The sequence below is a fragment of the Gymnoscopelus microlampas genome (assembly GCF_963454915.1).
Source record: "Gymnoscopelus microlampas genome assembly, chromosome: 6".
NCBI classification, from domain to species: Eukaryota; Metazoa; Chordata; class Actinopteri; order Myctophiformes; family Myctophidae; genus Gymnoscopelus; species Gymnoscopelus microlampas.
In genome coordinates this window covers 57394561-57682918 of record NC_139943.1, presented here as the reverse complement: position 1 = coordinate 57682918, position 288358 = coordinate 57394561, and the positions used below count along the sequence as shown (strand labels likewise).

Genomic DNA, 288358 nt, shown 5'->3' with positions numbered 1-288358 from the left:
CTTTTCAGTATACGACAAGTATACTAGTCTCAGGATGTTTAAGTATAAGCCTTAGACTTGTCTCTATACTTTTCAGTATACGACAAGTACACTTAAGTATACTAGTCTCAGGATATTTAAGTATAAGCCTTAGACTTTTCTTTATACTTTTCAGTATACGACAAGTATAAGCCTTAGACTTTTCTCTATACTTTTCAGTATACGACAAGTATACTTAAGTATACTAGTCTCAGGATGTTTAAGTATAAGCCTTAGACTTTTCTTTATACTTTTCAGTATACGACAAGTATAAGCCTTAGACTTTTCTGTATACTTTTCAGTACACGACAAGTATACTTAAGTATACTAGTCTCAGGATGTTTAAGTATAAGCCATAGACTTTTCTCTATACTTTTCAGTATATGACAAGTATCCTTAAGTATACTAGTCTCAGGATGTTTAAGTATAAGCCTTAGACTTTTCTTTATACTTTTCAGTATACGACAAGTATAAGCCTTAGACTTTTCTCTATACTTTTCAGTATACGACAAGTATACTTAAGTATACTAGTCTCAGGATGTTTAAGTATAAGCCTTAGACTTTTCTTTATACTTTTCAGTATACGACAAGTATAAGCCTTAGACTTTTCTGTATACTTTTCAGTACACGACAAGTATACTTAAGTATACTAGTCTCAGGATGTTTAAGTATAAGCCATAGACTTTTCTCTATACTTTTCAGTATATGACAAGTATCCTTAAGTATACTAGTCTCAGGATGTTTAAGTATAAGCCTTAGACTTTTCTCTATACTTTTCAGTATACAACAAGTATACTAGTCTCAGGATGTTTAAGTATAAGCCTTAGACTTTTCTCTATACTTTTCAGTATACAACAAGTATACTAGCCTCAGGATGTTTAAGTATAAGCCTTAGACTTTTCTTTATACTTTTCAGTATACGACAAGTATCCTTAAGTATACTAGTCTCAGGATGTTTAAGTATAAGCCTTAGACTTTTCTCTATACTTTTCAGTATACAACAAGTATACTAGTCTCAGGATGTTTAAGTATAAGCCTTAGACTTTTCTCTATACTTTTCAGTATACAACAAGTATACTAGCCTCAGGATGTTTAAGTATAAGCCTTAGACTTTTCTTTATACTTTTCAGTATACGACAAGTATCCTTAAGTATACTAGTCTCAGGATGTTTAAGTATAAGCCTTAGACTTTTCTCTATACTTTTCAGTATACGACAAGTATCCTTAAGTATACTAGTCTCAGGATGTTTAAGTATAAGCCTTAGACTTGTCTCTATACTTTTCAGTATACGACAAGTATCCTTAAGTATACTAGTCTCAGGATGTTTAAGTATAAGCCTTAGACTTTTCTTTATACTTTTCAGTATACGACAAGTATAAGCCTTAGACTTTTCTCTATACTTTTCAGTATACGACAAGTATCCTTAAGTATACTAGTCTCAGGATGTTTAAGTATAAGCCTTAGACTTTTCTTTATACTTTTCAGTACACAACAAGTATACTAGCCTCAAGATGTTTAAGTATAAGCCTTAGACTTTTCTTTATACTTTTCAGTATACGACAAGTATAAGCCTTAGACTTTTCTCTATACTTTTCAGTATACAACAAGTATACTAGCCTCAGGATGTTTAAGTATAAGCCTTAGACTTTTCTTTATACTTTTCAGTATACGACAAGTATAAGCCTTAGACTTTTCTCTATACTTTTCAGTATACAACAAGTATACTAGCCTCAGGATGTTTAAGTATAAGCCTTAGACTTTTCTTTATACTTTTCAGTATACGACAAGTATAAGCCTTAGACTTTTCTCTATACTTTTCAGTATACAACAAGTATACTAGCCTCAGGATGTTTAAGTATAAGCCTTAGACTTTTCTTTATACTTTTCAGTATACGACAAGTACACTTAAGTATACTAGTCTCAGGATATTTAAGTATAAGCCTTAGACTTTTCTTTATACTTTTCAGTATACGACAAGTATAAGCCTTAGACTTTTCTCTATACTTTTCAGTATACGACAAGTATACTTAAGTATACTAGTCTCAGGATGTTTAAGTATAAGCCTTAGACTTTTCTTTATACTTTTCAGTATACGACAAGTATAAGCTTTAGACTTTTCTCTATACTTTTCAGTATACAACAAGTATACTAGTCTCAGGATGTTTAAGTATAAGCCTTAGACTTTTCTTTATACTTTTCAGTATACGACAAGTATAAACCTTAGACTTTTCTCTATACTTTTCAGTATACAACAAGTATACTAGTCACAGGATGTTTAAGTATAAGCCTTAGACTTTTCTTTATACTTTTCAGTATAAGACAAGTATACTTAAGTATACTAGTGTCAGAAAGTATAAATATAAGCCTTAGACTTTTCTTTATACTTATCAGTATACGACATGTATACTACTCTCAGGAACTATAAGTATAAGCCTTAGACTTCTCTTTATACTTTTCAGTATAAGACAAGTATACTTAAGTATACTAGTCTCAGGAAGTATAAGTATAAGTCTCTAATTAGTATACTTAGACTTGTCTTTACACTTTTCAGTATAAGCCAAGTATACTTAAGTATACTAGTTTTAAGTATATATATCTGTCGAGTATATAAAAGTAAACGTAAAGTATACTGTCTCATTTTTAGTATAAAAGAAGTATACTTATAGTACACTTTAATAAACTGCTTTTTGCTAAGGGTACAGCAAGCTCTCTGCGATGCCATTGTCTGGAAACTGCTCTTAGCCTGACACGACCAATGAGAGTGAGCGCTTTCGTTGTTGCTAAGATACGGTATATGGCACATGGCGTCTCTGCCCCATAGCTTGTAGATCTCACACACATGATTGGCGTAGGCTGCGTTGCCAGGTCAGACTTTTTGTGCAAGCGATTTTGGGCTTATTTGGGCGCGCTTTTCGGCTCGCTTCCATAGACCACGGCAGCGCTTATTTCTTTCCCGTGACGGATGTGGCAAAAAAGGTTGTGAAACGAACCATCCGGAAGTAAATTGCGAGATGAAATATATAGCACTTTTTGATTATTACAGAAGGAGACACATGTGAAGGTGGAAAATGAAATGTAGGAGATTATATAGTTTTGCATGAGCGATTTTTGTAGCAAGTTGTGAGAGAATTGGGCCACTCCTGTGGGCGGGGGGCTCAATAGAACCATTGGGGTTTGAGAAGGAGACGCTCTCTGATTGAGTAGTAAAAGATGTGATGGTGTCTGAGTGAATAACACAATTGTTCGTGTTTTCACAGAGAGCTTCACTGGGTCAAGGCATCAGTCAATTCTGCAGCCTACAGATGAACAACTCGCTAGAAGACTGCCAACTCATGACTTCCCTGAGCCGTCGATGGATGTCACACCCTCTGCCTTCCGTGTACTGAAGAAAGAACCTTCGGAAATGGTGTCCCGTACCTTGATTTCCTCATAAGATTCCAGTATGGCAGTGATCCACCCAAAGGCCTACGTTGGAACCCATGGGACAACATGGGCATCGAATTACATGCGTCTCAGACGGGAATGTCCTGTTGACTTTGAAGTGCCTAGCAGTAGCACCGTTATCCATCAGGAGATACGAAAGCTCTTCTGCAGGAGCAGAGATGCGACGAAGTATTTCCTTGACGCAGCAATGGAAGCCGATGTAATGTGTGTTACAAAGAAGGCAGACTGCCCTTTTAGGTCATATACCGGCTTACAGTTGGAATCTTTTAAATCACAACTGAAGCAAGGCACACATGACTGGTTAGAAGTAAATGACAGCCTGTCTGCTGCAGACATTGCATTTGGGACTGACATTGTCAATCAGGTGTCTGTTGTTGTTAATGCAGTCGAGGCGGCTGTTACTGCCTTGTCTTCCTGTTCGGGAAAGAAGATGTGGAACTGCTACAAGACAATCATACAGTCCTGCCACGCCTTGCTGCACCTTCAGGATAGTACTCCGATGCCCACCGACTGTCCTCAGATCATTTAGCTAACAGATGCCGGACCTGGAGTAGGGGTGTCAAATTTTGAGGTATGTTTCACTCTGTCAATATTGTTCAAAAGATGCATGTACCAAGATGACAGTATATAACATGTTGTAGAAAATAGTAACTGAAAAAGAATATTGATAAAATACTGTATACATTGTGACTAAACCCTAAACTGCAATCTTTTGTTTTAGGTACGTTTCAGAGCAGCGGAAAGAGTTCGCATTCATTCAACGGACCTGCTGTGTCGCATTCACAGAGCCCGAGAGGATTCCGGGCAAAACGAAGCAGAGCGGTTGAATGCATAGTGCTCCGACATTTAACAGTAAACCCGAACCAAACCCGCACCCTAACCCTAACCGCACGCGGATGCCACATAGTCGGAGAAAAGGTCTGTCGGATTAACGCATGCCATACCTGCACCATGTGGATTCACCAGAGCATTTACTGTGGAAAAAACAGGTACTGTGTGTGTGTGTGTCTGTCTGTCTGTCTGTCTGTCTGTCTGTCTGTCTGTCTGTCTGTCTGTGCTAATGACAGTTGTGTATGTCTTTTTTTGCAGAACACCAGTTCTTCTACAACCGCAAGTATTTGCTGCAGTATATGGCAACCAACAAGCTAAGGAGAGCAGCTGTTCCAGGCCATAGTTACTTTCAAAAGGTTGAAAGTTTCTTTGACACTCATTTTGAGATTGGTGAACTATACATGAAGTACCTGAAGGGAAGTTGCAATGGTGAGTTTGCACAGTGTTGGTGATTGTGATGAGCTCCGTACTTTCTGCCCAAAATGGTCGATCTACAAGGTTGCAACATGTTGTGAGATTGTAGATGGCAGGTATTAACAATGGATTGAATGTACAGTAACAATAATGACCAAGCTATTGTAGCTGATACTAAAATAGACTGGAATTACTGTCCTATGGTTTGCATATGGCGGCCATTAAAACCAGCACTCACCGCTATTTTCCTCTGAGTCTGACTGACTGATCGTTAACACGTACATTATCATGTGCATTATGCGCACATTATCAAGTTGATTCTAATCACTGTCTGACTATCAGGTTTAGTGTAAGCTACTCAAACAAGCATTAACATAGGCTTGAATAGGAAAACTTGTTCCCCCAGAATAGGAATGCTAGGCTTCAATTTTATCTCTTTATGTAGATAATATGTATTGCATTTAAAGAGAACATATGCTGATGTATCCTTTTTTTCTCAATCCACAAAAGTAATCTAATTGTAAAACCACAGCTGGCAAGTATTAGTACAATATCAATCACCAGAACCAAAAAAATAATATTTTCAATGAATCGAAGAGACCCAAGTAAACAGTAAAATAAACCAAACATGTTTGAAAGTGAAATATCCCTTTAAATACCATAAGTCTGATAGTGATAGGCTTACCATGCATGTTAATATTATGTAGCGTATACATGCTTTACATTACAAACATTTTGTTCTGATATGTAACCTATTGGGCTAAATAGCCTATTGTAGTGTACAAATGTATAGAACTATTATATTAAAATGTCAACATGGCAAAATTGACTAACAGTGAATATCAAATCCAATGAAAGAATGTTTGCAACTATATTGTTCACATTCATAAATAGTCCTATTAGGCTACTATTACTAGACAGCCTAATTGAAAGACAGCCATGTGTATATAACCCTGTTTCAAACGGGAGCGTACTCAAGTTCCCTCAACCCTATGTTCCCTCAGCCCTATGTTCCCTCATCCCTATGTTCCCTCAGCCCTATGTTCCCTCATCCCAAATTAGACCCTATGTTCCCTCAGCCCTATGTTCCCTCATCCCAAAATAGACCCTATGTTCCCTCAGCCCTATGTTCCCTCAACCCTATGTTCCCTCAGCCCTATGTTCCTTCAGCCTTATGTTCCATCAGCCCATGTAATATTCTAATGTTTTGTCTTGTCTGTCTGTCTGTCAGTATCATGTCAGTATCATGGTCAGTATCATGTCAGTATCATGTCAGTATCATGGTCAGTATCATGTCAGTATCATGTCAGTATCATGGTCAGTATCATGTCAGTATCATGTCAGTATCATGGTCAGTATCATGGTCAGTATCATGTCAGTATCATGGTCAGTATTATGTCAGTATTATGTCAGTATCATGGTCAGTATCATGGTGGTCAGTATCATGTCAGAATTATGTCAATATCAGGAGTGGTTATTTGCTTCAGTCATCAAAACGATTTCTATAAGTTTAGGGTTGTAATGGATAAAATAAAATAATTTACCCATAATTTTCCTATGACTGATAAAAGTATTAAACTCCCTTTTTAATACAGTATCTACTGTGTTAAAAAGTTTCTGGGGGAGGACCCCCAGCCATATATGTCCAACCCGTATTCATTTGACTGTGTAATGTTCATGTCTGTATATCAGAACTTTGTTTGTACTCATTTAAATCCCCCTCTATTTTTTTTATTTTTTATAATAAGCTAAGTTTTCCATAGCTTATTATACCTTTAAACTCATTTTTTTGTAATATAGTTGTTTTGGATATCTACAAAAGCTCGATATTAGTATAGACATGTATCATTATTATTATTATTAATATTTTACTTTATTAGCTGTGATAAAAGTTCAATAGTTCACTGCAATGATCAGTAATTCTTTGCAGCTGTTGTTATAGGTACCTATAGGTTTCAAAGCTGTTTGAATTTGAATTGATGAGAAATTATCAATATAATTTAACATCAGTCAGTTTCACAGCTGTCTGAATTTGAATTGATGAGAGAAACTATACATATAGTTTAATGTGTCTTAGCTGACCAGGTCAAAGCAATTAAGTTTGACCAATCATGTTGCCCAAGCATCATGGTCAGCATCATGGTCAGTATCATGGTCAGTAGCATGGTCAGCATCATGGTCAGTCATGGTCATGGTCATCATGGTCAAGTTTTCCTTGTGACATAATGTACACGTATACGTACCCCCAGACACAACACGTACAATTTAAGGTTACGTGGCGCGGCTCCGACGCCCCGCGGGTCCGAAAGCCGAAATCCGGGCTCAAAAAGGGTGGAAAAAGAGCAGATCCACAAGCCTGGATAGGCCTGTGGTGGCCGCGGGGCGCAATACCGGCCGTGTCCACAAGGCGGCGCCCTCCCCAGTCCATGGTCCCCGGTGGTGATGAGCGGGTCGACCCGTAACCCGCGGGACCCGCGGGTCAACCCGCGGCGCGGGTGGGTCGAGTCAGAATTTCAGAGGCAATTATGCGGGCTGTGGGTGAGCGGGTCAGCCGCTCTCACACGCAAAAAAAAAAAAAATGATCACATGCTCTTGTTTTGTCTTTATTCCTAATAAGAATAAGAATAATAACAATAAAATAGTTTGAATACACTTGGGGATTATTTTCTAACCATGATTTTACAGAATTAAAAAAACATCGCGGGTCGCGGGGCGGGTTGAGCCATAGATTTATATATGGGTTCGCGGGGCGGGTTGAGGCGGGTTGGGTTCCGTCGCGGGGCGGGGCGGGGCGGGGCGGGTCATGAAAAAACCCGACCCGCTCATCACTAGTCCCCGGCCCACCTCCGCGCCCAGGGACGGTGGCTCCCGGAGCGGGTAGAGCAACCGAGTGTGAACCCGGCAGTCTGCCGGGAGGCCCAGGGCTCCTGGCCTCTCCCCTGCTGGAAGGGGGAAGCCAGGGAGAAGGGCCGACTCGTGCCATAAGATAGCTAGGGATCATGCCCAGGAAGAGGCACCTTCCAGTTCCTGGGGTAGCGACGGGGCGGCGAAGACCCCCAAAATCATGGTTCTTTGAAAAATTTTGATTTTTTTTCTAAGTGTCCGCATGGGCTCCAGAGGTCCCCGGGGACCCCCTGGAGGACCCCCGGCCTAAAATTCCAACTTTTTTCGGCTTGTCGATCTGCGCTTTTTCGGGCTAAAACGGCCCGTACCTCCCGGTCCGTGGGTCGCTCGGGGCCGGCGGAGGGCTCGTTGGATCCGGGCCGGGGGTGCGCACGTGTCGGTACCCCCCCCCCCGGGCCCCTGGGTGGCTGCCCGGGCAAACGGTGGCCGAAAAACCCGAAGAAAGCTCCGGAAGGCTCAGGAGCTTTAGGGCTCGCTGCCTCTCCCATGCGTGAAATTTCGCATTGGGGGGAAAGTGGCCACTTGTGCCATGAGACCATGCTAGAGACCATGGCCGGACATGGTGCACCATATTTGGGGGCGTCCCCGTGCCTCGCAGGGCCATGGATCCTGGAGGTTGCAGCCTGAAGTGTTGCAGCCTCAGGTCGCCCTGGCTCTCCCCTGGTGGAGAGGGGGAAGCTACGGACAAGGGCCGACTGGTGCCATAGAATAGCTAGGGCGACGGAGCCTTGCCCGACGTGAGGCTCCGTCTGTGGATCTCCGCGTCGTACCTCCCTGTCCCCTCCCCGTGGCCCAGGAGGCGTCCCGCTCGTCCCTGCCTCCCTCCTGTGAAAAAGTCTCCCGGTCGGGACGCCCACTCGCTCTAGAACGTACCTGTGGAGCTTGGCCGTGGGGAGCTTGGCCGCCGGGAGCTCCCGCCGCCCCTCTCACGGGGGGCCTTGGCAGTCTCCACGGACCGGCAACCCCACGGTGCGCGCCTCACCTGGGCGCGCTGTCTCTGTGGCGGAACAGGAGGCCTACCTGGTTGATCCTGCCAGTAGCATATGCTTGTCTTAAAGGGCGCTGCAGACTCGTCTGAGTTGGGCGTGCAGTCACTGCCAAGTGACCACGCCGGGACAGTAACTGATATGGGTGTAGACAACATAGGTGGCGCACGCAGGAGTTGAGTAAACCAAAGTTCCCGATTGTGGACCCACAAGGCAAGTTACCTTGATGGGGTTGGGGGCGGGGGAACTTGACATGAACCTGCGAGCAGCTACATATCTATGTGGGTTGTGCCCGGCGCCGCGGTTGTCCCGCAACTCAGCAGTGGCTGCACCCGAGTTAATCGAACGAGATTCCCACTGTCCCTACCAGCTACCTAGCGAAACCATAGCCAAGAGAAATGAAATCAGCTCAGACCATAGAGGAAAGAAGACAATCTTCAGCGAGGAAACAAGACCCTGCTAATGGGCGTGATAACTATTGCGGCACCCCTTGTACCACCAGGTACCTGCGGTCTGTAGGCCGCGGGACCCCCCCCGACTTATCGCCCGCCGAGGGGTGCTTAATCGTGGGTACGCGGGACCGGCCGGTGAGCCGGGCCCGACGCGCTAAGTTCAGAATAGTCCCAGGGGCGACTATTCTGGTTTGTACCACCAGGTCCCCGCGGTGCTTGGGCCACGGTCTGTAACTTCACTTAACGCCCGCTGAGGGGTGCTTAACACATCGGGTGCCAAACACGGTCTGAACCGTGTGTTTACATAGTGGCGGTTCGGTGCCGAACACGGTCTGAACCGTGAGTTTGGTCTTTTTGTTTTTTCCGTTTTTCCCCGCGCGGGCGGGGCTAGAGCAGCTCTGGGAGCACCCATTGTAATCCTGCGAAGGAAGTGCCAGATCGCTCACCGGAAACAAAAAAAAAATTCACATCCGCTTCCTGTCTATTTCCTACTTTGAAACGCCTATATCTCCGAATCTGTTTCCTGTGGGGAAAACCGGTCATGCGCGAAGCGCGATCCCCCCCCGTTGTAACTCGCAAGGGTACAGATTTAAACAGTAAAGCGCAGTCAATGGGGAGAATGCTGGCACCCAACGTAAGTTGTTATGAAAAAACGCTGGCACCCGATGTGTTAAGAGTGGGTCCACGGGACCGCCTGGAGAGCCGGGTGTCCGTCGAGGCCTCCCCGGGGGTCCCCAGGGGTCCCTGGCTGTAGAGGCCTGACCCGACCGACAGACTGGTCGGGTTAAGCCTCCGGAGCCAGGGACCCCCGGGGGTCCCCGGTCCACCTCCGCGCCCAGGGATGGCTGTCGGACTGGTGGGCTTTCGGAGCAGCGGGCCGTCGGAGCTGCACCACGTAGCCACAATTTAATGTTGTGGTCACCATCATCATCGGTGTAAAGAAAACTTTATGAAGTCTTATAACTTATAACTTACTAATAATATATCTATATATAGTCTTATACCTTTGGGGGATGCCTTGGGGAGCCCGGGGGAACCCAACAGGTGACCCCAACAGCACATTATGGAAGGGCCATATGTGACGCTGAAGGAACATAGGGATGAGGGAAGATAGGGTCTAATTTGGGATGAGGGAACATAGGGCTGAGGGAACATAGGGTATGATTTGGGATGAGGGAACATAGGGCTGAGGGAACATAGGGTCTAATTTGGGATGAGGGAACATAGCGTTGAGGGAACATAGGGCTGAGGGAACATAGGGACTAATTTGGATAAAATAAATTTGTTAGGGATTGAGGGAACATAGGGCTGAGGGAACATAGGGCTGAGGGAACATAGGCATGACCCCTTTCAAACCTCTACCTCTGCCATACAGCTCCAAGACGAGGTCCCACTGGGCTGGCTACCAGTAGCGGTACAACACTGGCAAAGGGTCCATGGATTACCTTTTTACCTTGCTGTATTCAAAAACTGAAGGTAGTCTTCTAAACCTACAAATGTTTGAACATTTTGCTGACCCCTATCTTTTTAGAACAGAGCAAAACAACTGCTTACATCACTTATTCAGTCAAACTGTGGCCATGTTTCCCACTCAACTCAAAAAAACGCCCTACATCAGTTGCCAGTACTGCTTCCAGTTTGGCTACAATGGGGAAAACATGGCCACAGGCTGACTAAATAAGCGAATTAAGCGGTTGTTTCGCCCAGTTTTCAAAGGTTAGGGTTCCACAAAATCCTCACATCTGGAGGTTTAAAGGACTACCTTTAGTTTTTGGGTACAATGTGGCCAAAAGGGTAATGTACGGACCCTTTGCATGTGTTCTACCGCTGGCAATAGCCAACCCAGTGTAACCTCATCTCAAAGCTATATAGCAGATGGAGACATGTGTAATTGGGCTACAGCTGACAGATACATTCCAATTGGAGCTATAAAATCTGCAAGATATGTTCAATACTGTTGGATACCCTAAAAGAACATCTCAAAGATAGCATATTCAACTATATGCATCCAATTTGACTGGCAAAATAACACAACCTATTGCCAATTACATTAAATATCTTCCAGCATTTAATTAGTAAATAGAAACATGCATATATTGTTTTTTTACTTTTTGAAAATTTGCATTTTTATGAAAAACATTATAGCTGTCTTTTTTCCTTTTCTCAGATTGGAAAAATCAGTGTTAAAGTAATCCGTCAAGGAGAAGAATGTCACCTACCAGACTACTTTGGCAGACCTGCAGACAAGAAAGACTTCTATGTGGCAGATGAAACAGGAAAAATCAAGCTGACCGTATGGGATCGCTATATTGCCCAACTTGAAGAAGAAGGCTCCTACAACATTAGCAATGTGTCAATCCGCAGATATGACCAAATCACATCATTGTCCAGCGCTTCAACTTCACTTCAACAACAATTGTACGTTGTGACAATACTGACATTCCTGAACACATTGCTCAAGCAGATAACCTAACTCTGCCAAATGTGATCTGTTTAAATGGACAGATGGAAGGAGTGAATCTTGCAAAAATCAACCAATGCCAAATATGTAAAAAAAAAAAGCAAAACTCATTTAACACACGTGCAAAAACCCACAAATGTGATAACAAAACTTGCAATAACCTACAAAGAACAACATCATCACCATGGTATCTGGCACTGTAGTTTTCAAAAGTACAGGGGACCAAAGTAAAGTATGCTCAAGAGGCTGATATTACCAATGTCCCCACTATCAAATTATGTAAAAGCCAACCATCTCACATACATGCCTAACGACCTGATGGCCCTAGAAGAGCATTTCCTCGAAGGCGAATTCTCAATTGAACATACTACCTCTAATCACATCACGAAAATAACCAAAAAACCCGAAGACCCCACACCAGATTCAGATGTTGATGACGTGGCATTCTTAAATTCCGTGGCCGAAATTGAACACGATGAAATGGAATTGGACGAACAAAAAGACAAATTCCTGGACAAACAAAAAGACGAAACCCAGGATGAACCAAAAGACAAAACCCAGGACCAACAAAAAGATGCAACCCAGGAACACCAACCAAAAACGACAAACCTGAGTAAGGAATTGGAGGGTAGTTAGGGCACAAAGGTTGACCCACTCGCCGGTTCATCAAAAACAATCAATTATGAACTACCTAACGAGACCGTGAAGGTGAACAAAGCAACTACAAAAAGAAAAACACAGAGAGCAGCTACTAAATAAGGCCTATATATTTTTTATTTTTTTATTTTTATTAAGTTCTTATAACTAATTACACTGGAGTCCTTTATTTTGTTAACTTGCTGGCATTTTTTTTCATGAAAAATACTCCTTAAAAAAAAAATTGCATCAGCCTAATGGCGTAATTTGTGTTTGTGAAAAAAAAAAAAAAAAATCCTTGAATATACATGTTGTATTTCTTTCTTAATCTCAAAGTACTAATTGCACTTTAGATTAAAATATTGTTATATTTATAAAATACAATTTTATTTAGTTTCTATTTTTCTGAGAACACTTACTTTAGTTAAGGTTTCGAGGCCTATCAGGCTCTCGAAGCCTTATTGCATCTCTTGGCTTTCTTATTCTTCCGCCGGTTTTGGCAGTTCTGGCCTAACCGTGTGGTCACTTTTTACGAAACTCGGCAATATGGTAGAGGGCTATGCCAAACGGCGAAGACCCGAAACTCACAACCATCGGCCAAAGGGTGGCGCTGTAGCACTCAATTGAACATGCCAACTTTGAACAGGTACAACTCATGCCCTGTTTGACCTACAGCCATGAAACTTCGATGCACACATGCGTCTCCTCATGCCTAACAACTTTCACTGTTTGACTTTTGACCTCTGACCTTTAGATCTCCCACCATTTCGAATTATATGAAATGCAGTAAAAATCTAACTCTTCCTCGGATCTTTGAGCAATCTGCACGAAACTGTCTACACATGAACTTTGGACCAATGCCGACAGACGTGAGCAAGCGGATTTTCCATAAGTGAAAACATTAAGCTTTTATAAGCTAATGAATATTGCAGTTTATGAAAATTATTCATCTGCCCCTAACACATACATGCAGACTCACATTTGTTTGAAACTTTGCAATAATGTAGAGGGTCATTCCAGGTATCACTGATACCAATCTTACTCCAATTGGTCAAAGGGGGGCGCTATAGCAATTTTTTTGAAAATGCAAACTTTAAACAGGCAAAAGTCATGCCTCGTTTGGCCGACAGCCATTAAACCTGCTTACACATGTGCCTTGACTCATGAGGAACATATCTATCACTTTGACCAGTAAGCTCCGCCCTTAGATTGTCTGCAATTTTGAGCAGTTTGAAAAACATTTAAACCAACGATTTCTGAGCAATTTGCGTGAAACTGTGTCAAATAAATGTGTGAGGACCTTTTTCACGGGTTCAGTTGTGTTGGTCCAATAGCTTGATCGCTTAATCATCTGCCTTGAAACCACAGGGTTGCCGGTTCGAATCCCACCTCATGTAGACTTCATTATAATTGCATTGCACACAACAAGACTATCAATGAATGCATGTGCAATTGTTAAAGATAACGTGAAATGCTTACTTGAAAGTAGTTGTTTTCAATGTATGACGTACTTCATTCGCCCTTTTGTTTTGTTTTGTTGGACTCTCCTTTCTCACTGTCTGAGGCTGTGGATTCAATAGCTCGACCAGTAGAGTGTGAGCCTCATGTGCTGAAGGTCCCTGGTTCAAATCCCACTCATTACAGTTTACATTTAAATTGCATTGTACAAAACATGACCCTGTTAATTCAGACATGTGCAATTTTTAAACAATAACATGAAATGCTTTTTTTAGAGTAGTGTTTTTTTATGTATGACATACTTTCTTGTGAAAATAGCCGATCTACAATATCACAACTTTTCAGATAGCAACACGTTGTGAGCTTGTAGATCGACTATTAGAGATGCACGATATTGAAATTATGACCGATATCCGATACCCGATTATTTGCTTGGTCATATCGGCCGATACCGATCCGATACCGATATATTATATATTATATTTATATTGAGCTCATTGCTGAATTTTTTTAATTTATTTTGTTTTACTGGTGAAAGTTGATGGTAAACCCCCCTCTCCACCAGCCCTACTGTGATGAAAAATATTTATGGAATAAATACATTAATTATATATTCTTCTAAGTAACAAACTTAACTATGACATCATTTTTGTATGCTACAGTGGGTGACCATTGACTTTGTCGCTTTTCATAAGAGAATCACTTCACTCATTTGCCTCACCCGCTTTGCAGTAAATTTAAGTTCCAAATACTACCACAAGGTGCCGCTTTGGAGTCACTTTTTTTGTGACAGAGAGACAGACAGAGACAGAGACAGACAGACAGACAGACAGACAGACAGACAGACAGACAGACAGACAGATGTCTTATATTATTATTAATAATAATAATAATAACTAGCAATAATTACGTGTGCTTAGAGCGTTTAAATTGGGTTTTCTGTTCAGCGTCGGGCAGTCAGGAACGCATCTCTGTCATTTTAGAAATGTTCAGACACACATTGGTTTCTGTCTGTCTGTCTGTCTGTCTGTCTGTCTGTCTGTCTGTCTGTCTGTCTGTCTGTCTGTCTGTCTGTCTGTCTGTCTGTCTGTCTGTCTGTCTCAAAAGTCCATGGAGAGAGACAGACAGACAGACGTCTTATATGTTTTTTTTTTCTCGCATCAATTTCTGTATAGTAGGATTCTACCTCTTTCCTCTGTAAATGAAATAGTCCAGTTAGTGTAGCGGTTAAAACTATTATCCGGTGATTTTACGACCCGGGTTCGAATCCCACGCTATGTGCATGCTGACCTGTTATTTTTACTTTACTTCTACTCCACTACATCTCAGAGGAAAATATTGTACTTTTACTCCACTACCATTATTTGAACGCTTTAGTTACTAGTTACTTTGCAGATATAAATCATTACATTATAAAACATACATTATTTGCCCTATTTCACATAGTCTATTTGAAAATGGCCGATCTACAAGCTCACAACGCATTGCGACGCATTGTGAGCTTGTAGATCAGCTATTTTCAAACATTTCAGTACTTTAAGTATATTTGCCAATACGTTTGTACTTTTACTTTGATTGAACTCAAGTAACATTTTGAGTTCATCCATGACCGTAACAGACGACCGTCATGTGATCCATGGCCAACAGCGAGGCGTTTGTTTTCATTCTTATAAGACCGCGTGGCTCATTTATATGCACGTGAAAGTAACTAAGCGGAAAGTAACTAAGTACATTTACTCCATGTCCACTTGTTGCTGACGGTGGTAGTGTAGGAGCAGCGCTGTAAAAGCCCCAAGCGTCATCGGTGCAGGAAAGATGCGTATTTGGTTGTACACACGGAGACGCAAGGGTGGCGTTTTCAGTCGGAATTCAAATCATGATGCAACACTTTGTGAGCTTGTAGATCGGCTATGGGACACTGTTACAACAAAGTAGAATTCATTTGTGAATAAAGAAAAACCCATTAACAGTTGAAAATAGCCTACACCAGAGGTTTTCAACCAGTGGTCCGGGGACCACCAGTGGTCCTTGAGGGGGTTCCAGGGGGTCCCCAGCCAAATTAATAGTTTGCAACCAAATTGACCCTTATGTGTCTGTAACTCTTAATGTACAAATGGAACCAAATGGACCCGTCAGGGTCCATTTGGTTCCATTTGTACACTCTCAGAGTTAAATGAACACTGATGATGATACAGTGTAGATTGGGACGCCCAAGAAATCTAAATGGTTGAGTCCCTGGCATATCTTTTCAAATGGGGGTCCCTGGGCTAATATGTGTCAATTTGGGGGTCCTGATGGGAATAAGGTTGAAAACCACTGGCCACCATTTCTGCCCATCCCTCTAACGTCATGTAGGCGCATTAAAAATATCAACATTGGCCGCTCTGAATTTGTATCTGAACAAATACTTTGATAGAAGAGATAGGCCTACAGAGCCGGGTACTGTAGGGGGGAGGGGGAACCTGATAGCAGAGTTCCTCACTTGGCTTATTTGGAATAGGCTGAATATCATTAACATAACCGGTTTGGCAAGAGACTGGGCCAGTGTTGTAGGCTAGTGCTAATTTTGGAAGTGGGGGAGCGCGGTTCTTGAGCGGATTGGAGTTTTTTTTTTTGTTACTTTATTTCGGTTTTAGGGTTAAGCTCTGATCCACCCGTCCCCCCCTCCCACGAAAGCCCCCCGACCCCCCGCACGCAACCACTCCGCTGCGCTGCGCCAGGCCGCGCTGCGCTATAAACGCACTGTCTGTGCCTGTGGTGGCCAACTGAAAGCTATAATAACATAGTAGTATGACAAGGGTGCAATTATATTCAATGATATTCAATTGTTTTGTGGAAAACACATGGCTCATCATGCTTAATTAAAGAGAGACTCACTTGCCTTTTCTTAGTGCTTTTCATTGTTTGGACAGAAGAAATTGTAAACATTTAGCCATCATTAAATAACAGACAGTGAACTGGTTGGTGACAGCATGTCATGGATAGCACATTAATTCTTAAACAATATTGAGGAGGTAATAAGTGTAAACGAGGAAATAAAATAAAACAAACCAAAAAGACGCCAATAACCCCTGTCTTATAAAACTGACAAAATGGGTCGGGGTTATCTGACATGACAGGCTGTGCCACTTTGGTTTTTGTGCTTTCTGCCGTGCGATGTGCTCGCAGCCAAGTCTTGACATAATGCTCTGGATTCCAGGACCTGAGCGGAGGTCCATGAGCGGAGGTCCATGCTGTCTAATAAACATCAGAGCCGACACACGTTCTGTATGCAGTCGCGAACGGAGTGATGTTATTATGAGGTTCAATGTTCATAAAATGCTTCACAGATGATCCGATCATCTTTATTTTTAAATTGATGATGAAAGCCGCACACGCAAAATGGGGGTCCCCAATATGGTTATTTTGGGGGGTCATGGCCTGAAAAAGATTGAGAACCCCTACTTTGATGCATCTCTCTCTCTCTCTCTGAGAGACCTTGTCTTTGTACAGAGAGAGAGAGAGCGCATCTGGATAAAAAAAGAGACTTTGTCTTTGTATAGAGAGAGAGAGGGATAATTAACATAACCGGTTTAGCGATGAATAGACTGGACAAGGAGCACATGTCGTTGAAGAGTTTTTTGGTTTGCAGTTTACTTAAGTAAAAATATCAATACTGCAATGTAGAAGTAGCCTACTCTGTTACGACGAGTACCTAAAGTATATAAGGCCTATATTATCTCTCTCTCTCTCTCTCTCTCTCTCTCTCTCTCTCTCTCTCTCTCTCTCTCTCTCTCTCTCCGCCAAAAATAGACTAAAATGTTAGAAAATAGGGTTGCATCGCGACTCTTTGTGAGCTTGTAGATCAGCTTTTTTTTTGCCTATTTAATAGCCACGCTGAAATTGCATCTGAACAAATAGCCTGCCTTGATAGACCCCCCCCCGCTCAAAGAAAGAGACACACGGCATAAGTGCACACACAGAAAGCACAGAACGTATACCCCAGTATATATTATATATATATATATATATATATATATATATATATATATATATATATATATATATATAGTGCCACTGAACCACCACCACAGAAATACAATTTGTCAATTCAAATGAGCTATTGGCAAGAGAAAAAAATACGTTTATTTTCCCGTCTCGTTTTATCAATTAAGACGTTAAAATTAAACTAATGTTAAGCGCAGCATCATGCTATATAACTTTATTTGCTTAATATTTTGCTTAATATAAATGTCACATCTTGTACTGTAAGCAACAGACAGGATCTTTCTCTGTCTTTCTAGGAAAAACAGTGCCTAAAAACCCCAAAACAAACAATTTTGCTATTCAAATGAGCTATTGGCATGATAAAACATACGTTTACATTTTCCAAAGCAAGTGTCAAAACATAATACAAAAGTGTAAAGTAATGTATGTACAGTTTGGAGAGGATATACAGTAACTAGTAACAAATATATTCTTGCTGTCTGCTGTAGGCAGTAGACCGCTGCTGCCCCTAGTGGCACAGAGTGGAAATCATACATGCCCTGCATGAAACGCATGAGAAGAATGAAAAAAAACGACAAAGTCAATGGTCACCCACTGTATAAGCCATCACATAATGATTTGAATCTTTGTATAACACAAAACCATGTTATGTGGCCTATGGAACTAAGATCATTGAATCTAGTTTGTTATTAGTGTTATTCATATTGTCTGTTGCCTAAATTCATTAGCCTCTGCTCTAACATTGTGGGGACTGCTCCGCCTCCAAGTGCTGTAGGTCGGTAGTCAGTAGCTCCTGATTACGCCCAATGAATGGTCTGACAAATCGCGGGTAGGTCCGTGTATCGCCTACTCGCCCATTCAATGGTCTGATATAACGTGATAATCTCCCATTCAGTGCATTGATAGCATTCGAAGCCGGTGTTTAAACAATAAAGCCCCCCTTAGCTCTCCCAATCACAACTCCCTGGAGCCACCACTGTGTGTGTGTGTGTGTGTGTGTGTGTGTGTGTGTGTGTGTGTGTGCGTGCGTGCGTGCGTGCGTGCGTGCGTGCGTGCGTGCGTGCGTGCGTGCGTGCGTGCGCGCGCGTGTAACGAGTGTTTGTTACGTCGATGTTAAATAACGACGCAATGTACACATTCGTGTTGAAAATATATCCTCCGCAGTTTCACTACTCTAATCTAATTTAAGATGTACAAGAAACCCTCTGACTGTTCTGGGTATGAACTATGGACGTGAAGAGTTTGCTGTTAGTTTCGACTACTTTCTGTTCACGTACAGTAGCAGTTTAGCCTAGCAGCCTGTTGCAGTGCACTCACTGTCTCTGTCTGAGAGAGACAGAATGTGAGAGTGCGTGGAGGGGGGGAGGAGCTACAGCTGACTCTCTTAAAGAGACATAGACAGGCAGAGAGACTGCTCTCGTTCATTTTATTATACAATATATACAATATCGGAGAATTTAATCGGGTTTATTTTGACATCGGTTCGATACCGATACGGCCGATATCGGCCGATATCGATACGTTACCGATTATATCGTGCATCTCTATCGACTATTTTCACTAGTTTCCATTCCGAGGAGACAAAAAAAAAACCTTTATTGGTAAATGTTTTGTGAACCAGTGATCCACAGTATTTAGCGAAACAGAGGCTTGGTTCATAACGGACGGAAAAACCTATAGATATCAACAGACACCATCAGGGTGGCCATATCTCTAGCTCAATGAGAAGAGAGGCAGCCTGTGAATCCATAGGTCGCTGATTCGATCCCTGTCCCCAACAATCCGTTGAGGTGATCATCATTTGGAATTCCCCCTATTCCCATGGATTGGATCCACCCCTCTCACTCATCACCAATAACACCTGTCACATGCACAGTACAATTCTTAGGCACTTTTACTTTACTACTCTACTCTAATACAATTACAGCAGATGACAGCTTTAGTTACTTGTTACTTTGCGGATGTAATTATTAATACAACACCTACAATAACCACATACAGCCGATCTACAATGTGACGCATTATGAGCTTGTATGTATATAATAAGCAACCCATGCTGTATGATAACTTACAGTACCACATATGAAATCCAATTCTGTCTATCCAATGGCTCAGTCAGTACTGCAAGACATGCCTCTCTCTCACTCTGTCACTGTCTGTCTGTCTGTCTGTCTGTCTGTCTGCCTCTCTCTCACTCTCTCACTGTGTGCCTGTCTGTCTGTCTGTCTGCCTCTCTTTCACTCTCTCACTGTCTGCCTGTCTGTCTTTCTGCCTCTTTCTCACCCTCTCACTGTCGTGTCTGCCCTATCCTCGAAACCGCTTATTGCTGCTTGCAGCTATATTTATAGATTTGAAATTTTACATTTGAGTAGTTTGTTATTTTTGCAAGATTCAACCAGGTAAAAATACAAAATAGCCAATCTGCAAACTCACAATGTGATGCAATAAATATGACATGTTGTGAGCTTGTAGATCTGCTATTTCTGAAGATGTTTTACAAAGTAAAACTTAAGGGCATTCGCTCTGTTTTCTGCACAGCCTCATCAATCCGAAATGGGCGCTACATATACAGACTTGGATCAGCCGCAGCTCCAGTGGACCCAACCCACTCCAAACGAGAGCTTAGTCCAAATGATGGTCCCTAGCACTTCATGTCCACAGGCATCTTCTGCAGATGCACTGGAAGGTGGGGTTCCTCAGCTAAGTGTCATCACTCATATTATGTCCTTCAAATTCAGGATGCAATAGATGCGTTTCAGCTCTATACCTGGCATAATAAACCTGGCATAGAGTGGAAACGCGGCTGTTGCCATCATGAATTGAAATACATTTAACTTGTCTTGAGTGCTGGCATAATTCTCATTTTTTATATTGTACTGTTCTTTTTTGACTGAAGTTGTGCTTTCATTCCTTCTAGTTGACCATGTGAATCTTGCCGGCCTGAGGTGCTGAAGCTGTAGCTGCAGCTCAAGAACATGACGGATGTAATTTCAAGTTTCAGTAAGTTAATTCTGTCTTTTTTGTAATGTGTTGCAATTTTCAATTATGTCAGCACATTTCTTTGTCTCACTTGAAACTTGTGTGAGTTCTGTCATGAGTGGAAAAAAAAATGTTTCCCAACTTGAAAAAGCATTGTCTGTTTACTGGAGAGATCGACCCCTGCCACTGAACACATATTCTATAGCACTGGCTGCTATCTGAATATAGCGCTATTTAACACTTGTCTCGAAAGTACTCAACCTTTAAATGGGTTCTGATTGACATTGTTGTACGAATACTCTCAGTAGAATCATGTTTTTCCTCTTCATTCCAGGCACAGAGCAGCTGCAAGCTCTGCAGGGGCTTATGGACATGGTTGGGGAGAGAAACGTGGCGACCTCCACTGCCATGACCACACATGTCCGAAGGGAAGGTTCTGGGCAGCAGGAGCTCTATCCAGGTATGGATGCAATGATTATGGATTTTGATGGTACGATTATAGTCTGAGTAAAAATCATGGTTTCACAAATGTTTTGGTAAGCATTCATTTATTTCACGACACTACAGATGCTTAGCAGCGATCTCACCCATGTTAGTACATGTTTATCATACAGTACATTTCACAATAGGGAAATAAGATTAACTATGTTGCCCATACTACGTTTTGTGATCTGTTACAGCTAGGAAGTGAAGTTTTGTTTAGAAGCCTCACAGTTGTCTATTTTAATGGTGCACTCAGAGAGCAGAAACAGTGTGAATGTAGCTGAGCCTTACAAGTACAAAACTGATGTCTTAAAATTCAGTTTGTGAAATGTGTTAATTGCTGCAACTCTATTCACAGGCTGTGGGCTCCGTGTGTCCTCTGTGGAACTGGCAGCCATCCACCAAAAAGAAAAAAGGGACTGCTCTCGCCTGTTCCACCTTCTCTTCGAGAAGTTTTTCACGCCAGAAGAGTGTTCAAGTTCAGTTGTCTCAGGAAGGCATGGTGTCGTTCCTGAGGGGAAAAGAAAACATTTTGCAAGTAGACTCACTATGGGAATCCCAGATCGGCGCCATTGAAAACCACTCCTCCTACACCTTCACAAATCTAAAACAATGGGGCCGTCTCCCCATTCGTGTCGCCATTGGCTTAAAGGAGTGAAGGACAGCCAGGACAGCCAATGACACTTGGTGTCAGACCAAGTGTGACCAGGTGTCACTTAGGTGTCAGACTAGACCCGGCGCTCTTCGAGCACCTGGTAAAAAATTCAACACCTCACTCACAGCCACCACAAACACAGGACATACACATTCCACAACACATACTAGAACACACAGAAGAAACGCACCAACACGACACCACCACGACCATCACCGGACCAATAACAGCCTGCAATATCACCACCCAGATGCACTGCACCATCTGGCGTAAACAACACGAGCACTTCGACCCCAACACCACCACAAATAAGTGCCCACAGGCACAATTATCGTCACGACAGCCCTACACAAAGCCACCCTAAAACTGCCCACGTCCGCACTCACGCACTATTTGAACACCAGCAACCTCCAACACACCCTAACCACCCCAGAATCGATAGAAAAGCACCTACTGAACCAACCCACCTTCACCTTTCACCATACCACAAATCTTTTGATCAAAACATGGCTGCAGCCACATGTCCCGAGGCAGCTGCTATTCGTATCAGATACATCCTTGACGTGTACGCATGCAGTGACCAGCATGCAAACAAAGAACCCCTCGCTACAGAGTTGTACAGCTTGGGCGATGCTGCGGTGCTGGCCGCCAACAGACACAACCGTTTCACCAGAATGCTACAAACCCAGCAAACTCTCCACAGAAACACATGGAACTAGCTGCGGTGAAAGCAAAACTCCAGAAACTTCAACAGGGACTACAAACTTCAACAGACTTCGTCAATACAACATTGACAACAGTATTCAAAGATGACTGGCCTGACACAGGGACATCATCTACAAACCAAGACCCAACATCACCAGCAAATGAACACTGCCCGCCAACTGAACAGGCAAACGTGACACAAAATAAAGACTTTCCATTGGTGGTTTCCGTCTCGAACTTCCAGGAGAAAATGGCAACCTTGATGTGTTTTTCTTTTTTTTTGGGGGGGGGGGGGGGTCTATTAAGTATGTCTATTTGTTTGCCGTGTCATTTCATGTGTTAGTGTTTTATAGACGTTTCAAAACATTTAAGATTGATGTGCATTTTATTCAAAAACAACTAACTCTCCCCCAGAAGAGTTAGTGTCGAAGTGCTGAACCCCAATTGCTCCCAATGAGCAGGTTGGTGCCTTGCATGGTTTCCTCTGCCATCGGTGTATGAATGTGTGTGTGTGTGAATGGGTGAATGTAATGCACAATCTATGTAAAGCGCTTTGGATAAAAGCGCTACGCTACATAAATGCACCATTTACATTTACTACTGTACTAAAGATCTCCAGCTGAAAATTATATTGAACAAAGGTCTGAACTAATACTATTAGGCAAGGGTGATACTATATAGACGTCAAAAGTTGGAGGGATCGTTAAGGCACATTCATTAGATGGAGAGGCTGGCTTAAATGTTAAATATGGTTCCTCTAGTTTTTTTTCTTCTAGTCGGAGAGCCCTATGCATTCAACGCCAGAAGTGCCCCCGGCCATGTCAGTTGAAAACCCAGAAAGTGCGGCATGCATTAATTCACTGGGTCAAAGTTCTAGAGAACCTGTTTGCCGTTTTCATGGACAGCAGCATTATCAATTGCAATCTGAACATGTCATTCGTAAACGAGAAGGCTGTAGATGATGCTGGAGTGTCAAGGGATGTTTACACTGTTTTCAGGGAGCAGTTCCTCAAACAGTGTGATGGTGAAGAGGAGCGAGTTCCGAGACTGAGCCCAGATTACGCGGAGGCTGAATGGCAAGCAGCGGGAAGAATCTAGGTGAAAGGACTGTTAGACCATGGTGTAATGCCAGTGAAACTCTACAAGTCTTTCATTTTAGTTTGCGTCAACGGAATCTACTCAGTAGATGTAGATGTTCTGATGTCATCTTTCCTCAACTACCTCTCTTCTGGTGAGCGATATGCTGTAGAAAAGGCTCTCCAGGGCATACTGGATGAAAGTGATGAAGAAGAGTTGCTTGACCTTTTCACCAGGATGGGTTCCCACCGTCTACCTTCCTAAGAAAACCTGGAAGCTGCCATTCAAACAATGGCTCACAAAGCCCTTATTCAAGAGCCAAAATATATAGGCGATTGCTTCTCCAAATCAATGGCCGGTTCACAACTGAATCTGACAGACAAAGAAAGTGTGCTGTGTCTGTATGAGTCAAACAGGGTAACACTGGTAAAAAAATGTCTCCACCCAAACAAAGCTGGAGCTAGGATGCTGTCTGACAATCTAACATTAGAAATACCCTGCATAGCCACTGCTCGCGGTAACGGGGTCATGCCTATGTTCCCTCAGCCCTATGTTCCCTCAGCCCTATGTTCCCTCAATCCCTAACAAATTTATTTTATCCAAATTAGTCCCTATGTTCCCTCAGCCCTATGTTCCCTCAACCCTATGTTCCCTCATCCCAAATTAGACCCTATGTTCCCTCAGCCCTATGTTCCCTCATCCCAAATCATACCCTATGTTCCCTCAGCCCTATGTTCCCTCATCCCAAATTAGACCCTATCTTCCCTCATCCCTATGTTCCTTCAGCGTCACATATGGCCCTTCCATAATGTGCTGTTGGGGTCACCTGTTGGGTTCCCCCGGGCTCCCCAAGGCATCCCCCAAAGGTATAAGACTATATATAGATATATTATTAGTAAGTTATAAGTTATAAGACTTCATAAAGTTTTCTTTACACCGATGATGATGGTGACCACAACATTAAATTGTGGCTACGTGGTGCAGCTCCGACGGCCCGCTGCTCCGAAAGCCCACCAGTCCGACAGCCGACCCTGGGCGCGGAGGTGGACCGGGGACCCCCGGGGGTCCCTGGCTCCGGAGGCTTAACCCGACCAGTCTGTCGGTCGGGTCAGGCCTCTACAGCCAGGGACCCCTGGGGACCCCCGGGGAGGCCTCGACGGACACCCGGCTCTCCAGGCGGTCCCGTGGACCCACTCTTAACACATCGGGTGCCAGCGTTTTTTCATAACAACTTACGTTGGGTGCCAGCATTCTCCCCATTGACTGCGCTTTACTGTTTAAATCTGTAGACTCCGCGATGAGCAAATCCACACGAAAAAAAGCATAGATTCATGTTGAGCCATGAGCCTGGCTACAGCCTGGAACCATAACATTACCCTTGCGAGTTACAACGGGGGGGGATCGCGCTTCGCGCATGACCGGTTTTCCCCACAGGAAACAGATTCGGAGATATAGGCGTTTCAAAGTAGGAAATAGACAGGAAGCGGATGTGAATTTTTTTTTTGTTTCCGGTGAGCGATCTGGCACTTCCTTCGCAGGATTACAATGGGTGCTCCCAGAGCTGCTCTAGCCCCGCCCGCGCGGGGAAAAACGGAAAAAACAAAAAGACCAAACTCACGGTTCAGACCGTGTTCGGCACTGAACCGCCACTATGTAAACACACGGTTCAGACCGTGTTTGGCACCCGATGTGTTAAGCACCCCTCAGCGGGCGTTAAGTGAAGTTACAGACCGTGGCCCAAGCACCGCGGGGACCTGGTGGTACAAACCAGAATAGTCGCCCCTGGGACGCCCATTAGCAGGGTCTTGTTTCCTCGCTGAAGATTGTCTTCTTTCCTCTATGGTCTGAGCTGATTTCATTTCTCTTGGCTATGGTTTCGCTAGGTAGCTGGTAGGGACAGTGGGAATCTCGTTCGATTAACTCGGGTGCAGCCACTGCTGAGTTGCGGGACAACCGCGGCGCCGGGCACAACCCACATAGATACGTAGCTGCTCGCAGGTTCATGTCAAGTTCCCCCGCCCCCAACCCCATCAAGGTAACTTGCCTTGTGGGTCCACAATCGGGAACTTTGGTTTACTCAACTCCTGCGTGCGCCACCTATGTTGTCTACACCCATATCAGTTACTGTCCCGGCGTGGTCTATTGGCAGTGACTGCACGCCCAACTCAGACGAGTCTGCAGCGCCCTTTAAGACAAGCATATGCTACTGGCAGGATCAACCAGGTAGGCCTCCTGTTCCGCCACAGAGACAGCGCGCCCAGGTGAGGCGCGCACCGTGGGGTTGCCGGTCCGTGGAGACTGCCAAGGCCCCCCGTGAGAGGGGCGGCGGGAGCTCCCGGCGGCCAAGCTCCACAGGTACGTTCTAGAGCGAGTGGGCGTCCCGACCGGGAGACTTTTTCACAGGAGGGAGGCAGGGACGAGCGGGACGCCTCCTGGGCCACGGGGAGGGGACAGGGAGGTACGACGCGGAGATCCACAGACGGAGCCTCACGTCCGGCGAGGCTCCGTCGCCCTAGCTATCCTATGGCACCAGTCGGCCCTTGTCCGTAGCTTCCCCCTCTCCACCAGGGGAGAGCCAGGGCGACCTGAGGCTGCAACACTTCAGGCTGCAACCTCCAGGATCCATGGCCCTGCGAGGCACGGGGACGCCCCCGAATATGGTGCACCATGTCCGGCCATGGTCTCTAGCTACCCTATGGCACAAGTGGCCACTTTCCCCCCAATGCGAAATTTCACGCATGGGAGAGGCAGCGAGCCCTAAAGCTCCTGAGCCTTCCGGAGCTTTCTTCGGGTTTTTCGGCCACCGTTTGCCCGGGCAGCCACCCAGGGGCCCGGGGGGGGGGGGTACCGACACGTGCGCACCCCCGGCCCGGATCCAACGAGCCCTCCGCCGGCCCCGAGCGACCCACGGACCGGGAGGTACGGGCCGTTTTAGCCCGAAAAAGCGCAGATCGACAAGCCGAAAAAAGTTGGAATTTTAGGCCGGGGGTCCTCCAGGGGGTCCCCGGGGACCTCTGGAGCCCATGCGGACACTTAGAAAAAAAATCGAAATTTTTCAAAGAACCATGATTTTGGGGGTCTTCGCCGCCCCGTCGCTACCCCAGGAACTGGAAGGTGCCTCTTCCTGGGCATGATCCCTAGCTATCTTATGGCACGAGTCGGCCCTTCTCCCTGGCTTCCCCCTTCCAGCAGGGGAGAGGCCAGGAGCCCTGGGCCTCCCGGCAGACTGCCGGGTTCACACTCGGTTGCTCTACCCGCTCCGGGAGCCACCGTCCCTGGGCGCGGAGGTGGGCCGGGGACTAGTGATGAGCGGGTTGGGTTTTTTCATGACCCGCCCCGCCCCGCGACGGAACCCAACCCGCCCCGCGAACCCATATATAAATCTATGGCTCAACCCGCCCCGCGACCCGCGATGTTTTTTTAATTCTGTAAAATCATGGTTAGAAAATAATCCCCAAGTGTATTCAAACTGTTTTATTGTTATTATTCTTATTCTTATTAGGAATAAAGACAAAACAAGAGCATGTGATCATTTTATTTTTTTTTGCGTGTGAGAGCGGCTGACCCGCTCACCCACAGCCCGCATAATTCTGACTCGACCCACCCGCGCCGCGGGTTGACCCGCGGGTTACGGGTCGACCCGCTCATCACTACCGGGGACCATGGACTGGGGAGGGCGCCGCCTTGTGGACACGGCCGGTATTGCGCCCCGCGGCCACCACAGGCCTATCCAGGCTTGTGGATCTGCTCTTTTTCCACCCTTTTTGAGCCCGGATTTCGGCTTTCGGACCCGCGGGGCGTCGGAGCCGCGCCACGTAACCTTAAATTGTACGTGTTGAAAGCATGTTCTGGGGGTACGTATACGTGTACATTATGTCACAAGGAAAACTTGACCATGATGACCATGACCATGACTGACCATGATGCTGACCATGCTACTGACCATGATACTGACCATGATGCTGACCATGATGCTTGGGCAACATGATTGGTCAAACTTAATTGCTTTGACCTGGTCAGCTAAGACACATTAAACTATATGTATAGTTTCTCTCATCAATTCAAATTCAGACAGCTGTGAAACTGACTGATGTTAAATTATATTGATAATTTCTCATCAATTCAAATTCAAACAGCTTTGAAACCTATAGGTACCTATAACAACAGCTGCAAAGAATTACTGATCATTGCAGTGAACTATTGAACTTTTATCACAGCTAATAAAGTAAAATATTAATAATAATAATGATACATGTCTATACTAATATCGAGCTTTTGTAGATATCCAAAACAACTATATTACAAAAAAATGAGTTTAAAGGTATAATAAGCTATGGAAAACTTAGCTTATTATAAAAAATAAAAGAAATAGAGGGGGATTTAAATGAGTACAAACAAAGTTCTGATATACAGACATGAACATTACACAGTCAAATGAATACGGGTTGGACATATATGGCTGGGGGTCCTCCCCCAGAAACTTTTTAACACAGTAGATACTGTATTAAAAAGGGAGTTTAATACTTTTATCAGTCATAGGAAAATTATGGGAAAATTATTTTATTTTATCCATTACAACCCTAAACTTATAGAAATCGTTTTGATGACTGAAGCAAATAACCACTCCTGATATTGACATAATTATGACATGATACTGACCACCATGATACTGACCATGATACTGACATAATACTGACATAATACTGACCATGATACTGACATGATACTGACCATGATACTGACCATGATACTGACATGATAGGCCTACTGACCATGATACTGACATGATACTGACATGATACTGACATGATACTGACCATGATACTGACATGATACTGACCATGATACTGACATGATACTGACAGACAGACAGACAAGACAAAACATTAGAATATTACATGGGCTGATGGAACATAAGGCTGAAGGAACATAGGGCTGAGGGAACATAGGGTTGAGGGAACATAGGGCTGAGGGAACATAGGGTCTATTTTGGGATGAGGGAACATAGGGCTGAGGGAACATAGGGTCTAATTTGGGATGAGGGAACATAGGGCTGAGGGAACATAGGGATGAGGGAACATAGGGCTGAGGGAACATAGGGCTGAGGGAACATAGGGTTGAGGGAACTTGAGTACGCTCCCGCGGTAACCAGCCCAGAAATTCCACAGCCAGCGGATTTCTCAGTTAAAAACTTTTTTTTTACCTGTCTGACAAATTATTAGAATTTAATCAATCAGTCCCTGGTTACTGGCACCTTTCCTGGATGACTCAAAACCGTCATAGTTAAACCCATTCAGTTACACTGGACTGTCAGATTCAGATTTGTTAGATTTTTGTACTTGATTGTTGATTGTACTCCTAGTTCACCCCTAGGACAAAAAAGGCTGGTTTGTAGTATTTAGGTGCTGACCACGGTGACTATATTAAAATCAAAAGATGAGGTCACAAACTGGTAGCCATGATGCAGAATAAAAGTTCATAAAAAAAAGATCTCCAGTGGAAAAGCTTAACTTTATTAATATTAAAAAGGTTTTGCAGTTCTCTGCATCGTGGCAACCATGTGACCTCATCCTTTGACATTGATTGTAATTCCTTGCCCTGTAATGGTTCAGTGGTAGAGGAAACCAATTGTGCTACAGCTGTGTGTGTGTGTGACTGTATTTGAAAAATGTATTTGACTATTTCCAAAGATCTCCAGTGGAAAAGCACAACTTTATTAAAATGTAGGTCCTGTTTCAAAAAAGCTTTTTTGTGTGTACTTGATAACATCGCACCCACAAAGGTGGTGAGGGTCAAAGCAAGCACAGAACCTTGGATGAAGGGTGATATTTTGAATACCATCAAACTCAGGAACAAAAGCTTCTCCGAGTTCAGAAAAAAACAAAAGTGAGGAGCTACTTGAAAAGTGCAGAAAACTACGAAACGTAGTTACTAATTTGATCAGAAATGCCAAAAAGAATTTCTTAAATGAGAACATAGAGGCTAACAAAAGCCACCCACAAAAACTGTGGGAGGCACTAAAACAATTAGGCTGCAACGGAAAAATTCAGACAAAATCTACAAACATTTGCATTATTTCAAGTGGCTCGCTCACTACCGACAAGCAATTGGTAGCGGACTGTTTTAACAGTTTCTTCACCACAGTTGCAACCCAGTTGGTAAGCAAACTCCCTCAGCATTCAGGTCTGTATGGCCCCGACCACATTCAAGCTCACTATGAGAAACTAGGGGCTAAAAAGGATTCTTTCTCTTTCAAACCTGTTTTGACTGTTGATGTGCAAAAAAAACTCCTCGCCCTACAGCCAAACAAGGCCACCGGCCTTGACAACATCCCCACCAGATTCCTCAGAGACGCAGCGGTCTCCATTGCTCCCTTAGTAGCCCATATTACAAACTTATCCATAAGTCAGTGTCATGTCCCACAAGAATTCAAGTTGGCAAGAGTAATCCCTCTATTTAAAAAAGGAAGCAAACTAGATCCTGGCAACTATAGGCCTGTTTCCATCCTTTGTTCCATCTCAAAGGTTATAGAGCGATCAATCCAAGAACAAATCAACAGCTACCTCAGCGAGCGTAAGCTGTTGTTTGAATTCCAATCGGGCTTCAGAACATCCCACTCCACTGACACATGCCTACTGTACTTGACCGATCACATCAAATGTGAGGTAGACTCGGGCAAATACTGCGGCATGGTCATGCTGGACCTCCAAAAGGCATTTGACACTGAAAACCACGAAATTCTACTTGATAAGCTGAGGGCGATTGGTTTTGATTGCACATCACTAAATTGGATGAGATCTTACTTGGAGGGTAGAGAACAAGTGGTTGACATCAACGGAACCATGTCCTTATCCCTCCCGGTGAGCTGCGGGGTTCCTCAAGGCAGCATTCTAGGGCCGTTACTGTTTATTCTATACATTAACGACATGAATGCTGCCTGTAACTGCAAACTGTTCCTGTTCGCTGATGACTCGGCACTCCTGATTTCGGGTGAGGACAAGTTGCAAGTCGAGGAAGCTCTCAGCTCTGAACTCTCAAAAATCCGTACCTGGCTTACCGATAACAAACTGTCACTACACCTTGGGAAAACCGAATCCATCCTATTTGGGACCAAACATTCCCTCAGTAAAATGAAGGTAAATGACTTCAAGGTCAAAGTCGATGACACAATCATCACTAGCAAAGAAGAGATTACCTATTTGGGATGTACAGTATTCTTGACAAACACCTGACAGGTGAAAGCATGGCAACAAAGGTGTTCAAAGGCGTAAACCAGAGAACCAGATTTATGGGCAGAGTTTCCTCTTTTGTCAACCCTCAGGCACTCAGGACCCTCTCTGGGGCCCTGATTCAGCCCCTTTTTGACTATGCTAGCTCCTCTTGGTACTCCAACACCTCAGTGTCACTGAAGACTAAGCTTCACACCTCCCAAAACAAACTGATTCGACTACTTCTCGGACTGGGGCCCATGACCCACCTCTCTCCCACTCACTTTGCCAGCCTCGGCTGGCTCAGGGTGGAAGACAGGGTTATACAATAAAAAATGGGACTGGTCTTCAAAATTGTAAATGCAGATTTGCCCGAAATGCCCCCTATACCTGCATATCTGTATAAGTACCTCGAAAAAGTTAGTGACACCCACAGTCACAAAACTAGAGGGAGCGTAAACAACAATCTGGTAACACCCACCCATAAAACAAACATGGGCAAATTCTCCTTCTATAGCACTGCCACCAAGGAATGGAATAGTCTAACCCCATCCCTCAAAAAATGCAGTTCGCTGGGCTCATTCAAAACAGCCCTAAAAACTCATCTTTCTGGAGGCCTAAGCTAGTACCAGTTTCCCTGTAGACAGACGTCCCCCCCCCTCCCCCTTTTTTTGTACATACTTATTATTTTATTTTGCTAATGTTTTTTTTGTATATATTTCATTATTTTCTCATGCCTTTTTTGTACATAATCGTATTTTTTTCCCCCCTCTGTATTCTTATGTTGATTTTTGAACTGTTTGGTTGCTACTATATATGTCTATGAAATTAATTCAAGGACCCCAATGGAAACAAGCCTGCAAGGACTTTTTTGGCCGGACCTTTTAGACAAAAGCATTATAAATGTAACTGTGTTGTTTTACATTCTTTTGCCTAATAAAAATTTCAATCAATCAATTCTATAGTTATTTGCATCGTGTCAACCATGTGACCTCATCTCGTACAGTTGATTGTGATTCCAAGGACTGAGCACTCCTTCAGTGGACTTATTAAGTTCATCTGTATGATTCACCAACACCTCTTCAAAAGCCTATATTTTAAGATATATTTAGGCTACTTCAAATATATGTTTGGCTCATTTTGGTATTTTGATATAGTATCAAATTGGTGGTTACGGGACATGGGTCACTCCTCAGTGTTAATTTAACCAACTAAACTATGTATACTTAAGTTGAGTGGACTCCCCCAAGTCGTACTAAATATATATACCTTAATTTAATGCACCTTACCTTAATTTAATGTCACTTGAAGCAATGCAAACAGGCACTTTTGTTTAATTGTTTTACTTAGTTTACTCCTAGGACAAAAGGAAGGTTTGGAGTATTTCGGTGCTGACCACGGTGGCCATATTAAAATCAAAAGATGAGGTCACACACTAGCCATGATGCAGAATATAAGTTCATAAAAAAAAGTAGAAAAGCATAACTTTATTAATATTTTAAAAAAAGTTTTGCAGTTCTCTGCATTGTGGCAACCATGTGACCTCATCCTTTGACATTGATTGTAATTCCTTGCCCTGTAATGGTTCAGTGGTAGAGAAAACCAATTGTGCTACAGCTGTGTGTGTGTGTGTGTGTGTGTGTGTGTGTGTGTGTGTGTGTGTGTGTGTGTGTGTGTGTGTGTGTGTGTGTGTGTGTGTGTCTCTCTCAGTCATTCCCAGAGTGATGTATGCATGTGTTTGAAGCATTTAACTGTACTGCTTTAACGCATTCAAACAGGGTAAGCATCGGTGTCATTTTATATTTTATACGTTGGCTATATAAGATGCTCAAGCTCACAGCGAGCTTGTACATCTGCTATTTTTGAACTCACTGATTTCAAAGGCATTTTGTATCATCAGCCTCAGATCTTGAGGATCAAATCAGATGTAGAAACGTAATGTGGTGCCAGAATAGATTATGTGTGAACAAAACAAAACTATTGGGACAACACTGCTGCTAATGCTGTAAAACCAGTCTACAAAGGTATGAATGCTAATGTTACGATTCCGTCTAGGGGAAATAAAAGGACTGTGACATTAAGTTGACAAGTGAAATGTAGTTTTACTATTGGTCTTTGTTTTCTTGGTTTCCTACAGAATTGACAAAAAATAATAGTGAAATATTTTACATTTTTACATGGCCTGAAACTTAACTTGTACCAACAAAAGTAACCCCAGCGCAAAACAATATATATATAACAAGCTTAACCTTTACTTTTAAACCCCTACCTAGCCTAACCTATACCAAATCAAAATTACAATAGCTCACTAATCTAGTCTAACTTCCCTTATCTAATCTAAATCAAAAAGTTTGTTCATACAAAAAGCTGGCGCTGGTGGTCAGAAATGAAATCCACAACAGTATTGTGGTTGGGTTTAGAGTCAAATACAATTCCTTCAGCAAGCTGCTCAGCAACTCATTTATAGTCGACACTCCTTTAGCGGTTTTAAACTCAAACAGAGGGTATTAAGCATGGAGGGTTCACTGAACTTTCAGCACCCAATGTGTAGGCGTCTTGGAGGCAACATGTCATACAGCAATATGCCACACAATGGCATTTCACACAGCTGCTGACAGCTCTTAAATAGCAGGAGGCCTTCTTCCTGATTGGTCCAGCTCTTGATAGAAGGTCTCCTCCCAGCCAGGTCTCCTCCCACGCAGGACCTGAGCTGAATGAGTAACTCAGTGGGACTGCTAAGCAAAGCAATGTGCAATAAATAATATAATAACAGCTATGAAAATGTTGAATATGAAACTACATTTTATACAATGTGCAATGGTGTCGCTGCTTCATTTCTTTCTCAGCTAAGGGGTTCTTAAACGTACAGTAGTGACATTGGCAAAGGATGCAATGTAGCTAAGGCATATTGGGTCAGTTGTATTAAAACACAGAACCCAACGAATACAGTGGTTGGCCAGTGAGTTTGACCCTTTTAATTTTCAAAACCTTTACATCACACACATGTCACACATCCAGTGCGTGGTTTAGTTCCTTACGTAAAATTAAGGGCATTCTGTTTACTAGACTGGTGGACATGGGGGCCTATAGAATGAGTTTGGTTATCCTGCTTAAATTATATCTTAGATTTTCCATCTTATTTGATTACTCAATTTATTATTATGAATGATTGAATTCTGGTATTATTATTTATGAATGATGTTTGATTGATTCCATTCTGAAAATGATTTATATCTTATTACAGTATTGAATATGCATTGATTTAATTTGTTTATTGGATATATTTATTGATTTCAAATATTGTATTTGTGTTCCTTTCTGTACAGCACACACCTACATCAACCACACAGTGGTTAAACTTGAGCTCTCTGTCTCTTCTCTTCTTGAACTAGAAAAAGTGCTCCTCGGAGCACAGGTCTCCGGCCAGGTCAGGTAGGTTAGTGTGGACCAGCAATGTTCTGAATTCGCCAATCAGGATGGAATGTGAAATATCAGACGGATCCGTCTTGATCACTTGACTATAGGCCAATTATGTGTTTACCAACATTGAGACTGGATGCACAGGTGATTGTTTCATGCAATCAATTCTGAACCTGTTGTTTTGGGGTGCGCTGGTTTCACACACCCCAACCCCCTCTTGTGTGTTGGCTAGTGAGGCGCGTCCTAGCGAGGGGTGCAGTACGTTAGTCCGACAGCGCATTCCTCCGACAGCGCAGCGCTCCGACGTTTCAATACTAAACCCGAACCAAACCCGCACCCTAACCCTAACCGCACGCGGATGCCACATAGTCGGAGAAAAGGTCTGTCGGATTAACGCATGCCTCCCCCTAGCGAGACCTATGGGTTTCATTGTGCGCATATTGGTTGCACGCAGACTGGTTCTTATCAGTGTGACGTCGTCTGTTAAGTGGTCTATAGAGATAATCGATAAGAGATAATCGGACACTGCATTCATGATTTGCGGCATTTAGTTCAATACGGGCCACTCCTGCAAACTTTAGATGTCAATCGTAGCCAATCAGGATGGAATATGAAAAATCAAACAGATCCGTCTTGATCTCATGACTATAGAGATCATGTGTAACGATTTATGTTAAATTTTGGATACAATCTGAAGGAGTAATATCCAAAAATGTGTTTTACATAAGTCGGCCTCCTGGTGGCGCTATAAAAGGCAGATGTGAAAAATGCAGGGCAAAGGTTTTTCCTTGGCCTCTAGGGAGTGCAAAGTTTTTATCAGATCATTGCAGTTACGGGTAAATACACAAATCAGCCTGTTATAGTGCCACCATGAGGCTGATTTGAAACATTTGAAGTGGCATTTCTTCCTCTGCCTAGTGGGAATGTATGTGCAAGATTTCACGGAAATTGCATGCTATGTTCATGACTTGAGGCATTTTGTTCAAAACGGAGCACTCAAACTTTGGAAGCTATTCTTAGCCAATCAGGATGAAAAAAAAAAATCGGAATCTGAAAAATCTGTTTCGTTTAATGACTATAGAGATACTGTGTACAGATTTGCGTGACGTTTGGACAAAATCTGTTTTGCAACAAGCAGCCTCCTGGTGGCGCTATAACAGGTTCATGTGAAAAATGTGGGGTTAGAGGGGTAGAGGTTCTGAATTGGGAGATTAGCTGGTCACAGACGGACGGACGGACGGACCGTCCGTCCGGACGGACGGACACACACACACACACACACACACACACACACACACACACACACACACGCGGACAGGGTGCAAAACATACTCTCTCACCATGCCTTTCAGCCTGGCGGAGACAGTAAATACATTTCTGTTGAACGTGAATGCCTTTTATAAAAGTAAAATTAAACAAAATGCTTTGTACTTGGTACAACTTAATACATGTTTGTTTTTAAGATAAACCAATATAATTATGTAGCCTACTGTACTGTAAGTACAAGAGTCCTATAAGGTAAATAAACCATGCGATAGGTATTCGATTGGATTGTTTGTTTGCCCTGACTTCCTGTCAACGAACTTCACCCTGTGTTATTTTTGGTTCTCTCGGGAATGTTGAGGCTTGATTCTGAACAGAACTGCCCCTTAACTTTAACGGTTACAGATAGAACGGTAAAACAATGTAATTACATTGTTTCCTTTATACCCTCCTGCCCTCCTAAGTGCAGTGTTTGTTGGAACTGGGTAAAGCTGAGGAACACTTGCTCCAGCGAGATTTGGCTCACACAGTAGTCTCCAACACTGTACTTCTCTTTGGCCGCCTCCATTGTCCCAAACACCTGTGCCCAGGTGACGGTCTTGTCAGTCAGGTGGTAGTGCACCATGCCCTGGTGCTCATCCTTCAGTACACTACCCGGGAAAGTGCTTTCAATGAAACGTTTGAAGCGCTGCAGGTTGCTCTCGTCCTCTTCCACGTTCACCTCCTCTACGTCGTGCACCACCTTTGCCAGCAGGGTGTAGCCGCTGCCAAACCTGCTCTTGAGATGCTGGGGACTGCCCAGACACTTCAACTGACCTTTGACCATAACAGCCAGCCTGGTGCACAGGGCTTCACACTCCTCCATACTGTGTGTTGTGATGACCACGGCCTTGCCGGACTGTCGTGTGTGCGTGACGGCATCCCACAGCCATCTTCTAGCCACAGGGTCCATGCCGGTGGACGGCTCGTCCAGGAAGATGACCGGAGGTCCACCAATCAAAGCCATGCCTACGCTCAGTTTCCTCTGGTTGCCGCCGCTGTAAGTACTGACCAGTTTGTCTGCATGGGGCTCCAGCAGCAGTGACCTGAGGACCTTCTCCCCACACCCAAACAAATATTTCTCTGGGATTCCCCGGAGCCTGGCGTACATACACAAAGTCTCTCTTCCCGTCATGTGGTCCAAAAGAGCATTAAACTGGGGGCAGTAGCCGATGCGTCGCTGCACTTTTTTAATGTCACTCAGGATGCTGTATCCGTCGATGTAGGCGTTCCCAGATGTGACGCTCTCGTCCCCGGTAAGCATCTTAAAGGTGGTGGTCTTCCCTGCGCCGTTGAAGCCCAGCAGACCGAAGCACTCTCCTTTGCCCACAGCTAGAGATAACCGGTTCACAGCCAGCAGAGTCCCAACGCTGCCATACACCTTGCTGAGTTCCCGCAGTAAGAGGGGGCTACCGGCCGCGGATTCCACCGCAGGCTGGTACTCTAGAACCCTCCTCCTCTCCTCAGCCACATCACTGTCCTCTGGAAGCAGCGCTGCATCTGCTGTCACCGGTCGCTGTGTGAGCCTTCTGGCCAGGAAGCGAAGAAGGGAGCCAAGGAAACTTTGGAGTGTCCAGACCATTTGCAGTTCGATGACAAAGAGCAATGTGATGAAGACTATGCCCAGCACTGAGAAAGACACCAGGAAACGGCCAACCCCAGGCTCGGACATTGAAAAGTAGTTCTCCTGGTATGTGAGTCGGTAAGTCTCGCACATTCTCTGGTCAACAAGGTTGGAGGTACAAAAGGAGGTTAACTGGTAATTCCGGTAGAACTGACTGAAGGACATGCCCAAGCAGTAGTTAGGGAAGATCATAAACATCTTGTCCAGTAGATCAGCCACCTCAGGGGTGATCTCCTTTAAGACGGAAACAGTCACAGTGGTGACATTGCCCGATATGATGTTGAAGATGGTGAGGCGTACGTACGCGGTGCCCGCCGTGTTGAACAAGAAGCTGAGCAGGTACATGAGAGGTATGACGGCCCAGCCGTACAGCAGCAGCATCAGTAACACGTCCGCCAGGCGGTTGTCCTCCACGAAGGCCTTGACTGCAAACACCCGGAACATCCCCAGCAGGAGGACGCAGGGCAGCAGGAAGTTCACAAGATCCCACAGCAGGGCGGAGAACCAGAAGTTGGAGAGATGGAGCCCGCTGACCTGCTGGACATGTCTGGACTTGATGGAGCGCTCTGTGACCAGCAGCAGGGCGAATGTGCTGGACAGGGACGCCATGCCGTACATCAGATTGATGGCGATCTGGAAGCCTGTCTGTCCGTCCTCAGAGAGCTGGCTCTGGGCGATCTTGGAGTGTGTGCGTGGCATGGGGTGATTCCCCGTCTGGATAGAAGCATCAGGCCCTGCCAGAAATTTGAACAGTGCGTTGTCCACCATCATGAGGGCTGTAGCCGGTGTGTGGTAGCCCTCGTTGTTGAAGTATGCCATCACCGAGGCCTCTGCAAAGCCACCACTGCCGCCGTTGCCATGGAAGGCAGCGCCCACCACATACTGCTGGTCGAACGCCCTGCCCTCCTTCTTCGCCTGGGCCAGGATGTAATCATTGAAGTTGTTAGTGATGTTGATGATCTGTGCCTGCGATGCTTTGACGTGGCAGGTGTATTCCGCTGCCAGGATAGCTGCCAGGGAACCATCTCTGGGTCCCAGGACCACCGGGACTCTGGTGGAGCCGTAGTGCCTGAGATCCAGCCAGTGTGAAGCACTCTGTTGGCTGCTGGGGGGGGGGCGGATAACAATGGCCATTATCATTAAGACAAGGGGTACCAGGAACTGGGCCACCATCACCTTCCAGTTCCTCAAGCTGTACAGTGCTCTTTTCAGGAACATGGCGTAGAACTGCTGCATGTATAATCTGAGCCCTGTGTTGAGCTTCATGTTGGAGAGGTCCTCTGAGATGAGCATCTGGCTGTCAGTGAAGTCGCTGTGGTCCGCCATTCCACCGTTGCTGCCGGCGTCATCTGTAATCTGGTGAGAGAGCTTCTCGTGTTGGGGCCGCAGGGCAGGCATCTGAATGGCCTGGATGTCCAAACTGGAATCCACCAGTTTCCCCACTCTGAGGAAGACTTCCTCCATGGTGGTTACAGAAGCTCCATAGCTGGCGATGCCCAACTTCTCCCTGTTCACCTCAAGCTCAGAGAACAGCAACTCAAACCTGTCTGCACTCTCCTTAGGCAATATGTAGGAAAGTTCTGCACCCACGTTGCTCTCCAGCGTGGCGTTCGGAACATACTTGTGGACCAGACGGGTGATCTCGGACACATTACAAAGAGCATCCTTCACAATGACCATGTGGTAACCAGCACCATATTTGTTCTTGAGGAAGAGGGGCGAGCCGCAGCACTGCAGTTGTCCTCCGGTCATGATGGCAATGCGGTCGCCCAGATGGTCTGCCTCATCCATGAAGTGCGTGGTGAGCACGATGGTTCGCCCACGCTTCTTCCCCTGCAGCAGGTCCCAGGTGGCACGGCGCGCCGAAGGGTCCATTCCCGACGTAGGCTCGTCCAGCATCACCACTTTCGAGTTACCGCTTAGAGAAATACCAATCGACAGCTTTCTCTTCATGCCACCAGAGAGGGTCTTGGAGAGAACATGACGTTTGTCCTCCAGGTCTAGGATACAAATGGTGTGGTCCACTTCAGCAAAGATCTGGTCTCTGGGGAAGCCTTTCAGCTGTGCGTAGAAGAGCAGGTGCTCCCTGACCGTCAGGTTATCAAACAGGACATCATGTTGAGGACAGAGACCAAGGCTGCTGCGGATCAGAGCCATATCGTTACAGATGTCATAACCGTTGATGTAAGCCCGTCCACTGGTAGGCGGGAACAAACCAGTCAGCATGGACAGCGTGGTTGTCTTTCCAGCCCCGTTGTGACCCAGCAATACTGTGATCTGTCCCTCAAACATATTAACCGTGAGGTCCCGTACAGCCTGCTGTGTCTTGTTGCCCACTTTGAATTCCTTGGTTAGATGTTTGATCTTGACCCCGGAAACCAGTCCTGTAGGTTCTTCCTCCATGAACTCGCCGTTCACAGCATTCCCGGCATCCTCCTCTTCCCCGTTCCCATTGACCGGAGCCATGAAGGGGCTGCTGCGCCAGTAGGAGGGCAGGATGAAGAAGTAGTATGGTAGCGGTACTCCGTACTCGCCAGGGAAAACAGCCTCCATGTACCACGCCACCAGGCCGTATAGCAAGGCGTCTAGCAGCAGCAGCCCGAGGACCTGGGCCAGGGACAAGTCATCATCCGCCGTCACCGAGTCAAACAGGTTGGACCACTGCATCCCTGTGCCTTTGCCTTCAAACATTCCTAAGAGCTGGGCTCCCATAGCCATGGCCACATTGGAAATAAGGCAGGCAGATGTCTTCTGGGCATGGCTGAGTAGCTCATAGCGTGGCCTCAGGAACGTGTAAGGCAGGTAGCTCAGGAAGTAGATGAAGACGCCTGCAGCTGCTGCCACATCAGCTCGAGAAAAGAAAGTACTGATCATGAAGCTGAAGTTGATGGTGGCTACAGCAAAGACCAGCAGGAAGACAAATACCAGTGTGGGGTCACTGTAGCTCAGCACAGCTCCTTCAGGGCTCACAGGAGTGCACAAGAGCAGAGTGACGAAGAAGACGGTGATGGAGAGCAAGAGGAAGAACGTGAGGAACCAGGCGCTCCAGTGGAGCCAGTTGTTGAGGCCCATCATCCGCATGTACTCCTTGAGCTTCTTCTCCTTCTCCTGCACCACGGCCCGCACGATGTCGAGCAAAGTGTAGGTGAAGCTGAGCATCAGCAGCAGTGGCAGCAGGACCTGAATGATCTTGATGAAATGGTCTTCCCTGTACGCCGGGTCCGGGAAGCGGGACAGGAGCACCCTGGTCTGGTTCAGCAGGGAGTCTGCCAATGTTCTGTTGTAGGACCGCATGATGGCCCGGTCCACTGCATGTTGTACCGTTAGAAAGCCCTCGTCATAATAACCAGGAATACCCCCCACCTTTCTTGAGTCCCGGGGTCCCGGCTCCTGGAAGAGGGTGAACAGGCCATGGGTATGCCAATTCAAATCATCTGGGACTGGGAAAATGGCGCTCGGGGGCCGCCACCTTCTGAATGGGGAACGAGGGGTGTAGGGGAAACGCAGGCGGTAGCTCACCTGCCGGGGTAGCGGTTCATCGCCGTGGCTGAAGGGATGTTCAAATACCACCGCAGCGAGAACCTTCCCTGACTGAGGATCGTCCCTCGCGTAGTCCTCAAACTGCTGCTCCGTGTCAAATCCCCGCACAGAGGTGATGTGTGGCCTTCCTGTGCCATTTCTGATATCGACAGGCAGGCTCTGCTGCACATCCTCTGCTACCTGTTGCACCGCTCTGGAGCTGCCCGGCACATAGGCCAGCTGGAAGGCTTCGGTGAGTGCAGCGTCCTGCGTCCGGAGCAGCAAGGGAGGCAGAGCGTCGACGGAGAAGTTCTCATAGACCTTGTGTTCCTTGTTCTCCCCTGGGGGTACGTTGTGACGTACATAAATGAGGACGCATGAGAACAGCAGAGGCAGGGTTATTTCCACCAAGGTTATCAGAATCCGACGTTTCTGTCGCAGATAGTTCTTCCACAGCAGTAATCCAAACTGTCGCGTGAGACTCATGGTCTGCCGTCCTCACTGGAATTACTGTAGCATGAGACTCATGGTCAAGTTCCTTACTGGAATTGCTGTTCTCTTTTAAAGGCGGTACGATCAAAATATGTTGGCTCTTAATCATAGCCGACTGACATCACAGACCACGTAAGTATTGTGACATCAGTCTATATTTGGGCTGACACACCCACAACTTCAATGTTGTAGAATAGAAGCAATGTTAAGGCTATACCACAGTGGTTGGTATGTGGTATAGCCTTAACATTGCTTCTATTCTACAACATTGAAGTTGTGGTTGTGGGTGTGTCATTACAATGTTTGTCGATAGGGAAGGAATGGCGAAAACATGTATGCTTAGTGCCCATATACTTTAGCCTGACACTCAGCCTGAATTTTAATTTCGTTTCACTCCATTATTCAGTCTGAAAGCCCTCTCAATGCAGCCGATTGCTGAGATGGGGGCGTGGACAAAGTTTTTTTTTTCCAAAGACTTTTTGGCGATTGGTTCATACTGGATTATCCCGATCCCGATTCGTCGATCAGATTTTCAACCGAGGCTGAGACCTCCTATGAGAGCGTCACCAGACCAGAATCGCCTGAACATATTTTTTTAATGGACGTGGCTAGCGATTCACGGGCTGGAGCCAGGCTACATATATACTTTGTAATAGAGCAACACGTTTTCTCAGAAACAGTCAATACATAAATAAATACATTTCTGGTATATTTCTGGTTCCTTTGTGTGCCACTCTGGTATGATGAAATAGGGCATTCGTTTATGGGTAAAAAAAAGAAAAAAATACATAAGAAATACATAAGAAACACATACAACGTTGAAATATAGAGATACAAGGTTTATGCCATAAATGACTGCCCTATGAAAGCACTAGTGTCATGCAAAACTAGCAAAAATAGATATATGAGCTTGAAGATTGGTTATTTAGCTATATTTGATACATCTTTAAAGGTAGGGTAAGTGATATTTTTGGGTTAAAACAAAAATGATTTTGTTAAAAGGTTAAAGCACTATTCTGATAGTAATCATTGCTATAGAGTGTTTCTCTCGCTATAGCAATGAGTGTGTCTCTCCAGCTCTTTAATAAACAGAAAATACATTTTCCGGTAGGTGTCAAAATCTCAGCCAATCAGGAGAAAGTACCAATTTTTAAGCTTCATTTTTATAGTGTTCCAGTTCCAATTTTGCCTGCTCATTTCTCAGTGTCATCACTTCCAATTTCACTTGTTTAATCTATATCCTGATTGAGTTCTCTGTCCTGATTGGATAAAATTGGAAATGAAACTGAAACTGAAACGAAAATGCATTTTCTGTCTAATAAAGAGGTGGAGAGACCTGTTACTGAACAAACACTCTATAGCCATGAGTACTATCAGAATATAGAGCTATTTAACACTTATCCTATAATACATTTCTAAACCCAAAACCCCCCAAAAAAACCTGCCACTGTGTGGGACTAAACACAAAAACAACATATCAATGTCACTAACAAGACACGCCACAACGTGCAGAATTACTACGCGCAGTCTGTAGGCCACTTCATACTGCTCAGCACACATCTGCCCCCTCGCAGCATAATTAATTGCGGCCAACACAAACTCACAACATTACAGTCGGCCATGTTGTTCCTTAGCGTCATCGCCGACCACCGCCCAACGAGACCCAAGTGAGGTCAGACAACACACTCCATATTTGGGCATAGCTCCATTGGGAACATCTCCTATTATGGCTTTATATATTATAGAGACCAACAAACACAAAGCACCGCGCAGCGGATAGGGGGGAGGGGCGCGCAGCGCCCCGACCCTCTAGTTTTAAACAAAGGAAATCACTTACCCTACCTTTAAATATTTGTGTTGAACTGATAATCGGCCGACTTGTTAACCAGATCCAAAGCCACTGTGAGAATATGCTTTAGGCTGTGTAAACCGACTATTGAAGAATCTGATGCGTGGCTCTCTGGAGGTAGTTAGTGTCTCTCTGGGTCGCTGATGGAACTCTACTCTACCAAGACATGTTGAGCCTTTTTATACCGTTGGCTGCGGCCCTAATGTCACTACGGTGATGTCAGGTAGTGTCAGGCATCTCCATTTATGGAGCGGCCTATGTCAGTTATGCCCAAATCTGGGACTATGATGTCAGTCCTAGACGTTTCGGTTATCTCCATATAGGGAGTTCCGAGAGGGGTTCTCTGATGTCAGAGCTAGGTATGCCACAGGTACTGTATCTCCATGCATAGCCGTCTAGGAGATTCTATGACGTCAGACTTGGGGAGGTTGATTGTCTCCATCTATGGGGATCTCCGTGTATGGGAAAGTTGGGATCGACTGGGTCTCTAAAGGTCGAGACTGACTGGGTCATTCATCCCTTTATATAGGTTCCTCGGCATCCTGCCATGATCCCCCTTGCGGTGTTATCCATCTATGGCTAATACTGGCAAACATGCCCTGAATGTTCTTTACAATTTGAAAACATTTCCCTAACAATGCGTGTGCGTGTGTGTGCGTGTGTGTTTTATGAATATTGAACCAATGAAAGGTATTAAGAGCTTATGACCAAATAATTATATTGGATCCAACAGAGGTTCCTCGATATATTTCCTGAAAAGTAACAGTTTTGGAAATAAAAGGTTTCCACCCGACAGCAAAGATTTGTGATGGGATTTTTATTTAAATCTTTTTGCAAATCATCTCGTTTGCTTCACCACCAATGTATGTGTATTTGTAAATCAAAAGTCTCTAAAAGGACAATCTTAATTCCTTCCTGTGAATGCAAACATACTGTGTGATGACATAGATAGACTCTTATGAATATACATTCATCTTGATTTCATTTACCTGTTTCCCATAGTTCACGTTCCTCCTACACACCTGATTTTAGTTACAGATCTACTCTGTTTTGAATCTCAATCAAGATGACGTCCAGACGGTGTATTGTTCATTTTAAACTACTACTCCGTTTTGAATCTCATTCAAGATGACGTCCAGACGGTGTATTGTTCATTTTAAACTTAATCAGCACACTAAAATATGTATCTGAAAACATTATAGGTTAGAAATAAGCAATCCCAGCCAACATGTCCACGTGGGCCCCATATGGGGCACATGTGAGCTACATGGGTACCAAGTGGGCATGGGCTTTAACTGGGCAATTGTAGTGGGTTCCATGTAGGTTCTATATGGCCTAAGTGGGCTTGGGCTTCAACTGGGCAAGTTTGGTGGGGTCTATATGGGTTATATATGGGCTAAGTGGGCATGGGTTAGAACTGGCCACCCATGTCTGGGTCCCATAAGGGTTATGTGTGGGCTAAGTGGGCATGGGTTAGAACTGGTCACCCATGTCTGGGTCCCATATGGGCTATATGTGGGCTAAGTGGGCATGGGTTAGAACTGCCCAGGTAAAAAAAGTAGTATACTTTAGTATATGAAAAATATAATATAAGTGTACTAATATTATTAAACGTATACTTTGGATTTTTGTGCTTAATTAAAAGCATATTAAAAATAAACGTATACAAAGTATACTTATTTTTTTTTAAATTAAGTTCAACTTCAATGTACTAAAAATAAATATACTAATTATGGAATACCTGAAATGTATTTTTAATGTACTTATCCAAAGTGTACTTTATGCAAAGTATATTTTTAATTAAATGTAAGCACACTTTTTAAAATTACACTAAATTGAAACTGCTTAATAGTGTACTTTTAGTGTACTTAAGAAAAGTGTATTTATAGTAAAGTCATTTGTAATACACTGTTAGTCTAATATATGTAAGTGTACTATAATTAAACTCCATTGCAAATGTATTTTAATATACTAAAAAGAAGTGTACTTTAATGTAAGTATATTAAAAGTTGTATGCCAGTGTACTTTGAGATAGTATACTAAATTACTAATACCTATAAGTGAGCTTTTAGTGTACTTAAGAAGAGTACATTTCTTTTCAGTCATTTGTAATACACTGTTAGTATACTTTATTTAAGTGTACTTTAATTGCACTCCATTAGAAATGTATTTAATATACTTAAAATAAGTGTACTTTAATGTAAGAGCATTGAAAGTTGTATGCCAGTGTACTTTGAAAAAGTATAATAAACTACTAATGCTTATAAGTGTACTTTTAGTATACTTAACATAAGTACATTTATTTTTCAGACATTTGTAATAGACTGTTAGACTGTTATTAAAATGATATGCCAGTGTACTTTGAAAAAGTATACTAACTTACTAATACTATAGTAGGAATTGAGTGTAGTTTAAGAATGTTATAATACACTATTTCTATGCTTCATTAAAGTATACTTTAATTTAACTTCATTATATGTTTATTTAATTATTATAATACAAAATGCACTTTTAAAAATTATACCAAATTGCAAATACCTATAGTGTTAATTTAGTGCACTTATGAAAAGTACACTTATTTTCATGCCTTGTGTAACATACTATAAGTTAGAGGTGCTGCGATCATGATTTTTGAGATCCGATCCGATTCCGATCAGGCAGCATAAAACCGATCCGATTCCGATTAATTCCGATCCGATATGGCACGGCAATTAATATTAATATTTATTTTACTAAATGTAAAAAAATGATTGATCAAGTGATATTACTCAAACAGAGAACATAACCTCCACAGAATAATAGTCAACAAGTTCCACAACAGTAGTTTAGAAAAACTGCCCCATTTATTATTAACCAGTGCCAATGGGTTCACTTTAACCTAAACAGCAGCATTAAATAAAATAAAAAATAAAATAAAAGATCCTGTGTAACACAAACTTGGCTTCCGTTTCATTTCAGGTAAAAAAAAATAAGTCACATAAATAAAATCCCTTTATACAATAACAATACACACACACCATATTGTCCAACTGTATTGTCCAGGGCTCCAATTCTGCCCAAAAGCAATGCTACCATTGGTCTACTAAAACAATAGGGTGAACAAATAACAAAACGTATTATTAATAGTCCACAAGTTCCACAACAGTAGGTTATGAGAAAAAACATGTTTTATTTATTTTTTATATATGTGACTTATTTTTTTTACCTGAAATGACTATGTCAAACGGAAGCCAAGTTTCTGTTACACTTACACAGGATATTTTCATTTATTTTGTATTTTATTTAATGCTGCTGTTTAGGCTAAAGCGAACCCATAGGCACTGGTGATGGGGTCCACCCAGTGCACAGTCAGACTCAGTAAGGACAGTAGCTGGTCATCCAGCACTATAAACGGGACAATGTGCTCTGTTATTTCTTTTGCCTTCTTGCTCTCTCTTGGGAGTTTTTCACGCTTTTCAAATGTATCTTCCAACGTTGGTTGTTGGGGGCCAGCGTGTGGTCGCCTTTTCTTTTCTGTAGCTTTATGGTGTTTTATAAGATGATTAATAACGTTGGTCGTGTTGTACCGTGTATATTGACGTTGCCACCGCGTGGGACGTCTTTTAGATACGACTTGCACTGGGCTCCTGCCGTCCTTTTTAACACACGAAATACTCCCATACGGCTGACATCGCTGCTTTCTGGTACTGTAGCTCTGCTCCAGCCGTGCTAATAACAAACACTGGTGCGATCACATGGCCGCTACATGCTGGAGCCAGTGTTGCCATATTTTGTGAGAGAAATAAGCGACCAGGTCCAGGAAAACAAGCTCAAAAGAAGCAACGAGGCCATGGGCCCACGGCACATGAGCACTGTAAACCTATTTGCAATTATGCATGGCTATTTTCAAAAACTCTTGCAATAAAATTTGGAATATTTTTTTGAAACATTCTAACAACACAAATGCTCCCCTGGGCACAAAACATTTATAAACATATTTGAAAACCACTGGTTTAAATAATAATTTTAAAACATTGGAAGCAAGCCAAAATAAGCAAGTACACAATAGAAATAAACCCCAAAAAACGCATCGCGCAACTACCGATTTTTACAAGCAACTTTACAGAAAAAGAAGCCCAAAGTCGCTTATAATAAGCCGACATGGCAACACTGGAGCCAACGTGCTGGGAGTGGGAAGGATCAAAGTGCTGGAGTGGATTACTGGAATGGAGTGCTTTAATCGGAGCGTTTTATCGGTCATTTTGCTGAAATCCGATCCGATCCGATCCACATTTTTAGCGGTGCCAACCGCTCTACACTTGACTTTGTCCGTATGTATGTCCGTCCGTCCGTCCGTCCGTCCGTATGAGCCTGACGGCAAAAAAGAAACACATACAAACACACGCACACGCACACACACACACACACACACACACACACACGGCCTTGGACATTGCCTATGCCATCTCTCCTCTCTTTGGCCACACGTGCCACTGCTTATCAAAGAGGGGTCCAGGGACCCCCACTGATGTTATGTCCGTCCGCCCGTTTATAGCACGGGATTTCAAACAGCTATAACTCCAGTTCGCAGCATGCCACCAAGTCCTAATTTGATATGTGGACTTAGACCACCAATAGGGACGAGCATGAATTGCTGAAGTTATCAAAGCAGGCTCCAGGGACCCCCCCCGTAAGTTATGTCCGTCCGCCCGTTTGAGCACGGGATGTCCGTTTCAGCACGGGATGTCCGTTTCAGCACGGGATTTTAAACAGCTATAACTCCAGTTTGCAGCATGGCACCAAGTCCACATTTGGTATGTGGACTTACACCACCAATAGGCACGCGCATGCATTGATGAAGTTATCAAAGAGGGGTCCAGGGACCCCCAGCGCCCGTATGAGCACGGGATGAGCATGGGCTTTTAAACAGCTATAACTCCAGTTTGCAGCATGCCACCAAGTCCACATTTGGTTAGACCACCAATAGGGACCAGCATGAATCTGTCTTCATGCTGGTCCCCTCCCGCCCCCTCTGTCTTCCCATTGGCTGGCCTTCACACAGCCATAACTCAAGTTCGCAGCATGCTATGGAGTACAAATTTTGTACATGGACTACCGCCCCAAAGGCACCGCTTCCTTCACGCAGGGTGTGATTTTTTCATTGATATCGAGCCGATATCGAGCCGATATCCGATCAGTAAATCGGATCGTGGCATCTCTACTATAAGTATGCTTTATGAAAGTGCCCTTTAATTTTACTCAGTTAGAAATGTACTTAAGTATGCTTATTTTAATGTAAGGTCATTTTAAAATTAGCTTTAGTGTACTTTAAAAAGTATGATTATTTGCAAATCCTTTTTAATAGTGCTATAGGGTATTCTAGTATGATACAAGCGCTAACGACCATTAAAGACTGTTTCTACTTTGCTTAAAGATCACTACGTCTTGCTATAGGGTATTCTAGTATGATACAAGTGTTAATGACCATTAAATAATGTTTCCACTTTACTTAAAGATCACTACGTCGTGCTATAGGGTATTCTAGTATGATACAAGTGTCAATGACCATTAAAGAATGTTTCCACTTTACTTAAAGGTCTCAAAGTCATGTTATAGCATATTATTGACATTTATAAGACATTATTCCATTTAATAAACATGTTGGTCATAATGCGTTATGGCACATTACAGCACATCTCTATGTGCCTTTATAACTGACTAAGTTATGATAGTTATAATGTGCTGTTCCACTTAGCATAACAATGCATTCTGACCAGCAGTTATAATTAGTTATAAACGTGGTTATAAGTCTTTATACATGACCATAAACATTTATACAGAGTATTATAATACCTTATAAGTGCATTATAATGCATTACAAATGAGCTTATAAAGCATTATAAAGGCAACCTTCATAGAAAGTGTGCAGAGAGAGGGAGAGGGAGACAGACAGACAGACAGACAGACAGACAGACAGACAGACAGACAGAGAACAGACAGACAGACAAGTGAGCGAGAGACGGATGGACGCACGGACAGACAGACAGGATAGTAGATGACAGTCTAACAAACTGTAACAATGGATTAAATTGATTAGCATTTACTTCAGTTTTATCAAAAGCAAGAATACATAAATAACATCATGTGGGGTCTGATGTTTCCATATTGCAGAATAAAGTTCTGATCACTAAGGAAGTAGCATATAGTGACATAACTGCTGTAGCTGCACTTCAATGCAAACATGACTACTGGTATTATGAGTTTTCAAAATATGGAGCAATAGCATTATCTTCTGGACAAAAGCACACATTAAACACAAGTAAGACGCGCGAACGCTGGAAGCGAACGCAGCTCGAAAATATTGTATATTTACAGACTTTGTGTGTGTGTGTGTGTGTTTGTGTTTTGACTGTAGCTGAACTCTGGCGCACTCTGTTGGCCGCACCCAGGCAGTGCACTGCACACAGACACACACACACAAGCCGAGCAGACTTTCATAGTAAGCTCCACTTGGGCGGATGCACGCCTCCTTCCGCGTTCGCAATGACCTCCTAGCAGGCCTGGAATTTCATCGTTTTATAGACAAGGCCTCTTGGACTTGGATGTTGTCAATGCTGCCAATTGCCAGGGCAGGAAGGCCATTAAATAAAACAAGTTCAAGTCCAGAGAAATAATTGATTTAGTTTAATTCATAATTTCTTAATACATTTCTTAATATCAGTGCAATAAATACATGAATAAATAAGTTGCAATTTCACACAAAAAAATCATTGGTATTTACAAATTAACAATATTTGTAGAGCCCTGGGCTAATCAGAGTCACTGGACTCATGTGAAGATGGGGAGGGGGAGACAAGGGGAGTTAATCATTCAGAATATCAGATGTTTAAAATCGCAGTGTAATTACATTTTCGGTAATTTTATTTTGTTTTAGTCTGAAATGGCCTGGCAACCAATCAGAAGGTCCCACCCCTTCAGGCTATGGAATGGTGGAATCTCACTCAACTGCAGCTGTGGCCGCAGAGGGCTATGTTTGCACCCTGCCGGCCCACACTTCCCAAGGGAGAGAGAGAGACGGCCAATGTGAAGCATGTTTGTTACTACATCACAGCCAACCTGTCCATCTGGGCCCTATATGGGTTTTAACATGGGCTGATTGGCATGGGTTTCAAGTGGTTTTCCAATCAGGTTCCACAAAGCACCCACCTGTGTTTAGCCCATAGGGGCTTAAGTGGGTTTCTGACTGGGTCTTAGGTGGGGTCCAAATGGGCAATTTGATGTTGGAACCATGTGTGCGCCACCTGCGTTTGCCTATATGGGCTTGAACTGGGATCTGAATGGGCCTTAAGTGGGTTCCAGCAGGGTAAATTACATGTAGGCCACACACACAGGACCCACCTGTGTTAGCCCATATGGGCTTAAGTGAGTCCTGACCTGGTCTTAGGTGGGGTCCAAATGGGCAGTTGTATGCCACACCCTATGTAGGCACCTGTGTTTGCCCATATGGGCTGGAAGTAGGATCTGAATGGGCCTTAAGTTGAGTCCAACAGGGCACTTTGAGACCCATGTAGATCCCACTTCTGGTCTGATGCATTATTGAGGATTCTTTGCTGAACGGAAAATAAATCATTTTAAACGAGGAAAGGAAAGTGAACAGCTAAGATATCAATACCCGTTGTGTGTATGCACTCAAATTGCAGGTTCCTAACAGACTACCAATGCGATTAGAAAATACAAGCACATTTTGAAATGAATAAGAGATTTAGAAAATACAAGTATATTTTGAAGTAAATAAGAGATTTGAACTTACAACTGCAGACTTAAACTCTTGGTCACTCAGCTTGATTTTCATGGACTCGAGATCTTCCACTGTGTTAAGCGGGAACACTGCTCCTCCAGGCAGCTCAAGCGGTGGCACAGAATCGTTCTGCTTCAGCATGGTGTTCAGCATTCTACCATGGACCTTCTGGTTTCTTTTCATTTCTTCCAGGAGTCTCAACAACTGGGTGAACATGTGTTCTCCAACGCCTGGTGCTGGTGGTGCTGGACTGGGGCTGCTCATCGGGGTTCCAGTGGGCCGACTCTGTCTGTGTCACATTCAGGGTTTCAGTCGGGCCGATCATCGGGGTTCCAGTGGGGCTCATCGTGGCTCAGTCTCTGTGTCACAGTTAATAATAACATCTACATTCAAATCTACATTCTACAAGCTCACAACAATAATAATAATAATAATAATAAAACTTTATTTGTATAGCACCTTTCATGACATGAAATGCAGCGCAAAGTGCTTTACAGAGCAAGAATACAAATACAGTTACAACCAATTTAACAATAAGGCAAAAAAAAATAAAAAAATAAACTAAGATAAAAGCAAAAGCATAAAACAACATTAAAATAGGCAATACTGTGAGGACTTAAAAATCAACCAATGAATCAGCTAAAAGCAAGAGTGAAGAAATAGGTCTTGAGCTGTGCTTTAAAGCTATCGACAGAGGCTGCCTGTCTTAGGTGTAATGGGAGTTTATTCCACATTGTCGGTCCGTAAAAGCAGAATGCTGCTTCACCGTATTTTTTATATGTCATTGTAGGCACCTCGAGCAGGTCAGCACTTGAAGACCTGAGGGGCCGGTTTGGAACATATCTCTCTAGGCAGTCATAGAGGTAGGAAGGTGCCAGACCATTTAGAGCTTTATAAACTATTAAAAGAATTTTAAAATCAATCCTAAAAACAACCGGGAGCCAGTGTAGTGAAGCTAGAACTGGAGTGATATGTTCTCTCATCCTAGTTTTAGTTAAAATTCTGGCTGCCGCATTTTGAACAAGTTGTAATCTGTCAGTTGTTTTCTTTGGCAGGCCAGAGTAGAGTGCGTTGCTGTAGTCAAGCCGAGAGAAAACATAAGCGTGGATCAACGTTTTTGCATTGTCTAACGACAGATAGTCTCTAATTCGCGCAATATTTCTAAGATGAAAGAAAGCAATCTTGGTGACATGATTAATGTGTGTATTAAAATTCAATTCAGAATCGATAATAACCCCCAGGTTCTTTACTGTGGTGTTAATTTCTACAGCCAGGTTACCAAGTCTACTTATTATGGATTCTCTCTGCTCACTGGAGCCAATTATGAGAACTTCTGTTTTATCCTCATTTAGCTTAAGAAAGTTCTCACTCATCCAGCATTTTATACTGGACAGACAGGTCAACAATGGGTCTAGAGCGCAGGGGTCGTCTGGAGCTACCGAAAGATACAGCTGGGTATCATCAGCATAGAAATGGAAGTTCACTCCGTGAACTTCCATTTCATACAGGCGTTGTGAGCTTGCAGATCTGCTAGTTTAACCATATTTATCTATGGAACTGAGTGAAACTAAATGTTATGCAACTCATACCAGTCCTAACCCATGCCCATTTAGCCCACCCAGGTAAAAAAAAATAGCATACTAAAAGTATATTTTTGATGAATGTGTTAAAGTATATTTTTAGTATGGATGTACTATTTTGGCCGAAATAAATTGAGCTTAAGTGTACTCAAGTACTATTAAATTACTACTTAAGGTATGCTTGAGTATACTAAAAGTGCAATTTGTGTGCTAAATTCGTACAACTTTTTACAAACTTTAAGTATACTTAGTACAGTAGTAAAAAGTATACCCACGAGCAGTCAAAATGCACTTTTAGTGCAATTATATTATATTATTAGTGTGTTGTAAATCTACTTTAAATGGGATTGCAGTACATTATCAGTAGTATAAAAGTGTATTATTAAAACACTTTTATCATATTAATAATACTTTTCAAATGTACTTTTTAACTGTCCGATTTAGTTTATTTAAAATGTATTAAAGTATATTTTTAGTATGGATGTACTATTTTGGCCGTCTTAAATTGAACTTAAGTGTACTCAAGTACTAATACATTTCTACTTAAGGTATGCTTGAGTATACTAAAAGTGCAAATTGTGTGCTAAATTCGTACAACTTTTTACAAACTTTAAGTATACTGAGTAAATTAGTGAAAAGTATACCCACGAGCGGTCTAAATGCACTTTTAGTGCAATTATATTATATAATTAGTGTGCTGTAAATCTACTTTAAATGGGATTACAGTACATTATCAGTAGTGTAAAAGTGTATTATTAAAACACTTTTATCATAATAATACTTTTCAAATGTACTTTTTAAGTGTCCCATTTTGAAAGAATGTCTATGGGGTTATTGTTCAGGTGGAGTGACTGACAGGGGTGAGCAGGTAATGGCCACCGGCCAGGCTGACCATATATGGAAATGAGAGGAGGCAGAGACAGAGAGCTCGAGTTAACCCCGGTGGGGTATTTTTACTGAAGGTAGTTGTGTGCTGTACAAAGGAGTAAACAGAAATACAATATTCGGTATTAATAATTATATCCAATAAATAAATCATAATTAGCAATTCAATTCATCTTCAATAATACAATAAGGAATCATAATCAATATTCATAATGAACTTGGTCCATAATCATCAAGTCAATTAGTAATATAATATATAAGGAATTAAAGGATCAAATAATATATATATATATAATAAGCAGTTCAAGCAGGTAAACAATTCATTATATATTCAATGCATAGTAAACTAAAAGGCAATAAACATAACTCAAATGCACTGCTTATAAACTCAGGTGAAAACAAATAAACAGGTGTGAATTACAGGTGGTGCAGTCAAATCCAACATAATGTGTAGTCCAGTCCATAATAATGCTCTTGTTAGCCCATATGATGGCCCATTGATGGCCCCACTCATCTTCAATGGCATTAGGACTTACGTTTGTTTGGTAGACGCACACATGGACCGGTTTGGAGAATGGTGGATTGGTGAAGAACAGGAGGTTTACTGTTTGTGGTGAGGATCTGAACCAGAATGAGTGGAGTAGGTGTGGTTAAATAGTCCCCAGCAGCTGGGTGCGGCCGGAGAGCAAGCTGCCATTCAATCCTGATTGATTGAGGTGATTTGAGATGACATCATGCATGATTTCTCCTTGAGTCTTTTAAAGCCACCCCGGAATTTGGTAAATTCCATTTCATCCAAAGGCTCAATCCTTTTCCTCCTCAGACACCTCAGGTAGAGGGACTATTCGGGCAACAGGCCGGAGATAAGTCCGGTTTTTCACCTGAACCTCAACCGTTCGGACACGACCATCACGACCAGGAATGGTCTTGGTGACACGGCCGGTTGGCCAGGAGGCCCGAGGCAGTTGGGGGTCCACGATCATGACCACTTGACCTTCGGTCAGGTTTGCAGTTTCCTGTCTCCATTTCCCTCTATGTTGAAGACCCGGTAGGTAGTCTCGGATAAATCGGGCCCAAAAGTGGTCGGCCAAGATCTGGCTGTGCCGCCAGCGCCGTTTCCCGATGAGATGGTGGTCGGCGTACATGGCTTGAGGAAGTGAGGCATCCCGACGGCCCATCAGCAGGAGATTCGGAGTGATTGGATCAGGATCAGCGATATCCGAGGAGAGGTAACCAAGGGGCTTTGAATTTAGTATTCCCTCGACCTCTATGAGAACAGTTCGCAGGACAGTCTCACTGAAGGTTTGGTCCCCTAAGACGACCTTCAGGGCAGTCTTGACGGATTTGATCTCCCGTTCCCATGTACCACCGAAATGCGGCGCACCCGGTGGGTTGAATTTGAAGGAGATCTGGTGATCGGATAACTGGTCCTGAAGCTGGGGCTCCATGGCTCGGAAAGCTTCCTCTAGCTTTGTTTCTCCTGCCCTGAAGTTCGTGCCTCTATCCGCGAGGACCTCAAAGGGTGTCCCTCGTCTGGAAATGAACCGCCTCAGGGCCATCAAGAATGCTTCGGCATCCAGACTCTCTAGCAGATCCAGATGGACACATCTGGTTGTCATACACTTAAATATGATGCCCCAGCGCTTTTCCACCCGTCGGCCGATCTTTATGGTGAAGGGTCCGAAGCAATCAACTCCTGTTGACCAGAAAGGAGGCTTGTATAGTCGTAGACGAGCTGGAGGTAAATCTGCCATCTTGGGCACCACTGTCCTGGCTCTCCATTTCTGGCACTCCATACAAGCAAACTGATGCTTGCGAATGGCTCCTCGCCCTCCAATTATCCAATACTTCCGTCGGATTTCACCATAGACTCTCTCCGGCCCTGGGTGAAGGAGATTGGCATCATAACTCCTAATGAGGAGCCTGGTTAGGGGGTGTCTGGAGTCAAGGATGATTGGGTGAATAGCATCGGGGTCCAAGTCATCAGCCTGCCTCAATCTTCCTCCAACTCTGATCAGCTCGAGGGCCTGGTCGTACTCCGGGGCAAGTGAGATGAGACGGCTATCCTTAGACACCTCCTTCCCAGCTTTTAGAGCTTTCAATTCTTCAGGAAAGCTGATCGCCTGAGACTGCCGTAGCTGAACTGTCTCCGCGGTGATAGATGGTGAGGGAGCCACCCCGTCAACATCCTCACGGGTAGCAGCGATCAGCTCCTCCCAAGTTTGGAACTCCGCAGGGCTGGGGAGAGTATTGGTTGGTGTGGAAGAGAGGTTGTAGCATTGGAAGGATTTCCTCAACTCCCGATCCTCACCAGATGGTGGAATGGAGGCAGACAGATGAGCTGGCCATCTATCCTCCGGTTCCAATAGGAAAGGGGCTCCGCCAGTCCACCGACTGGGTTCAGCAAGGTGTTGGAGAGTTTTCCCACGGGTAATATCATCAGCGGGATTCTGGGCGCTGTTGACGTATTTCCAGTCATCGACCTTCGTCAGCTCTTGAATCTCTGCGATACGTGTCCCAACGAAGACTTTATACCTGCAGGATTCGGACTTGAGCCAGGTGAGTACTGTGGTGGAATCACTCCAGTAAGTGACTTTGTCTATTGTCAGGGTGAACTCGGCCATTAAGGTAGTGGCCAGCTGGGCACCAGACAGGGCGGCACTGAGTTCCAGTCGAGGCATGGAGGTTTGGCGCTTTGGTGCGACCCGGGACCGTGCCATGATGAAGGAGACATGGATGTTTCGGTCTTCATCTGTCACACGGAGGTACGAGACTGCACCATATGCCCGTTCAGACGCGTCACAGAACACATGGAGTTCATATCTGGATCCCGGTCGGTCAGCACCTGATGGCACATAACACCTTGGCATTTGTACCTTCTCGATCTCTGATAACTCCGACTCCCAGGACGTCCATCTCTCCACCAACTCAGCCGGATGGATAGGTTCATCCCAGTCCCTCTTGGTGTGCCACAGGTCCTGGACTAGTACCTTGGCTCGAGTCGTATATGGGAGAATGTAGCCCAGCGGGTCGTATTGGCTGGCTAGGGTCCGGTATATGCTGCGTAGCGTGGGGGTCTCTGTGCTCAGAGCAGAGCGGTGCCGGTAACCCAGGGTATCTGGAACGCAGCTCCATCTCAGTCCTAGAGTGGACTCTTGAGGGTCGGTTCCGGATTGGGAGAGCCACAGGTCAGTGCTGTTTGACCTAGCTTCTGGTGGAAGATGCTGGACAACTTCAGCTGCATTGCTAGCCCACTGGCGCACCTCAAAGCCTCCTTTGGCCAAGATACAGCGGACTTTGTCCAGGAGGGCTTTGGCTTCTGCAGTGGAGGGCAGGCTCTGTAGGCAATTGTCCACATAGAATGCCTTCTCTACAGAGTCCTGGATTTCGGGACAACTGTCCGGATGGTCTCTGGCATGTCTTTGGAGAGCATATATGGCGCAGCAAGGGCTGCATGTCGTGCCAAAGGGGAGTACACGCCACTCATAGACGGTGGGAGTAGCATCTTTCACTTCTCTCCATATGAAACGCAGCAGTGCAGTGTCTGAAGGCAGCAGGCATATCTGGTGGAACATGGACTTTATGTCTCCGCTGATGGCCGTAGAATGCTGCCGGAACCGGATAAGGACCCCAAGCAAGGAGGGACCCAGGGTTGGCCCAGGAAGCAAACAGTCATTCAGGCTTTGTCCAGCAACCCGGAAGGAGCAATTGAAGACAAGACGGTTCTTTCCACCGTGCTGTCGGACGATATGATGAGGAAGATGCCAGCTCTCACTCTGAGAATTCTCCCCATCACCTGCCGGCACCACCTCGGATACATATCCTGCCTTCACCAGCTTCTGGATCTCATTGTTGTGGACTTCAGCCAGCTCGGGGTTCCTTTCCAGTCTACGCTCGGTTCCACGGAGTAGTGGGAGGACGACCCCTGGTGTAGTGTAGAGAGGAGGGTGGTTGGGAACTCTCAACAGTGGGGTTGCGTACCGTTGGACTTCCTCACTCTCAGGGATGATGGTGGTGCACTTGTCCAGAAGGTCCATGGCATAGGTGTCATGCTTGGATCGTGTTACCTCCTTGGGGTTCCGATGTGGGAACGTGTCCATTTTCCAGAGTAACTCCACATTCCGAAGGAGCTCAGCGGAGAGGTTAGGGGATGGAGCTGGGCTGCTCCTTGTGAAGAGTGTCCATGCTTGCTGTACCCCATGGGCATGAGTGAAGGGATGGGCTGGACCTTGTACTGCCCAGCCCAAGGATGTGTGGATGGCGACAGGCCCTCCTGTAGGCCCCGTCACCACAGGCTCGATCGGGGTAATGAGACGTGGGTAGTCAGACCCGATAAGGAGGAGAGGCTTCACGTTGACCAGGTTAGGCAGTGGGAGTCCCTCAAGGTGGGCATAGTGCTTCTGCAGGGCACTCCCTTGACAGGTGTGTTCAGCAAGATCGAGTTCTTTAGCAGTGAAGGCATTTTCAATCGGATACACCAGGTCAGGTCGACCGGTAGGGGAAATGGAGAAGGCTACTGTTGTGCCCTTCACCTGAAGCACATCTTGTCTCACCGTCCTTAGGTTAAGGGTCTCTGGCGTCCCCTTCAGGTTAAGCTGCTGGACTGCAGCCGGGAGAATGATGGTCCTTTCAGATCCATCATCTAGGACGGCAAACGCATCTGTGCTTCGTTGTCCATTCCTTAAGGTGACCTTCACCACCTTTAACATGACCTTGGCTGAACAGCTGGGTTGGTCAACGTACAACTTCTTGGTTGCTGCTCCCACCATATACATGCTCTGCTCCTTTTGGAAGTGAGGTATGATATCGTGCAGAACGGTTAGGTGGATCTCCTTGCATCGGTTGCAAGGTCTCTTTAAGGTGCAGGTCTCCACCTTATGGGTCCGGGCACACTTGTAGCATCGGTCACCGGCGGTGATCCAAGCGGTTAGCTGGGGCTGAGTGAGCTTTTGGGCTTTGGGACAGGAGCCCAGGAAGTGGCCTGTGGCATTGCAGTAAGGGCAATAGGGCTGGAATTTGGGGCTCTGGAATTTGGGGCTCTTGCTCCTCTGAGGAGAAGCGTTCTTCCCATCCTCAGAGCTGAAGTACATAGTTGTGGGGTTAGGCTTTCGGGGAGGAGCTTTCCTGTCTTCAGACTCCTTCCTCACCGCTGCAGTAGTGGCTGAGGCGGTGGCCTGTTGGGCAATGATCTTGGCTTTGGCTTTAACTTCCAGCCAACTGGCCAGATCTTTAAGGACATATGTACGGCTTGAGCCCTCCTTCAGAATGCTTCGTTTCAAACAATGTTCAATAAAGTTGTCTCGGAGGTAAGGGGGAAGCTTGCAGAGCAGTTTGTCAACATGGGAACCACATTTAAGTTCATTGCAGTTTCCTCCCTCGACGGACTCCAGCATGGAAGTCAGGGACCGGACTGCTAAGGCAAAGTTCTGGAAAGCAGTAGCGTCCCCTGCTCTGACAGCCGGTCCTTCAAATATCCTATTGAGCTCATTTTGGACCAGCTGACGGGGCTCCCCGTATCTCGCCTTCAGGGCTTGGAGGGCTGATGTATATGGAGTTGGGGAGTGCATGTAGGATTTGGCCAGGGTGTGGGCACTAGGAAGATGGAGATGATCCAGCAGTACCTGGTATTTATATTGTTCAGAGAGATGACTGTGGATCCCGAGCAAGCTTTCCAGGGCCATCTCCAGCAGAATGAAGTCACTTTCCTTCCCGCTCTCGAAGTAAGGGAGTTTGGGCCGGGGAACCCCATACGCTGAGGCCACCAGCAGTTCCATGAGTCCGGGTGCCTGTCCATCTTGGGCAAACGGTAAAGCAGCAACAGGTGAGGGTTTGTTCTGCACCACATTGGTGCGTCCATGTTCACGGGATAGCTGATCTGCTGGTACATTGGAGAGACCAGATTCTGGTCGAGGGAGCCTCTGAACGGTAGGTGGTGGTAGTTGCCGATAAGGAGACAGACTGGATTCCTCTTCATGCATAGATGGCGTAGGAGTTCTGAGCATCCCATCCGAGATGATGAGTCGGTGCGGCTCCTCTCTCCCATCCTCTATTGACGACTCCGCATTGAAGGGTCCAACGCCAGGCGCCGCTCTCCCGCTCTCCTGTCTGTCTCTGACGTTCTGTTGGTCGACGGACACTTGTTGGTCTGCGTAGGCCTGCGGGTCGACGGATGCCTGCTGTTGATTGACATCCTCCTGATGGTTGATGTCCTCCGGCAGTTGGTTGACGCCCTCAGGTTGGTTGCCCTCCTCCGGTCCCAGATCCTCTTGTTCGTTCCTCTCCAGGAAGGATGAGACAAGCCGGGCCTCTTCCAGTTTCTGTTTGGCATATCTTAGGCGCCGCTGTTGAGTCAGGTGCTTGGCGATGTACTCCCGCTCCTGCAGGTCCCTCCGAGTCCGCTCCTCCAGGATGCGACATCTCTCGTCCGCAGCTCGGTCCTCTTCGATTTGACATTCGATCTCTTGTAACGCCATTAGTCGCTTCCTTTCCTTAAGTGCAGCAACTTGGGTTTCGAATAGGGCCAATGACCGACCGCTGTGGTGACTTCTCTGGCTAGAGGCTCCGGAGCGGTGGCCGGAACTTGCCCGGCTGGCGGCTACTTCCACCACCTGTCCGTTGGGTGCAGGTGGCCCTTGTTCTGGCATGAACGCTGCAGGTGCCGGTTCTGGCCGCTCCATCCTCCGGTGGTGGTGAGGCAACCCTTCAACCAATAAGGAGGGTGCTTGTTGACTCATCTGGTGTCTGGTTGACTTGGCTATAGTGGAAACTGAAGCCTTTCCCTGGAGCTGCTTCTTCTCCTTCGGCTTAGTTCCTGGCTCTTTCACCTCCACTTGAACCTCTTTCTCCTCCTTCTCTTTCTCCTCCTTCCCTCCATTCTCCTCTTCAGCTTCAAGCAAGGGTATGTCTCTGGTCTCCTCTTGACCTGCCATTGGTTCAGTCAGATCCGGTTCGAAGGACCATTGAAAGAATGTCTATGGGGTTATTGTTCAGGTGGAGTGACTGACAGGGGTGAGCAGGTAATGGCCACCGGCCAGGCTGACCATATATGGAAATGAGAGGAGGCAGAGACAGAGAGCTCGAGTTAACCCCGGTGGGGTATTTTTACTGAAGGTAGTTGTGTGCTGTACAAAGGAGTAAACAGAAATACAATATTCGGTATTAATAATTATATCCAATAAATAAATCATAATTAGCAATTCAATTCATCTTCAATAATACAATAAGGAATCATAATCAATATTCATAATGAACTTGGTCCATAATCATCAAGTCAATTAGTAATATAATATATAAGGAATTAAAGGATCAAATAATATATATATATATAATAAGCAGTTCAAGCAGGTAAACAATTCATTATATATTCAATGCATAGTAAACTAAAAGGCAATAAACATAACTCAAATGCACTGCTTATAAACTCAGGTGAAAACAAATAAACAGGTGTGAATTACAGGTGGTGCAGTCAAATCCAACATAATGTGTAGTCCAGTCCATAATAATGCTCTTGTTAGCCCATATGATGGCCCATTGATGGCCCCACTCATCTTCAATGGCATTAGGACTTACGTTTGTTTGGTAGACGCACACATGGACCGGTTTGGAGAATGGTGGATTGGTGAAGAACAGGAGGTTTACTGTTTGTGGTGAGGATCTGAACCAGAATGAGTGGAGTAGGTGTGGTTAAATAGTCCCCAGCAGCTGGGTGCGGCCGGAGAGCAAGCTGCCATTCAATCCTGATTGATTGAGGTGATTTGAGATGACATCATGCATGATTTCTCCTTGAGTCTTTTAACACATTTAGTTTATTTAAAATGTATTAAAGTATATTTTAGTATGGATGTACGATTTTGTGACAAGTGACAAGATGGTGAAAAAAACGGAACAGTTGATTATGTCATAATCACATGACTGCAAATTTGAAAGGCAGAGCCAATGGCTCTGCTGAAAGGGAACCCTGTGACTCTGACCAATCACGGGGAAGCCAGTGCAGCATGCAGTCTCAGGATTGCAGGACTTCTAATGTATTTAAATGATTCTACAAATTAATAAAGCATATTAATAGTATATTTAAAATTATTTGCAAATAATCATACTTTTTAAAGTACACTAAAGCTCATTTTAAAATGACCTTACATTAACATAAGCATACTGAAGTACATTTCTAACTGAGTAAAATTAAAGGGCACTTTCATAAAGCATACTTACATTATGTTACACAAGGCATGAAAATAAGTGTACTTTTCATAAGTGCACTAAATTAACACTATAGGTATTTGCAATTTGGTATAATTTTTTAAAGTGCACTAAAATACAACTTAACATTATTATAGTGCATTTTGTACTATTATAATTAAATAAACATAATGAAGTTAAATTAAAGTATACTTTAATGAAGCATAGAAATAGTGTATTATAACATTCTTAAACTACACTTAATTCCTACTATAAGTATTAGTAAGTTAGTATACTTTTTCAAAGTACACTGGCATATAATTTTAATATACTTACATTAAAGTACAGGTATTTTAAGTATAATTAAATAGATTTCTAATTGAGTGCAATTAAAGTACACTGAAATAAAGTATGCTAACATTGTATTACAAATGTCTGAAAAATAAATGTACTTATGTTAAGTATACTAAAAGTACACTTATAAGCATTAGTAGTTTATTATACTTTTTCAAAGTACACTGGCATACAACTTTCAATGTTCTTACATTAAAGTACACTTATTTTAAGTATATTAAATACATTTCTAATGGAGTGCAATTAAAGTACACTTAAATAAAGTATACTAACAGTGTATTACAAATGACTGAAAATAAATGTACTCTTCTTAAGTGCACTAAAAGCTCACTTATAGGTATTAGTAATTTAGTATACTATCTCAAAGTACACTGGCATACAACTTTTAATATACTTACATTAAAGTACACTTCTTTTTAGTATATTAAAATACATTTGCAATGGAGTGCAATTATAGTACATTACATTACATTACATTACAGTCATTTAGCAGACGCTTTTATCCAAAGCGACTTACAATAAGTGCAATCAACAAAGGTAGGGAACGAAAGCTACTAATCACCAGAGGTTATAAGTGCATTTTCTGCAATAACAAGCAACCAAGAGCATACCTAGCGCTAAGGTAAAAGTGCAATATATCAGCTACCTATTTCCTTAAACAGATGAGACAAAGTAGTCAAATGAGCAGGAGCTAAAAACAAATAATTGTATTGACTAAACAAGATCCAATAAACAATTCAACAATAAAACAAGCATTCGTACAACTAGTTAACAACAAGTAGGCCAGGCAAAGAGGAAGGGTAGTGTTTCCTGAAGAGGTGGGTTTTCAGCCTGCGGCGAAAGATGGGCAGTGACTCTGCTGTCCTGACATCAGTGGGAAGTTCATTCCACCACTGTGGGGCCAGAACAGGAAAAAGTCGTGACCGTGTCGATCGACCAGAAGGACCGTTGAGTGGCGGGGGAGTCAGTCGCCCCTTGGTGGCCGACCGGAGTGGTCGGGAAGGGTTGTGGGCATTGACCAATACCCGGAGGTAAGAGGGAGCTGTTCCTTTCGCTGCCCTATAGGCTAGCACCAGGGTTTTAAACTGAATGCGAGCCGCTACGGGGAGCCAGTGCAGGGACATATATTAGACTAACAGTGTATTACAAATGACTTTACTATAAATACACTTTCTTAAGTACACTAAAAGTACACTATTAAGCAGTTTCAATTTAGTGTACTTTTAAAAAGTGTGCTTACATTTAATTACAAATATACTTTGCATAAAGTACACTTTGGATAAGTACATTAAAAATACATGTCAAATATTCCATAATTAGTATATTCATTTTTAGTACATTGAAGTTGAACTTAATTACATATTTTTTTAAGTATGCTTTGTATAAGTTTATTTTTAATATGCTTTTAATTAAGTACAAAAATCAAATCCAAAGTATACTTTTAATAATATTAGTACACTTATTTTATATTTTTCATATACTAAAGTATACTACTTTTTTACCTGGGAGTGACCTTTAAGTAAAGTGGAAACAGTCTGTAATGGTCATTAGCACTTGTATCATACAGTACTAGAATGCCCTATAGCATGACGTAGAGAACTTTAAATAAGGTGGTGACATTCTTTACTGTCATAAGCATCATACTATAACAACATGTACATACAATAATACCCTTTAGCATAACCTTTTTAATTGTAAAGTGATAGCAATTGTATCATACCCCGTAGCATTTCCTTTTTAAGTTACATGAGATACTTTAAGACAAAGAAATCACATTTTCCAAGCCACATTTATTTCACAGATTGGCATGGTACAGTCACATTAACAGTAATTTTCAGGGTAAACATACCCTAAATAAACACTGAGACAGGTGGGCATTAACATTACAGATTTTTTAGGTCTATGCATTAGCGGTCCAATGCCGATTGATATGAAACTTACTTTTTTCTAAAAGCATAACGATGGCCAAAACGCAAAACCTCCTAAGTGCAAATTTCATGATTTTCAGATTTCACTGTGGATGAGGACTATAGGCTATGCTGCACATGCTCAGTCTGTCTGCAAGATAGTCCCGCCCCCCATAATGTCAGAAAAGTCATTTGACTAAAACCTCCTATCTTGTTCAGTGCCAATTAGTGTTAAAATGTTGACGCGCAAAACCTCTTATCTGCACCAGAACTAGTTGAGCAGCAGAGCTGAAAACTTTAGAATGTTATGTAGACCATCTAAATGTCTTTCAGTTTGTACAAATCAATTATTTTCAAAATAAAAAAGTGTCTTCCACCCTTACTATTTAAGTATTTGTTAGTAACTGTCAAGTTAATTGCATTGCCTTGTTGATTGCTAATGATTAGTGTCAGGTGGTGAAACTTTTATCACACCAAGAGTGTGAGTTGATCAAAAATGTGATTGGTAATACTTGTTACAGTACTGTAGAATGTATTGATCTCAAAATGAGCATTAAAAAAACATTATTTATTAATTTATAAGCCTAACTGTTTCTAGGTAAAAACCTCCTATGTGCATCTACGTAGATAGGAGGTCATTTTTAGGTAGGAGGTTTTGGCGTTGAACATTTTGAACTTGTGGTTAGAGGTTGTCATTGCTGCTTAGATGTGAACATCCATGTTGTGATTTTGTATTAAATGCAGATCAAAATCACACGTGAACACCGTGGCAGCCAACAACCCTGTGAGAATATTGTGTTGTGTCGGTTGGGGGGTATGAGGGTATGGGGGTGGGATGGGGTTTGGAGTTATGGGGTGTGGGGTGGGTGGAGTTTGGGGGTTGTGGTGTGTTGGTTGGGGGCATGGGGACCGGGGGTTCTGGGAGTGGGGGTAATGGATTGGATGGGATTTGGGGGTACGAGGGTATGGGGTGGGATGGGGTTTTGAGTTATGGGGATTGAGAGGTGTGGGATGGCAGTTGGGGGGTATGGGGTTTGTGGGAGTGGGGGAGTATTGCAGGTGGTGGAATTGGGGGGTAGAAGGTAATGGGGGGGATTTTGTTGAGGGGGGCATAGGCAAGTTAGGCCAGATCATATAGGATAGGGTCTTTGCGATGCGAGAGTGTGGTCTAGCCAACACCAACTCGGGACTCCTGAAGTGGAATGGGGTTTTGAGTTATGGAGGTGGAGAGGTGTGGGCTGGCAGTTGGGGGGGGGTGGGGTTTGTGGGAGTGGGGGAGTATTGCAGGTGGTGGAGTTGGGGGGTAGAAGGTAATGGGGGGGATTTTGTTGAGGGGGGCATAGGCAAGTTAGGTCAGATCATATAGGATAGGGTCTTTGCGATGCGAGAGTGTGGTCTAGCCAACACCAACTCGGGACTCCTGAAGTGGAATGGGGTTTTGAGTTATGGAGGTGGAGAGGTGTGGGCTGGAAGTTGGGGGGGGTGGGGTTTGTGGGAGTGGGGGAGTATTGCAAGTGGCGGAGTTGGGGGTAGAGGGTACGGAGGGGGATTATGTTGAGGGGGGCATGAGTCAGTTAGGCCGGATCATATAGAATAGGGTCTTTGCGATGCGAGTGTGGTCCAGCCAACACCAACTTGGGACTCCTGAAAAGCTGCCCTCCACACTCTCCTATCTAGCATCAGGGTTTTGAGCTCTACAGTGTTGTTGGCTAAGCTGTTACGCCGAAGTGCATCTACGTAGGTGGTGCACTTCCTGTCTTCCCTGGCTTTGCCCTGGGTTGGCTCCCATAGTGTCAGTTTGCTTGCCATTAGTTACAGTATGGGTGCCTGACGCAGTGCCCTGCCTCATCCTTCTCTCTCTGACTTTGTCTGTGACACATGGTAGGTTCCCGTAGAGGACCACATTTCTGATTTGGTCCGTCCATGTGACTCCTAGTGCCATTCATAGCATTCTTGTGTAGACTCCATCCAAGGCCCTTTCCTGTTGTGCTGTGATGGTCCATGTCTCAGCCCAATACAGCAGTACTGACTCAACTGTAACTATATGAACAGCCGCCTCTTGAGGTCTTCTCCCATGTCTGATTTCCATACTCTCCTCATCCCATGCAAGGCATTCCAGTCAAGTGCCCCCCGGACCTTCAGGTCCTGCTCCATTGAAGCAGTCCAGGCCCAGGTTATTTGAAGGACTGCCTCAAGTCCTGGATTGAGGCACTGCCTGGACTGCCTCAAGTAGCGTGTCTCCATCATCTGAACCATCTTCTCAGGAACTCCGTAGGCCCGGAGAATGTTCATCAGTTTCCCCCGGTGGATGGTGCCAAAAGCCTTTTGGAAGTCATGAAGGTGATAACCACTGAAAGATTCATCTCCTACTCCTTCCAGCATCCTCCTCAGCACCAGTATCTGCCCGTCTGCTGTTTGCTCTGGGCGGAAGCCGTTTTGCGAGTTTCTCAGTACAGGGTCTAAGATGGGTCTAAGACGGTTGAGGATCATCCTGTTAGCCGCCTTGGCGACTTGTGAGCTCAGGTTAATGCCTTGGAGGTGTCCGTCTTGGTGAGGTCGCCTGACTTTGGTACTGGATCGATGATCATTTTGCTCCACAGCTTCGGCAACTCACTAGACGTGTGTGCTTGATGAAATCCAACACCACCTCGTCTATGGGCACATACATCAGAACCTCTGCTGTCACTCCATCCTCCTCTTGCCTCACTTGATAGTAGCCTTGGCCCTCTGGTACTCATCCATGGTAAATGATCCATGATCTGGTATGGGAAGGTCATGAAAGACAAGAGCATCGGATCATCCTCTTCTTCTGCTGGTACCATGTTTCAACTCGTTCCTCTGCGCTTTCTCCCCAGATCTTGGAAGTCTGAGAAGAGCTTCTGCCAGAAATGTCATTGATGAGCTTCCAGCTCTTGCCATGCTTCTGTTTTGCATGCACCTTTTTAATGTCCCTGATATTTTGGGTCAGCTCCTGTTTTTCGAGTTGCATACACTTGGTATAGCTCCTCCTTCCTCCGCTTATATTCCTCCCTCAGACCCTCTCCTTTTTGGTCAGCGACAAAGCCCCTGTGTGCTGCTCTCATCTCCTCCCTGGCTTTGGTGATTCTAGGGTCAAGGCATCCGTCTTTCCTCCTTGGTTATAGGCTCTCTAAGACATTCAATGATCTTACATACTATTCCACTATCCACACTGGACACAAGGTTGGTGATCCAGTTGTATGAGTTAGGGGAGTTGGACGGCATGAGGGTTTGGGGGGTGTAGTGTGCTGGTTGGGGGGAATGGGGGTTGTGGGAGTGGGAGGGTATTTCAGGTGGTGGAGTCGGGGGTAGAGGGTATAGGGGGGATTATGTCGAGGGGTGCCTGGGCCAGTTGTTTTCTAGTCCACCTAATTGTATTCCTGTTGTCCTTTTTGTAAATGTTATTTGTAAGCACTTTCATTTTAGATTCTTGTTGTGAGCATTGCCCTGCAAACTTTGTTTTGTTTTTGAATAAAATAAAAAAGCATTCAATGCAACTCAGTGGTGTGTTCTACCGTGTTACGCTGTATACAGTGCAGATTTTTTTGGAAGAAGGCGTATACAGTCTACTACCCATTCCATCCATTGAAAACGCACTAGCGTATACCCACAACCACACGCATTTCGTGCAGGGAATGATTATCGTATACCTCAACAAAAAAAAAACTAGACCACACCACTGATGCAACTGTTTTCAGCTGTAAATGTATGTATTTGCAGCTAGTACTATTTGTCATTATGTAGTTAAGCAATCACTTTACATTGAATGCAAAAGCTCCTATCTGCAGAATTATCCAGGAAAAGTGGGGAAAAACCTCCTATCTGCATTTGCAATATGAAATCAGTGCAATTAACATATAATAATGTAATATAGTCCAGACATCCAGAAACGGTGTATTATGTGATGGGTTTCATAAAAAAATAGCACTGTGCAAAAAAAATACAACATTTTGTAGTTTTCTTTTTCATTTTCCCAACAATTAACATTTTTCAGATAGGAAAAATGTTAATTGGTTCGGGCCGCTGCGCGGCCCTCACATCTAGCGTTTGTGCAACGTTGCACTGCGTAGGTGTGTACATGTAGTGTGCGAGGAAGTAGTGGTGTTGAGTAATGTGATTGAGGCAAGTGAAGTATTGGGTATGAATGTAGGCGGGTTGTTGTTGATATAAATGAGATTGCATTTTTTGTTGGATTGCATGGTTTATTGGCATGGTGTGATGTAGGACAGTGTTTGTAGCAACATGTAAACTTGAGAAAGGCAAAATAGCACTGAAATGAAAAGACATCCAGAATAACATTAACAGTGAAGCATTAATTAGGAGCAGGTTTATGTTGCATTGGGGGGGACAATACAAACAAAGGCAATGGCAATTATGTTGAAGAATGAAGGTCATTTGTCACTATGCAATCAGGGAGTAGCAGCACATGCAAAGTGTTTGAATGATCATGTTTGGATTAATAAAAGAGTTCGGGATAAACAACGTTATCAGTAATTCCCTCATCATTATTCACAATGAAAACTTTGACGGCGCTGGCTCTCTTTCCCCTGGAGAAGGCCGTGTAGAGTTGGCCATGAGCGAACACAGGTTGAGGCAAGTAGATGCCAACTCGTTCGTTCTCTTGGCCCTGACCCTTATTGATGGTAACAGAGAAAGCTAAGCGGATAGGGAACTGTCATCTGATGAAGGTGAAGGGAAGCTCCTCATCTCTGTCATAGTGAGGTAGCAATCTCACACTCAATGATTTTGTCCATCATCTGCAGTACCACCATTCTGGTGCCATTCTTGAGAGTGCGGTCGGGACCTGCTTGCAGGTTTCTCAGCAGCATGACTGGGGCTCCTACTTTCAACTTGAGGTTATGATCAGGGATTCCAGAGGGTGTCAGTGAATTGAGGAATTCCATAGGCATGGAATCCTTGTGGTCGTCCTCCTGAATTGAGTCGGCTGAAAAGTAAACTCTCTGTTCTGTAGAGAAGTCTGCCAAGCATATGTTGTTGATTTCTCGAATGTCATTGTTCAGAGGAGTGTATATAGTGCCATTGAGAAGGTTGTCTTTGTTGACACATCCATTTTGCAGGTCAGGAAAGGTGAATGAAATGAGAGTTTTGAGATCGTGAACCAAGTTTTGTGGTGGAATGCGGACCTGCCATTGTGTGTCCTCCTCGTGTGGGAGTGTTCCTTCCCCTAATGCAAGGAGATAGTGGGAGAAGTCCTTCTCTGCTGCGTGTCTTCTCATGTTGAGGTTTAGCTTGTGGTGTTTCATGTGAGGATAGAGTGTTGACATCTGGATGCATGCTGAAACTATCTGGGGCCTGCCTCCTCTTTTGATAACAGGGAGTGTTTGCCTCGGGTCTCCACCCAGGAGGACAGTTTTGCCACCCCAAGGCTGCTGTGAGTGCATGAGATCCTTCAGTGTTCTTTCCACACACTCGACGTTAAAGCGGTCAACACTGAAAATCTCGTCCCAGATTATTAAGTTGCTGTCTCTGATGAGCTTGGCCAGGTTGGACTCTGCGTTGATGGCACAGACAGAGTCTTGGAAAATGGGGATTGGGATCTTAAATCGTGAATGAGCGGTCCTTCCACCCTCCAGGTTCTGTGCTGCCAAGCCTGTGCTGCCCACAGACAGCACAATGCCATGCTCTGCGCGTATCTTAGCTGCAATGACCTTAAAGGTAAAGGTTTTGCCATATCCTGCAGGGGAGTTGAGAATGAACTGTGCTGGCGTGTGCTGGTTTCTTCTTGTGGGGCATGCACTGCCTGATAGACGGATTCACAGAGTGCCATTTGTTCCACAGTGAGCTTAGGAGTAAGCGACTGTACAATTTGTTGTTGCTGTGTTATGTTGTTTTTTTCAGATCGGAAGATTTGTGTCAGCCTTTCCTGCTCAGTTAGTGGTCTTGGCTGTGGCATGTCATTGTAGTTGGATAGACCGCTGCCCATTTGTGTGAATGTTGTGTCTACTGCGTCTGTAGGGCACCTCTGTGCAGTGGCCTCCGCATGGAGAAAGTCTTCACTGAGCTGTTCAAAGAATCTTTCATACAGAGTTTTGGGCTCTGATGGGTGACAGTAGTGGAGGATGATTGCAAAGGTTTCGCGGACTTTCCGTGGGGATGCGTAGTGTGATACCTCATGCATGGCGGTAATCCATTCTCCATCGTCCTGAAGCAAGCCCATGGCTAGAGCTGTGTCTTTGAAAGTGTCATAGTGGTTGCCATCATGTACCTTAAGGTCCTCATAGGTCTGTGGTCCACTGATATGTGCTAGGAGCAGTTTCAGCAAGTAGAATCTCTCTCCTTGGAGCACGGATACATTGGACATCCTGCCTATTGTACGTGGAATTTCCCTGTCCTTGGGTGGGTGGACTCTTTTATTCCACATGTGGGCCTTCCATGTGTAGTGTTCGGGAATCTGCATGTATAGATATTGCCTTGCGTCAGGGTCCCTGCTGTTTAGTTGGAAGAAGGCAAGCAATGTAGTGGGTTTGGCTGCTGCTATGGCCTCCTGTGCCTGGCCTTCTCTGAAGACTATGCTCTGCTGGCCGTCTGTGTGGATGGCGAGATTGGTGACAGCAGGGACTCTGTCCTGTATCTTATATTCCATAGTTCTCCAGTGTGCATCATGAGCATCAATGGTTCTGGCGTTAATGAATTTGGAGATCTCATCCCTGTCTTCAATGTCGAGGGTGCCAACATCAACTCCCTTATGTACGTATTTGTACAGGTACTTGATGGTCTGGAAGGAGCCGACAAATTCAACGTTGATGTGGCATTTGTATTTTAGCAGGACCCAGGGGTTGTAAGGAACGACCCACCTGCTGTCAAACAGAAAGCCATTCTTGTTGAAGGTGTGACCGTCAATGGGCCGCTTTTACTCCGGGTAGCCATGACCATGATGAGGCAGTCGAGTGGTGGCACAGAAGTCTTTAGGGAATTTCTTAGTACAGATGCCATTGGCCATGCAGGGGCTGTTGGGGTTGGCTGGACCACAGGGTCCATGTAGCATGGATTGACACACCAGCTGATGCAACTGTGGCTCCTTGTGCAGGTCAGGTATGTCTGCTCTAATGATTTTATCAATGTCATCTACAGTCAGAATCTCATGTAGGAGCAGCAGTATGTGGGCATGTTTCAGTCCTCTCATCTGTCCCTCAACAGTGTGTATTCTAGCCTTCATTTTGCCAAAAAATCCCAACTTCATGTCGCAAAGGAGCTCATCCAGACTCCGTTTGAAGACTTTATTGACAATGTCTGGTCTGTCAGTGGGCTGCTGGTCTGCAGATATGTTATTGAGCACACCTTCACTCCTTGGGTTTGCTGTAATGGTGGTGAAGAGGTCAAACTTTCTGTATCTGGCTGCTATGGCAAGGGTATCTAGATAGTGCTTGTACAGGTATCTGGGGCTACCAGTGTGTGAGCCTGGAAGAATTATCTGTTGACCAATGTTGGTGGCCTCAGTCTGTCCTGGCTGTGATGCTGAGTAGCCAGGGAATCAATCAGACCGGAATACTGGTGGGCCCTGTACTTGTCCTGTAGTTCCCTACTCCTGTAGTAGTTCATCCGGCAATTTTCTATTTTGGAGTATTGATCACAGAAGTATTCTTGAGCAAGTCGCCCTGACTTCAGAAGGGTTTTGAAGGAGTGGGTTCTCTGTTGTAGATGGAATCTGAAGAACTCCTGAAGAGTCACTTTGGCTGTGGGTGACTGTGCATGAACCTTTGTGATGGGGTTGTTGATGCTGAAGCCAGCATCCCCATGTGGCAAGATCAAGGGATAAGCGGCTGGGTCATACAGATGTGCCACTTCAAAACTTCACAAGCTTCTGTTCTTTCCCTGAAAGTGCCCTGAAAAGGCATGTTTTCCTCCCTGTTCTGCCCTTAAAAACGCACTGTTTTGCCCCTGAAAAGACGTTGTCACTCCTCGACACTACCAGCAGAGGTGCTCACGTTCAGAGAATGGGTGAACACTAACTAAAAGAGAGAGAGGGAGAGATACAGAGAGAGAGATGTGGGGACAGACCAGATAGACAGACAGAGACAGACAGACAGACAGACAGACAGACAGACAGACAGACAGACAGACAGACAGACAGACAGACAGACAGACAGAGAGAGGGGGGGCAGACAGACAGACAGACAGACAGACAGACAGACAGACAGACAGACAGACAGACAGACAGACAGACAGACAGACAGGGATTGAGAGAGAAAGGGAGACAGACAGAGAGAGGGGGGCAGACAGACAGACAGACAGACAGACAGACAGGGATTGAGAGAGAAAGGGAGACAGACAGAGAGAGGGGGGGGGGCAGACAGACAGACAGACAGACAGACAGACAGACAGACAGACAGACAGACAGACAGGGATTGAGAGAGAAAGGGAGACACAGGGAGAGAGAGGGGGGGGGGGTCAGACAGACAGACAGACAGACAGACAGACAGACAGAGAGGGGAGATTTACCTTTTAGATTTATAATGTAAAATCTATGTCAATTTAACTCTGAGAGTGTACAAATGGAACCAAATGGACCCCAACGGGTCCATTTGGTTCCATTTGTACACTCTCAGAGTTACAGACCCATAAGGGTCCATTTGGTGCCTAATCTATCATTTAGCTGGGGACCCCCTGGAACTCCCTCAAGGACCCCTGGGGGTCCCCGGACCCCACTTTGAGAACCAATGATATAGAGGAGAGAAGAGGAGAAGAGAAGAGAGGAGAGGAACACTGTTCTTCTCCTGACATGCAAATTAATTGGTTTAACACCTTGGCCAGGGTGTTTTGTTTGTCTCTAGCCAAACTTCACGTCATCACAATGGACTCAGGAGCGGAGTTGTGCCTTCCCCCCACATACACCCAAGAACACTTTTATTTTGCAGTTTGTTTTCATTAGATTTTTAAGTGGATTTGCTAGTTTCGTTTTTAGTTTGTGAAAAGGCCTAGTTTTAGTTGAGTTTTTAAAATTAGTTTCAGTGTTACTTTTACTTGTATTATTGTGAGGGTATTCAGGGGCAATATTCAACAAACTCAGAATAGTGAAAATGGCAGATCTACAAGCTCACAACACGTTGCATTGCTACAACTGCTGTTGTCATTGGCTGCGTAGAGAGAGAGAGAGAGAGAGAGAGAGAGAGAGAGAGAGAGAGAGAGAGAGAGAGAGAGAGAGAGAGAGTGAATGACTTAAATCAGGGGTCTTCGGCAGGAGGTCCGAGACCCCTAGAGGGTCCTCAGAGTTACTGCCAGGGGTCCGGCAGTAACGTGTGGTTCCACAGAGGTACTGCAGGGGGGAGGGGAACCTGATAGCAGAGTTCCTCAGCTTATTTGGAATACTGTAGTGTAGGCTACACAGTATATCATTAACATAACCGGTTTTGCTAGCAGGTTCCCCTCCCCCCTACAGTCTGTCTGTCACACACACACACACACACACACACACACACACACACACACACACACACACACACACACACACACACACACACACACACACACACACACACACACACACACGCGATGTGCAGTGTTTGAAAACTTTAGTTACTTTGTAGATTTTGATTATTATTACAAAACATACATTAACCATTAACCTTATATAAACGTTGTCTATTTATCTGTTATTGTCGTTTTTGTTTATAAATATTTATTTATAAACAATAAATACAATAAATTGAGTTGTGTGTGTGTGTGTGTGTGTGTGTGTGTGTGTGTGTGTGTGTGTGTGTGTGTGTGTGTGTGTGTGTGTGTGTGTGTGTGTGTGTGTGTGTGTTGTGTGTACATGTATCTTGTGTTTTATTTTTCTTATTTTTATTTGCATCTGTTCAATATTGCATGTCTATTATGTATTCTGTGAGTAAAAAAAATATATCAATTCTACCTTTTCATTGTTTATCATTACTATTACTCTTGTTGCTGCCCTTATAATACCTGTGACTGCTTAGCAGTCACATGTATATTCTGCCCTGTTTGTTGTAAAATAAAAGGTCAAACTGATTCTGACTTCCCTAATATTATAGGTGGCCAGTAGCTGCAAATTGCAACACTAGATTTTTTTTTAATTTGACGAATCTAGGGTTGCAATACCTCCCATGAAATCTCTACAGTGGATTTTTAGGAAACAAACACTTGCAGATAGAAAGAGGATAATTCAAGTTTTACATAGAGCCGCAATGTTGGTGAGTTTAACGTCGATTAATACAATCAGATAGCAAACCCCTTTTTTTGCATTGGCTGCCTATGGGAGGTATTGCAACCCTAGATTCAACAAATTTAAAAATCTTGTGTTGCAATTTGCAGTTAGGTGGCCAGTGTCATGAAGAGGTAATTTTGATTTCCTCATTCACACTCTGTTCAAGAGCTGAATGGCTGAAGCAACTTTACATATCAAAAGCCCCCCAAAGAGTTGACTACTGAAAGTGACTATCAGTCTGCCTGACCCCCCCCCCCCCCCCTCTCTTTGTCTGTCTGCCTGCCCTGTCTGTCTGCCCTGTCTTGTCTGTCTGTCTGCCCCCTCTGTCTGCCTGCCCCCTCTTGTCTGCCCCGTCTGTCTGTCTGTCTGTCTGTCTGTCTGTCTGTCTGTCTGTCTGTCTGTCTGTCGGTCTGTCTGTCTGTCTGTCTGTCTGTCTGCCTGCCCCCTGTCTGTCTGTCTGTCTGTCTGTCTGTCTGTCTGTCTGTCTGTCTGTCTGTCTGTCTGTCTGTCTGCTTGCCCCTGTCTGTCTGTCTGTCTGTCTGTCTGTCTGTCTGTCTGTCTGTCTGTCTGTCTGTCTGTCTGTCTGCTTGGCCTGTCTGTCTGTCTGTCTGTCTGTCTGTCTGTCTGTCTGTCGGTCTGTCTGCTTGCCCCCTCTGATTGTGTCCCTGTCCCCCTCTCTCCCCCTCTCTCACTCCCTCTCCCTCTCTTTCTCTCTCATTAAAATCAAATAGCTTTATAGGCATGACAAGCATTCTTATATAGCCAAAGCGTTACATACAGTATGACACTAAATAATAATACATATTCAGAATAAGAAAAATAATACAAGGGAACAAGGAAAAAATGATCAAAATGAATATTATAGAGAGAGAGAGAGAACTTGTAAACTTGCTACCCCTTGTGGCAGCAAAGGGAATCATAGATTTCAAAATAATTCAGCATTTTAAATGCCCTTCTTTGTCCCTCTTATTGCCCTGGGAATCCCCTGAAAATGTACTGTCTTGCCGATGGCAGGACATGTGAAGTTTTGAAGTGGCACATCTGTACATAGGGTGTAGTGAATTGATGTGTGTAGTCTGGTTGTGATTAGGTGCGTCAGCTGTAGTTCTGTACAGAACAATGTCTCTGGGCTCTGTCTGGCATCCTGGTGCAAAAACAACAACATCAGGGACAGCAGGGTTGAGGTGACTTTTCTTTGCCCCCTTTGAGCTTTTGGACTTGAACACCATTTTGAGTTCCTGAGTTGGGTTTGCATTGAGAAGTTCAGCTCCGGTCTTAAAGAATCGTACTAAAGGGTTAACTGTCTTTAACTCATTTTGAATGAGGGTTAAAATGGGCTCCTTAATAAGGTCCTGTCCCTTAGCCTGATGAAGGCGGTTCTTAATTTCATTGTCTTGATCAAATACATAGATTTGTGAGAATTTGGGTCGGTTATTAGGTGGTACATTTGGCCACTCATCTTGAACGGTCGTGGCCCTTGTCCTTTGAATTCAATGATTTTACCAGTGACATTCTTTGAAGCCATAGACACTAAGCCATTGTACTGTCGGATGTTGTCCATGAATTGCCTGGATTGTGGAGAGGTCCTGTCAAACAGACCTTGAAGTGCAGGAGGGGGTCCTTGAATGGCTTTAGTTGGATTGTTCCATAATGGCAACAGGCACTGAAGGTTTTGAGTGGGACAGGATCTTTGGAAAGTTGTGATGTTTCCCAGGGGAACATGACAGCCTTGCATGAAGTGCAGATGCAATCCATTGCAGGTGTGGGAGAGTCAACTGTTTCTGTGAGTTGGTGTGGCTGTGTCCACGCTCTTCTGAAGTGTTTATCCTTTGGTTTTGTCCTTTGTGATGGATTACAGTGTGTTCCGTATTGATGGTCCTCATAGCGGCGCTCTGCGAAGTGAGATTGGACAGCATGCATGAGATGGCAGTTGAGAAATGTGTGCGTAACATAGTAATTGTAATATTCTGTGTAGATGTAATGAAAAAAAATGTGAGAGAGTGAGTGATAGAATGCATTTGAGGGATAATGGGGTAAACCAAAGCACTTACTTTTGGTGGGGGGCGTCTGTAAGGAGCGAGTCTTCCTTTTGCTGTAGCGGTTGCTGTCAGTGCGGTTAGCTGAGAAGTGGAGACAGTTGTGTGTGGGCAAAAAGGGAATTAGCCGGGATGGTATGCTATGCAGTTAGTGTATGACAGTACTTGTGACATTGAAGAGCGTTTGATGTACATTAAGATTGCCCTTGCCCTAGCCTTGATGACCGTGCAGGCGTATGCAAAGGCTAAAATGTAAGGTAGATAGCATGTTATGTAGACAGATGGCAGGTCATTGTTGACCTGGCATCCTATAGTGTGTGTAGTTGTAATGTGCAGGCTGATGAAAGGTTATTGGGTTGCATATGTATTTGTCATTATTAGATTGTTTTTCGTCAGTGTGAATGTATTATTGTGTCATTATTAGAGGATTGTTTTTTGTGAGTATGACTTTAGTATTAGATGAGTGTGTCTCTGCATTTGATGTGTGCTTGATGTATTATCTATCTTGTGTCCTTGCTTCCTATAAATCGCTGTGGATGCAGAGCGTCTGGTGAATGGCTAAATGGTGAATTGCGAAGTGTAAGTTCTGTCAGTGTACCTGTTGCTTGGGTCGCTTCCAATGACAGGGTGTGACCGTTTCCCGGACAACTGTCTGGATCAGGGTTAGCTGAGAAGTGTAGAGAAGAAAAGAAAAGCAGATGTTATGTAGCATATTGATCAGACTGTTTGTGATAAGCTAATGTGGGGCAACATAATAATGCAGTGGGAATTAGAGGATAATCTGCATGTTTACCTGTGGCCATAGGCTGCTCCAGTGAGTTGCTGTGTGTGATTCTCTGGCTATTGTCCTGATGGGACCCAGCTGAGATGAGAGATGAGATGTGTATGTTAGACACAATATGACTCTGAGCAGGCATCACAGGGTTTAAATTGCATCTGGTGAAGAAGAGACTTTATTTTCATATGTAGGTAGTATTGTGTAAATACTGTCTGCTTTATTGCGACGATGAGACACACACACACACACACACACACACACACACACACACACACACACACACACACACACACGTGCGATCCGATGGATGTGGGAGGGCTGTTGTTTTAGTTTTCATAGAGCTGGTGGCGTAGTTGTCGCGCGCAATGTGGAAACCTGGTCTGACTTATAGGCGTTTGTACTTGTTTTCATTAGAGCTGGGTTCTTATGTGTGTAGCACAATCAGTGAAAATGTGCAGTAATGTGCAAGTACTGCCACTGCTTTTGTATTTGAAAGGTTACATTTCTCTAAATGTTATAAAGTGTCAGGACAGCCTAATACAAATGTAATGTATGTAAAGGCTACTATAGGCTACAGTGAAGTGGGACCGAATGACTGAAAGTTTTTTTTTTCCAGTAGTTGTGAATTAACAATGTGGACATTTAGACTGAATGTTTCCTTTCCGTTGTCCGTCAACAGCAGTCGTCTGTGCCTTGACTTCACTCTCCCCCCCCCCCCCCCCACCCCCCCCCCCCCTTGTGCTTCAACTACACGGCAAAAGGCTGTGCGAGGTTTCTGCGGAGGGTGTTATGCAGAAATGTGTGACCCTGTACAATCTGGTCAAAATGGCCGCTGTTTGTGTGTTTTTTCGACGCGTTGTGGACATACTGACCTACCAACGGATATGTGTTAGAATGAAGTGATGTTTCGGTTTCAGCGGAGGGTGTTATACAGAAAATTGTGACCCTGTTCAAGCTGGTCAAAATGGCCGCTGTGTTTTTGCGACGCGCGACACACACACACACACACACACACACACACACACACACACACACACACACGAATGTGCGTGGAGAAATGGCAGCTGTTTGTGTGTGTTTGCGACAACAGTGCATGCGGAGAGGACAGACGGAGGGTGGGTTGGATGCGTCTTTAAATAATCAGAACACGCACGTGCGCGCACACACACACATGAAAGTAATGTCTTAGCAAGTGAAAGAAAGATAAAAAACTAGAAAAAGTGCTCCTCGGAGCACAGGTCTCCGCCAGGTCAGGTAATAATAATAATAATAATAAACTTTATTTATATAGCACCTTTCATGACATAAATGCAGCGCAAAGTGCTTTACAGACCAAGAAAAAAACAAAAAGCAAAAAAACAGAGCAAAAAACAAAATTAATAAAATATAGAACAATAGCAAGGAACAGTGGTAACCAGAGCAAAAACAAGAAAATAAAGAATATAAAACAATAGCACAGAACAGTGGCAGAAAAATCGTGGCTAAAACTAAGAGGCAGTGAGTCGAGCAAGCAGTACAGACATAAGTACCAACACAGACATTTAGAAGAAACAAAATCAACTAAAAGCAAGTGTGAACATTTTTTGTCTTGAGCTGTGCTTTAAAAATGTCTACAGAGGGTGCCTGTCTTAGAAGTAATGGGAGCTTATTCCATGCTGTTGGCCCGTAGAAGCAGAATGCAGCTTCACCGTATTTTTTATAAGACATTTCAGGCACTTCGAGTAGGCCAGCACTAGAGGACCTGAGGGGGCGGTATGGAACATATTTAGGGAGGAGGTCATAAAGGTAGGAGGGTGCCAGACCATTAAGAGCCTTATAAACAAGTAAAATAATTTTAAAATCGATCCTAAAAACGACCGGGAGCCAACAGGGGTAATATGTTCTCTCATCTTAGTTTTAGTTAAAACTCTGGCTGCCGCATTTTGAACAAGCTGTAGTCTGTCGGTTGTTTTCTTTGGCAGGCCAGAAAAAAGTGCATTGCAGTAATCTAGGCGAGAGAAAACAAACGCGTGGATCAATGTTTTTTGCATCGTCCAACGACAGATAGGCTCTGATTCGCGCAATATTTCTCAGATGGATAAAGGCAATCTTGGTAACATGACTAATATGTGTGTTAAAATTCAGTTCGGAGTCAATAATAACCCCCAGGTTTTTGACTGTGGAGTCACTTCCTACCGTTAAGTTACCAAGCCTGCTTGTTATAGATTATTTCTGCTCACTAGAGCCGATTATAAGAACTTCTGTCTTATCCTCATTTAACTTGAGAAAGTTTTCACTCATCCAGCATTTGATGCTGGACAGAAAAGTCACCAACGGGTCAAGAGCACAGGGGTCATCTGGAGGTACAGAAAGGTAGAGCTGGGTATCGTCAGCATAGAAGTGAAAGTTCACTCCGTGTCTGGTGATGAGTTCGCCCAGCGGCAGTATGTAAAGTGAAAATAATAGCGGACCAAGAATAGAACCCTGTGGGATGCCAGAACAGATGTCATGTTTGTCTGAATCAAATTCATCTAGGTTGACAAAATAGCTTCTGCCTGATAGGTAGGAAATGAACCATGACAAGGCCGTGCCTGACAAACCTATCCAGTACTCCAAACGTTGAACCAGGATGGCATGATCGATCGTATCAAACGCAGCCGTCAGGTTGAGGAGCAGGAGGACGGATACATTTTTATTGTCGGCGGACACCCTGAGATCGTTGACTACTTTCACAAGTGCAGTTTCCGTGCTATGCCCTTTCCTGAAACCAGATTGAAATGTGTTATGGATACTGTTATTCTGTAGATATACTTCTAACTGATGGAATATTGTTTTTTCTAGGACCTTGCCCAAGAAGGGCAGATTTGATATGGGTCTGTAGTTACCCAGCACCGAGGGGTCCAGGTTGTGCTTCTTCAGCAAGGGCCTAACTATAGCTGTTTTGAGTGAGTCTGGAAAGATACCCGAACGTAAATAGCTGTTAACAATTTTTAAGATGTCCCCAATTACACTGTCTCTAAAACTTCTTTGAGAAAGGGGGTGGGGATTACATCCAGAGAACATGAGGATGAGGTCATCTGGGATATGGTTTTGCGGAGTTCCACAGCCCCGATTTCACAGAATGAGTTCAGGCTACCCCTGCTATGATTTTCACTAGTGCATCTGGGAGCATTAGCCGCATTCGTGGTTGGAGAATTTGTGCTGGCAGCACTGTTCATGATACCGGCTCGAATGTTGAGGATTGTATTATCAAAGAATGAAGCAAGCTTGTTGCATTTGGCTTTGGAAGCGGGGAGCGATTGCTTATATGACTGGGGGGGGGGGTTCAGGAGACGGTGGAAAATAGTACTCTGGCATTGTTTTTATTTTCATTAATAATGCCAGAAAAATAAGCCTGCCTTGCTAGGCGCAGGGCTTTGTTGTAGGTAACTGTTGATTTCTTAAAAATCTCGAGGTGGATGGTAAGTTTGTTTTTTCATGGGGGCCACTTTATTGAGAGCTGACTCTAGTATATGGTTAAAGTGTTCAATCATAATATTCACCGATGGGGTATCAGGCAAGGGGTGCACATGCCAGATGAAGGGAAAATTCACTGGCTGCAGAGGAGCTAAAATAAAGCTTTTTTTATACTAATCTCATTATTTTTTTTCTCTAAATCAGAGACGGCTATATTAAAGCACACCACATGGTGGTCAGATATCTCAGGCCTATCAATGAACCTGTCAACAGAGACGCTTAGGCCTCTGGAGATCACCAAATCCAGGGTGTGGCCATGCTTGTGTGTTGGCCCAACAACGTGCTGAATGCAATCATAGGAGTGTAAAATCTGGAGGAACCTCATTACCACAGCATCTGTATCATTGTCCATATGGAGGTTGACGTCGCCTGAGATCAGAGTACTTGCATAGTCTATAGTGCAGATAGATAAAAGGTCCGAAATTTCTGTTAGGAATAGCGCTTTGCTGCTCTTTGGCGGACGGTAGATATTAATCATGAGGACAGAGGATTTACTCTCCAAAATGGTGACCTGATATTCAAAGGATACAAAGGAGCCTAGAGTCAGAGGTTTAAACTTAAAAGTGTCTGAAAAGAGGTTCGCCAGTCCACCTCCTAACTTGCCCTCACGAGCTGAGTGTATATAACTGTAGCCTGGGGGGCAGGCAGCGGCTAGGGGGACAGCTCCAGCTGAGTCGAGCCAAGTCTCTGTTAAAAAGATAATGTCCAGCTTCTCGTCACAAATGAGATCGTAAATAGAGGAGGATTTGTGAAGAAGTGACCTGATGTTGAATAGGGCCAGGTTAATTTTATAGGTGATTTTTTTTGGGGTTGATGAGGGGAAGGCAGTGTGGATAAATTAGGTTGCTAAAATTAATCCTGGAGCCCTTGTAGTTGCTGAGTTCTATGGCCCAGTTGGACAGCGATTGAGTGCTGTGTGTGAGTATTGGGAGAAAAGGAGGTGGCAGGTGATATCACAGTTCCCGGCCAGCAGGGGGCGATGTAGGCCATTGTGGCCTCCTTGTGGCGCTATAATAGGCCAACGTGAAAAGGGTGCCATTTCTTCTTAGGCCTTGCACGACAATCGGACACTGACTGCATTCATGATTTGAGGCATTTTGTTAAAAACATGTGTTTCGCTAAATTAGACCGGTTGGTGGCGCTATAACAGGCCAATGTTAAAAGGGTGGCATTTGTTCCTCAACATAGTGTGAATGTGCGTGCAAGGTTTGAGCGCAATTGGACGGTGCGTTCATGATTTGCGGAATTTTGTTCAAAACAAGCCAATAATGCAAACTTTAGATGTCAATCTTAGCCAATCAGTATGGAATATGAAAAATCAAACACATCCGTCGTGAACGCATGACTATAGAGATCATGTGTACCGATTTGTGTGAAATTTGGATAAATTTGGAAGGAGTAGTATAAAATAATGTGTTTTACATAAGTCGGCCTCCTGGTGGCGCTATAAAAGGCAGATGTGAAAAATGCAGGGTAAAGGTTTTTCCTTGACCTCTAGGGAGTGTGCATACAAAGTTTTACACAGATCGGTGCAATTATAGGTAAAAGCGCGAATCGGCCTGTTATAGCGCCACCATGAGGTTGATTTGAAAATGTTCAAATGGTAGTTCTTCCTCGGCCTAATTGGAATGTGTGTGCAAAATTTCACGGAAATTGCATGCTGTGTTCATGATTTGAGGCATTTTGTTCAAAACGGTGCACTCCTGCAAATTTTGGAAGACATTTTTAGCCAATCAGGATGGAATATGAGAAATCTGAATGACCGGTTTCGTTCAATGACTATAGAGATACTGTGTACCGATTTGCGTGATTTTTGGACAAAATCTGTAGGAGTACTGTCAAAAAATATGTTTTGCACAAATCGGCCTCCTGGTGGCGCTATAAAAGGCCCATGAGAAAAATTTGGGGCAAAGGTTCTGAATTGGCATCCAGGGAGTGTGTGTGCACAGTGGCGCTGTGATCAAGCCAACGGTGGCAGAGATTAGCTGGTGACAGACGGACGGACACACGGACGGACGGACGGACGGACGGACGGACGGGGTGGAAAACATACTCTCTCGCCATGCCTTTCGGCCTGGCGGAGACAATAATTACCTGTTGCTGCTGCTGCGCGAGCCACACGATGTCGCGTGGCATTGCGTTTGGCCAGCATTGTTTTTTGCGTGGTGGTCCCATGGGTGCGAGCGAAGTTGTGTGTAGTAAAGTTTTGTGCGCGAGTCTGACCGAAAAGTTTCCTGTTGTCTCTCTGCCTTTCTGTCCCTCCTCCCTCTGTCCATATCCCTGTGTCGTTCTGTGTGCTCTGCGGGGTAGGGGGACGCGTTGGTAGCTTGTAGATCTGTTGTCCAAGGCTGGTGATCATGGTCTGTGTGCTCTGCGGGGGGAGGGGCTATGTGCAGTAGAGTTGCAAAGCAACAACGCGTCGGGAGCGCTTGTTTCTTGGCGTTTCACGGATGTGCAACGAAGGTGCTCAGTGTTGGTCGCAGATGATGATGATTGGCTGTTAAAAGAACCATGCGGAAGGAAATTGCGAGCTGGTGAAGTGATTTGCATAAGTATTGGGGTAGAATGCGTTTTCATATTAATTGTACATGGTGCAAGTAGAGTAACGGTATGGGAAGCAGCTGGTGTTACAGGCAGAATATTGAGGAATTTGGGGGGAAAATGTGGAGTTATTTGGGCCATGTGTGTGCTTGCAGACTGCATCCATACAGTTGTGTAGCCTCCATGAGTTTGTCCGCCAATTATGGTAGGAGGATGTTGAGGAACAAATGCCACCCTTTTAACGTTGGCCTGTTATAGCGCCACCAGCAGGTCTAATTTAGCACAAAAAAATGCCTCAAAATGCCTCAAACCATGAATGCAGTGTCCGATTACCGTGCAAGGCCTAAGAACAAATGGCACCCTTTAAACATTGGCCTATTATAGTGCCACCAGGAGGCCACAATAACCTACCTGACCTGGCGGAGACCTGTGCTCCGAGGAGCACTTTTTCTAGTTTTACCTGGGATGCATCTTCTGATAGTTCTACTTCAATATGTTTTTTTTTCCAAAAAAAAATTATCCCACAATTTCGTAACCCCTATTGTTCACCCAGTGCCAATGCCTAAGCTTGTAATGCTGTGCGCTACTCTCACTCTGACTGCCTGGGGAGAGCCCCGAACTGAGCTCATGATTCCTTCAACCCATGAGGCGTTAACAGACCGCTTCTTATCACCTGACAGGGGGGAGTTTCCCCGATAGGACGTAGCGCGTGGAAGGAAAACGTTCCAACCAGTTCCTTTCCCCTCCATCAGGTGCCCCGGCTGACCAGGGGGAGGCAGTTCTACTTGAATATTAACATGAACTATCATCAATGTTGTGTAAATTCATGTTTTTTTTGTATTGTTTTGTTTTGTTTTGTTTTGTTTTGTTTTGTTTTGTTTTAGTTTTCACATTATTTCTTTCTATTAATATCTTGGATTCATGTTCATGTGTATGTTCTGACATACACTTAAAGGGATATTTCACTTTAAAAAAAAACTTTGGGTCATTTCATCGTCTACTCAGGCTTTTACTCAGCACCCCGGACAGTTTTTAAGTTGCTTGATTCAGTATTTAGATCTTTGATATTCATTTTATCAGACACGCCCCCCCCCTCCTATACAAACTTATTGTAACTTCAAACTCCATTTTAACCATGTTAGATTCATCTAAAACACCTGTCCTTGGTTCTGGTGACTGAATAAGTGAGGAGACCGTGTTTTTTCAATGACTTTTTTCATTTATTTTTAATATTTTTTATTGAAAATGTAAAAAAAAGGTATACAATAAAAAAAAGGGCCAAGGACGGGTGTTTTGTTGAATCTATGTTAAAAATGGAGTTTGAAGTTATAATGGGTTTGTGGGAAGGGGGCGTGTCTGATAAAATGAATAGCAAATATCTAAATACTGAATCAAGCAACTTAAAAACTCTGGGGTGTCCGGGGTGCTCCCAAAAGACGATGAAATGACCCAAAGTTTTGTTGAAAGTGAAATATCCCTTCAAACCCCCAATACTTTTCCTCCCTTTTTTTCCCTTTTCACCAAATCTCTTTACCAGAAATAGCTGATCTACAGGCTCACAACTTGTCGCAGCGCAAGGCATTGTGAGCTTGTAGATCGGTTATTTTCAGCGAGTTAAAGTGTTTAATGTTGAAGACCCATGGTTAGGGGTTATTGGGGACAGTAGAACATCTCAGGTGGACTTTGTGTTGGGTGAGTGGGTCACTGGGGTCAGTAGAACATCTCCGATGGGGGCTGTGTAGCGTCACGGCCTGTTAGTGCCCTTACGAAAGGAAAATATATTTACCAATATATTACTTGAAATATATTGTAATATATTGTAATATATTATATAAATTAATTATATTATATCTGGAAATACATGGGATAATATATTGACCATACATATATTATACAATACATTATATATGCATGTAATATATTGCAATATATTGCAAAATATACAAATGATTGCCGCTTTCAATATATTGCAATATATTGAACATGAATATATAATATATGAGTTTATATACCCCAAAATATATTACATTTTATATTCATAAATATCCACCATAATGTATTGCGATTTATATGGGAAAATGTATTGGTAATATATGTAAAGATATAGTGTCATATGCATGTTCAATATATGGTATAATATATGTAAAATTACATTTAAACATATACATGAAATATATGTACAGATATATGGTAGAATATATTTTAAATATATGTACAGATATATGTGCAATATATGGTAGAATATATTTTAAATATATGTACAGATATATATGCAATACATGGTAGAATATATTTTAAATATATGTAAAATTATATGTGCAATATATGTACATATATATTCTAAAATGTATGTACAATATATGTATGCATATACAATGTAAGTACATATCAAGTCTTAACTTAATAAATATGCAACCTGTAAGAGCATTATATGTGCAAACCTTTATACCACATATTAACACAGACTAATGGGTAATCAAAAGACACCTTTATTTTAACAGTGCAATCTAGTGCAATCTTTTGTCCACTAGCAATGTAACAGTGCAATGTAGTGCAATCTTTGATTTCTTTTAACAGTCCATTTTAACAACAACAACATTTTTAAAGTGCAATTGAACAGAAAATATAAAAAAAGATATAAGATAAATTAAAGCAATGTTCAACCTTTCAGCAGCAAAATATAAATAACATCTAAACAAAATGCACAAATAATAAATAAATGCAAGATGCAAAAAAATCCTGAGATGAACTTATCCATTAACCCATAAAGACTGGGAACGCATCCGTGTCATTTTTAGATTTCTTTGGCTATTCAAAAAATAGCAGATATACAAGGTCACTATGCCCTTGTAGATCTGTGAATATAGCAAACATTTGTAACTCAAATCTTTGCTTCTGGGGGTCCCTGGAACAAAATATTTCACTAATGTTCGCTTCAAAAGATATATATTCAAAGATTTGCACAAATCTTCATGATTTTTCCAAAAATAACAGATCTACAAGCTCATAGCACGGCACGTGGTCCCGCGCTATGAGCTTGTAGATCTGCTATTTTTTAACAGCCAAAGAAATCTAAAAGTGACACAGATGCGTTCCCGGTCTCCATAAGTTACGAAAATTAATATAGAAAAATAGGTAGCTTCAATTGGCACTTTCAATGAACAATGAACAGTCTGTTTTCAAAACAGTTTTCCAAATATAAAATACAAACTTTCGTTAACCTGGTTAACAGTCACTGAAATAAAAGTGACACATCTCAATCTGCTCTGAAATGGAATGCATAAACACATCCTGCGTGTGTATCCATCACGCTCCATTAAGCTCCTACCACTCCCCAGCAGCACTCCATTCCGTACAGTAGATAGGAGCCACGCGGCAAATGGCGATAGAACATTCACTTCAGACGCTTTTGCGCTTCACCTGGTGCCTTAGCTCGCAGATTCTACTGTTGATGGACTTCCTGACATCACCTTCCTTGGCCGTCGGAAACTGGTTCATGACAGCATCTGTGGAACAGAACAACAATGATTACTCTCCCCCTCCTCACTCTTCCCTCCCCCCACTCAGTCCTCCTACCCCCCGCTCTGGTTCACTATGTAACCAGAGCAAAGGCAGGCAGAGATGCAATCAAAACTGGAAAGCACCAGCTCTGAGGACTATTTACCTTGTAAAGCTTTAAGTTTACCTGGGTCGAGAGCCTGCCGACGCTCAGCAGAGGGATCCAATTTGCTGCTTCCTCCTTTAAGGTTGGACTTCAGGAGGACATCCACATCGAAGAGCCCCATCAGTAGGACGCGTGCCATCCCATTGGCGGTGGTACACGCCTTTGCTGTCTCCCAACAATGTGCTGTGATGGTGATGTTTCCATCGGTCCCGATTTTCACCTTTATGTAAACAAAAATAATAAGAGCATATTAGCATAGACAGAAACAAGGAAAATCAATACAAGCAATAGAATGCAAAAACTAAGAAAATCGCCACAAGCAATAGAATGCTGTAAGTTTGTTCGAAATTTACCAATTAAAAAATACTTACTTGTGAAGGTGTGCATGGTGTACAAGGTGTGGACGTTTCACCTGGGCCGTCACTCTCAGCATCGATTCTCACCTTATAAGAAAATGAGCAAAGAAACAAAGAAAATCACCACAAGCAATAGAATGCCAATAATGCTGTAAGTTTTAATGTTTGTTCAAAATGTACCAATTAATAAATACTTACTTGTGAAGGTCTGCAAGGTGTGCATGCACCTGGGACGTCACTCTCAGCATCGGTGGCATTTTTGATGGAGACTAATTTTCGCACGTCCATCAACAAAGCTGGAATTTCTGAGAAAAAAAGTGCTACAAGATTATACAGACAGCAACCATGGAGGCCAATACGTGCCTGAAAACCACATTTCCAGTGTAATATATTAACCCATTTAGAGCTGAACTTGTCCAAGAAGCTACAAATCAATTGACTTAAAATAAACACATCGGAACAGGAACAAGTGATAGGACTGAGACTGACCTTCATGGATGTAGAGTATATCATGCTTGTTTGTACACACGGCTCATTAGACAGTAACAAATAGACTGTGAGCTACTATCAGTATAATGATGATACAGACTGTGATCTACCATCAGTATAATGATGATACAGACTGTGATCTACAATCAGTATAATGATGATACAGACTGATCTACCATCAGTATAATGATGATACAGACTGTGATCTACAATCAGTATAATGATGATACAGACTGTGATATACAATCAGTATAATGATGATACAGACTTATCTACAATCAGTATAATGATGATACAGACTGTGAGCTACTATCAGTATAATGATGATACAGACTGATCTACAATCAGTATAATGATGATACAGACTGTGAGCTACTATCAGTATGATGATGATAGAGACTGATCTACAATCAGTATAATGATGATACAGACTGTGAGCTACAATCAGTATAATGATGATACAGACTGTGAGCTACTATCAGTATAATGATGATACAGACTGTGATCTACAATCAGTATAATGATGATACAGACTGTGAGCTACTATCAGTATAATGATGATACAGACTGATCTACAATCAGTATAATGATGATACAGACTGTGAGCTACTATCAGTATAATGATGATACAGACTGTGAGCTACTATCAGTATAATGATGATACAGACTGTGAGTTTATACCTGTGAAAGTGAGTGACACATATGTTACTCGATACTTAAGCAATATTACACGAGAGGGTGTGCTTTACCGTCATTATTGGCACGACAGTGATGCGGTCAGGAACGAGGCGCCAGCCGAGTTCCGCCAGCATCACTGAAGTGCCAATAATGTAAGGTAAAGCACACCCTCGAGTGTAATATTGCGATTATGCAACAGTTACCAACAAAACACATCCAACTGTATTCATATTGTGGGCCAATTAATAATAAAAATGTTTCGCTATTGTCCGTTTCCCTGTAAAGAGAAGAGTTTTTGACTGAGAGACATTAAATAGTCCCTGTAGCAGCGCTTTGAGTTAGAGGCACCGTCTCATCAACACAGCTGAGCTATCAATGCTTGCGCAGTGGAATGAATTCCAGTAGGCTATATGCTCCGTCGTACGACCGTGTCACGCGGCCAAAATAACTGATCTACAAGCTGACAACGCGTCGCGATGGCGACGCGTTGTGAACTTGTAGATCGGCTATTTTGGCCGCGTGACACGGTCGTACGACGGAGCATATAGCCTACTGGACTGTTAACGAAATGGGAGTCATTTTACTTTACACAGGAGGATATTTATAACCTTCTAACCATTGATCAACCGTAAATCCACCAAATTAACAACATAGTCCATTTTGCATAGCTGTTTGTTCTCCGGTGGCGGCGGTGGGTCAGGCTACTGTCTGTTTGTTTTCCTACCGTGGGACAGAGTGACTTCACAGCACAGCTGTGCCATATAATGGTCTAATCAGGTGCGGACTGGACTGCACTGCGGAGTGATTTATTAATGTGATTAGGCCCGTGCTATGATGCTGGTTTGAAGCACGGCTAGAAAGCTATTTCAACCAATCAGATTGCTTGGTCGGAACTACCTGTTGTATAATTGCCTTTAACTACCATGTTCCTCAGTTTTGCGTTTTCCTTCTGTAAGCCCTTTATCTGGTTCTTCAGGTCGCTGTTTGATGATTCTGCTGGACGGTCTGGACTGGGGCTGAACTGACTGTAGTCCTCAGTGCTGTCTGACACTAGTTCCTCCTCCGCCAGTCTCTGGGCAGCAACTTTGGCCTTTTTCTATAGGGCAAAGATGTTCATTTGTATAATTTAATCATAGATAATCTAATACACAAATGATGCCTAATGTGACATCAATCTCTGCTGTTTAATTAGCGGTTTTGGATTTCCAGAGCCAGAGGGTTTTTCGCCACTGGCATCTTCATTATCACCGAAGTTCAGGCTTCTTCCTTTCCTCGCCCTCTTGCCCGCCGGCAGTGTCTCTGGATGCAGTTTCTTCTCAGCAGCTCTGAGCGTAGCCTCTTTTTCTACATTCATATAGAGGGATAGATTTTCTTAATGCCAAAAATCAACACCAGTACAATGAATAAATACTACATAATAAAAAATAAAAATAATTAGCTGTCACATTTTTAGACTTCTTTGTCTATGGAATTGATTTTAGTCCTGTAAACCTGTTATACTGGGGAAAGAGGTCTTCCCTGAGTATTTGTTTTCTTTCTGTAAGCTTAAATCTTGTATGTAAAAAAGGCCAATGGAAAAAGACCTTGTAGTGATACTCATCAACAAACTTAACACTTCCTGTACATTTTAAACAAAATAATCCTTTGTACCCAAAGATCATGTTATAGGGCAGTGGTTGTCAACCGGTGGTCCGGGGACCACCAGCGGTCCATGGGGGTGTTTTAGGTGGTCCCCAGCTAAAGGTGGATAGTTAGGGAACCAAATGGACCCATATAGATCTGTAACTGATGAGATTGTGACCTTACGGGTCCATTTGGTTTCATTTTACACTCTCAATAGTTAATTATTGTTAAACATCTGCGTTACTTAATTAAGTAATGCATCAAATGGTGGCTCCATGGCTATAATGCCAACTAAATAATGGTCCTTGTTATGAAAGAGGTTGAAAACTACTGCTATAGGGGGAAATAAAATCATGGCACTGCCTCTTTAAAAAACTATCCATGCAAATATGGGTAATGTAGAGCAGTGGTTCTCAAACTTTTTCATGTCAAGGACCCCCAAATTGACACTTATTAGCCCACGTACCCCCATTTCAAAAGATATGCCAGGGACCCCCATAAGAGAAGATTTTTTACAGCTCTAGCAGTGATTCTCAACCATTTTAATTTCAAGGACCCCCAGTTTGACATGCATTAGGGCTACAGACCCCCATTTAATGGCATTTCTATCACTTGGACCGCAATTTGTGTTGTAAAATCTATGTCAATTTAACTCTGAGGAACCATATGGACCCTAACGGGTCAATTTGGTTCCATTTGTACACTCTCAGAGTTACAGACCCATAAGGGTCCATTTGGTGCCTAATCTATCATTTAGCTGGGGACCCCCTGGAACTCCCTCAAGGACCCCTGGGGGTCCCCGGACCCCACTTTGAGAACCAATGATGTAGAGCTAGTTGGCCATTGTAAAACAGTCAAATATGGGATACACATTTTGGTAGATAAACAGAACCAACATTCTGTTGTTTTATTCTAATACAATAACTGGTAGGAAATAAGTAAAATAAGTGTGAGTGTGTGTAAAGACTTGCCTGCTAACTGAAGAACAACAGCATCTTCGACAGGCCATCCATTAGTCGGCTTCTTGCTGTTAGTTGTGGGTGCATTTCTCCTTTCCGACATGTCGCCTTTCCGACGCTGACTAACCCTATACCTAACCCTAACCCTAACCGCACGCGGAAGCCACTAGTCGGAGTGGTGAGATGTCGGAATGGAAGGAGCACCCCGTTAGTTGTACGACACTCGACAAGAAATGTTTGGTCGGTATCTACTGCCACTGGGTCAAAATCAATTATCCAGCTGGTGGGAATGATGCTGGTTTTATCTTTGTCAGGTCCCTTCGCCCAACTGACAAGGGTAAACCTATATTTTGACATTTTTGCGAAAGAAAATGACTTGTTCGGTTCTTGTTATTAGTCCTGCTTCCCAACTTCCCGTTCCCAGCTGCAGCTGTTGTGTTAGATTAACGTCTCGCCCGCTTGAAACGCTCTCCCGCTTAAGTATTGCGGATGCGCGACCGCCGTCCTTTGCGCGACCGCCGTCTTTTATGATTGGCTGGCTCGGAGGGGCGATGGTTCTGCGCATGCGCCAGTCGCGCTAAGCACTCTGGTCGAAGTAGTCCTACTATTGTTGTAGCTACTTGCTAATAGCTAGCAGTTTCATCCGTCGACGCCAAACAACAAAGTAAACTATAACATACAGAGTAGAGTACAGAAAAACGTAGAAAATGGACCGACTCCGATTGAAAAGGAAATATATTCTCCCGGGTTCTGATCAAACGAATATTCCAAGAAGAACAAGACGATTATGGAAAAAAAGGTTAGTATTTTGTTCTGATTTATATAGAACATGATAATGCTAGCACTGAAACATTACTGTCGTGGATTAACTTCTACCTGGTGTTTGCACGTTTTGCCTTTTTGGTCCGTACATCTACATAAACGTTCAGATTTCAAATAAAAAGTGTTAACCTGTTGTTATTCTACTCGGGCCCGCGTAAGTACCTGTATCTTCCATATTGTTCAATAAAAAACATTTTAATCCGATCGGTGGCCATTTTCTTCATATGCTTTCAACTACGCGACCCTATCGGTTGAGAGGTGTTTTGCACTCTGATACATCTTAACTGTATGAGAAAATGGCCACCGATCGGATTATTATTATTTGTATTGAACAATACGTAATATACGGGTATGTCTGAGGGCCCGAACATAATTATAACACCCGTTGCCATGAAGTCAGCACTTTATAGTTGAAATATGAACATTTATTTAGATGTACGGGCTGTAAATGGAGAAAGTGCAAACACCAGGTTGAAGTTCATCCATGACGGACGAGCGTCGTGTGATCCATGGCTAATGTTAACGCTAACTATCTGTTGCATTGCAAACTGATTTTGAGGCAGGGATGATAGGGGATAGTTATTTATTTTTAACTTAAATGCTTTGAAAGTGACCCTAGCCATGATGTTGCCTAGCCAAAGAAAGGCAACTTGGGATGACATAACATTATTTGCAGCTACTATCTTCTACTAGCACTTAGCATTTACACCAGGGGTCTTCAACAATGGGTCCGGGACCCTTAGGCGGTCGCCAGAGTTACTACAGGGGGCCGCCAAATCTTTGTGTGATTATAGGATCATGTTTTTTTTACATGAACCACTTGAACCCCAGCATCCCTATTCTGAGTGGAACATTAGCCAAAAATAGCAGATCTACAAGCTCACTTGTGAGCTTGTAGATCTGCTATTTTTGGCAAAGATGTTTGGTGTAGAGGGGGAAAAAAGACTAAATATTGACGGTTCAAGTGGTTAAATGTCTGAAAACACACATTAATCGAACATACAATGATGATAATGCTGTCAAAGTCTATGAAGCTGTCTAAGAAATCTATGAAAATGTTTAATTTACAACAACATTTTATACAATATGTAGTGGGGGTCCCTGCTTTTCTCTCTCCCAGCCAAGGGGTCATTGGTCTGAAAACGTTGAAGACCCTGATTTACACCATTTATCATTTTGCATCTATTGATATGATCAGGTCACAGTAGCATTTTTATTTCATAGATGCATGCATTTCATCAGAGGGGCACCCACAAGCTCTTGAGGGAAACATTTAAATCCTTTGGTGTTTCCAAAGATAAATATGAATCAGTGTGTTCTATCACTTGCACCTAGGAAAGCAATGAGAGAGACCAAGATTGATCAGACAAACCAGGATCTGGTAAGTCATGAACTTTAAACATGTAAATGTAAAACTAAACCTTACTTGTGCTGTGCTGTATGTAGCCAGAACATCATACTTGTATCAAAATAAAACCACTTCTGTTGTTCTTTATTATAAATACTATTGTATTGCCAGATGCATCTCCAGAAACCGAGGTCTTCATCAATATCTTCAAATATGTGTAGCCTAAGAGTACATTTTGGCAATGACAATATTGTGAGTGATCTTGCAATATGCTTTTTTAGACTGTCGTCGAGATGCAGACTGTCGTCGAGATACAGATTTTGGTCATTCTTTTTGCAGTCATTACGTTGAAACCGCCCTCTCTTTTGTTTAGCCAAGAGCCCATGCCAGTTCTGATGCCTGGATCCCCCTAAGTGAGCCATCATCAGGAACTACAGAAGAGGTCAATGTAAGTTTCAGCTGCTGGAAAACTTTAAATAGCAGATCAACAAGCTCCCAAATGTGAGCTTGTCGATTTAATGTAGAGCGGATACAGAAAAGTCACCATTATGGAGCACTGAGGCACTCCACTCAACAATGAATGTGGTTAAGTGGTAGTTAGCAAGATAGTTGTGATACATAATGTAACTCAGACAATGATTCTGGAGATGCTGTCCTTCACGTTACCGCAAGTATAGTGTACAAAAGGCCTGCACAATGTGCGTGAATTCTGCGATGTGTGATAATGGTGTTTAATATTGCAATGTCAATATTACTTTTTATAAATGAAGAAGTAATGTCTAGCTATACATCTGGTTACTGTCTTTTTTAACAATGCTAACATAGGCCCCAAGTTTTAATGGCCACAAAAAAAAAGCACAATGTGTTTGTGCTTTGGCAGAGGGGTGGACTGCACCACTGCCAGAGAAAGGTGTGCGCTGGATTTACAACACAAGACAAAACCATCTCATGCTCTGTGTGCATGGTCCATGTTATAATACACTTACAGTATCTACAGTACAGGCATTAATTGTGCAGATTTAGTGTTCAGTATAGTTTAGGTTTTGTCTTCAAAAATATATTGTGGAATTGGCGTGTTACATCTTGGTAACGTGAAGATTGGTTTGTAGACTGTATGGGTATTCATTTTTGTTTATTTTGTTCAGTTCTTTCTTTTTTCTTTTTTTCTAGGTAACTGATGATGATTCTCAACCTTGGGTTCCTCTCAGTGGACAAAGTTTATCAAGAGCAGAAGACTCTGTAAGTTTCAACTGTGAGATGTTTAGTTGAATAATGTATTCTTTAGCAATGCTTTCAACTTTTGCAAGAATCTGGCCTGTACCACTAACATTAAAGAGCAATATTAACATATTTGATTTATGCTGGTATCGACCCAGCCAGCTCAAGTTTTGTTGAGCATTTCTGTTTGAGCACATAGTGTAAATTGTAAATTTAGTTGTAGAGTACATCAGATAACCTAGGTTGTGTGTGTGTGTGGGGGGGGGGGGGGGGAGTGCTATATGCTACATCCTATTGATGGCGACTGTTGGTGGCTGGCGACTGCATGTAACAAAGGTAAATCAATACTTTGTATTCTTTTCTTAAACACAGAACCTGAATGAAAATTCCTCACACTACGACTCTGACTACGGCTCTGAAGATGCACATGATGCCAGCCACATTATGGTGAGTGTAGTGTACAGTACATTTTAGTTTTTTTCTTAGACATATCTTAAGAACTGGACATGTTACATTTTTGTATAATGCAGGTTGCTTGTAAACTATCTATGGATTTTTATTGTGTAATCTGTTTCTTTAGGTAACTGATGATTCTGAACCATGGAATCCTCTTAGTGGACAGGAAAGTGTATCAGGAGGAGCCGAAGTCTGTGTAAGTTTCAACTGACTTCAGCAAGAATCCGACCTATAGCCTCTTAAACAGACACTTGTCTCTCACAATTTTCAAACGCTTCAGCCTAAAGTCTGTATTTAACGATTGGAAAACCTGGTCAAAACGGAAAGGGGAACTCTAAAGCCAGGTGATTGGCTACATATGGTAAAATATGTGTGTGAGGGGATAATAATTAGAATTATTGTAAGTTAATCAAGACCTTGTATTCTTATTTACAGAACCTAAATGAGAATTCCTCTCACTACGACTCTGACAGTGGCCCTGAAGATGCACATGATGTCACTCCCGTTGTCGTAAGTAGTGTACAGTACATTTCATGTTGTATTTTAAAAACATCTTAAGAACTAGCCATGTTACATCTTGGTAACATGCAGGTTGGCTTGTAAACTATCTATGGGTTTTTATTTTATAATTTGTTTCTTTAGGTAACTGATGAGTCCGAACCATGGACTCCTCTCAGTGGACAACAAAGTGAATCGGGAGGAGCCGGAGGAGCCGAAGTATGTGTAAGTTTCAACTGTGTGGTGTTTACTTGAACATATGGCTGTCTGTGGGTGGGAAGCTAGAATGAATGCTTGTGTCCTGACTCCTGGTCGCTGCACCGCTAGTCAGGGCGGTGCGTGCTGGTGAAGCTACCTGATGTCAGTTGAAAAGAAGTGGTTGGCAAGTGTCGGAGGAAGCATTAGCATGGTGTCTGTTTACTGCTCACTGATAAAAAAAAATGGTTCACCTGTTTGCTCCCTCACTGATTGTCCTCATAGACATAAAAAAAAGACTAGACATCACATTGACCATGCACTGGGGCTGTATCTCAATGTTGCCGCCATAGAGGCCCAAACCTATAAAGTCCATGGGTTGGCTTTGATTACCGCCTTCTACCGCTCGTGCATACATGGCACGGCATACATCGTGCTATACATATGTATGCATTCAGAGGCATGGCAGGCCTTGATATGGCGGTGACATTGAGGTATCGCTCCAATGGAAAGCAACGCCAACACGGCATCTTTTCTGTTTATGTCTATGATTGTAATGTTCCCATTACATAGACCTGGGTTCCCCTGTTTACACCTTGAAGTCTGCACTCCCTGTCACATTCACCATCGCATGGGGCTAGGAGCACTGACTTAATGTGTGTGAGTGTGAGTGTGTGAGTCAAATAACAAAGTCAAAATATAGCTGCAAGCAGCGATAATACGGGGCCAGTGAATAGAGAGAGAGAGAGACATGGAAACGGAATAGATTGAAGAGAGAGAGAGTGACATGGAAACAATAGATTGATGAGAGAGAGAGATGGAAACATAATGGTTTGATTGGACATCTCAACCTACTGCCATTAACAGGATTCAAACTCTCAACCTTCAGACTAATAGGCTGCAACACTACCTATAGTGCTATAGCTTTGTCCAGAGGCCTGTTCCTCAAAAGAGAATTAAAGCTTAAGCCTGGCTTTAACACCTATCCTGGCTTAATTTAGCCAGGATTAGGGCTGAATCGGTTCCTCAAAAGCTGAATTAGCTTGAAGATTAGTTTAGCCAGTTCACCCGGGCTAAGTTTAGCCATGAGCCGATTCCTCAAAAGAGAATTGAAGCAATCCTACCTTAGTTACCATGGCAATTTAGCTGTGAAGTTAGCCTGGTCAGGAGCAGGCTAACAGCCAAGCTTACTTAATCCAGTGCCTTGTTCTTCAAGTTTTTCCACAGTTAATTCAACACATGTGTTTGAATATGGACTCATTTTAATGACCTTGCATTCAAATAAAATGAAATAAATACAATCAGATATAATCAAATTAATTATATTACTGAAATAGTGTGTGACCATGAATCATAATTGTTTCACAATGACTCGTGGGATGTCATATTGTCACTCTGTTAACACTAGTTCATATTGTTGTTAGATGTTTGATAATATATAACAGATTTTTTTTTCACTGAATGTAAGTCAATGAGGAGCATATTTTAAATTATCAATTTCTAGTCAATGGAGAAATTATTTTTTATTTCTTGTCCACCTTTGGAGTTACATCATGATGGCAAGGTAACTACACAACCCAAACCTCTACCAAAGTGGTCTTGCAAATGTGGGGTTATTGCGTGTGTCCCCCCCCCCCCCCCCCGTCCCCCTGTCCCCCGCTCATCCCGTCGCGGCACCCAGTCGCGGTCAACCCCCCCGGCGTCCCGTCCCGTTGCCGTCCCGTCCCGTCGCGCGCGCACACACACACACACACACACACACACACACACACACACACACACACACACACACTCTGTGTGTGCTTGCAATACTTTGCCACGCTTTCTCCCTGGATCTATTTATTGCGGTCGCGTTTCTCGCTTATAATACATTTTAGATTTTACTTCCTTGTATGATTTCATGAGCTGCTGCAATGCTGCTGTTCAGCCACAGAGAGGAACGCCGCTCTGGTTTTGGACTCCATGATTGGTCAAGTTCAAGGATTCTGCTATCGACTTTCATGGTCTTTTATAGAAATACGTGAAGCTTGGCTTCATTATCCTGGCTCGACACAGCCTGGCTTGACAAGGCCTAGCTCGACAAAGTCGCTCCTTTTCAGCCTGGCTTTGCTTTGAGGAACGGAATAAACGAGGCTTATATGGACCCGACTTTGTCAAGTCTGGATTTGGCTTAAGTCCAGGCTTAGTTTATTCACCTTTTGAGGAACAGGCCCCAGGCTGATATTGTCTGTTGAAGATCATAAACTCTTGCCTTCTTTCATGAACCAAGCCCCTATTTCACTAACACTAAGATCACTCGTTCACAAGCCATTTACCAATGAAGAAATTGTACATCTCCTCAGAACCAAAACTAGTGAAAGTAGCCGATCTACAAGCTCACAAACCATGAAAAGTTGTGAGATTGTAGATCAGCTATTTTCAGAATGAAGTATGTCATACGTAAAAAACGTACTCTCAAATAAGCATTTCAGGTTATCTTTACCATTTGCACATGTATTCATTGATACAGTCATGTTGTTTGCAATTCAACTTAAATTAAGTCTACATCAAGTGAGGCTTGAACTGGCGACCTTGAGATTGTGAGGCATTCATTTAAGGGAGACGCCATTGGCCCAACAGACAAGTAACTGTGAAAAAGGAGGTCACACAGATGATACAGTTTCACGCAAATAGCTGAAAAATCCTGGGTTTAAGTGTTTTTCAAACTGCTCAAAATTGCGGACAATCTAAGGGCGGAGCTTAATGGTCAAATCGATACGTGTGTTCCTCATGAGTCAAGGCACATGTGTAAGCAAGTTTCACGACTTTCGGCCAAACGAGGCATGACTTATGCCTGTTTAAAGTCTGCATTTTCAAAAAATTGCTATAGCGCCCCCTTTTGGCCAATTGGAGTAAGATTGGTTTCAGTGATATTTGGAATGACCCTGTACATTTCTGCAAAGTTTCAAAGAAATGTGAGTCTGCATGTATGTTTTAGGCACAGATGAATAATTTTCATAAAACTGTAATAGTTAAAATCTATCTCCTCCTGGGATTTTTGAGCAATCTGCACGAAACGTTTACCACTTGAACTTTGGACCTCTGCCTACAAAAATTTCCAACGGATTTTCCATAAGTGAAAAAATGCAGAAGTTAGGAGCCAATGACTGTTTTTCATATAATTCAAAATGGTGGGAGATCTAAAGGTCAGAGGTCAAAAGTCAGACCACAAAAGTTGTCGGGCATGAAGAGACGCATGTGTGTATCGAAGTTTCATGGTTGTAGGTCAAACAGGGCATGAGTTGTACCTGTTCAAAGTTGGCACTTTAAATTGAGTGCTATAGCGCCACCCTTTGACGAATGAGTGTGAGAATTATTTCTTGGTAGTTTTTCATGAGCATCTACCATATGGCCGAGTTTCGTAAAAAGCGTATGCACGGTTAAGCCAGAACTGGCAAAAACAAGTATTTTTCAAACTGCTCAAAATTGCGGAAAATCTAAGGGCGGAGCTTAATGGTCAAATCGATACGTGTGTTCCTCATGAGTCAAGGCACATGTGTAAGCAAGTTTCACGACTTTCGGCCAAACGAGGCATGACTTATGCCTGTTTAAAGTCTGCCTTTTCAAAAAATTGCTATAGCGCCCCCTTTTGGCCAATTGGAGTAAGATTGGTTTCAGTGATATTTGGAATGACCCTGTACATTTCTGCAAAGTTTCAAAGAAATGTGAGTCTGCATGTATGTTTTAGGCACAGATGAATAATTTTCTTTAAACTGTAATAGTTAAAATCTATCTCCTCCTGGGATTTTTGAGCAATCTGCACGAAACGTTTAGCACTTGAACCTTGGACCACTGCCTACAAAAATTTCCAACGGATTTTCCATAAGTGAAAAAATGCAGAAGTTAGGAGCCAATGACTGTTTTTCATATAATTCAAAATGGTGGGAGATCTAAAGGTCAGAGGTCAAAAGTCAGAGGGTGAAAGTTGTTCAGCATGAGGAGACGCATATGTGTATCCAAGTTTCATGGCTGTAGGTCAAACAGGGCATGAGTTGTACCTGGTCAAAGTTGGCATTTTCAATTGAGTGCTATAGCGCCACCTTTGGACGAAAGATTGTGAGAATTATTTTTTGATTGTTTTTCATGACCATCTACCATATGGCCGAGTTTCGTAAAAAGCGACAGCACGGTTCAGCCAGAACTGCGAAAAGTGGCAGAAGAAGAAGAAGTGACAGAATAATGCGAATAACAATACGTGTCCAGAGCAGAGCTCTGGCCCCGTAATAACATTTCTAATCAGAATTTGTTTTTTCTTTTCTCCATATACAGAGCCTGCATGCTGACTGCGGAGAGTCTATTCCCAGATGTCCTACTTCCCCACTCTTGTTTGAGGATGAATGTTCCACAGAGAGTGAACTTCACTTCAATGATGAACCTAATAGCAGCCAAGCGTCACCAAATACCAGTAACTTTATTCCTGATGACTTGGATAACAGTCTTGGATCCATTATTGGAAGTGAAGAAGAATATTCCCTTTTATTTGAAGATAGCCCTGATGAGTCAGTAAATGAGGAATCACATTTTAGAGAAGAGAGTCATGAACAGTTTCCTCTGGAAAACGAAGAGCCACTTTACACTGGTTCACGACTAACTCAAGCTCAGAGTTTTTTACTTATACTTTCATTTGTTTTGAGACACAGACTCACAGGCATGGCTCTCTCTGATCTCCTAGATTTGATCAATATTCACTGTCCAGGAAACACACAGTTAACCTCAAAGTATCTGTTCTTAAAAGAGCTTAAGCCGGTAGAAGGTCACCTACAATGTCACATATATTGTCCAAACTGTGAGTACTACATCGGTGACCAGGATAGTGAAGGACAATGGGCCTCATTCAGCAATAAATTCGTAAGTTATCTTCTTAAATTTCTTCCTAAGTGAATTCCTAAGGGCAGGTACACACTGTAAGACCTTAAAGTGGTCGGGGGGTCATCTGATCGTTAAGCATAACACACTGCAGGAGTTTATTTCTTGAAATCGGCTGTCATAATATCGTTGTGGTCTTCACAACACGATTGATCCCCGACAAGGGCTGACACACTGTAGGATAGTTCACTAGGATGCTATCTCCAGAGTCAGACCCAATACATACATTTGTGTTTATTCCAATTCATTTTAATCGACGTATCCCGTGATATGCCTCTCTCCCTCTCCCTCTCCCCCCGGGCCCTCTCTCTCTCCCCCCTCTCTCGCTCTCTCTCTCTCGCTCGCTCGTCAAGAGCGCAGAAGCGGTCAGTGCCATGTCTGCTTATTATAAGCGACTTTGGGATTGTTTTTCTGTAAAGTTGCTTGAAAGTGTAGTTGTTTTTTTGGCCTTGTTTCCTAATGTTGTTTGAACCAGTTGTTCTCAAACATTTTCATGGCAAGGACCCCCAAATTAATAATAATAATTAATTGTCCACAGAGGCGCAGACCTCCCCCTTCTGAAAACATGTTGTGCCATAGACCCCCATTCAAGATCTGTGTGGATTTTGTAAATATCCCCCCCCCCCCCCCAAAAAAAAAAAGTCTTCTTTAAAAATAGCCTATCTACAACGTGAGCTTGTAGATCGTCTATTTTCAAGTATCCAATGTATTTGTATATAGGCTTAAAGTGCTCATAGTCGCTTTTGTTGGGCTTGTTTTCACAAACCTGGTTGCTTATTTCTCTCGCAAAATCTGGCAACACAGACAACCACACACACACACACACACACACACACACACACACACACACACACACACACACACACACACAGAGAGAGAGAGCGCTCGCTCTCGCTCTCTGTCTCTCTCTCTCTCTCTCTCTCTCTCTGTACAATTCCTCTAAAATAAACAGCCCACCAGGCTCGCTCACTTTCTCATTTTGTTTTATAATGTTAAATTATTAGAGGACTGGATGGTAATATTGCGGTAGGGACTGTTTGTTGTGGTCAGGTCCAGCGACGCTCCCCTATAGCCACGGTGGCTGTAATATGCTCTCATTGGCTGTAGCGTGCATCTCCTCGCAAGGTGCTCGCAGCCCCGTTCATAGTGTATGATATTGTCTGTTGTCCTGTCCCAGACAGAGATGAATATCTAACAATTTAGATATCTGAAAACGGTCGGAAAGCCGTCGCAGAGCGGAGAATCGCGGCCACCTCGGGTCGCAGAGCCTTTCACACACACACAGAGCATTATCTCGCGGATCAAAGGCCGATCTGCGTCAGGTAGGGAGGTTTTGTCGGCGAGCGCCAAAAAATGTCGGCGACAGCAATATCGGACCTAATGTCCTGCAGTGTGTACCGGCCCTAAGAGAAGTCGAATCAGATTCATGAAATGTTCTTAGGCTCTGTCTGCAGTCACACCTGTGTGTGATTGCTGCACACAGAAATCACAGGAAATCACACAGAGAAATAAAGTTGAGAGAATGAAGTTAAGAATACCTAAACTAAAGCCTAAAGATAGTGGAACACCAGAATCCAAACATAAAAATAAATAAATATTTCTGTGGAGGTACTTCTGAAGTGAACAGCAAAGTATTTAATTTAATTAATGAATGTATTTTATTATTTCTCTCACATTAATCAACATATCACCACTCGATATCAATGTAAATTTGCTGAAATTAGCTGTTAAAAATGTTATCCATATTTCATGTTCAGGAGTAGCGTTAGTAGTGGATATAAAACATTTTAGTACTGAAAGCTGGTGGGTGGATATAGAGGGTCTTTAAGGTAGCAGCTGCTTGGTATGTAATGGGGTGGAAATAGGGGTGTGGTGGGTGATATGGTGGTGCAAGGAGGGGTGTAGGGGGCTGTGTGGGGTATGGGGATGGGTGTGACGGGTGGGTATAGGGGGGCTTTCAGGTAGGAAGGGGACTTGAAAATGGAGGTGTGGCGAATGTCGGGTTATGGGGGTGGGGGTATGGGGGGGCGATGAGGGTGGGTTGGGTGGGGGGTTATGGGGTGGGTATGGGGCTTGGGCTTCAACTCAACCGGGTCTGTTTGGGTTAGATGCATTTGGCTGCAGACCCCCACCTGAAAATATTTTCTGCTAGGGAAATGTTTTCAAGATTTATCAAAATGTTTCGAAAATAGCCGATCTACAAGTTCAAAATTGCCAGTAATGGGACGCGTTGTGAGCTTGTAGATCAGCTATTTTCAAACAAAGTATAAAATAGGGTTAAAGTGATTAAACTGTTCCTCGTTTGCTGTGGACCCCCTGGAACAGCTTCAAGGACCCCTGGGGGTCCCCAGACCACACCTTTGAGAACCTTTTTTGCTCTAAAGATATGATAAAAATATTATTGTAATTTAAATCCTATATTATACAACTGTAGAATTGAAGAAACTTCGAGAATTAATTATTTTTGCACAAACATATCACACTTAAGAACTCAAAGGCCACCCTAAGAGTGCTCTCTAGTATGCGTAGATTTCTTCTTAACTTAAGAACAAATCACAGCTAAGAAAACATTTGTGAATGCCAAAATCTCTTAAAAAACTTCTTAAGTGGGTCTAAGAACAAATTTGTTCGTAAGTACGGTTCATGAATCGGGCCCATTGTGTTGTATGCAACACAATGCTCGCTGAAGAATGGAAACTTCTTTATTTACTTACCAATCCAAACACAGTTGGAACATCTTCTTAAAAGGGAAGATATTGCACATTGTATCTAGTCAAGAGATGGCACAAGTAATTATGAAATTTATGAAGATATTGGAAGTGGTAAAATGTACAATAATCTGAACAAAATTGGAGGCCCGCTTGACTGTGGTCATGGATTCTCCTTAACACTCAACTGTGATGGAGTGCCTGTATTCAAATCATCACAATATAGTATTTGGCCATTATATGGGATTGTAAATGAGCTTCCTTACCCTGTGCGCAAAGAAAATGTGCTACTTTTTGGCTTGTGGTTTGGTGATAAAAAGCCGAATGTTAATACATTTTTAAAGCCATTCACTTTAGAGTGTCAGATGTTGTCAACTGTGGGCTTTAAGATAACAAGAAACGGCCTTTTGGAACAATGTAGAGTTGTGGCAGCTCTTATGATGTGTGATTCGGTATACTACTTCAAAACATGACCCAGTTTAATGGTCATTATGGATGCAGCCTCTGTTTACATTCCGGTGAACAAGTTGAGAAGGGTCATGGCACTGTCAGGGTATACCCATACAAAGATGTTCCTAAGAGGGACCACGCTTCAACCATAAGTGACGCAAGAGAGGCTTTACGTACCAAAAAATCTGTGAGGGGTGTTAAAGGGCCCACATGTCTGATAAAGATTCCACACTTTGACATCATATCTGGCATGCCTCCTGACCATATGCATAATATACATCTTGGTGTAGTTCGCCAAATGGCAAGCATGTGGCTGGACAGTGAGAACCATGAGAAGCCATATTACATTGGCACTAAAGTGAATGAACTTGATAAACAGCTCTTGCTAATTAAGCCTCCTTGCAATATCACAAGAGTGCCCCGATCTCTTCAGCAAAGGAAGTTTTGGAAGGCTTCAGAATGGCAGAACTGGTTACTGTTTTATAGTATATTTGTGCTTAAAGGAATTCTGCCGCAGGCATTTTACCAGCACTGGTTAGTCCTTGTCACATTTATGTTCTTACTTTGCAAAGACAGCATTACAAGAGAGGACATACAAAAATGTGATAAACTTGTTGTAGATTTTGTCAAACAATTTGAAACACTGTATGGAAAGACCCATGTGTCATTTAATGTACATTTACTGTCAGGAATTGGGGACCTTTGTGGGCTCATTCTGGGTATATTTTCGAGTCATTTAATGGTGAAATACTGAAAATGTTTCATGGCACTCAGTTTGTTCCTTTGCAGATAATGAAACAATTCACATATAGACAAATATTGCCTCTTTTGAGGAATGATGCACTGAGAAATGCTGTTCCTCAATGCATCCAGCTATTTAATAACTTCACTGGCCGAAAAAGACTGAAGCAGTTTGAAAGAGTAGGCGATCAAATTGTTACCCTTGGTTTGCATTATTCTCGAAAACTTTCTAGTGAAGAGACACTGGTCATAAGAGAGCAACTTTTAGTCACCACGGATACAGTCGTGAAAATATTCCGTCAACTTCTAGTCAACGGAGAGCTGTATTACTCACAGGAGTTCACAAGGGTAGTGAAAAGGAACAGCTTCACTGTTCTGTTGCAGAATGGACACATAATCACTGTATACTATTACATTGCAGTAGAGCAACATGGTGACAGAAAATGCTTTGCTTTTGGAAGAAAGTATGATAGATCATATAGTACACTGATTAATGTTGACAGTGTAGTTGGTCTGAAAAGGGAATTCCGGGGCAGGAAACAGATATTTGATGTGACGCTGTTCAAAAGAAAATGTATGCTAATTGATCTGCCACAATATACAAGCCTCTATGCATGTATACCTCCAAGATCCAGTGTGGAGGATTGAAAATGTAAGGGCAAAGTACATTTCAATTGCCAAGAAATAAATCTATTAATAGCATAATATTTTAATCTTTATATACACACACACACACACACACACACACACACACACACACACACACACACACACACACACACACACACACACACACACACAGTAAAAGGGTGAATGTGGTCTCTGCAACTGTCTGTTTCAATAAAGCTGTTTGTGTAATGCAGATTTTTGTCTTCACTGTATTTTCTTTAGGCTATATAGCTATGCATTGGAAAGTATAAAATATATATATATAACTGTTTACATATGGTACAATATATATATCCATATACAGTATGGCACATGCATATATTGCAGTATATTCGAGCATATAAAGACAAACTATTACATGTAAAAATATAGTTCCCTTTTTGGTATTGATTGCAATATATATTTTATATATATATCAATATATACACATATATGGTCTATGCATATATTGCAATATATTGGAAAATATAAATACTAAATCTCATATATGGAAATATATTGCCAAATATATCGCATGATATTTTCCAATATACTGCAATATTATATTTTTCTTTCGTAAGGGTGGTGAAGGAGGACTGCCTGGTCATGCTGTATGTCGTTGCTGTCCGGCAGGAACCAGCTAACTTTCATTGGTTCGCTAACCAATGAAAAGTATTAAAATGTGCTTCTGACAAAACCAGCTAACTCCACTGGATCCTCAAACTTTCTGCTAAACCAGCTAACTCCAGCAAAGAGGGGTGGAATTAGCTGGTTTTGCTGACTCCAGGCTCCACCCCCTTTTGACCTCCAACCTCATTGTGAGCTTGGAGGTCCATTTAGCTGTTCTTATCAATGATGAACTAAACCTCCTAACTCCATTTGTGTAGTTTGTTTTTTCATCTCCTGAATTTTTTTTGGAGTTAGCTGGTTCCTGCCAGACAGCAGAGATATGTTATATATAATGTGCTATTTTATTTGTGTTAGTATGTTCAATGCAATGTGTTTATAGGGTTTAATGTCTATGTTGTTGAGTGCTGTTGTTGCAATGATTTTAATTTAGTTATGGTAAAATGGCAAGTGTGTTGATAGTTAGAAACCATGATGTAATCATTTATGTGGGACCTCAACGGAAATAAGTCCTTGGACTTTTTGTGATATCCTGATATATACTGTACTGTGCACCTCGGTGGATTTGTACCATAAATGATCAAATCAAATCAAATCAAATCAAATTGTGTCATGAGGTTCACGTGTTATGTGTTGTAATCAATGTGTATGTGTCACATCAGCATGGTAGAGAGGGGTAGTTGTGGTGGCCTCTCCATTTCCTCATGTAAGTGAGTAGGTTTGCTGTTTGGTTTGCAGTGTCACAAATAAAAGTGAGTTCTTATAAATAGTGATCAATACTGATCCTTCCCATCTGAAACCCACCGATCATAAGACTACTGTAATTCATTTGCGTCTACATCTGGGATATTTTGTATCAAGAACCATATTGATGTATGTTGTTCATCCCTCTCTATATTATGACGCTGTACAGTAGACCTAGCTACAGGCCTAGTACAACATTGCACCTGTTGAGTCACTATTTCATCACCCCTGGGCCAGATGTCATCAGTAGTAGTAAACACACACCTGCCTTTGCTTCACCAGCTAATGTTTAATTTGTATCCACCTGGGTATAGTCTGTTGTTGCCAGACGATCAGTGTGATCAGAAGTGTTTAGAGACTCACTGGTAATTTTCCATGTGCTGGAGCTCACACACAACCTGTTGCTCTAGCGCACACAAGGGATGACGTTGTCTTCTTTTTTCTTTTGCTAAAACAAATAAAATGAAAATTAGATACACATTCAGAAATATTTCAAAATCATGTATAAGCATAGGTATCCTATATTTAAATTATCTAGAGGGTCAGCCAACGGCTGGCGGGTGGACGGTGGGTGAGTCGGTGGGCGGACGTCACAAATGTAACATGCAGACCTGCGAGGCGCCCCTATGTAAATGGTAAATGGTGCATTTATATAGCGCTTTTATCCAAATCGCTATACATAGATTGTGCATTTACAATCACACGCACATTCACACACCGATGGCGGAGGAAACCATGGAGGGCACCAACCTGCTCATCGGGAGCAATTAGGGGTTCAGCGTCTTGCTCAAGGACACTTCGACAGCAACTCTGGGGGAGCCCGGGATCGAACTGGGAACCTTGCGGTTCCCATCCGGCCGCTCTACCGGCCACAACCCCTGAGCCACATCCGCCCGTTAAGTTTAAACTTAACTCCAGTTCCCAGCATGCTAAAAGCCTCAAACTTGGTAGGTGCTGTTAGACGGCCAATAGGGACAGGCTATAATTATTTAAGCACCACCCCTTCTGTGTTCCTATTGGCTGGGGTTTAAACAGCCATAACTCCAGTTCCCAGCATGCTACAGGCTCAAAACTAAGTTGGTGGTCCCACAGACTTCCAATCTTGTCAAAAATGGTTCCGGGTTTTCCTTCCTACTTCCAGTTAGTCCGATTGCCTTGAAACTTCACCCACACACTCTCTTAGGGGTGTGGAGTTCAATGGTGCAACCCGGAAGTGAATCTGTTCACTTCCGGTTTTACCAGGAAGTGATCGTAGACTCCTACCTCCCAAACACAAGGTCGCACAGGTATGACAGTGGACCTGGGTGCTGCAAGTGCATCGCTGCTTGGCAGCAGTGTTATAGCAGTGTTTAAATGGCTATACTTCGGTGACCATTGCTCTTATCAGCATAAACTTAGTCTAAGTTTGATTAGAGTGAACACTGCGTACTGTACCGGAGTGCGGATCATGTGAGTTACACATTATTTTACCTGGGATGCACCTTCTGATAGTTCTACTTCCTAGCTGACCATCCCGTCCCCTTGAAGTGCTCTACCAGGGCATCATCCCTGGGTCTTGCACTGAGCTGTGTCCAGTGGTCAGCTGCATCCAGGCATGGGACAGTATAGTCCAGCTCCACCACCACTGAAGTTGCTGCTACCGTGCCCACGGAGACCTCGATCAAGTCCGGCAAAGGCAGCGAGGTGACGGCATCAGGGATTGATGGAGAAGAGGAAATCCAGGATTAGCTCGTTACCCTCATCTGGTACAACAGATATATTCTGCCTTCTAGTTCTGGATGGATGCTGTGGTGAGTAAGTAAGTTGGTCGGAGAGGCTTATTTTCAGTATCAGCCAAAAACGTGGGAGTCTATTTCCGTTACAATGCGCCAGACTCCTGTGGGATGGATTGCTGAGGTGGAGCGTGACACCTACCATCAGCTCCCAGTACTTACTGCATGACTTGCCGCACCCAAGCCGTGCTACTCCTACACTGAGTAGGCAGTGCCCGGAATCGTACCAATGACCTTGTGGTCCGGAGGCAGGAGGTCTACTTACTGAGCTCCCCGGACACTGAGGTGAGTGGACCCATGGTGACGGTTTCTGTGGGTAGAAAGCAACTATGGCCAGTAAAATACTTTTACAGGGTAGATCATACAAGTTTTGATGTAGTAGTAACAGGTAGTCTGCAGCACAGAACGAAGACTTAAGGACACAGAGCTCTATAACTGTAACTGTTCCACTGCACCTGAACTTCTTCCCTTCTTAACCCACCTTATTAACACCTCTCTGACATCTGGTCACTTTCCCTCTGCTTTCAAGACTGCCAGAGTCACCCCCCTCCTGAAGAAACCGACACTTGACCCCTCTGAAGTCAAGAACTACAGACCGGTTTCTGGTCTCGAACGTGCTGTCTTCAAACAACTGTCCTCGTACCTCCATCAGAACAGCCTCCTGGACTCCAACCAGTCTGGGTTCAAAGTGGGTCACTCGACAGAGACTGCCCTCCTGGCAGTGACGGAGTCGCTCCACACCGCTAGAGCAAACTCTCTCTCCTCCGTTCTGATACTCCTGGACCTGTCTCCAGCGTTCGACACAGTGAACCATCAGATCCTCCTCTCCACCCTCGAGGGGATGGGTGTCTCAGACTCTGCACTCTCCCTGTTTGCATCCTACCTGACGGATCGCTCCTACCAGGTGATGCTGAGAGGGTCTGTGTCAGAAGCACACAGGCTCACTACTGGGGTTCCCCAAGGCTCGGTTCTGGGTCCTCTTCTTTTCTATCTCTACACTACATCTCTTGGTGCTGTCATCCACTCCCATGGCTTTTTCTACCACTGCTATGCCGATGACACCAAGCCGATCCTCTCATTCCCCCCCTCTGACACACAAGTGGAGGCACGCATTGCTGCTTGTCTGGCTGACATCTCGGAGTGGATGTCGACGAACCACCTGAAGCTCAACCTGGACAAGACCGACCTGATGTTCCTCCCGGGGAAGGGCTGTCCGCACCGAGACATGGCCATCACCATTGATAATACTGTGGTGACGTCAACTCGGACTGCGAAGAATCTGGGTGTGACCTTGGACGATCAACTGTCGTTCTCGGCTAACATCGCATCAGTGACATGGTCCTGCAGATTCCTCCTCTACAACATCAGGAGGATTCGCCCCTTCCTCACGGAGAAGGCAGCCCAGGTGCTCATCCAGGCTCTTGTCATCTCCCGCCTGGACTACTGCAACTCCCTCCTTGCTGGTGCTCCGGCGTCTGCCATCAGACCTCTGGAGCTTGTTCAGAAAGCTACGGCTCGTCTGGTGTTCAACCGCCCAAAGTTCTCCCACACAACTATCCTTGTCCGTTCTCTGCACTGGCTCCCTGTAGCAGCTCGCATTCAGTATAAAACCCTGGTGCTAGCCTATAGGGCAGTGAAAGGAACAGCTCCCTCTTACCTCCGGGCTATGGTCAATGCCTACACCCCTGCCCGACCACTTCGGTCTGCCACCTCGGGGCGACTGATTGCCTCGTCACTCAAGGGTCCGTCTGGTCGATCGACACGGTCACAACTTTTTTTCTGTTCTGGCCCCACAGTGGTGGAATGAACTTCCAACTGATGTCAGGACAGCAGAGTCACTGCCCATCTTTCGCCGCAGGCTGAAAACCCACCTCTTCAAGAAACACTACCCTTCCTCTTTGCATGGCCTACTTGTTGTTAACTAGTTGTACGAACTATTGTTGTATTGTTGTACTGTTTTATCGGATCTTGTTTAGTCGATACACTTTTTGTATTGTTGTATTAGCTCGTGTCTCATCTGTTTAAGAAAGTAGGTAGCAGATATATTGCACTTTCACCTTAGCGCTAGGTATACTCTTGGTTGCTTGTTTTTATGGGAAATGCACTTAAGACCTCTGGTGATTAGTAGTTTCGTTCCCTACCTATGTTGAATGCACTTATTGTAAGTCGCTTTGGATAAAAGCGTCTGCTAAATGACTGTAATGTAATGTAACTATACATATATATTTGTTCTAAGTCAAGTGGATGGGAGAGTTCACACCTCAACTGTAACACATACAATGGTGAACTTTATAGTTATAGTTATAGTTATAGTTATCGTTATAGTTATCGCTCTCAGTGTGAATGGCTCTTTAGGTTTGGACAAAATCTGTAGGAGTAATAATATGAAGAGGGAAAAAGGGTTTTGCAAAAATAGGCCTCCGGATGGCGCTATAAGTGACAGAGGTGAAACATTTGGGGCAGAGGATCTTCCTTGGCCTCCAGAGAGTGTGCATGCAAAGTTCCATGCCGATCGGTCCAACGGTGCCAGAGATTAGCTGGTCACAGACGGATGGACACACACACACACACACACACACACACACACACACACACACACACACACACACACACACACACACACACACACACACACAAAATGTGTGACAAAATGTATATAATAATAATGATAATAACTTTTATAGTAACTTGTATAGTGTCATTGACACATTACAGTACACGCACAACATTATTTTATGGAATTATTGTTCATGTATGTTAAGCCCTGCCTATTTTTGCCTCTGCTCTGCTGGGCGTTGTGAAAGATTACGTAGTGCCATAAGCTGGCACAGGGGATGGCACCACACTGTGTATAAAACCTAACAACTGGACAATGGGTTTAGAGAAGGGGGGAGGAGGTTGTAGACAGAGCAGGACAGTCATGAGGGCTTCTCTAGACATACACCTGCTTTCCAGCGGCGGACTGGCCATTTGGCGTACCAAATGCCCGGTGGGCCGCTGGGCCAGTGGGCCTAACCCTAACCCTAACCCTAACCCTTTTTTTTTCTTTTGAAAAATATTTTCGCTCCCGTTTTAGGGTTATTACGGTCATATCCGAGTCGCGCGGCCCAATTATTAGTTACGTTAATGTTTGGGCTGGGATGCTTTCCAGCAGGCGCCTCAGTGCGGCCGCCGAGTTCATGTGCAGGGCTGGGCTGAAACAGTTAACCCCCCCCCCCCCCCCCGCCCCCCCGTTGAAACAAAAAGGGGGGGGGGGGGGGGGGGCGGGGGGGGGGCGGTCCGGACCAAAATGCCAGGGCTGAATTTTGGTCCCAGTCCGGCCCTGCTGCTTTCATACTTGATATTGTTCTCTTCCTTCTCTTCTCGGTCTTCCTCATCTTCCTCTTCTTGTGAGTTACAGGCACAGTTTAATGTCAACAGAATTTACAAGGCTGGAGACGTGGTTCTGGGTGGCTTGTTTCCGATGCACGTCTCCTCTGTGTTCCCTGAGCTGTCTTTCACCTCCAAGCAACAGGAGCCCACTTGCTATGGGTGAGTATCACACATACAAGAGCAAGCAAGAGGGACCTTGTTTTGATGAACAGTACCAGGATTAGTTGAAGTTTGTATGTATGTATGTATGTATGTATGTATGTATGTACAGTATGTATTTCTGTCTGTCTGTCTGTCTGTCTGTCTGTCTGTCTGTCTGTCTGTCTGTCTGTCTGTCTGTCTGTATGTAAGTATGTATGTATGCATGCATGTATGTATGTATGTATGTATGTAAATATATGTAAATAAATATATGTATGCACACACACACAGTATATATTATGATGGAAGCCTATCAGTGAATGTGCTCCTCTGTGAGGAAAATGCTGTGTGCAGTGGGTCTGGCATCATCCAGTATGGATGCTGTCTTAGCCATTTAAAGTTGAAATATGGAGATACAACGATATTCGAGGTGACAGTGTAATTGTGTGTGTTATAGTTTTTACATTGAAGGGTTCAAAGAGGCCCAGACCATGGCTTTTGCAATTAATGAGATCAACAGAAACTCCAGCCTGCTCCCCAATGTCACTCTGGGATACAGTATCTATGATAACTGTTACACGCTTGGAGTTACATTCCGTGCAGCGTTGTCATTGGTCAGTGGGAGAGAGGAACAGTTCCAATTGGATGAGAGCTGTGTTGGGTCTCCTCCAGTGCTCGGAATTGTGGGTCCTTCTACCTCAATAAGTTCTATTGCCATCTCTAGAATATTGGGTTTGTACAGAGTGCCCATGGTAAGTTTCCTACTTGAATCCCCTTTTACCACAACCTTTTTTTATATATGCTTAATTTTGGTTATTTGGTTATTTACATATATTTTGGTATTTTTTACAATTTGAAAAATAGAATGGAGTGTGGGGCAGGTTTTCAGAACGTCAGAGCACAATGCATCTGTGTTAGAAGTTTGATTCTTTGCCCATACCTGAGAGTAGGAATCCTGCAGCCCTGAGTCGCATCCCACGGTCACATGGAACGTCTTTTTTTTTATAAAAAGGAGGGTAGAGTACACAATTTGGAGTGATATTACGGATGTCAAATTTGTAACATTGTAGTATTAAACCTAATGTACCGATCACTGTGCTCATAGGTCACAACAATGTTATAATACAAACTACAAGTGTGCATCACACATGTGCCTTGTCTAGTAAGAACCTAATTCATTGGGGGTTAAAACTTTGATGTTTTGTGACAGTGTCGCTGTCCAATGCTTAAGGATGCATATGTGTATTTAGTCTACATTATGATCATGAGGTAGGATGAGTGTTTTTGCTAAAAGAGCACATTGGGTTCCGATTGCTTTCTGATTGCTGTTTTTCAGATAAGTCACTATGCCGGCTGCTCCTGTCTGAGTGATCTCTATCAGTTTCCATCCTTCTTTAGAACTATGCCCACTACTGTTTTCCAGGTACTTCATGTTCCACACAATTGACTAAAAACATTTTTTATAGTGCAGCCATTCCCAACTTGTGGGCCGGGGCCCAGGATATTGCAAGCAAAATGATATAAATTTAAAAAAAAAAGATAATTGAATTGATAATAATTATATTAATACTAATATTAATATAAAGAGAAAAACATATAATATACAAAATAAAATAAAAAAAACTGGCATGGTAGTTTTTCTTCTTAACCTAACGAAAAGGGGAAAAAAATGTGTTTTAATTTTGATAGATACATAGGAACTTATCCATACCAGAACATAATCAATTGATTAATCATTAACATAAACTGAAAATGCATGTGGCCCACCCATCTGACCACTTAACACAGGCTGCCTATTAAGTGGTCAGATGGACCGCAAACACTTTGAGATTTTCAAGTGGGTCCTCGTCCAGAAAAGGTTGGAGCCTAAGGTCTCTGTTGACAGCATCAAAAGAGAATGCATTCGACATTTTCACTGTATATTCTCTGTAGGAGATGTGGATTCACTGATTTACAACTATAGTGAATAATCTTAAAATAGCACTTTTCAAAGCCTATTGTACAACTTTGATGATGGAGAGGGCCACTATGTTTCCACACTCACTCCAGAGGGCCACATTGCATATACTGTCAGAAGGCAGACACCTTTTATCTCCGTACTTTTTTCGTAAATGAATGCTATTAAAAATGGCAAAAATAGCCGATCTACAAGCTCAAAACGCATCGCAGTGCAGTGCATTCTGAGCTTGTAGATCTGCTTTTTTTGGGGCTATTTTTGAGTGGTGCTAGCCACTCCAAGGACTGACTTTGTCTGTGTGTGTGTGTGTCCGTCCGTCCGTCCGTCCGTCCGTCCGTCCGTCCGTATGTTTGCGGACGGCCTCAACATGTTTGTGTCTGTGGTCTCAACAGCTGCGGCTGATTGCAACACAAAGATGCAACCAGTTACACTAATTTACACAAACAGGAGTGCAACACACACACACACACACACACACACACACACACACACACACACACACACACACACACACAAAAACTGAGTAAAAATACTTAAAATTAGTAAAAAAAATCACACCCAGTGTGAAGTGAGCGGTGTTATTTAAGGTCATCACAGTGACGGAAGCTCACTTTAAAAAAAAACGTTTTTTTTTAAGTGCGGGCGCTATTTATTGTCATCAAGTCTGTAAAAAGTAACTAATTAAGTCAAAGCACTTGAAAGTTACTAAATTGAGTAAAAATACTTGGCACACACATTCACTCGAGCCCACACACACACAGACACACATACTAAAACGACCGATCTAGAATTTGAGTAAACGTACTTTAAATATTTATAAGTAACTTAAGAGAGTTCAAATATTTTAAAGATGTTTCTGCCAATATAAAGTTATTTTAAAACTGTCTTAGGCTGAAAATAGCTTAATGAAATGAACCCATGAAAGGCATCACTCTCTTCACACTGGGTGTGATTTTTTAATTGGAATCCTGAAAAGTAACATTTTTATTTAAATTCAAATGCATTTAGTTATACTTATGTTAACTTTATGAACTTAAATACAAATACATTGGACATAAAAAAGACAATAGAATTTTAATACTAGTCATTTAGCTACTAATATAGACAGAATCAGAATCAGGTTTATTGTCACATCACAGGTTTACAAGGTAAAAAAGTGGGTGAAATTCGTTTTTGTACAACACTCCCATCGCAACGTTAAATTCCGTAGAAAGAAGAGTGGGGAGAGAGAAAAAGAAGAGGGGTAGGGGGTTAAGTGGGAGGGAGATCAACAGAGAACAATAGAAATATACTGTCAGAAATTAAAGACTGAAGTAATTAAAGCGGGTCATGTTTGCATGTTTGGAATTGTAACAGCTGAAATCAATAATATATCCGTATTTCAATATTAACCTGTGGGCCGCATGGTCGCCAGTTGCCCATGTATGTGTTATAGTAATGCAAAAATTAAAAAAGGTGGCATATAATGATGCATTTCGAATATTGCTGAAACTCCCAAGATGGACTAGTACAAGTGAAATGTTTCTGACCAGTAACATACCCACCTTTCATGCTGTATTGGTCCTCAATACAGTTTCATAAGATTTATGTGTAGACTGATGTAGTCAAAGAATGTGTTCCTCACGCTTCTGGAAACAATGGAGGCAATGTTCATATGTTTTTAATTGATCTGGGTTTATGAGTGAAATCAATCTGGTACTCAGGCTATATGTGTTGCTGTCAGTGGTGGAAAATGTACTCAAATGTTTTACTTAATAGTATCAATACTGCAATGTAGAAATACTCTGTTACAAGTAAAAGTCTGAAATTTAAAATGTACTTGAGTAAAAGTACAAAAGTATTGGTATCAAAATGTCCTTAAAGTACCAAAAGTAGAAAGTATGCATTGTGCAGGATGTCCCATTTCACGTTTTCAAATGTATAAGATAAATTGTGGTTAATGTATGTTTTGTATTAATAATCAGAATCTACAAAGTAACTAGTAACTAAAGTTGTCAAATAATTGTAGTGGAGTAAAAGTATAATATTTGCCTCTGAAATGTAGTGGAGTAGAAGTAAAAGTACTGAAAATTGGACGTACTCAAGTAAAGTGAAAATACAAAAAAAATTGTAGTTAAGTACAGTACTCAAAATTGTACTTAAGTAAAGTACTTGAATAAATGTACTTAGTCACTTTATGTTTTTATTTTGACCTATTGTGTATGAAATAACATTTATCTGTATCTAACTTAAACATTTATCCCTTCATTCTCTATCCAATCAGGTGGAAGCTATGCTCCAGATCATGAGGTGGTTTGAGTGGACTTGGGTAGGACTGTTGTTTAGTGATGATGACTATGGCCACGATGCTGCCCTAACATTCCAGTCTGACCTGGTCCAGTCTGGTCTGGGTTGTGTGTCTTATTCAGAGGCTCTGCCCTGGGACAATGACCTGGATAAACTTCAGAGGATTGCCACTGTGATGAAGACGTCCACAGCTCGTGTGGTCATTCTATTTGGATATGGGACTTACATAGTTAATCTCATGGAGGAGGTTTGTGTAATGATCAGTGGTGGAAAAAGTACTCAAATGTTTTCCTTTAATAAAAGTATCAATACTGCAATGTAGAAGTACTCTTTTACAAGTAAAAGTCCGGAATTCAAAATTGACTTGAGAAAAAGTACAAAAGTATTGGTATAAAAATAAGTAACATTTTTGACGCGTGTGTGTCTGTCTGTTATTATTATTATTGTATTTCAACACAATCAACAGGTGGTAAAGCAGAATGTCGCAGGTATGCAATGGATGTTACCTGCCGCTGCAGGTTGGAGGACAGATACTACCATCCAGATTCCTCACTATTTGCCATACCTGAGAGGCACCCTGGGTTTTGCCATTCGTCGTGGAGAGATACCAGGTCTCAAGGACTTCTTGTTGAATATACATCCTGACAATGACCCTGGCAAGAGCCATGAAAATAACATAGTGAGTATTTTGTTTCATCTGTTTTTTTTATTTTTTATCCTATATTAACGTGGACGGTGGACAAACCTAACATACGGACCTGCGAGTCGCACCATTGGTCCAACACTGGTCAGGGGTCTGCCCATAGAGTTAAAAATAATAGAGAGGGCACCGGATATCGCCTCCCATCCACATGCATTGAGTTGCTCATCCAGCCCATGAGGCGAATTCACCCCTTCTTCCGGGTTGTGAAGTGTGATGGGCGAGGCCTATTTGGGGCCACTGTGACGTGTTTTGTGTCACCTCGTGCGCAGCCCCATGCACAAGCTTGTGCGCAAGCTCATGAGTCGAGCCCATTGGTCAAAAACGTTTTCGCTCGTTCATGTACAGTGGCCCCAGCCGTTTTAAGCTGCAGTACCTATGAATGGCCAGCATGTCCAATGCGCTTCATTGCAACCACTGGGTTCTGGGGGCTTGGGTCTGCCATAAGAATAGTCACACCAGGGGCCACAGGCGCACCATTGCTCCGCCCCCTCTGTGTTCCTATTGGCTGGGGTTTAAACAGCCATAACTCCAGTTCCCAGCATGCTACAGGCTCCAAACATGGTGGGTGGTCCCACAGACTTCCAATTCCTTAGAATAATGACCACTTCAGGGGTTCTGCAAGTACATCGTTGCTCCAATCATCACCTATATGGCACAAATGCTGTTCAGGGATATGCCATGACAATAGTCACACAAAAATATATATATAATTTAAAACAAATTGCACACATATGGGGCACAATTGGGGCCATAACTCACTGACATTGCTCTGATCAGCGCAATATAGGACTTGATTTTCAGGTTATATTAATTAGGTCCTCATTGTTGTTCCTTCAGGTGAGGCAGTTTTGGGAGCACACATTTCGGTGTAAATTTGCACCCTTTCCATCAGAGTGGGTGGATGCTCGTGGAAGGGTTTGTACTGGACAAGAGGACCTAGGAACGGCACAAACTACACTTTTGGATGTGTCTGAACTGAGGGCAGACTATAATGTGTACAAGGCTGTGTATGCTCTGGCCCATGCCCTCCATGACATGCTGCAGTGTGTGCCAGGAAGAGGGCCTTTCAGTTTGCAGACAATACAGCCATGGCAGGTGTGGAATTCACAGTTTACGTGGATTCAAATTTAGAATAATAACGTGTAAATATGACATTGGTGGGAAAACAAGAGAACTAGACATAGTCGGATCTTTAGTAGTTTAGAGAGAGAGAGAGAGAGAGAGAGAGAGAGAGAGAGAGAGAGAGAGAGAGAGAGAGAGAGAGAGAGAGAGAGAGAAAGAGAGAGAGAATACAGTTTGTACTATAAATAATGCAAGGGGGTAGTTAAAGGTAGGGTAAGTGATTTTCTTTGGTTAAAATAAGTGTTAAATAGCTCTATATTCTGATAGTACTCATTGCTATAGAGTGTTTGTTCAGTAAAAGGAGTCTCCATGTCTCTCCAGCTCTTTATAAAACAGAAAACGCATTTTCGTTTCAGTTTCATTTCCAATTTTATCCAATCAGGATATAGAACTCAATCAGGATATAGATTAAACAAGTGAAATCGGAAGTGATTACACTAAGAAATGAGCAGGCAAAATTGGAACTGGAACACTATAAAAATGAAGCTTAAAAATGGATACTTTCTCCTGATTGGCTGAGATTTTGACACATACCGGAAAATGTATTTTCTGTTTATTAAAGAGCTGGAGAGACGGGAAGACTCCTGTTACTGAACAAACACTCTGTTCAGTAACAATGATAAGATTGTTGGACAGCCACTTCAGAGGCTCTGTACAACTACGTATAATGATAGTATGATAAGGTTGGCAAGGAATATCACTTCAAACACTAGCCATGCTTTGTATGGAGAATATAGGTTGCTGCCTTCAGGAAGGAGATACGGTGTTCCTACATACAATAAGGTCAAACTGAAGAGGTCCTTTGTCCATCAGACGACACTGAGGCTTAATCAGGATTTATAGGCCAAGGGTAGGCTGAGAGGTGGACATTGCTCTTGTCTTTGTATGTCTTTATGTATGTATTTTGTATTGTGTTTTGTTTTTCTTGTGTCATGTCAAATGTGTGAACTGTTTATTGTTGCATACATGGCTGCTGGGTCGCAAGACAAATTTCAGTGTGAACTGACAATAAAGTATTATCGTATCGTATCGTATCGTATAGCAATGATTACTATCAGAATATAGTGCTTTAACCTTTTAACAAAATACTTTTTGTTTTGACCCAAAAATATCACTTACTCTACCTTTAATATAACAGTTCCTGTCAATGCAACACAGTAGGTTTTTAAATCATGTCCTGCCTGATTCTGCTCTTCACCATTTCTAGCTTGTGTATTACCTGGAAAAAATCAACTTCACCACATCTTTTGGTGATCACGTTTCATTTGATGAGACTGGTGATCCTTTACCAATCTTGGATATCATGAACTGGGCGTGGCTCCCTGATGGAAGCACAAAGGTCCAGAATGTAGGTGTGGTCCAGAAATCAGCCGCCGTAGACGAAGAACTCATCCTTGATGAAGACAGAATTTTCTGGAACTATGAAACCAAAAAGGTCATTTCAGTTTTCTAAAAAAAGAACTTATGTTGGGCTGATGATTTAAACTGATCATTGTTACTTTCCTCTGTAGCCTCCTCGGTCAGTGTGCAGTGAGAGATGTTCCCCTGGAACCCGTTTAGCCAGAAGGAAAGGACAACCTGTCTGCTGCTTTGACTGCATTGCTTGTTCTGAGGGAGAGATCAGCAATGAGACTGGTAGGTTTACATTATGTATACAGTAGGTTATCTTTAGGCTGGTACTGTACCGCTATGTCCCTTCAATCTTCTCTCCTTTTTTAGACTCTACAGAGTGCACCAGTTGTCCAGAGGACTTCTGGTCCAGTCCCCAGCGTGACCACTGTGTCCCTAAGAGCGTGGAGTTCCTCTCCTTCCATGAGGAACTGGGTATCTCCTTGACAACCATCTCATTGTTTGGCACCTGTGCCATTGTCCTGGGAATCTTCATCTATCACCGGGACACACCCATGGTACGCGCCAACAACTCAGAACTCAGCTTCCAAATTTTGATGTCACTGAAACTGTGTTTCCTGTGCTCACTTTTGTTCATTGGACAACCCAGACTCTGGACTTGTCAGCTGAGGCATGCAGTGTTTGGGATCAGCTTTGTGCTGTGTGTCTCGTGTATCCTGGTAAAGACTATGGTGGTGTTGGCTGTGTTCAAGGCCTCCAAGCCTGGAGGTGCAGACATTATGAAGTTTTTTCGGTGCAATGCAGCAAAGAGGAACAGTTCTGGCTCTTACTTCCATCCAGGCAATAATCTGCATAGCCTGGCTTGTGTCTGCCTCACCAACTCCTCATAAAAACACACAATACTACAGTGATAAGATAGTCTATGAGTGTGAAGTGGGATCGACAGTTGGTTTTGCAGTGTTACTAGGTTACATTGGTTTACTGGCACTCCTCAGCTTCATCCTAGCATTCATAGCAAGGAATCTTCCAGACAACTTCAATGAAGCCAAGTTAATCACTTTCAGCATGTTGATCTTCTGTGCCATGTGGATAGCCTTCATCCCAGCATATATCAGCTCTCCAGGCAAATATGCAGATGTAGTGGAGGTATTTTCCATTTTAGCATCTAGTTTTGGCCTTTTGGTGGCGTTGTTTGGACCAAAGTGTTATATAATGCTTTTGAAACCTGAGAGAAACACTAAGAAATCCATCATGAGTCGTGGTGCCACCAAGAAATAGAAGAATAAATTCAATGATAATGCATTTTCTTCATATTGATTTAGTTGCTGATCACTAGGCATGTAACGATTTATCGTAAATCGATTTAAATCGATTCAAACTGGTGACGATTTAAATGAATTTAATAAAACATGCATCACAATGCAACCAGCAGAGGGCGCAATCGAGTCAGACTCCCTTCCTTGTACTCCGCCTACTATTTTGTCCCTTCAGGACCACCGTATATTCTGCCTGCGTTCTGTCATCACTCACTGAACAGCAGGCTAGGCTATGAACGGCAGAGCGGTGTTCACGTCCTCTCAGACTATGACATCTAAACAACTAGGCGATCGCGCTGCATGAAGAGGAAAATGTGCATCGCATCGTAAACATGTTTATTTGATTGATGAATGGCCAAACTATACCGTTTACCCACTCCCCCGTCTGACCATGTTGTCAGCAGTCTGATTTAAACTCTGTAGGAAACATACAACTGATAGGCTTCTAATGAAAACTGCTTAACTGGAGCGCCTCAGTGCGGCTGCCAAGTGCAATGAATAATAATCAAATGTAACCTTTCAACACTTTTTTTTCAGATATATAGCAAATATCATTGATATTAATCAATTCATTCTTATTTGATCTCATTTGGATCACCTCCTACAGAGTTTAAAACAGTTTCCCTTATTATAGTGGAGCGGCTAAATGCTTTTTATTGGCAGAATCTTTCAGTTGATGATACAAGCGTGAAAATTGGCATGAGCAGTCTCCATGGGTCACTTGACAAGAAAATTGTCCGAGGCAGTTGTAATTTCAAGATGGCGGCCATTTTTCAAGATGGCCGACACCTTAGTGGGCAGTTAAGTGATATGATGGTTTATTTGGTGATACAAGCATGAAAATTGGCATGAATAGTCTCTGTGGGTCACTTGACAATAGGCCACCCACAGCTACTTGACATTTCAACATGGCGGCCATTTTTCAAGATGGCCAACACTTTAGTGGAGCAATTAAGTTATATAATGGTTCATTTGGTGATACAAGCATGGAAATTGGCATGAGCAGTCTCGGTAGGTCACTTGACAATATGCCACCCACAGCTACTTGAAATTTCAAGATGGCGGCCATTTTTCAAGATGGCGGACACTTTAGTGGAGCATTTAAGTTATATAATGGTTCATTTGGTGATACAAGCATGAAAATTGGCATGAGCAGTCTCTGTGGGTCACTTGACAATAAGCCACCCACAGCTACTTGAAATTTCAAGATGGCGGCCATTTTTCAAGATGGCCACCACCTTAGTGGAGCGGTTAAGCTTAAGAAATCATTTAGTTGGTGATACAAGCCTGACAATTGCCATGAGCCGTCTCAAAATGTCATTTGACAAGAAACCCCACAACCACCACTTGAAATTTCAAGATGACTGCAGCCCGCCATGTGGATCTTTAAATGATACCTTTTTCTCATAGAAATGTATTGGGTTGGGGGCACGGTGGTGCAGTCGGTAGCGCTGTCGCCTCACAGCTAGAAGGTCCTGGGTTTGATTCCCACAGGGGACGCTGTGGGCACTGGGGGCGTGTTCTCTCCTCCGCGTCATCAGCGCCCATACCCTAGGCGGGGTTGGCGAAAGGGCCTTTCTGTGTGGAGTTTGCATGTTCTCCCCGTGTCTCCTAGGGTAGGTACCCTCACAAAAACATGCAGTAATCCTGGTCACTATACTGCCTCCCCCTGGCCAGCCGGGGCGCCTGATGGAGGGGAAGGGAACTGGTTGGAATAACGTGTTCCTTCCACGCGCTACGTCCTACCAGGGAAACTCCCCCCTGTCAGGTGACAAGAAGGTCAGTTGGCTCTCATGCATTGAAGGAGGCATGAGCTCGGCCCTGGCCTCCCTAGGTTGGCAGAGGGAAGGTAGTGCCCAGGATTACATAGACAATTGGCACTGGGTGTTAAAAATAGGGTTACAAAATCGTGGGATAAAAATGTAAGTTTAAAAAAAAAAAGAAATGTATTGGGTTCCTCAAAAAGCTCTGTCAAGAGAGGTTGTTTGACTGTGTTTTGTCTGACTCCTCGCCCACAACCTGTCCAGTTTGGTAAAACCTGTAGGAGTTGCCTCCCACTGGCATAGCTCTCAGGGTTCACTGAGGTACACAAGCTCCCTTACCACGACAAGGTAACAGTCACAAGGGAGGATTTATGTTTTATTTTTTAACTAACAGCCATTACATGTGTCAAATAAATACTAAGAAATGGGGAAACAAAAAATATGACTAATAAATGAGCACAGTTGTGGTGCTGATTAGCACAGTTGTGGTGCTGAATGGACAGTGCTCCAACATTATAATTGAGCAATGGCTAATACTGAATGGCAGTAGCCACAGAACCATGACAAACCTATACTAAGGAACTAAACTGAAAATGTGCTTCACTGTTACGTATGGCAGTGGAAGCAATGTTACAAAGTAACAACTGAAAATTACACACTAATAGGCCTACACTTGAAAACACAGAGGACAACGGGGAACAACTCTGGCAAAATAAACATGCAAATAGGTTCTAGCAGGGGCAACTACATAGGCATGTGCAACCATATCTGAAGCACTTACACCTTCCAGTACATGCCTTGGTGCACCCACATTTGGTCAACTCCCAACAACTCTCCGCAATAGGTGGAAGTGGAGTCCAGAAGACTTTCCACTTCTCGTCCTGTTCCACCCATCCCCAGTCAGATGGGCTCGGCATTTGTGGATGTCGCTTCAATGCCTGTCCCCACACGTATCCAGCCTCATAAGAAGCACGTTTGGCATGCTCTTTGAGTGCTGCTTGAGTTGGTGGGATCAAGTCATAATGTCTTTGCTTTCTGGCAAAGAGATCAAGATGTAGATGCTCTCTTTTGGGCCCTTTCCAGCTCTGTGTTGTTGAACCTAAGTTTACAGCTTAAATTATATTTTGCTCTGTTTCTTGTCAATGTGATTTCTATGCCATCACCTTCATCTAGTCGGGTTAGACTAAGTAAGATAGGCAGAGCATTGATCTTATGAAATAATGGAACATTTCTTGCAATGGTATCATAACCAGTACGATCTTGCTCTCTGTTGAATAAACTCGGCTGAATGAGTTTTTCCTTGGTGACCTGCTGACAAATGAAACATCTGTCCCAGTTAGTTTTCTCAGCTGTTATGATGGCTTCTGCCATGTCTGCAGCATAGGCAGAGGCCGAGGGTTTATCCTTTTACCACCTTTTACCAAGCACTTTGATGTATGGGATACAACTAAGTTCGTGCCTTAACCCTACACTTAGTCCGATCGTTCATCCAATGCCATTTAAATCCCGTGCGATCTGTACACCATCCGGTTAACTAAAACCCCATTAACCTTGGCTCGGCTCTCCCGCGCTGGCACAACCTGTCAATTCAGGTGCGGCTATCTAATTGTTTTGGGGTAAATTAGACAGCATTTGGGGTACTAACTTTCAATTAGCTGACATTGAACCCCACTCTGAGTTTAACAGCAGTGATATATCACCAGTGTGCCCTGGTAGTGCGGATATTCACTCTTATCTAATCTATCTATGATCAACAAATCAACACAACTGTATTGTGATGTGTTAAAAGTTGTTCTTTAGCATAATAACAATAATCGTATAATTGCCCTTAATGAAAAAAAAAACATACATTTCTATGAGAAAATGTATCTTTTGAGGATCCAGGGGGCGGCCATCTTGAAAATAGAAACTTCAAGTGGATGTGAGTGTTTTCTTGTCAAGCAACCCTTGGAGACTGCTCATGCCAATTTTAATGCCTGTATCACCAATTAAACCATTATATAACTTAATTGCTCCACTAAAGTGTTGGCCATGTTGACAAATGGCCGCCATCTTGGAATTTCAAGTAGCTGTGGGTGGCCTATTGTCAAGTGACCCACAGAGACTGCTCATGCCAATTTTCATGCTTGTATCACCAAATAAACCATGATATAACTTAATTGCTCCACTAAAGTGTTGGCCATCTTGACAAATGGCCGCCATCTTGGAATTTCAAGTAGCTGTGGGTGGCCTATTGTCAAGTGACCCACAGAGACTGCTCATGCCAATTTTCATGCTTGTATCACCAAATAAACCATTATATAACTTAATTGCTCCACTAAAGTGTTGGCCATCTTGAAAAATGGCCGCCATCTTGGAATTTCAAGTAGCTGTGGGTGGCCTATTGTCAAGTGACCCACAGAGACTGCTCATGCCAATTTTCATGCTTGTATCACCAAATAAACCATTATATAACTTAATTGCTCCACTAAAGTGTTGGCCATCTTGAAAAATGGCCGCCATCTTGGAATTTCAAGTAGCTGTGGGTGGCCTATTGTCAAGTGACCCACAGAGACTGCTCATGCCAATTTTCATGCTTGTATCACCAAATAAACCATCATATCACTTAACTGCCCACTAAGGTGTCGGCCATCTTGAAAAATGGCCGCCATATTGAAATTACAACTGCCTCGGACAATTTTCTTGTCAAGTGACCCATGGAGACTGCTCACGCCAATTTTCACGCTTGTATCATAAATTGAAAGATCGTAGCACTTAGCTGCTCCGCTATTACATAAATGTGTTGTTTTGTGTGTAGGAACGCACACAAAACAGAATGCTGAGAATGTTGCATTAGATAAAAAATAACTTGCAAATTCCAAGCTTGGAACAAAGGTTAAGCCTTAGTTTGTTTATTTGAAGAGTTTTTCTTTATACTTTTTTTCATCTGGGATATGCGTTTTAAAAATAATTTATTTCATAAGACTTATATATTTAAAGTTATTATTTTACAAAGAAAAAAGTATATGCCTTAATGTGTACCTTACAGTTAATGCATGTACCTCGTGAATAAAAAGGCTTTATTTAATTTCATTTATTGAAAATAGGATAAGAGAAAATACGTGGTGTTAAAAAGTACATTATTTTTGGAAGAGAAATAATCAAGGTTTTTCAGTAATTTGTCTGTAAGATTAATTTGTTTAAGAACATCGTGAAAAATCGTATTGTGAACCTACAATTGTGGGTTGAGTGAATCGTTATGCCTACTGATCACCTTGTAAGCAATAGATTCAGTTGTCTATCAGATTAAACAAAATCCAGTCAGAGATACATCTGGCATCTATCATAAAGATAATTTGGTGAAAAGTTGATTACACTCCACTCCTTTAACCCTTCCACCGTTTTCAAGTTTAAATAGGTAAAAAGTACACTTTACATGTCTTTATTGGAACAAGGCTTCACACTATCCTCAGAAACAGCTATGTTAATACCACCATTTTAGTTAATTCTGATGGTCTCTATAAAAAAAGTGACATCTGTGGTGTCAAATATGACCCGGCAGAGAAGTGTGGCTCAATTCCCCCCAAATTATCAATATTCAATGTTTACATGTTTGAGAGTGAGATAAACTTGTCCTCAATTTGCATTTGCTATTAGGAGTAAAATAAAGTTTGGGTTTATGAAAAATAAATGACTCTTTACACTTCTATTGTATATGGGTAAATTCTGACCCTTAACACCACAGATGTCACTATTTTTAATAATATTGACAATTTTTTAATTTAGAAAAACAAAAGCAGTGTGTTCTAATATTAGTCTATTATAGCTAGATAACACCATTATCCATTGTCTTCATTATAGGAAATGTACTAATCAGTGACTTGTACCATGTTTATAAATGAAAATGAGCTATATTGAAAGATGAAACCCTAACCCAAAATAACATTTTAAAAAGTGTTTAGATGGATATGTATGCATAACAAGTCAGCTATAAGGTGGGGGGAAACAATAAATGAAAATTATTAAGTTAAATCACGGGTCAAATTTGACCCGCTAACAACAAAAGAGTGTCAGCAGTTTCACAACACAATGCAAGGGTAAAGACCTACTAATTTATATACAACAAAATGTGAATTAATTATCTGTGGGTCAAAGTACAACAGGCATGAAGGTTTAACACTACCAACCAATGTGCATGTGCCGACCATCCATGTACATTTTTCTAAAGCATGTTTTCAATTGTCACGGGTTGGATTGGGGCTAAGTCCCTACGACATACTAGCGTCATGTCCAGGGGGTGTAATTGTACATTAAGTTGCCTCACACAGCAGAATCAGGAGATTGGCTCCTGCCCTACGGGCCTCATGGCTCGGTAAGGCTTACATACTGTAGGCTACTTATTAGTGCAGGAACCAAAAGCCCAAAAGTTGACTATACCCCTACCCGGGGTATAGTGACGATACGGCGTGACAAAACGTTTTCCATATCTTTAGGATGTCTCCTTCATGAAATGGATTGGAATGGAATGGAATGGACTGCATGAAATTGACCCATGAAGTGAGTGAGAGGCAAAAAAAACACCTACCCTGAAAGAAGGAGTTCCCATTCAATCCTTTGTCATTTTCTACCTGCTGGTTGTTTTAACATTATACTTGTACAGATGGTCTACAGATAGTGTCCCTACATCCCAAAACAATCAGAATGACAATGTGTGGTTCTATTGTGAATCAGCAGCCTTTTATATAAGACCTTAGGCGGAAATAGCAAAAAGTGGACTTTTCTGAGGAATATTCACATGCAATACTGGTCTTACTCTTCTATCAGGGGTAGAACTAAAGGTGGCATTGCTTTTTCATATCTTTAAGATGTCCTCTTCATGAAATGAATGGTCAGAAGCTTTACTTTTATTGCAAAAGTCATTAAATTCATCCATGAAGTGACTCACCACTGCAAAAGAATGCCTACCTGATAAAGACGTTTCCAAGTCAATTCTTTCAAATGTTCTACCTGCTGGTTGTTTTTACATCATACTTGCACAGATGGTCTACAGGTAGTGTGCCTACATCCTAAAGCAATCAGAATGCCAATATTTGGTTCTATTGTGAATCAGCAGCCTTTTATATAATATAAGGCCTTATTAGAGGCGGAAATAGCAAAAAGTGTCATTTTATGAGCAATATTCACTTGTGATTTGGGTCAAAGGTAGAACAAAACCTGACCTTGTTTTTTCATAAATTTGAGTTTTTTTCATAACTTTTTTTCCCATCTTAGTGGGATAGCTTAGCAAGATTATCGAAACAAAGCGGATAAAAGTGCCAATCTTTTTATGAGGCTTCTTTAGGACCTACTGATGGATTCTCGCCTTGGGTACCAAACTTGAATTGTGAAAATTATCCATACAATTATCCATATCAATATCCATAAAAAAAAACAGGCTGATTCACTTTTTGGCCTATAACTCTTGAACCGTAGGTCATAGCATCAAAAATCTTTTTTTCCCCGGACTCCTAGGATCATCACACAACTTCCCATATAGGTCCCGCCCCTTTTCCGATTTCAAGATTTAGCATTTATCTTCAAAACACATATTTTGTTATTACTCTTACAAATTAAATCCAGAATTCACACAAATCGGCACACACTGTGTCTTTGGTCATGTGATGTAGGCCTAGATGTAACAGTCCGATTGTTCATATTGGCTTCTAAAATTTGTGGGAGGGTCCGTTTGGCAAAAAATGGCACAAATCATGAACACGGCATCCTATCTGTCCCAAATTCGTATCATTGAGGGGCCACTAATAAACGCAGAGCCAATGCTATTTCACTTCCATCCATAGGGGGCGCAACAAATTCTACAAATATCACTGTTTTTGCACCAAATTAAGTACAAATGGTCTTGTGAGTCAAACATTTGCAATTGCCATCAGTTTGCCTATAGGGCAAATAGAAGTGTTGACGATGCAGTGTCCTTGTGTTTGCACTCTATCCTTCAACATCTGGAAACCAGGGTTGTGCCTGTATATGCACGTATCTTATTTGTCGACTACAGTTCTGCGTTTAACACCATCGTTCCTGTTAAGTTGATCCAAACCCTACAGGAACTGGGTGTTAAACAATCCATTTGCAAATGGATTTATGACTTTTTAAGTGACAGAAAACAAGCTGTCAAAGTCGGCAAATTAATCTCACAATCCAAGGTATTTGAACACAGGTGCCCCCCAGGGCTGTGTTCTTTCTCCTTTTCTATATTCTGTCTACACATATTTTTGTCAATCACACACTAATTCTGTCCTGTTGTTTAAATTTGCAGATGACACCTCTGTGGTAGGCCTAATCACAAACAGTGATGAATCTGGCTATCGCAATGAGATAGATGACCTGGTGAGGTGGTGTGAGAACCATAATCTCATACTTAACATCTCAAAAACCAAAGGTTGTTGACTATAGAGAAAGAATAAAACCTTCCTTCCTCCTCTCTCCATAAATGGAGTAGAGGTTGAGAGGGTCTCCTCGTTCCGGTTCCTCGGAACCACCATCCACGAATCCCTATCATGGGAACTCAACACCAGCCGTAAGGTCAGTAAATCCCACCAGCGTCTCTACTTCTTGCGGCAGCTTAGAAAGTTCAAGGTCAGTAAAACAGCTATGATACATTTCTATAGGTCAGTCATTGAGAGCGTGCTCACCTTTTCCATGCTTGTCTGGTACGGCAATACAACCGCACAGGACAAGACACGGTTGGAGAGGGTTACACGTCAGGCAGCTAGGATAATTGGTTCGAGCCTTCGCTGTCATCACTCTATCCCACTAGATTGGTGAAGAGGGCTAAAAAAATCATAGCCGACCATTCCCATCCAGCCCATTACCTTTTCAATCTCCTCCCATCAGGTAGGAGATATGGCAGCATTGGGAGTAGAACCTCCCGGTTAAGAGACAGCACATACCTCCAAGCAGTCAGGCACCTTAACGACACTCTTGCACTACAAACACAAACTAGACGGTATGCACTTTAATTATGCACTTTAAAAATTGCTACATAATTGCACTAAGTAGTTTCTTCTACTGTCTGTACTGCATACATGAGCCAAAGCTGCAGCTTGGTCCTGGTTTGGTTCTGTTTCTTGTGTCTCTTTTTGTTCTTGTCTGTGTGCTGTTGTTTATTGTGTTGTCTTGTATGTGAGAGGAAGCACCAAGACAATTTCCTATCAAACTTGTTTTGAAATGGCAAATAAAATACTTGAACTTGAACTTGAACTTGAACTTGAATTGCAAAGTGGTGAACAGTCCAAATTTGATTTGCCACATTTGCAGGTGGAACAGTCCCCTTTACAAGAACATTGGATCAGCTCTCTGCATGCTCTGGAGACTTCTGGAATTGTCATCCAAACTGGCCCCCATGCCTCCGATTCCTTGGTCTATCCATACTCATGTGGGGAAGGAATAACTTGTTCTGTTTGTAGGCTGGTCGCCCAGATGCCTGCTTGAGGATCGTTTTTGCTCCTTGCTCCAGTGCATGCCGTACATGAACCAAAATTCTGGTGTCTGCCTCTTCATGATTGCAACAGGTCATGGTACTACTGGAAACAAAAGACGACACAACTTGCCCTGATGTGACATACACAGCTTTGGATGGTGGCCAGTTGAACTTTTCAATCCTGGAAGTCAAAAAGGCAAACAGCTCCTTCTTATTTGTTGGGTCTCGAAGAAAATCTATCCAATTGCCTGGTAGCTTGGTCTGACCTGACACTTTCCTGCGAACACCTTGTCCCCTGTTTTCACGAGTGGACTCCTTCAAACTATCTGGGATATATGTGTCCCACACAACATCCAACCGCTTGGTTTCCTGCAGCTGCTTCAGCAGATAAGGGATGCTAACGTCATCTGCATACTCATCAATGCCACATTGTTCTGGAGCGCTTTGATCTTCTTACCATGTTTACGAATTGCCTTGTGTCGAGGTTGCCTGAAGAGTGGCAAGTTATTTCTATTGATTGGATCATGGATGGAGTGGCTGCGCTCATCAAGCACCTTCTTGACAAACTCCTGGTATTGTTTCTTGCCTGTGTCCTCCAAGATGTGCACTGTATTTACCACTAATTCATCTGCACAGTTGCGCCTGTCAAGAGTTACTAGCTCATTGAAATCATCCAAGAAAAGATTGCCCATTTGATTAATGGTTTCAGACAGGTAAACAACATGTCTCTGAAATGTCTTCTGTGTTGCAAGACCCTGCTCGTGGTGCTGGAAGTTATTAGGATCCTCTGTGTCATTTTCAGGGAGATATTCCTCATCAAATTCCTTCAGCAATCTTGCCATCTCTGGTCCTGAGAGCATCCTTCGTCTGAAGGCATTTGGGTTTTCTGTGAGTCCAACTGCACCACCTGAACCCTTCACAATCTTGTTTTCCTGTTCGTGAGCTTTGTCGAATGGGATTGCAGAAAACTTGTTGTATGTCTTTGAAATAACCCAGTGTGAACGCTTCTCAAACTCTTCCTTTATAGTGATGGGCAAAGACTTCATGTCCCTGATGTGGACAGACAGCCATCTTGAATATTTCACATGGTCCAAGGCAAAGAATATAGGGACAAGTTCTTCCAGTACTTCTACATATAGAGAAACATTTTCTCTCTGTGGACCCTGATGAAGATGAGTATGAGGGTTTCATATTTCATGATAAGATCCCAGAACATGAAAGTCAGACTCTTCTTAAGCGTATTGTTTCTCCAAGCCATGATGGAGTCCTCATCTGTGGAGCCTGCACTAAGCCTGAAAGCCTCCTGTTGGAGATTGTGCAGTGTCAAGAGAGTGACTTGGTGGGCATGCCTGGTTCAAGTTAAGTGTGCTGCTTTCAGGAATGAGTCAGCCATGCCACTTGATGCTACTTCTGCTTCTGTGAGTGTTCACATGTAGAAGTGGCAATCCAGTCTTGAATTTGTGTTATAAACAATTTGAGTTATAAACAATGCACTGTCCAATGGTGAGGCAAGCATGGGAGTTAGTTAGAGCCATTTATCATCATGGAGATGAGAGATGTCAAGCTTGAGGGTAGTGAGTTTTGCTGGGAAGGAACCAGATAATTAAAAGCCTGGACGGTTTAATATGTCATTTCTGACTATCATTGCAGCTTTTGCCAGAATAAGTGCATCTTCATTACAATTTCGCTGCTTTAGAGCCTCCTTCACCATATTTCTCATTCCTTCCTTGAAAATGAGAACTGTGTTTCTTTCAACAGATTGTTCTTGTGCCTCTGGGAAGTGTTCACACAAAGTATCCTTCAGCCTGGTATGGTTGACAAATGTCTTGATTCCCAGCTCCTTGAGTCGATTCAGATTCAAGTGGATCTCAGACAGCTTAAAGACAAAAACTCCAGAGTCCACATTTTTCTTAATGTAGTCCATCAGTTCTATCAAAGCTCGAGACTCATTCATTTTCTCATCTGTATTTTCTGAAGGTTGGCCTGATGCCTGCCGAGTGAGACTACAATTTCTCAGCTTGACTAGACATGGTAGATGGTATTTTGCCTGAATTGCTATTAAATCTCTACCGACTATCCTGGAGATAAGCTCAGTGTCATTTAGTTCAGTGATCATGTCTCTGATATTCTTGTCAGCATCAAATGTTGACACTGCATGGAGAACACCTTGGTCTGAGCCACTCTCACAGAAGAAGCAATTTTGAACATCAAGTGATTGGCGTTTCATTCGCTTTTCCCGTCCAGAGTAATCAGGATTTACTTTTTTCTTCCTTTTTCTTCCATTTCCTTTCTTTGCCAAAACAAGCTTAGCATTTTTGAATTTTACATGGCAAGATCTGTGCCAAGTAGAGATGTGTCGGTCGTGAACGAATCGAGTCTTTTGAACGGCTCTTTAAAACGAACGATGAGATTCGGTTCGCAGCAGGGCGCCGTTCCTTTTTTTGAGGAGGGGAGGGGGATTCAACACACAAGCTCCTCCTTGCTTACTCCACTGAGCACCGAGTGAGAGAGAACAGATCAGGCACAAGGGGAGGGGCGCGCAGCAGAGCACAGAGCAGTGAGAGGCTACTACGCTAGCACACACACACAACAACGACACACAACAACGTGACACTGACTAAACTGAACGTAGCGAGCGACTGGCGGTCTGATATGAAAACTTAAAACAAAACTTTGTGGAGGAGTCGGAGGACATTAAGTTGAAGCTTAATTTGTCATCATCAAAGACAACAATGAGTCAAAGAAAACGCAACAGCATATGGATGCACTTTTCAGACGATCTGAATGGTAAAGCAAGGTGTCATATTTGCAAGAAAAACATATCCTTCAAGTCCGGGTCAACAAACAATTTGCATCGCCACTTAGAAAACTACACCCTTTTGTGAAATTGGGGGAGGTGAGAAGAGAACCACCTGTTCCCGACAGTGATAAAGAATCTGACAACGATGAAGACTCCCCTTCTCCTGCCTCCACACCAGGTACAAGCAGTCAGTCAAACAATGATGGCACTTCCACTTCCACACGTGAGTCTACCACGTCAGGCTCTGAGTCTGATGCCACTGGGCCCAAAAAAACAAAAACACATCAGACATCTTTCAGTCAGTATAGTTTTGGTGCACCTGCCTTGACCCCATTGAGACAGGAAAAGATAGATGAACAGATTGCAAAAATGATTGCCACTGACTTACAACCATTTAAAATTGTGGAAGACAGAGTATTTAGACAATTCTGCAATGCTCTCAACCCCTCCTACACTCTTCCAGGAGTAGGAAGACAATATCCAAGAAAGTGTCTGAGATGTATGTGAGAGAAGCAGCATCACTTAAAGAAAGGCTGACAAAAGTGTCATCTGTTTGCCTAACAACAGATTGTTGGACGTCAAGGGTTACAACTTCATTCATGGCTGTAACTTGCCATTTTATTGAACGTTTTCACATGTCATCCTGCCTATTAGATTGCTTTGAATTCAGTGAGCGGCACACTGCAGACAACCTGTCAGAGAAGCTTCTCAGTGTTGCAGCAGAGTGGGGGATTGACAAGAAAGTGGTGTGCTGCTTAACCGACAATGCTTCAAACATCACAAAGGCTATTCAAATGACAAAATGGCCCCGTCTTCCATGCCTGGCACACACTATCAATCTGGTGGTAAGGGATGCCCTCAAAGGACCACAACCCATCATTGATAAAGTCAAAGAGGCTGTGGAATACTTTCACAGAAGCGGCCCGGGTGCACAGAAACTGAAGGAGACACAGCATGAAAAGAACTTGACTGAACTTCGACCCAAACAGGACTGTATCACCAGATGGAACTCAACATATCACATGTTGCACAGTGTTCTGACCAATAAGGTTCCCATCGTCTCCACCCTGGCTGTCATGGATGCAGATGTCCGCACTTTATCCCATGAGGAATGGACTATACTGCAGGAGATGTGCATCATCTTGAAGCCATTCGAAGAGGTCACTGTTGAACTCAGTGCAGAAGGGTATGTTGTTCAGCTGGTCAGCGGTAGATTTCTATAGCATGCATGCAAATTGCATGATACTAAATTATAGTAACTAGACCATACCCGGTTGACGCATCCGTGGGGGGATATGCGCACATGATCTGGCTACCCGGGAGGCAGTTCGTCCCATAGCTGGGCAGCCCCGTAACCATGGTGACATTCTTTGACACAAAAGCGCTAATAAGAAGCTGAGATTTGATGAAATTGAAAAACGGGCTTCACAGTTAAGTTCAGATGGTAATGGTCAATGGCTGTGTGCAAAATCAGAGCAATTGGTCCAGCCACTGAGGAGAACCGGGTAGCTTCACCTACTCACCTACTCACTCACCACTACAAACGGACAGAGGTTACTAGAATTATAGTATGATAATGATAAATAAATAATTTAAATAATACATAAATTAATATAAATAAATACACATTTGACACCATAATAGATATCTGTGTAATAAATAGTGGTATGTAATAAATAATTGTTGGTATAATTTTGTAATTGTATGATTATAATAATAATCATATGTTTTTTTTCCTCACTAGCTTTGTGACTGCCTCCAAAGTATTGCTGCTGGCCAGGGGACTGCAGAGAGCCATGGTCGATATCCAGAGAAGGACAACAACACAGACAGCAAAAGACATGGTCGACTGTCTTTCTTCAAGCATGGCGACTAGATTCCGCAAAATTGAATCCAACCCCATCCTTGCAGATGCTGCTGCTCTTGACCCCAGGTTCAAAAGGATGGCATTCACGGAAGGTGTGTATATCTGTCTGTCTCTTATATGTCATCATGATTTGTGTGCATGGGGATCTCATCTTAAACAAGCTCAGTGCTTAATGAGTCTTCCAGTTTAGTAGACCTTGTATTGTGAATTTGTACATCCATGTAGTGTTGTTCTCATGTCTTACTAAATAAAGTACATCAATCAATCAATCAATCAATCAGGCAGAAGTGCAGATGAGACTTTCCAAAGAATATCAACTGCAGCACCAAGACTCACTCTAAGCAGCAGTGAACCCACCCAGGCACCGGCCCAAGAGGAACCAGCACCAGAATCGGTTGTTTGGAGCTTTTTCCATGAGCAAGTAAGGATGGCAAAAATAAATCACATTTTATTTTCTCTAAATCTAGGATAACGTCAGGCTAATATCACAATCTCATAATAACATTGTTTTATCTCTCACCCCATTGTTATATCTCCCACCCCTATGAGCAGGTTGCTGGAACAGGGTCAACCACTAGGAACCCCACAGCAGACGCCATCATGGAGGTGAGGGCGTACCTAGACGAGCCTCTTGCTCCAAGACAGGCAGATCCTCTCAAGTGGTGGGGAAATCGGGGCCATGTGTACCCCAGGCTTATCAAGCTTATGGCTAAGAAGCTTTGCATTGTGGCAACATCAGTTCCATCTGAGAGAATATTTTCAAAGACTGGACTAATAATCTCAGACAGAAGAAGTCGCCTCAAGCCCATAAAAGTGAAAGCACTTGTCTTCCTCAATGCAAATCTGCCAAAGGACAAGGGGAGGCAGAAGAAGCCACAAAGCATAGAACTGCTTTAGTATTTGAGGGCTGTCATTTATTTAGTTTACACTTTATTTTGTTCATTTGAGGAACCACTGGAACCCCCTCTTCTCTCCTCACCCCTCCTCTCCCATCCCCCTCTTCTCCTCAACTCCCATCCCCCTCTCCTCTCCTCCCCTCTCTTCCCCCTCCTCTCTCCTCCCCTCTCCTCCCCTCCTCTTTTCACCTCCCCCTCCCCTCCTCTCCTCACCCCTCTCCTCTCTCCCCTCCCCCTCCTCCCCTGTCCTCTCCTCCCTCCTCCCCTCTCCTCTCCTCCCCTCCAGAATGAGGGATAGAGGGAGGGAGAGAGGGAGTGAGTGAAAGAGAGAGGGAGAGAGAGAGACTAATACACACAATAACCCGGCCAATGCTGGGTACTGAAACTTGAATACACTGAATGATGCTTCGCTTTGCCGCACGTTGTCAGCACAATAAACAAGGCAACACCGGGCACTTTTGCAAAGCATGTTCTGCTTGTTTATTATATATTTGCTCCGAGCAATATATATTGCTTGAGGGCCGTCATTTATTTATACACTTTATTTTGTTCATTTGAGGAACCACTGGTTTACAGCCAGTAAGTAAGCCTTGTTTGATGACATGGCACAGAGTCTGATCTCCTGTTTTGATCAAAGCAGCTCAGGTGTACTCCGCTCAGCTGCAGGACTGTTCACTAGTCCATGTAGTGTTTATAGTAGTATTGACTGTACTACCAGAGTGTTGCATCTATATATTTTTTACTATACTAGTTTTCTCGTTTGATAATACTAGGAGTATTATTTTGCAATAGTTTTTCTATCAAAAATGTTGTTGTGTTTTTGCAAAAATGTGCACTGATGTTGCTCAGGTATACACAGTAAAATCACCAGTGTTCATTTAATTCTGAGAGTGTACAAATGGAACCAAATGGACCCGTAAAGGTCAATTCTGTAGTACATCCTGAGTGTTAATTTAACTCAGAGTTAACAAATGGAACCAAATGGACCGTAAGGGTCCATTTGGTTCTATTTGTACACTCTCAGAGTTAAATTAATTCATTGCAGCTATATGCACCCCAATACATTGGAGGGTTTATTAAGTACAGTGTTGTATCTATCTATTTATCTACATCTAACTTTCTGTACTGTTAAAATGTTGTACTGAGGTGTCGCATGAATAACATGCAATAACATCAAGGTAGCTTAAAATCAAAAACCTGTGGCCAAAATAATTTCAGGACCCCCACTTTGGGAACCACTCGTTTACAGTGAGTAAGCCTGACATCTATGTAGTGTTTATAGTAGTACTGATTGACTGTACTACTAGAGTGTTGCATCTATATATTTTTTACTATGCTAGTTTTCTCGTTTCATAGTTTTGTCATTTGATAATACTAGAAGTACTATTTTGCACAAATAAGATGTAGTACATCCTGAGTGTTAATTTAAGTCTGAGAGTTTACAAATGGAACCCAAAGGGTTTAACTGTTTAACCTTGCAGCTATATGCGGGAGGCATGCGTTAATCCGACAGACCTTTTCTATGTGGCATCCGCGTGCGGTTAGGGTTAGGGTGCGGGTTTGGTTCGGGTTTAGTATTGGAAACGTCGGAGCGCTGCGCTGTCGGAGGAATGCGCTGTCGGACTAACGTACTGCACACCTATATGCACCCCAGGACAGTTCACTAGTCCATTGTAGAGTTTATTTAGTACAGCGTTTTAATATCTTTCTGTACTGTTGCACTGGAAAATGTTGCACTAAAAGCTTTTTCTCATGGAGGTTCATTGTTGCCTGCTTGTTTTTTTGAGGTGTTGCATGAAATAAAGTCAAGGTAGCTCAATTTACACAAACACATTTTTATAAAAAGGGTAAATACAAAATTGTGATCTCATTGTCAGAGCAGAGGGATATGGCGCTACCTTGTGGAATGTTTACAACGACGAATGATTCTTAAAAATATATAAATATACAAATGAACCAGTCTTTTGAACGGCTCTTTGAAAGGAACGATTCCCAAGATTCGGCTCCCTTCAAAGAGCCATAAATCCCATCTCTAGATTAGAAATAGCCTGATTATCAGCCTGAAGCTGCGTGGAGCTTCAGTCTGACATTGGCTGCATTGTCCACGAGAGGGAGCGAGGTTTCAAATTTCCCTAAACCAAGAGATCCACGGATCCGCCTACATCTGATGTCATCGCACAGCTTGTTTACCAGATGTTCGCTGATTGGCTTGTCGTTAGACCACCCCCACCTCCGACTCTGATTTGACAGATTTTTCTTCGACCGTGAAAAGCCATAGGCTCACATTATGACACCAGACCAAGAGGAGCAGTCCACTCAGACAGTGGGCGGGGTCTATGGTCTGGAACCAGGCTAGATTAGCAACAAACATGACATTTTTTTTTTACACGTTTTTACCACAGACAGAATAATGCTAATGATGAATTTGTGATAAATTAATTATATACTAATGTTTAACTAATGTTAAATAGTGTATAGTTATTATAAAGTGCTACCCATTTTTCTTGTCTATATATTAGGTCTACACTCCAGTCTTTAAAGGAGTGTATCAACGTTTCACCAACTTAGATAGATGTTGTATCTCTGACAGGATTTAGTTTAATCTGATAGACAATGTAATCTATTACTAACAAGGTGATCAGATATCAAATCAATATAAATTAAATGTATCAACATTGAATTTCTTCTTCTATGTCTTGGTGGCACCACGACCCATGATGGATTTCTTAGTGTTTCTCTCAGGTTTCAAAAGCATTATATAACACTTTGGTCCAAACAGTGCCGCCAAAAGGCCAAAACTAGATGCTAAAATAGCAAATACCTCCACTACATCTGCATATTTGCCTGGAGAGCTGATATATGCTGGAATGAAGGCTATCCACACGGCACAGAAGATCAACATGCTGAAAGTGATTAACTTGGCTTCATTGAAGTTGTCTGGAAGATTCCTTGCCATGAATGCTAGGACGAAGCTGAGGAGTGCCAGTAAACCAATATAACCCAGTAACACTGCAAAACCAATTGTTGATCCCACTTCACACTCATAGACTATCTTATCACTGTAGTATTGTGTGTTTTTATGAGGAGTTGGTGAGGCAGACACAAGCCAGGCAATGCAGATTATTGCCTGGATGGAAGTGAGAGCTAGAACTGTTCCTCTTTGCTGCATTGCACCGAAAAACTTCATAATGTCTGCACCTCCAGGCTTTGAGGCCTTGAACACAGCCAACACCACCATAGTCTTTACCAAAATACACGAGACACACAGCACAAAGCTGATCCCAAACACTGCATGTCTCAGTTGACAAGTCCAAAGTCTGGGTTGTCCAATGAACAGAAGTGAGCACAGGAAACACAGTTTTAGTGACATCAAAATTTGGAAGCTGAGTTCTGAGTTGTTGGCGCGTACCATGGGTGTGTCTCTGTGATAGATGAAAATTCCCAGGACAATGGCACAGGTAAGTGTGCCAAACAATGAGATGGTTGTCAAGGAGATACCCAGATCCTCATGGAAGGAGAGGAACTCCACGCTCTTAGGGACACAGTGGTCACGCTGTGGACTGGACCAGAAGTTATCTGGACAACTAGTGCACTCTGTAGAGTCTAACAAAGGAGAGACGATTAAAGGCACAGACAAGTACAGTATTAGCCTAAAGATAAGCTCCTATATAATGTAAACCTACCAGTCTCATTGCTGATCTCTCCCTCAGAACAAGCAATGCAGTCAAAGCAGCAGACAGGTTCTCCTTTCCTTCTGGCCACACGGGTTCCAGGGGAACAGCTCTCACTGCACACTGACCGAGGAGGCTACAGAGGAAAGTAACTTTGATCAGTTTCAGTCTAAACTAAATGACATTCACATCATGAGCTCAACATTAGGTATTTTAGCCAGCCAAAGTGACCTTTTTGGATTCAAAGTTCCAGAAGATGCTGTCTTCATCAAGGATGAGTTCTTCATCTCCGGAGGCTGATTTTTGGACCACACCTACATACTGAACATTTGTGCTTCCATCAGGGAGCCACGCCCAGTTCATGATATCCAAGATTGGTAAAGGATCACCATTCTCATCAAATGAAACATGATCACCAAATGATGTGGTGAAGTTGATCTTTTCCAGGTAATACACAAGCTAGAAATGGTGACGAGCAGAATCAGGCATGAGACTTCAAAAACGTACTGAGTTACATTGACAGGAACTGTTTTAACTACCCCCTTGCATAAGATGAAATAATATACATATCCAAGTATGAGAGAGAACTCCTGCAGGATAAATACGTGAAATTGGAAGGGATGAAATAAATAAACCAACAATTAGGACATATCTGTTAACGCTGGCGGCATCATAGAAGCCGAAGTCGGGGGCCGACAGGGACTAAACGGATTCATCACTAAATCTGAGACCCGCGGGAGATGCATCAAAGGTGAAGACCTACCACACCAGCAATGGACCCTGCTGAACTTTCTACATACTGGGGTCGCATGCTTCAAATAATTTCTGAGCTACAAGAGCAGTGAGTCTGGGTAAAAGGCCAAACATATCATTTCCACCTGCCCCCTATACAGACCACTTTCAGAAGAACCTATAAATACCACCTGCCAAATATACAGACCACCTTCAGAAGAACAATTACCACCTGCCCCCTATGCAGACCACGATCAGAAGTCGGCCTCTCCGACGTAGGACCAGAGCCATGACATGACAAAATGACACTGACTGGCCATAGCTGAAGATCCTACTATGTCAAGTTCTCTTCTTTTTCCGCCAATGTCACATTTACATTATTATTCTAAATTTGAATCCAGGTAAACTGTGAATTTATACCACACCTGCCATGGCTGTATTGTCTTCAAACTGGCACAGCTGTGCCCACTGAAAGGCCCTCTTCCTGGCACACATTGCAACATGTCATGGAGGGCATGGGCCAGAGCATACACAGCCTTGTACACATTATAATCTGCCCTGAGTTCAGACACATCCAAAAGTGTAGTTTGGGCTGTTCCTAGGTCCTCTTGTCCAGTACAAACCCATCCACGAGCATCCACCCACTCTGACGGAAAGGGTGCAAATTTACACCGAAATGTGTGCTCCCAAAACTGCCTCACCTGAGGGAACAACAATGAGGACTTAACTAATACTAACTAATAACTCATATATTGCGCTATCAGAGAAATGGCAGCTAGCTATGACCAATTGCGCCCCAAATGTGTGCAATTTTGTAATGTTTTTGTCATGACAGATCCCTAAACAACATTTGTGCCATGTAGGTGAGGATTGGAGCAACGGTGTGCCTGTAGCCCTGAGGGACCCTGACGTGGCCCCAGGTGTGACCAGCTGTTGTCATGTCAGACCCCTGCCATGGATCAGAATTGCGTTGTGTGCCAAAAGTTTGGTGCTAATTGGAGCAACAATGCACTTGCAGCACTCAGGTGCACAGTCATACCTGTGCAACCTTGCGTTCGGGAGGTAGGGGCAAATAAATGATCCGAGTGGGGGGGAATTGCAATTTCACCCACTTCCGGTGGTCGGATCCACTTCTGGTCTTTACCATTGGATTCCTTAAAATGGGGGGGGGGGGGGGCACAGGCAGAGTATCGGATATCTACGACCACGTGAACAGATCTACTTCCGGGTTGCATCATTGAACTCCACACCGCTCAGAGAGTGTGTTGGTGAAGTTTCAAGGCAATCCGACAAACCGGAAGTAGGAATGAAGTGGTCATTATTTTCTTAAATCAGAAGTCTGTGGGACCATCCACCAAGTTTGGAGCCTGTAGCATGTTGGGAACTGGAGTTATGGCTGTTTAAACCCCAGCCAATAGGAAAACGGCAGGGGCGGGCATTATCACATTATAGCCTATCCTTATTCGCCCTTTAAGAGCACCCACCAAGTTTGGGGCCTTTAGCATGCTGGAGTTATGGCTTTTTAAACCCCTGCCAATAGAAACACAGTGGGGGGGGAACAATGCTCTGTGTTTGATTACTACCTGCCCCTTACCACCTGCACCCCTATACAAACCTGTCCCCTATACTTTACCCCTATAAAGAAAATAAGTACATTTACTCAAGTACTGTACTTAAAGGGACATTTCACTTTTTTTTTATGGCAGACCCCTGACCAGTGTTGGTGCTACATTTGGTGCGGACCAATGGTGCGCCTCGCAGGCAATTTTTGCAGCGACCCACCCTCTAGGCAATTTTAATAGGATAAAAAAAAATAAAAAAAAATGATTGAACAAAAGACTCACTATGCTATTTTCATGGCTCTTGCCAGGGTCATTGTCAGGATGTATTTTTAACAAGAAGTCCTTGAGGCCTGGTATCTCTCCACGACGAATGGCAAAACCCAGGGTGCCTCTCAGGTATGGCAAATAGTGAGGAATCTGGATGGTAGTATCTGTCGTCCAACCTGCAGCGGCAGGTAACATCCATTGCATACCTGCGACATTCTGCTTTACCACCTGTTGATTGTGTTGAAATACAATAATAATAATAATAATAATAACTAGAAAAAGTGCTCCTCGGAGCACAACTCTCCGCTGTTGGGAATGTTGGGAATGTTCTATCTGTATAAGTGTCCTATCCGTCCTGTCTGTATAAGTGTCCTATCCCTCCTGTCTGTATAAGTGTCCTATCCGTCCTGTCTATGTAAGTGTCCTATCCGTCCTGTCTGTGTAAGTGTCCTATCCGTCCTGTCTGTGTAAGTATCCAATTGTTACAGTATCCGCCATTTCTCAACCATTTCGTGATTGTTCCTGTCTTACCTCACTCTTACCAGACTTGTGTTGGGAATGTTGGGAATGTTCTAATTCTTATGTTCTAACTGTCCTATCCATCCTGTCTGTATAAGTGTCCGATCCGTCCTGTCTGTATAAGTGTCCTATCCGTCTGTATAAGTGTCCTATCCGTCTTGTCTGTATAAGTGTCCTATCCGTCCTGTCTATGTAAGTGTCCTATCCCTCCTGTCTGTGTAAGTGTCCTATCCCTCCTGTCTGTGTAAGTGTCCTATCCCTCCTGTCTGTATAAGTGTCCTATCCGTCCTGTCTGTATACTGTAAGTGTCCTATCCGTCCTGTCTGTATACTGTAAGTGTCCTATCCGTCCTGTCTGTGTAAGTGTCATATCCCTCCTGTCTATGTAAGTGTCCTATCCGTCCTGTCTGTGCAAGTGTCCTATCCGTCCTGTCTGTATAAGTGTCCTATCCGTCCTGTCTGTATAAGTGTCCTATCCGTCCTGTCTGTGTACTGTAAGTGTCCTATCCGTCTGTGTAAGTGTCATATCCCTCCTGTCTATATAAGTGTCCTATCTGTCCTATCTGTCCTATCTGCCAATTATGTATCAGCCATGCAGCCATTTCGTGATGGTTCCTGTCTTACCTCACTTTGACGCCATGTATTTATACAGTATTTCACCGTATTGTCACGTGTCACGTGAGGCTTGACCAATCGGTGTGTCATATTTAGAAAGTGAAAACAATACTCTCCTGCGGAGAGTAATAATCATAATAATCATAATGATTATAACACACACACACAGTCAAAGTGCAACTTATGAAGGGATGTCTTTCTTCAATATAACACATTTTCTTCTAATTATGAATCCACATTATACGTAGGCCTATATAGCTACATCTAAAATGACACAGATGCTCTCCCATTTTGCATGAATATCATTACACAAACCTCTTCCATGAGATTAACTATGTAAGTCCCATAGGCGAACAGAATGACCACGCGAGCTGTGGACGTCTTCATCACAGTGGCAATCCTCTGAAGTTTAGCCAGGTCATTGTCCCAGGGCAGAGCCTCTGAATAAGACACACAACCCAGACCAGACTGGACCAGGTCAGACTGGAATGTTAGGGCAGCATCGTGGCCATAGTCATCATCGCTAAACAACACTCCCACCCAAGTCCAACCAAACCACCTCATAATTTGAAGCATAGCTTCCACCTGAATGGATAGAGAAGGTAGGGAGGAGTGATATAGGTTGGATTATTCACAAAGTGGTAAATCAGTGAATCTGTGAATTTCCTACACAGAATCCACTGTGAAAAATGTCTAATACATTTTCTTCTGATGCTGTCAACAGAGATCTTCGGCTACAGCAGTAGTTCCCAACCTTTTCTGGACGAGGACCCACTTGAAAATCTCAAAGTGTTTGCAGTCCATGCATCTGCCGTGTTAAGTGGGTCAGATGGGCGGGCACGTTTGTTTTAATGATCAACCAATAGGCTCTATGCACAGCAGCCATGTTGGAAAGAAATTGGGCCTGTTCTTACTTCCTTCACAGGTGTTACCAATAATACTAATTAAGGCTCTGTTCCATTTAGTGTAGCACAGTGATTGTCTTATTGTCAAGGACCCCCCATAACTCTGAGAGTGTACAAATGGAACCAAATGGACCCTTACGGGTCCATTTGGTTCCGTTTGTACACTCTCAGAGTTACACACCCACCATAAGGGGCCATTTGGGAACCACAATGGAGTGTTTCTAGTGAGCCAACATGCACAATAGCAGCACCCTGACCAGAATGGAACAGAGCCTTCATTAGTATCATTGGTAACACCTGCGAAGGAAGTAATAAGAGGCCCAATTTCTTTCCAATATGGCTGTGGTGCATAGAGCCTATTGATTATGCTAACGTAGTATACTATAATGTCACCATCATACCTCATACGTTCAAAACTGTTAATTTCAAATTCTAAAATGGCAAAAGTAGCAGATCTACAAGCTAAAAATGTGTCACTTAGCGCCATATTTCGAGCTTGTATATCGGCTTCTTTTGATGCTTTTGTTTGATGCTGTAGTATGATCAAGTAGGGCATTCACTTTGGAAAAAACACAAAAAGTTAAAATATGTAGGTAATAGGTTTCTGCCCTGACAGCAACGATAAGTTCCTATATATTGGTATCACAATTAAAACTATTTTTCTTTTCTCCTTATATTAATGTTATATTAATAGTAGGCTATAGTTACCACAGGGTTGGGAATGGCTGCACTAGAATAATGTTTTTGTCAAGTGTGAACTACTGCATACCAATACATCTATTGTTTGTAGAAGTTCACCTGGAAGACATTAGTGGCGAACGTTCTAAAGAAGGATGGGAACTGATACACGTCACTCAGACAGGAGCAGCTAGCATAGTAACTTATCTGAAAAAGACAAAAAAAGACAACAAATAAAACTAGATACTATATTATACTATATCTCTGCTGTACAAAAAAAACTTTTCAGGAAATTAAAAACAACACAATACTGCCTCATCAAAGTTGGTATGGTGACTTTATACATTGTCAAATACTTAAATGTGTCCTTATATTATCATCACTTTATCCAAATACAGCTCAAGTGGAGTTAGGAGGTTTTTGAATATAAATGTGGAGATTTCTTTCCATCTGACTTCGTTATTCAATGGTGGCAAAAACAGCGATCTCCAAAGTTGGAGTTAGGTGGTTTGACCGACAGTTTTGAGGAACCAATGTAGTTAGGAGGTTTAGTCAATTGGTTCAATATTTGTAAAACCCACACAGAGACGTAGAGGGCATTGATTTATAAAAAATGAAAATTAGTTGAAAAATTGAGATGGTTTCTGCCCGACAGCGACAATATGTAATATACTACTTTTGTATTCATTATAGTATTGTATCACTATATATATATATATATATATATATATATATATATATATATATATATATATATATATATATATATATATATATATATATGCATAATATGTATGCATCCTTAAGCATCGGACAGCGACACTGTCACAAAACATCATGTTTTAACCGCCAATGAATTACTAGGCTACACATTTTACTAAGGGTAAAGGAAATGTTTTCATAAGAGGGTTAGGGTTAGGGTTAGGGCAATAACAATAAATCCTGCATGCTGGGTAATCACCATAGACTGTACAAATAAAAATGGACTAAGTGAACCGTCACGTGACCCATTTGTTTCTACCGTTTTGTAGCCACTTTTTTGGCAAATTAAAATCCACCATCCTGGAACCATTAACTACAGGGGAAAAAAACTTATTCCGTGAGAGTGCGGCGTAGGCAGCGAAAAGCAGACACTGACACCAATAAAAACAAACCTGACACAAGAGATCAACAATCACTCTTCCATTCAGAATTACGTATACTGTCGGTTCTTAGACCAGGTACTGTACATGAGTGATGCACACATGTAGTTTGTTTTATAACATTGCTGTAAGCATATTATTTATAGACCACAGTGATCGGTACATTAGGTTTAATGATGTTACAAATTTGACATTTAATATCGTTCCAAATCATGTACTCTACCTCCACTTTTTGTTAAAAAAGACGCTACACCAGTGCCGGATTAAGAGGAGTCGAGGCCCGTGGGCTAGAGTAATTATCGAGGCCCCACTGGCGCGTGCGAAGCCCGGGTAGTTCGGGTTATTTTTCTTTTAATTTCGGGTTTAATTCGGTTATTTCGGTCCAAAGTGGAGTAGTATATAGATGCATATTTACAGCAGTAATATACATTTTATTTTACCCACCACTGGCTGTTTCAAATAATGAGCAGAGCAGAGGAATTGAGCATCATCAACCATCTACGATTATCAATAGCTACTGTAAAGTATAACGAATAGAAGGTTTGGCACAGAGACGTGTGAGTTTTGTTCAGAACATGAAGTTTGCTTTATATTAACTTTAATAGTAGACTTACTCATCACTGATGCAGCCACACTTCATTGGCAGCTGCTAAATCCTTTGATCTCTGATGACCGTAACATTCTCCAAATCCTCCTCTTCAATACCTTTGGTTTTGGTAAAACTACCCCCCAACTTGGAAGCACCAGGAGGTTGTTTATTTATAATTATACACTACGAATCCTTGGATGTAACTCCTCGAGTCGGCGGGGGTCGGTCTACCACTCTCTATTTCTTTTTCCTCGGTAGCTTTCACCGTTTTAAAATACTTGCTTAAATCTGCACACTTTGCAACTACTAGCACAGATAGCTCTTGTATCCTCTCGTTGTGTTGTTGTCGAGCTATTTTCCCAAATTCGACTTGTAAACAAACCGGTGAAAAACCACATGTTGGATGTTGCATGCTGCGCCAGGCCGACATAAACGCATCGCCCCAAAACACAGTCGCCCCGGGTATATCCAGCGGCCTCGGCCGGCGAAAAAAATAGGGGCGAGTGTGTTTTGGGGCTGAGTGTTTTCGCCCCAAAACACACTCGTTACTCGTAACGTGCAATGAGGAGGAATGCGGACTGCTGTGGACCAAACCATTTTGGGATTTACACGGGGGGGGTCGGTGGGGCTAGAGCGGATACGGAAGTGGTGTGTGCATGTATGTGTGTGTGGAAAATACTGGATACAGTAGTAGGCGGGCTTTAGACCGGATTAGGCTTTGACAGCCACTACAGGCACTGTCTTCAGTGGCAGTGACAGACAGTGTGGATAGCAGAGGCTCTCGATGTTTTAACCATAAAACAACTAAATATACAATAACTAAACATAAATCTCACTTGAATTGGATTGCAATACTTTACAATTTCATCGTAAAAAAAAAAAAATTGATTAAAAAAAAAAAATATATATATATATATATATATTTTTTTTTACCAAAAAAATCGGAGGCCCCCCCAGTTGGAGGCCCGGGGGCTGTAGCCCCCCCTAGCCCAACGGTAAGTCCGGCCCTGCGCTACACGTGACCATGGCATGGACCAGACGCAGGTCTGGGCAAAGAATCAAACTTCTAACACAGATGCATTGTGCTCTGACCTTTTGAAAGCCTGCTTCTGTCAAGGAAATTTGAAGTATGTAATATTGTTAATCTGAAAGAACTCTATAATGTGAATTTAGAACAAACCAATGTATAATTGTACTGCTTTTTAAGTTTCCCGCAGTCTGTGTGCCCCCACTCTGCTTCTATGAGACAAGCTGGCACCTATGCAACATTTAAATTATTTTGTTTTGTCATCATGCTTGTTGACTAAATTAACATCTCTATGTGAAAAACTGTCTGTGGTTGGTGTTGAGGGGGTGTGTCTGAAACAAGCCTATTTAACCAGAGGTGGCACATGACCTCAGTGAGACAAACTGGATGTTCCATTACATGATTCTGTTGTGTAAGTTTGCTCCTTTTACTCGAGTAAAATCTCTCATACTTGGAATTCTGAATTGTTGTCTTTGCCTCATTATGTATTTATGTTTTTGAGCACCCAGTACAGATTCCTCTTTGACACTTCACACTCTATTCACAACCTGCCCTCTCTGCTCACATGCTCTGCTGCAAGTAAATATGTTCTATGTCTTTCAATCTGTAAACAAGACCAAATACATTACTTATTTTAGATTTGTAAATAACAAAATAACCAAAACTAAAGCGGCACTATATAGCCTTCTATGTATGAATAAAATGTAAACTCTGTATGGTAGAGTATGTTAATACAATATAACTTGTACAATTGGGGTGGTTGTATTTTGTCTCCCTGCTCATCAAGAGACATTCAGATCGTGTCAAAGGTCATGTCTCACCTACAGTAGACACAGGATCTGACACAGATTTTGACCTGACGGTCAAGATTAAATTCATCACCCGAGGCTCTATTAGCTCAATGGTAAAAATGTCAGCACTTGTTCAGGAAACTGTGTTCAAATATGGGGTGAAAGAGGAAAGTTACATAGTGCAGCTTTAAGCATAATACAAAAAAGGTTGTGGTAAAGAGGATTCAAGTAGGAAACTTACCATGGGCACTCTGTACAACCCTAATATTCTAGAGATGGCAATAGAACTTATTGAGGTAGAAGGACCCACAATTCCAAGCACTGGAGGAGACCCAACACAGCTCTCATCCAATTGGAACTGTTCCTCTCTCCCACTGACCAATGACAACGCTGCACTGAATGTAACTCCAAGCGTGTAACAGTTATCATAGATACTGTATCCCAGAGTGACATTGGGGAGCAGGCTGGGGTTTCTGTTGATCTCATTAATTGCAAAAGCCATGGTCTGGGCCTGTTTGAACCCTTCGATGTAAAAGCTAACACACAATATTACACTGTCACCTTGAATATCGAATATCTCCATATTTCAACTTCACATGGCTAAGACAGTATCCATACTGGATGATGCCAGACACCCACTGCACACAGCATTTTCCTCACAGAGGAGCACAGGCACTGATATATACAAAAACACATATTCATAAAATATTGTGACTAAACTACTTGACCACGTGACTAAACTGGCTCCATCAGAACAAGTTATTTTTTTCTTTTCTTTTTTTCCTGAGAAGTAACAGTTTTGGACATTAGGATTTCCACCCTACAGCAGCAATATGTATCTTTGTCAAAATGTACATCAACTAATCCTGGTACTGTGTGTACCTGTGATACTCACCCATAGCAAGTGGGCTCCTGTTGTTGCTTGGAGGTGAAAGACAGCTCAGGGAACACAGAGGATAAGTGCATCGGAAACAAGCCACCCAGAACCAAGTCCCCAGGCTTGTAAATTCTGTTGACATTAAACTGTGCCTGTAACTCACAAGAAGAGGAAGATGAGGAAGACAAAGGAGAGAAGGCAGAGAACAATATTAAGTATGTAAGCAGGTGTATGTCTAGAGAAGCCCTCATGACTGTCCTGCTCTGTCTATAACCCCCTCCCCCTTCTCTAAACCCATTGTCCAGTTGTTATGTTTTATACCCAGTGCTGTGTCATCCCCTGTGCCACCTTATGGCATTACGTAATCTTACACACCACCCATCAGTGCTGTGCAGTGGTGTAAAGTAAACTAAGTACATTTACTCAAGTACTGTCCTGATTCTCCTGAAGTACAATTTTGAGGTACTTTTACTTTACTGGAGTATTTCCAATTGCCTATACTTTTACTTCTACTCCACTACATCTCGGAGGTAAATATTGTACTTTAACTCCACTACAATTATTTCAAAACTTTAGTTACTAGTTACTTTGCAGATATAAATGATTACAACATAAAACATGCATTAACCACTTTAGCCCTATTTTATACCTCGGCTAGTTGTGAGATTGTTGATCTGCTATTTTCAACATTTTGGTACTTTTACTTTTGGTACTTTAAGTTTATTTTGATACCAATACTTTTGTACTTTTACTAAAGTAAATTTTGAATTTCGGACATGCCATCCCCCGTGCCACCTTATGGCATTACGTAATCTTTCACAACGCCCATCTGAGCAGAGGCAGAAGTATAGGCAGGGTTTAACATACATTAACAACACTTTCATAAGAAAACTAGAAAAAGTGCTCCTCGGACAACACTCCGCCAGGTCAGGTACGTTATTGTGGCCTCCTGGCGGCGCTATAATAGGCCAATGTGAAAAGGGTTTCACGGCAATTGGACACTGCATTCATGATTTGAGGCATTTTGTTCCAAAAATGTGTTTTGCTAAATTAGACCTGCTGGTGGCGCTATAACAGGCCAATGTGAAAAGGGTGGCATTTCTTCCTTGGCCTAGTGGGAATGTGCGTGTGAAATTTCACGGAAATGGCAAGCTGAGTTCATGATTTGAGGCATTTTGTTCAAAACGGACCAATCCTGCAAACTTTGGAAGCCAACCTTAGCCAATGAGGATGGAATATGGGAAATCTGACAGATCCGTGTTGATGACATGACTATAGAGATACTGTGTACCGATTTGCATGACGTTTGGATAAAATCTGTAGGAGTAATATCAAGACATTAGTTTTTCACAAATTGGTCTCCTGGTGGCGCTATAACAGGCCCATGTGAAAAATGTGAGGCAGATGTTCTGAATTGGCATCAGGGAGTGTTTTGGAAGAATCTACACGAAACATTCTACACACAGACTTTGGACGGATATCTAAAAACCCAGTTGGAGAGAAGTGCGTACGTGAAAAAATGAAGCCTCCATGAGCCAATGAATCCCCTAACTATATCCCCTAACTATATAAATGCAGAGCCACATTTTTACACAACTTAGCAGTATAGGGTAGAGGGTCACTACAGAGAAATGAAACTCACAACCATTAGCCAAAGGGTGGTGCTATAGCATTCAACAGGTATGACTCTCTAAAGCCGTTTGACCTACAGCCATGCAACTTCATTACATATACTGTGCGTCTCCTAATGAGGAACAGCTTTGCCTCTTTAACCTCTAACCCTTGGATCTTCCGCCATTTCACATCTAGAGTTCTACATCGCAATGCCGATCCGACCATAGTTTTAGGGGATTTGTCAGAGTACCCGTTGTACCCATCTGTCTATATCCCCTTTGTGCCCATATACGGAGATGTCTGTTACTGTCTTTCTGCCTTGTCCCTTTAATGGCCATATATGGAGATCCCTGATGTCATCAGCATATACCCATATATTGGAATGCCCATATATGGGCATATTGGTTGGTTCTGCAGTTCTGCACAACTGGATGTGTTGTATCACTGTGTACAGTATGTGTCACATCAGCATGGTAGAGAGGGGTAGTTGTGGTGTTGCCCCCCTCTCTATTTCCTCATGTGAGTGAATAGGTTTGGTGTTTGGTTTGCAGCGTCACAATTCAAAGAGGGTTCTTAAATAAATAGCGATCAACACTGATCCTTCCCATGTGAAACCCACCGATCATTACAATACTGTAGTTCATTTTCATATATTATCTATATTTTGTATCAAGACCCATGATGTATGGTTGCTCATCCCACTCTATATTATGACACTGTACAGTACACCTAGCTACAGGCCTAGTACAACATTGCACCTGTTGAGTCACTATTTCATCACCCCCTGGCCAGATGTCATCAGTAGTAAACACACACCTGCCTTTGCTTCACCAGCTAATGTTTAATTTGTATCCACCTGGGTATAGTCTGTTGTTGCGATCAGTGATGTCTGCCTACCATCATCTAGTTGAGTGTAATAGAGACTCACTGGTAATTTTCTATGTGCTGGAGCTCACACACAACCTGTTCCTCTAGTGCACACAAGGGATGTCTTTTTTTTCCTTTTGCTTAAACAAATACAATTAAAATGTGTTAAACATTAAGAAATATTTCAAAATCATGTATGAGCATAGGCATTTTAATAAATAGAGGTACGATACAAGGCAGGTGTCACACAAAAGGCAAGTGTGCACAACAAATAGGCATACTAGTATATATAGTACCACTAGTATACCACTATTAGCTTTAACTAGTAGATTTCATACTACAAGTAAGACGCGCGAACGCGGGAAGCGAACGGCGTTTTCAACTTGCCATCCGGGCTGAAATATGCAGAAATGACATGGAATTATTAGATATCCCAATAGATGAACTCGTGTAGATGCTTGTAGATGTGTTATTTTTGACTGTAGCTGCTATATTTATCTCAGAGGAGTGTAATTAGTCACCGAGGGGCAGGCGGATTTCAGGCATGTTTTTCTTTTTGGGGCAAACTGTTCTCAAACTACGGCGTTTTCAACTTGCCATCCGGCCTGAAATATGCAGAAATAACATGGAATTATTAGATATATCCCAATAGATGAACTCGTGTAGATGCTTGTAGATGTGTTATTTTTGACTGTCGCTGCTATATTTTTCTCAGAGGAGTGTATTTAGTCACCCTGGGGCACAGGCGAATTTCAGCCACACTGTAGTGCATGCAGGCAATGACAGCATGAGTCACAGGGGGGCAGCCAATGAGAGCGTGAGTCACATGGGGGTGTGGCTGCACACATACTGCACACAGACAGACAGAGACACAAAGACAGCACGTTTTCATAGTATGCTCCACTTGCGCAGAGGCGCGCCTCCTTCCGCTGCGTTCGCAAATACCATTTCCAGGCCACCACTCAACATTTGTTACATTCATTTGGTAAGTTGTGCTCCTAGAAGAATATAAATAAATGGCATGGAATCAGCAGCTTGGAGGTGGATAAAATGTTCTATGACATCAACCGTAGAATGGCTGCAGTAGTAGGGGCTGTTAGTGACACGATACTTCACTTTGTGATACAAGCGCCAAATTTTCCACAAAGTTTCTTCTGGACCTACTTGTTCACAAAAGCCCGTTAGCCACCCCAAAAAAAACAATATGGCTGCCATTTTCCAAAATGGCTGCCGGCGAAAGACATGCTATGTGGTTTTTGACCTGGATTGTGATTGGATAATCCAATTTTGATTATTTTGGCATCAGAACATAGTTTTGACTCCCCCCCACCCCCTCCCCCCGTTAGCCATGCAAAAAATATATATATGACTGCGATTTTCCAAAATGGCTGCTGGCGAAAGACATTTTATGTGTTTTTTTTACCTGTATTGTGATTGGATAATCCAAATGTTTTCTGAGGGTGTACTGTAAAAAGGTTGCGCAGAATGCGCACCATTGAGCTAAGGGACTAACGGGACACAGGTGGAGAAATAAAACTAATCACAAGGTAATGAGACAAGACAGGAAACGTTACAACAAAATAAAACGAACACAACAGTAAAGTAAAAACTAAGTAACCACTTAAAACAGGACAAACAAACACATTACAAAACAGTACTGTACTGTTATTGTACAGCACTGTACTTTACTCTACTGTACTGTTCTGTTATTGTACAGCACAGTACTATACTGTTTTGCTATTGTACAGCACAGCACAGTGCTGTACTGTATTGTTATTGAACAGCACTGTACTGTACTGTATTGTATTGTTGTTGGTTACCAGTTCACGATTTAGTGAAGAATCTAGGCCCTGAAAAATCCATTGGCATCCTTTCTTTCACACTTTCACTGGATGTGATGTCGTGTCAACCTTTCGTGGGAAAAGGCAAAAAGACAGAAACCCGGTAGGCTAAGTGTGTAGTGTGTGGTAGGCTCATATGTTGATACCAAAATAATCAAAATCCAATCACAATCCAGGTCAAAATACACATAAAATGTCTTTCCCCAGCAGCCATTTTGGAAAGTGGCAGCCATATTGTTTTTTTTTTTGCGTGGCTAACGGGGGGAGGGGGCGGGGGGGAGTCAAAACTATATTCTGATGCCAAAATAATCAAAATTGGATAATCTAATCACAATCCAGGTCAAAATACACATAAAATGCCTTTTGCCTTAAGCCATTTTGGAAAATGGCAGCCATATTGTTTTTTTTACGCGTAGCTAACGGGGGGAGGGGGCGGGGGGAGTCAAAACTATATGTTAATACCAATATAATCAAAATCCAATCACAATCCAGGTCAAAATACACATAAAATGTCTTTCGCCAGCAGCCATTTTGGAAAATGGCAGCCATATTGTTTTTTTTTGCGTGGCTAACGGGCTTTTCTGCAAAAGTAGGTCCTAGGCATTGTTCATGCCAAATTTGGCGCTTGTATCACAAACTGAACTATTGTAACATAAAAATGGACTTAGTGGCCCGCACTACATTGAGAAGTTGGGCGTGAAGCGGAGCGATGATGGAAACCGTTGGGCTCTTCTCCTCACACATGCTCTTTGTTGCCACCAGCATTGGCGCAAGGGCTTTTACCACTGCTTCTGCATTTCTAAGGTCTCCATCAGTCAGGGTGTAGCATTCAGTGGCATTCTTTCTGACCTTTAAAGAAAGAACAGAACAGAATGGAACTTTCATTAAAACCAATGTAATGATAATGAATGTTAATAATGAATATAGATTCATTAACATTATATATTATAAAATTCAACATGCATACATTTTACTGCAAGAGGAGAGCAGAATAGCACTTGTATTATGAATATTTCAGGCTGTATCATTCACAACCTAATTACAATGTTCTATATAAACAAATATCACACCATAACCTGGACTTATGCCCCCATGTTTTAATTGTTTTGTTTCAGTTTCTCAGATGTTTTTAATGGTGTGATGTTTATTTTTATGCAACTGCCTTTTGTAGCACTTTGAGATTTTTTCAAATGTGAAGTGCACTATAAATAAAATACATTATTATTATTATTACTGCAGATTTATCAAACAATTCAGTAACAATATAGATCAAGCAACTTACATCTGGAGATAAGAGTGCAGCAGTGACAGCAGACTGTTGCTCAAGAAACCGACTGAGCATCTCATAGGCACTGTTCCAGCGGACAACAACATCAGTTATGAGCTTTTTGTGTGAAAGGCCAAGACACGTCTGGTTCTTCTTCAAGGCTTCAGCAGCTGGGGTGCTTCTGTGGAAGAACACTGAAATCCTCCGGACTCTCCCAAGCAGTGTAGCAATGTTTGGCAGCTTCAGGGCACGCTGTACGGCGAGATTCAGCACGTGAGCAAAACACCGAACGTGTCGATAACCAGTAAGATCAACTGCAACGCACATATTTGACGCGTTGTCAGTAACCACGGCTGGGTCTTTCTCCGTAAGCTTCCATTCCGCTGCAGCCTTCTTTAACACTTCTGCCATGTGAGGGCTAGTGTGACTCTCGTTCATCTCCCGAGTTTGAAGAACGTAGGATTGCAGATGCCAGTCCTCATCAATAAACTGAGCGGTGATGGTTACAAAGGACTTGAAGTCCAGCCATCACAGGTTAGTGCAACTCTTTTAGCGGTCTTCAGTGCATCTTCCACCTTTGCTCTGGTCTCTGCATACAATGCGGGGATGGCTTTGTCAGTTATGTGTTTACGACTTGGTATCTCGTATCTTGGTTCGAGTGTTGTTAACATTCGGCGAAAACCGTCGTTTTCCACAACACTGTACGGGCGTAGGTCCTTGAACATAATCGTAGCGATGGATCTGGTAATCTTCTGAGCCCTCGGAGACCCAAAGGGAAACTTTGCTTTAAAAGCATCAGTGATTGGAGGCTGATTTGGGCTAACTACTTTAGTCCCCGTAGCTACTTTAGCCACCGAGGCTAGATCGGCATGACGGTGGTCGAGATGGCTCTGCAGATTCGACGTGTTGCTGGTGTATTTCACCTTGTGACGACAGTGCTTGCAGATTGCATATTCTTTGTCCAGTGTTTTTCCATCATCTTTCTCATAAAAGCCAAAGTGGGCCCAGACTTTACTGTGGAACCTTGCCGGTGGATCTTTTATTTGCTTGTTGTTCTCGCTGTTCTCCGCCATTGTTGTTGCTGTTCGCCGTTCATTCATTCGCTTCAGCCTAGCACAGAGCCTCTCTCTCTCGTCTTCTTCGCCGCTGGTCTTTGTTTGCTTCCGCCCAGCCCACTTTTTCCTCATTTATTTGATTACTGCCACCGCCTAGGATAGGCGGCCGCGGTAGGTACTGCACTCTGTGGCAACCGGGGGAATCCATAGAGAAAATGCATGGTGTAATAAAGTATCGTAAATTATCGATATTTGCCGACAGTATATCGATTATTTATCGCGAGAGGAATTATCGCGATATATCGATATATCGTCCCACCCCTAATATGTACATAATACATACATACATACACACACACACACACACACACACACACACACACACACACACACACACACACACACACACACACACACACACACAAAAACATTACTATATTTCTGAACTGATTAAAGTAATGTACTTCATTTACCTATGCACTTGGCCAACCAAATCTCATCTTCAGTATCGACCATAGTTTTGGGACCTGCACCTCTGGCTCTCTTTTTGAGCCGCTGATCATCTGCAATTTGAGCTGCCTTCCTCTTCACAGCTTGTCTGAAGCACTGCTTTGTGTACGGTGTCTCCTTCAACTATACATGAAAACACCACAAGTTTAATACAGAATTTGTATGTGCACAGAATATGTGCACATACAAATTGAGTCAGCCTTCACCACTTAAGCCCTATATACACTTATATACACTTTGTATGAAGAACAGAGAATAGCTGATCTAACAGCTCACAATGTGTTTGTAGATCTATTTAAAACATACGATAAAACAATGGTTTGTAGTTGCACAAAGGATTGTGATCAACAGTATACAGATTATGTTACCTTTAATGTATTGACATGCTCCAGTGACTCCTGCAGAGAGGATCTCTCTGTCTCCAAATCGCCAACTCTGTCTGGGGGCCATCTGCAACAGCTTGTATTTTCTCTGTGGCAGCGTCTACTCTAGTCTTCAGACTCTTGATGCGGTCAGCAAGCCTATGGTTGACTGAAATCTCCGCCTCAGATTCGCAGGCCTCCCACGCCTCCAGTCGTTGTTCAAGGTCTCTCAACTGCTTGGCAGCTCTGGTGGAAGTCATGCCAAATTGTGTGTCCCTTTTACCCGCAGATATTGAGAGTAGGGCTTTGGAAACCATTCTGTCATACTCATTGACCATTGAGTCAATGGTACGATGTACGAGTTCAGCAGTGACTTCTTCTCCATATTCTTCGTGCTGTTCTTCATCCTCCTCAACCAGGTGAAGGAAAATGCTCTCCAGTGCAACACTCCCATTGTTTAAAATTATGAATTGTTGACCCGATTTCCCTCTGTATATTAAAACAGGGATGCCGGATGTCTCGTCCATGAGACTATCCCGAAAATATTGTCGTTGTGGTCGACCATTGAAAGAAGCACAGAACAGCTCGAAGCCGAAGTCAAAATCAACACATCCACAGGGTAGCAATTCCAGGAGTACTTGTTTAACTCCTCTGAGTTTGCTGTCGTTTGTTCTCCTCTCTATTGCATTTTCAATTTGTATGAGACTTTCCTCAGCAGAGAGAGTCTGCAGCGAAACCCTTAAATTTCTGTGAAGATAGCTTTTCTTACGGACATTTGTTCTCCCGCTGTTGTGCGACGCCATACTTGTTGTTCTGTTTAAACCAACCAGACCCACAGAGAGAGACAACGAGCTAAAATGGTGTCGTCACCAAGAAGAGCGTCACTGATTGGCCAAATATTAAACATGCCCACTGTCTGGATAGGCCAAGCATAAGACACATAAGGGGAACAATGGTGTGGAAGGGTGAGGAACAACGGTGTTTCCCATTGTCTGTCCTTGGCTCTATTATGCTGTACTAGACCATACCCGGTGAAGGGCGCAGACGAAAGTCGTTGCAAACGTGGGGTTAATGCACGTCCTGTCGCGCGGTTTCTCCCCCGCGCGCATCCCGTCGTGGCGCCACCATATATATATATATATATATATATATATATATATATATATATATATATATATATATATATATATATATATATATCAGCACGGAGAATGGCGTAGGCATGTTACTCCAATGTTGGTGGTATAGGGTTCGTTTGGTTTGGCCTCGTTTTCATAGACCTTGCTGCTTGTTTCTCTCGCGAAACCTGCAGTTTGATCAAGAGTCCACCCAAGACCCACCCAAGACACCGCCGTGAGATTACTAGAATTATAGTAGGATGGCATAATATGGGCATATTGGTTGGATCGGTGGGTTTTGATAACTGGATATCCATACATGCCTATATATGGACATATTGGTCGGATCTGCAGTTCTATGCAACCGCCTATCTAAACGACTTGATGTTGGCAGAGCCATATAAGGAGAGTTGTGCAGAGCCTTCCAAATGGGGAATAGTGACAAAGTTCTGAACCGGAACTTTACGGAATGCACTGGAGTCTATGAGCGTTTGTCACTATTTCGAGTTTACATGAACGACGTGACCGGCGCTGTTTCTGCCCCCTAGTTGACGTAACTCCAATAGAAGGCTCTGGATGTCGGGCACCGCTCTCCCTCGACTCCTTGCCGATGTGCGTGCTTAGTTTGAAGTCGATTGGTCCCATATACAATGTGTGCATGACCATGTATGGGCATAGCGGTCGGCTCTGTGGCTCTGGACAGCCATGTATGCCTATAAATGGGTGTATCGGGTTTGTTTATGATTAGGTCTGGGTCATAGTGACAGGCCGCGGTGGTCTGCCAGCCCACCCACCGGCTGGCCCACCCTCTCAATAGCTAATTTGAATATTGACGTATAGCCAGATTATTATTATTTATTAATATATTATTTTAGGGACATCACAGAAGCCCAAAAATGACCAAAAACTAGGAAAAAGTGACATGCCATGATATAGGCCCTTTAAAACAGAATTGATGATGAATTGGTGATGATCCCAAAGAAAACAATCTTTTCAAACGACTCTTGTAACTATTTAGAGCTACATGAACCGTGTGTCGGTAATATGTGACCTGTAGTGTTTCTGATCCGTCACTGACACAGCTCAGTGGCTCTGGTCAGTACTATGACATCAGTAATCTCCATATCTGGGCTGTAGTGGACAGTACAAGTCCTTGAGTACTTTAAGACTTGGATCATGTCATGGATCTCAAAGTATATTCTCAGTTGCAGGTGTTTTTCCGTGTTTTGATTCCCCATTGGAATTTGACTCCCCATTCACCCACTAATAGGCAACTACGCTGTAGTCTAGTTTGTCATGTGGCTGTATTGAAAGACTACAAGGTTACGGCCTACAGCATATTAAAAGTTGTCCATGTTGACATGGGGGTGGGTGAGTGGCTTGGTGCTGGAGTAGTTGTGGAAAGTGGTTGACAATTCAATTCAATTCAAACTTTATTCCAGACACTCAGGGGGTCCATAGAGTACATATTAGTTCCATATATACTGAAGTAAATATTCAAAAAGTACAAATTACAAAGAACATTTTATTTTTGAATATTAATGCATTGCTGTATTTAAATTTAGAACATCCCCCCCTGACTCAGTTCCCATCCCCCATTATGTCCAGAAAGAATAATACTAATACAAATAATGTATGTTAAGCCCTGCCTCGTCTCAAATGGGCGTTGTGAAAGATTACATAATGCCACAACGTGGCACAGGGGATGGCAGAGCACTGTGTATAAAACGTAAGAACTGGACAATGGGTTTAGAGAAGGGGGGAGGAGGTTATAGACAGAGCAGGACAGTCATGAGGGTTTACCAGGATACAAGAGACACACAGCACAAAGCTGATCCCAAACACTGCATGCCTCAGTTGACAAGTCCAGAGTCTGGGACGGCCAATGAACAGAAGTGAGCACATGAAACATAGTTTGAGTGACATCAAAAGTTGGAAGCTGAGTTCTGAGTTGTTGGCGCGTACCATGGGTGTGTCTCGATGATATATGAAGATTCCCATGATAATGGCACAGATAAGTGTGCCTAGCAATGAGATGGTTGTCAAGGAGATACCCAGGGCTTCATGGTAGGAGAGGAACTCCGCGCTCTTAGGGACACAGTGGTCACGCTGGGGACTGGACCAGAAGTGCTCTGGACAGCTGGTGCACTCTGTAGAGTCTAAAGAGAGAGATAAGTAAAGTGTTGTCCTAAAGATAACCTACATTTATACATCCTACTATGAATGTGGAAACCTCTGTCCTTCCTTCTGTCTGTCTGTCTGTCTGTCTGTCTGTCTGTCTGTCTGTCTGTCTGTCTGTCTGTCTGTCTGTCTGTCTGTCCTCATCCATTTATCTCCTCCTCGACCAATCGATCTGAACTTGCAATTCAACTTTCACATTTTCCCATAATGTCCCTTAATTCCTGTAATGGAAATGGACCGTGGATGAAATTAGACCAAGTTACGTTCGTAAATCGCCACAATTTAAACACTTTATTATCCGCTGTTAGAAAAAATGCTTGGCCTGTGAGCCAGGTGATCTGACTCACGCTCACTACATCAGTTGCAGAGGACTCTGCAAATAGAGCAAAGGTCCCACCTCCCCCTCATGTCAAAGTAGTTGTCAATGTTTACAACTTGATGTGAGGACATGTGGAAATATGCTTATGGACCCCAAGAGAGAGAGAAGAAAAAACAATGTGACGAGTGATCAGCTAAACGAGTGTTCTCTCCCTTTTCCAAGTTTGATGTCAGTAAATAAACAGTGACGTTCCGCAGATGCACATCTCTCTCTAGTAGTCTGTCTGTGTTGTTAACCGAGCTGGACAGTGCGTATCAGCCTCTGCTCTATGACTTTATACGAAACACTAGGCTCTATGCACAGCAGCCATATTGGAAAGAAATTGGGCCGCTTCTTACTTCCTTCACAGGTGTTACCAATGATGCTAATGACGACTCTGTTCCATTCTGGTCAGGGTGCTGATAACGTGCATGTTGGCTCACTAGAAACACTCCATTTTGGTTCCCAAATGGCCCCTTATGGTGGGTGTGTAACTCTGAGAGTGTACAAATGGAACCAAATGGACCCTTAGGGTCCATTTGGTTCCATTTGTACACTCTCAGAGTTATGGGGGTCCTTGAAAATAAGACAACCACTATGCCACACTAAATGGAACTGAGCCTTAATTAGTATCATTGGTAACACCTGTGAAGGAAGTAAGGAAGGGGCCCAATTCATTCCCAATATGGCTGCTGTGCATAGAGCCTATTGGCCCGTGTTCGGGGGGAGCCGGGCGGGGAGGGTGAAATTTGTCACTGCACGTACTCCTACAGGCTTGGGCAGCATGTTGGGCAGGAGAAGCAGGACGAAGGCACGTTCCTCCCGGTGGGGGCTCCTCAGTCAGTAGGATACAATAGCAGTGACAACACACAAACGTGTGTGGAGAGGAATTATTTGGCCTAACGACTAAATTGGGAAGAAAAAGGGATACAAAACACACCCAAAAAAAGAGTCTGCATTTAGCTTGGGTTTGAGACTAGTGACTGTAAACCAACCTGTCTGATTGCTGACCTCTCCCTCAGAACAAGCAATGCAGTCAAAGCAGCAGACTGGTTCTCCTTTCCTTCTGGCCACACGGTTTCCAGGGGAACAGCTCTCACTGCACACTGACCGAGGAGGCTGCAGAGGAAAGTAACAATGATCCGTTTCAGTCTAAACTCAATTACATTCACATCATGAGCTCAACATTAGTTATTTTAGAAAGCCAAAGTGACCTTGTTTGTTTCAAAGTTCCAGAAGATTCTGTCTTCATCAAGGATGAGTTCTTCATCTCCGGAGGCTGACTGCTTGACCACACCTACATTGTGAACCTTTGTGCTTCCATCAGGGAGCCACGCCCAGTTCATGGTGTTGGCTGTGTTCAAGGCCTCCAAGCCTGGAGGTGCAGACATTATGAAGTTTTTCAGTGTTATGCAACAGAGAGGAACAGTTCTGGCTCTTACTTCCATTCAGGCAATAATCTGCACAGCCTGGCTTGTGTCTGCCTCACCAACTCCTCATGAAAACACACAATACTACAGTGATAAGATAATCTATGAGTGTGAAGTGGGATCAACAGTTGGTTTTGCAGTGTTACTAGGTTATATTGGTTTACTGGCACTCCTCAGCTTCGTCCTAGCATTCATGGCAAGGAATCTTCCAGACAACTTCAATGAAGCCAAGTTAATCACTTTCAGCATGTTGATCTTCTGTGCCGTGTGGATAGCCTTCATCCCAGCATATATCAGCTCTCCAGGCAAATATGCAGATGTAGTGGAGGTATTTGCTATTTTAGCATCCAGTTATGGCCTATTGGTGGCGTTGTTTGGACCAAAGTGTTATATAATCCTTTTGAAACCTGAGAGAAACACTAAGAAATCCATCATGGGTCGAGGTGCCACCAAGACATAAAGAAAAAGAAATCCAATGATAATACATGTTCTGTGTATTTTATAACAATACTTTTATACGGATATATTTTTATTGCTGATCACCTTGTTAATAATAGATTACATTTATCAGACTATTGGGGCATCAGACTAATGGACAGCTTCCTGCAGCCATTCTACGGTTGATGTCATGAAACATTTTATCCACCTCCAAGCTGCTGATTCCATGCCATTTATTTATATTCTTCTAGCACAACTTACCAAATTAACTCATTGAGTGCCAGAATTTAATGAATTCATTAAGTCGGACAGTGTCAGCGTTTTAGAGCATCTTTACTAACCTTTCAAGAGCCACGGAATATTTCGCTACAGGACGATCGGCACATTGAGTGTCGCAAAAGACGGAGGAGTGTCTCTGCTTCCATCGGAGAAAAAAAAGTGTCACCGCGACCCTCCATTCTTTAGTTATTGCCTGTTGAATATAGCTTGTTCTCGGCAAAAACGGCGAAAAAACAAGAAATTAGCAAATCCTTTAACATTAGATTGGACGGGGCTGGGTTTGTTGTGATCACATTATTTCCGGATCTACTCATCTCCAGAAGTCATAGGATCACTCATAGGTTGGTGAACAGCGCCATCTAGCGTTAACACTGAAAACACGGTTTTCAATCGCACTCTGGGCTTTGGAAAAAAATGGGCGTGTTACACATCATTGGCACTGAACGAGTTAATGACAAAAATGTTGAGTGGTGGCCTGGAAATGGTATTAGTATAAAATCTACTAGTTAAAGCTAATAGTAGTATACTAGTGGTACTAGATATACTAGTCTGCCTATTTGCTGTGCACACTTGCCTTGTGTGTGACACCTGCCTTGTATTGTGCCTCTATTTATTAAAATGCCTATGCTCATACATGATTTTGAAATATTTCTTAATGTTTAACACATTTTAATTGTATTTGTTTTAGCAAAAGAAAAACAAAAAGACAACGTCATCCCTCGTGTGCACTAGAGGAACAGGTTGTGTGAGCTCCAGCACATGGAAAATTACCAGTGAGTCTCTAAACACTTCTGATCACACTGATCGTCTGGCAACAACAGACTATACCCAGGTGGATGCAAATTAAACATTAGCTGGGCAAGCAAAGGCAGGTGTGTGTTTACTACTGATGACATCTGGCCCAGGGGTGATGAAATAGTGACTCAACAGGTGCAATGTTGTACTAGGCCTGTAGCTAGGTCTACTACAGTGTCATAATATAGAGAGGGCTGAGCAACCATACAGATGTGCCACTTCAAAACTTCACACGTTACTGTTCTTTCCCTGAAAGTCCCCTGAAAATGCATTTTTTTCCTCCCTTTTCTGCCCTTAAAATGCACTGTTTTGCCCCTGAAAAGAAGTTGTCACTACACATCCCCGTTTTTCCCTTCAACAGACATCCATATACATGAGAACAAAAGAATGTGTGCTTAAGAAGGTGTCAGACTCATTATGAGGCGAAAGGTGATTTGACCAGTTGCTCAAATTAATTAGCATCATAAAAGCAGTGATCATCAAAATAATTCAGCATTTTAAATGCCCTTCTTTGTCCCTCTTATTGCCCTGGGAATCCCCTGAAAATTTACTGTCTTGGCGATGGCAGGACATGTGAAGTTTTGAAGTGGCACATCTGTACATCATGGACTACAGTATTGTAATGATCGGTGGGTTTCAGATGGGAAGGATTAGTATTGATCACTATTTATTTAAGAACACTCTTTGAATTGTGACGCTGCAAACCAAACACCAAACCTATTCACTTACATGAGGATATGGAGCCCCTCTCCATTTCCTCATGTAAGTGAATAGGGCAACACCACAACTATCCCTCTCTACCACACTGATGTGACACATACTGTACACAGTGATTACAATACATACCCCATGGACCTCATGACACATTGAGCCCATTGCATTGCAGTAACTAAATAATAAGCACATCCAGCTACCAGAATTGAGGCCGACACACATGGAGTTCGGAGTCAGCGTTGGAGAGGGTCTCACAATACACAAGCGCTCAAACGGACACCACACTTTGCACAAACATTGCTCTGTGCTCTGGCTTAGAGTTCTCCGATTCTGCCCGAACCCGCACAACGTTTTCGGGCCGGGCCCGACCCAAAATCTCTGATTTCAGAGAGATCGGTTAGATTGCGATACGGCGAGTGCATATTCTATGAGTTGTAGTTCTATAGCCTACCTTAAAGGAACTTTGAACATTCAGGGGATTTTCTGTGGTCTGGGGTTTTCTGAATAATTAGGCTGAAAAGTAATCTGAGATTGGCCCTTGGACAGTGAAGTCACAGGCCATTAATCCCGCCCACTCTCCTCCTTGCCCCTCCCCTCCCCTATCCTTTCCTTTGGGGGGGGGGGGCGGAGCAGAGGTGATAATTGACAGGCAAAATCCCTCAACAGCGACACCCGCAGGCAAAGATTATTTTTTTCATTGCAGTTGACAAGGCTTTAGAAATGTGAGAGAAAAACACCTGCAATGGATAACTGGAGTGGAATTTTCAGTTAAAACTTTTTATACACGTTTGAAGGACCATGACAAAGACTTTTAATATGTTGTAAAACTGAATGTCATGAAACCTTTAATTTATACTTCTGTAGTATGGTGGTGTCATTCGCCAAAAATAACAGATCTACAAGCTAACAACGTGTCGCAACTCTACGCGTTGTTAGCTTCAAGATCTGTTATTTGTGCTTGTGCATGCTTTCACCGGTCCCGCCCCATTTTAATAATCTGATTCTGCTCTTGGCAGCGCAGTGTAGTGTACTGACCGCAGTACCAAGCAGAAAGCACTCACTGGACAGACAGACGGAGTTGTTAGACATCGGTCTAATGAACTGGTGTGGATACTGAAAAAACGACGCAGTGCAAACTAAGCTTAATTGCAACGTTTGCAACAACAATGTTAGAATGTCACTCGACGTTATAAATTATATCCCTCTTTGCCATGTTACATTATTGCCATTGTAGGTCTGTTTCGTTCTTTACATGTTTACAGCACAGTAGTTATTGTAATTCTGAGTGCAAGACTATGATAGGCTGTAAGTTAACCAGATGAGATCATTTTGACTCACTACTAACTGCTGCCACGTAGCGGAAGTCGAAAGAGAGAACGCACTTCCAAAGTGTCTACATTTTGTAAGTCACAAGCACATGGTTGGCTTATCGTAAATATAAAGTTTTGCCAAATTAATGCGTTTGGTCCAGTTCCGTTATTTTCCTTGTTTGTGAAGTGTCAAATGGCTTCAATATAAATTGGACTTCCTCCTACAACTTTGTACATTTTACACAATTGCAAACGTGTAATGTGACAACACAGGTTTTATATTGAAATATGCTTAGTGGAAGTTGGAAGTGGATCATCTCCAAGTGGATAAAAAAGACGAGGGGTCTCCGACTGACTAAACAAAATGTTGATTTTCAGTTGCAGTGCCAGGGCCCCCTTGGTGTTATAGAAGGATAATGACTGATGAGCTCATTAACACACCGTTGTCCAATCAAAGGCTCAGAGCACCTGCTCATATCAACCTGCGTTGCTTGATTTTATGCTGTATCCGACATGACAGCCATGTAAACAAAGACACCATGTCATTTACAACTAAACATTGCTCTCAAGAATGTTTTTGAAAACATTAGACCCGAGAAATAGACAATGCAGTTACCAAAATGTATTCTTTTTGATCAACACTTCCTTGTTTTCCGAGGCGATCGTGTCCACCCAGCGCAACACTTATGGTGTAGGAGTGCAGGCAGAGAAACGACGGAGATTTATTCCTCTTTGAAGAGCCAAGTAGCACTCCGTTTATTTCAAACGAAAAACAATAACAACAGACCTGTCGCGCAGGTAATTACGTCATCACCTCGGAGGTGTGCATTTTCTCTTAAAGGTAACAGCACAGGTTATGCATTTAAAGGAAATACTGCCTCTGGTAAAGTGGAACAAAACTAATGTAAACATTGTGAATTATAACTGTACTTAATGATTGTCCTGTGTGTGTATATCCACCACACACGTCCCCCCAGAATTCACAAGAACTGGCCCAGTGAAACGACCAGGGACCCGAATGACCCGCCCAAAGCTATTCCGAAGCTCCTGGGCAGGCAGAGGGGAGTGAAGCGGGAGGGTGACAGAAGGTCGCTGACGGTGAGCAGGCGGCGGGTGGCCGTGCGGGGGGTTCAAAGGGGGCCGGACCTGTTCCATGGCAGCCCTACCCGGGGGCCGGCCGCGGCGTGGTGCCTGAGCCACCTCAACAGAGCGGCCCAAATCCAGGTGGGTCCACTGAGACGCGATCCAGCCTGCCCCCGATATCGATGACAAATGTCTTGTCGCCAGCCTCCACAACCCGATAAGGGCCATCGTACGGTGGTTGCAGGGGTCCCCGATGGGCATCGTGGCGGATGAACACATACCCTGCTGCTCGCAGGTCGGGAGGCATGTGCACCTGGGGCAGGCAGTGGTGCGAGGTTGGGATTGGTAGGAAGGTACGGGCAGTGTCCAGGAGACTACTCCGTTGGTCAGCAGCAGACCAGGGGACTGTAGTGCGGGAATAAAATCACCCGGGACTCTGAGGGTTTGGCCATAAACTAACTCTGCAGAGGAAGAAAGGAGGTCCTCCTTAGGCGCTGTCCTAATCCCCAGCATCACCCATGGGAGTTTGTCGACCCAACCGTCGTCCGTGAGAGAAGCCTTAAGGGCGGCCTTCATGTCTCTGTGAAATCGTTCACACATGCCGTTGGCCTGAGGGTGGTATGCTGTAGTGCGGTGGAGTGAGACACCTAACTGACGGGCAACATAATTCCAGAGTTCGGAAGTGAACTGGGGCCCACGATCAGAAGAAAGGTCAGAGGGGGCCCCGAACCGGGCGACCCAGGTACCGATGAAGGCCCGGGCCACGTCAGCTGAAGTCGTTGCTGACAGCGGGACAACCTCCGGCCAACGGGTGGTCCGGTCCACCATAGTCAGGAGGTGAGTAAATCCCCTGGAGGGAGGAAGGGGTCCCACCAGGTCAACATTGACATGATCAAAACGCCTTTCAGGAACTGTGAACTGCTCCAATGGGGCCTTAACATGGCGATGGATCTTCGAGCGTTGGCATGCCACGCAGGTTCTGACCCAGCCGCGAATGTCCTTCTTCAGGCCATGCCAGACAAACTTTGCCGCCACAAGACGTTGTGACGGCTTGCAGCCCGGGTGCGAGAGGCCATGTATGGTGTCGAAAACTTGCCGTCTGCGGCACCACAGGACGGGGCAGGGCCAGAGACACATCGCAGAGCAGCATGGTGCCGTCATCGCCGAACGGGACGTCCGCCAACTGGAGGCCAGTGACCGCCGTTCTGTACGCCTGAATGTCGGGGTCCGAGGCCTGGTCCACAGCCATTCGGGCATAATCTATTCCGAGGTGGACAGCGCCAATGACCACACGGGAGAGGCAGTCAGCCACGGGATTGTCTTTTCCCGCCACGTGTTGGATGTCCGTGGTGAATTCAGAGATGAAAGCCAGGTGGCGCTGCTGCCTGGCAGACCATGGTTCCGACACCTTGGCCATGGCGAAGGTCAAAGGCTTGTGGTCTACAAAGGCAGTGAAGGGACGAGCTTCCAGCAGGAAACGGAAGTGTCGGACGGCTAAGTACAGGGCGAGGAGTTCACGGTCAAAAGTGCTATATTTCTGCTCGCTGGACCGAAGTTGGCGGCTAAAAAAAGCGAGCGGCTGCCAAACACTATTGACCAACTGCTGGAGAACAGCGCCAACAGCATAGTCAGAGGCGTCCGTGGTCAAGGCAACCGGGGCCTCAGGCACAGGGTGAGGCAGCATAGTTGCGTCTGCAAGGGCATCTTTTGTGGCAGAGAAAGCCGCCAACATGTCCGTGGACCAAGAAATGGCGTGCTTAGGAGTCATTTTACCCTTGAGAGCACTGTATAGGGGCCGCATGAGGTTGGCAGCGCGAGGCACAAAACGGTGGTAAAAATTTACCATGCCGCAGAACTCTTGTAGAGCCTTGACAGTGAGAGGTTGCGGGAGCTTCAGCACTGCCTCCACCTTCGATGGCAGTGGAACCGCCCCGGCCGTAGTGATGTGGTGGCCCAGGAAATCCATGGAAGACAGTCCAAACTGGCATTTCGCTGGGTTGATGATCAAGCCGTGCTGCTGGAGACGACTGAAGAGGATACGCAGGTGTGACAAGTGCTCTGTCTTAGATGTGCTGGCCACCAGGATGTCGTCCAGGTAGACAAAAATGAACGACAAGTCACGCAGCACAGTGTCCATCAAACGCTGAAAGGTCTGGGCAGCACTTTTCAGGCCGAATGGCATCCTGAGAAACTCAAAAAGCCCAAATGGGGTGATCACCGCTGTTTTGGGAATGTCCTGAGGCTGAACGGGTACCTGGTGATAGCCCCGGACGAGGTCCACTTTGGAAAAAATAGACGCACCCGCCAGGTGGGCTGAAAAGTCGTGAATGTGCGGAATAGGGTAGCGGTCCGGTGTAGTGACAGCATTAAGGCGCCGGTAGTCACCGCACGGGCGCCAACCACCATTGGGCTTGGGCACCAGGTGAAGGGGGGAGGCCCACGGACTGTTCGACCGACGAACAATGCCAAGGCGTTCCATGGCGTCGAACTCAGCCCTTGCAATAGCGAGCTTGTGTGGGTCAAGACGGCGGGCCTTGGCGTGCACAGGTGGGCCATCGGTGGAGATGTAGTGCAACACGCCATGTTTGGCGGAGGCGGATGAGAAGGTAGGTGCGGTGATGTCTGAGAACTCCTCGAGGAGGTGAGAAAAGTCATCAGTGGGCGAGAGGGCACTGGACAGCTTTGTCGGGGCATTGTCACTGTGTTCACAGGGAAATGAGCCGAATGTCTCGGCGTGGACAAGGCGGCGGTTCCTCACATCCACAAGAAGCTTGTTGGCAAAAAAGAAATCAGCACCCAAGAGGGGGATGGACACTTTTGCTGACACAAAATCCCAGGTGAAACGCTGACCAGCAAAACACACCGTCACAGTGCGTGTGCCAAAGGTGTGGATTGTGCTGCCATTGGCAGCCACAAGGGGGGGGCCGCGTGGCCCTGCTCGAATGTCTGTGGCTGATGCTGGCAGCGCACTCATGTGGGCGCCTGTGTCACAAAGAAAGCGACGACCGGAGAGGGAGTCAGTAATAAACAGCAAGCCGCCGGAACGGCCGACACCCACGGCTGCTAATAGGTGGCGGCCGGTGCGTTTCCCGACGCACTGAATGTACAGGGGGGCAGGCATTTCTTGGCTTTGTTGCCAACTTGGCGTGGTAGAAACACAATCCTCCTGACTGCTTTGCACGTCGGGGCACAGTGGTGGTGGCAGAGATGGAGTATGGCTGGTGCATATAGTCATCACTGGTGGCACTGGAGGTGGAAGGGGGCGTGGCTGCAAAACACTTTTTTCCAGCTGAGAAAAATTTGTCTGCCTCCCTGGCCAGTTGACGAAAATCAGTAATAGGTGAATTTGCAAGTGCCAAACGAACCTGTTCTGGAAGCTGCTGCAGGAATAACTCCTTAAAAAGAAAACACGGATGATGGTCTCCCAGCAGAGCCAGCATGTGATCCATCAGCTCAGAAGGCTTACTGTCGCCGAGACCGGGAAGGGAGAGTAGTTGGCGCGCACGTTCGGATTCATTAAGTCCAAACGTCTCCAGTAGATGCGTCTTCAGAGTGGTGTATTTGTTCCGTATTGGAGGACGTTCTAGTAGGCTCACCACTCTTCCCGCAGTTGAGCTGGTAAGGGACGTCACGACATGATAAAACTTTGTTTCGTCCACCGTTATGTCCTTGATGGCGAATTGAGCCTCCGCCTGTGCGAACCAAGCACTTGCGTTCCGTTCCCAAAAGTCGGGCAACTTTAGTGTAGCAGACATGTTCAGTAAACTCTGGAAACGTCCAAGAGTAAAAGGGGTCACCAATGTAGGAGTGCAGGCAGAGAAACAACGGAGATTTATTCCTCTTTGAAGAGCCAAGTAGCACTCCGTTTATTTCAAACGAAAAACAATAACAACAGACCTGTCGCGCAGGTAATTACGTCATCACCTCGGAGGTGTGCATTTTCTCTTAAAGGTAACAGCACAGGTTATGCATTTAAAGGAAATACTGCCTCTGGTAAAGTGGAACAAAACTAATGTAAACATTGTGAATTATAACTGTACTTAATGATTGTCCTGTGTGTGTATATCCACCACAATGGCATACTTTCATTGCCGTAAGCAAGGAAATACTTTGTTTTGTTGTTACTTTTGGGTCAATTTATTCATTTATTTATTAGTAGCCGTGTAATAAGCGTCTACTCCGCTATGCGTTGGTGCCTAATCACCCTGTCGGGATTTATTTATCAATAATGACCGGCTACCCATCAATTATCCCTTGCATGTATTTGGAGATTTCTGTATCTGTCTGTATTCCTTTTGTGCCCATATATGGAGTTCTCTGATGAACATGAGTATGGCAGGGGTCGGCAACCTTTCTGACATGAAGTGGCATGTTTTTATTTTCTTGATAGTCAGTGTGGCGTATGAAAATTAATTTTAATCATGACACCACATGCAAATAAAATATTTCTAACACATTTTGATCGTCCACATACACATAATAACCTTTATTTTTTATCCTCTTAATTTGAAATATTGTCTTTCAAATCAGGACATTGTATTGATCATTAGACTTAGAGCAATAACCCCATCTATATGGGAGATAGATGGCTGGGCCTTAGGCTGGGGTACTTCCTTTAATAATGTGTATGTGATTTCGGTAATATATATTTGTGTCTTTAAGATGGACATGATACAATAATAGTGTAACACTAATGTATGGAATATACTGTAGATTTGACCAAAAGTGGCTAGCAATTGTTAAAAACTAAGCAAAACCAAAAAAGAAACTGTTTGTTGCAAGTGAATTGTTGCTAACACTGCTATGGAGTACTAACGTAAGTTGCTATTTATGCATAATTGTCAGATTTACACTCTGATTCCAGCTCTGATGTTTACGTTAATGATAGACAGCTATTTTAGGATTCAACTCATTTTAGGTGGCTGGATATAGTTTAATATATTACTAACAAGGTGATCAGCAATCAAATATATACATATAAACATATTGCTATAAAATACACATCTTCTTCTTTCGGCTACTTCCCATCGGGGTCGCCAGAGCGGATCATCTGTTTCCATCTGATTATGTTCTCTGCATCTTCCTCTGTCACTCCAGCCACATTTATGTCCTCCCTCAGTGACTCCATAAACCTCCTCTTTGGTCTTCCTCTTCTTCTCTTGATGGCAGCTCCATCTTCAGCATCCTTTTCCCAATGTACATCTCATTTCTCCTCTGCACATACCCAACCCATCTCAAGCCTTGTTTGATCCCCAACCCGTGTTAACCCGTCTAACCTCGGCTGATCGTCTAATGTAGTCATTTCTTATCCTGTCAATCCTGGATCAGAATAGCTATAAAATACACATAAAGTGTATTATCACTGAATTTCTGCTTCTATGTCTTGGTGGCACCACGACCCATGATGGACTTCTTAGTGTTTTTCTCAGGTTTCAAAAGGATGATATAACACTTTGGTCCAAACAGTGCCACCAGAAGGCCAAAACTAGATGCTAAAATAGCAAATACCTCCACTACATCTGCATATTTCCCTGGAGAGCTGATATATGCTGGAATGAAAGATATCCACACGGCGCAGAAGATCAACATGCTGAAAGTGATTAACTTGGCTTCATTGAAGTTGTCTGGAAGATTCCTTGCCAAGAATGCTAGGACGAAGCTGAGTAGTGCCAGTAAACCAATATAACCTAGTAACACTGCAAAACCAACTGTTGATCCCACATCACACTCATAGACTATCTTATCACTGTGGTATTGTGTGTTTTTATGAGGAGTTGGTGGGGCAGAAACAAGCCAGGCTGTGCAAATTATTGCCTGGATGGATGTAAGAGCCAGAACTGTTCCTCTCTGCTGCATAGCACCAAATAACTTCATAATGTCTGCACCTCCAGGCTTGGAGGCCTTGAACACAGCCAACACCACCATAGTCTTTACCAGGATGCACGAGACACACAGCACAAAGCTGATCCCAAACACTGCATGCCTGAGCTGACAAGTCCAGAGCCTGGGGCGGCCAATGAACAGAAGTGAGCATGAGAAACACAGTTTGAGTGACAACAAAAGTTGGAAGCTGAGTTCTGAGTTGTTGGCGCGTACCATGGGTGTGTCTCGATGATAGATGAAGATTCCCAGGACAATGGCACAGGTAAGTGTGCCAAACAATGAGATGGCTGTCAAGGAGATACCCAGGGCCTCATGGAAGGAGAGGAACTCCACGCTCTTAGGGACACAGTGGTCACGCTGGGGACTGGACCAGAAGTCCTCTGGACAACTGGTGCACTCTGTAGAGTCTAACAAAGGAGAGACAATTAAAGGGCCACACAAGTACAGTATCATCCTAAAGATAACATATATAGTAGCCTACGTAGACTACACTCTTACATAATACATACTATACAGGTACATAATGTAAACCTACCAGTCTCATTGCTGATCTCTCCCTCAGAGCAAGCAATGCAGTCAAAGCAGCAGACAGGTTCTCCTTTCCTTCTGGCCACACGGGTTCCAGGAGAACATCTCTCACTGCACACTGACCGAAGCGGCTACAGAGGAAAGTAACAATTTCAGTCCAAACTAAATTGCATTCACATCATGAATTCAATGAGGTGTTTTAGAAAGCCAAAGAGACCTTTTCGGTTTCAAAGTTCCAGAATATTCTGTCTTCATCAAGGATGAGTTCTTCATCTCCTGAGGCTGACTTCTTGTACACGCCTACATGTTGAACCTTTACGCTTCCATCAGGGAGCCACAGCCAGTTCATGATATCACATATTGGTAAGGCATCACTGTTCTTGTCAAATGATACTTGATCACCAAATGATGTCGTGAAGTTTATACTTTCCAGGTAATACACAAGCTAGAAATGGTACAAGATACCCACTAGTGACACGTGACAGGGACTGTTGATGTATTAACTACATCCTCACACTATTCAAACACAATTTAAACATAAAATATAATTGTTCTAACCTTCAGGAGGGGGTTATGTGCCCCAGCACAGAATATATTATGCACCCCCCCATTTTCTTGTAATATATTAGTATTATCAATAACAATAATACAACAAATGAATAAATAAATACATAAATTAGAAGAAAAAAAAACATTGGTAAACATTTACTGCAGGCAGTATGTGAAAATTATTATGTTCATGCTTCGTACCAGTGAAAATTGCAATCCAACAAGAAACTCGTGTTTATTAATATCCCACCTGCCATGGCTGGACTGTCTGCAAACTGGCACAGCTGTGCCCAGTGAAAGGTCCTCTTCCTGGCACACATTGCAACATGTCATGGAGGGCATGGGCCAGAGCATACACAGCCTTGTACACATTATACTCTACCCTGAGGTTAGACACATCCAGCAGGGTAGATTGTGCCGTTCCTAGGTCCTCTTTTCCAGTACACACCCTTCCACCAGCATCCACCCACTCTGACGGAAGGGGTGCAAATTTACACTGAAATGTGTGCTCCCAAAACTGCCTCACCTGAGGACAAAATTAAGATTTAGGGCAGCTTCACACCTATACATGTAGGTTGGTAGACTCGGTGCGATTTGGGGGTGAAATGCAACATTGTTGCATCTTTCATTTGGTTTGCTACTTTGTGTTCACATTGCACTGTGTCAAGCGCACCAAACATGTAAACAAATGGAACACAATTGAAACTGGCTTGTTTATTTTCTCAATTGTTGGAGTTAGCTGGTATAGCAGAACGTTTGAGGATCCAATGGACTTAGCTGGTTTTGTCAGAAGCGCTTTTTAATACTTTTCATTGGTTCAATATTTGTTTTACCAACACACAGATGTAAAGGGTGTTCAATAGCACTGATTTATGGAAAAAAATGCAAAAGTGGGAAAATGGAGTTAGCTGGTTCCTGCCGGACAGCAACGATATATAGTATATACTAGTAATGGCCCGCGAATTGCCAGTTTGACACCACTGCTCTATACTATAAGAGAATCACACACGCACACACACGCACGCACGCACACGCACGCACGCACGCACGCACGCACGCACACACACACATTTAACATCTTTATTTGCGTTCACATTTTAACAATAAATTCTTGAACACAAACAATAGTAGATGGACAAACTTGGAAAAAGCTCAACGACAAGTATTTCAGAATACAGATCACGGGTACAGGAAGCATCGCCTCCTCCATATATGGCGACTGCCAACACACACACACACACACACACACACACACACACACACACACACACACACACACACACACACACACACACACACACACACACAGCATAAACTCTTGTGTACCTGTACACAAGATGTAACAATAATGATCACCTTTAACATTGAAATTAAACAAAAGACTCACCAAGATATTTGCGTGGGTGTTGTCAATGTCATTTTCAGGATGTATTTTTAACAAGAAGTCCTTGAGGCCTGGTGTCTCTCCACGACGGAATGCTATACCAAGGCTGCTTCTCAAGTAGGGCATGTAGCGAGGAATCTGGAGGTTTGAGTCTTTTATAGTTTCCACCTCAGCTATCCACTGCAGTCCTGTCACCTTCTGCTTCACCACCTGTTGATTGTGATAAACAACAACAACAACAACAACAACAACAACAACAACAACAACAACAACAAAAACAGCAACAACAACAACAACAACAACAACATTGGCCGGGTTTCATTGGCAATATAGAGCACCGACGTTCTGACGTCACTACCAGTAGAGGGCACTTTTCGCAGGTTCGTGGCTTTACTTTTTGTGTAACACACCACACTGGGGTGGTGTGTTTATGTTAGGAACACAGTTCTTATATGACGTGATCTAAGATTCCCAAATGGGGATTTCAACACAAAAAATAAAGCCACGAACCCGTGAAACAGGGACTTCTTAGGGAGTTAAAAAATAATTTCGGACTAGCCTTTTTCTTACCTTTATATGATGCTTTAATGAAACAATTAAATGAACACGCATGAGGTGCCCAAATGCAATTATAATACTATCCACACTTCTCGTTCTCACCTGCTGCTCTATAATGTTATGTCCCCTAATTTGCTATGTGTGCAACAGGTCTCTTCATTTAACTTTCAAACAACAGGGGATTTCTGGTGGTGATGAACTCTTCAATACTGTATGTTGCAGTATTTATTGAAACAATGTACCAGTGCCATCTAGTTTTAATGGGCTAAACGTCACATAGCAACCTGCGACAAATATAATCTTAAGAACCTTCTTGGAACTGCTTCTTATGAAAGTAAAACTTGGCTAAGAAGGCTTTTGGGAAACCTGTTTGCTTCTTAAGAAGGCTCTTAAGAAGTACTTACCGTTAAGTACTCCTTAAATCGCTTTGAGAAACCCGGCCAGTAATAATAGTTGTAATAATAATAATGGTAATAATAATAATAAGAGTAATAATAATAAGGGTAATAATAATAATGGTAATAATAATAATAATAATAATAATAACTAGAAAAAGTGCTCCTCGGAGCACAACTCTCCGCCAGCAGACTTGTGTTGGGAATGTTGGGAATGTTCTATCTGTATAAGTGTCCTATCCATCCTGTCTGTATAAGTGTCCGATCCGTCCTGTCTGTATAAGTGTCCTATCCGTCCTGTCTGTATAAGTGTCCTATCCGTCTTGTCTGTATAAGTGTCCTATCCGTCCTGTCTATGTAAGTGTCCTATCCCTCCTGTCTGTGTAAGTGTCCTATCTGTCCATTTCTCAGCCATGTCAACTCGAAATCATGCTCGCTGGCTTGGGCGCTTAGCTGTTAACTAAGCATTTGTAGGATCGAGGCCTTCCCATCTAGAGAGGCTTTAGCTTAATTAAAGTATCTGCTTTGCATGCAGGATTGTTGGAACTGTCTTACCTCACTTTGAAAGTGACACAGACACTTTCAAAGTGACACATGTATTTTATAGGCCGCTATACGTCACTAGCCAATCGGATCACACTATTTCACCGTATTGTCACGTGTCACGTGAGGTTTGACCAATGTTAGTACCAGTTTCAGAAAGTGAAAACAAACTCTCCTGGCGGAGAGAATAATAATAATACAATATTCTGTGAACTATCGAGACAAATGCAATCTAATAAAACTAACAATATAACATAGTTTTAGCAATGAGATGTGTGAATGGTTTGATTATTTGCTTTTGGTACAGAGAAGAAAGTCTAAACATTAGCCTACAGAGCATTTCATTTGAACCTAATGCTGATTAAATGGCATTATAATTAAATTGCATTGCAATTAAACAAAATACTTGCAATTAAATAGCAAACTATTTTTATATTATGAAAGGATGTCTTCACTTCAATGTACGGTAACTCATTTTAGATTCCTTATAATTATGGGTTGCTAAATTAACATGGATCATAACCCCAACCTCGTCCATGAGTTTAAGAGCACGGATCCCATATTCAATGACAACGACCACACGAGCTGTGGATTTCTTCATCACAGAGACGATCCTCTGGAGTTCAGCAGGGTCACTGTCCCAGGGCGTAAGCTCCACATAGGCCAGGCAACCCCAACCAGACTGAGCCAGCTCAGACTGGAACAGTTGGGCAACATCACGGCCATAGGCATCATCACTATAAAGCAATCCTACCCACGTCCACCTGAACCGTCTCATAATCTGTAGCATAGCTCGCACCTGATTGGATAAAACATTTAGGGGTAAGTGAATGAAATAGATTATTCACAGAGTGGTGAATACTTGACCTTTAGCAACTGAATGTCCCGCAGGATCATTAAATGTCCATCAATCCATCCATCCATGTAAATCAGTGAATCTCCTATGTAGATGCCACAACGAAAAGGTCTAATAACTCTCTTTTGCTGTCGCCGTCAACAGAGACCTTAGTCTCCAGCAGTAATATGCACCAGCAAATGAAAGGTGATATATTTCACAATATCAATTACACTCACTAGAGGGATATTTGTCAAGTGTGTGTAACATGCACTTAGAGGTTCACCTGGATGGTATTACTTATGACTGTTCTGAAGAAGGAAGGATACTCATTCCGGTCACTCAGACAGGAGCACATGGCATAGTAACTTATCTGGAAAAGACACAAAACTTAATTATTATTTGTTTTACCTGAGAGAAGAGGTTGTCATGCTCCAGTCAACCTGTCACTCTGCTCAATATCACTCACCTCTCACCTAGACTTACAAATAAACAAACAAACAAACAAACAAACAAATAAACAAACGCACGCCCGCCCGCCCGCCCGCCCGCCCCCACACACACACACACACACACACACACACACACACACACACACACACACACACACACACACACACACACACACACACACACACACACACACACACAAAAAAACACATTATTGCCTGCACCCTTAAGTACCTTGGACGCATGCCAAGAGCTTGTGTAACTTAATTGTGCTCTCTCTCTCTCTCTCTCTCTCTCTCTCTCTCTCTCTCTCTCTCTCTCTCTCTCTCTCTCTCTCTGTCCCAGTGCAGCAACAGTTTTGTTTAAAATTAACCTTTGATTGACTGATGATTATAACACCTGACTAAACAATCTGATCTTCTCTGAAATGTCAATGACACAAATCCGTTGAGAATTATGTGCAGTAATTGACAGGACCAGACACAGAGGACCGGGTGTTGTGTGCACATGTTGCAATGTATTTTGTATCTTAACATTGTTGTAACCTTATGGATCACAGTGATTCATAATTAAGGTTTAATGTGACAATGTTATAATACTGACTGTACAGGGGTGGGCAACTTTGATGATCGAGAGAGGGCCACTATATTTCCTCACTCACTCCAGAGGGCCAGATTGCATATACTGTCGGGCAGACACCTCTTATCTCCGTATTTTAACTTTTTTTTCGTAAATTAATGCCGTACGTCGTCATTCTATATCACACAAAAAAGTAGCCACAATTGCGATACGTTTTGAGCTTGTAGATCGGCTATTTTAGCATCTTTTTAATTGAAATCCTGAAAAGTAACATTTTAATTTAATTTCAAATGCATTTAGTTATACTTATGTTAACTTTATGAACTTAAATACAAATACATTGGACATAAAAAAGACAATAGAATTCTAATACAAGTCATTAAGCTACTAATATAGACTGAAGTAATTAAAGCGGGTTTGCATGTTTGGACTTGTAACAGCTGAAATCAATAATATCAGTATCCGATATTAACCTGCGGGCCGCATAGTGGGGGCCGCATGTGGCCCCAGGCCGCCAGTTGCCCATGTATAATGTATAACATTCTGAACACCAAATAGCTTACTCCCCAACCAAGACACTATATGTGACCAGTCTGACTCAGGGCCATAGGCCTTGACTGGCAGCCCAAATCTGATTCCTATCCACATTGGAGTTAGATTTGTTTTATGCAGTCTAAGCAAGGTTAAGGAATGTGATTCAAATCTGATTTGCAAACAACTGATTCCACAATCATGTTTTTTTCTGTTCAGACTGCAAAAAAAAAAATGCTACTCCAATTTCAATAGGCCACAAATCAGATGTGGGCTGCCTGTCTGAACAGGGCCTTGGAATTCCTACTCTCAGGTCCAGGATGAATCAAACCTGGAACACAGATGCATTGCACTTATGACCTTATGAAAATCTACATTCTAAATATGCCTGCTCCACTCACATGCTCTGCCTGCAAGTTCACATGTTTAATGTCTTTCAAGCTTTATAAATACTATTCATTGTACATGATAATATAATATATTTGATAAACAATCAAATCACATCATCATTAATAAATGATGGTAAAATGGGCTTCAAGTTAGAAACTTACCATGGGCGCTCTGTATAAACCTAATACACTAGAGATGGCAATGGAATTTGCTGAGGAAGAATCACCCACAATTCCGAGCGCCGGAGGAGAGCCAACACAGCTCTCATCCAATTGAAACTGTTCCTCTCCCCCACTGACCAATGACAACGCTGCACGGAATGTAACTCCAAGCGTGACACAGGTATCATAGATACTGTATCCCAGAGTGACATTGGGGAGCAGGCTGGGGTTTCTGTTGATCTCTGTAATCGCAAAAGCCATGGTCTGGGCCCATCTGAACGCATCAATGTTGAAACTAGCACACAAAATGCCACTTTAACCTTGCATAAATTATTTTCTAAATCTTTGTAAAAATATACAACATCAACTATTCCTATGGTACCATATATCAAAACAAAGTCTCTGTTCCCTTGCTTGCTATTGTATCTGTTATACTCACCCATAGCAAATGGGCTCCTGTTGCTCGGAGGTGAAGGACAGATCAGGGAAGAGAGAGGAGAGGTGGATTTTAAACAAGCCACACAGAACCAAATCCCCAGGCTTGTACATTCTGTTGAGATTAAACGGTGCCTGTAACTCACAAGAAGAGGAAGATGAGGAAGACAGAGGAGAGAATGAAGAGAACAATATCAAGTATGAAAGCAGGTGTATGAATACAGTAGCTCTCATGACTATTCTGCTCTATCTAACCCCCTCCCCCCTTCTCTAAACCCATTGTCCAGTTGTTATGTTTTATACCCAGTGCTGTGCCATCCCCCCTGTGTCACCTTATGGCATTACGTAATCTTTCACAACGCCCAGCAGAGCAGAGGCATAAGAATAGGCCGGGCTTAACATACAGTACATGAACAAAGCTCCCATATGAACATAATGCTGTGTAAGTCCTGTAATGTGTCAATGACACTATTTCACCCGGGCCACATTGGCTACTATTCACCCACTGTAGGTCATGAAATGCATTATGGATTTAAAACAATATAATGATACAAAACAAATAATTAATGTAAATATAAATACATAATACATAATATATAATGTGTTTTCTCTCTATATATAATACTAGACCATACCCATCGGGGGATATGAGCAACCAAAGTGCAGTTTGGCTTATGCGCTGTGCACAGACAGTAGAACCAAAGTGCCTTGCTGTTTGATATGCTCGGGACTGTCCTCCTCTGCATGTCCACGGGTGCATTGCTTGCGACCGCCCGCCAAAGACGCTGGTCTATCGGTTAGCTTTACTGTGCTACCCACTAGCATAGTGGAGCTGCCGGTTAGCGTCAGGCTGGCGGTTAGTAAAGCAGGGGCTTTGCTAACTCCCCCCTGGACAGTATGCGGAGCAGCTATTCTGCCTCTGAACTCCACCAACTAAACATTTAATTCCTGAAAATATTTCCGTTATCCGCCGGCCCTACTATATCCATTGAAGTTGCCGATGCATTGTTGTTGACTCTGAAAACTCCATCCCCTCTCTGCCACAACGTCACTACAACAAACAGCATGTGCACCGTGCTAAGGCTTCTCATTCCGTCACTAATTTGTCCCATCTCAGCTGTGGACAATCTAGTCGTTGTTCCGCATAATTTCTCCATCTATCGATCTGTCTGTCTGTCTGTCTGTCTGTCTGTCTGTCTGTATGTCTCTGTCTCTCTCTGTCTGTATTCAATGACGGAGAAATAGAATAATAGGTAGGCTACTATAACACAATAAATAAATACAAATGTCTGTCTGTCTGTCACCAGGGACCCTCATATTTCTGTAGGCTATACACAAGATGTTATTATTCTGGCCAGGTGTTAAATGTATCGTCCATAATTTAATACACGTCACGTGCGCGTTTAGATAGGCGTAGGCCTACGTGTGCACCACCCAAATGAAACAGTTAACATTTGCAACATTTTAATAGTTGCAACATTACAATGAATTGTGAATGCTGTCATTTTGTGACAGGTTGTACAACTTTTGAGCTGCGATATGAGTAGCCTACAGAGTATATCATAAGACGACGACTTGGATCGCTGTTACAGTATCTTTGTACTGTAGCTGCTGCGATACATGTAGGTCGCTGAACGTGCACCCTTCACAGTTCTTAAATCCATTGATTTAGCAAAATGACAAGACGTTGCTCAGTTGTTGCGGAAGTACCGCTCAGGGGGTTTTGAGTGTTTGCTCAGGCCAATGAAAAATGTGATGGAACATTGGTGTTATGTAAATCAATGTTTTTTGTTCATTTGTTTACACATTATCTTTTTATTAATATGTTGGATTTGTGTCAATGTGTATTTTCTGATATTTAACCACTTAAGACCGTGGTTTTATAAAGGTAAGCGTTGCATAGAGGGTCACTTACTCGTGAGCCAGACAGATGTCTGGCTGTGAGTGTGTTGAGCGCGCAACGCTTATCGCCACTGGCCATCTCCTCTGCTCCTTGGTTCTCGTCTCACTTCTCCTCCCCGACTCTTTTCGTCTGTCGCTGCGGCTTCTTGTCACTGGGAAGCGGACACGTCTCAGCTCACCGTCCGCTGCTTGTGGCTGGCGTGTTCGCTATGTTACTTATTCTTCACCTCTGCTGCTTCTCCTCTCTGCTGCACAACCTGCTCCTCGGCTGTCACACTGCCCTCTGTGCCTGTCTTTTCCTGTTCTCCATTCAAGTGGCCCGCGCCGCCGTTCTCCATTACGTCATGTTTGGGGACATAGGCTGCATGGACTTGACCGTGTGACACGGGCGTGACCTCCAACAGCCAGTCACAGGGTTCATTGTCAAGTGGCAATACATTGTGTCTTAAAATACAGTGTGGCGATATACTGTAACAGGTAATACATTTAAGATGATGGTGTTTCAGTGATTTCAATACAGGTATGTTAAGCATCAATAAAATAATTCAAAAAATATTGCACAACTAATTTCTGACCCTGTCACATATGTGTTGTTTATTATTGTATTGTCTTTAAATGTTTTAATTAATTGAAAACACAGGACCACAATGGAAACAAGCCCATAGGGCTTTTTGTATTATCCTTTTAACAATGATTGTAAATCGTACCTCTGTACTAAATGCAAGCTATTAATAGAGTATTCAATCAATCAATCAATCAATCAATCAATCAATCAATCAATCAATCAATCAATCAATCAATCAATCAATCAATCAATCAATCAAGCCTGAAAGCTTGCATTAAACTATTAGGTACCTGCACAGTGTTTGAGTTTGCGGCTGCTGTTTTCTCCATTTTGACCATGAGCATATCACACAAAGGAGGGTATTCAACTTTTCATTAACTTTTATTTATATATTATTTTGATATTAAATAAAGTTACACATTACAATCCGTACATTTTCATATGTCAATTCAGTGTTTTTCTCCGACAGCCAGCTGCGCTCCTGAGCAGCGCACACACACACACACACACACACACACACACACACACACACACACACACACACACACACACACACACACACACACACACACACACACACACACACACACACACACGCCGCGTCAGAGCATATCTACAAGCTCACAACGCGTCTCATTCGCGGTAGGCTACTTGTGGTCTTGTATATATCGCATTAGCTGTAGAATGCAACTCTCGTAGACGTATTTATGATTATGACGTTTTCCATCTACGAGAGCTGTAGGGTTCACCCCCCATGGACACAGGGACTTTCAGCACTATACCCCGTAGACACTCCAAACATGTACAAATTGAAAATAAAGGTGCTTATGCCCACGCACCAAATGTTACCTCTCACTACGGGGTAGTAGTTTAATGTAATAATCCATATCTTTCAATAAAGAAGTGTTTTAATGCCGTCTGTGGCCGAACGCCATTTTTTCACCCTCGTTTACTTCCTGTTTACATTGAGTGTAATTCCGGGTTTCACCAGATGGGCGCGTCACTACCGCCCATTGGGAACTTCCGACAGAATCAGCCATAGACTCAGTCACTGATGCACCGAAACCCTGCAGATGTGTCCCCCCACACGTGCATTATTTTGCGTGGAGATATGTGCAGAACCGCTCTCGCAAGGGTGCATTTGCCACTCGCAGAAAGCAACACAGCAGACAGTGAAACATTGTCATATTTAAACTGATTAGGCTACTCTTCTCTAGCCTCTCTCTAGCCCTCAGCTCAAAGTCTATATAAACAGGATATAGTATTGAAGCGAGTAGCGATAGGAATTAAAACCAGATGTCACCCGGCCTGTCAGTCGAAGACCTTTCTTAAGTCATTTTGGCAGACACCCATCCGGTTCAATGCCACACGGACTCAGCTAATTTTGAGACGAGACCCTCTGCTCAATGGTTTTATCTAAGGTACGATTGAGAGACAGACATATGTCAAACTGTCCTTCACTCGCTGCCGTTTTGACAGTTCAGTTTATCTGTCAAACTAAAGATCACGGATCCACTGAACGTTTGCTACTCGGCCGATAGCTTTCAAGGAATTGAGTTAAGTTCAGCGCGAGTGCAAAGGTTAGAATTAGTCCGGTCAGTATGTGGACCCCTTTCAATAAATAATGTACCGACAAAGTCACTGTTTTGTCCTTGCAGCAAATAGCCGGGGCTTATTTAGTACATCATAATTACTGAGGAAGGGGGGAGAGCCGAAAGGCCGGGCTCCCTATTTTATACCCACAAGCCTATTGCATAGCGACGGTCAGTAATGTGTTCCCCAACAGTAATACACAATTCAGTATAGGGTCACTGTCAGTGGGCGAACACCCACTGAGGTCTCTATTCAAAACTCGTCTCGACCCTTTTTTTCTCTATTTCTTCGTTTCACTCATTTTACCGTATATCAAGGAATGTATTACCACTGATTTAAATTATTTACAAGCTCCTTAAAAAGGCTCAATTGAGTCCGGATAGCATGCGCATGTTGTACCATCCTCGCTCAACGGTTTATCGGACCTCAGCCAATAATTCAAGTGGTTCCAAATCCCTATACTGACACACCGGTATCACCTCCCCTCCTCTCTAACTCACCTTTGAATTATAGCGTCATTAAAATTCAACAGTTATGAATTAGCCCGACTTTAGAAAATACTAACGAGTCTGGCAATCCGCATAATTCTCCCTCATCTATCTCCCGTAGTAATCATGAAGTGTGTTTTATGTATCAATAATTTGAGTGTGTGTATGCGTGCTTACCTCAAAATTGACCCTGTATTTATACAAAAATGTTGGCTAAAAGTTCACTGGGTTCATCTCAGAATGAGTGAAAACCAGGGTCAAATGGGTTCGGACACAATGTACCTTTATGATTCACATCTTTGTCGCAGGTCAGTCACATGTATACAGGTGTCTTAGTCAGTTTAAGCACGTGTAAAACTTCAGAACTCCCTGTCCCTTCTTGGGGACTTTCCCCAAAGGCACATGTTTAGTACAACTGCGTGATAGTGATATGCAACTGCTTTCTGCCAAGAGCCGCCCCAGACCCGGAAAACTGATAGACTGAGTTCAACTAGCGGTCAGCTCAACTCAGTGACCTTTTGTGTATGACATCATCGTCAGTTTTTTCACTGAATACAGCTAAATAATCATACTTTCAATACATATTTTGTTAAACAATAATATAATCCCATATTCAGGTGATTAAATATTTGTTATATGTGTATATGTGAACACCAGTGTTTGAAACCCATACTTACTGATTTAAACATTTCTATCCCTGTCTCTGGGCGATTTTCTCTAAGCTATAGTTCTGCAAGGTAGCTTTCATTCATTATTAACATAATTTAGGGCGCGCTCTCACCAAAAGTTGGCTGGCCGCTGTTAAACGCAGGTTGTGCGCGGCCACAGTTTTTTGCAGCCAGCGGATTCTAAAAAAAACGCTGTGACGCACCTGTCACTCACATTCAAGAGTCAAGACCGTCCCCGTAGCCCGCACCGCCACTAGACACTGGCCACTAGACAAAAAAATGTCTGTGCACTTTCACACTTGGGGTTCGTACATCTACATACACATTCAGATTTAAAATATAAAGTACTTACCCCATGGCCACGGATGTTACAATCATGTACGGGTCCTCATAAGTATCCGTATCTTCCGTATTGTTCAATAAAAAGCATTTTAATCCAATCAGTGGTCATTTTCTCCGTATGCTTTCAACTGCGCGACCCTAGCGGTTGAGAGGTGTATTGCACTGTTGGTACATTATAACTCTATGGGAAAATGGCCACCAATCAGATTAAAATGCTTTTTATTGAACAATACGGAAGATACGGGTACTTCTGAGGGCCCGTACATGATTGTAAAATCTGTGGCCATAGGGTAAGCACTTTATATTTTAAATCTGAATGTGTATGTAGATGTACGAACCCCAAGTGCACAAATCATAAAGTACTGGGTGAGATGCAACAGCTACAACCAGTTGGTCCACTGAGAGCACCATGTTGCTTCCTGAGTTTTGGGACGGTCCGCCTTCGACTCAACCGATTGGACAGAAGGGGAAAATCAGCTCCTGCCTCCAGCAGTTTTATGCTTCTTCGTGTAGAGTGGATAAACGCAAGGTCTGCGCGACAAGCGGAAAAATCTGCTCTTGCGTGAATCCACGCATTTGCATTGACAAAGCATTGGCAGATTCTGCCCCAGTGGTAAAATAAAAGTGCGGTGGGAGCGCGCCCTTAGCCATCACTTTCAACAGTATGTATGTATGTATGTATGTATGTATGTATGTATGTATGTATGTATGTATGTATGTATGTTTGTAGGCCTATGCTTGTACTCAAATGTTTTACTTAAGTAAAAGTATCAATAGTGCAATGTAGAAGTACTCTGTTACAAGTCAAAATCCGGAATTCAGAATTTACTTGAATAAAAGTACAAAAGTATCGGTATCAAAATGTACCAAAAAAGTACCAAAAGTAAAAGTACAAAAATGTTTGAAAATAGCAGATCTACAAGCTCACAACCAGTGTTGGGATAGTTACTAAAACATAGTAATATGTTACTTATTACATATTACTTGTTTAAAAAGTAATGTAGTTACTTTACTTATTACTCCCTGCCAAAAGTACCTAGTTACTTATTACTTTAGTTACTTTTTTTTCTCGCCCCCAGTAATTTGCATCCTTTCTCCCCAAAAGTCTGACTTTGCATTTTCAACATTAGCAGTTGTTTTTTTCTCTTTTCTGCAGCCTACATTGTAAAATCCTCATTGTACACTCATTTGAATTAAAGACTTTTACAGTGTATGAATTCATAACTTACAGACTAAATGAAAACCATTTGACGACTATGAATTGAATACTAAGGACCTCAATCGAAACAAGTATTTTAAATGTATTTAATGTATTTTTTGCCTAATAAAATATTCAAATTCAAACACCTGGGCTCAAACAGATAATGACTCATCATGAGACACAATCTTTGAACAACTTCTGTTGTTTATTAAAGCTCCAAACATAAACTAAACAAACATAAATAAAAACCTCTTCATAAACTGCTATATTTCTTTGTAAACAAAATGTATTCTAATAAAATACAAAAATAAAAAGGCTCCCATAGCAACACATATCATCGTGGGCTAGGCCTATGTACTAGGTTAAACAAAACAGTTAAACAACAAAACCTCACTTACTAGTTACTGGGAAAAGGTAATAATATTACTTTAAGTTACATATTACTTTAGTTACTTCCCAACACTGCCCACAACGTTTCCGTATCCGCTCTAGACCGGATCAGCAAGCAGCCTGCATAGCAACTCGATCCCAACCAGTCTACCATTATATCAATGGACCAAAAACAACACAGGATCAAATAAACACACTCAAACCCAGAGTACCACCGAGGCTCGTGAAAAAAAGTAATAAGTTACTTTTTGAAAAAAAGAAAAGGTAATATTATTACTCAAAACGTGAAAGTAATTAGTTACGTTACTAGTTACTGGGAAAAGGTAATAATATTACTTTAAGTTACATATTACTTTAGTTACTTCCCAACACTGCTCACAACACCTCGCGATGCGACGCGTTGTGAGCTTGTATCCGGCACCGTTGGCCCGGTCTCTGCGAAACTGTGCACACACACTCCCTGGATGCCAATTCAGAATCTCTGCCCCATTTTTTTTACATGGCCCTGTTATAGCGCCACCAGGAGGCCGATTTGTGCAAAACCCATTTTTTTTATATTACTCCTACAGATTGTATCCAAACATCACACAAATCAGGACACAGTATCTCTATAGTCATGTGATCAACACGGATCTGTCTGACTTTCCATTCCATCCTGATTGGCTAAGGTTGGCTTCCAAAGTTTGCAGGATTGGTCCGTTTTGAACTAAATCATGAACGCAGCTTGCGATTTCCGTAACATTTCACAGGCACATTCACACTAGGCCAAGGAACAAATGCCACTTGAACATTTTCAAATCAGCCTCATGGTGGCGCTATAAGAGGCCGATTTGCGTTTTTAACTATAACTGCACCGATCTGCTTGAAACTTTGCACGCATACTCCCTAGAGGCCAAGGAAAAACATCTGCCCTGCATTTTTCACATTAGCCTTTTATAGCGCCACCAGGAGGCCGACTTATGTAAAACACATTTTTTGAGATTAAGCCTTCGGCAAATCGGTACACATGATCTGTGATCAAGATGGATCTGTTTGATTTTTCATATTCCATCCTGATTGGCTAACATTGACATTAAAGTTTGCAGGAGTGGCCCGTTTTGAACGAAATGCCGCAAATCATGAACTTTGCACGCACATTCGTACTAGGTTGAAGAACAAACGCCACCCTTTTAACACTGCCCTATTATAGCGCCACCAGGAGGCCGATTTTTCTTTTTTATATAACTCCTTAACATTTTGTCTAAACATCATGCAAATCAGTACACATTATGTCTATAGTCAAGTGATCAAGATGGTTCCGTCCGATTTTTCATATTCCATCCTGATTGGCGAATTCCGAACATTGCTGGTCCACATTAACCTACCTGACCTGGCGGAGACCTATGCGCCGAGGAGCACTTTTTCTAGTTTACTGCAAAGTAACTAGTAACTAAAGTTTTAAAATAATTGTAGTGGACTAAGTACAATATTTGCCTATTTGCCTCTAAGATGTAGGGGAGTAGAAGTAAAAGTACTGAAAAGTTTACTTTTCCACACACACACACACACACACACACACACACACACACACACACACACACACACATCTCCTGTCAGTATCCTATCTGCTGTCAGTATCCTATCTGCTGTCAGTATCCTATCTGCTGTCAGTATCCTAATTGCACGCGACACCTCAGCCACCGTGAGAAGATACTTGTTCAAAGCAAACCTTTATTTTCAGCTCCTATAATTCAAGGTATTCCTTGAGAAGATTTACAAAGAGTAAAACTAAGCTAAACATTAGTAATTTCCTATATCCTATATCCACATTAAGTAAAATAAAATTTGCACGATGCGTGCGTGCCGTCATTAAAATAGCTTTCCACCGATCAAATAATCACAATTACACCACGGTGTGTTAAAATCTACTTAATCTCGGTAGTAACATTGTATTATACATTATCAACTTAATCTCTGTAGTAACATTGTATTATGCATTATTATCAACTTAATCTCTGTATAGTAACATTGTATTATGCATTATTACCAACTTAATCTCTGTAGTAACATTGTATTATGCATTATTATCAACTTAATCTCTGTAGTAACATTGTATTATGCATTATTACCAACTTAATCTCTGTAGTAACATTGTATTATGCATTATTAACTTAATATCTGTAGTAACATTGTATTATGCATTATTATCAACTTAATCTCTGTAGTAACATTGGATTATGCATTATTATCAACTTAATATCTGTAGTAACATTGTATTATGCATTATTATCAACTTTAAAGACAAAACGATTAATGGGAGTATAACCACGTTTCGGTCTGTTAGACCTTCATCAGGTTATCGGTAAGCTATAAACTGTACTTTCCTGTCCACAGGAAATCAATCAATCAAGATAACCTGTGTATGTTGTGTCATTTCTGCTGGAAGGTGAACAACATCTATCACGTATCAGAACAGAATGGAGGTAATTTAATCATCATAAGAGTAATCATAAGAGTTGTCTATATGATCATTAGACATCGTTTGATTAATTCAGGCCACATATATGTAGACATTGGCGTAGACACCAGGCTTGTTCCTCTGAGCACATCCAGCTCCCCAGCTCACCACACCAGAGATGTAGTGAGTTCCATCCTGTTCACACATCAGGGCTCAGGCTCAGGTCTGCCACACTGAGGGCTGGACAACATGGAGAATGGAAAATGAATGGGAAGGACATCCAGAAAGTCATAAAAACCACCGCAATTCACATTTATGTTACATACTTAACGCCCGGGATTCGAACATAGATCATCTCTCGTGTGGAAAGCCAATTTCTTAACCACTAGCCTAAAGGGGAATTCCCCTTAAGACGGAGGATATATTAGGCCTTTGGTCATTAAATGTTTACATTTTTTGGGGGAAACTGTAAAAATGAATGAAATTAAATTAAATAATGACCCATTTTTTTTACATTACATTCTCTCCTGGTGGGTGGATTATTACATGTTCTCTCCTGGTGGGTGGATTATTACATGTTCTCTCCTGGTGGGTGGATTATTACATGTTCTCTCCTGGTGGGTGGATTATTACATGTTCTCTCCTGGTGTGTGGATTATTACATGTTCTCCTGGTGGGATTATTACATGTTCTTTCCCCGATGGGTGCGATTATTACGTGACTGACAGTTATGTCACTGACAGGGAGCAAATCAGAGGCCTGTTTGATTACATACTTTCAGTAATACCCAGACCACAAACGATGTTCATCTTTCATTTCTTTTGATCGAAGGGATGTCATAGAACCCCAAAAAGGACCAACAACAAAGAAAAGGTTAAATTTCATGTTTGTACATTTGTCAAACTACAGACGGACACACAGACAGACAGACAGACAGACAGACAGACAGACAGACAGACAGACGACTATAGATTTGTGTCAATGTTGAAGTCATTGTTTGTTACCTGAACAGATCAGCTCCAGACTGGAGGAGGAAGTATCAGACTCCACTGGTCCACTACACTCCCTCAGTGTAGATTCATCTCCAACACAGGAAGGTTTAATCCACCATACAGGTTGAACTGTAGAATCACGTCTCTTTGTAGAAACAGCAGAGCCACAGTCCAGTTGTCTACACACTACAGATGATGACTTCAGGTTCCAGGCATAATAACTACTCACTGGTCTCCACTCTCTCTGGTGTTTCATCTCCAGTCTACCAGCACAGTGACTGGCTCCTCCCACCAACCTGATGACATCACCAGACTCTGTACACAGACAATAGAATAAACAATTAAATAAAGTTATATTACTTTGATTAGAAGAAAACCTTCTATAGGTTAAAATCTATAATATTTATGTATGTGTTGATGTTTGTTTACCTGTTGGTTGAGCCTGGAGAGCTGAAGAGAAAAATGATCAAATGAATGAATCTGAGTGTAACCAGTGGTGGAAGAAGTACTTAAAAGTATCAATACCACAATGTAGAAATACTCTGTTACAAGTAAAAGTATCAATAGCACAATGTAGAAATACTCTTTTAGTCCTGTTACCTGTATTCAACATGTAGGCTTCCTTGAATAGAAGTACCACATTATTGGCAAGAAAAAACTATAATAATAGCATCACAATCATTTGAACCACTTTTAACCTTTTATACCTTATTTATTCAAAAATATCAGATCTACAAGCTGTGAGTGGTCTGATGCTGCCTTGTCTACAGGTGGGCAGTACACAGTGGTGTACTTAAGGATCTAAAGAGAGATGCCCCATATATTAGTCTGGGTGGTTGTGGGTGTGATGCTTTGCATTAACTCTTGCCCTATACACAAATCCACGGAGCGCTGCCCTGCGCGCAGCCATTGCTGCGGTGTCAACGCTCCGCGGACGCGACACCGCAGCAATGGCCGCCTACAGGCAGCTACAGGCAGCGCGTCTGTGGATTCGTCTATAGGGGAGCAGGGTGGGGCTGATTACTCATTGGAAAGCACCTGGGCCCGGTGCCTCCGGGAGGCTATAAAAGCCCTGCCCTGGCCAGTCTCTGGGAGAAGCCTGAGAGAAGCAGACCTGTCTCGACCAGCTCCAACCCCTATTCTCCATGCCCTTATTATTATGATTATGTTCTTCCTTTCCATCCACACACCTCGCACCACACCATGCACACATCCACATCTACACTACTAATTACTGACTCCACACCTCATATGATTCTTACCATGTTCTGTTGAATAAATATTTATTTACTTTATACCTTCACCCTGGTCTCCTCCCCAATGTTTGTCATGGCCTAGAGCCAAGCTGTGACAGAGATCTTCACAGGTACTGATGGGAATACAGCTTCCACCTCTGTCTATGGATGTCCTTGTCATCTATAGATCTATAGATCTATAGATGTCCCTGTCATCTATAGATGTCCTTGTCATCCATAGATCTATAGATGTCCCTGTCATCTATATATCTATAGATATATTATAGATGTCCTTGTCATCTATAGCAGTGGTTATCAACATGTAGGTCATTAGAGATAATATGTCTCATAGAAGTCATCTCACAGACACACTGAGGACAGTGACAGACAGATAGAAGTCATCTCACAGACACACTGAGGACAGTAACAGACATATAGAAGTCATCTCACAGACACTGAGGACACACTGAGGACATTGTCAATCACTGGTGCTGCACATTTGACCCCTGATGAATTATGCACACAAGCAACACAAAATATCAAGATACAGTGTATATTGGTTATATATGAGTTATACATATAGATACAGTGTATATTGGTTATATATGAGTTATACAAATAGATACAGCGTATATTGGTTATGTATGAGTTATATAGATAGATACAGTGTATATTGGTATTAGTTATATATGCGTTATAGAGATTAGTCATGTAACGTATTACCATGGTATAAATAGCCACAATATTGAGACCGTGAGATTTACGAGCTCACAGTGTTTATTTATTTATTATTGTATTATATATGAAATAAATTGCTATCTTGCCCACACACAATAGAGACTCTTAGAGTCTCCTACCAGAGACTCCACCGGTCATCAAATTATTGTCTCAGGAATGTGCCAAAAACATCTCCATGAATTCAAGGCTTCATGGGGTAAGTAGTAAATAAGTCATTTTTGGGTGAACTACTCCTTTAAGATTTTTGATATTTTATTGTTCAGGACATTGGTTCTCAAAGTGGGGCCGGGGACCCCCAAGGGTCCTTGGGGAGGTTCCAGGGGGTCCCCAGCCAAAGTAGTTAATACAGCGTCACAATCATTTTAACCTTTTATACTTTGGCCATTCAATAGCAGGCAGACAGACAGACAGACAGACAGACAGACAGACAGACAGACAGACAGACAGACAGACAGACAGACAGACAGACAGACAGTATAGATTAGTATCATTGTTGAAGTCATTGTTTGTTACCTGAACAGATCAGCTCCAGACTGAGGGATGTAGTACTAGACAGACTGGAGGTGGAAGTCCAAGACTCCACTGGTTTAATACACTCTCTCAGTGAAGATTCATCTCCAACACAGGAAATTCTAATCCTCCATACAGGTTGACGTGTAGAACCACGTCTCTCTGTAGAAACAGCAGAGCCACAGTCCAGTTGTCTACACACTACAGATGATGACTTATGATTCCAGTCAGAATGACCATACACTGGTCTCCACTCTCTCTGGTGTCTCATCTCCAGTCTACCAGCACAGTGACTGGTTCCGCCAACCAACCTGAAAGGCTCTGTACACAGACAATATTAAGCAGTTAGAACTGTATCGTCTCTATTCTACGATTAACTTTCTGAAAAAAACAGCAGATCTGTAAACTCAAACGACTCATTGTGCAGACAATGATGATTCATGATGAAAAGCATAAGAAGTAGTTAGAGTACAGATACTTTGTTTACTCTTACTCTGCTTACTTACTTAACCCTTTAAGACCGGGAACGCATCTCTGTGTCATTTTAACATTTATTTGGCTGTTATAAAAATAGCAGATCTACAAGCTCATGAGCTTGTATATCTGCTACTTTTTGAAAAATCGTGAATATTTGTACAAATCTTTGAATATATATATTTTTTAAAAGCAAACATTTTTAACTCAACTCTTTACTTCTAAATATCTTCTAAATCCTAACAGTTTGTTTTTTAAACGTATGTTTCTATAATATCAGTGGTTCTCAAACTTATTCATCTCATGGACCCCAAAAATGATATGTAATTGTCCGCGGACCCCCAGTTTATGGACTGGAGAACGGCCTTTATGGCATTGATAGATCGACAGCCAATACCCTTTAGCGAGAAGATGTTTTATTTAAAACACTATTGAGCTGGGGAAGCCCTCAGGGCTGTGGAAGGCTTCTTTTATAGAAGTTCTGAGGACGCGTACCAGGGAGCTTGGAGGGTTCTACAAGAGAGATAGGGAAACTCTTTCATCTTGCAAAAGGCCTTTCGGGATAAAGTAATGAAGTGGCCCAAAATCAGCCCAAAGGACCCTTGCACCCTTTTGCATTTTCCGACTTTTTACAAAGCTGTCTTGAAGCAATGCCACACATCCAAGGACTATCCATATTGAATGACTGTAAGGAGAACCATAAAATCCTTCAAAAACTACCTGACTTGATTGTGCGTGGGTGGAGCAGAGTGGAGGTGAAGGAACTGGATCAATCTGGGGATTACCCAAACTTTTCATGTTTCGTTAAGTACATCCAGACAGAAGCAAACTAGTTTGCAACCCCATCGCCTCTCCCTTTCTGGTACATCAGCGGTCTACGGACGACAAAACACCAAGAAAAAACAGGGCTTTCCATACCAGTACACAGAATAACGACAGAATAACTTCAAACCCTCATTCACCTGCCCCATCTGTACGCAGGAAGCGCACGGCATCGCTACCTGTCCCACGTTTGCAAATAAGCCAATACAAGAGAAAAAGGCATACATTTTCGAAAACCATCTCTGTTTCGGATGCCTAAGGCGGGGACATGGTAGTAAAGAATGTACGAAGAGACATACTTGTAGAGTGTGTAGTCGACAACATCCGACCTGCCTACATGACGACAGAGCCAAGAAACCTGTGGGAGAAATGGCGACGGAGTCCACTTCCACAGATAATCATTCGGATCAGGAGGTCCATACTGCTACAACGCACACAGTGTTTCAAAGAGCTTCTGCCACTTCAAGTATTGTTCCCGTTCTCATGTCGTCTACAGAGGAGCCACAGAGAGAAATCCTAACCTATGCCCTACTCGACACTCGAGCGATTCCACATTTGTGTTAGAAGACCTCCTTGAAGAGATGAAAGTGAATACTCAGCCTGTGCAGTTGAAACTCACTTACTGCCAGTAAGAACGTTCGAGGACTGCAAGTTAGAGGTCTGTACTCCGAGAAACGGGTCCAAATACGACACGCCTACACCCGCAACTTTATTCCTGTACACAAGTCCTATATTCCCACCAAGAACACTGCCGTACAATGGCCTCATTTAAAACATCTGGCAAACGAGCTGCCTCCACTTCAAGACTGCAAAGTCGGCCTCCTGATTGGAAACGACTGCCCAATAGCATTGGCACCTCTCAAGGTCATCACCAGAGACGATAACGATCCCTTCGCCCAAAGAACCGTGTTGGGGTGGAGCATAGTAGGCTCTTCAAATCCGCACCTTGATCGGCAGGGTAACCTGAGTGAGGATGAACACCTGCAGGGGCTTCTGAAGGAGAAGTCCAAGTTGAAGCAGAAACTAGACGAGGCCAGGATGGAACTTCTGCAGGCACGGACAACCCACACAGACAACATCAGCTCTCTAGAGGCACAGATATTCAGAACCAACTGTAGTGTCACTGAGCTTCAAACACTTCTACGACACCAAGACGAGACGTCCAAAACCTACAGAGAGAGAACAGACGTACAATTAGCTGGTCTGGAACAGCAAGTGCAAGAGACTAATAAGGGACTCGGGAGTGCTGAGCAGCGGGTCTCAGAATAACAGGAACTCATGCATAAACTGCAAGCGGAGTGGTGCGTAGAGAAGACCAGCCTACAGGAGGAGGTTGCAGCTCTACAAAAGGAAAAAGAACAGCAACAGACAGAAGCAAATCAGTTGCGAAGTCTGGCTTTCAAAAAGATCCATCAAAAGTCATCTATCCCACCACCCATGGGGAGGCATGCGTTAATCCGACAGACCTTTTCTCCGACTATGTGGCATCCGCGTGCGGTTAGGGTTAGGGTGCGGGTTTGGTTCGGGTTTACTTTTTAATGTCGGAGCACTGCGCTGTCGGAGGAATGCGCTGTCGGACTAACGTATTGCACCCCCACCCATGACTAGTCTCCAGGCTGTAGCAAAGGACCTTCTCAATCCTACAGCAGGGGATGGGAATGTACCCGCTGAGGGATGGCAACAATGGAAACAGAGGGAGGAGCAGATAATTAGTGAGCCGTATGAGGCAGACTTAGAAAAGGCCTTCATTCCCAGCCAACTTGAATTTGATAACAGACAGAGAGCAGAGGAACGAGGAGATGGTGGTTTCTCCATGTTCATCCAACTGATGCTCATTGTAGTGTTGATCCTGGTATCCATCTTGAATCAGCCGATGGTGTCCATACTCCCCTACAGCCTCTACTCCAGACCGTCCACTGGTCAGACCATACGACGGCAGACAGAATACCGGCAAGTGGACTACTATGTCACTAGAGATTTAAATCTGAGTACAAGGGCTCAGCGCTGCAGAAAATTGAGAAGAATGTGGAGGATGACTACGTGTCCAATATCAGAAATAACTGCTGGAAGGAGAGTGAACGACTGGACAAATTATCCTCTCAAACCTCATCGAGGCTGTAAACATTTTGAATCATGTTTTACTTGAAATTAGTTACCCCGTGTAACATGATTGGGGGGAGTGTAAGTGTCTGTGACACTTGATTCCTTTTAACTTCAATTGTTTCTTTAGTCTGAAGTTAATTTGTTATTATTTTGCTTATTTTGGGATACCTTTATTTTGACACTTCCTGTACATTTGGTTTACCTTTATTTTGAAACGACCTGTCACCGCACAGGCACGCATTTAAACTAGCTCGCTTCACACACCCCATTCTTTTCACACTCAGTTAGTGACAGCAGAGAGAGACGGCGTGTGTGTCTCTAGCAGAGCAACACGGTATGTTTGTTGGAAATGCCTCACACATTATTTCGGTAAATGTTGAACTCAGACATGTGTAGCTTCAATGTACTGAGCAGTTTGTATTTTCCACAGTGCCTGCTGTGATCAGTGTTGACATGCAACTATTATGATGGGTGACGATGAATGACGGTTCCAGGTGGCATTCAAACAGCTTGTTAGCCCCTCGATAGCCGGAGCAAGGTATAGGATTGTTTGTTTTGGGTTTTCATTTGTTATTTACTTTGGGCTTAATTACTTTTGTTTGTTTTGTTTGGGTCTATGATACTTTGGTTATGATGTATTTTGCTTAAGGTCTGCTTGGGTTTCTATGTTAAATGACTTTACTTATATTGAATCACTGAATTACAATCGACTATAAAGTATTTTATTGTTGAATTGTACTGAAGTAATTAATTCAAATGCACTGCTTTTATTGTTGAATGAAACTATGAAATATTTGATACATTTGTAAAAGTATTATTCTCTATTTTTTCATAGTTTTCACGGTGTTGATCCATGCTTCCAAGAAAAATAAAGACACCTGTTGAAACCAATCCACTTCATTCTTTACATCGAGGGCGCTTACAACTAATGTGTGTAATGGAAGAATGTAACAGAGGATTGGAACAGAGATGAGCTCATGAGCACTGCCTGCTTCTGCTATGATGTTTGTAACCTGACTGTACACAATAAAATAAATGTAAGGTGGATTGAAGCTCCACCTTAAAATAAGTATAGGGTTAAAGTGGTTAAAAAGTAATATTACTTTGATTGTAAAGTATTAATCAAAGCTAAAGTGTAGTTTGTCTTTTACCTGAGCAGGTGAGTCCAACGGTCTTGTCAGGTGAGCAGGTGTTTCTAGTTGAATCTGAGGTTCTACAGTCCAGGAGAACAGACTCGTTGCCTTCACACTGGAACTCTTTGGTCCACATTGGAGCCTTCACTTCTCCATAGAGCGCCCCCTGGAGGGCTGAAGGAGCCCCACAGTCAAGCTGCCTACAGACCACCTCTGCATCCTGCTGGTCAAAGTCACCTTCACACACTGAGACCCACGACTGATTAGACTTCACCTCCACTCTGCCTGAACATGAACTAGTCCCATTCACCAACCTTACTCCTAGAGAGAGAGAGAGAGAGAGAGAGAGAGAGAGAGAGAGAGAGAGAGAGAGAGAGAGAGAGAGAGAGAGAGAGAGAGAGAGAGAGAGAGAGAGAGAGAGAGAGAGAGAGAGTAATGTAAATAGAGTGAGAGAGGGGGGGATATCATCCCAGTCACTCTAAGGGAAAGCATCACCTTGTGTACTTACATCACAACTAAAACAATGTTTTAAATCATGGATATTTCACATTAAAGGAGTAGTTCACCCAAACAATGACTTACTTTCTATCAAGTATACACCATGAAGCATTGGGCTTCATGGGAGACAATCATTTGTTGACAATAATTTGATGACCAGAGACTCCGCTGGTCATCACATTATTGTCTCAGGAATGCAACAACAACTAAAACATCTCCATGAATTCAAGGCTTTATTGGGTGTGTAATTGATAGAAAATAAGTCTTTTTTTTTGGGTGAACTGCTCCTTTAAGGCTTTAGATATTCTATTGTTTGGTCAATGGTTCTCATTGTGGGGTCCATGGACCCCCAGGGGTCTTTGGGGAGGTTCCAGGGGGTCCCCAGCAAAAGTAGTTAATACAGCGTCACAATCATTTTAACCTTTTATACTTTGGCCATTCAATAGCAGACAGACAGACAGACAGACAGACAGACAGACAGACAGACAGACAGACAGACAGACAGACAGACAGACAGACAGACAGACAGACAGACAGACAGACTGTATAGATTAGTATCATTGTTGAAGTCATTGTTTGTTACCTGAACAGATCAGCTCGCTGTAGGAGAGCTTCACACTGAAGGAGGAAGTATAAGACTCCACTGGTCCACTACACTCCCTCAGTGTAGATTCATCTCCAACACAGGAAGGTGTAATCTTCCATACAGGTTGACGTGTAGAATCACGTCTCTCGGTAGAAACAGCAGAGCCACAGTCCAGTTGTCTACACACTACAGATGATGACTTGGTGATGGTTGATGATGGTTGATTGTTCCAGCCAGAATAAACATCCACTTGTCTCCACTCTCTCTGGTGTTTCATCTCCAGTCTACCAGCACAGTGACTGGTTCCTCCAACCAACCTGACAGGCTCTGTACACAGACAATATTAATTAGAACTGTATTGTCTCTATTCTACAATTACCTTTCTGGTAAAAAAAATAGCAGATCTGTAAGCTCATGACTCATCACAATACAGTAGATCTGCAATTTTCAGTGATGATTGTAGTGGCAGAAGAACCTCTGCAGGAGAGTAAGAAAGGCCTCTGGATTAGAGGCCTAGGACCTCTGTGTGCAGACAATGATGATTCATGATGAAAAGCATAAAAGGTAGTTAGAGTACAGATACTTTGTTTACTCTTACTCTGCTTACTTACTTAACCCTTTAGGAGCGGGAACGTATCTCTGTGTCATTTGGCTATTAAAAAAATATCACATCTAACTGAGTGCCGCGCTATGAGCTTGTAGATCTGCTACTTTTTGAAAAATCATGAAGATTTGTGCAAATCTTTGAATATACTGTATATATTTTTAAAGCGAACATTCAACTCAAATCTTTGCTTCTGGGGATTCTGCAAATGTATTCTAAATCCTAACAGTTTGTTTTTTTAAACTGGAAGAAATCAAAAAATGACAGATTATTTCCACGTCTAAATGGGTTAAAGTAAATGTTCTATAAGCATGATTAACAAACAATGAGTTCACTTCTGGGAAAGTGACCACAAAGGGAGAGAAGATGTCTCCCACAGGAGATGGATCATGAGTTATTACACTACAGTGTAGGTCAAAGTCAACTTATGGGGAAATTGATGTATTTTGTTATACCTAGAAATCACGTGCAGAAACCATATGGCCTTTAGTCACAACATGGTTAATACAGCCTAATATTAAGAAATATATGAGAAGAGGAGGAGAGACCTATTGCCCACTGACAGAAGGGCTATAAATATTACTAATGTGTGTGTAATGGAAGAATTGATCAGAGGATTGGAACAGAGATGAGCTTGTGAGCACTGCCTGCTTCTGCTATGATGTTTGTAGCCTGACTGTACACAAATAAACTGAGTCCTTTGTGTCCTTCCATCTATACACCTGGTGAAAGAGTACCACTTCATGATTTACTGTAAAGTAACTGGACTAGGCGGAGTCACGTCGGAGGTGCATGTCGACACCTCTCAGGAGAGAGACAGGAGTGAGTTTTCACCATACTGAGCCTATAGTACATCTTTTAAACTTTTAATTCAGGGCCCCTACCTGTTTTAAAGACTCCTGTTGTTCCACTCGACCAAAATCACGGATTACGGAGTTTAAAGTTAACTGCTGCCGGCCTAGCAAGGCTCGTCTTTAGCCTGGCAACTAGGTTGGCCCTACTACCTCCGGACCCCCTTCTCAGTCATGGTTCATCCACTAGAGAGACTGAGACAACCATGGCTGCTATCCTTAGCCGTGGATCTTCCACTGGAAAGCCTGAACCCACCATGGCTGCAGCGGAGCTAGCGAGTTTGAAGGCTGAACTCCAAAATATTGAGAGTCTGATGAATGATCTCCAGCGCCGACGCCTGCAGCTCAGCGGCCGCCTAGCTGCCCTGGGACCCTCCGACCTGGACGTCCACGCTGACGGCGCAGCCTCGATCCCAAACGCTGTTGAAGCTTGGACCACAGTTGTTAAGAGAGGTCGTAGACGCGCCCCCCTTCCACTTTTTGATCTAGGCGTCTCGGCCGATGTCCTGCCTCTCACCAACTCCTTCGGGCCACATCACCGAGCTAGCTGAATTAGCGGATAGCATGCCATCAGCGCAACGCGTCGGGAAGCGTCCAAATCCTGACTCAGATACTTCAAGCAACTCCTTATTAGCCTCGTCGACCTCTATCCCCGCTTCACCCGAAAGCAAACTCCCCAGGTTCCATCCACCGGCCTCCACACCCTCCACGTCAGCAACCAGCGAAACTGGAGTTTCACCTGCCCAGCATAGCGCGAGTCCTTCGTCTGCCTCTGCTCCAACTTTGTCTGTTATGACGGATGGTGCCACAGTCAACTCGGTCCGTCTCAGCAGTGCCCCGCCTAAACTGGCCGTGTACAACGGAGGCTGTAAGGAACCGCAGTTCCTACTGATAGGAGACTCATTGGTAAGGTTTTTAGAGCTTCCGAATGGAATAACATATTGCTTATCCGGTGCAAAAGTTCTGGACTTGCTTGAACTTATTCCATCTCTCATCAACCACCACCCAACTGCTCACACCATCATCATTCACGCCGGAACCAACGATATTAGGCTCAGACAATCTACCAAGCTTCACCATGATATTGAATTATTATTAGCAACAATTGAGAGCTTGGGGAAAAACTGAATATTTTCTGGCCCAATTCCCACACTTACAAAAAATAGTGAAAATTCAGCCGCCTCTATGCTCTGCACTGTTGGCTCACTAGTTTTTGTCCAGCAACTGGTCATGGTTTCATAAGTACCTTCGACTCCTTCTGGAGCAGAAGAGACCTGTACAAGCCAGACAACCTCCATCTTATTAACAAGGGGACTAGTTTACTTGCATTTAACATCAAAACCCAGCTACAAAGCTCTTGATGGGCCAGGAGGACAGGACCCAATAGTGACCCCTCCACCCCTACTTTGGTATTACATCCCCTGTCCCTCCTAGTCTCAGCCCCCATCTGTCCCCCTGCCCTAGTGTCTCCTGTTCCCCTACCCCACGACACCTTAGCTAGTCCCTCCTTCATACCAGTGCTCATTAGAAATAGGCCTTGCCTGTTTACTCCACCAGCACGCTCAGTCAACAATAATACTTTAATCAGACCCCCTATTCATAATCACTCGGTGACCTGCTCCCCTGCCACTTCCCCTGTCTTAATGTGTCTCTTAAATGTTAGAACTCTGCATCTGAAATCTGCTATCTGTCAAGATTTTATCATGTCTAACAAAGTAGATTTTTTCATGATCACAGAGTCCTGGCTGGGTCCTCATGACATGGTTTCTCTCAAGGCAGCCACCCCCCCCTGACTCTTCCTGTCTTGATCTCCCTAGACTGACAAGCCGGGGCGGTGGTCTTGCGGTTATTTATAGAGATAATTTTAAGTGCTCCTTAGTTGAACTTGGTAGTTTTTTTTTTTTTAACATTTGAGGTCCTGGCCTTTCTAATTAAAGGCAAGATTCCACTTTTATGCATATTCATTTATAGGCCTCCCAAACTTCCTGGTTTTATAGATGATTTTTCAGAGCTTTTATCAGTCATCATGGCCCAGCACGACAGGGTCCTCATCGTCTGTGATTTTAACATTCATATCTGTTGCCCGTCTTCCTCTGCTTTAGCCACTGATTTTATTAGTCTTTATGGATCTTTTAACTTTGTACAATCAGTTAATGGTCCAACTCACATAAAGGGACATACACTGGATCTTGTGCTATCCACTGGTGTCTCTTTAAATAACCTAGAGCTAGAAATATGTCCGCCCTCAGACCATAAAGCAGTACGTTTTCAGACCCTTATCCCTCTCCCGGACCCTAAGCCTCGCGCTTCATCCCGCTCCCGTGTTTTTAACTCTAGCTCTGGTCAGCGTTTTCGCCAGGCTTTTCTAGCCTCCCCCTCTAACACTTCAGTCCATCCCCAACACTCTGTGAACAGTCTAGTCTGCGACTTTAACAAGACTTGTATGAACATCCTAGATGCCATCGCACCCTATAAAATGAAATACCACAAACCAAATGTCCTTCATTGGCTTAATGATCACATTAGGGCAATCAACAGACAGTGCAGAAGAGCCGAACGGAAGTGGAAAAAAGACCAGCTCACTTCATCTTTAACCTACCTGAAAGACCTTATGTCCAGTTATGAATTAGCTGTGAGAGATGCCAGGAACCAGTATTTCTCAAAGCTCATTGGTTCACAACCACACACAACCCCAGAGCGCTGTTCCAGGCAATTGAGTCGGTAATGGGCCCCCCACCAAGTCAGCCTCTAGAGGCCACTATTGATATTCGCAAAACAAGTTTGTTTCCCATTTTGTGAACAAAATAGAGGGCATCAGGCAGAGGATCTCTCCTGCTCCCACTGACTGCCCCGACTGTCCCGTATTAACAGTCAAGTTCCCCCAGTTCGAAATTTCCATGGCAACTCTAGAAGACACAGTCTCTCGTTTGAACTCCACCTCCTGCACGCTTGACACCATCCCCACCAGATTTTTTAAAGAGATCCTCCCTACCGTAGGTCCAGATACATTAGCCATTATTAACTGTTCTCTGTCCACTGGTTATTTTCCACCAAGTTTTAAGACTGCCTTCAAAAAAATTAGAACAGATTGTGTCCACTCAACTGCTTGATTTTATGAATTTTAACAGTATCTTTGAGGTATTTCAGTCTAGTTTTTGCTCATTCCACAGCACAGAGACCGCTCTTTTAAAAGTTACAAATGACTTATTGCTTGCGGCGGACACTGGCAACTGTTCAATTTTAATCATCCTTGACCTTAGCTCGGCTTTCGAATCAGTCGACCATTCCATTTTAATCAACCGCCTGGAAACCTGGGTTGGCATTGAAGGAGCAGCCTTAAACTGGTTTCGCTACTACCTAAAAGATAGATCATTTTCAGTGGTGATCGGGGAAGCCTCCCCTCCAGTCCCCCTCACCTGTGGGGTACCGCAAGGATCGATACTTGGCCCCCTCCTGTTCTCTATTTACATGCTACCCCTTGGCAATATTATCCGCAAACATAACACTCAGTTTCACTGCTATGCAGACGACACACAACTATATATCCCATTACAACCCAGCGTTACAGGAAATCTGTCCAGTCTCTTGCTTTGTCTCTCCGCTATTAAGGACTGGATGGCAAATAATTTCCTAGAACTGAATGAGGCAAAATCTGAAATTTTATCTTTGGTCCCCCAAATGCAACACAACATTTTGTTTCAGAGCTCGGTAGCCTATCCCCGAATGTGAAGGAGGTGGCCCGTAATCTGGGTGTGCTCTTTGACTCTGGCCTCAATCCCCAAGTGACACAAACTGTTCAAACCTGCTACTTCCAGCTAAGGAACATAGCTAGAGTAAAAAGCTTCCTGTCACCTGCAGACCTAGAAAAGGTGATTCATGCTTTTATTTCTTCTCGATTAGATTACTGTAATTCCAGGCCTCTCCAAAAAAGCAATACCAATTAGTGCAAAACAAGTAGCAATTGCTGTGATCTTAGTATTATATTAGTTTATTAGTTTTATGATGTATTGTTGTTATTAGTATTTTAAATAGTCTGTATTGGTGCTATTGGTAGTAGGTCTTTGGTATTACGGATGTCATGTTTGTCTTTGTTTTGTTATGTCCTGTATTGTCGTTACTGGCAGAGCTGTGTAACATTTTATTTGCCTCTTCTCTTGGCCAGGGCACACTTGTAAAAGAGACACTAGTCTCAATGTGATTTCTCTGGTGAAATAAAGGTTAAATAAATAAAAAATAAAAAAAACTCAGCTGCTAGACTTTTAACCAACACCAAGAAACCATTTTAGCTGCTCTTCACTGGTTACCTGTTAATTTTAGAATTGATTTTAAGATTTTACTAATGACCTTTAAAGCTGTGAATGGACAGGCCCCCCTTTATATTTCTGCCATGCTGGAACCTTATAGGCCTGTACGCAGCCTCAGATCCTCGGATAAGGCCCTCCTGGAGACCCCTGCACACCCCAACTCATCACAAAGGGTGGAAGAGCTTTTGCAGTCCGGGCCCCTAAGCTTTGGAACGCCCTACCTGTCACCCTAAGACGTGCAAAATCAGTATCATCTTTTAAAACTCTTCTAAAAACGTATCTCTATACTAAGGCCTTTTGTTAAACTTTACTGTCACTTTTGTTTTATTTGAGTATATCTGTATGTATTTTGTGCCACTTGCTTTATTCTCTGATCGTCTGTAATAGCTTATATCCAAAGTTTTATCATGATTGTTCTTTTTATTCTGCTCTGTAAAGCACTTTGTGACTTGTCTGGAAATGTGCTATATAAATACATTCATTATCATTATCATTATAGGCCTAGTATAGAGCCCTTGGGGATACAGTCAACTAAGTATGGGGTTAAAGTGGTTACAAAGTAATATTACTTTGATTGTAAAGTAATAATCAAAGCTAAAGTGTAGTTTGTCTTTTACCTGAGCAGGTGAGTCCAACAGTCTTGTCAGGTGAGCAGGTGTTTCTAGTTGAGTCTGAGGTTCTACAGTCCAGGATAACAGACTCGTTGCCTTCACACTGGAACTCTTTGGTCCACATTGGAGCCTTCACTTCTCCATAGAGCGCCCCCTGGAGGACTGAAGGAGCCCCACAGTCAAGCTGCCTACAGACCACCTCTGCATCCTGCTGGTCAAAGTCACCTTCACACACTGAGACCCACGACTGATTAGACTTCACCTCCACTCTGCCTGAACATGAACTAGTCCCATTCACCAACCTCACTGACTCTGGAGAGAGAGAGAGAGAGAGAGAGAGAGAGAGAGAGAGAGAGAGAGAGAGAGAGAGAGAGAGAGAGAGAGAGAGAGAGAGAGAGAGAGAGAGGGAGAGAGAGAGAGAGAGAGAGAGTTAAAGTCCCATCAACTAAACTAAATGGAGTCACCCAGGGCAGAGACGCAGGGGGGTTGTTGATATGGTATAAGTCACAACTAGCAGACTCTATAGAAATAAAGAAGAAAGGGAAATATCACATTTGGTTAAAAATACAAAAAGGTATAATTTCCAGCGAGAAAAAGTATTTTTGTATGTGCAATTTATATTCCCCCAATAGATTCTCCATATTTCAATGAGGGACATTTTCTCCACCATAGAAGAAGAGATCAGTCATTTCCAGGCCCAGGGATCTGTGCTGATTATGGGAGATTTAAACTCTAGGACTGGTGAGGAGGTAGACTTCACTTAGTACTGAAGGTGACAGTTACTGGAGATAACCTTCATTTTCCTATCCTTACCAGCAGGAATAAGTATGATAAAACCACAAACAAAAGTGGAAAACAAGCGCTGCAGCTTTGTAGAGCGTTGGGTCTGTACATTACCAACGGAAGGCTGCGAGGGGATTCCTTTGGACGGTATACGTATTGTTCAAGACTTGGCAGCAGCACCGTTGACTATGCTATAACAGATTTGGACCTAAACTCTTTGAGAGCCTTCACAGTAAAAGAACAAACACCTCTATCAGATCACTCTCAGATCACTTTGTATCTAAAAATCTAGACAGTCAGGAACTCCGCCTTAGTTACTGTGAGACTCTAAAACAATATAAAAACACACTGAGAACAAAAAAAGAACAATACATCCAAAACCAATTACGATCAATTGAAGAGTCTCTGGGGTCAAATCAATTCTGGGAAAACTGGAACTTATTTACCAAAAAACATAAAAACGAACAATCCATTCAAAATGGAGATACGTGGAAAAATCATTTTGAAGATCTTTATAGAAAACCTACAAAGAATCAAGCCCAAGAGCAGATTTCAGAAAAATGTAAACATCTCGGAAGAGCTATTACGGACTATCAAACCGCACTGGATTACCCAATCACTGAATTAGAACTGGAGGACAAATTAAAGGCTTTGCAGAACAAAAAAGCATGTGGGCCCGATGGCATCCTAAATGAGATGTTAAAACATACCAACAGAAAATGCAAATTGGCCATTAGTGGAGGTGCTAAGCAACATTTGACTTCAAGTCATGATACAAAGGTCCCCTTTGGTATGGAAGTACCTTAGGGCCATAGGAAAATAATTATCCAAAGAGACGAGTTAGATCACCCTTCTTTTTTTGTTTTATAGGCGTTTTTAAAAATGGCCACCGACAATTAACCACTATTACACCAGACCCCATATCTTTGCTTCTGTTAGAGCTATATTAATAATATTGGTGTCAAAGTGTACATTTTTGGGGTCAAGGAATTCAATTAAATAGGTTTCAATGCGAAAAAACGAATACTTCATTAATTGCCATGACAGCGGGGGGTAAAATATGCAAACTTCATTAAAAAAATACGTTTTAACAGGGTAACTTAACCCCACCCCCTCTAAAACTTGTATTTACTTTTCCCTTTGTCATGGAAGTACCTTAGGGCCATAGGAAAAAAAATATCCAAAGAGACAAGTTTGATCACCCTTCATTTTCTTTATATAGGCATTAAAAAAAAAAGGCTGACGACAATTAACCACTATTATATCAGACCCCATATCTTTGCTTCTGTTAGAGCTATAGTAATAATATTGGTGTCCAATTGTACATTTTTGGGGTTGAGGAATTCAATTAAATAGGTTTCAATGTAAAATACCCAATGCTTTACTAATTGCCATGACAGCGGGGGGTAAAATATGTAAATTTCATTTGAAGAATACGTTTTAACAGGGTAACTTACCCCCCGTCCTCTAAAACTTTGATTTACTTTTCCCTTTGGTATAGAAGTACCTTAGAGCACTAAGAAAGAAATGATCCAAAGAGACAAATAAGATCACTCTTCATTTCTGAAATATATGCGTTTTTAAAAATGGCCACCACCATTTGAAGTGATACAGCAGAACCCATATTTACTTCTGTTAAAGCTATAATGGTAAACATTTTTAGGGTCAAGGAATCCAATTAATTAGGTTTCAAGGCAAAACAAATCCCCAATATTTTTTTTACTACCATGACAATGGGGTTGTTGTGGTAATTTGAGTCTTGCACTTGCAAATAACCAGTTCTGGCAAGTCCCTTGAAATAATTGAAATTGAAGCCATTCATCAAAGGGCAAAAGGAAGAGGGGGCTCGACTCATCATTTACAGCCTTTTCCAAATATCGCTCATAAGCCTTCATCACAAGTACAGAGCAGCTACAGACACCTGATGCATGTACCAGGTTCTGCAGATGTGGTCAACACCAATGAAAGACTGAGCTTTGCCACTAGTTGAATTACCACTATTGGTGAGAGCTGTAGTCCATCCACTGCCATTCATCCAGCCAGTCTCCAGACACACTCCAGAGCATCTTTTTTGGCAAGTGTGAATAGGGGTTGATCAGCTAACATGACTGGTGTCTGACCTGGATTTAGGTAGTTGATTGCTTGAAGGAGGACATTCATTGCATGCCAAGCCAAGCCATAGTGGGACTGGTAGGAGACTCTGTGAACAGTGGCAGTATGTATGATCTGGATGGGGGGGCTGAACAAGGCTCTGCAATGCTTGCATAATATGCACCCCATGAGATCCATTCTTCATCCTCAAGGTTGTCTTTCCCCACAAGGTGTCGGTGACTCTCTCCAACCACTGGCAACCTTCTTCAAGTATGTTGCTGAGAGGACAAGAGGCTGGCTGAGGATGACTGTTTGTATTAAGGGCAGGAACATCAGTTTGGAGTGAAACATCCAGATCCATTGTTGTGTAGAAAGCTGGAAAGGATTGTACATGCTTCTTCCCCATCTTAGCTGTAACTAGGATGTTAGTGAGATTGGCTGTTTGTTGGTCATCTGACGGGAAGTGCTGCTGAATGCTTATGCATGTCCCGTGGAGGGCTGATTTTGCTGTTGTTGACGATGGGTTGAGGTCAATGTTGTCAAAACCACCATTAGTGAAGACACCCTTAACTGCCTGAGGTGGGACCACCACACCAATCTGCTCCCACTGATTGATCACTGTACTCAATGTTTTCAAGCGATCACATGATACACCATACCTCGCTTATGCATGGTATCCACCTGGTGTTTACTGCCAGTATGCAGGTGCAGATTCATTGCCAGATACAGTGAAGCTGTGGTTCCCTTTCTCTTATGTGACAACTAACACTACGGACATTTCTTGGATCTGCATTTCACAGAGTTGTAAATGATTTGCTGCCCAATTGATGTAGCAACCTGGCACTTCTCTGGTTCAGGGGCTGGCTGGTCAATACCTTATCCATCCAGAAGCATCTTTAGGAACAATTGCAGCAGGGGAGGGATTGAATCAGGAGGCTGTGAAGGAACCTGTAAATTATTGTTTCATCGGAAGATATTCTTCCCGGAGGATTTTAGCTGCTCTGAAGATGATGGAGACATCAGTAAATGTGTTGCTTTTCATGCCAACAACAGCTTTCAGGTCATCATCAAACAACATAACAGGGACCAGCCACGATCTAGTCGCACAGATCTGATGTCAATATCCTCTCGAAGGCGCGTGGTGTTACATTTAATAATAATTGATTGACTCAAACAATTCATTGAGGACATGTGCTCTGATGACCTGTGTTGCCTTATTTTCTGTCGTGTCACAACGGCGGTTTCTGCTTTTCTATAGAGCCTAGTCAGGCATGCACGATGATGCACTGCCTCCATAGCTACCATGTCACCAGCAGCTTGTTTAGCTAACAGACACTTGTCACCCAGCACCTGAGCACATTATTTCACTTTTCGATCCAATCCCAGGGTGGAAGCTGTCCTTAGTTCCTTTCTGTTGCCAACTTCACCACAGAAGAAACACGGTGTGGTTTATTCACATGAGGATGATGATGAGCATGAGAGTATAGCCTGTGCAGTGAACTTGCCACCACCATTCATGCACTGTGTTTTTACTGGGCTCACAGACTCTTCATGTCTTCTTCTTGCTCTGTCGACTCTGTCCAATAATGGCACAGTTAACATAAAAAACATTCTGTATTCAATGAGAAAGTAATACAAACCTCAAATTGAACCTCAAAGTGTCTCAGATTTTCTGTCACCTCTGATTTAATCAAATTGTCGCAGTCCCTTGTGCAGAATTTATGTTTTGTGGCAGCAACAGGTGTAACTCTCAGGTGATAGCAGTCAGACATATACACTTACAGTCAGACAGACACTAATCTCTCAAGACAGATTCAGAGCTCTGCTGCTGAATCTGTCGGGAGCTCCTGATACAACGTGTATAGTTAGGAATGTTCGGAATGTAAACAAAGACACGTAGACTGGAAGTGGAGGGCTGAGGGCGGACCTAATGGCCACCATCCTGTTATCCACATTCTATTGGGAGGTCCCCCCAGAGTCAAATCTTAAGGAAAAAAATAGCAGAGGGTGCTGTTTTTTCCTTTTTTTGACTGGGTTCCTAGATTGGACAGACACACATAAAGCATTATGGCATGTGCATACGAGGTTGTACTTCTTAAAGTTTTTTTTAATAGGGGGAACATTTTAATGTCACTTATTTTGTTGATGAAATGTGCATATTTTACCCCCATTGTGAGGGTAATGAGAAAACTATTGGGTTTTTTAGTCTTGGAACCTATGTAATTGTATTCCTTGGCTCCAGAAATGTACACTTTGACACCAATATTATCATCATAGCCCTAACAGAAGCAAAGATATGGGCTATGCTGTATTGCTGTAAATGGTGGCGGCCATTTTTTAAAACACAAATACTTTAGAAATGACGTCTTATCTAGTTTGTGTCTTTGGATAATTTATTTCCTATTCCCCTAAGGTACTTCCATGCCAAAGGGAAAACTAAATTAAAGTTTTAGAGGGGAAATAAATTTACCCGTTATTTACGTATTTTTCTAATAAAATGTGCATATTTTACCCCTGTTTTCAATGGCAATAAGAAAATGATTGGGTTTTTTGCCTGGAAACCTATTGAATTGGATTATTTGACCCCAAAATGTACACTTTGACACCAATAATATTATTATAGCTTTAACAGAAGCAAAGATATTGGTTCTGCTGTATTGCTGTAAATGGTGGCGGCCATTTTTTAAAACGTGTATATTTCAGAAATGAAGGGTGATCTAACTCGTCTCTTTAGATAAATGTTTTCCTATGGTCCTAAGGTACTTCCATGCCAAAGGGGAAACTAAATTAAGGTTTTAGAGTGGGGAAAAATGGAAAGTTACCCTGTTAAAACAACATTTTCCAATTAAATTAGCATATTTTAGCCCTGTATTCATGGCATTGAGAAAATGATTTATTTATTTTTGCCTTGAAACCTATTGAATTGGATTACTTGACCCCAAAAATGTACACTTTGACACCAATATTATTGTTATAGCTTTAACAGAAGCAAATATCTTGTTTTTGCTGTATTGCTGTAAATGGTGGCGGCCATTTTTTAAAACATGTATATTTCAGAAATGAAGGGTGATCTAACTCGTCTCTTTGGATAAATGTTTTCCTATGGCCCTCAGGTACTTCCATAAAGGGGACCTTTGTATCACGACTTTAAGTCAACAGCCTATTTTTGGGTCCTAACACCTCCACTACATTATAAAAATATTCAATTTAGTACTAAGTGTGGGTCATTTCCCTGAAAGCTGGAGTGAAGGGTTGATCGCACCCATTTTCGGAGACAAATTTGATCCCAACAACTATAGAGACATCTGTGTAAGTAGTAACCTGGGGAAATTATTTGGCAGCATTTTAAATTATAGAATGATAGATTTCCTCACCGAGCACAATGTCCTAAGCAAAAGTCAGATTGGATTCCTCCCAAATTACAGAACACCTGACCACATTGTCACCTTACACACACTCATTGATAAATACATAAATCAAAACAAAGGAACGATTCATGCATGCTTTGTCGATTTCCAAAAAGCTTTCGACTCAGTCTGGCATGAGGGTTTACTTTTTAAATTAATAGAAAGTGGTATAGGGGGAAAGTCCTTCGAGGTAATTAAATCCATATATGAAAATAACAAATTGGCTGTCAAAATTGGAGATAAACATACAGACTTCTTCCGACAAGGCAGAGGGGTGAAGCAAGGCTGTAACCTCAGCCCCACCCTCTTCAATATCTATATTAATGAACTGGCATTATTATTAAAACAATCAGCAGCACCTGGTCTCACTCTTACAGACACAGACATTAAGTGTCTATTTTATGCAGATGATCTAGTCATACTGTCTCCTACTAGAGAAGGTCTTCAGCAAAGCTTGGACATTCTTCATCAGTAGCCTACTGTCAGACCTGGGCCCTGACAGTGAATATGAAGAAGACCAAAATTATGACCTTCCAAAAACGATTACGGTTAAAGAGAAATTATCCAACATTCAAAATAGGTGGGACCCAAATAGAACAAACAAATGTCTATACTTATTTGGGTTTACAAATCAGTTCCACAGGAAACTTTAGTTCAGCTGTGAAGGAACTCAAAGAGAAGGCAAAAATGGCTTTCTATGCCATCAAGCGTTCAGTTCAAACACAAATTCCAATCAGGACATGGCTCAAAATATTTAAATTGGTTATAGAATCCATAGCACTGTATGGCAGTGCGGTATGGGGCCCTTTATTAGAAAGTGATTGGGCAAAATGGGACAAAAATCCAGTTGAGATCCTGCACGAAGAGTTCTGCAAAACTATTATCCGGGTACAAAGAAAAAGCCCAAACTCTGCATGCAGGGCTGAATTAGCTGACCTTTCACCTTCTGATATCACAAACCACAGCCAGCCTCAGTTAGTCCCCCCAGGAATCCGCGATTCCGCGATCGCGGAAATTACCGCGGATTTGAAGGCCATCCGTGGATTTCAAAGCCGTCCGCGGATTACAAGGCATAGTGCAGTAAACAAGAAAAATCTTGGTAAAACACCGCCGTATGGAGAAGTATTCTCTCTCTGTCTCAGGGCAGTGCGAGCTGCTGCTAAACTTCACCCACCTCCCCCTCCTCTCACACACACAGGCACGTAGAGAGAGAGAGAAAGAGAGAGAGAGGGAGAGAGAGTGAGAGTGCTGCGCCAAACTACAGTCCAACTTCAAAGCAAGTTAACGATGGCTTGTTGACCCCAATTTGACCACTAGGCAATCAACACTGAACAGCACTAATTAATGGCAGCTGTGATTCTTGTGTCTGTCCGTGCAGCCAGATATCAAGTAATTCCCTGTAGAGGGACCCTCTCCCTCATGTTCAACTTCAATTGTCACTTCTAAGTTCTACTTCTCCTCAAAAGGACAACTTTATTGTTTCCCATCCTGAATGACAAGGCGCCTAATATTATTATTGCATTTGGCTATGTGCAATAACTGCAAGCCAATGTTCAGAGGCAGTCAGTATTTGTCTTAATTTCTTTAATTGATATTTCTTTAGTTGCCAATAATTCAACTGTAAGCCAGTGTTTTGAGACATATTGTCTTGTATTTCTACAAAATATATGGTAAAAATGCATTCCACATGCATAAATACAAAGATAATAAAAAATAAAAAATGATTGGATCGATGATTGCTATCGGCCTGATCGGACCACCTCTATTTATAACCAGTAACATTGACTCAATTACTATGTTCCACGGTATTTTAGTGTTTTAGAAAGGTATAACAATGAATTGTATCTATTTCATTATGGAATTTACTTGATTATTAAAACTTAATACTTAATCTATTTAACTGGTAATTTCAGGTTGTTTTTTAATGCCCGCAGAATATTAACGATAAGCCGCGGAATCAAGACATGCTCTACGTGGAATCTAGACTTTTTCTCCGCGCTTTCCTGGGGGGACTACTCAGTGCAGCTAAACTATCACTCAGAAAATTAAACCTAAACAAATTATAACTAAAGAAAAAGAAAAATACATCACTTATTGTAACGAACTTACACAATCACAACACAAACTAGAAACATATTTGGCCCTAAACAGATAGTATACTGTGGCAGACTCAGGGACGGAACGGCCATTCAAAGTGGGGGGGTCGGGACCCCCCCACTTGCACAGATCCGTGATTTCATACCCCCCACTTTTGGTCTGACTGTTTTATTTTTTTTTCTCTCGCTTATACAGCTCGGTTCACCCATATGGAAGCATTGAGTTATGTATGAAAGCCTATTGGCCCATTGAGATTGATTGAATGGCCATCCAGCCAATCACAGCTATTGGCCAACCCACCAGTCCAAGCCATTGGTCCATGCTGCCGTTGCCACGACAAGACCCGGAAGTTCTGCAGCCAGCGTTGCCATATCCGCTTATCATAAGCGACTTTGGCCTTGTTTTTCTGTAAAGTGGCTTGTGGGTTGCGTTTTTTTTTGGCTTGTTTATAAAGTGTATAGTTGCTTATTTATCCAAATATCCCCCCCCCCCCCCCCCCCTCCTAGACCTTGGTTGCTTATTTCTCTCACAAATTCTGGCAACACTGTCTACAATACGTCATAAAATCCATTCAGTGTGTTTACCGGCTCAGCTGTGCATGCTATGAAGAGAGCACAGCTGCAGAAGAAAACAAACTTCAAAACTCGGATGATTACTGATTATATGATGTTTAGTTAATATTGTAGCGAACAATTATGTGTCATTTTCATTTGTAACTTGGTATAAAACTCGTCCTTGAACAGACAAATTAAGTCCATTCGATAGTTACATTGTTTTTTTGTGTAGGCTACTGTAGTTAGCTGTTGATGCTAGCTTGATGGTCTGTTGGTCACTGTGTGCAATGTTTTTAAATGTTCTCATGTTATTTTTGTTGTGTAAGAAAGAAGACACAATGCAAGGAGGGAAACAGAAGAGGATTGATGCCTTTTTCAAACCACGTAGTCATGTAAGTGGAGCTCATTACTATACTATGTCTTTACTTTGGAAGGAAACTGCAATTACATTGTCTTTATAAATATTGTATACATTCTGTAAATTACATTATGTACAATGTGTGTCATTTAGATAGATTAAAGCTCATGTTGTGTTGTGTAATGTATTGAGCTAATCTAAGCTTTATATGGGATGTGTTGTGTTCTGCATGTTTAGGATTGTACATCATATAAGCCAACATCTTGCTCGGTGGGAGAGCAAGATGACGACGTCGAGGTGAGTTGTCAAATATAATTGCCAGGCCACAATTGCAAAAAAGGATTAGTTTTACCCATGGTTTTAAGATTTGCTCTTAAATAAAAGTCAATATGTTAGGCTGTTTGTGGTAGAGATGCAGGAGGCAGAGTAGACTGAAAAATCATGTCAATGTGTTTTTTTTTTGTTTGTTTTTTGCATAATAGGATGTTGAAGAGGATAACACAGGAGAAGAGCTGGATGAGGACCAGGACAGTACAGAGGTGAGCTATCAAGTGAAATTATTAGTTTGAGGGTTGCCCTCATCCTAAAGTTAACATGTTTAGCTGGGGTAGAGATGTATTCAGTATGCGACAGAGGAGTAATATGCTCTGGAATATTCACATTGAGCTACATTATGTCAATGAGGTTTTTTGTTTTACATTGTAGGATGCTGAATTGGTAGATTAAGAAGGAGAGGATGAGGACGTTATGGGCACAGGAGAAGAGCTGGATGAGGACCAGGACAGTACAGAGGTGAGCTATCAAGTGAAATAATTAGTTGGAGGTTTGCCTTCATCCTAAAGTTAACATGTTTAGCTGGGGTAGAGATGTATTCAGTATGCGACAGATGAGTAATATGCTCTGGAATATTAACATTGAGCTACATTATGTCAATGAGTTTGTTTTTTTGTTTTTACATTATAGGATGTTGAATTCGTGGGCACTCAAGAAGGAGAGGATGAGGACGTTATGGGCACAGGAGAAGAGCTGGATGAGGACCAGGACTCTGAGGTATGCCCTCATCCTAAAGTTAACATGATTAGCTGTGGTAGAGATGTATTCAGTAGGAGACGGATGAGTAATATGCTCTGGAATATTAACATTGAGCTACATTATGTCAATGAGTTTGTTTTTACATTATAGGATGTTGAATTCGTGGGCGCTCAAGAAGGAGAGGATGAGGACGTTATGGGCACAGGAGAAGAGCTGGATGAGGACCAGGACAGTACATTGGTGAGCTATCAAGTGAAATTATTAGTTTGAGGGTTGCCCTCATCCTAAAGTTAACATGTTTAGCTGGGGTAGAGATGTATTCAGTATGCGACAGATGAGTAATATGCTCTGGAATATTAACATTGACCTACATTATGTCAATCAGTTTGTTTGTTTTTTGTTTTTTACATTATACAGTAGGATATTGAGTTGGTAGGAGATCAAGAAGATGAGGACAGTATGGTGCAGGACACAGAGGTCACGTCTGCTGTGGCAGTCTCCAACCAACCATTCTCGGCAGCAAAACCAAATCAACCATGTCAAGAAGCAAGTAGGGACCATCTTAATTCTTAATTCTTAATTATCTTTCCTTCCAAGCTGAGTGGTACAAAAAATATCCATGGCTCCATTTCAATCCAGGTGTAGATGGTGTGCTCTGCTTTTACTGTCGCAAAGCGTTTTATAGAAATGCATCACCACTTGCAAAGACTGCAGAACCTGCGTTTATTTCAGCAGGCTTCAAGAACTGGAAGAAGGCATTAGACAGTTTCCGTTTACATGAACATTCTGATTGTCACAAGGTGGCTGTAAATGCCGCTCTGTATGAAGACAGATCAGTACAGTGTCAGCTGGCGAGTGTGGCTCTATCACAGCAGGAAGAATCAAGGGCCTGCCTCTTAAAAGTAATTGGTGCTGTGCAGTTGTTGGCGAGACAGGGAATAGCTCTCAGGGGCCATGATTCTAGTGAAGGAAATCAAGTACTTAAGTACAAAGCAGAAGATGACCCATGCCTCACCAGGTGGTTAGCAAGTAAAAAATCTTACACATCAATTAATTACAAATGAGTTCCTTACCTTGATGAGCAACTCAATTGTTAGTGGTATTGCTGAAAACATTAGAGACCCTAAAAATCCACTCTTTCCACACCTGCAGTTCTCCATTATAATGGATGGCACTAGAGATCAGTCAGGAAAAGAACAAGAGGCATTGTGCTTAAGGTATGTTGACAAGGATTTGCTTGTACATGAAGAATTTATTGGCTTGTATGAGGTTTCACTGACCACTGGAGAAAATCTGGCAAAGGTGATAAAGGATGTATTGCTACGCCTTCATTTGCCAATGGAAGGCTTGCGTGGCCAGACATATGATGGCGCTGCAAACATGTCTGGTAAATATTCAGGGGCACAGGCCATCATTCAGAAGGTGCAACCACTTGCTCCTTATGTACACTGTGGAGCACACTGTGTGAACCTTATCACCCAGCAAGCATGTACTGCCTCAGCTTTTATCCGAAATTCCATGCAATGGGTTCATGAGCTGGGAGTTTTATTTGGCCAGTCAGGCAAGCTGAAGGATATCTTTAAGGGAATCGCAAAAACTGGGGATGGTCCACAGCAGGCTATTAGACCACTTTGTCCCACAAGGTGGACAGTTCGCACAAGTGCTTTAAATGCTATGCTGAATCAGTATGATCAAGTGTTGAGGGCTTTGAGTGATATGGCAAAAAGTCACTCAGATTCAGCAGGCAGGGCCCAGGGCTTGTATGACAAATTTCAGCATGGGAATGTTGTCCTTGGTCTTTTGCTAGCCTTAGAAATAACTCTCAATAACTCTCAATCTTTCCCTCCAGCGCAGAACACAGACCATAGATGGCATGCTATCTGCTGTCCCCATCGTGAAAGAGACCTTTGCAAAAAAGAGAAACTCAGATAGCTACCAAACGATACACACCAAGGCATCACAGATGTGTGAAAAGCTTTGTTTGATTCCAATTTCATGTCCACGTGTCCATAAGCCACCTCGACGTTACACTGGCAGTGCTCCTGTGCATGTACCTGCATCCCCCTCTGAGTACTACAGGAAAGAGTTTTAGAAGGTCCTTGATGTTGTGAATACTCAGATTAAAGAGCGATTTGAGCAGGAAGGAATGAAAATGATCAGCATTCTGGAGCAAGTCCTCTTAATTGGAGAGGTCCATGATGTTGTGCAAAAGTACCCAGAGCTCAATCAGGAATCCCTGAAGACACAACTAGCAATGTTCAGAAGCAAGTTTGATTACAATTCAAGCAGTGAAGTTGTTAGTATTTGTCCGTGTGTCTGTGGCCTCTTTCATCAAATTGAAACACTTGTGAGATTGCTTATTGTTGTCCCAGTGTCATCAGCTGAAGCAGAGAGAGGCTTCAGTGGTCTCCGGAGGTTGAAGACATGGCTCTGGAGCACTATGACACAAGCACGCCTGAACAGTGTGGCTGTGTGCCATGCTCACAAGGAAAAGCTGGACAAGTTGAATAGGAAGGCAATTGCCAAATAATTTGTTTCTCGCAATGACAGTAGAAAAAGCACTTTTGGATGTATTGATTGTACCCTACTGTAGGCAGTACTACCTAGTGCAGTGGTTCGCACATTTACTTTAAACATTTTTTCCATTTACCGCTCTCACGTGGGTAGACTGGGTACACGTACCTCCATTTGAGAACCACTTGACCTAGTGCCTCTAGTAGTCTTTTTACCAAAACAAATCAATTGTCTTTTATGGGACATTAAGGAATGTAAGAACATTTTGCACTTTACTTTTTATACTAGTTTTATATTTTTTGCAATTTCTACCTCTGGTTAAAATAAACAACTTTGTTACGTTTGAAGTTTTATAATTTGTCATTTCTACCTCAGGTTAAAACAAAAACAACTTTGTTACGTTTACATTTTTATAATTATTTTTGTGCAATTTCTAACTCGGGTTTAAAAAAAAACGTTGTTTACGTTTTTATCATTTGTGAAACCCATTGTTTTTTGTTTTTTTTATCATTTGTGAAACCCATTAAGGCCATGGACCCCCCCATCTGAAAATCTTATGTGCCAGGGACTCCCAAAAGACAAATTCAAAAATATAAAATAAATCAAATACTGCACAAATAGCAGATGAACAAGCTTGCATCACAGCACAAAGTGACGTGCTGTGAGCAACAGCCAACGCAAAAATGTCACAGATGCTTAACTGGTTTTAATGGGTTAAGGAAACTGTTGAAAACATTTATTAATTGCCCACTGTGATAATGTCTTTGATGACATGACGCTTGAATAGTTGTGCCAATTTTGTATAACTGAACTTGAAAAGAGCCTCAAATAAAATACTGGAGCTCTCTGCTGTGTCTGCACGCTTTATTTATTTGCACGGATGAACTGGTGTTAGAGTATTTGGTATTGTACAGTATGGTGGACAATATAGCTCTTTTCATCATGTGTATCATGGATGAAAATGTAGTATATTGCATGTCTTATGTTAATGGAGGGAAGGCTTGTTTTTTTTTGTAAAAAAAAAGGCCCCAAAAAGGCCAAAAAAGGTCCCAAAAAATGTGCCTAACACACGTGCCCGCGTGCTTCGCGTGCGGCCACCAGGTTCATCCCCCCACCTTCTGAGAGGCTGTGACACCCTGGGCAGACTACCTAAGCACAGTAACTGATACAAACCTGAGAAAGACATTGACAATGTACAGACTGAGTGATCATACTTTGAGAGAGAGAGAGAGAGAGAGAGAGAGAGAGAGAGAGAGAGAGAGAGAGAGAGAGAGAGAGAGAGAGAGAGAGAGAGAGAGAGAGAGAGAGAGAGAGAGAGAGAGAGGGGTGGGGAGAAAAGATCAATTTCTAATGTTGTAAATATAATGATTCTATATTTAAAGCACTATTTTAAAAGGACATCTATAGATCTATAGATCCCACCATATATCTATAGATCTATAGATCAGACAGACAGACAGACAGACAGTATAGATTAGTGTCATTGTTGAAGTCATTGTTTGTTACCTGAACAGATCAGCTCCAGACTGGAGGAGGAATGATCAGACTCCACTGGTCCACTACACTCCCTCAGTGTAGATTCATCTCCAACACAGGAAGGTTTAATCCTCCATACAGGTTGAAGTGTAGAACCACGTCTCTCTGTAGAAACATCAGAGCCACAATCCAGTTGTCTACACACTACCGATGATGACTTCAGGTTCCAGTAGTTAATAAGTAGATAATAATCATACACTGGTCTCCACTCTCTCTGGTGTTTCATCTCCAGTCTACCAGCACAGTGACTGGCTCCTCCCACCAACCTGATGACATCATCAGACTCTGTACACAGACAATAGAATAAACAGTTAAATAAAGTTATATTACTTTGATTAGAAGAAAACCTTCTAGGTTACAATCTATAATATGTATGTATGTGTTGATGTTTGTTTACCTGTTGGTTGAGCCTGGAGAGCTGAAGAGAAAAATGATCAAATGAATGAGTGAATGTAACCAGTGGTGGAATAAGTACTGTAGAAATACTCTGTTACAAGTAAAAGTAACACTACAACAATTTAGAAATACTCTGTTACAAGTAAAAGTATCAATACCACAATGTAGAAATACTATTTTAGTCCTGTTACCTGTATTCAAAATGTAGGCCTACTTGAGTACATTATTGGCAAGAAAACTATAGTAATTGCATCACAATCATTTGAACCACTTTTAACCTTTTATACTTTAGCTATTCAAAAATATCAGATCTACAAGCTCTGAGTGGTCTGATGCTGCCTTGTCTACAGGTGGGCAGTACACAGTGGTGTACTTAAGGATCTAAAGAGAGAGATCTTCACAGGTACTGATGGGCATACAGCTTCCACCTCTGTCTATAGATGTCCCTGTCATTTATAGATCTATAGACCTATAGATGTGCTTGTCATCTATAGATATATAGATCTATAGATCACTGGCGCCTGGCTATGGTATGACAAAGGAGCCTCTGCACCCCCACACTCTCTCACACATAACCTGGCAACACTGGTTGCTTACGTAACGAGCCAAGTCTGCTTAAGTGATGCATTTGGGCATGTATTCATAGACCTGGTTGCTTAGTTCTCTCTCGCATAACTGGCAGTGAGATGGTTCAAATGTAATTCAGATAGCATGTTATCAACTGGAAATGATGAATTTAGGAGATGTTTGGACGTTGGAGGGACATCTATGATGAGTACAGAATGTATCAATGTGCAGTATACACCCAGTACCACATGCATTTAAAATATATGATAAATCATTCATATAAACATTAACAGTATTACACAGTATTACAGTATTAGTGATACATGATATTATAGGTAGAATATCAGACCCAATCATTCACATTATTTTCACTGATATTGATGACGGAATACAAATGTGACCCAGTGGTGGAAGAAGTACTCACATTTTGTACTTAAGTAAAAGTACCAATGCCACAATGTAGAAATACTCTTTTACAAATAAAAGTCCAAAATGTACTTGAGTAAAAGTTTAGAAGTATTCACATTAAAATATACTTAAGTACTGAAAGTAAAAGTACTCATTGTGCAGAATGTCCCATTTCACAAGTTTCCAAATCTTTGAAAATCACAGATCTCACAAGCTCACAACGTGTCGCAAAGCATCAGATGTAGTGGAGTACAAGTAAACGTACAGCAAATGGGAAATACTCCAATAAAGTCAAAAATCCTCAAAAGTGTACTTAAGTAAATGCACTTAGTTACTTTACACCACTGACAATACTGACAATGATTGTATTTATGTTACGATTAGTTTGTATTTCACACACAGTGGTGGCTCCAGGGAGTTGTGATTGGGAGAGCTAAGGGGGGCTGCATTGTTTAGAGCAGAGGCTAATGAATTTAGACAACAGACAATAATGAATAACATTAATAACTTAGTTGCATTGGCCATATAAAATAAATATACATTACTAAATGTTATACAACGATTCAAATGATTCTGCAATAAGCATAATGGCCTATTATAGCATACAAATATGATGTCATAGTTTAGTTTGTTATTCTGTCTCTTCTCCGTAATATACTTACTTATGGTATAACATCGCCCCCTGGCGATGCACAGAGCAACACACATGGTCTCCCGCAACAATTCTGATTGGATAGGGTCATGTTACGCGACACCGGTAGTCCGGAAGGGGTGTAAAACCTCTCGAGTAACTGTTATACGCCCTCTTACTTCACTCTGCACTGCGAATGCGCACAAGCTACATCACACACTACGGAGGACTTCGAGTCGATCCCAACAAAACCCAAAGCGAGGACACCCAGTGTTACTCTACGGGCGTTTCGAGTATAAAGTTTCGTTAATATTAACGCTCCCGCGTTTTAAATCAAGTTTATTCCTTTCTTTCCTCTCCTCTCCGTTTTCTGACCGTGGTTGGAGCTAGCCGAAGGCTTTTAGCAGACTAGGCCGCAGCTAAAAGCTAAGCTAGGCTAGGTGGCTACCTAGCCTTTGTCTCGCCACGTGGCGGAGAAGCAGAAAGAATGGAGGCTCCAAGAGAATGCGGCCTGGAGGGCTGCAGCCTACTCGTAGCAGCCGATGATCTGCACCGCCTCTGCATGTCTTGCCTGGGGCCGAAACACGCGTTCCTCGTCCGCTACCACCCAGGTGACGAGGACGCCTGTCGGGCCTGCGCGTGCTTCACAGTGTTCCACTTGGATCATCGGCTAACGAGGGCCAACATTCTCGCCATGGGACCCAGAGCACCGCCAGCAGGAGGGCCAACACCGCGCCGTTGAATACGCTCTACAAGGCCTCGGGGCTAGCAGCGGAGGCCTTCAACGCCGTGTCCCTTCTCCAAGAGTCGGCCGCCACGAAACTCAAGGAGTTGGTGGCCAAGCCCTTGGGGGACAAGACCGCGGCAGCACTCCACGCCGAGTGGGTCGAGGATGCGAAGGAGCTCGAACGACTGACGCAGATCTCCATCCTGTGCACCTGCCATGGCGTGATGTGGACGGGCCGAGCCATGGCTCTCTGCGCGGACCTAGAGAGAAATGGCTCGAGAGCAGTGAGAAGAGCGTTGCCGAAAAGCTGCTCCATCTCCCCCTCAAGGCGGACAATCTGTTTCACGGCGCCGCCGCGCTGCTGCGCAGCACAACGGCGGAGGAGACACAGAGAAGGGACGCAGCATCTGGCCTCCTGACCCCGACTTGCTGAAAATCAGTGTCATTAGAGGCCCACGGGTGGGGCTAGGGGCCCCGTTCGCCAGCTGGGAACGTCCCGCTCATTTTCGACCAGAACCAGCTCCCGGGAGGGTTGGCCCGGTTCGCTCGGAGTGGGCGACGTAAGGCGTAAAGACGACAAGCGCCCCCTCCACCCTCTCCCCCAAAGCCCCAACTCAAGGACACCGGGGCAAGCAGAAGAAGGCGGGGTAAATGACAGTTCTTTCCCGGTTTCACCGGGCTTCCACCACAACCACTAGGACGGTGTGGTGTGGGGGTCATTCCCCAGCTGCAGTTGGGAAAAAGGACTGGCGCTCATCTTGCCCTGACGGACAGAGCCAAGGGCGGCTCCTCGGGTACAAAGAGATTAAAAGAGACGCTTTATGCAATGAACAGGGTTCAGTTGTTTTGCCGTCCTGTGGTCCCAATATGTGTAAATGTGCAGCCTGTGAGTGGAATAAAAGTATTGCCAATAACACAACCGCTCATTATTTCTCCTGTCAAAGAACGATGCGGATCGACCCCCGAAGCAAAAGGGGGTCCCCGTCTTCACCTTTTCTTTAATGAGCCCACAGTGTCGGTTTGTCCCCTGGACGACATTCCGAGCACTGCTGGGACGATGCCTATGCATGCAATGAACAACTTGAATCAATTGAAGGTAGTACAACCTTTTGCAATGAATCAAATGTCTCAACTGTGTTGCTCTCAAGGCGTACAACAGGTGCCCCAAGTAAACGTAAAATCTCTACCAGGGTCACGCCTGTTCTTCCCTCCGTCCGGCAGGCGGCATCAAAGCGCCACTGTGGGACGGAGGGAATCCAAAATGGCCGCTCGTGCCTCTCACAGCCTTCCCAAGATGGCAGGCAAGGCGAGGCGGAAGTTTGCATGTCAGAGGGCCCCGGTGTTACACCGTGTACACTCCCCAAGGTCAGAGGAAGGCGGTGGCTAAACCGACCTTGTCCAAATGGATCGTGGAAGCGATCAAGTTGGATGTGAGTAGTGGTTCTGTAGTCCCGGTGGGACTAAGGGCTCACTCTACTCGGGGTGTAGCTGCATCTTGGGCCCTTTAGAAAGGGGTGTCGATGCAGGAGATATGCTCTGCGGCGAACTGGTCGTCTCCTTCGACCTTTACGGCCTTCTACAGCCTGGACGTGGCGGCATCTGTGATGGCGCACACGGTCTTGGGTGTGGCGGCTGGTTCAAGTCAGGAGAGTACTGATCAAGCCTAGGGGCATGCCTCTCTTCCTGCTTGTTCTTCCTCTTAAGCCTCCCCTGAACCAGCTAGGCTGGGGTCCGGGGGAGAGGAGGCCCTGGTTCTACTATCAATATGGGGTAGACTCGTGTCTGTCCATTAGTTGAATGAGGCAGACCGTGTGGTCTGTCAGGGCCATACCTTCGGGTACCTTCTCCGCATCCTGGCCTGGGGCGCCCGTGAGGCTGGGGTCTCGCCTGGGGGCGGGACCTGGGGCCAAGGGCGTGCGGATGGGTAGGGTCAAGGGATTTAGCTCCAGGGGAGTTATGTATCCCATGTAAGTATATTACGGAGAAGAGACAGAATAACTATGTATGTAACCCCAGTTTTCTTATCTTCGGAGTAATATACTTACCTAATACCCCTTCTGTGCGCATTTTGGCGTGCAGTTATTAGAGGGCGTATAGAGAGGGCGTATACCAGTTAGGGGTTTTATACCCCTTCCGGACTACCGGTGTCGCGTAACATGACCCTATCCAATCAGAATTGTTGCGGGAGCCCATATGTGTTGCTCTGTGCATCACCAGGGGGCGAAGTTATCCCATAAGTAAGTATATTACTCCGAAGATAAGAAAATTGGGGTTACATACGTAACATCTAGTTTCTTAGATGTCAGTTAATTGTCTTTCATATACTGTATATATTCAATTAATGTATTTATCCCTTAAATATCTTTCATCACAATGGGGTTAGTGTTGAAGGGGGCTTACCGTCAACTTTTACGAGCAAAACAAAAATGAAAAAAAAAAATCATCAATGAGCTCAATATAAATAGAATATATAATAATGTAATATATCGTTATCGGCCGATGTGTAAAGCTAGGTTTGATTGTTTAACTAGCTGTATATATCTACTTCACAGTTTGGCATGATAACCATTGCAGACTTAGTGGTAGTTATCATGCGTATAATATATATTATTGTCTCAGGAATGCAACAAAAACTAAAAAATCTCCATGAATTCAAGGCTTCGTGGGGTGTGTAATTGATAGAAAATAAGTATCTTTTTATTCTATTTGTTGGTCATTGGTTCTCATTGTGGGGTCTGGGGACCCCCAGGGGTCCTGAGGAGGTTCCAGGGGGTCCCCAGCAAAAGTAGTTAATACAGCGTCACAATCATTTTAACCACTTTAACCTTTTATACTTTGGCCATTCAAAAATAGCAGACAGACAGACAGACAGACAGACAGACAGACAGACAGACAGTATAGATTAGTATCATTGTTGAAGTCATTGTTTGTTACCTGAACAGATCAGCTCCAGACTGGCAGAGGAAGTATAAGATTCTGTATAAGACACTGTTCCACTACACTCCCTCAGTGAAGATTCATCTCCAACACAGGAAGGTAGAATCATCCATAAAGATTGATCTGTAGAAAAACGTCTCTCTGTAGAAACATCAGAGCCACAGTCCAGTTGTCTACACACTACAGATGATAACTTATGGTTCCAGTCAGAATGACCATACACTGGTCTCCACTCTCTCTGGTGTTTCATCTCCAGTCTACCAGCACAGTGACTGGTTCCTCCAGCCAACCTGATGACATCATCTGTACACAGACAATATTAAGCAGTTAGAACTGTATTGTCTCTATTCTACAATTAACTTTCTGCAAAAAACAGCAGATCTGTAAGCTCACGACTCATCACAATACAAGTTTGTAGATCTGCTATTTTCAGTGATGATTGTAGTGGCAGAAGAACCTCTGCAGGAGAGTAAGAAAGGCCTCTGGATTAGAGGCCTAGGGCCTCTGTGTGCAGACAATGATGATCCATGATGAAAAGCATAAAAAGAAGTTAGAGTACAGATACTTTGTTTACTCTTACTCTGCTTATTTACTTAACCCTTTAAGACCGGGAACGCATCTCTGTGTCATTTTAACATTTCTTTGTCTATTAAAAAAATAGCAGATCTACAAGCTCATAGCGTGGCACCGAGTGCCGCGCTATGAGCTTGTAGATCTGCTACTTTTTGGAAAAATCGTTATATATATATATATATATATATATATTTTTTTTTTAAAGCAAACATTTGTAACTCAACTCTTTGCTTCTTGGGATTAAACTTATGTTGCTATAATATCAGTGGTTCTCAAACTTTTTCATGTCAAGGATTGGAACAGAGATGAGCTTGTGAGCACTGCCTGCTTCTGCTATGATGTTTGTAACCTGACTGTACACGAATAAACTGAGTCCTTTGTGTCCTTCCATCCATACACCTGGTGAAAGAGTATCCTAGTCTACAGGAATCCACTTCATGATTTACTGTAGGGTAACATGACTAGGCCTAGTAGAGCCCTTGGGAATACAGTCATTTAAGTATAGGGTTAAAGTGGTTAAAAAGTAATATTACTTCGATTGTAAAGTAATAATCAAAGCTTAAAGTGTAGTTTGTCTTTTACCTGAGCAGGTGAGTCCAACAGTCTTGTCAGGTGAGCAGGTGTTTCTAGTTGAGTCTGAGGTTCTACAGTCCAGGAGAACAGACTCGTTGCCTTCACACTGGAACTCTTTGGTCCACATTGGAGCCTTCACTTCTCCATAGAGCGCCCCCTGGAGGACAGAAGGAGCCCCACAGCCAAGCTGCCTACAGACCACCTCTGCATCCTGCTGGTCAAAGTCACCTTCACACACTGAGACCCACGACTGATTAGACTTCACCTCCACTCTGCCTGAACATGAACTAGTCCCATTCACCAACCTCACTGGCCCTGGAGAGAGAGAGAGAGAGAGAGAGAGAGAGAGAGAGAGAGAGAGAGAGAGAGAGAGAGAGAGAGAGAGAGAGAGAGAGAGAGAGAGAGAGAGAGAGAGAGAGCGAGAGAGAGAGAGAGAGAGAGAGAGAGAGAGAGAGAGAGAGAGAGAGAGAGAGCCTCACCTTGTGTACTTTAAACACAACTAACACAATGTTTTAACTCATGGATATTTCAAATCAAAGGAGTTGTTCAACAATTACTTACTTTCTATCAATTATACACCATGAAGCATTGGGCTTCATGGGAGACAATCATTTGTTGACAATAATTTGATGACCAGAGACTCCGCTGGTCATCACATTATTGTCTCAGGAATGCAACAACAACTAAAACATCTCCATGTATTTAAGGCGTAGTGGGGTGTGTAATTGATAGATAATAAGTAATTTTTTGGGTGAACTACTCCTTTAAGGCTTTAGATATTCTATTGTTTGGTCATTGGTTCTCATTGTGGGGTCTGGGGACCCCCAGGGGTCCTTGGGGAGGTTCCAGGGGGTTCCCAGTAAAAGTAGTTAATACAGCGTCACAATCATTTTAACCTTTTATACTTTGGCCATTCAATAGCAGACAGACAGACAAACAGACAGACAGACAGACAGACAGACAGACAGACAGACAGACAGACAGACAGACAGACAGACAGACAATATAGATTAGTATCATTGTTGAAGTCAATTGTTTGTTACCTGAACAGATCAGCTCCAGACTGATGGAGGAAGTATCAGACTTCACTGGTCCACTACACTCCCTCAGTGTAGATTCATCTCCAACACAGGAAGGTCTAATCCTCCATACAGATTGACCTGTAGAATCATATCTCTCTGTAGAAACAGCAGAGCCACAGTCCAGTTGTCTACACACTACAGATGATGACTTATGGTTCCAGCCAGAATGACCATACACTGGTCTCCACTCTCTCTGGTGTTGCATCTCCAGTCTACCAGCACAGTGACTGCTTCCTCCAACCAACCTGACAAGCTCTGTACACAGACAATATTAAGCAATTAGAACTGTATTGTCTCTATTCTACAATTAACTATCTGCAAAAAACAGCAGATCTGTAAGCTCACGACTCATCACAATACAAGCTTGTAGATCTGCTATTTTCAGTGATGATTGTAGTGACAGAAGAACCTCTGCAGGAGAATAAGAAAGGCCTCTGGATTAGAGGCCTAGGGCCTCTGTGTGCAGACAATGATGATTCATGATGAAAAGCATAAAAAGTAGTTAGAGTACAGATACTTTTTTTACTCTTACTCTGCTTACTTACTTAACCCTTTAAGACCGGGAACGCATCTCTGTGTCATTTTAACATGTCTTTGACTATTAAAACATTTGGCATATCTACAAGCTCATAGCGTGGCACCGAGTGCTATTAGCTTGTAGACCTGCTATTTTTTGGAAAATCCTGAACATTTTGGAAAATCTTTGAATATGTATATATTTTTTAAGCAAACATTTTTAACTCAACTCTTTGCTTCAGGGGATTCTACAAATGTCTTCTAAATCCTAACATATTGTTTTTATTTTATTTATGTTGCTCTAATATCAGTGGTTCTCAAACTTTTTCATGTCAAGGACCCTTAAACTATAATGTATTTGTCCACAGACCCCCCCATCTCGAAATATTTTGTTCCAGGGACCCCCAGAAACAAAGATTTGAGTTAAAATGTTAAAAAATAGCAGATCTACAAGCTCGTAGTGCGGCACACCTATTGCCTACTGACAGAAGGGCTAAATATTACTAATGTGTGTAATGGAAGAATTGAACAGAGGATTGGAACAGAGATGAGCTTGTGAGCACTGCCTGCTTCTGCAATGATGTTTGTAACCTGACTGTACACAAATAAACTGAGTCCTTCGTGTCCTTCCATCCATACACCTGGTGAAAGAGTATCCTAGTCTACAGGAATCCACTTCATGATTTACTGTAGAGTAACAGGACTAGGCCTACTAGAGAGCCCTTGGGAATACAGTCAACTAAGTATAGGGTTAAAGTGGTTGATGACCAGAGACTCCGCTGGTCATCACATTATTGTCTCAGGAATGCAACAAAAACTAAAACATCTCCATGTATTTAAGGCGTAGTGGGGTGTGTAATTGATAGATAATAAGTCATTTTTGGGGTGAACTACTCCTTTAAGGCTTTAGATATTCTATTGTTTGGTCATTGATTCTCATTCTGGGGTCTGGGGACCCCCAGGGGTCCTTAGGGAGGTTCCAGGGGGTCCCCAGCAAAAGTAGTTAATACAGCGTCACAATCATTTTAACCTTTTATACTTTGGCCATTCAATAGCAGGCAGACAGACAGACAGACAGACAGACAGACAGACAGTATAGATCAGTATCATTGTTGAAGTCATTGTTTGTTACTTGAACAGATCAGCTCCCGACTGTAGGAGGAAGTATGAGACTCCACTGGTCCACTACACTCCCTCAGTGAAGATTCATCACCAACACAGGAAGGTTTAATCCTCCATACAGATTGATCTGTAGAATCACGTCTCTCTGTAGAAACATCAGAGCCACAGTCCAGTTGTCTACACACTACAGATGATGACTTCAGGTTCCAGCCATAATTCCCATCCACTGGTCTCCACTCTCTCTGGTGTTTCATCTCCAGTCTACCAGCACAGTGACTGGTTCCTCCAACCAACCTGACAGGCTCTGTACACAGACAATATTAAGCAATTAGAACGGTATTGTCTCTATTCTACAATTAACTTTCTGCAAACAAACAGCAGATCTGTAAGCTCACGACTCATCACAATACAAGCTTGTAGATCTGCTATTTTCAGTGATGACTGTAGTGGCAGAAGAACCTCTGCAGGAGAGTAAGAAAGGCCTCTGGATTAGAGGCCTAGGGCCTCTGTGTGCAGACAATGATGATTCATGATGAAAAGCATAAAAGGTAGTTAGAGTACAGATACTTTGTTTACCCTTACTCTTTCAGGTTATTCATTCATAAATAAGCACGTGCTGGTACACACACCGCGATGGTAAACAGCGGCTGGGAGGAGTGCCCGTGGCACTCCAGTGTCGTGCCTTCCCTCTCAACATGAAAGTACAGCGCAGCGCGCAAAGGGGGCGGGTCTACAGAGTTGCGCAACAGCAGCCACACACACATATCCTCCCCTCATCTCTGTTTACAGTAGAGCTTCTCTGTGTAGTCCTACACTTGTATTATGCCTCAATGGGCTGTCATCTCCGTGACAACAGCTCGTTGAGGAGTCGGCAGGTTGTTGATTGGAGTCATTGAGAGTTCAGAGTGCCCACTTTTACTTCGCTTTTGACCAGTGTGCTAGTGGTTAGAACCAATAGCGTACTTTGATTTTTTTTTGCAGCAGTTTTAGCAACATTAGAAGCCTGGATTCCCAATGTGAATGAAAATAACATGTTCAAAGTTCGTCAGTAAAAGAAAGGTGGACACTGAAAATCGGCAATGGACTTAACAATATGCATTCATCCTATTATGCCAAGAGGCATGTAGCTTTGGTGGAGAAGGCAGTGAGCACATTTGAACTGAAGCCAAACAAAAAGACAAATTGACTCTCTGATTCCAGCAGCCAGTAGAACTTAAATACTGGCCGATGATGATAATGATGATAAAAACCTGGGACTCCAGGTGTCGCCGTTGAGCCCTGTGGAGGTGTTGTGGGCCTATCAACGAAACACCAATTAAGGAGGGTGCCCACCTGAAGACCCCAGTGAAGCGTTTACCCCTACCCCACTCAATATCAAGTGCTGATTATCTAGTCCTATGAGCTCAACATTGGGTGTAGCTGCATTGGGAACTCCTTATATGGTTATGGCTGAGTCATGGTGACATGAGCGTGGCCGGCCCGTCCTCCCTTTAGCCAATTTTAATATAGGATAGGATGACAACACACATACATCATTATTGATTGCAATAACATTCATATTTACCTGCACAAACAACACCTGCATCTTCTTCGTGTGTACAGTCATGGTTTACAATCCCTCCATGGCTGCACTGAGAAAGCTGTGACTCACTGCCTGAACAACTGACCTCATCCAACCAGATGTCTCCATCACCCTGTCCAAAGTGGGCATCCCCCCGTGCTGACAGAGCTGTTCCACAGCCTAACTGTCTACACACAACCTGGGCATCATCCAGATCCCACTCATCATCACACACCGTTCCCCAGCTGTCATGGTAGAACACCTCCACTCTGCCTGAACAGGAGTTTGAACCACCGGCCAGCCTCACTGAATAATAACCTGAATGAAAAGAAAAACATTAAACCATGACAATGATCAGCCTGAAAGAAAGCTTACAGTACCTAAATTCAGGAGTGTCCTCATAATAAAGATACATGACTGTACAGCATGTCTGCTATATATACATAATGTATATATATATATATATATATATATATATATATATATATATATATATATATATATATATATATATATATATATATATATATATATATATATATATATATTAAGGCCGGGCCGTTAACGACGTTACCGGGCTAAGTTAACGGCGGACTCTTATCGCGCGATAAAAAAGTTACCGTCGTTAATCTATTCTCAAAGCTGGGTCTGGGTCGGGTGCACCGAAAATAAAGATCTGAAAACAACGTGTCGCGCGTCGGTGTTTCGGCTCGCGGATCGCTTTGGTGCGCGGCTCGCGGGTCGGTTTGGTCCCCGGCTCGCGGCCCGGTTTGGTCCCCGGCTCGCTGCTCGCTTTGGTGCGTGGCTCGCTTTGGTGCACGGCTGCGTGGCTTGAAGCTCGCTTTGGTTGTATGCGTCCCGCGGACGCCGTGGTGGTTGGTTTAATGCGTCCTTTATTAAAAATGTGCGTCAGAAACTTAGGACGCAGGGCTAGCAGCATCTCTGCTCAGACTAGTTTGTCACCAGCCAATGTGAACAAGCTGGTCTGCCTGAGTGACTGGTGGAAGAAGGAGAAGTAGAGATTGGACTGATTGAGTCAAGCCATGTCACATAGCTAGTGACTGTACTGGTAATATTATTTGTGTTCTGAATAAAACAATTTATTAAACACAAGTACATCTTATTGAACATTATTTTGATATTTCATTAACAATTATCATAGCAAAACAGCTTTTTCAAACAGTCTGTGATGCATTTTGAAAACGGGAGATGGGCTCATGGTTTAATGGGCCACCTGGCCTGAGAAAGTAAGGAGGAAAGAAAAAGCAAGGACTTACTTCTGGTCATTATTTGGGTAGAACACACATATTTTGAATGCCTTCGGCAGACTTCAAATGAGGCATTTTAATCTAGATTAACTCCAGGATTGCAGATAGATTAATCTAGATTAAAAAAAATAATCTATGCCCACCTCTAATATATATATATATATATATATATATATATATATATATATATATATATATATATATATATATATATATATATATATATATATATATATATATATTCACCGACGGAGGCGCGCCGTCTGAAGGTGAATTGAGCCACGAGAGGCACCTCCGAGTCAGCCGACTCAGCGCCGTCCGAGACAGAATAAAACATACACAGTGCATTATAGCTGTGACAGTCTGAGGCAGAATGGTAAAACATACACAGTGCAATTATAGCTGTGACAGTCAGAGGCAGAATGGTAAAACATACACAGTGCATTATAGCTGTGACAGTCTGAGGCAGAATGGTAAAACATACACAGTGCAATTATAGCTGTGACAGTCAGAGGCAGAATGGTAAAACATACACAGTGCATTATAGCTGTGACAGTCAGAGGCAGAATGGTAAAACATACACAGTGCATTATAGCTGTGACAGTCTGAGACAGAATGGTAAAACATACACAGTGCATTCTAGCTGTGACAGTGGATGAGTCCACTGACTGACACCACTGATAGTGAATAATGCTCAGTTCAAGGTGGTATTTCAATATTCTGTACAGATACATTAAGAATAGTAGTAGCCTACTTATTTATGTTGTATTGCATTGTTACAGTAATTTAGCAAAAAAAACGACCTGTTGATTATTAAACGTCTGCATCAGACAGCATATGGCTATTGAAATAAATACATATCCAATTACGACGCACGCGATGTGCCTATAATAAATCTGACACTGCTAGGCAGTCGGCGGTTCCACGTGCCACACAAGGTGCCCCTTTTTTCACTTGAGCACCTGCCCCTCAAAATGTCTGTGCATGCCACTGGTTATACCCACAGATGAAGCTCATCTTGGGGCATGCTGATCCACCGTGGCCCGCTTAAACAGCCTGGACACGCCCCATGACAGTACATACAAATGCTAGCTCTGTTTCCCTATGAACACTGAAAAAACGTGTGTATAGCAGACGTGTCGTTGGTCATGTTAAGGTATTAAAAGGGTGTTAAAAGTCCTTGTAGATCTGCTATTTCTGGCAGCCGAGACGCGTCCCTGTTTATCCCGGGTAGTAACGCTAGTACCAAAGCCTCCCACCCCTCAGATCCCGCATGAAAAATTAAACATTATCTGACTTCATTACGTTTGGAATAACACACGTCTTCTCAGAGGATGTTTAAAGACGCACAAGCGTCTACCTCGCGTATCGATAACAAATATCCATTGGCAGTTTTTGCTGATTTTAGATAAGAGTAGGCCTATTTAATGAATCACGCAGTGGATATATTTTCAACACAAGTGTGTGCTGCTTGGATGCGAGAGTGTGTTGCGTGTAACCACAGCCAAACTCCTGCTGATTTGCATCGCATTGTATACAGCTGTGCCTCTTATACCCACTTTGAGTTTCTAACTTGTGGTCACAGTCAGTGTGTGGTACTTTTAGGTGGATCTTACTGTAACAGAAAGATCTATCCACCGTTCCAGCCAGGACTGTTGATAGCAGCCACAGAGCATGGATCACAGATGATATATTATAACTATGATCACAGAGACCCAGACGGAACCAGCTAGCCGCTAAACATTAGCCAAAGTCGGTGTTGCCAGATCTTGCGAAAGAAACAAGCAACCAGCCAGGTCTATACAAAGAAGCCCAAAATAAGTAAATAGTGCAGGTCAGTCAAACTTTGTTGTCTAATGTTGTTTTAGATCAGTGATTCTATAACATTTTCATATTGGACCCCCAATATTTACAAGCTACTTTAGAGACAAAAGAAGGCCAAAGTCGCTTATAATTAACAGATTTGGCAACACTGGACTGCACTCAGAGTAGCCAGTGCAGCCACAAACACACTCCTCTGAATAATTTTACCTAATTCAATATTGTTGATTGTTGTTAATTTTAATATAAATATTTTCTTCTGCATGAATGCTGAATGTGTCTCAATAATGTGTGTCAGTGACGCAGGAGGCAGGAATATGAGCATCTCTGGAAATACTCTGTTAGTCCTGTATTCAAAATGTAGGCCTACCTGAGTAAAAGTACCAAATTATATAATATAATATAATATAATATAATATAATATAATATAATATAATATATAATATAATAATAGCATCACAATCATTTTAACCACTTTTAACCTTTTGTGCTTTAGCTATTCAAAAAATATCAGATCTACAAGCTGTGAGTGGTCTGATGCTGCCTTGTCTACAGGTGGGCAGTACACAGTGGTGTACTTAAGGATCTAAAGAGAGAGATCTTCACAGGTATTGATGGGCATACAGCTTCCACCTCTGTCTATAGATGTCCCTGTCATCTATAGATCTATAGATGTCCTTGTCATATATAGATCTATAGATGTCCTTGTCATATATAGATCTATAGATGTCCCTGTCATCTATAGCAATGGTTCTCAACCTGTGGGTGGGGACCCCCAGGGGGGTCGCCACACGATTTTGGGGGGGTCCCCAGGTGACAGTGATTTTTTTTAAATTGTACCTAAAAAATAAAAAAAATAAAAAACCTGACCATTGTGAAAATAGCAAATCTGCTATTTTCACAATATGTATCTGTGGAACCGAGTCAAATTAAATGTAATGCCTCAACTCTTACAATTCCAGGTGCTTGTCGGGTAGGGGGTCCCCAGTTCAAATATGATTATTTTTGGGGATCGCAGCCTGAAAAGATTGACAACCACTGATCTAATAGATCGACAAGGATATCTATAGATCTATAGAACCTCGTCATCATAAAGGTCCGTCATCATAAAGGTCATTAGAGATCAAATGTCTCATAAGTCATCTCACAGACACACTGAGGACAGTAACAGACAGATAAAAGTCCTCTCACAGACACACTGAGGACAGTAACAGACAGACAGAAGGCATCTCACAGACACACTGACAGGGTTGGGAGGGTTACTTTTAAAAAGGAATCCCCTACAGTTACAAGTTACTTGCTAAAAAATGTAGTCAGTAACGTAATCCCGATTACTCCATTTAAAAAGTAACTACTAGTTACTTTCAGTTACTTTTGGATTACTTTTAACTCACTGAGTGCCATTAACGTGTTTCACATGTTTTTGAAAAATTAGCATAAAAAAACATTATTTTTTATTTTTTGAAAAACATGTTCAGAACCCAAGATATCATCATCTGAAGATGTGCAGCTCCCTCCACTCCTTGTTTAACTTAGAACTGAAAAAGGCTGTATCTCGCTTCCTAAGCACTTTTTGTTTTCTGTGAAAAAAACTCTGGCACTGGGACAAAATAATATTTTTAAAAATCTGGCAATTATGGCACGCAATTGTACTACCTAGGAGTATGTAAAAGAACAAAAACAAATAAACAAAACGTTAAAAAAAATAAAAAAGTTCTGGCACTTAAGTAGGGATGTCCCGATCACGTTTTTTTGCTCCCGATCTTTTGATTTTGAGTATTTGCCGATCCTGATCTTTCCCGATCCAATCTTTTCATTTTTAAACATATTTTTAAATTATAATTTATGCATGTAGAATTTATTTTTATCATGTATTTTGTAGCAATAAAAGACAATATGTCTCAAAACACTGGCTGACAGTTGAATTATTGCCAACAAAATAAATGTTAATTAAAGAAATTAAGACAAATACTGAATCTCTGAACATTGGCTTGCAGTTATCGCACATAACCAAAATACAATAATAATAATATAGCTGCAAGCAGCGATAATACAGGGCCAGACATGGAAACTAGAGAGAGAGAGAGAGAGAGAGAGAGAGAGAGAGAGAGAGAGAGAGAGAGAGAGAGAGAGAGAGAGAGAGAGAGAGAGATGGATACTGGAGAGAAAGAGAGACATGGATACTGGAGAGAGAGAGAGAGAGAGAGAGAGAGAGAGAGAGAGAGAGAGAGAGAGAGAGAGAGAGAGAGAGAGAGAGAGAGAGAGAGAGAGAGAGATGGAAACTGGAGAGAGAGAGAGATAGAAATGGAATAGATGAGAGAGAGAGAGAGAGAGAGAGAGAGAGAGAGAGAGAGAGAGAGAGAGAGAGAGAGAGAGAGAGAGAGAGAGAGACATGGAAACGGAATAGATTGATGAGAGAGAGAGAGAGAGAGAGAGAGCGAGAGCGCCATGGAAACGGAATAGATTGAAGAGAGACATGGAAACGGAATAGATTGATGAGAGAGAGAGATGAAAACAGAATGGATTGATTGGACATCTCAACCTATTGCCATTAACAGGAATCGAACTCTCTACCTTCGGACTAATAGGCTGCAACACTACCTAGTGCTATAGTTTTGTCCAGGCTGATGTTGTCTGTTGAAGATCATAAACTCTTGCCTTCTGTCATGAACCAAGCCAACACTAAGATCACTCGTTCACAAACCATTTACCAATAGAGAAATTGTATGTCTCCTCGCGACCGAAAACAGTGAAAGCAGCCGATCTACAAGCTCAGAAACACGTTGCTATCTGAAAGGTTTTGAGATTGTAGATCGGCTATTTTCAGAATGAAGTATGTCATACGTTGAAAAACATACTCTCAAAGATGCATTTCAGGTTATCTTTACCATTTGCACATGTATTCATTGATACAGTCATGTTGTTTGCAATTCAACTTAAATGAAGTCTGCAAGTGAGGCTTGAACTGACGACCTTGAGATTGTGAGGCACTCATTTAAAGGAGACGCCATTGGACCAACAGACAAGGAACTGTGAAAAAGGAGATCACACAGATGATACAGTTTCACGCAAATAGCTGAAAAATCCTGGGTTTAAGTGTTTTTCAAACTGCTCAAAATTGCGGACAATCTAAGGGCGGAGCTTACTGGTCAAAGCGATAGATGTGTTCCTCATGAGTCAAGGCACAAGTGTAAGCAAGTTTCACGACTTTCGGCCAAACGAGGCATGACTTTTGCCTGTTTAAAGTTTGCATTTTCAAAAAATTGCTATAGCGCCCCCCTTTGGCCAATTGGAGTGAGATTGGTTTCAGTGATATTTGGAATGACTCTCTACATTACTGCAACGTTTCAAAGAAATGTGAGTCTTGCATGTATGTGTTAGGGGCAGATGAATAATTTTCATAAAACTGCAATAGTTAAAATCTATGGAATCCTGGGATTTTGGAGCAATCTGCACGAAACGTTTAACACTTGAACTTTGGACCTCTGCCGACATAATGATGGGAGCGGATTTTCCATAAGTGAAAAAATGCAGAAGTTAGGAGCCAATGGCTGTTTTTCATATAATTCAAAATGGTGGGCGATCTAAAGGTCAGAGGTCAAAAGTCAGACCACAAAAGTTGTCGGGCATGAAGAGACGCATGTGTGTATCGACGTTTCATGGTTGTAGGTCAAACAGGGCATGAGTTGTACCTGTTCAAAGTTGGCACTTTCAATTGAGTGCTATAGCGCCACCCTTTGACGAATGAGTGTGAGAATTATTTCTTGGTAGTTTTTCATGAGCATCTACCATATGGCCGAGTTTCGTAAAAATCGTATGCACGGTTAAGCCAGAACTGGCAAAAACAAGTATTTTTCAAACTGCTCAAAATTGCGGAAAATCTAAGGGCGGAGCTTAATGGTCAAATCGATACGTGTGTTCCTCATGAGTCAAGGCACATGTGTAAGCAAGTTTCACGACTTTCGGCCAAACGAGGCATGACTTATGCCTGTTTAAAGTCTGCATTTTCAAAAAATTGCTATAGCGCCCCCCTTTGGCCAATTGGAGTAAGATTGGTTTCAGTGATATTTGGAATGACCCTGTACATTTCTGCAAAGTTTCAAAGAAATGTGAGTCTGCATGTATGTTTTAGGCGCAGATGAATCATTTTCATAAAACTGCAATAGTTAAAATCTATGGAATCCTAGGATTTTGGAGCAATCTGCACGAAACGTTTAACACTTGAACTTTGGACCTCTGCCGACAACTTCTAGGCGGCGGAATTTCCATAAGTGAAAAAATGCAGAAGTTAGGAGCCAATGACTGTTTTTCATATAATTCAAAATGGTGGGAGATCTAAAGGTCAGAGGTCAAAAGTCAGAGGGTGTTCAAAGTTGCCATTTTCAATTGAGTGCTATAGCGCCACCTTTGGACGAAAGGTTGTGAGAATTATTTTTTGATCGTTTTTCATGACCATCTACCATATGGCCGAGTTTTGTAAAAAGCGACAGCACGGTTCAGCCAGAACTGCGAAAAGTGGCAGAAGAAGAAGAAGAAGAAGAAGAATAAGAAGGAGTGACAGAATACTGCCAATATCAAAACAGGTACAGAGCTGAGAGCTCTGTCCCTGTAATTAGACTTGTCATTCAGGATGGAAAATAAAGTTGTCCTTTTGGGGAGAAGTGGAACTTAGAAGTCATTTAAGTTTAGCGTGAGGGAGAGGGTCTACTCTGATTACTACAGCAGGGGTCCCCAAGGTTTTTTAGCTGAGGGAGAGATGAAGCAGGGACCCCCACTACATATTGTATAAAATTTGTGTTGCAGATTAAACCTTTTCATAGATTTCATAGATAGCTTCATAGACTTGTTTAACAGCACTGTCATCCAGAGGAGGATTACCCAACGGGCCGACTGGGCCCAGGCCCAGGGGCCCCTGAGCTAGGGGGGCCCCTGAGCTTGAGCCTTTTTTTTTTATATATAAAAAAAATTTTTATATATAAAAAAAAATGTTAACATATTTTTTTAACAATTTTAACATTAAAAAAACCTAATAATTTCCCTTATTAACCGCAATATAACCGAACAATTTCTTTGTATTTAAGTTATAGGTAAAACATGCATTATATTAGCCTATCTGCCGCCGTGCACAGACGTTTTTAACCGAAAAAAACCCTATTAATTTCCATTATTAACCGAGATTTAACCGCAAAAATTTCGCGCGCACGGGGGTGGGTGCGTGCACGCGCGCTGCGCGCGCGTGCACCCACGGAAGGGGGCGGGGGGGCCTTTTGCGTGTCTCGGCCCAGGGGCCCGTTTCTTCCTAATCCGCCTATGCTGTCATCAGTGTATTTATCAGACATGTCAAACTCTCAGTACTTAGTAAAGTTGAGCCTAGGCTCTGTACTTGGTCTGCTCTTTTCCCCTCTACCTCTTCTTAAGTTCCCCTCAGAATATAGGGATATCATATTAGGGTTCATGTGGTTAATGTAAATACAAGAAAAAAGTCCTATCACGCAAAGATTTGGAGACCCCCCTGTATTAACTCTGAGAACCCCCTAGGGGTCCCCGACCCCCTGTTGAAGACCCCTGCTCTACAGGGAAAGACTTGATATCTACACTACAGAAAACATTCAGTTGGACATTAAACACACACACACACGCACGCACGCACACACGCGCACACACACACACACACACACACACACACACACACACACACACACACACACACACACACACACACACACACACACACACACACACACACACACACACAGCTGACATTAATTAGTGCTGTTGATTGCCATGTGGTCAAATGCGCATACAGGCTCAACGAGCCATCGTTAACCAGCTAGTGTTACACACAGGGGCAGACGCACTGTAGGCCAAGTAAGGCCTGTGCCTTACCTAGAATCCACTGTGCCTCCTCCGCCAGACAGCTTTATGAATATCGCCCCCTATACTTAACAAACAACGTAGGCCTAATACACATCCATTCTCTCTCTACGTCCTGCGTGTCTGGAGGATGTTCAGGCCAATGTGTATTCTCAGAATTCCTTTTCACACTCGAGTGTGAAATGTGTCTGTCTGTGTCCCTCATTCACAGAACCGGTTTTCTACGTCATGACATAAGCACACAATATAAACACCATGTCCTGGCCTAGTTCTCTTCATTTTTGATTCTTGAGACAGCAGAGAGACAACAATAGCACCAGCGTAAAAAAAAGTTTATCCAGAGCAAACTCATCGACGCGAGGACGCCTAAACGAACGGCCGCCACCGTGACCGCCTAAACCGCATTCAGGACAAGCTGCTTGAGGCTGCAGCATCAGTCCTGCTAGGTAAAATAAAGGCTGAACTTAGTGGACAATATTTTGCAATAGGCCTACTCGCGGATGAGTAAAAGATCTTTCCAAACGGGAACTAGTTGCAATTTGTATTCGAGTCATGGATGGAGGACCGAGGACGAAAAGAGCCCAGTAGCCTTACATTTTAAAAAGGCACACCACAATGTCTCATCTCTAAGATACTTAGGAATAGAGAAAGTGCATCTTCCAAGACGAGGGGGAGATATACTGTAGATAATCTCCTACTGAGGAGGGAAGTATGGTGGATCCATTATTTCAAAACTATGGCACCAACAGGACTCAATGAGGACTTGACATTAGGCCATATTTATAAACAAGCCAAGGAAAGGGAGTTATGTGTATGTAGGTTATAAAACTTTAATGTTTTCTTTTCCCTTTGTTGTTTTTTGCTTGTAACCTGTGGTACTCAGTGACTAGGATCTGGACCGGGTCAAAAGATATGGTTTTTAAGGAATATTTCTTGAGAAATGCATGCTCTGAAATGTATATTCTGGAGGAATATTCTTTGGAAATTACTTGTCAGCAGATAGTAAGCATGGACTTTATTACCTGTCTGTTGAATCAAATGAATTGAGTCTACTGTGTTTTTTAAAACCTATATCTTTACTAAAGTATTTTTTTCAAAAAAAAACTGTTGTAAAAAATCATGTAAAAAATCAAGAAAATGTTCTAAAAATATTTTGTAAAATGAATGATGAAAGATGAAATGTTGTCTTTTGAAAGTTGTCCTGTGACAAAATGTTTATTAAGTGTGCCTGCCATGTAATGGCAAAACACTGAGATCCTCCATATTTATTAATATTTATCGCAACAAAGTTCGGTCGTCCGTAACAGCCGCACGGTTTACACTACCGCCGCAATATATACATCAAAACGTGCGGCTTGGCCGGGAATAGTGTGCTCGGAAATGAATTTCCGTTACGCGTTACCATTGCGACGTTATTAGCTAAAAACAGCGAAACTTCGCCCCTTTTGGCCGCACGCACCGCGCAAAACGCTTCTCCTCCCACACGGTTTACTCGTTAGTGGCAATGTATACATCAAAACGTGCGGGACAACCGGCCCACTTACCGCATTACTTTTCTCGCCGTTTCGCGTTACCACGGCAACGTAATTAGCAAAACATCGTAGCCGCGCCCCTTTTTCAGTCCCAAATTCACACTCATTCTCACAAAACCACTCTTCATCCTCAGTCCCCCATTCACATCCATGTTATCATCATCATCCTCAGTCCCCCATTCACATCCATGTTAACGGTTACTTTGAAATGGACCCGGATCTCCTCTCCTCTCATTGGCCACATGGCCAACTGGTTATCAAAGAGTTTGGATGTTGGGTCCGGGGACCCCCAACCACGTAGCCACGCCCCCTTATTGTCCCCCATTCAAACCCATGTTAACGGTTACAGATCCGGTTTCTTCTCTCATCGGCCACACGGCCAACTGGTTATCAAAGACTTTGGGTGTTGGGGGTCCGGGGACCCCCAACCACGTAGCCACGCTCCCAACCACTTGGCCACGCCCCCTTATAGTCCCCCATTCAAACCCATGTTAACGGTTACAGATCCGGTTTCTTCTCTCATCGGCACCACGGCCAACTGGTTATCAAAAACTTTGGGTGTTGGGGGTCCGGGGACCCCCAGCCACGCCCCCCTTATAGTCCCCCACTGCCAATATGCGCATTTCTGTTGAAAACGCATCACTGACAGGCTGATGAAGGCTATACCAAAGAAAGACACTTTAATAGATTATAGATCCTTTAACCAAACCATCTGATCAGTTTAAGGTTAAGAGTAAAGGCTTTTATGCAGGAACATCACTGCAAAGAGGACGAAAAAGAGAGCCACAAATAACATCTGAAAGAGAGTCAATCAAAAGTAAGCCCTGGGCAGTGCTCAGTGCTGTATTTCCGAACGCACCCCTAGTATCTGTCTGCAGTGTTGCCTGGTCTGATTATTATAAGCCACATTGGGCTCATTTTTCTGAAGTTGCTTGTAAATAATGGTAGAACGGTTGTGAGCTTGTAGATTGTCTATTTTCAAATAGCCAACATATATAAATATGCACATTGTTTAATGGACGACATATATAGCTTTGAAGTGCTCGTGTGGCCTTATAGTCGCTTCTGGGCTTGTTTTCATAGACCTGCAGGTTGCTTATTTCTCTCGCAAAGTCTGCGAACACCGCTCCTGACGCAGCAGCAGCCTCCACTGTGAGGATTTTACACAGAGAGCTGCGCGCTGCGCTCAACTCCAATTCATTGCGGTCTGTGCGGAGTTTGCGCTCTTGCAGGTGGTTGTTTGGTGTTATAATAATTTATAACTTGTTTGTAAAATTAATGAGGGGAAGGGGAGAATGTAATCCTCCTATAGCGCCCGTTACAACACCCCCGTTACTGTAATCTAGATTACACATTTTAAAATGTACTCTAAGACGTTACCGTTACGTTTTTTTTTTACTCTGATTACGTAACGGCGTTACATGTAATCCGTTACTTCCCAACCCTGCACACTGAGGACAGTAACAGACAGATAGAAGTCATCTCACAGACACACTGAGGACAGTAACAGACAGATAGAAGTCATCTCACTGACACACTGAGGACAGTAACAGACAGATAGAAGTCATCTCACAGACACACTGAGGACAGTAACAGACAGATAGAAGTCATTTCTCAGACACACTGAGGACAGTAACAGACAGATAGAAGTCATCTCACAGACACACTGAGGACAGTGACAGACAGATAGAAGTCAGGAAAGGTCTATTGTCTGTCTTCTCTTCTGCTGACAATCATGATCTTACTCTATTTAGTGTTGTATTTTATATTAACTCATTGACTGCCAGAGTTAAAACATTGTCTATAGATGCCCTTGCCAGTGATTCCGATCGTTTTCACTAACCTTTGAAAGATCATACAATATAATCCTTCACAACAATCCACCGCCGCTTTAAAAGACATAGGGGGAGAATCGAAGAAAAACAATTCTGCCGCTGCGATAATCTATTCCATAGTGTTATGGGCAGTTGAATGTGGATTGTTTTCACCAAAAAGCAACAGAAAGCAGAGAAAATAGATTTTTATACCAGATCCATTTTGTTGTGATCACGTGATCTTTGGCTGTGGTCTTCATCATCATCATCATCATGATTCACAGGCTGCAGAACAGCGCCCTCTTGCATAAACCACTGAAAACACCACATGACGAGTGACTCGTCAATGGCAGTCAATGAGTTCAAATCAAAACCATACTGTGAGCATATATACTCATATAAGCTGTTGAAGACCAGCACTATACAGATTAAAGATCACCAAATCATCTGCATACAATCAGGTCATTAACTCTTTCACTGCAAAAGACGACTTCTACGACTTTTTAGTGGTTTTCCACCAGATTGTTGATGTTCTTTACACACAAGTGACCATTTTCATCCTTATGTCACACAGATTCAGGAGATCACCTGATCCAAAGATCTCTTCCACCATTCACTTCCTGCTTAGCGAATTTGGGGAAACGCCTGTATCTTTTTTCTTTTTTTTCTCCCTGCATTTTTGACGAGACATGCTATATTCAACGGCCTGTAACGAGCGACCGGGGGTTTCGTGATGATTTTTTTTTCTTTCTCACAGAGGCAGAGTGAAACCCTCTGTGTTTAGCAACCGCCAGGGGATCAATCATACGGGAGATAAATATTCTGTGACTAGTTGAAAAGGAAAACCAGTGGGCGATTCATTTATGTATTTAATCTGGCAGTGAAAGAGTTAATTAACGATTCACCAACCCTGCACCCTGAACCACATGCATATAAAATCAATGATAAATCATTCATATAAACATTAAAAAGAAATGAAAGAATAAACAGAAAGAACAGAATTAGTGATACATGATATTATAGGTAGCATACAGATGTGCCACTTCAAAACTTCACACGTTACTGTTCTTTCCCTGAAAGTCCCCTGAAAATGCATTTTTTTCCTCCCTTTTCTGCCCTTAAAATGCACTGTTTTGCCCCTGAAAAGAAGTTGTCACTACACACCCCCGTTTTTCCCTTCAACAGACATCCATATACATGAGAACAAAAGAATGTGTGTTTAAGAAGGTGTCAGACTCATTATGAGGCGAAAGGTGATTTGACCAGTTGCTCAAATTAATTAGCATCATAAAAGCAGTGATCATCAAAATAATTCAGCATTTTAAATGCCCTTCTTTGTCCCTCTTATTGCCCTGGGAATCCCCTGAAAATTTACTGTCTTGGCGATGGCAGGACATGTGAAGTTTTGAAGTGGCACATCTGTATCAGACCCAATAATTCAGATTATTTTCACTGATATTGATGATGGAATACAAATGTGACCCAGTGGTGGAAGAAGTACTCACATTTTGTACTTAAGTAAAAGTACCAATACCACAATGTAGAAATACTCTTTTAGAAATAAAAGTACAAAATGTACTTGAGTAAAAGTGCCAAAGTATTCGCATTAAAATATACTTAAGTATCATTTTGCAGAATGTCCCATTTCACAAGTTTCCAAATGTATAAAAATGCTTTGAACATAGCAGATCTACAAGCTCACAACGTGTGAGCGTTGTGAGCTTGTAGATCGGCTATTTTCAAATTGCCTAAGTAGGCATAGGGCTGAATTGGTTAATGTATGTTTTGTAATAATAATACAAATCTACAAAGTAACTAGTAACTTAAGTTTTCAAATAATTGTAGTGGAGTAAAAGTACAATATATGTCTCTGAGATGTAGTAAAAGTAAAAGTATTGAAATAGTCCAGTAAAGTAAAAGAACAGTACTTTTTTCTTTTTTTTCTTTTACCTTTGTGTTTATTTGGAATTTTCAGCATGTTAGACAGGGGAACAGGAGAACAAAGAACAGTACTTGAGTACATAGTTAGTACTTAGTTACTTTACACCACTGAATGTGACCATCAATGGCTTTTGTACTGGCAAAGCAGCCAGTCTGCATATCTCTGTCTTTTTAAGAGCACCAGCTGTTCCCCCTCCTTCCCCCCTCCTAGTGTGTGTGAAGGCGTGTAGTTAAACAGCAAACAAACGTAACAGTCAGAGAGGGTTTCTTGTACATATTTAAATCAGATTAGAGTAGTGATAGTGTGGTGGATATAGTATTTTCAACATGAATGTGTTTATAATCTCTCAAAACTGATTCAGAGCTTTTGCCAATGGGTTCCCAGACTGACATCAGAGCGCTCGTTACTTGAGTTCAACGAACGCTTTGAACAAGCAAGCCTGTGTATTTAACCACAGACAATGAGCACACATTAACTCTACTGGTAATGTTCCTGTCTTTAAAGGGATAGTTCACCCCAAAAAAGTATAATGTAATCTGTCTTTTCCCCCCCTCATTAACTTCCTGTTTACATTTTTTTTGTATTTCCGGATGGGCTTCGTCACTACCGCCCTAGTCTCGCGTTGCCAGACAACTATTCCTTGTGGGAGGCAAAAGTCTGGCCACGCGAGACTACTACCGCAAATTGTGAATTTCCGACAGAATCGGCCACAGACGGCATTAAAACACTTCTTTATTGAAAGATATGGATTATAAATACGTCTACGAGAGTTGTATTCTACGGCTAATTCTAAGCTTTAATTTGAGTGGTAACGTGGTTGTACCTCTAGAGATACAGTCAGAGATATTATGTTAATGTGATAACATGAGACAGGGCCCTAACATTGAGCCATGGTTATCAAATGGGGGGGCAAAGCTAGGTGTGATTCTTTATAACTTGCTGTATATCTCTACTCCACAGTTTGGCATGATAACCATTGCAGACTAGTAGCTTAGTGGTAGTTATCATGCGTTGAATATGTGGACCCCTATATTATCACATGCAAATTGTTAGAGAGACTCATGCACACGCACACCGGTGTCTTTGTGCGATTTCACGTTACCCATCTCAAGCCAATATAGTCAGTTCTGTTCATAACCAGTGGTGGAAAAGTACTCACATGTTTTACTTTTTACTTTTACCTTGTGAGTACTTTTACTCACAATTTACATTGCGATGTATTGTAGATCGTCTATTTTCAAATGGCCGAAATGTTTATAGGGCTGCAGATCTACAAGCTCACAGAGCTTGTAGAGCTGGTATTTTCAAGAGATTGTTATACATTTGAAAACTTGAAATGGGACATTCTGCATAATGAGTGATTTTGCTTTAGTGTTGCCAGTTATGTAAGAGAGCAATAAGCAAACAGGTCTATGAATAGTGTATGCACAAATGCATCGCTTAACAAGCAGACTTGCCTTGTTGAGCAAAAGCCTGGCAACCAGCGTTGCCAGGTAATTTGCGTTGCCCCTTGTCACTGTCATAAGACAGTGACAAGGGGTGGGGCTGGCACCCCAGGCTCCCCGTGTGGGGGTGCCGTGGCTCCCTTGTGCAACCACTAGTAGGCGCCAGTGCTTGAGGTGTATAAAAAGGTCGAGCAAACAAAAAAATCACACCCTGTGTGAAGGTAGCGGTGCCTTTGATACATTTTGTCATCGATATGTGTTTATAATGTTTATAGCCACGTGTCACGTGAAGCTTGAGCAATCACTTTGTTGACGGGTCTGACCAATTAGAGCGTTGACGGGTCTGACCAATCAGAGCGCTGACGGGTCTGACCAATCAGAGCGTTGACGGTGAACACGGACAAAGTCAGGTATAGAGCAGGATCCGCTCTATACCTAAAGGAATAGAGCGGCTAGCGCCGCTAAAAAAAGAACTAGCATTTGGCCACCAAAACAACAAAGCATAACAACGTTTTTTCATGCCTGCTCACAGTATTTTCTTATTCATGGAGGTATGCATATAGATGTTGAATATTCCCTCGTTAAAAACCTTTGACTCTAACATGTAAACACAATGAAATAAGAATGTTGACTCTGACTTTATCCAATGTTCATTCTGGAAAGTTATGCAAATATAATGCCACATTTGCATATTTGAATATACAATTTCAGAAAACTTGTAATATGATAAATCATTGTTTTCAAGTAATCAACTGGGGAAGTTTCATGGTGATAACTATTTATTAAATGTTTTCATCCTATTCACCTATATCATGTAGGTAAAAATAACAAAATGTGTGATAAATATGAAATAGCTACTCCGGTGGAAGGGTTATCATATATTAATTTACTTATGTTGAGCCTATAAACAATTTAATATAGGTATGGTTTTTCCCACTCATTCGATATTACTGCATATTATCGGATATCGGCCAAAATGACAATATTGTGCATCTCTAGTGATTACATCATCATAGTGACATCATCCAGTGTCACATGGTATCAGGAGGAGGATTATATGTACTCACCATGAAGGAGCAGAGAGGTCACAATCAGCCACAGAACCGTCTTCATCCTGCAGTCTGCTCCCTGAAGATACCTTCACTCACTGTCTGCTCTGTGTCTGACGCTACACAGATACCTTCACTCACTGTCTGCTGTGACACTGTGTCCTGATAAGCCTAAACACACACACACACACACACGCACGCACGCACGCACGCACGCACGCACGCACGCACGCACCCACCCACCCACCCTCCACACACACACACACACACACACACAGTAAAAGTATCATTACTGCAATGTAGATATACTCTATTACAAGTAAAAGTCCGGAATTCAAAATGTACTTGAGTAAAAGGACAAAAGTATTTGTATCAAAATGTACTTAAAGTACCAAAAGTAGAAAGAATTTCCCATTTCATGTTTTAGGTTTTCAAATGTATAACAATCTGAAAATAGCTGATCTACCAGCTCACAACAATGCGTTGCAACGCTTTTTTTTCACTGTTATCATTGTCTCAGTGTTTTTATTCACTTTTTAGCGGTGCCAACCGCTCTAAGCTTGACTTTGTCCGTATGTCCGTCCGTCCGTCCGTATCAGCACGGGATGATGAGCACGGGATTTGAAACAGCTATAACTCCAGTTTGCAGCATGCCACCAAGTCCACATTTCGTATGTGCACTTAGACCACCAATAGGGACGAGCATGAATTGCTGAAGTTAGCAAAGCGGGGTCCAGGGACCCCCAGCGTCTGTTATGTCCGTCCGCCCGTTTAGGGCACGGGATTTGAAACAGCTATAACTCCAGTTTGCAGCATGCCACCAAGTCCACATTTGGTATGTGCACTTAGACCACCAATAGGGACGAGCATAAATTGCTGAAGTTATCAAAGCGGGGTCCAGGGACCCCCAGCGTCTGTTATGTCCGTCCGCCCGTTTAGGGCACGGGATTTGAAACAGCTATAACTCCAGTTTGCAGCATGCCACCAAGTCCAAATTTGGTATGTGCACTTAGACCACCAATAGGGACGAGCACGAATTGCTGAAGTTATCAAAGCGGGGTCCAGGGACCCCCAGCGTCTGTTATGTCCGTCCGCCCGTTTAGGGCACGGGACTTTAAACAGCTATAACTCCAGTTTGCAGCATGCCACCAAGTCCAAATTTGGTATGTGGACTTAGACCACCAATAGGGACAAGCATGAATTGCTGCAGCCCCGCCCCCTCTGTCTTCCCATTGGCTGGCCTTTAAACAGCCATCACTCAAGTTCGCAGCATGCTACGGAGTACAAATTTTGTACATGCACTAAAACCACCAATAGGGACGAACTGTTATTACCTAAGCCCCGCCCCCTCTGTCTGCCCATTGGCTGGGCTTTAAACAGCCATCATTCCAGTTTGCAGCATGCTACCAAGTACAAATTTGGTAAGTGGACTCAGACCACCAATAGGGACGAACTGAAATGAGTTAAGCCCCGCCCCAAAGGCACCGCTTCCTTCACACAGGGTGTGATTTTTTTCATTATTACTATATTGCTTGTTATTCACTTAGTGTTAGGATGTATGTTATTTATCTGTTGTCTATCTATACGTAATGTTGTCACTTGTTTTTTGTTTTGTTTTTTTACTTACATTTTTATCCCACAATTTTGTAACCCCATTTTTTTTACACCCAGTGCCAATTGTCTATGTAATCCTGGGCACTACCTTCCCTCTGCCAACCTAGGGAGGCCAGGGCCGAGCTCATCATGGCTCCTTCAATGCATGAGAGCCAACTGACCTTCTTATCACCTGACGGGGGAGAGTTTCCCTGGTTGGACGTAGCGCGTGGAAGGAACACGTTATTCCAACCAGTTCCTTTCCCCTGCATCAGGCGCCCCGGCTGGCCAGGGGGAGGCAGTATAGTGACCAGGATTACTGCATGTTTTTGTGAGGGTACCTACCCTAGGGAACACGGGGAGAACATGCAAACTCCACACAGAGTTGTCACTCGTTTTATGTGATATGTAAAACATATTTCAAAATGCCAACGAAGCATTTGGTTTGAACATTGAGCTGGATGTTTGTTTTTCATGTTTATCCTGCACCAGTGTTTACTCAGCACTCTGGACTCTGCTCTGAGCTACTGGCTCCTCATCTGCAGGCCTCTCACAACGCTCAAGGACACTTCCACACTAACTCTTCTGGGGAAGCCCCCCAACCCGGGATCAAACCTTGCGGTTTCCAGTTCACTCTACCCACTGCCCACTCCCCAAAATAATACGATTCTATACAATGATTACTTACCATAAGAAAAAGAGTGTGTGTGCGTGTGTGTGTGTGTGTGTGTGTGTGTGTGTGTGTGTGTGTGTGTGTGTGTGTGTGTGTGTGTGTGTGTGTGTGTGTGTGTGTGTGTGTGTGTGTGTGTGCGTGCGTGAGCAGTGGTTCAGAAGGCCACTGCTATGTTTCACCGGGGAAAAGCACCCACAATGCAATGCGCAATGCCCAGTGTTGCCAGATAGCAGATAGCAGATCTACAAGCTGACAATGTGTCGCGATGTGGCGCGTTGTCAACTTGTAGATGTGCTATTTTCAAATAAAGTCTTGGAGGGAAACTTATAATAAGCAGACCTGGCAACACGGTTTTCAGCGGCAAATCTTTAAATTCTGTTGTAGTAGTTTGTACTGTAGTAGTTCAAACTTTTACACCATATTATTACAGCCAGCAAAAGAATAAACAAACAAACAATGGCACAGGTAAGATAGAATAAATACTGCTTCATTCTTGTTGAATTATATAATCATTGAACCATAACCTCTCTATTCTGGGCATGTCTATTTTAAATGTTATATTTAACTGCTTGAGTCACGCTTCATGCCACAATTCTATAGATCAGTGGTTTTCAACCAGTGGTCCTGGGACCACCAGCGGTCCTTGAGGGAGTACCAGGGGGTCCCCAGCAAAATTAGTTAATAGCGTCACAATCATTTTTAACCACTTAGCTTTGGCTATTCAAAGATATCAGATATAGAAGCTCATAGCGCGGCACCGAAAAACCTTGAAAAAGTGTGCATATCTTTGAATATTTATATTTTTTAAAGCGAAAATTAACTGATATCTCTGCTTCTGGGCGGTCCCTGGCACAAAACATTTTCAGATGGAGGTGCGCGGCCAAATGTATATCAATTTAGGGGTCCTTGACATGAAAAAATCACACCCAGTGTGAAGTGAGCGGTGCTATTCATGAGTTATTAATTTCATCATGCATCTCGGTAGCCAATCACAGCACGTCCTGAGGAGTGACGTGCTTACATTTTTTACATTATTATTAATTTCATCATGTGTCTCGCTAGCCAATCACAGCACGTCATGCAAAGCTTAGCCTATGGGCGTGTTTTCCACAGCATGGCGTCACAGCAGAAGACAAATTTTCACGATGGAAAGAAAAACTTTCAACCCTCTTATAGGAGCGGTTGCACCGCTCAAAAGGTTGAAAACCACTGCTATAGATGACTCACATCACATGCTCACCATATTAAGTTCCCACGCCGTTCTCAAGGTTCACATGATTCGATTTTTTTGTCCTTCCGTTCCAGGAGATCCAGAACAAGGTGCTGGCCCTGAGCTTCCAAGAGCGTAACATCACGATCACGGACGTGTCAGCCACGCCCTCACTAAACGTGAACAATGGTGGTGGTGCAGGTGAAGGGAGAGCATTCAACTTCCAACAACAAGCAACCCAGAAGGAAGTTCACGCAAACGTTCGTGCTGGTACCTGAGGTGGGTGGTTGTTGTGGTTTGACAATTCATCCCAAAGCCAAATTCTCACATTTTAGACATTCTGCCCATAATATGAGCAGAGTTACAATTGTATGGATTAAGATTAACAAAAAGCTGATAAATTGACAACAAAAACTAAGTGCATTTTGTGTACAATTCTAGTTAAGTTTTGTAAGCACGCAATACAGTTTATCGTTTGGTGTAGTTTTTATTAATTTCAGTTAAGGAAAACTAATTTGAGTTGTCGTTATTTTGTTAGTTTTAGTTAACTAAGAACCTTGCACTGTATTTGCAAACTGTTGATGAATGAGGTATTAAATCAATCAATTTGTGCTGGTACCTGAGGTGGGTGGTTGTTGTTGTTTGACAATTAATCCCAAAGCCCAATTCTCACATTTTAGACATGCTGCCCATAATATGAGCAGAGTTACAATATTATTGTAATCCAGAGTGACTTGGAAGAACCACAACCCTAAAACTCCTTACCTCAGTTACTAGAACACCAGCATCACAAGGAACCACAACTAGGTGAGCGTGCTCAGGCAAAAAAGTCCACTTGATCATATAATCTTACGGGAACAGTATTTTAGAAGAAAATCTCAAATAAAATCTGTCATCAACCTTTGTGTAACTGAATGTTTGAACAATATCCTGCGAGAAACATGAATAGATTTAACTTAAGAATTGTTGACTCTCGATTATGTTTCTAACTTTCTAGCACATTGCCCTTATATGAACTTTTTTTTTTAAGCAGAGGAATGGACCCATTTTTACACTCTCAAAATGATATTGGTACATATCTAACCACTGTTGCTAACGTTCCCAGATGGCTCAAGCCGAGCAGCTGGTGGTGGACGCCGTCAACGAGGGCATCAGAGGCGACCCGTTCTCGGGCTGCGCAATTGACACAGTCCTGATACAAGACCAGCTCTACCACTCAGACCGCCTCCGCAATTCCGCCATGTTGCATCGGTCCACTGGCACCTACCCCCAATAAGAGGTATGGGTAGGTGCGTGGCTCAAGTTCGCTTGAGACTGCGCCCCTCCGTCGTGGTCCAAAACTATACTTTATCGGCGAAAAATAAATAGTCGGCGGTTGTTGGAAAAGGTTGTGTCCCCAACGGGAGTCGAACCCAGGAGGTATATATTGAGAGTCTAGTGATTAACGAGGGACACCACTGAGGCCGGTGCTGAGATTCGGGGCCTCTCCATGGAGCAAGACCGTGGATTCCTACTACATTACACTATACCACTACACTATACTGTATATTATCTTAACATTCTTATACCATTATATACTGTATACACATTATTGTTGTACTATATTATATTATCATATACTATCTTACACTATTATATTTGCTACTATTGTTATTGTTACTACCTGTATATCTCTCTGTCTCTCCTCTGTCTCTCCCTCTCTCTATCTTCTTTCCCCCGACACGGTCGAGGCAGAAGGCCCCCACCCTAGAGCCCAGGGTTTGTCTGACGTTTCTTCCAGTTAAGAGGGAGTTTTTCGTTGCCACTGTCGCAAAATTGCTTGCTCAGGGTGGGATTGTCGGGTCTCTGCTCTACATGTAAAGTGTCTTGAGACAACTTGTTCTGATTTGACACTTCAATAAAATTGAATTGAATTGAAATTTGGTATTCAGGCTGTATTAGAATGTCACAACCCCCACCGTTCCCAACTCTTCTAATGTAGAGCTTCTAATGTAGAGCTCAGTACTGAGATCCGGGGTAGAAACACTGCTCGCTCACTGGACTAGGCTCACATGTCCCAGGAATGGGTGGACCAGTTTGCCATGTTCAAACTGTACAATAATGAAAATGAAGCCTTTTCAGGTGTTACAGCTAATACACCAGATGTTGTTGTTGTTGATGAGGACAGCAGAGAAGTGACCATTTTAGAAGTAGGTTGTACATTAGACCACAGCCTGGAAGAGGCATTCCTTACCAAGGTGCTAAAGTACCAATGTCTTAAGGATGCTATTATACAGCTTGGTTACAAATGTAAACTGCTTGTGTTCATATCTGGAAGCCTCTGTAATGTCCATAAATGTGTTGTGAGAGGCCTGCAGATTGCAGGAATGCCCAATAAGCCAAGAGCTGATAAGACATTGGTTAAATGCCGTTCAGCGTCTGTTATAATTGTCAGTCGCCTCATCTGGAGGAGACGATGCTTCCTGTATCCTGAAACACTTATTGTTGAGTTTGTGCATCTACTACTGTTTGTGTTCAAGAATGTCTTGTTAAATGTGAACGTTATATGTATGTGCGCGTGTGTGCGTACGTGCGTGTGTGCGTGCGCGTGTGTGTGCGCGCGTGTGTGTGTGTGTGTGTGTGTGTGTGTGTGTGTGTGTGTGTGTGTGTGTGTGTGTGTGTGTGTGTGTGTTCATCTCACACAGAGGAGCCAGTAGCTCAGAGCAGAGTCCAGAGTGCTGAGTAAACACTGGTGCAGGATAGACATGAAAAACAAACATCCAGCTCAATGTTCAAACTAAAATGCTTTATTGGCATAAAAACATATGTTTTATAACATAAAACAAGTGACAACATTACGTATACAGAGACAACAGGTAAATAACATCCTAACAATAATGAATAGCAAGCAATAAAACAAACAATGAGACAATGCTAACAGTGATATGCAGCAGTTAGTGACTTAGTTCAGCCAGATGTCCATGGCTGTCCCTCAGTTGATGACAACTCCTCACATATTGTGCATTTTCTCCTAGAACATATTCTCTTATTCATGGTGGAATCACATTCTTAGTATTTGTCTTTCATTTGAGGGAAGAATGATGCTCTAATGTCTTTATATTTGTCACATTGTAACAGCTCATTACTGATCACATTAATTAACCACAAGAGTCCTCTTGTCTGGGGCTGTCTGGGGCTGACTCATAGTGCGGCACTCGGTGCCGCGCTATGAGCTTGTATATCTGCTATTTTTTAATAGCCAAATAAATCTAAAATGACAGAGATGCGTCCCCGGATTGAATGACTACAGCAGTTTAGTGTGTTTCTGTTGTTTAGGTAGTTTATGGGGGTCTGGTGAGACTACAGCACATAGTTTAGTATGTTTCTGTTGTTCAGGTAGTTTATGGTTTTCTGAGTTTGACCAGCCCATCACTTTATTTTGTCTGGTTAGGATTTTAGTTATAGGTCTCAGTTATGTTTCACTATTTATGTCTGTAGCTGTCGCTAGAAAGGGGTTGTATATATTTGTTGTATTTTATTTACATTTTGAAAGTGGTTTATATTTGAGTGATCACTGTATTGATTTTTGTTATATTACTGCAGTGCCCTCTACTGTTCAGGTAATGTCATTGTGTTACCTGGTCAGTATCACCAATCACCAGAACATTGGGTTCACCTGGTAGAGCTAAGATGTCTGTAATCAGATCTACTGAGTTTCTGAAGAAGGAAGGAGCTCTTTCCTCTGAAAACTATTACAAAACTCACCTCCTAGATACTCTGTGCAGAAGGCGTACAAGTTACGTCTTTTGTTATGTGTTTTCTTTGTATAAAATGTCATTATTGTTGTTGTATTAGATGTGTTTATGTTTATGTGAATATGGACAATTAATTCATCAATACAGACAAACATTTCATGGACACTTACAATGACAGTATGACTGTCAACATGGACATTTAGATTTCATGACGTTATAATTCATTGTGTTAAAAAATATATTATTTGTTTTATGTTGCAGTTTTTCACGTTATCTGTCTTCGGTGGAAATAAAAAGCCCTGGTGAACACCAGCGAACATATGGTCTATTCTGCCTCAGAACAAAACCATTTAGGAATAGTTATAATGTCTGCAACTATATTTAATATTATGTTGTGGTGTACAACAATAAAAACACTTGATGTATTATTTGTGTATTTAAAATAAACCTCCAAGTAAGTGTGAGAGCTGACTCTGTCTGTTTATTATGTTGTGGCCCTTGGTGGTCGAGCCACGTTTAAAGGACCATAACACTATTTATATTATACTTTACATTTGAAACAAATGTCAAAGTACTAAAACTGTTAAAACGTTGTATAAAAGAAGAAGATATTAGAATAACATTTAGAGCACATGAGGGCATAAAGCCTGTAGGAGAAACATTTATTGATTAGTTCATGTTTACACAACTCTGGTTCTTGACAATGATGTCACTCTTGCATCAGCTCAGGAGTTAGAGCAGTGGTTCTCACACTGTGGCTCTGGACCCCAGGGGGGTCCCCAGATGATTAGCTTAACGTGCAACATTGTTTTCTCTCTCAACAGTAAACAAACCAACATATAGTATAAGTGTATGTACAGGGTCTCTGTGTGTATACGTGTATACTATACAGGGTCTCTGTGTGTATACGTGTATACTATACAGGGTCTCTGTGTGTATAAGTGTATACTATACAGGGTCTCTGTGTGTATAAGTGTATACTATACAGGGTCTCTGTGCGTATAAGTGTATACTATACAGGGTCTCTGTGCGTATAAGTGTATACTATACAGGGTCTCTGTGCGTATAAGTGTATACTATACAGGGTCTCTATGTGTATAAGTGTATACTATACAGGGTCTCTGTGCATATAAGTGTATACTATACAGGGTCTCTGTGTGTATAAGTGTATACTATACAGGGTCTCTGTGCGTATAAGTGTATACTATACAGGGTCTCTGTGCGTATAAGTGTATACTATACAGGGTCTCTGTGTGTATAAGTGTATACTATACAGGGTCTCTTTGTGTATACGTGTATACTATACAGGGTATATGTGTGTATAAGTGTATACTATACAGGGTATCTGTGTGTATAAGTGTATACTATACAGGGTCTTTTTGTGTATAAGTGTATACTATACAGGGTCTCTGTGTGTATAAGTGTATACTATACAGGGTCTCTGTGTGTATAAGTGTATACTATACAGGGTCTCTGTGCGTATAAGTGTATACTATACAGGGTCTCTGTGCGTATAAGTGTATACTATACAGGGTCTCTGTGCGTATAAGTGTATACTATACAGGGTCTCTGTGCGTATAAGTGTATACTATACAGGGTCTCTGTGCGTATAAGTGTATACTATACAGGGTCTCTGTGCGTATAAGTGTATACTATACAGGGTCTCTGTGTATATAAGTGTATACTATACAGGGTCTCTGTGCATATAAGTGTATACTATACAGGGTCTCTGTGTGTATAAGTGTATACTATACAGGGTCTCTGTGCGTATAAGTGTATACTATACAGGGTCTCTGTGTGTATAAGTGTATACTATACAGGGTCTCTGTGCGTATAAGTGTATACTATACAGGGTCTCTGTGCGTATAAGTGTATACTATACAGGGTCTCTGTGTGTATAAGTGTATACTATACAGGGTCTCTGTGTGTATAAGTGTATACTATACAGGGTCTCTGTGTGTAAAAGTGTATACTATACAGGGTCTCTGTGTGTATAAGTGTATACTATACAGGGTCTCTGTGTGTAAAAGTGTATACTAGACAGGGTCTCTGTGCGTATAAGTGTATACTATACAGGGTCTCTGTGTGTATAAGTGTATACTATACAGGGTCTCTGTGTGTATAAGTGTATACTATACAGGGTCTCTGTGTGTATAAGTGTATACTATACAGGGTCTCTGTGTGTATAAGTGTATACTATACAGGGTCTCTTTGTGTATAAGTGTATACTATACAGGGTATCTGTGTGTATAAGTGTATACTATACAGGGTATCTGTGTGTATAAGTGTATACTATACAGGGTCTTTTTGTGTATAAGTGTATACTATACCGTATATATACTGGGAACCTCACGGTTGCCATCCGGCTGCTCTACCAGCCTATCTACCCCTGAGCCACTGCCACCCCAGTGTATTGTTGCACTTTATGTCTTTATCTTTGTCTCTATGTGAGGTTTATCTCTTTATGTCTTTATCTTTGTCTCTACGTGAGGTTTCAGACAAAGCTTGTAGGAGTTTGTAGTAAGATGTGTGTTCTGCAAACCTTGCCCACAGTCTGAACATATCAAAACATGTATAATCTGTACATTGAAACTATACAAACTATAGGATGCCAGGTCAACACATGATCACATGAACCTGGCTTCAGTATTTATATTTGTATTAATGTCTTGATGTCATCTTTCTATTATAATCTTTAATGTTTTTGATTGATTGACAATTTTATTAGGCAAAACATGTAAAACAGCACAGTTACATTTAAAATACTTTGACTAAAAGGTCCGTTAAAGGGACACTTCGCCGATTTTGCCTTGTCTAGGACCCATAAACATGATCCTGGTGTGTTTTTTGTGTTGTATCTGTGTTTTTAGATTTGTATCCGTGAGACGCCAAACAAAGCGTCAAATGACGTTTTCGTTGGCGTTCTCACCTTATGTATATTGTATATTTGTATATTTATTTGAACCATAAAACACAGAAGAGCAGCTCCACCGCAGAGGAATTCAACAGGCTGTATGCTGAAATCATGCTGGACACAGCTTGGATTAATTACTTTAGAGAGTAAGTAATGATTGCTGTAAACGTTATGCCAACTTGATATAATAATCCAACGTGTAATAGTACTTGATTGCTTTAATGTTAGAGATTAATAAAGTTAGGGTAGTATACGATGTGTAGTTAACTTCTGATAGACGCATGCACGCAGAGCATTCTTGTTTACATTGTCGTTCCATAGCTAGCCAAATGCAAAGCTAAATCACTTGTGTGACAAGCCAAATGTATGCTTTGTCTCTTGTCAGATTTCAAATATAAAGTGCTTATGCCATGGCCACGGATGTTAGATACTGGTACTAGACCCACCCGAATCAAATTGTAACATCCGTGGTCATGGGATAAGAACTTTATATTTGAAATCCGAACGTTTATGTAGATGTACGGATTGTACATGTAGAAAGTGCAAACACCAGGTTGAAGCTCCCCCATGACAGCCATGTTTCAGGGCTACGTCGCCGGGTCCCGAAAATAGCAGATCTACAAGCTCACAACGCGTCAGACTCGACACTTTGTGAGCTTGTAGGTCTGCTATTTGCGGCTCGCATGCAATATTAGTATAACTTAGGCTTCACATCGGATGATATCTATTTAATCTACAAGTGTAATCTAACTAGAAGTTCGGGCCGCTACGCGGCCCGAACGTCTAGCGTGACGCGTCGTTCACTTTGCAGTGCCACCTTACAGGCACCTCACAGTGTGAGAGAGAGTTTTGTGCTCTCCTAAATCCACGGCAGGCTTTGAAAGTACCCACTTCAGAAAGAGGTGACGTGCATCACCTCTCCAATGACCAAAACCCACTATGGAAGCCGTCGAACTGGTGCGATCTGACGGCATCCTAGAATTTATAGGTAGGATGTGATGTCATGACGTCACACTGGCGTTGTGTCCATATTCGGGACGACCGTCTCATCGTGATGTCAGATTACGTCACACTGGCGTGATGTCAGATTACGTCACACTGGCCACATACAACGTTCGTACATACTGACAACCGACATGGCGCAGGATTCAAATTGTATATATATAGATATAGATAGATGTGTTATTTTCAACAGGACAGAATGTTGTGAAAATGGAGTAACGTTCGGCTGATGAAGACTCCTGGGACTCGCCTTATGAGATACAACCATATATATTCTTTTTCTAAATAAAACGATTACATTTACACCCTGCTTGCTCTACTCATTGATCACGGTACATTCTACATTGTATAAGCATTCATAATGACAAAATGTGAACCCCCAATTCTATAAGGGTTCTTTTGAACTGTTTCATGATAGGAGATGGTCTTTAATTTGGCAGAATGGTACATAATTACATGATTTAGACCAGTGTTTATCAACCTTTTTGGTGCCAAGGCACACCTGGCTCAGCCAAAATATCCCAGGGCACACCTAGATATACGGTGCGTATATATATATATATATATATATATTAGGGCTGTCAAAGTTAACGCGCTATTAACGGGTTAACGCCCAATCGTTTTAACGGCACTATTTTTTTTGACGCGCGATTAACGCGCTGTGATGTTTGAACCTCGGTCCACACCGTAGTTTGGGAAATCAGGAAGTAATGCACTGACGTCGATGCCGCACATAAACAAACCCCCGTGAGCAGTACAATGGATAAAAAAGAAACTATTTTGAATGGCAAGTTTAGCTTCAAAGCCCTGCCAGATGGTTCTCTGGACAGGACAAAAGTAATTTGTATTTACTGTCGATGTGAATTTAGTTACCACCGGAGTACGTCCAGTCTCAAATACCACTTGTCGGCCAAGCATACAGCTGATGCAGAGAGCCCTACGCCCCCTCCTCGCCTAAGGCAAGCCACGCTGGATAGTTTGCCGAGGAAACAGCTGGACAACTCTACAACCCGAAAACTTACAACAGCGGTCGCCAAATGGGTGGCTACAGCCTGCAGGCCGATTAACATTGTGGAGGACGAGGGTCTGCGTGAAATAATACGCATCGCATCCAACGACTGTATGTATGAGTTGCCTTCGAGAGGCACTACCGTAAAAAACATCCACGGCTTGTATGACAACGAGAGAGCCACAGTGGCTGAGGCGTTGGGAAAGACCCGCACAGTTGCGCTCACGGGAGACTATTGGACTTCACTCAGTAATCACAGTTACCTCGGGGTCACAGCGCATTATTTTGACGAGCAGTGGGGACTTCGGTCGCATGCGTTGACTGTTATGAAGACAGAGGAGAGGCACTTCGCCCACACGTGTGCGGAGCACTTCACCCAAGTAGCCAAAGAGTGGGACATTGAACCGAAAGTCAGCACGCTGACCACCGACAGTGCACGTAACATGATAGCAGCGGCCAGGGAACTCCCGTTTGGGCATATGCCTTGCGCAGCACATCTCCTCCAACGAGCCATCACAGTGTCTCTACAACACAGCCCATTTGATAACGCATTGGCAAAATGCAGAAAGGTAGTGGGCCACTTCAAGCACAGCCCACCAAATGCAGCAGAGCTTGAGCAGCAGCAAATTTCAAAACAAAAGAAAGTAGAGGCGCTGTCACAGGACGTGTCAACTAGATGGAACAGCACCCTGGAGATGATCAAGCGTATTCTGAGAAATGAAGAACCACTGAGAGCTGCCCTGGCCCAACATACAACCAAAGTCACTATGCCAACAACAGCTGAGCTGGATAAGCTGCAGAAGTTGGCGACAGTGCTGGAGCCCTGCAGGTGAATTGTTACTACTCTAATTTATTGTGTGAGAGTGAGTGAGTGAGTGAGTGAGTGAGTGAGTGAGTGAGTGAGTGAGAGAGAGAGAGAGAGAGAGAGAGAGAGAGAGAGAGAGAGAGAGAGAGAGAGAGAGAGAGAGAGAGAGAGAGAGAGAGAGAGTGAGTGAGGGACATGAGAGAAAGGGTGTGTGTGTGAGAGAGAGTGAGTGGGTGAGTCCTCAGCCCTTGTGTAGTGTGGGTGAATGTAACACTTTTTTTCTCTATTATTGCAGGTACATAACTGAACTTCTCGGAGGAGAGAAGTTTGTTTCCTGCTCCGTGGTGCTGCCAGCCTTTCGTCATCTATCGCGAGTCATGGAGGTCTCAGAGGATGACCCAACGTACTTGGTGAAATTCAAGCAGACCTTCACAGCTGATATGGAGCAACGCAAGGAAAAAACTAACATCACATGGCTGAAGGTTGCGACAGCTCTGGATCCTAGGTTCAAGGACCTCAAGTGTCTGAGCAAACCTGACAGGGCTGAGGTGTGGCGTTCGATCAGTGCCTTGCTCAGGGAGGAGAGGCCTGCACAGCCGGAACAACCAGCGACGTCTGAGCCACCTAAGAAAAGATCAGCTCTCATGCTTGCCCCTGATTCTTCCTCTGATGAAGAGGAGGACTGTATTGAGACCTGTGTGGACCGCTACAGGGCGGAGCCCACTATTGACATGGAGGACTGTCCGCAGCAGTGGTGGTCCGACCATGAAGGGGCACACAGCATGATGGCCTGCCTTGCACGCAAGTACTTGGCAACACCTGCCACATCCGTACCATGCGAGAGATTGTTCTCACTGTCTGGGCATGTTGTTAATAAGAAGCGAGCCTCCCTCTCATCCGAAAATGTCAACAGGCTTGTCTGTTTGAGCAACTGGCTCAGTGCAAAGAAAAAGAACTAAGTGTACTGTATACTTTTGTCTTGTTTTGCCTTTGTCGTCTTTCCATGTTAATTTTGTCTGTTAAAAAAAGACAAGAGAAGGAGGCTGGGTTGTTCAGCCTCTGCTGAATACTACAGAACAGCTGTTTACAGGCAATAGCCAAACTGCACTATGTTGAGTCCTGTCTGTATTACACTCCCCACTGTTTCATGCGCACTTTATTCATAGTTTTAATTTATTTTGTGCATCGCACTGTTTGTTTTGAATTGGATGCAAATGCAATGCATGAGGGTCATCCTTTTGTGTTAACGGCTGCTTAAACAAAATGGGGATGAATAGTTCAAGTGTCAAGTTGAACACACTACGTTGTGTGTTAGTATTAGTAGTAAGCATTACTATGCCTGAGTTTATGATTTCAGCATTTCTTTTACTTGAAGAATTTCTTTTTCTTGAAGATTCTGTACAGTATTTTTCATTGTTACAATAATAATAAAAACATGCATTTGCATAAAGCAAGCATTTGTCTACTCCCATGTTGATTTAAGAGTATTAAAAACTTGAAAAACATCTGTTTTAAGGTAGATTTTGAAAATTAGAACGTATTAAAAATATGCGATTAATTTGCGATTAATCATAATTAACTATGGACAATCATGCGATTAATCAGATTAAATATTTTAATCGATTGACAGCCCTAATATATATATATATATATATATATATATATATATATATATATATATATATATATATATATATATATATACAAATATTTACTCTCATGTACACAAGATGTAATAAAGAAACCTTGAACATTACAAAATGTCTTTGGCCTACAAATATATAAACTTGGGTCAGTGCAATGAATGGAGAAGATGAAAAAAAAGGAAAGAGACAGTGCCTCATAGCGGTTTCACACTATGGTCCCGGGTGCGCACCCTGGACCACTTGGCTGTTGTTGTGGTAGTGTGAACGTAGCGAACCGTTCCCCGTAACGCATCACCGTTCCGTACTCGAAACCACCTCGGGAGGTAGTCTCGGGTCCGATTGCTGCTGTCGGGAACGGAACGCGGCAGTGTGAATCCATCCGTACCAAGAGAAGGAAGTGGACTGCTAATCATATATAATTTATATATTTTTATAATGACACAGTATTTTAGCTGGGTTATACCTTCTCATAAATTATACTTGAATGTTGACAAGAAATAATAATCCCACTAGTGTTTGAGTAGCGCGAGCCGTGAAAAATAATAAACAAAAAACACATGTGTGGCGAACGTATTTGTAAGGATAAATACACCAAGGATTAGTCCATGACGTGACGTCACTGCTAAATTACAAAGGATGCGTCCATGACGCCAATATCATATTAACAGACGACAGTGCATTTCGAGGTTTCAAAGACCAGTGCACACACTGCTTTGGTTGTGTATTGTTGATCTGTTGTTATTATAACTCAAGACAACGTCAGGAACACAGTCAAACTTTATTATTCACTCTAGAATGACTTTTCTTCTGTGAATGACATTCGCTCTCCCAAAGCGTCATAGTCCACAGCGCCCCCATGAGGCACCTATTTACCATTACTGTTAAATGAAATGGTCTCGAGTCTTGGCCAGTGTGAATGCTGGCCAGCAAGCGCACTCGGGAACGGAGGAGGAACGCTTCGCTTTAAACGCACCCAATGTGAAACCGCTATCAGTTTCACCGATTTATTTTTGGAAACATACAACTTGTTTTGCTTTGATGTCATAATAAAGAAACCTTGAACTAAAAAACAGCACACACATGTTCAATTTGGCCTACAAATATATAAACTTGTCATTGCAATGAACAGAGGAGTTGGATTCACCTTCCCAGAAAAATACTTTAAAAACTCAAAAAGATTTTTAAAAATATATACAGGAAAAATTGGCCACAATAGTCTTAGTGTGAAACTTTTTTCGAAAGAAAAAAAAACACTTTTTAAGAAAAGTACAAATGTCTTTGTTTGAAACTTGAGTCCTTTTTAGAAGCTCTGTCATTAACCTTGGTGCTGGTGGTACTGCGTAACAATGCAGTTGTCTGTTTTGCGTTCTGTCTCGCCTTAGTAGCTTTCAAACTCACAAAATAGGCTTTGTCCTTTGTGGCGATTTCCCCATGGTGGGTCTCAAGGTGACGTTTCATCTTACTGGGAACCATACCACTGTTTGCGAGCTTGTCTCCGCACACGATGCACAGTGGAATAGGATTAGATGGGTCCCCCATAAAAGTGAAGCCAAACTTCATGTAGTCATCACGGTACAGTCTGGCTGTAGTCGTCTTGCTTGTCGCCGTTGTTGTTCCCGGCGGCACGGCGAGGACGCTGGCGGCGGCGGTGCTGTTGTGTGTGCTGCTGTTGCAGCTGCCCTGTGCGGCCAGCTCGTCGGCAGGTCGAGGTGGCCCGGACACACCGGCAGCGCTGCTTGCAGGAGGATCTGGCAGCGGCAATGTCTTGCTGATGACGGCGAAATTTAGCGTCTTCTGGCCCTGGGTGCATCTCTTCTTTGCTGGTGGAGCTCTCATCATCTTGTAGTAATAATACTGAGTGCCAAAGCATGTACCCTGTGCCCCTTTTATACAGTAATATTAACAACATATTTGCATTCCTATAGGAATGCAAATATTCAGTGTAGCGGCTACACTGAATGGACTCGGGCGTGGTTGTGTGTGAAACGGATGATGGCCGTATCGATTGACGGACGATCGCGCTATTGTTCTCGAGGGGCTGGTTTCACACTTTCTTCAAAGCCTCGCCAGTACCCGCGGTACAAAAGTGTGACTTCTACCAGGGTTGATAAACACTGACTTAGGCTATATGACAATTTGAAAATTAGCCTGTCATCTATTCTAAAGTAATGCACGTCATGTTTTCCATGTTTTCATGTTTTCTCTAAGTTTAGTCCAAAGAATATAACTGGAAATGACAGTGAAACATTATGCTCTTAGAAATAAGGAGTCACACACACATGACATGCATGAGGATGAAACGTTTCTCCATCTCCATGGATGTCCCGACTAGACTAAGTAGAATATGGACGTCACCAGCACTGTACTTTCTACATGTTGGGATGGAATGTTGAAAAAAATATGATGCGCACGCGCACACAGACACACACGTTTAGTGTTACTATATACATGATATATTTACTTTGCTAAAAGATACAATCAAATCAATACAGAATACAATACAACAGCAGCAAAGACTGATAGTTTCAGCTTGCTGGCGCAACAGAGACATGGTGATGATGGGACTGTATACATCCTGGTAGATATAGCAAACTTGCAATGGATACTGGTCCAACTGTACTGGTTCAACAGGAGGCAGATTTCACGTGGTCCAAGAAAGAACATGGCTTCGATGTCGTGTTTTGTGATCCAAAGGTACACAAAAAAGTCGGAACGTAACATTCATGAAGTAGCCTATTCAGCATTCAGTGTTGCCAGATCTTGTGAGAGAAATAAGCAATCAGGTCTATGAAAACAAGCCCAAAATAAATTACATAGGCCAAGAGCACTTGACATGGGCTATTTGAAAATTGCCTATCTACAAGCTCACAACGCGTAACGATGTGACGCATTGTGATCTTGTAGATCTGCTATTTTGAAAAAAATCTTGAGGGGAAAAAGTGCAAAATGTGGAATATGATTTAAACAGATTAACAACACATTTTTGGTAGGGTCCCCCTGGCAAATATGTTGGCGCGCATTGCACAGATGAGGGTCTGTGGAAAAGTACATGCATATGTTTGAGAACCACTGGTTTAAACAACAATCAAAACATTTGGAAACAAGTCCAAATACCAACTACATTTTAGAAACCAGCCGCTTATAATAAGCAGACATGGCAACACTGCAGAACACTGGAAAGCATGCTTGTTGTTTTTATAGATCACACCCCCAAGCAGACTCTCCTCCCCACAAGGAGGGGCAGTGCACCAAAGCATTATGGTCATTGTAGTAATGCAGCAGTCCAGTCAAACCCTAGTCAAACACACAGACTTCTGACTGCAAATTTAAACTTTTGCTACTGTTATGTACTACACATATTATTAACATTGAGTGACTGTGAGGGGTGAAATGCTCCTTTAGAAACAAGTCCTTGTGGTCTTGTTTCCTATGAGGTCTTTTGTGACTTGATCAACGTGTTATTTGTTTTTCTTATTCAAAGTCAACCATTATTGATCTGTGTGTGTGTGTGTGTGTGTGTGTGTGTGTGTGTGTGTGTGTGTGTGTGTGTGTGTGTGTGTGTGTGTGTGTGTGTCTGTGTGTGTGTGTGTGTGTGTGTGTGTGTGTGTGTGTGTGTGTGTGTGTGTGTGTGTGTGTGTGTGTGTGTGTGTGTTTAGGAAGGCTATGGAGGGGGCATATCAGGACACAGTGTCATAGTGCAGTGGCTGAAGGTATCTGTTGAGCTTCAGACACAGAGCAGACAGTGAGTGAAGGTATCTTCAGGGACCAGACAGCAGGATGAAGATGGTTCTGTGGATGATTGTGATCTCTCTGCTCCTTCATGGTGAGTAGATCTAATCCTCCTCCTAATACCTGAGTGTTTGTTCAGTAACAGTGTTAAATAACTCTATATTGTGATAGTAGTCATTGCTATAGAGTGTTTGTTCAGTAACGGTATTAAATAGCTCTATATTGTGATAGTAGTCATTGCTATAGAGTGTTTGTTCAGTAACAGTGTTAAATAGCTCTATATTGTGATAGTAGTCATTGCTATAGAGTGTTTGTTCAGTAACAGTGTTAAATAGCTCTATATTGTGATAGTAATCATTGCTATAGAGTGTTTGTTCAGTAACAGTGTTAAATAGCTCTATATTGTGATAGTAATCATTGCTATAGAGTGTTTGTTCAGTAACAGTGTTAAATAGCTCTATATTGTGATAGTAAGCATTACTATAGAGTGTTTGTTCAGTAACAGTGTTAAATAGCTCTATACTGTGATAGTAATCTTTACTATCACAATACTACGAGTGCCTGGGGTCATCGGGTGTTTCGGGTCTCGCAACAACATACACCCTCGCCCAGGTGACCCAGTCAGGGTTGAAGCAAACCATGCCTACTTAGGAGACCATTTGTAGGATTTGTGTACTATTTCGCCTCTAGTGGCTCCAATTGAGATTGTTTATCTTCCTATATTAACAATCTTTGGCTTCACGACGCGTTGTGAGCTTGTAGATCGGCTATTTTCAGTTTTAAATAGTTTAAAGTTTAAAGTTTAAATAGGGCGGAAGTGTATGTTTTGTAATAATAATCAAAATCAACACAGTAACTAGTAACTTTGGGTTACTTCCGTAACCCCGGTTTTGTAAATTGCAAACAAGTTGTTCACATATGGGAAACAGCGCCCCCTGGGGCAAGGAATAGGAGAAAAGTGGGGCCCTGACAGACCGAAGTTTGCCTTATAAACTAAACAGCAGGCACAGCCTGTCTAATATAGTGGGGGCCCTGACAGACCGAAGTCTGCCTTATTAATCTAAGGCCCAGACGTCGGCCTATCATACACTAAGATACAGGGGCATGAACAGATCCTACAGCCGTTCTATGCACCCACCCACCTTCAGGTGGAAGCTACACCCAAGACTGCGTGCGCCATGGAAGACGCCGCCACGTCCAGGCTGTAGATAGCCGCGAAAGTCAATGGAGCCGCCCAACTCGCTGCTGTACAGACGCCCTGAATAGACACCCCTCTGAAGAGGGCCCAGGAGTGTAGATACACCCCTAGTAGAGTGTGCTCTCAGGCCGTCAGGCACTGGAGCTCCCCTACTAGTGCACGCCAGGCGAATAGCCTCCACAATCCAGCGGTAAAGCGTAGACTTAGTCACTGCCTTGCCCCCTGGTCCGGGGCCCAAAGAAACGAACAACTGGCTGGGTCGGTCCTGGGCCGCAGTCTGCCGGACATACAGCCGCAGGGCTCTCACTGGACAAAGACAGTGCAGCCTCCGATCCTCCTCTGAGGAAAACGGAGGCGGGTGAAAAGCCATCAACTCAGTCGGCGTAACCACCGCCAGGTGGTTCTTGGGGATGAGCGCCGGGTTAGGTCTGAGAACAACCCTACTGTCATCACCAGCGAACCTCATGCACTCCGGAACCACCGAGAGGGCATGTATATCGCTGAACCGTTTCGCTGTTGTCAGCGCAACCAAGAGTACCGTCTTGAGTGCGAGGAACTTTGGTTCCACCTTCTCCAATGGTTCAAAAGGAGGACGAGAGAATGAGTCAAGCACCAGTACCAAGTCCCACGTGGGAAACAAGGACCTTGAGACAGGATGCTCACGCAATGCGCCCTTCATGAACTGGCACACAAGGGGCTGTTTTCCTGCGGTTTTCCCATCGAAGCCGACATGGCTGGCTGAGATGGCCGGCAGATACACTTTGATCGTGGAGAAAGCATTTCCCAGATCCAACCTATCCTGTAGGAAAATCAGGATGTTTGCTACTGATGCCTGGAACGGGACCACAACCGTAGACCGTCCCAGACACCACTCCTTGAACACACCCCACTTTGCCCCATAAGCGGTCCTAGTGGAGTGTGCCCTAACGGCCTGAATAGTAGCTACCACTCTAGGTGGAAGTCCAGTCGCAGTCAAATTGTCCCTCTCACGGGCCAGACCGACAGATTTAGGTCTGCAGGTCTGGGATGGACGATCTCTCCCCCCGTCTGCTGTAGCAGATCGGCGCGCAGCGGTAGGGGCCAAGGCTGCTCGTAGAGGAGAGGAGCTATTTCCGACCACCACGAGCCCCACGCTTGGGCCACCAGCAGCACTGTCAGACCTCGGAGCCTGATCCGTTCCAGAGTGGGGTGGAACAGCTTCAGTGGTGGGAACGCATAAAGCAGCCCCCCCGGCCACTCGTGCGCCAGAGCGTCCAGGCCGAGTGGGGGCTGTCCCTTCATTGAGAAGAATAGTGAGCATTTCGCATTCTCTTCTGAAGCAAAGAGGTCTACCTTTGGCCGTCCGAACCTGGCCGCGACCTCGGGATGCAGAGACCAATCCGAATAATGAGTCCTGCCCCTGGACAGAGGATCGGCTCCCCTGTTCAGATGTCCAGGTACATGCGAGGCGCTTATTGATTCCAGGTGCGTTACACACCACAGTATCAACCTCCGCGCCAGACCATCCAAAGTAGGAGATCGCAGACCTCCTTGTTTGTTGATGTAGGCCATGGTCGTGGTATTGTCCGTCCTGACCAGAACGTGACAACCACTGATGTGGGACCTGAAGTGCTTCACTGCCAGAAAAACTGCCATCAACTCCAAGTAGTTGATGTAGGCCTTCCTCATACTGCGGTCCCACAGACCCCTGGCCATCCGGCCCTGGAAGGTGGCGCCCCAACCTGTCAGAGTGGCATCGGTGGTAATCATCTTCCTTGAAATGATCCTCCCCATTGGGACGCCCTCTCACAGGAAAGACGCTACTTTCCATCGTTGAAGGGACTGCATGCACGCCGCGGACCCTGAGTGAGCCCATCCATCTCTGAAAAGGCAGCATGTGTAGCCTGCCCAGGCGTACTAAGGAAATGGCCGATGCCATGAGCCCCGCTGTCCTCATGCAGGTTTTGTACTGGCCAGACATTTGTGGAAGGAATCTATCCTCTCCTGAGACAGACAAGCCCTGAGCGCGACCGCGTCCAGCGTGATACCTTTAAAAGTAGCGTGATGGGAGGGGGTGAGCACGCACTTCTCGAAGTTCAGCGCGAAACCCAGGGAGGTTAGGTGCGACACCACCAAATTGGTGTGATAACATGCCTCCTGACGTGAATCCGCAGTCAACAGCCAATTGTCTATGTAACTCGCGATGCGAATGCCCCTCTGCCTCAGAGGAGCTATCGCTGCCTGAGTGCATTTCACGAACACCCTGGGACTCAACGACATTCCGAACGGGAGGACCAGGTACTCGTACACCCGACCCTCTAACTCGAAACGCAGGAATCTCCTGTGCGGGGAAATAGGGACGTGGAAATAGGCGTCCTTGAGATCTATCGAGCTCCACCAGTCTCCCTGGCGGACTGAGCTTCGCAACGCCGCTGCCGTCAACATTTTGAACTGAAAAGTTTTCAAATACCTGTTGAGAGCTCTGAGATCCATTATGGGACGTAACTCCCCTCCTCTCTTCTTGACCAGGAAGTATCTCGAGTAGAAACCGAGTCGGCTTTCTCCTGGTAACACTTCCCGCACAGCGTTCTTGAGTAATAGGGAGGCTATCGCCTCTCGCAACGTCACCGCCGCTTGACCACTCGCTCGTGACAACAGTACTTTGTTGGACATGGGTGGTTTGGTGGAAAATTGCAGTCTGTACCCCCCCCCCCCCGCGCATTGACAACGGATTGGGAGGGGTTGTTATTGTAGTCGAGCGTACATGAGCCGCCCTCTTGGCTGCACTCGTTGGCCTGACAACAGTGTTTGCTGCTACTTCCGGGTCCATGTACGCGGCCATCTCTGTTGTACTGGCCACGCACGTGGGCCCCGCCATTGTGTTTGTCGACACGTGTCTGCAAGCAGCGGCAGCCAGTTTGATTGGCGACTCGTGTCGCCGAGTGGAGGCGGCCATTTTGGCTGCCCCCCCCCCCCCGTCCCCACAACACTTTGGCTTATTTTTACCTTGTGGCACCTCTCGGTGGACCAAGGAAAATTTTGGCGTGACCCATGTAGAAAGTGACGGTTTTGGCCCGCCAAAAAGCCCATGTTCTGTCCAGCGACCACCATGGGCCCCCCGAAGGGGGTCCGTAGCGGTCGCTGGCTCATTTTCATTTCGGCTGTCTGTTACAATTTTTTGTTGTTTTTTATTGCACAAGCATTTATTGTCATATAAGAAACATTGGCAACAATAACAGCAGGGGACACAACTGCATGCACATTCAAGTAATCCTGTACTTTGATCTGTGTATGTGTTTTGTGAAACTCGGGGCCCGGGGCGCAATTCTCTGTCGCCACCGTAAGCTCCGGAGAGGATCTCCTCCTCTTCCTCGTCGTCCTGGGACTGAGGCCCGAGGCCACTAGACCCAGACGCAAATCCACCGTCTGGGGGGAGAGGGAACCGGGGGAGAAAACGTCCCTGCTCTCCTGGCAGGGATTGGCAGTGTCATTTACCCCGCTTGGAGCTGCGAGCACCCCTGTAGGAGCCTCTCTGGTGGGGTTTGTTGGGTGGGGGGCGTGGGCGGTCGTCCTCCCTCCGGTCTCGCTGTTTGCCTCTGGAGGCGGGCGGGGCGGAGAGAGAATGGGTCTGGCGAGACGGAGCGTCCTGTCGGGTCGGTGGCCTGCCTCTCTCCGGCCGCGCAGGACGGGTCTGGGGTTTGGGGGGACGGGGTCTGGCTGGAGCTTGAATGCAGGACAGGGCGGCCTCGTCTTGAGCCTTACGCACCGCGTTGCTGTCCTGTAAGTAGCCCATGCTCCCCTGGAAAAGATTACCGGCAGTCACTTTGAGGTTCAGCAGGTTCTTTTTATCATCCGCACCCTTGATACTGACGTGGTCGAGCCATCGAGCTCTCTCATGGGTCACACACAGTCCCAGACCCCTGCCAGTCCACTCTGTGGAGTATTTGTTAAGCAGGATAATCTCCTGTGTGAGACGTCTCATTTCTGCTAACTGCTGAGGTGTGGCGGCGTCTCCTGCCTCGCTCAGGAGCACTTTCAGGGACCCTTGCAGTAGAGCAGCGGCGTTGAGAGCCCTAGCGCCGCAGTGTTGGAAAAGTTACTAAAACATAGTAATATGTTACTTATTACATATTACTTGTTTAAAAAGTAATCTAGTTACTTTACTTATTACTCCCTGCCAAAAGTAATTAGTTACTTATTACTTTAAGTTACTTTTTTTTTCTCGCCCCCAGTAATTGCATCCTTTCTCCCCAAAAGTCTGACTTTGCATTTTCAACATTAGCAGTTGTTTTTTTCCTCTTTTCTGCAGCCTACATTGTAAAATCCTCATTGTTGATTTAACTGAAAAGTGTTCTGTACACATGACAGGTCCATTTGGTTCCATTTGTACACTCATTTGAATTCAATTAACACTAAGACTTTTACTGTGTATGAATTCATAACTTACAGACTAAATGAAAACCATTTGACTATGAATTGAATACTAAGGACCTCAATGGAAACAAGACCGCAAGGACTTTTTTGGAAGTATTTTAAATGTATTTAATGTATTTTTTGCCTAATAAAATAGTCAAATTCAAATACCTGGGCTCAAACAGATAATGACTCATCATGAGACACAATCTTTGAACAACTTCTGTTGTTTATTAAAGCTCCTAACAGTGCTAGGCCAACAAGGCTACATGTGCCAGTGCATTTCAATTCCAAAAATATAGAAAAACTAACATTTCTATATGACTGACTGGCCATAAAAACTGAAAGCATCAAGAGGACTCAGTCAGGATATATATTCAGTATATATATATATATATATATATATAGATGCCACAGTCAGTGACCTATATATGTATATATATATATATATATATATATATATATATATATATATATATATATATATATATATATATATATATATATATTGAAAATAGCCGACCTACAAGCTTACGCCGCGTCTTCATCGGTTAACAAGTCGCTTATAATAAGCAGACATGGCAACACTGTTTGGTCCGGTTTTAAGGCTTATTATTATTATTATAATTCACACATAGGCAAGTGCGCAACCAGTCTACCATTATATCAATGGACCAAAAACAACACAGGATCAAATAAACACACTCAAACCCAAGGCTCGTGAAAAAAAGTATACATTACTTTTTGAAAAAAAGTAAAGGTAATATTATTACTCAAAACGTGAAAGTAATTAGTTACGTTACTAGTTACTGGGAAAAAGTAATAATATTACTTTAAGTTACATATTACTTTAGTTACTTTAGTCTTTCCAACACTGCGCCCGACGCAAACGCCTTGTAAACCGCTCTGGTGGCTGTGGTGCTGGCGACGTCCTTCTCGTTAGTTAAACAAGGAGGCTCCTTCGCTGTGGAGAAGGGAGCCTTCTGGCCGCGTGGCTGGCTGTGGAGAAGCGAAAGGGCCAAGGTGCGATCCATGGGTGGGACGACAACGAGGCCGAGTTCGCTCGCACCCGCACAGTCGATGTTGAAACGCAGTCTTTTCGGGTCAGCGTTGGGGGCCAGGGGAGAATCCCACGACGAGGAGAGGAGAGGGCTGCACTGAAACCCTTAGCCAGGGGAAGCTTGGATTTCTTGGCGACCTTTTCGTCCACCGACTCGAGTCCCTGCCACTCCGAAGGGTTAGCAGGGGTCTCCTCGGCGTCGTCGGCCGGCCACTTGAGCCCGCATCTATCGTTAGCTGTTTTGTAGAGCTCCAGTAGTGGGGTCTCGCCTTTTCAGGCGGTGGAGGAGCACTGCCAGGCTGGGCCGCAGTAGCCTCCGCAGGTACAGTGGCTCGGAGGGGGTTCCCCCTTGAGGTGGGCCGAGGGCCGAAGGGCCGCGGTCCATGGCGTCGGACCTCGTTGTCGGCCTCGTTATCGCCGGCAGAGGCAAGAGGCTGCAGAGTAGCGAGAGGCTGCTTGCTGCCTGGCGCTGCTTGCTGCCTGGCGCCGCTGCTGCGGCCCCCAGGTGAGGTGGAAGGGGGATCTACGCGGGGCTCGGTGCTCTCGTAGGGCCCCCTCGTTGTAGGAGAGCGAGAGAGAGGCACCTGTAGGGTAGGCCTTGCCCCACCCTCTCTGCTCCGGTGGTTCCAGGGCTCGTGCAGAGGCGGCTGCTGCCGACGCGCGGGGCCGTCGAGTGCGGTCTTCCCATCCGGCGGCTAGGCCAGCTGGCCCGCGGTCCACCGATCGTCTGGGGGAAAAGTAGCGGCTGTCCCCGTCGAACTCTTCCTCGTAGTTATCATACAGGGCCCGAGGAAGGAAAACATGTCAATAGAAAAGTGCCATTAACTTGATCTGTAGGGGGCGCTGTGGGGTAACTAAAACATGTTTTACATCAGGTGAAATGTTTTCTTTTCTGGTCATGAAGTGTATTTTAGATGTGAGGTGGGGAGGGGGCGGGGTTCAGAGTGTTTCCACTGTGTAGAGTAGGCTTTAGACTCCATAAAACCCTCTTTGTTTTGGTGAGTAGAGAAAGTATATGTTTTATTTGTACTACAGACGAGAGGCTGAGCAGCCTATGTTACCGCGGGAGTGTGAGAAACTAGAGGTTACGTATGTAACCCCAGTTTCTTTATCTTCGAAGTAATATACTTACTTATGGGATAACATCGCCCCCTGGCGATGCACAGAGCACTACACACATAGACTCCCGCGACAATTCTATTGGATAGGGTCATGTTACGCGAAACCGGTAGTCCTAAAGGGGTATAAAACCCCTCACGTCACTGGGATACGCCCTCTAATAACTTCCCTCTGCACGCCAAAATGTTGTTTTATCGGGGCTGGCAAGGTGCTGCACTAAAACAACGCTGTTGTTGTTGTTGTTAGTGAGGCTAGCTAGCCGCTAAGAGAAACAACAGTAGTCTGACTGGAGGCTATGCTAACATAGCAGCCATCATAACTACTCAAAGCTAACTCACCATGAGTGAGGAAACGTTAGCTGTTTCCAAGGGAACCGTAGCTCCAATCAGAACCTCACCCTCCGCTGTATACTGTAGCTCCGAGATGAGTTTCCATGTTTATCTCTGCCGTATGGTTGAAAAATGTCCGCACATTTTCCACTTTACATGTTTCTTACCTCTTTCTGCACATCGTATCCAAAAAGTAAAGGTTTTCTGAAATGCTCACAGATGTTTGAAATTTTAACTCACCATAAAATCTATCCAACGAGTTGTCTGACAGAATGTGTTCTTGAGGAAGTAAGCTCATTGTTTGTTCATACAGTGCAATATTAATTAATGTTGTAACAGTTAATTGTGTCAGAATTCATATACATATTCTCTAAAAAGTTCGTTTTTGGGCATGTATCTGCTATGCTGAGTTTCAGTGGCTAAGCTAAAAGGACCTATCATGTGTGTGTGTGTGAGTGAGCATGCTATGTTAAGCTGATATGAGTTCATGGCTCATTACAGTGACAAATGTGTGTGCTGCTTATTTCCTTATAATTACCGGTGGTTCTAAGCTAAAGTTTGAAAGTATTATAAATAAGTGTTTATAATATAAATGTTTACAGTAATTCTCAATTCACAGCAATATGTGCATTCATTGTGTACAATCTAGTACAAATGTGCTAATCATAGGATATTCATTTCATGCCATTTCTCCATATCCTTATCCGTTTTATTATTTCTGCTATTTCAGATAACATTCATACAATTACCTCCAACTTTATATAAAAAAAACATAAAATGCCATCATCGTGTCATCTTTGACTCATGCACTCTAACTGGAGCCCTGTGGTGGGCATATTGCATCAAACCCCTAAGACACACCTCCAATAAAGGTTGCAATATTTTACAATAGGAGAGAAACAGATGATTTTATCAATAATTTAACTCTTGAGAGCATAAAATGAAACCAAATGGACCCTTACGGGTCTATAAGGGTCCATTGGTTACCAACTCTCCATCATTTAGCTGGGGACCATCTCAACCCCCTCAAGGACCACTGGTTGAGAACCACTTGTTTAGAGGAATAGAAATGATGTCATTGTATTATGGTGTATATTATAGATGTTTCAATATTAATACACACTGTGGATTTAAACATGCATACATACTGTATGTTAAAAGTATATTTATCTCTCCATTCCCACAACAATATACAGAAAGAAATATTTTGGACACAGTTCGAATGGTGATTAATACATTTTTAAGCTGTGATTAATCTGATTAAATTTTAATCGTTTGACAGCCCTATTTTTCACATTTTAAAAGCCTTTGAATGGAACATTCTGCATTATGAGTACTTTTACACTCTTAAAAATGCAGGGTTAAAAACAACCCAATCTGGGTAGTTTCCCAACCCAGCGCTGGTTAAATATTGGACAGAACACACGCTGGGTTAATTTAACACAACAAATTGGGTTGGTCAACTTAACCCAACAATAGGTTGTTTATATAGCCCAATTGGGTTGTTTATATAACCCAATTAAGGGTTCTTTAAACCCAACAAGTTGGGTTGTTGGGTTGGTTCACTTACCCAACAATAGGTTGTTTACATAACCCAATTAAAGGTTATTTAAACCCAACAAGTTGGGTTGTTGGGTTGGTTCACTTACCCAACAATAGGTTGTTTATATAACCCAATTAAAGGTTCTTTAAACCCAACAAGTTAGGTTGTTGGGTTGGTTCACTTACCCAACAATAGGTTGTTTACATAACCCAATTAAAGGTTCTTTAAACCCAACAAGTTGGGTTGTTGGGTTGGTTCACTTACCCAACAATAGGTTGTTTACATAACCCAATTAAAGGTTATTTAAACCCAACAAGTTGGGTTGTTGGGTTGGTTCACTTACCCAACAATAGGTTGTTTATATAACCCAATTAAAGGTTCTTTAAACCCAACAAGTTAGGTTGTTGGGTTGGTTCACTTACCCAACAATAGGTTGTTTACATAACCCAATTAAAGGTTCTTTAAACCCAACAAGTTGGGTTGTTGGGTTGGTTCACTTACCCAACAATAGGTTGTTTACATAACCCAATTAAAGGTTATTTAAACCCAACAAGTTGGGTTGTTGGGTTGGTTCACTTACCCACCAATAGGTTGTTTATATAACCCAATTAAAGGTTCTTTAAACCCAACAAGTTGGGTTGTTGGGTTGGTTCACTTACCCAACAATAGGTTGTTTATATAACCCAATTAAATGTTATTTATACCCAACAATAGGTTGTTCATATAACCCAATTAAGACTTCTTTAAACCCAGCAAGTCAGGTTGTTAATGCATTATTATTTATTATTACTAATTATAATGGGTTGTTCCCTTTTATAATCAACATTTCATTGGCACAACTGATGGTCATTAATTTAACAAAAGTATCACATTATCACAATTTGTTGGCATTTACTCACCTCTGATCCTTTGTTTGTTTTCTTGATCAAATATATTCTCACACCAATGTAACAATAATGATTTATTAAAATTCTAGTCAAAGAATTTAACACATCAAAATATAAAATTCCCATAAAATTTCACAACATTTCTCCACTTTTAAACAGGATCAAAACATTAGCTTTCCATTTCACTGACATAAAATGTAAAATGTAATGACACTAAACGGTCACATAAAATTCCACAACATTTCTCCTTTTTGTAACAGCTCCAAAACATCAGCTTTCACTGACAAAATGTATTAGAGATTAGAGAATGACCATAGGAGTTTGTAAACACTTATGAACAACAACCGTTATGTATGAACAAATGAAAAACGTCTCATCTCTGAAAGGAGAAGACAGAGTGCACAGTGCTCTAAGTGAACGGAGCTTGCCATTCTTCACAATATGTAACTGGAATCATCATCATCATTACAACCGTAGAAATAATATGGCAACAAGCAATGTATCAACCCTCGAATCATTAAAGTCCTCGAACAAGGACTTGAATGAGGACTGCGCCAGACACATTTCTAATCTTTCTGCCACCAAATCACCACAGGAATTCAGTGGCACTGGACAACATCTGGCTGATAAGTTAACAATTAAAGTGGACCCTTTCTAAAGTTACCAAGGATGTGATCAGAGCAGGGGAGAGGGGAGAGAAAGGCAGAGATAGTGGGGGGGATCCAGTTCAGTCTACTTGCAAGCAAATATTTGCGTCTTCAGGAACTTCACCGCTGGGGAAACAGTTCCCTCGAGTTCATAGACGACATCCTGGAAGAATTGCCAAGTAGGCAAACACTGACATGTATATTGAATGTCAAAGACATAAAAGGTTTTGAAACATGTGTCCACAGCTGCGAGAGCCGTCTCCGTCTCAATAGCCTTCCCTGAGATGATCACAAAGGCTTGAGAGGCTTGCATCCCATCCGATAGCAGCAGCACGAATGGGCACGACCTGGACGCTCTGGCCTGCTCCAAATACTCCACCATGTTAGTTCCGACCTATGATGAGAAAGAAAAGAAAAAAGATAATTATTTCTACCGGTGCAGAGCAATTGTCATCAGCTCTCTACTGAAGCTCTTTCAACCCCCTCCCACCCCCATCATCTGATTTAATAGAGCTCTATGAGAAAGAAGCGTGACGGCCCTAAATTCAATGGCGTAGTCTTAAACAATTAATTCTGGGTGTGTGGCCAGTACTTATGTGTGGTCTGTGGTTTATACATCCCACGTCACTATGGAGTGATAACTTACACCGAGTTACAACTTGTAAGAATAGTGCTTCATGAAATGAGTATCCTGACAAACGTTAAGCTGTGTCACTCATTCCACGAATAGTTGCACCTCATTGTAAAGAGGAATCAGGCTTTCCAACAGTGTAAAAGAACAATTGCAGTCATTTAGCTATGAATTTATATTTTAATTTCTGTTCAAAGGTAAATTACTTACAGGCTTAACATCAATGAAGAATCTTTTCGATTCTTCCACACTGGCGCGGACCACTTTTCTGCCATGTCTATAAACAGGCGGAGGGAGCATGACAGGCAGCAGCATCAGGGCTACTTCTCCCCTGGCATCTGTAGGAGGACAAAAAAAAAAGACAGCAACGCATCAACATCAAAATCACCCTCATCACCTACAAAGCCCTGAACAACCTTGCCCCCTTATACCTGACTGATCTCCACCGCCACTCCCTCATTCGCCGCCTCTGCAGACACCAACCCACTCATCCCTATCACCAAGCAAGGGGGTGCTCCTTCCATTCCGACATCTCACCACTCCGACTAGTGGCTTCCGCGTGCGGTTAAGGTTAGGGTTAGGGTTAGGTATAGGGTTCGTCAACGTCGGAAAGGCGACATGTCGGAAAGGAGAAATGCACCCCCAAGCAAGTACCACACCCTAGGGCACAAAGCCTTCACCATCGCCAGCCATTGCCGTCCAGAACTCTTGACTTCCCTCATGCAAATGTCAACTCAAATCCCATCAAGATAACCTACATCTGACAATCCTCCTCTGCCATCACCCTCTCTCTTCTTCCAATGCGTTTTCCTTTTGCAGTTTGCTTACTTGACTTTCTTGTTTGAGTGTTTGTTTTGTTAGTTAAGTTCTTATGTAAAGTGCATTTGAGTACCCAGAAAAGCATGATATAAAACCAAACTCATTATTATTAGTGAGGTATTCTTTACATTTGCTAAGTTTGTTATAAAATAACTATTTTACCCAGATTGATCTGCTCCTCTGGCACTGAGAGTTTCCCTTCGCGTTTCGCCAGACGAATGATCTTGTCCGCGTAAAGAGGAACCCACGTTTCGAAGAGTTTAGGTGCAGCCTCTGCAAAGAGGATCGAAAAATCTTGTGCAATCTAAAAGATGGAGACAAATTGAGAAACAAGGTCATTTAGGCAATATGACAATACACTCACATATTCCTAGTGCATAATAAAAATATTCCTAGTGCATAATTAAAAAGTACATTTTCCTGACCATAAAGTGATGAAGTTTTAAATACAGGACAAATAAAGATATCCTACTATAAAATTCTAGTAACCTCTGTCTGTCTGTTTGTCTGTAGTGGTGTCACTACCCGGTTCTCCTCAGTGGCTGGAGCAATTGCTCTGATTTTGCACACAGCCATTGACCATTACCATCTGAACTTAACTGTGAAGCCTGTTTTTCAATTTCATCAAATCTCAGCTTCTTATTAGCGTTTATGTGTCAAACAATGTCGCCTCCCGGGTTGCCAGATCATGTGATTATATCCCCCCACGGATGCGTCGACCGGGTATGGTCTAGTTGACATAATTTGGGCAAGTTGACAAGACCTATGATGGCTGAGCTCCAATACTTAAAGAAGCAAGGTTAATAAAAGGAAGGCTAGGATGCATGACCAAGATTTAGCCTGTAGGAATCCAAACTCACGAGTAGTGACAATGCATTATGCATAAGATACAGTGCACAAGCTACTGTATGTGCACAAGAATTATATGCACCGACTCTACTACTTCTACTACAACTGTTTTCTTATGTCACTGATATGACAGGGTTCCACAGATTTGAAGTGATGCATACGTGTGCCAACTTCCTGGTATATAAAAGTAGCGAAATCCTCTACAACATTGATGCAGCAATTGAGGCAGTTTCACAGAAAAACACATTTAATGGAATAACAGCTCTAAAGCCAGAGCAGAATTCTGCACTGAGATTTAAGATGTAGCATTACAGGCTGCGTAACAAATGTGACGCCATAGAGAATACTTTGTTGCAGAGCTGTCTGTCAGATTACAAATACCACTCTAAACCAGAGGCAAATCTGGGACAGACATTGCATTACCTGGTATGACTATCCTGTCATATACAGTCTCTTGTTCCCTCTGTGGCCTGGGCCCGCGCGAGCTCCTCCTCAACTGCTTCCTGATATTACGGAGTCTTTCTTCTAGGAACCCGGTCGCTGGGTGGTGGGATCGCCCCTTGGCATACCATGAATCCTGACAAGATATAAAAATAATCCCCATATAAGCCCATGAGCCTAAAATGTCTACTTGACCCTCTGCATATACATTCAATTTTCACAAAAGATCAATCTTTTTTTAGATAGTATTTAGTTTCACAAAAAGTACTCACAAAACCACTGCCACTGTCATCGTTTAAGCAGGGGAATGCATGGATCAAAGCGGAAGCCAGAGCAATTTTCATCCCCGCAGTAGGTCTGAAAATGGCCAACACGTACAGATCATTAGACAATAAAACAGTCGTCATACTGTAAAAACACTAAATGTCAACAAGATTTATTTTGTATTTGAGAATATTGTGGTCTTAGGCCAGGAGCCCATCTCCTGTGTATGTTGCGTCAGACAGCTTGATGTACAAGTACAATCTTAGGACATAGGTCTAACGCTGGTATGTCACAGGCTTACCCCTAATCCTACCCTTGATACTGAAAGCCAAGCAGGGAGGCATCGGTTACCAATTTGAACAGCATTTGGTATGACTTGGTTGGGGATCGAACTCATGACCTTTCAAAGTCAGGGCGGACAGTAATCTAAAAAATAAATCCTTCTGTACATTTTTACTCACGTTTCTCCACATTTTTCAATGAGGTGAGACACCAAAATCCGCACCATGGCCTTTCTTTCCTTTCCTGTGATCAGTCGGTCTGTGTCCAGGCTCTCCACTATAGACCTGCCCTCAGGCACGGCAGAAAGAACAGCGCGGATATCCTGAAATAATACAGACAAAAAGGCAAATAAATTACATGCATTGCTGTTGTCCAGCTCCAGCACTTCTTGGAGGAAGCTCACACAAAGGTTTCCTGGCAAACACTATTGGATGATGTGATTGATAAGCTGTGCTGCAGCAAACCTGAGATTCACGCGAGAGCAAAAGCTTTTTTTAGCCAGGCAAGCCTTGCGAATCTATGGGGCATATCACAACCGTGAGATAAGGTAATAATAACATTTTTGTAATTAGTGTTGAGGCACATCACAACCGAGAGGTGGTGCAGGGCTTAGTGGGGAAAAAATCCTATGCAAGAAACCTTTTAGAGGCTGACGGCGGTGACAGGGGGTATAGCATCATGTATCAATTAAATAATCTAGTGACCAGGGCCAGCCATAGGTCTTTGGGGTCCCTAACCTTAAAGTCTAGGCCTCTATGGGTGCCTCCGTTACTGTGCACATGATAGGAAAAGGGCCCTGAATCAACTGAATAGCCTGGCCCAGAAAATATTCCTGCACCGGAATTCAGAACCCTGAAAACTTTAAGCCCTGGATGTGGTGTGACTATACCCCACTAGCAAGGCGTTGGCTGGGCTCAGATCGGCTACTGTTAGCAAAAATGCTGTTTCCTCGCTGTCAAAATTGCAATTCAGGATAATATATTATTATAATTTAAAGCTACATGTGATAGGGGGTCACCTTGGTGATCCCTCTAATCAGAATGAAAACAATGTGTCTCATGCAGTGTCATGTCATAAAGATGATTCTTGGAGACTTGCTAAGACCAACCTATTCATCAATAACAAAAAAAGTAGAATATTTAGCAATTTAAGAATGTTCCCACGTGTAACTTTTAAGAAATGTTGGGAGACAATTACTTACAAATACTGGAACTATCTGCAGAACAGGCATCATTGTTGCAGCAGGCATCTCTAGGTTTGGAAGTGCAGCCATCTCTGGGTTTGGGTTGGCAGCTGGCAAATCTTGTGTTGGGAGTGTGGCCGGTCGGCACACAGTGTGCCCAACCTGTGCAAGGCAATTCTTTACAGCACTCTGAAGCTTTAAACCCCACAGCTCTATTGAAGCTTGTTCAACTGTTAAACTGAGTTTCAATAGAGAGCTGTGTGAACTCTAAAGCAGCCCCCCACAGTCTCCACTGAAACTCTTTACCCCCCTACCCTAGCTCTACTTAATCTTTTTCACCCTCCATCAACTCCAGCTTGTACTAATCTAAAACTCTAATGTCCCCCCCCCCACCCTGTCAGTTGATTTATTCTAAAATACTCTATAGCGAAGGGAGATGTACTGTATAAACAGTCATCATGTTCTCTGTGTGATTTCACAGCATGTAATGAATGATGATCAAGTAGTTTACTTGGATCAACAGCTGCCAAAGTCTGAGTCTGGGTCACACTATACGCATGAAAGTGCCGTTCAAAATCTTTTGTTTCCCACTTCTGTATAACAAACTTAGTTGTTGGTGTGTTTGTCATTTGACCCAGAAGTATGATGGATTTTATAAGCCCAAACTGGGGTTCACCATCTGGGTCGTAGGAGAGGAATACCGTCATGCCTGGTCTGTATTTAGTGCCCTTGAAGGTCACCCAGGCTGGCTCCAAAACCTCACTGAAAACAGGAAAATCTCTTAGATCCTTTTGGATTTCTTTAAATCCGTCTATGGAGGACAGAAAGGTGGTGGGCCCTGGGCCGACCTCCGTAGTGTGACTCAACACGTGCCAGATAGAAAATTATAACATAGGTGCATCTGATGCCGATACGCATTGTCTTGCAAATATTACGGAAATTGCATGTTATGTGACTGACACGTTTGAAGAAGTTGTGTTTTGCTTCAAACCGCATTGCCCAAAAGTGAATCAAGGATTGCTCGTGGGTAGTGAACCATGAAGTGGTGCTTTGGACGCAAATGTAATTGAGGAAAAAGTTCAAGGAAGAGTGAGTGATGCTCCTCAATGATCTTGGTCAAAAACAGTGTTGCAGCGATGGTAATAGAGGGAGAGAAGATGAACTCCATGCAGAGTAGCAAGATTAGGAGGAGTTCCCACTCCTCGTTTCCCTCGGGGATCAGGTCACCAATCATGATGGGCAGTAGCCTAATAAGGCACCACGTTTGAGCTGCTGACTGCCGCATGGCCCCTTCCGGTCTGTTAAGATCATTTTTGCTAATCACAGAGGGCGTGTTAGCCTTGTCACAAAAGCCGTAATCGAAGCTTGTGATTCTGAAGTTGATTTGGTCAAGTGTGACAAGTTTTTGCTCAATCAGAGTATTCAAGATGAGTTTGACCTCAAGGGGCCCTACTCCTTCTAAAATGTCATGCATAATGTCCGGTGCCACATTGTCAGTTACATGATAAAAAGAGAGATTGTTGAGCTTGCTGTCTCTCTTCAACCCTGTGTCTGAAGGGCTTGCGAGTTCCAGATCTGCCTGATGGGTGTGTATATTACGCAGTTGTGCTGGATCTTCCAATGCCTGTTGCTCCGAGACACGTTTATGCACTCTGCACCACCGGCACATATGGTTAGCAGAAAAACTTTCGGTATAACCGAGGATGGCATTTAAGCCCGAGTTGTCCCCCACTACTTGGACAAGCGAGAACTTAACAACGCCTTGAAAAGTAGGGGTGTCAACGGGGATGCCTTCTTTCTCTAGAAACTGCAGCTCTGCAACAATGGGGCGCAGGACATCATCAAGATCATATGTTTTTGCATCATCTGATTTGTACACTGCACACAGGAAGTGCGACCGTAAACTTGAGAGCAGATCTGGTGGCAAGCTCTTGATCAGAAAGTAAATGAAGCCTAGCTTATGTGTTCCAGTCTTTGATCCTAGAGGGTTGACTGTTTCACAGTCATCATTGTACATAATAAGTGGAATGGAAGTCTCTTTCAGGAAGAGTGGGTGTGTTTTGCAAAACTCCCCATCAAAGACATCCTGAAGGACTCCACCATCTCTTTGCTGCCAATCCAGCATTGCCTGTAAGATGCCAGGCATTTCAAGGACCTGTCCTAGAAGGTGTGTAAGGGGAACACGTTGAAACGTGTCAGGAACCGCGACTTGTTTCACAGTGCCGGTGGCAGAGTCCCTTCTCTGGACGTAGGAAAACTCGTCATGACGGAATGTTTCCTCAACTGGTTCTATGAAGCCTCCTAATTTCACAAAATACTCCATCTGTTTGTACTCGGTGTCTAGATCTCGGAAGGGCTCAGCATAGTCTTGGAACTCCACCATTAGTTGTTCTACCTCTGGGCTTTGATTATGTCCCAAACTACTGAAAACTGCCATGGTCCTTGATTGCAGCCTACCCACAATGTCTGAGATTAAACTAGAGGTCTGCTCAACAAACAAATGAATGCCGGACAATGTTTGCGAAGGCACAGACCTCAAATGAGCTAAAAAATGAGCTACCCGATCAGTAATGCCCTCTGGCTCAATCTCATCCCACTCCTCAACCTCCTCTCCTGGCTGGCCTTCAGCATTAAGGAACTCAGGCTGGACTGGATCTTGAGCGGGTACACTAAGCACTTCCTCAACATTTTCATGCTGCTGTAAGTGTCTTTGGAAAGATTGCATGTAATTAAATGTTCTACCGCAGCCAATTTCACAACACTGGAAATAGTTTGCAGCATAATTAACATGATGTACCACACGCAAATGTATAAAAAGACTTCTCCCATCCCCAGGAATTCGAGTTTTACATCTAAAGCAAACGTATCCCATGACTCATCTGAATTCTGAACTAAAAGGGCAAGTAGTGAAGGGTAACGTCTGTCTGTCAGTCCGTCCGTCTGAATTTTAATTTAGAACATGGTGACCGTGTATGCAACCGTATTACTTACAAATTCATTATGTTTCTTAATGAATTTTAGCCTGTCGCCTCTTCTAGGGATCAAGGTGGTGATGGTTTGAAGGTCCAGGTACCCGAAACTCTCTTCATCAATAGCCTCATCTGAAAGACAGAACACAAAATATTACTACAGTGACCATCCATATAAACCACACGCTTTATAGAGGTCTAGGACTAAAACTGCAACTCATGAATAGATATTAGGGTCTGGGTGCCATAACAATGGATAATAAATTCATCCTATAGTATTAGACAAGGAATATTCAAGCCCACATCCTTTCAGGAAGTAGTGCAGCTGAACACCCAGTTCAGTTATCAATTAATCCAATAGTAGTAGACCATACATGGGCAACTGCCGGCCCGGGGGTCACATGTGGCCAGCACCTTAATTTAATGTGGCCCGCAGGTTTGATTTCAGCTGCTTTAATTACTTCAGTCTGTACTTGTAGCTTAATGACTTATATTAAAATTGTACCGTCTTTTTTATGTCAAATGTATTTGTATTTAAGTTCATAAAGTTAGCATAAGTATTACTAAATGCATTTGAAATTATTAAATGCATTTGAAACTAGAAAGAAATTTCCTACGAAAATTTAAGTGTGCCTGCGTTGGCTGGGGGTTTTGTCGCCGTGGTAATGCGAAACGGTGAACAAAGTAATGTGGTAGGTGGGCCGGTCGTCCCGCACGTTTTGATGTATACATTGGCGGGGCCGTGTGAACCGTGTGGGAGGAGTAGCATTTTGATCCCTTCGGGCGGCCAAAAAAGTAAAGAAAAAAACAGCAAAATAATGTTTCAAAAATTATGAGAAAATAAACCGAAAGTCAAAAAAGAAAAATCAAAAAATAGAAAAATTGAAGGTAAAAATGAGCATCTAAAACAACATTTGAAAAAAATGTAATAATTTTTAAAAATATATAAACAATTACTTAAATGGGTTTGAGTGCTTGTTTCACCCACTTCTGAAGGTCTGACGCAGAAAGTGCCAATTATACTATTGTTTGCAGTCCCCCATTTAGGGGGGGTAGGAAAAGTTTCGGAGCAGTTGGGGAAATTTTCAGAAACCGGAAGTGAATAAATGGTTTGAGTGCTTGTTTCGCCCACTTCTGAAGGTCTGACGCAAAAAGTGGCAATTATACAATTGTTCGCAGTCCCTCATTTAGGGGGGGTAGGCGAAGTTTGGGAGCATTTTGGGCAATTTTCAGAAACCGGAAGTGAATAAATCCACTTCCGGATGTGACGCTTTAGTTCGCAGATCCATATTTAGGGGGGTAAGTGAAGTTTCGGAGCATTTCGGGCACTTTTCAAAACCGGAAGTGAAATATCCACTTCCTGTTGTGACGGATGTGTTGGCAGACCCCAATTTAGGGGGGGTAGGCGAAGTTTCAGATCATTTTGGGCACTTATGAAACCGGAAGTGAAGAGGTCCAAATCCGGGTTGGACCATCGAGTTGCATACCCTTCAAAAAGTGTTTTGGTGTAAAAAAAAATAAAAAAAAAATAAATAAAAAGTTCGGAAAAAAAAATTAAGCAAAAAAAAAAAAAATGTCGGAAAAAAAAATTTTTCGAAAAAAAAAAAAGTTCGTAAAAAAATAAAGTCCATGACAAAGTTTGGGGGCGGTACCATGCTGCAAACAGAAGTTATGGCCATTTAAAGCCCAGCCAATGGGAAGACAGAGGGGGCGGAGCTTCAACACACGAAGGTCATTGGTGGTTACAGCTGCCACATGGATTATAGCAGGAGCCCTAGAGTCTCTGGGTGGTTTCCCCCCCTCCCCGTAACCGTTAACATGGGAGTGAATGGGGGAGTGAGGATGATGATGGTTGACATGGGTGTGAATGGGGGATGATGATGAAGAGTAAAGCAAGTGAGAATGAGTCTGAATTTTGGACTGAAAGGGGGCGCGGCTACATGTTTCTGCTAATAACGTGGGCGTGGTAACGCGAAACGGCGAAAAAAGTAATGCGGTAAGTGGGGCGGTCGTCCCGCACGTTTTGATATATACATTGCGACTAACGAGTAAACCGTGTGGGAGGAGAAGCGTTTTGCGCGGTACGTGCGGCCAAAAGGGGCGGAGTTCAAGTTTGGGGGCGGTACCATGCTGCAAACAGAAGTTACGTCCATTTAAAGCCCGGCCAATAGGAAGGCAGAGGGGGCGGAGCTTCAACACACGAAGCTCATTGGTGGTTACAGCTGCCACATGGATTATAGCAGGAGCCCTAGAGTCTCTGGGTGGTTTCCCCCCCTCCCCGTAACCGTTAACATGGGAGTGAATGGGGGAGTGAGGATGATGATGGTTAACATGGGTGTGAATGGGGGATGATGATGAAGAGTAAGTCAAGTCAGAATGAGTCTGAATTTGGGACTGAAAGGGGGCGCGGCTACATGTTTTTGCTAATAACGTGGGCGTGGTAACGCGAAACGGCAAAAAAAGTAATGCGGTAAGTGGGACGGTCGTCCCGCACGTTTTGATATATACATTGCGACTAACGAGTAAACCGTGTGGGAGGAGAAGCGTTTTGCGCGGTACGTGCGGCCAAAAGGGGCGGAGTTTCGCTGTTTTTTGCTAATAACGTCGCCATGGTAACGCGTGACGGAAAATCGTTTCCGAGCACATCATTCCCGACCAAGCCGCACGTTTTGATGTATATATTGCGGCGGTAGTGTAAACCGTGCGGCTGTTACGGACGACCGAATTTTGCGGCGTGATGGATTAATAAATCCGGCGGATCTCAATAAGTGTGCCCATGCCATTAACATGGCAGGCACACTTAATTAAGTAAAAATCTTACTTTTCAGGATTCAAATTCAAAAATAGCAAAAGATGTAGAATTCTAATGAAAAAAATTGCAGATCTACAAGCCCAAAATATGTCACACTGCGACGCTTTTAGAGCTTGTAGATCTGCTATTTTTGCTACAGTATATATATGCAATGTGGCTCTCTAGAGAGACTGGAAATATAGTGGCCCTCTCCATCATCAAAGTTGCCCACCCCTGTAGTAGACGGTAAACTACTACAGTTGAACTACAGCAGGGGTCTTCAACGTTTTCAGCCCAAGGACCCCTTGGCTGAGAGCGAGATAAAGCAGGGACCCCCATTATATATTGTATCGAATATTTATTTTTTCATAGATTTCATAGGCAGCTTCATAGACTTGTTTCACAGCACAACCATGTTGGATTCATGTTAATGTGTATTTCCAGACACTTAACCATGCACTTAAATATGTAGTATACCTGACCTTTCACTCTGTACTTAGCCTGGTCTTTTTCCCCCCTATACTAAACCACTTTGCCAAAAATAGCAGATCTACAAGCTTGTAGATCTGCTATTTTTGGCTAATGTTCTCCTCAGAATAGGGATGCTTGGTTGAAATGGTTAATGTAAAAATCACACAAAGATTTGGCGGACCCCCTGTAGTAACTCTGAGGACCCCCTAGGGGTCCCGGACCCCCTGTTGAAGACCTCTGAACTACAGTAAAGATATTTGAATCACAAGATGGATGACCCAGTATTAAAAACTGAGGCATTGACAGCAAGCTACAGTGGCTAACTTAGTCCCATTCATTTCCTATGCACAAAGCATATAGCAGGCACATAATGATGACAGGGGCTGAACCATAACACAGTACCCATAAAATGAAGGCATGGAGATGACTTATAAATTAGCTTACCTCTGAACCTTTCAATCAGCCCTGGAAGCTGCCACTCGGTCAACTTTGAGGTCACAAAATCGTCCATCCGGCCCAAAATCGTTGTTCGTATCAACCTGAAACATCAACACAAACAGAGTCCATTAAGAAAAAACATACAATAACATGAAATAAGATTCAGTAGTGCAGGGGTCTTCAACAGGGGGTCCGGGACCACTAGGGGGTCCTCAGAGTTACTACGGGGCCGCCAAATCTTTGTGTGATATGATTCTTTTTTTTACCTTAACCACTTGAACCCTAGCATCCCTTTTCTGAGGAGAACTTTAGCCAAAAATAGCAGATCTACAAGCTCATGGCGTTGTGAGCTTGTAGATCGGCTATTTTTGGCAAAGAGGTATAGGTGCAGAGGGGAAAAAGAGCAGACCAAGTAAACAAAAAAAGTTGCATCTAAAACACAATGTTATACAATATAGAGGGGGTCCCTGCTTCATCTCTCTCTCAGCTGCAGTAGTGCAAACGTCTTTTCACTGTTTTAACATAACGGTTAGGCCTAACGTTAACGTTACCAAAGTTTTAACCGACTTGGCGTCGGGAACAACAACGTCGAATTCGCCACCCAGCTAGCTCAAACTGGTCTGTATACATACATACAGTACACTGGGATCAAGTTGCTTTGCAGGTTGCTGATCCGGTCTGGGTCTATACCGGATACGGAAACGTTTCTGGCATGTATGTGCGTGCGTGCAAATGACCGGATACAGTAGGCGGGCTCTAGACCGGATCAAACTCGTTGATTGACAATAGAAAGCAGGCTTCCCACGGGTGCTGCGGAAAGCCTGGTGAGCAAAGCTATCTGAGGCCTAACATGCAGGGGATAGCTGGGGATTCACCACCGCGCTTCCCCCCCATAACACTCACTTGTGTGATATTGCATTAAAAGCCAAATTGACGAGATAACTAACGTTGTCCTCCTAGCTACATTACATAACGCATTTGTCGAGTCATTTCGAGTAACAACAACATAGCGTGTTTGCTACATAGCTAGCCAGCTAACATGTTAGCTTGCCACGTTTGATGCAATGTACACAACAGTGCTCCACGAACTTACATCTTAACAACAATATGACACTTTATATAATAATATCAAGTCAACTACATGGTAAAACAATGTATATGTAAAGTATATAACAAACCTTACTTTGTACTGATGTTCGACGATCATTTCAGTGGTCCGACCACCATCACTCACTGTCGTGTCGGGGTAGTGGGTGGTGCTTGTCTTCGCGGGTTTCTTATTGCGCATACGAACGTCAACCCAATGTGTTGGGTAATCCAAAACAAACCAACACAACTTCATAGAAATTGCAACCCAACAGCTAATAACTCCATTCCCAACAGAAATAACCTAGCGAATTGGGTTCCCAGAATACCCATTTCCATAAAAATAACCCAATTAAATTAACCAACAGGCTCAACCTAGTGGTTGGGTTGACAAAACAACCCACCATTTTTAAGAGTGTACATTTGGTACTTTAAGCACTTTTACTCAAGTACATTTTGAATACCTGACTTTTACTTGTACATAGTATTTCTACAATATGGTATTTATACTTTTACTACAGACTATTTCAACATTGTGGTATTGATACTTTTACTACAGAGTATTTCTACATTGTGGTATTGAGACTTTTACTACAGAGTATTTCTACATTGTGGTAATGACACTTTTATTAAAGAGTATTTCTACATTGTGGTATTGATACTTTTACTACAGAGTATTTCTACATTGTGGTATTGATACTTTTATTCAAGTATATATTCCACCACTGGTTATGCTCAAACTCATTCATTTGATCGTTTTTCTCTTCAGCTCTCCAGGCTCTCCACACAACAGGTAAACAAACATCAATAAACACATAAATATTATAGATTGTAACCTAGAAGTTTTTCTTCTAATCAAAGTAATATTACTGTATTTAATTGCTTATTCTATTGTCTGTGTACAGAGTCTGGTGATGTGAGGTTGGTGGGAGGAGCCAGACACTGTGCTGGTAGACTGGAGATGAAACACCATGAAGAATGGAGACCAGTGTATCCTTACTTTAATGCC

General features: G+C 42.9%; 5 protein-coding genes across 5 annotated transcripts; 2 read left to right on the top strand and 3 right to left on the bottom strand.

Annotated features, from left to right (window-relative positions):
- Positions 1 to 26632: 26632 nt before the first annotated feature.
- LOC311047076 (phospholipid-transporting ATPase ABCA3-like) lies at positions 26633 to 41050 on the bottom strand (the record flags this gene model as incomplete). The annotated part of the gene is made up of 2 exons (XM_084059661.1): positions 26633 to 26766; positions 35830 to 41050. The coding sequence occupies 2 exons, from the start codon at positions 41048 to 41050 to the stop codon at positions 26633 to 26635; spliced, it is 5355 nt and encodes a 1784-aa protein (XP_083915787.1).
- Positions 41051 to 92567: 51517 nt separating this feature from the next.
- LOC311047075 (extracellular calcium-sensing receptor-like) lies at positions 92568 to 160998 on the top strand (the record flags this gene model as incomplete). Its single annotated transcript, XM_084059660.1, has 15 exons — positions 92568 to 92606; positions 92947 to 93021; positions 94164 to 94238; positions 94372 to 94443; positions 94683 to 94757; positions 94890 to 94970; positions 105682 to 105685; positions 107291 to 107365; positions 107744 to 107820; positions 110936 to 111066; positions 111506 to 111800; positions 115269 to 115538; positions 118628 to 118751; positions 118836 to 119259; positions 160515 to 160998. 15 exons carry the CDS (start codon positions 92568 to 92570, stop codon positions 160996 to 160998), a joined length of 2301 nt encoding a protein of 766 aa, XP_083915786.1.
- LOC311047920 (extracellular calcium-sensing receptor-like) lies at positions 137251 to 153962 on the bottom strand (the record flags this gene model as incomplete). Its single annotated transcript, XM_084060872.1, has 9 exons — positions 137251 to 138164; positions 138245 to 138368; positions 138464 to 138691; positions 139390 to 139665; positions 142242 to 142511; positions 143630 to 143716; positions 147300 to 147594; positions 147954 to 148087; positions 153540 to 153962. 9 exons carry the CDS (start codon positions 153960 to 153962, stop codon positions 137251 to 137253), a joined length of 2751 nt encoding a protein of 916 aa, XP_083916998.1.
- A 9535-nt stretch (positions 160999 to 170533) lies between the features above and the next one.
- LOC311047074 (extracellular calcium-sensing receptor-like) lies at positions 170534 to 180618 on the bottom strand (the record flags this gene model as incomplete). The annotated part of the gene is made up of 8 exons (XM_084059659.1): positions 170534 to 171447; positions 171576 to 171699; positions 172500 to 172643; positions 173505 to 173711; positions 175527 to 175796; positions 176119 to 176205; positions 177944 to 178217; positions 180497 to 180618. The coding sequence occupies 8 exons, from the start codon at positions 180616 to 180618 to the stop codon at positions 170534 to 170536; spliced, it is 2142 nt and encodes a 713-aa protein (XP_083915785.1).
- Positions 180619 to 257520: 76902 nt separating this feature from the next.
- On the top strand, positions 257521 to 259534 carry LOC311047073 (E3 SUMO-protein ligase ZBED1-like; the record flags this gene model as incomplete). Its single annotated transcript, XM_084059658.1, has 2 exons — positions 257521 to 258599; positions 258871 to 259534. The coding sequence occupies 2 exons, from the start codon at positions 257521 to 257523 to the stop codon at positions 259532 to 259534; spliced, it is 1743 nt and encodes a 580-aa protein (XP_083915784.1).
- Between the last annotated feature and the right edge of the window lie 28824 nt (positions 259535 to 288358).